This window comes from Mustela lutreola, chromosome 1 (assembly GCF_030435805.1).
Source record: "Mustela lutreola isolate mMusLut2 chromosome 1, mMusLut2.pri, whole genome shotgun sequence".
In the NCBI taxonomy this organism is placed as follows: domain Eukaryota; kingdom Metazoa; phylum Chordata; class Mammalia; order Carnivora; family Mustelidae; genus Mustela; species Mustela lutreola.
This window is the reverse complement of record NC_081290.1, coordinates 191,970,656-192,259,013: the sequence shown is the minus strand read 5'-3', so window position 1 is coordinate 192,259,013 and position 288,358 is coordinate 191,970,656. Positions and strand designations below refer to the sequence as shown.

At 42.0% G+C, this 288,358-nt stretch overlaps 2 protein-coding genes, 1 long non-coding RNA gene and 1 other non-coding gene across 15 annotated transcripts; 2 read left to right on the top strand and 2 right to left on the bottom strand.

Moving 5' to 3' along the window:
* Window positions 1-31,509: 31,509 nt before the first annotated feature.
* SC5D (sterol-C5-desaturase) lies at window positions 31,510-44,157 on the bottom strand. Of its 2 annotated transcripts, XM_059183471.1 has the most exons (6): window positions 44,034-44,135; window positions 36,707-37,123; window positions 36,398-36,615; window positions 35,506-35,638; window positions 33,826-33,926; window positions 31,510-33,080 (listed from the first exon to the last, which is right to left on the bottom strand). In XM_059183471.1, exons 3-6 carry the CDS (start codon window positions 36,605-36,607, stop codon window positions 32,625-32,627), a joined length of 900 nt encoding a protein of 299 aa, XP_059039454.1. In that variant the 5' UTR covers window positions 36,608-36,615; window positions 36,707-37,123; window positions 44,034-44,135; the 3' UTR covers window positions 31,510-32,624. The 2 variants fall into 2 exon arrangements, with proteins under 2 accessions (XP_059039454.1, XP_059039453.1); XM_059183470.1 differs by lacking the exon at window positions 36,707-37,123 and having other exon boundaries at window positions 44,034-44,157.
* A 101-nt stretch (window positions 44,158-44,258) lies between these two features.
* On the top strand, window positions 44,259-88,452 carry LOC131837479 (uncharacterized). 4 transcript variants are annotated; one of them, XR_009356094.1, is made up of 3 exons: window positions 44,259-44,350; window positions 80,477-80,554; window positions 85,010-88,452. It is a non-coding gene; the product is annotated as an uncharacterized LOC131837479 (long non-coding RNA). The 4 variants fall into 4 exon arrangements; XR_009356088.1 differs by having other exon boundaries at window positions 80,444-80,554; XR_009356100.1 differs by having other exon boundaries at window positions 44,259-44,973.
* A 41,661-nt stretch (window positions 88,453-130,113) lies between these two features.
* On the bottom strand, window positions 130,114-288,000 carry LOC131837366 (tubulin-specific chaperone cofactor E-like protein). Of its 8 annotated transcripts, XM_059183469.1 has the most exons (31): window positions 287,781-288,000; window positions 273,938-274,047; window positions 263,336-263,485; window positions 261,534-261,673; window positions 254,133-254,314; window positions 252,565-252,821; window positions 249,252-249,378; window positions 247,648-247,764; window positions 198,539-198,603; window positions 195,254-195,387; window positions 192,267-192,554; window positions 188,351-188,488; window positions 187,840-188,005; window positions 183,782-184,194; window positions 177,703-178,273; window positions 174,887-175,479; window positions 172,784-173,357; window positions 166,518-167,119; window positions 158,499-159,060; window positions 150,979-151,178; window positions 146,968-147,351; window positions 144,794-145,080; window positions 142,883-143,163; window positions 139,965-140,075; window positions 138,585-138,787; window positions 137,352-137,515; window positions 136,452-136,700; window positions 133,039-133,201; window positions 131,783-131,870; window positions 131,410-131,526; window positions 130,114-130,913 (listed from the first exon to the last, which is right to left on the bottom strand). In XM_059183469.1, the coding sequence occupies exons 3-31, from the start codon at window positions 263,466-263,468 to the stop codon at window positions 130,813-130,815; spliced, it is 7,410 nt and encodes a 2,469-aa protein (XP_059039452.1). In that variant the 5' UTR covers window positions 263,469-263,485; window positions 273,938-274,047; window positions 287,781-288,000; the 3' UTR covers window positions 130,114-130,812. The 8 variants fall into 8 exon arrangements, with proteins under 8 accessions (XP_059039452.1, XP_059039447.1, XP_059039445.1 ...); XM_059183464.1 differs by lacking the exons at window positions 130,114-130,913; window positions 131,410-131,526; window positions 131,783-131,870; ... (18 more) ...; window positions 195,254-195,387; window positions 198,539-198,603 and adding exons at window positions 213,515-217,538; window positions 271,704-271,789 and having other exon boundaries at window positions 287,781-287,988; XM_059183462.1 differs by lacking the exons at window positions 130,114-130,913; window positions 131,410-131,526; window positions 131,783-131,870; ... (18 more) ...; window positions 195,254-195,387; window positions 198,539-198,603 and adding an exon at window positions 213,515-217,538 and having other exon boundaries at window positions 287,781-287,988.
* LOC131822863 (U6 spliceosomal RNA) lies at window positions 250,151-250,257 on the top strand. Its single transcript, XR_009350348.1, has one exon. It is a non-coding gene; the product is annotated as a U6 spliceosomal RNA (small nuclear RNA).
* Window positions 288,001-288,358: the final 358 nt, after the last annotated feature.

Genomic DNA, 288,358 nt, shown 5'->3' with positions numbered 1-288,358 from the left:
AACACTGACCAGCTCCCTTGCGGGGTCAGGGAAGATGCATGAGGGTTGGGAGCTTGAGGACGGACACAGGCCTGGCTGTCACAATCAGGCCTCCCGTCAGAAACGGAGGAGATTGAAGTTCACTGGGCAACTTTACACAGCTGGCATCTTTGGCACGGAACTCCTGCCAAGGAACCCACGGCTAACTTTAATCCGGCCTGCAGGCAGGTGACCGTGCAAACCCTGTGTGTACATCTCAGAAGCACACCCGACGATGGTTCTAGAAACTTCCGCCAGCAGCGCCCCCACCTGCCCACGCAGAGTCAGCACTAAGCCAGCGGGTGCGGGTGCTTGGCAGACGCAGTTCCACATTCTGGGTATTATTTGATACTCACGGCAACTCTGTGAAGTCAATGTCATTATTTCCATTTCACAGATGAGGAAACAGAATTTGAGAGGTGAAGCAAGTTGTTGTCCCGGGTCTACCCACTAGGTGACAGGATTGGGATTCAAGCCCAGATTCTGTCCGAAGCAATTCCAAATTTTCTAGGGCAACCCAGGTAGAATCTGACCCGTGAGATGAGCGGGTCTGAGGCCAGCCCGCAAACTCAGTGTGAGCCGGGAAGTAAGGCCACTAGCAGTTTTACTAACAACCGTCCGATATACTCTGGCTTTTGATTTTTCTTCCTAATGCATGTAAGCATTTGATCAAAAGGAGTCATTAATAGCATGAGTGTGTGTGGGGGTTTTTAAAGATTGGTTGATTGATTGGTGATTGATTTTAGAGAGACAAAGTCCAGGGGAACAGAGGGCAGTAGGGAGGGGCAGAGGCAGAGGAAGCAGACTCTCTTCTGAGTACAGACCCCCAGTGGAGGTGGGGGCATGGGAGTTGGGGCTTGATCCCAGGACCCAAGAGTTGGGTCATGACCTGAGCCAAAACCAAGAGCTGGTCGATTAATCAACTGAGCTACCCAGGAGCCCTGATTGTGTGTTTTTAAGGTGTCTTTTTAAAAAATAATAATAATAAGATTTATTTATTTATTTGAGAGAGAGAGCGAGCAGAAGCAGGGAGGAGAAGCGGACTCCTGCTGAAGAGGGAGTCCAGAGTGGAGCTGATCACTGAACCCAGAGATCACGCTTTGAACCAAAGGCAGGTGCTTAACCGACTGAGCCACCCAGGCACCCCAAGACAGTGTGTCTTAAAGTATATCAATGTGTTTGATGTATCTTATCACAGAAAATTTAGAGATACAAAAAAAAAAAAAAAAGGAAGAAGAAGAAGAAATTACCAGTTGCTTATAATCCTACCCAAACTTAGCATTTTGGTCTTTTTTTCATTGTATGTGCATATAAACACATGATAAAATACAATTTAGACTTAAAAAAAATCTCGGTTTCCATTTTCCCCCTCAAATTTATATAGTAAGAATTTTCCATATAATTATTTCTTGAAAGTAATATTTCAAAAGCTTTCCACAGGTTCTGGAACATAGTGAATGGCTAACTACCATTACTTACGACATAATGATCCACTAGATGAGTGGACTGTAATTTTTTTGACTTTCTGATTTTGATGAACATTTAGGTTGCTACCTTTCCCCCACTATTATAAACAATTGTATTAGAAAGTTTTTGTATATAAAATTTTGTTTAGGGGCGCCTGGGTGGCTTCAGCGGTTGGATGTCTCTCTTGATTTCTACTCAGGTCATGATCTCAGGGTCCCCTTTTGGGCTCCACACTCAGCTTGGGATCTGCTTGAGAGTCTTTCTCCCCCACCTCTCTCCCTCTAAAATAAATAAATGTTTAAAAAATAAAGAAAATTTTAAAATTGTGTTAATCATTATGTCGTATGTGTGAAATGAATATAACTTTCCCAACTATACTCAAATAGAAATAAAAATAAAATAAAAGTGTGTTTGGGTTTCTCATCAATTTCCTAGGTTAAACCCCTGGTAAAGAATTACTGGGTCAAAGCCTAGGCACTTTTTAATTTATCTGGGACACACACTGCCAAACTGCTTTTCTAGAAGGAGCGTATCTGTTTAAATTTTTTTTTTTTTTTTTTTCCTTTAAGTAGGCTCCACGCTGGGCCCTGAGATCAAGACCTGAGCCGCCCAGGTGCCCCTACCTGTTTAAATTCTAACAGCATTGTGGGAGAGGGTCCATTTCTCCATTTCCTTTCACACGGAACTTGGGTAAGAGTGTGACTTTGGTGAGCAGGGCTGTATTTTAAAACAGCCTGCCGGGCCCCACGTGCTTCTCACCCATGGAAGGACTCAACAAACAGGTGAGTTGGTGGGCGCCTGGGTGGCTCAGGGGGTTGGCCCTCTGCCTTCAGCTTGGGCCATGATCTTGGGGTCCTGAGATAGAGCCCTGCATTGGGCTCCCTGCTCAGCGGCGAGCCTGCTGCCCCTTGCCTACTTGTGATCTCTCTCTCTCTGTCAAATACATAAATAAAATCTTTGGGGGAGGGGGGAAGGTGAGTTGGCCTTGAGACAACTCCAGTGAGATCTGGGCATTTCCCCTTCAGGTAAAGAGTTTGGGAGGCAGCGGGTTTCTGCTCTAATTAACCTGACCCTTGTGATGTGTTCTGAAAACCCCTGTGCTACTTGTTGTGGAATATTCAAAGCCCTCCCTATTCCCTTGCCTCCCCCGCCCTCGCCCCTGGGGAATTACTTGCCTATCCATCCTCCTGGCTGGACTGCAAAGTCCACAAGACCCAGTCTGTTTCAACATGCTGAGGTCCAGCATCGAGCCCGGTAGGCAGCGGTCACCCCGGGACCATTTGCAGTCAGAGAAGCCCAGCACTACAGAAATGTTCTTTGAGCTGAATCATCTTCTTGTGGCTGTGTGGGTTTAAAAATGGAAAAAGAGGGGTGCCTGGGTGGTTCAGTGGGTTAAGCCTCTGCCTTCGGCTCAGGTTATGATCTCAGGGTCCTGGGATCAAGCCCCGAATTGGGCTCTCTGCTCAGCAGGAGCTTGCTTCCCCCTCTCTCTGCCTGCCTCTCTGCCTGCTTGTGATCTCTGTCTGTCAAATGGATAAATAAAATTTTTTTAAAAACAATGGAAAAAGAGTTTCTTATATATGATCAAACAGAATAAGAAAGTGACAGAACATTCTTCAGGATCCTGGCTCTGTAAGAGAGAGGCGGTCAGAGAAAGAGGGAGGAGTGGCTGGAGAGCCGGAGACCACCGCAGATGGGGAGACCCAAGGCAAGGCCTAAACCCTGAAATATTATCAGGGGTCATCACAGGGAGGGTGATAAGGTTCCCTTTTTGGGGTATGTCTGCATTTTCCAAAGACTTTATAATGGGCGTGAGCTGGAAACGTTTTTTAATTAAAATTACTGGATCTCTAATAGTTCAAAACCTGTGTGGTATTAACGGTGATCTGGCAAACGTCACCTTACTTAGGAAGCCCCTTTCTTCAGCTGGAGCCACCTTACTGATGGGCCCGCTTTTCTTCCCAGAGCTGTGATTTTTACTTTCCCTTGAAGACCCAGGGTGGAGAGGGCACGGAAAAGCTCGCAAAGTTCCTAGCTGTCCCCACGCGAGCCAGTCTCTTCGGGAAGGCGAGGGAATGATCTTCCTGAATGGGGGGTGGGGGGGTGGGGTCTAAGGTCAGCATTAAATAGAGGTGTTGCTTTTCCCAGAGTTGCTTGCAAAGATCGAGTGGCTTCCTCTAGTGAGAATTTACAATGCGATGATTAACAGAAATTCCTCACAGCTTTCCAGGCTTCAGTTCCTGTCCCCCCAGCGTTGGCCTAATTACCATCTCTCCTCGCCAAGGAACAGACGTGGGAGAGCCCAGACCCCAGGGAGGAACGGCAGACTTGCAGCAGATTATATGGCGGGACAGGTACTAAGGGGAAGCCCAGGTGGGGCGGTGGGGGCAGGGCAGAGAGGAGGGGGCGAGAAGGGGAGAAGAGGGAGGAATGACAGCTTCTGTCTCTGATGGGCTTCTGTTCTGCCCAGCATTTCTTCTACTGCTTGAAAATTTCCCTCCTCTACATTCTGCCCCCCCCGCCGCCCCCCGCCCCCCGCCCCCCGTGATTGTAGGATCCTGTGGCGATAAATACATAGTCCCTGGAAATAGACTCCTAGCATTTTCTGACATCACACAGAAGAAAATGTGTAATTCTTTTCATCAGGCATGGTTTAGAACATGTGTTTCTCTTTCTGCCTTAATTTCGAGGCCTGTGTGCGTTAAACTCCTCAAACACCGACCACCTCAGGGCTCTGGCTAGTTAATCCTGGTGCTTCTGGTAGATAATGACGGATACACTTGGTTTCCTACTGTAATTCCCCTCACAAATGACTGTGATCCTCCTTAGATGCCCTTTGGGCTAAAACATGGTATATTTTCTTCTGTTCATTCATTTTTTTTCGACGGGTACGTAAAGGGTAGGCTGCTCTGACGAAAGCTAATATACACTGCCTGACATGAATGCCACAGGTTGGCGGGTGAGCAGGGGGCTCTGGCCCAGGAGCGCCTTTGAGAAGCCAGTTTCCCTAGGGTTGTGGACCCACCATCCAATGGGGTGACATCCCCGAGTGATCAAAAGAAGGCCAGACACTGATGTGCATTTCCGCTTGTTTGCAAAGTGAAAGAGCAAACTCCAGAGCAAACTGGTTATCTTTTTATCTTAAAAAAACAAAACAAAACAAAAAAACACTTTATTTTTTAGAGCAACTGTAAGTTCACAGCAAAACTGAGCTGAGAGTAGAGAAAGTTCCCATTTACTCCCTCCCCCGGCACATGCATAGATTTCCTGCTACCAACAGCCTGCGCCAGAGTGGGACATCTGTTACAATCCATAAGCCTGCACTGACACATCATTATTATCCCAGGTCTGTAATTTACATGGCACTTCACTCTTGCTGTTGCACATCCTATGGGTTTGGACAAATGTATAATGACGTGTATCCGCCGTGATAGTATCCTAATAGTCTCTAAACTCTAAACTCAAACTGTCGTAACAATCCTCTGTGCTCTGTCTCTTCGGCCCTCCCTCCCCTCCAATCCCGGGCAAACACTGATCTTTTTACTGTCTCCATAGTTGTGCCTTTTCCAGAATGTAATAAACTGGGAGTCCTACAGTATAAAGCCTTTTCAGACTGGCTTCTTTCACTTAGCAATATGCATTTCTGTTTTTTCTTGTCTGCAGTGATCTCCACCTTGCAGACGATAGGTCATGAGACTTCTCAGCTCTCTATAATTGTGTGAGCCAGTCCCTCATAATAAATCTCTTTATATACATATCCTATTTGCTCTCCTTCTCTGAAGAGCCTTGACTCTTACATCCCAAAATAAAAATCCTCCGTAAACTCCTAGGAATACAGTATCTCCATTTTGAGCTCCTTTTCTAGACTCTAGGTTCCTTGAGGGTGGGAATTGTTCCTTTATTTATTGCTGAATTCATTCAACTGCACATATTTTCCAAATAACATATAATTTACTAATAAGGATAGTGATAAAATGATAGTTCTCACTTAGTGTGTATGCTATGCAGCAGTAATGAGCTGTGTAATTTTTCTTATTTAATGATCATGCCACAAAAGATGAATGGATAAAGAAGACGTGGCTCATATACCATGGAATATTACTCAGCCATCAGAGAGGATGCACACCAACCATCTATGTTGATGTGGCTGGATCTGGAGGGGATAGTGCTAAGGGAAATCAGTCAATCAGAGAAAGATAATTTTACGGTTTCATTCACATGTGGAATATAAGAAATAGCACAGAGGATCATAGGTGAAGAGAGGGAAAACTGGGAAGAAATCAGAGAGGAAGACAAATTATGAGAGACTTGACTCTGGGAAACAAGCTGAGGGTTGTAGAAGGAGGGGCAGGTAAGGAAATGGGGTAACTGGGTGGTGGGCATTGAGGGCACATCATGTGATGAGCACTGGGTGTTCTACACAACTAATGAATTACTGAACATTACATCAAAAACTAATGATGTACTATATGTTGGCTAATTGAATTCAAATTAAAAAAAAAAAAAAAAGAAAAAAGAATAATTACCATACCGAACTGGTGAGAAAGGTAGCAGTATCTTCATTTTTCAGATTAGAAAAAGACAAGTTGTTTGAGTAAAGACACACAGCTAATAAGTGGTACATCTAGAATCAGAAACCAAATCTTCCTGACTCCAAGTCATACTCTTTTTCTTTTCTTTTCTTTTTTCTTTCTTTTTTTTTTTTTTTTTTTTTTTTTTGCTACTCATATCCTCAGTCTATAAAATGCAGGTTTCAAAGGTCAATTCTTAAATGAAGTGGCTTGTCTACATGATCTCAGCCAGTACATCAAGCCTTTGTTGAGTGCCTACTATAGATCCTCGATGGGCTGGGCACTGGGAACTTGAGCCTGAAAGGCATGATGTTTCCCTTAAGGGAAAGAAGCTAGTTAATAGACATTAACTGCACTAAGGTGAATGCCCTGGGAGAGACATGGGAGCACAGAAGAGGGGCCCATCCTGCCAGTTCATGAAGCCTTCTGAACAGGGTCCAATCTGGCTTGAGTCTTGGAGGAAGAGTAGAAGGTAGATGGGTGACCTATGTGGGGAGGAGACTCCAGGGAGTCCAACCAGCTTGAGAAAGGGCACACAGATATGAGGGGACATGGAGGGACATGGAGGGGACTCTCTTTCTCCTGTCTTATGGTTTAGAGCTCTCTGGAGGAAGCTCCCCCAACACTTCCTGCCCTCTCTCCCCTTTTACTAATCAGAGTGGCTTCTGATTAGTGAATTTGAGAAGAGTGATTTGAGTGGCCTGACTCAGCGGTCTTGTCTTCCTCATGGCAGGGAGCTCATGTTTGTCTCCTTCTGGGATCCACAAAGACAAAGTCCCCTCACCTGCAAATAAAAGCCACTTTCTCCTGGGTAGACTTTATCTGTGATAAAAGGGCATGTTGGTTTTTCACATGTGGTCTCTTTGTCCTCTTCCTTCGGAAAGATTCAGAACGCCAGCAGGGAAGAGAGGTGCTATGTAGTGGGCCATCTAGAACACATGGAATGGGAATGTAAGGGGTAAAGTGGGAAGGGCAGGAGAAGATAAGTTTCAACAGGTTTGGAAAAGCCGGCTTACGGACTGCCTTTGTCTTGATGGCCATGGGTGGGATCCCTTTGACTTTGGCTTTAAGGTGGGGAGTAATTCACTGAGAGCTACATTCTATAGATTTGTCTCTCAGGCCACACTGTAGAACATGGATGTTGGCGGGATGACAGAAACATAGTCAATGGTGGAGAGACCAATCTGCGAGTGACTACAGCTGTGTGTATTGGGGAAGATGAGACCTGAGCTACATCAGGGGACAAAGCATAGAGGATAATCCACTAGACAGCTGGGAGACCACATCGGTGAAATTTAATGATTGTCCACTTGTGGTGGAATGAATTACAATAGTCTGGGATGAGTGTCAGTTTTCTGACTTCAGTAATGAGGTGGATTATAATGTGGGCTTACCAAGAGAGGAAATAGGAAATCCATCTGGTTTGGGGGAAATGGAGGTAATGATGCATGTGGTTTGAGCCATGCTGATATATATGTTTGGACCTCTGGGTCAGATGTCCAGCAGCCTACAGTTGGGAAGGGATCCCAAGTCCAGTGGTGATATTTGTCAGTCTAGAAGATTTGAATTTGGAAGCATCAGCCTCCCTTCTGGGGAGAGGAGCTTTAAAGTCATGACTGTGTGGGGTAGAGTAGGAAAATAAAACAGTGGGCCAGCAGGAAATCCTTGGGGGATCACAAACATTTTAAGAAGTTGGCAGAGGAGCAAGACCTCAGGAAATAGGACAGGAAGGAATGATCAGACATGCAGGAGGAGAATTATGAAAGATGTCCACTCAGAGAATTTCAGGAAGAACTGAAGTCAAACACAGCAGAAAAGCCCAGTTAGACTAGGGGTAGCCAGTGACAATTTGGAGGTAATGTTCCTGAAAGCAGTGTGAGTTGAGTGGTACGGTCAGAAGCCAGGTGCACTGGGTGGAGAGGTAGGAAATGAAGACCCCATTTGGAGAGGCTCTTTTCAAGATGCTTGGCTGGGAAGCCAAGGGGCCATCAAAAGAGATTTTCTCCTCTAAAAGTGCAACTTGATGTAGGGCTGAGGGCAAGAAAATCAATTTATAGAAGAAGGGGGATTATGGATGGACCAAGGTCCTGAAGAGGAAAGGAGATGATGAATGAAAAGCTGACATGGCAGTTGGGAGTAGGGTGTGTGTGTGTGTGTGTGTGTGTGCGTGCGTGCACGCACATACATGCAAGTGTGCCAGAGGGGTGGTGGTTCTCTTGAACAAGAGAAGAGATGCTTTCTTTCCTAAGACCCTGAAGATGAGGGAAAGGTGTGTCCAAAGGAGGTAAGCATTGTTTGGTTGTTGAAGTACCTTTGGTGAAGGCTGGAGGACAGGATGGAAGCCAAAGCTCATGCCCAAGGTCAAGCCTCATGTTTTATTGGTGAAACAGGAGGCAAGGCTACGTACTGACATGGCGCTGGGACTCGAGAAGAGATTGGAGGTTTGTCATGAACACTAGCAGAATGGGAGAGGGGACTCTAACCAAGGAAACGTTCATCTACACTGGAGTTGGCCTGGTTGGAGAGGACAGAGGACTGGAGTTTCCTACAGACTGGGTGGAAATGGCAAGAGTGAACTCAGCAGTGTCCGAATTCCTAGCAGGGGCAAGGAGGGCATGAAAGCAGTGGAAACACAAGAGGTCATCAGCTGGTAGTGGTTTTGTTCAGTGACCCAGTTCTGTGACAATAACTAGTATTTGAACAGCTCTTGACATTTGGGGAAATGTTTTTGCAGACATATTTCATTTGGTTTTCAAAGCAGCGCTACGAGGCATATGGTATTATGCTCCTGCTCTGCAGAGACCAAGGGAGCCTCCCAGAAATAGTCACTTACTCAAAGTCAGGCAAGTAGCAAAGGTAGGACTTCAAACTAAATTTTTGGTCTCCAGGCCTCATACACAAAGAGTTTGATATTTAAAGGCATCGGTGATTCAAATCAAGAATAAAAATGTATACCATGGGTTGATTTTTCTAAGAGTAAGAATGCATCTTTTTTCTCTCCTTGTGACCCTAAGTACGGGGCAGACAAATGACTCACTGATGTGATGTTTACATCAAGGTGAGTGAGGCTTTACCTGGTTAACTGGTCCACACTCATGTTGGTCCATGCACACCCTGTGCTTGTTCACACCCGCCCGCTTCTGTACCTGATGCCTTTTTCTCCCTACAAGATTCTCTCCATAGATGTCTCCTGGACAGTTCCCACATCTTTCACAGCTCCGTCACCACCTTTCTTTCCGCAGCCCACGCCAAAGACGCCATTTTGTGCTCCTGATAGAACCCTGGGCTCTTCCCTTATTCCATCACACTGAAATTGTGGCCCATGCACCTGTCTCTCTCACTAGACTGAGAGCTCCTTGAGACCAGGAACTGCGTTCTGTGTCTCCCCATCTCCATAGGAAGTGCTTGGCCCAGTGCTTGGTGCGGATATGGGTCGTCTCTTACAAACAGGGAACTACGACCCTGTGGCATGAGTTTCCGTGGACGCCAACTAAGAACATTAACTGTTCTTTTGCTGAGAAGACAAGATGTGGCAGAAGTATTGAGGGGAAGGTCATGAGCACAGGCTGTCCTTCCTTCCCCTGGACGTGTCTTCCTTTGCCCACGTACGGTTCTAGGATTTACATCAACCCAGAACCTGACCACTTTGCCCCACTGCTACTATTGCTGCTGGTCCAAACCAACATCCCCTCTGACCTGGAGACTAGCAAGAGCCTCATCACTGGTCTCCCCATTTTACCCTTCCCAGGGGACAGCCTGTTCCCCACACAGCACCAGAGCAGTCCCCTTATGTGCAGATCAGTTGAAGTCACTCACCAGGTCAGGCGCTTCCATGGCTCGTTTTCTCATGCTGGTAAAAGCCAACATCCTTTCAAACCCCTTCTGAGCTCTAAGTGATGCGGGCCTTGCAAACCCGGGGGCCGGGCCACACCTTCTATTCAGCTGCATTGGTTCCTCGCTATTTTTAAGGCACCAGGGCCAGCCTTCCCTTGCCTGGAATTTTCCACCTCCCGATTTCATCATCACTCTCTCCTTTGCTCCCTCAGCTCTCTGGACTCGGGCATACCCTGGGCGTCACCCCTGGCCCTCCTTCAGACATGGTAACTTCTGACTCCTAACCCTTGACAGGGGCAGCCATCCCCTGCTTTATTTTTCTACTTAGCACTCAACGCTGAGTAGAATACTACACATTGTGCTTCCTTGTTTATTTTCTGCCTCCCCCAGTGGAGGCACGACTGAGAACTGACTGGGTCATTTCTATATCCCTCATGGGGAACGGTGTCTGACACGGAGTGGGGGCCCCATGAATCCTGAGTTGAATGAATGATTTCTGATTCATGTCTGACCTCTTATCTCGTGCTTAAAAATGGATGGTTCTCCAGTGGTTTCATACCCATTAACTTGGCTTGTTTAATTAGAGTACATTCTTTGTTTCTTTTAATTTATTTGACAGAGAGAGACCATGAGAGAGGGAACAAAGCAAGGGGAGTGGGAGAAGGAGAAGCAGGCTTCCCACTGAGCAGGGAGCCTGATGCGGGGCTTAATCCCAGGATTCTGGGATCATGACCTGAGGCGAAGGCAAATCCTTAATGACTGAGCCCCTAAGGCACTCCTAATTAGAGTATATTTGTCAGGAGTAGAGCTCGTTTACACTCTGTGCTTGTTGATTAACGCCAGGTGACAGCCCTCCTAGCTCCACGGCATCTGTCCCTTGTCCCATCCACTCCTATGTCTCGCTCGGCTTGTCTCTACCCACCACTGTCTCCACCTACTCTCCCTTTACCTGCCCTGTTGCCAGGAAAACCTCATCACTCCCCGAGAAATGCTGCCTTTCCACACCTACTGTTGATTTAATCTTTGCTTTTTAATCAGATAAAAGGAGGTGGGGGTGGGCGTGGAGAATGAACTCAGACCATCATACATCATTTTATGGAAGAGAAAGCCTGCCATTTTCATTGACAAATAAATCCTGGAGCTCTGGGACTGGAAGGGCCCTAAGAGGGCAGCTCATCCATCTTCACACCTGTGGGCCTTCCTGTATTGGAAAACCAGCCCCCAAATGCAACTGTCTAGCCTTTTCTCTGACTGTACTCTAGGGAAGCTACTTCCCTGACCTCCTTTGATAAGATATTTTAGTCTCTTAGTGGAAACTGTAGAATTATTATGGAAGCCCTTGCCGGGCAGCACAGGGCAGGGACTGGAGGACAAATGCTTAACCTGGAGGCCCAGGCGGCAGAGGCCCAGGCAACAGCCTGGGCTTAGAGGCCAGACCACCTTGGGTTTGAATTTTGCATTGATCCCTAATGAATGGGGTGACCTTGTGCAAGTGAATGTCCAAAAGAGATACTTACCAAGTCCTGAGGACTTTATATATTTATGTGTGTGTGTAAATGAGTGTGCAAACAGGTGTGTAAAATAATAAGTGGATCTGCTCTACAGACACGTCGTCTTCTCTTCCTTTCTTCTATTCCTCTCCCCTCTCCATCCAAATGCAATTCATGTTTAAGAAATCAGCCAGGTCTTCATTGTAGAAGTTTCGAATCCAAGAGAACCTCCCAGTTTGGTGGTCCCCCCAACATTTGCAAAGAACAATTCCTATGTCATTCCCATTTGAACACAGTCGATTTAGAGGTCAGACAATGCAGGCTCTGGAGAATGTGTTTGAATCCCAGCTTCAAAATGTATCCAGTGAAGGGGGCGCCTGGGTGGCTTAGTCGGTTAAGCGTCAGCCTTCGTCTCAGGTCAGGATCCCAGGGTCCTGGGTCTGAGCCCCAATTCGGGGGGCCAGGAGCCAGGAGCCTGCTTCTCCCTCTGCCTGTTGCTCTCCCTGCTTGTGCTCCCTTTCTCTGTCAAATAAATAAACAAAATCTTAAAAAAATGAAGATCCACGAAGAAAGGTGATTGAGTTCTTTCCCCTCAAGGGATCTATTATTTGCTACTAAGTCAGTGTGGAGGGTTGATGTTTATTCTGCTAAAGAGAAGGGGTAAAAGGGGCTCAGAGAGCTGGGGGTGGAAAGAGAAGTCTGTAGGAGGCGCTGACCCACTACTCTGGGTGTGAGAGTTGGTCCTTATTGTATAAAGGCTGGACGCTGAGGTTCATTTCTCCTGGCTGCCCTTCCCCAGGGCAGTGGTGTCCTGAGTGCGAGAAGGATGGCCAGGGGAGCCATAGAACTCTGGGGACATTGTCGCTCAGTTTCTGTGGGTGGTGACTACGCGTCTCTCCGGAGGTACAAGGGACGGGAGGGACAGGGTATGTGATTTCATTCTGCAAAAAAGCCATAGCAGGTCACCCTGACCTAACCAAATAAGAGGCTTGATTTGAGCCTAACAATGACTTGAATGGTGCTGTCAAAGTGCTCCAAAAACGTTTTCATTTAGGCAGTCTTTTATTAATTGTAAAAAAAAAAAAATTATAATGATTATTTTCAAAAACATTAAAAAAGACTGAGCAAAAGAAAATTTTGGAGACTGTGACTGTATTACAATTGGTCATGAAAGAGAAAGCCTGCCTCATATTAAAGGTGCCCATGGCTGCTGAATACCCAGATGATTCCTGACATAGAGATCTCAGGTGTAATTGTTTTCTACACTAAAAGGTGGAGATGGGCCATTTAAAAATAATAATGCAATTCCAGTTATCAGTTCAGGTGACCAAGCTTGAAATGTCCTCCATGAACTGTTATGCTCTATTGAAACTCCCAATTTGCTTTAATAACGTTTCAACTTTTAGAAGGTGAAGTATGAAGGTTAGCTGCTTTCTGAGAGCATTTCTATATGGGTTCCTGAAATACTCGGGGAGACAACAGGAGAACAGGATCATTTTTATTAGGAAGTGCCCTTCCCACTCACACCCCAAGCTCCTGACACAGCAGCCCTCTTTCTTTTGGCTCCTACAGCCACACCCAGGACTTTGGAACCTAGCCCCTCCCTCCTGCAGTTTCCTCTTTTTGCAACAGTTCCTCCCTCTTGCATTCTCCTGGTGGTTGGCTTGGTGTCCATTAAGTTCAGAGTTAAATATCATCCCTTAAGAGAGCTTTATCGTCTACACCATCTGTGACTCCAGCTTGCAGTGTGCTGGTGTTTCAGAGCACCCATCGACTTATTTCATGTTTGTTTCCCTGTGATGGGAGAGTCTACTAGGCTCTAAGATCCAGGAGGGGCAGATGGATGGGGTCCACGCCTGTCTCCATTCTCATTATGGCCTTAGCACCCAGTGCACAGGCTGTCATCTTGTGGAAACCCAGTAGATACTGGTTAAATAAGAGAAATAAAAGCTCAATGTTTCCTTTTCATTTATCACACACCTATAGAAAATACACTAGAACATGAGTCTTTTTTTAACTCTGTTCTTAGATCTACGTAGGAAATTCATGCAAACTATTTAGCTGAAGATGGTTGGCATTTGACCTTGGGTCGTTCAAGAGCCAGAATAAGATTGTCGAAATGTATTATTCAGTGACATCAGTCTTAGCAAAAAAAAAAAAAAAGAAAGAAAAAAAAAAAGTGTGTGTGTGTGTGTGTGTGTGTGTGTATAATCTCCATCCATCCTTTGGCAAGGCAACAGAAACAAAAACAAACAAGACTGCATCAAACTAAAAAGATTTTGTGCAACCAAGGAAACCATCAATAAAAACAGAAAAGCAACCTACTGAATGGGAGAAGATATTTGCAAACAATATATCCAATAAGGGGTTGATACATCCAATAAGGGGTTGATACTGAAAATATAAAGAATTTGTACAACTTAACAACCAAAACCCGAAACAACCTAGTTTAAAAAAAATGGGTACGGGATCTGAACAGATATTTTTCCAAAGATACACAGATGGCCAACCGGCACATGAAAAGATGTTCAACATCACTCATCATCAGGGAAATGCAAATCAAAACCACAACGAGATACTACCTACATCTGTCAGAATGGCTAGTATCAAAAAAGACAAGAAATAACAAGTGTTAGTGAGGGTGTGAGAAAAAGCACGGTTGGTGGGAATATAAATTGGTGCGGCCACAGTGGAAAACAGCATGAAGATCCCTCAAAAAATTAAAAGTAGAGCTATTGTACGATCCAGCAATTCCACTTCTGGGTATTTATCCAAAGAAAATCAAAACCTAATTCAAAAAGATATATGAATCCCTATGTTCATCACAGTATTATTTATAATAGCCAAGATATGGAAGCAACCTAACTGTCCATTGATAGACGAATGAGTAAAGAGAATGTGATGTACACACACACATGCTGGAATATTACTCAGCCATTCAAAAAAGAAATCTTGCCTTTTGTGACAACATGGGTAGATATGTGGGGTATATACTAACTGAAATAAATCAGACCAGAGAAAGATAAATACTGTATGATTTCACTTTATATGTGGAATCTAAAAGACAAAACAACAGAAATGCCCTCATAGATATAGAACAAATCGGTGGTTGTCATAGGGGAGTAGGAGAGGGGGATGGCTCAAATGGGTGAAGGGGATTAAGAGGTTAAAAAAAATTCCAATTATAAAATGAGTAAGTCATAGGGATGTAATGTACAGCACAAGGAATACAGTCACTAATATGTAATGACTTTGTATGGTGACAGATGGTAACTAGACCTATCATGTTGGTCATTATGTAACGTATAAACATATCAAATCAGAGTTGTACACCTGAAACTAATACAATAGTGCATGTCAATTACAGTGTAATAAAGAGGGCATTACTCAACTAAATACAGTTTGATTTAAGGCTCATCTCCATTGGAGTAGTTGAGGACAGAGCTTCCTTACTTTTAACAGAGAAATGAGGGGCGCCTGGGTGGCTCAGTTGGTTAAGCATCTGCCTTCAGCTCAGGTCATGATTCCAGGGTCCTGGGATTGAGGCCCACATCAGACTCCCACTCAGTGGGGAGTCTGCTTCTCCCTCTGCCCCTCCCTCTCCCCCCTGTTCATGCTCTTTCTCTCTCTCCTCTCTCTCAAATAAATAAGACGTTAAAAACAAAAAACAGAGAACTGAAAATGCCTTGACCTTGGGCCCTTCATATCTACAAAGCCAGTATCTTATACAGCATGGGGACAAAAAAAATAAAAAAAATCATAGTCCCTTCCTTTCCTTATAAAATTGTGAAACATAAAGATAAAATCTCAGAGTTTTAATAACATCTGGATCAAGAATCCGCTGTTTGCCAGATACAGGGCTCATACTACAGAGTCCTTGGCATAGTAATTCTCATTTTACTAATGATGAAAATGAGGCCAAACAAAAGTAAATAACTTTCCCCTGTCTCCAGACTTAGCAAGTGGCATGGGGCAAGATCCAAAGCCAGGTCTGTCCAATGCCAAAACTCATATACTTAGCCTTATACCAAGTAAACAGTCCGGCTGTGAACAGCATCATTCTGAATCTACACTACACAGAGCCAGCAATGAGCATCTGAGAGCACAAGTTAAAGAAAAAGAGCTGTTTCGGTTGGTACCTTCCTTGAAATATGTTATCACAACACGTACAAAACATCCTGAAAAGGCACCCAGCAAAGGCAAGCCTGACATTTCTGAGTAATCAAATGCAGAAGGACAAGAGAATGAAGTAACAGGAGTAGGTGGGCTGATTGCAAAGCCTTTGAAAAGGTGAATATGGTTCACTGGATTTTTTTTTCTTTTGAAGATTTTATTTATTTGACAGAGAGAAATCACAGGTAGGCAGAGAGGCAGGCAGAGAGAGAGAGGGGAGGAAGCAGGCTCCCTGTGGAGTAGAGAGCCCGATGCAGGGCTTGATCCCAGGACCCTGGGATCATGACCTGAGCTGAAGGCAGAGGCTTAACCCACTGAGCCACCCAGGTGCCCTGGTTCACTGGATTTTAATGAGAGGAGAAAGTGGAATGGACGAAAGGAGCCCAGGAGTGTGGTTTCCAGGGTTGTCCCTCCTGGCCTCTTCAGCACCATTAGCTGGATGGCTTTTGGGTTGTGGCCTGAAACAGAGCCAGGAAGGATGAGATGGATGGTCAGAATATCACATGTCCCAAGTATAGCCAACACTGGCCATGAGCTTCTTGAGGACCCAGGGCAGTGACCTTCAGGAGATGAGTAATTCTTCTTCCCTGTTTGCTGTTGTAAATAACTATCTCCACTGTGGCAAAGGGACATGGGGCTGACGTCAGTAGTTGCTGGCACTTTCGCTGGAGTAGGACCCATGTGAGTATGGCTTCTAAGACTGTGCCACGAACGTGAAGTCATTAGAGTTTATATTTAGAATGAGGTGAAGAGCTTCTGTGCCCTTGGTTAACTGTGGGCTCCAACTTAATCCTCCGAGCGTGCTATAGAGGACAATGACTATGAGGGATTTTTTGCAGAGAAGATTCCCAAAGAGCTAAGATCTGAAGGGGTATCATAACGATTACTTGGGGAATGTTCCTGTCTATGGAGCTGGAAATAGAGGAAACCGTAGACTGAGTTCTAACAGAGGGAATTTGGGTTCTGCTGAACCCAAAGTTGGTCTTTCTAGAGGACAAGCGCTTCCTCCTCTCCTTCCTCTTGCAAGTGATACCACAAAAAAAGATCTCAGCTTCAGAGAAGAGGATTAACTCTTTCTGGTTCTGAACACTGGATTCCGCCTGATGTTAAGACCAGGAAACAACACATGTGTGCTACATCTCTGTGCCCTCCTACCCTACGCCAGGGTAGGCTCTAGATGAGTAAAAGTATGATTCATTTCTTCCACTGAATTTCTTCAAACTCCATTGACTCTACTTGTGTTTATTTTTTTTTTAAGATTTTATTTATTTGTTTGATAGAGAGAGATCACAAGTAGGGACAGAGGCAGGCAGACAGAGAGGGGGAAGCAGGCTCCCCACTGAGCAGAGAGCCTGATGCGGGGCTGGATCCCAGGACCCTGAGCCCATGACCTGAGCCGAAGGCAGAGGCTTCAACCCACTGAGCCACCCAGGCACCCCTCTATGTGTGTATATTCTTATTGGCCATGCTGTGATATTTAGTATGCACTTAAGGTAGATATCAAAGAAAGCACTTGCTTATTGCCAGCATTTAATACAAGTACCTAATCATGTTCAAGTTACCTTGCTAATTATCATCCTATTCTATAAAGTTTAATAGTATTCTACTGCAATTAGTGATTATGTATTCATTCACCTGCTCAGAGGAGGGAAAAAAACATTAAATGAGGATGTGTAAGGTGAACTGATGTAGATTAGATTTGATCATAAAATGTTCGTTAGAATAAGATATACAATTTTGGATCGAACTAGCATCTTCAGTGAGACCCGCATCTACCATCAATTTTCACGAGTCTCTTACCTTCATAATCTGTCTTAACCATGAATTACATTTATCTAAATTTGTTTTAAAAAATACAACATTTTAAGAATTTTCTCTCTGCCTCAAGTTCATGAATGCTTTTTGGAAACTTTCTCTTCATAAGGGGGATGCTGAAAAATGTACCCCTTATTCCCTTTACTCCCTCACAGAGAAAATGAGAATGGCCAGACGAGAACACTCTCAGATACTTGCCACTGAACCCACAGACATCTCAGCACCCACACTTATTCTAGGCTCCTTCCTTCCTGTGTCAGCCAATGCACATTCCTCCTTCCGTCCTTGGTCCTTATGCTCTGAATCTCAGCCTCACCAGCCTCCAACGACCAACCTCCACTCAGACTTGATTCAACTTTCTCCACACAACCCGTCACTTCCTTCAGTCCTTAAATATCCTCCCAGTTTCTTGTGTGTATAAAACACCCCCTACCTTGACCCAGTGCCCAACCATCCACCCCTGGCTCCATCTTTCCCTCACAGTTGCTGGGGGACCTCTTGAAAAGCCATCTGTCTCCATGTCCTCACCAACCAGTCACTGTGGGCAGGCTCTGCTCCTTCCACCCTACTGAGTGGGCTTGTACCAAGCTTACCTGCGACCTCCCTGTGTTCCATGCACCAAAGGTGCCTTAGCCCTGAGTTTGCTCGGCTACTTGGTCACATTTGTTACCACAGAAAGTTCCATGTCGAAGCAGTCTCTTACCTTGGTTCCCACAAACCAGCCTCACAGCATGGGCTCCTTCCACGTTTCTTTGCTGTGTCCCCTTCTTCTGCTTGACTCTCCATTATTACTGAGCTTATTGTCTCTAGTTCTCTCTTCATTCAACATGTATTCCCTGAGCCACCTCTCTTGGTGCTCTTATTAACATCTGTATGCTGCTGATTTCCAAATCTATATCCCCCTCATCCATTCACACAGCAGCCAGCATATTTCTCACACACTGATCTGAATCCGTCACTCCATCCAACACACTCTTCAGTGTGTTCCCATTGCTCTTAGGATAAAACTGAACCACCTTACCTTGTACACTCGTCATCCTCTGTCTCAGAGAATTCCATATTCCCATTGTGGCTAGACCTCCTTCCTGGTCTTTGAACTTTTTTTTGGGGGGGGGGCACAGAGAAGGAGATCACAAGTAAGCAGAGGAGTCAGGCAGAGAGAGGGAGGAGCAGGCTCCCTGCTGAGCAGAGCGCCTGATGCACAGCTTGATCCCAGGACCCTGAGATCAGGAACTGAGCTGAAGGCAGAGGCTTAAGTCACTGAGCCACCCAGGCGCCCCCCTTCCTGGTCTTTAATGACCCATGCTCTTTCAGCTCTCAACTGCCTCTATCCAGTTCTTTCTATCCGGAACCTTCTTCTACTGGCTTGCCCACCTGTCACCTTCAGATCTGTGATGAATGTTGCATCCTTTTGGGGGACCTTTCCCCCCCACCATACTAATTCAGGTCCCACTGCCTTGCGACCCCATTACATTTCTGTATATTTCCTATGACAATATTTGCTATACTTTATTGATATTTCTGTTTAATTGCTCACTGCTCTATTGCACCTCCTAGACTGATGCCCAATATACACTAGAATCTCACAACTACTAGTTGAATGAACAGATTTATCTAAATGATCGTAATAACATTACGTGAACATTCATATCTGAGAATTTTCACATTCCCTCCGGAAGGCAGTCCACGTGCATTCTCCCATTTGTTAATCTACCGCTAATTTCAAAGCAGCCCATTCATCCAAAAACAACTAGGCTCCTTTATAAAAGTGTGGAGGAAAAGACTGTGACACAAAATAACAGCTGTGTTCCTCTCCTTGTTTAGAAAACTGGCGGGAGTTTAATTGAAAAGGTGTCTAACGTCTGATTTAAGTAACTCATGGCTTTTATTCCCTTTGACTTGCTGGCTAATTTGTGCATATACTCTGCAACCTGCTTTGAGTCGTATGATTAATGGCCGATCATGAAAACACTGTCCTTGAAACATTTAAAAATGACTGTACCCCTGGCTATTAACTCTTGGACCTAGGTTTTTCCAAAGGAGGGGGAAATACTGTGATTTCTAATAAAAAAGCAGACTAACTATGTAGATGCTAGAGCTTCATAGAAAACAATTCAGGAGTATACTAGTTTCATAAAATTGAAAAAGAAATCTTTTCCTATACCTCCTTCTGGGCGAGACACATGTAATTGGAGTAAGTGTCTTCCCAGGGCCAGTGGCAGATGTTCCTCTGTCTAAATCTTGCCCTACTGATTTTTGCGTCTTGCCATTTTGCAAATAGATTTGCCTGATGTTTCTCTCTCTACATCAGGACCCCAAATAGTGGGAAATAACCTAAGAGCAACACGATGCGTTGTGAGAAGCCACGGATGACAGTTTGCTAATGTGGAGAACATAGAGAATCGCGATGATACCCCGCAGCACCGAGAGCGCTCTGCTGCCCCATGGGGAAGCGATGCAGGCACATGTGGGGGCTGGGTTTTGTTCGGGGGGGATGTTGGTTTGTGTGTCTCCTTGTTGAGCCTGAAATAAATGGCCAACAATGGAACAGTGGAGGTTTAAACTCAGTCAGAAGGAACGTCGCAGGCAGGATGGGTCACCACGAGGCTGGTTGAAGGGTGAGATTTTCTAAAGACAAGGAAAGGAGCAGATGACCTTTCCAGAGCCCTCCTGTCGGCAGATTTTAGGATTCCGCGCACGTCCCCTGTCTAGACACGAAGTGTGGATGCTCTTGCTTTGGTTGCGGGAGCACGGGGAAAGCATCACCGCTCCCCCTACAGTCTGATCTGGGAAACTACTCAGCCTCAGCCAGGAAACACAACACAACAAACAAGAAACAAGAAAACCCGCTGGGGAGATTGTGGTTTCCGTCTATAATAGAGACTATTCCCTCCAAATTACATGCACTTTTACTCCAGCCTTTCAAAATGATTGTCACTTTAATACCCGGGTTTTGCACGCTTACCAGTATTCACAAGTATGTTTGGCGTCTAACGGTCTGTAGGACTGTTGGACGAAAAAGGAAGAGATGGGAAATTTGGCTTTCACTTGGACAAGGGAGGAGCCAAGACCTGGAGAGGTAAGTTAGCTGCCCCATGTCAAGACCCAAGTGTCTGACTGTCCAACAGACAGGCGTGCAGATTGTCTACACTTTGGGGACGGAGCCGACACTGCAGTACAACCCAACATTTGACCTCAAGTCCTTCCTCCTTCCACTCTGGCGCCCTGGTACTCACTCCTCCATATCCCAGGCAACCAAACGTCCATCTTGTCCCACATCTGGCCTTCTCTCCTTCCTTACCTCCGTCTGTAACTTAGAAACTTCCTTCCAGTTCTCTAGCTTTCCAGATCTTACCAGGCTCGGTCCACAGCAGCCTCCTCCTCCTTTCTCAGACACACCGCAGAGCTGCCCGGCGTGCTTCCCTCTCAGCTGCCCACACGGATGGCTCTCTCTTTCCATCCGGGTGTCTGCCTAAATGTCACCGCCTCACAGAGGGCTTTCTCAACTACCTTATCTAGAACAGCACCCCGGGAGTTCTTCATTCAAGACCGGGGGAATGTATTTTTAAACTTTTATTTATTCTGAAGGGTAAGACATCTACTGAACGTTGCATGAAGCACAAAGCCTTCCTCAGCCTGCTGGGCGCCCAGCTCTTGGGCCCGGCTGTGCCAACCCAGAATCTTCCTTGTTTGACGCCACCTAGTGGCTGCAGGTCTGAATTACAAAGGAGGAAGACAGGACGAGGAAGAGAGGAAACCCTTCCACTTTGAGTCCTCATTCTTGGTCCTAACTACGTTCTAAGATGGAGCCTCACATAAGCCTTCCTCTGTCAATAGGCACTGAATTTCTAATTACTCCTTAAGTAGCTGGAAGCGTGGCACCCCTAAGGGACTGGGAACGTCCCATGCCAGCTCTTAATCAGGAAGTCTGATAAAAAAAAAAAAAAATTCCTTAATTTCCTATAGGATGGTATAGGGAACAATAGGATTTCGCAAGCATCGCCTATAACTACCCAATAAGTAATTACACGCTCATCAAGGGACTACTTTTTCTATAACTCCAGCTCCGCCAAAAAGTTTACTTTTGGAGCTGCCCTGTGTGTTATAATTAGCATGAGAGGGAATTTGAACACCTGCTTTAGTGACGGTTTGTCTCTTTCTGAACCTTCTCACCAGAGTTACTGTGCTGCCTACAAACCCACGATGGGACACTGAATAATTCCGCTTATCTTTTGGGGGCTTTAACCTCCAGAGTGGGAGGTGAGCAGTTTTAAGAGCCTCATCACGTGAGGGAAGTAAAAGAGCAGGTAAAAGGGCTTTGGAAAGCAGATTTAGAATGAAAATAAGGACAACCTCTTACTGAGTGCCAACCAGCAGGCACTTTGATCAATGTTCTGTCAGTTCCCCTCTAGGTCACAGCAGTGTATCCTAGTGCAGAACCAAGGGCTGTGAAATTGAACAGACCTCAGTTTAAATCCCAAGTTCAAATCCTGCCTTTGCCATATGCTTGCTCCATGATTTTGCACAGATTATCTTCACCTTCCCAGTCTCACTTTTATTCATCTGTATGGTATAGAACTTGCCCCCATAGGTTTCTGGTAAAGATTAAATAAGAAAATGCATGTTAAGAGCTCTGTACAAGGTATGACACAAAATATTATTCTATAATGGTAGCTTTTTATAATACTGGAAATGTTTTAATCTCTTAATTATAGGAGAAAAAGCATAAGCTCAGAACCAGCATCTGAACCCATTTTACTTTTTTAAAAAATTTATTTATTTATTTATTTGAGAGGGGGGGAGCACAAGCAGGGGGGATGGGAGAGGGAGAAGCAGGCTTCCCGCTGAGCAGGGAGCCCAATGTGGGGCTTGATCCCAGGGTCCTTGGATCATGACCTGAGCTGAAGGCAGAAGCTTAATGAGCCACCCAGGTACCCCCCCCCCCCATTTTACTTTTATGCCATAAATCTTTCTGCTATCTAGTACTATCCCAATACTTAGCTATAAAAACACAGTTTTTACAGTTTTCTTTTCTTTTGGCAAAGGAGGCTCAGCAGAATTTATGAGCCCAAGTCCCTAGTTGCATCAAATCTGCCTATACACTGGTGGCATTGTGATTTTTAATAATACATATTTGGACTTCCTCCTGTTTCTGGTACACACAGCTCCTATAACTCTTGGAATTTCTTAAGTGAGGACGCTCAGAAACTTGTCTTTTGTTATGCTAATGAGCTCTCTTTTGGACTACACCTAAGGTTGGGGGTTGATTGCCAGGAGAACCAACCTTGTGATTAGAGGGATGAACTTTCAGTTCCCTTCCTCGATTTCCTGGGAGAAGAGAGGAGCTGGAGATTGAGTCAATCATGAATGGCCAATGACTTGATCAGTCATGCCCACGTAATGAAGCCGCCATGAATAAACAAAAGGGGAGGGTTTGAGGCACTTAGATGTTAGGGAATCAGAACCTTTCTGCATGCTACCAGGTCAAGCCCTGAACTCCATAAGGACAGAAACTTTTGTTCGGGGACACGCCCTGTTAATCTCCGTTGGCTGGTGATTGGTATCTCCAGTAATCTAATGAGTAAACAGGTTTCCTAATATCTTCCAGTTGCTCTGGGAAATTCATGAAACTTGAGGAGAAGGTTGTGACCAGCCTGATTTATAGCCTGTGGGTCAGGAGTTCAGATACCAACCCAGACTTGCAATTGGCATCTGAAGTGGAGGGCAGCGCTGGGGACTGAGCCCTTCCCCCCGGGAAACCTGATGCTGTCTCTGAGTAGATAGTGTCAGAATTGAGTTGAAATGGAGGACACCCAGCTGGGGTCAGAGAATTGCTTGGTGGTGTGAAGCCCCCTTCCCCACTCTTACACACACCTTGGAACTGGGGGGCAGAATGCTTTTAAACCCCCATCTCATTTTCAGAGTCCTACCCCTTCCCCATCCATGCTGAAACTTGAACAGACAAAACTCAGTAAGATGGGGAATTCAACTTGCTACCGGCACAATCTAACTTTGTTAGAAATCTGTCCCTATATCAGAAATCTGTCCCTATAACTACAGGAGGTAAGAGTTTATTTTAGGGCAATTGTAGAAGCATTTTGGTTCCTTAATTGGACCCTGAACTGGGAATTTAAAGTCATGATCTCAGCATCACCTTTGCCTAAGTTCCTTAGCACGCTTCAAAGCAATTAGCCAACACCTTAACCTCAGCTTCTATGGAAATGTTCTATGCCACAAATCCTCTATCCTCTAGAGCCTTGCCTTCCACAGGTGCTTGCTGACAGGTAACTACAAGTGATGGTTTAAGTAACCGTTTTGCTACTGCATATCACAGACTTCCAACATCCCCTTTTGTTTTGGAAACAGGGTCATTAATGACTTTAAAGCTAATTTTATCAGAGAAGCAATTGCTGATTAACATGGGACTAATTCAGAGAATGGATTCTTTTTTAAGGTTTTTAACTGAAATATGGTTGACACCCCCTAGTTTCAGGTATCCAACATAGCTGAGTTGAATAATCTGGAGAGATCCGATTCTTAAGATTCTGACCTCAGGAACCACTTTAGGAGCCAAATCCTTTATCAGGTTTCTGTCAAGGAAGCGAGGATTTGACCCCAGGTCACTGTGAAAGCTGGTCCCACAGTGCATATGAGGTGACGGATTCTGTGTCTGGGGCTGGGATCTGAAGTCTGTGGAGGAGGAGATTAGGAAGAAAAGATAAATGTGAGGTGGGCATGAGGGGGTGGCAAGGCCAGCCTAGAACTTGGGAGGCCATGCTGGAAATCGTGGTAGTAGACGGGCTTCTCTGTCGTCCCCTCACAGCTCTGAGATGGAGGGCGTCAGAGGCTTAACCACACATCAGGCCCAGAATGTGGAGAAGCTGAAGGGACCAGAGGGAGCTGCGGCTGCCGTGGGCCCAGATGCGGCCAGAGGCCAGCCAGGTGAGCCAACAGGTGAGTTACAACATGACTGGGCACCAGGGCTTCACAGACTGCGCCATCTTCCCAAGCACAGAGAGTAAGATGGTTGTTCTCTATTTCCACCTTCTGAACCTGCTGTCGAATGACCTGGGTAGCCAGGTTAACCTAGAACTGTGTAGAAAGTACTTCTGGTTAGCTATGCCAACCTAGAACTATGTAGGAAACCCAGTTCTGGCTCGGCTAAGCTGACATAATACAAGCCCACCGTATCACTGGTCACTGAAGAAATCTCACTGAAAATAGAAAATATTTGGAACTGAATAATAACGAAAATGCAACATATCAAAATTTGTGGCATACAATCACCCCAGGCCTTAGGGGGAATTTTGCAGTTTTAAACATTTGTATTTTTAGAGGAAAAAAATTAAATCAATGATCTGAGCTACTACCTTGAGAAGTTGGAGGAGGGGAGAGGGAGGGAGTGAAAAGGAAGAGGAAGGGGTGGGGGAGAGTAACAGAGAGATCAACTTAAACCCGAAATAAATAGAAGGAAAAGGAGGAAGACAATAAAACTGAAGACAAGCCATAGGGAAAAAATCAACAGAACCAAAGATGGTTTTTTAAAAAAAGATCAATTATATGTATATTCTCTCAGCTATGCTGAGCAAGAAAAGGAAGAAAGCAAATTATCAGTATCAGGAATTAAACAAGAAACATCATGGTAGATCCTATAAGCACTGGAAGTATAAGAGGGGAACGTTACAAACAACTTCATGGCAACACATTTGAAAACTTAAGTGAAATAAACAAATTTCTTGAAAAACAGTATATCAAAACTGACACATGGAGAAATAAAAGTAGGAAAAGCCTTATGTCTATTAAGAATTTGAATTCATTATCAAAAATCTTACTCAAAAAAGAAGTCCAGGGCGCCTGGGTGGCTCAGTGGGTTAAGCCGCTGCCTTCGGCTCAGGTCATGATCTCAGGGTCCTGGGATCGAGTCCCGCATCGGGCTCTCTGCTCAGCAGGAAGCCTGCTTCCCTCTCTCTCTCTCTGCCTGCCTCTCCATCTACTTGTGATTTCTCTCTGTCAAATAAATAAATAAAATCTTAAAAAAAAAAAAAAAAAAGAAGTCCAAGTTTGCTGTGGGAGAGGCAACGACTTCTTAGGTGGGACATAAAATGCAACGATTATGAAAGATGTAAATTGATAAGTTGGTCCTAATCAAAACTGAGTAACTTTCCTTGTTTTTGATTAAAGAACCGAAATTAAGGTGACTCCTGGGTGGCTCGGTCCATTAAGCCTCTGCCTTCAGCTCAGGTCATGATCCCAGGGTCCTGGTGTGGAGCCCTGCATCCCCAGGGAGCCTGCTTCTCCCTCTCCCTGCCACTCCCCCTGCTTGTGCTCCCTCTCTGTCAAATAAATAAATAAAATCTTTAAAAAGAAAACCACGATTAAGGACATGATTGGAATAAACACTTGTAACACATATATATGACAAAGGACTTGTGCCAATATGGAAAGAATTCTTATAAATCAAGAATAGAGAGAAAAACAACCTGATCTAAAAAGTGGCCAAACAACTGGAACAGATACTTCACAAAAGAAATGCTAAACAGCAGAAAAGCATGAGAAAAGCTGTTTAACATCATTAGTCATAGAAAATACCAATTACGCACCAGGAGAGACACTACTGCCCAGGAACATATGCTACAGAATGGCTACAAATAAAAAGACTGACGATACAGAGTGTTGTTGAAGATGTGGAGGAAAGGGAATTCTCATCATTCGTAGTGGGAATGTAAAATGGTACAACCCCTTTGGAGAAGAGTTTGATGGTTCCTTATAAAATTAAACATAGATCTCCCCTAGGACGGAGCAATTATATGGACAGATATTTGCCAGGAAGAAAGGGGAACACAGATCCACACAAGGACCTCTCTGCTTGTTTGCAGCAGCTTTATTCATAATAACCTCACCTAGGAATTACCCAAGTATCCAGCAGCAGACACGCAGATAAATGAGTCGTGATGCACCGCAGTGGAATGGCAATAAAAAGGAACAAAGTACAGACATACGCAATAGCATGATTTCAAAACATGTAAGCTAAAAAAAAAAACAAAACAACCCCCCCCAAAAAAAACCCACAAGAGTACACACTACCTGGCTCAATTTTTAAGAAATTCTAGAACAGGCAAAATTAATCTCCAGAAACAGAAAGTAGGTCAGTGGTAACCTAAGGCTGTGGAGAGATTGCAAAGGAAAATAGAACTTCTGGTGAAGAAAACGTTGTTTCTTCGCTGGGCTGGTGCTTCCGTGAGGCATGCATTTGTAGACGCTCCTTGAACCATGCAGTGAGAATGAGTACATTTTACTGTCTATAAATTATATCCCCACTAAGCAGATTAAAAGGAAAAAATCCAATGAAGGGTGGACAAAAGTCACCACAGCAATTGCTCTCAGATATTGGAATGTACACGGAGTTTCCAGGGTCCCATTTCTTTCGCTGTTGAGAGCACACGTCAGGAGGCCAAGTGTTCATCTAAGCCAATGGCTTAGTGTGGAAAATTCTAATTTTAGAATAAAGAGATCATAAAATGATATAAGAAGTGAATGAAAGTCTATAGTATAAATATTTTAAAGTTGAGTTATGAACTCTGGATATCATTGTGCTCTTTGGTGGTTAAGTCTGTTTAAGTCTATTTGAACCCTGAGTTGTCAAGGAGCTCAGAAAAATGTGCTGAGTACACAAGTGTGCCTTTTGGGAGGAGATGAATCAAATATGTTAAGTTTCTTATCAAATGCTTAAGGAAATGTGGTTAATCAAATATGTAAACAGTGTCAAGTGCTCAGGAGTATTTAATCAGTCAGACTTCTAAGTTAATGGTTGAGCAAAGAACTGAAAACATAATTTCTCTTACTTTTGTACAAATTTTACTGTACTTATATTTTAATAAGATGTTGAGCCTAGATTTAAGAAACACTAGGACTTTGATGTATTTTAATGAAGTATTTTTAAGTATTTTTCTTTCCATACCAAAACACTGCTTTGACAATGAAGCTCGACAACATAGTTCACACATGTCCTTCTTGCCTTTCCTAAGAAATTTAATTTCCAGGTAAGTTTCTTCTGCTTTACCTCAAAACCTTGTAAACCGGCCTTATGGTTTACAGCAGTGCATTTTATTTTATTTATTTTTAAAGGTTTTATTTATTTATTTGACACAGAGAGAGAGATCACAAGTAGGCAGAGAGGCAGGCAGAGAAGGAGGCGGGGGAAGCAGGCTCCCTGCTGAGCAGAGAGCGGGGCTCCATCCCAGGACCCTGAGATCATGACCTGAGCTGAAGGCAGAGGCTTTAACCCACTGAGCCACCCAGGCGCCCTACAGCAATGCATTTTAAAAATAAAATTATTTAGCAACAAATAATTTAGCTATCTCACATTTCTTATTTAAAAATTTACAGTCGGTAATGTGTCAATTTTAATTTTACTTCTGGTTTTCCTCTCTTCCCCCTATTTCTAGTTCACCCCCTGTCTTTCACCCTACAATGTTAAGGTGAAATGACCCAGGGGCTTTTTTCCTCCAGCAATTGATTTCCACTGACAGCCTATCCTAGGTGTAAGGACAATAATCATCGAACCTAGAAAGTGGAGGCACTGAGCGCAATTTACATGAATAATGGCCTCTGCTGGCATTTAATTGTTTCTAGCCTATTTAATCTTATTAGGTAGGCAGGATTTTGATCAATTTACAGATAGAGAAACCAAGGTCATGCGGTCTGCACGTGGCAGAGCCAGGACTGAAATCTGTTTAGCTCCAAAGCAATCAGTGTCTGTAATTCCTCAGAGTGAATTACACTCTGGCTGAAGCTATAGATTCTCCTCCCTGGTTTGTCATTTCTTGGTGCGCTCAACCAATAGTTTTGAAGATCTGTTCTTTTTCTTTCTGTATCCAGGGGACTGTTATGTAGTAATTGCGCAGATCCCTTGAACCCTCTGGTCAGTACTCATGCTACTGATTCCTATATGGTCAGAATCCAGGGTACTGGCAGGTTTTGTTGATTTCCAGTGGAGGCGTGACATTGGGGGAAAAAAACGACCATCCGTCCTTGGTGAGGACCCATCTGATTCCTCTCTACTTTCCCTTTGACTCCTCCCAGACACTCAGCAAATGTCAGCTAATGAGTAAGAAATTATTGGTTAAAAAGACACAGATGAAGAATCTGCAGAGGTATTTGCAGCTCCTTCTGCGCTGTGCGGCACCTCGCAGGGGTTCATTTAGTGTTTACTGTAGAGAATGACACTTCCACTAGTTCCTTCAGCAAAGCAGTTATCAAACCTCAACCAGGTCTTTTAAGGACATGCAGTTTAATTCTGTATGGATTCACACACAGCCTCTCCTTTGAGGGCATCTGGGGTCAAGTAAATCAGCGGACAGAAAGCGTTAACTGCTGATAGAAGACTGCCAGTCAAGGCTTTTGACTTTGAAGAAATTGTGAAGACCAGGGGAGAAGTCCTTTACTCTTTACACTGGCTTGTTTCTTTGGGTATCTTTTTTCATGTTCTCCTTAGCAATCTCACGGCCTCAAACTTTTCTTCTCTCTGGGTCAGTCCCAAACCTTTGTTCTGATTTGTCTCCCTACTTTCCCCCTTCCTCCCAGACACCAGCTCTATTTAAATAATCCGCCCGCATTGCAGACTCCATGCATCAAAACCTGCACTCAGAATTCTCTGCCAGGTCTGTGCCTGACTTCTTGAGGAGGGGAAGAGAAGGAAACAGGGCAATGAGAAGTAGGCAATTCATGGCATGTAGAGACAGGGAGACAAAGAAACAGCAAAGAACAGGATGGCACCCGATGAAAGTCTCTGGGTTTTTTGAAATGTGTTCTTGTACCCTCTCCCTCCATTGCCTGATTTCTATCATCAAAGTACAGAATGTAATCTAGACTTTCCCTTTCTGATCTTGAGCTATAAAAGGTTTCCAAGTCAAGGGGGAAAGCCTTTCACTTGATGATCCTGTGGGAAGGAATTTAGATCCTCACTTCCGTGAACACTGTCTGAACTCCTCTACGGGAGACTCGCACAATGCAGTAGTCATACCAGAAACATGGCAGGACGACTTAGCATAATACTGCCCAATGAGACTGGAATTTAAGAAAAAAGGAGGGAGGGCAGAGACTGATTATTACTAACATCTTTAGGAAGCTTTCCTCTCCCTATACATTACATCCTTTCTTTTCTATTAGCTACACAGTGGTAAGAAACTAGAGGAAACCAACACTCGGAGTAATGGAATTAAGGGCATCAGGACATCTATCTAGTGGGTGGGTAACTTAAAATCCTCTGGGCGCTCATTCATCTCTTCAGTACCTTTTTTGGGGCCTCCAAAAGGAGAACAAGAGATGTGAGCATGGCAAACTGGCCTGTTTTCCAGTGCGCAGCACAGAGACTGTATCCTCTCTTACTCACAAAGCCTCTGTGGGTTTATTCTGTCATTGGTTTTAACTCCTGATTATCCAATGTTTATCTCATGCTTACTGGCCCGGAGGAATCTAATCACTTTAGAACTGGGCTCAAAGTGGATATTTATGAGAAGAGTTATTTCTCAATTAATTGAGTATATATAGAGGGCCCGCTGTGTCCTCCATGCTGTGTAAGGTTCTGGAGGAGCTACTAAAGATGGATAAAACTTGGTCCTTGCCTTCTAGAAAATCACAGTGTGGATTAGCTCTTTAGGTCATTACTGCATTAAGCATTTTCCAAATTTTAGTCATTTACACGTCAATCTCAAGGTTCTCGCCATATCCCTGTGCTACCTGTGCTGTTAATTTATGTATTATTTTTCTCTAAATAAATCCACTTTATATTTTTGTGAATAAATAAAAATAAAAATGAATAAATGAATAAAATTAAAGTAAATAAAATAAATAAAATAATAAAGTGAATAAAGTTCACTTTATATTTTTCTCTACATAAATTCGCTCTAAATTAAAAAATTAAAAAATTAAAAAAAAAAAGCGGTTGCCCCATTCTTTCAGGCACAACATTTCCCAAAGATGGGTCATTCGACAAAATTTTGTCCAAAGGAACACTCGTAAGGGATATGCAGGACTTTCGGGACCTCTTTTCCTGTGGGCTCCTCCAACAAAGACTACTCTGGAAACTGGAGACAGGCAGCCCCAAGATGGAAGCCTGGGTCTCAGGATGACTGCAGTAAGCTGTCCACTGACCAGAAACATCCACACTGGGCTTTATGAGAGAGAAAGAACCTTGGGAAAGTCCTACAATTGTCTGCCAGTTTCTTCATGTCAAGGACTTGTAATGGTGCCTGACCATGACTAAAAGCTCAATAAATATTAGCTTCTTTATTCGTAACAGTCCAAACCTCAGGGAAGCAACAGAGGCAGTCCTAGGAGGGAAGTATATTGTAACACAGGCCTACCTCAAGAAGCAAGAAAATTCTCAAATAAACAACCTAAACTTACACCTGAAGCAGCAAGAAAAAGAACAACAAACAAAGCCTAAAGCAGGCAGAAGGAAGGAAATAAAGCCTAGAGCAGAATCAAATGATCTAGAAACTAAAAGAAACCATACAACTGATCAGTGAAACCTGGAGCTGGTTCTTTGAAAAAATTGATAAAATTGACAAACCTCTAGCCAGACTCCTCCAAAAGAAAAGAGAAAGGACCCAAATAAAGAAGAGCACAAATAAGAGAGGAGAAATACAACAATACTACAGAAATACAAGGAAGAGAACATTATGGGAAACACCAATAAATCAGACAACTAGGAAGAAATGGAAAACTTGAATATTAGCTGTCATTATCACAAAAACAAAGTTTACTTCTTAATTTCCTTTTTGTGGGGGGGCAAAGTGAAGCTTTGAAGGCGGGGCTGGGGGTGGGGAGTCCGTGGAAATCAGGGGCCATATCTGTCAGTTACAAAACACCACCTGGTTCTCTAGTATGTTTAAGTAGCACAACACTGTAACAGTAACTCAGAAAATAATATTTTCTTCTGGATCCCAAGCATTACATTTTAGGACTGGTCTCTTGTTAAAACAAAAAGAATGTGATATCCCCTCTTTTCTCCCCTTGACATTGAGCATTTGGGGACATTTAAAAAAGTCCTGACAATCCATATCAATTCTGTGGTTTCAAATTGACACGGAATTTGTACAAAGAATACTTTGTGCTGTTACAATATTTAACTGATACAGTTTAACAATAGTAATAATCAACTTTTATTGATTTTACATAAATAGCTTATAGAATGCCTTTCCAAACCACGTTTTCCGAATATATTTATGTTACAACTCACAACGTTTCTTTACGAAACTATTTGTTAGATCTTTTTACAGAGGAAGTGGGGAAAAAGTGAAGGGAGAAGAGGGAAAATAAGATTTCAAAACTAATCTTCAGTGATCAGCCTAAATATTTGGCAATTACTTCCTTTTATAGGAAATTACAGGATTGTAACTTTGAAACGTATCAAAAGTGCAGTGCATCCATTTAATTAAAAAAGCAGTAGTGTCAAATATATTATTTGGGCATCAAATTTCCCTTTATAAATATATTCAGGTTCACATAGTTTTTATACTTATTAAATAATGGTTTAAAATAATAACCATTAAAATCTTTAAATAATCCCAGATCTGGATTAAATCATGGTAGTAGCAGTCTTTTTTTTTAATTCTAATTTGTTTTTTCCAGCAGTAAAATGTAATATTTGACAATGTCCCCAGAGAATAAGCTTCCTACACTGGAAGATGATAATCTTACTAAACCTGCTATTAACTAGGTCATTTACGAGGCCACTAATATGTTCTATCAGACATTTTTTTCAGACTGATGTATCCACGTGAACAAAATACTACAGGTAGTCATTACTGTACCAACACTGAAGACTGAACCATTCCAGAAACAAGGAACCACGTTTATATTATTATTTCTTTGTTATGATGCTTAGTCTTGGTATTATCAAGCACAATGTATTTTTCTTAACGAATATGGGTGGATTTATTAAGGCAAAGGACATAGCCTAGTCCTCTCAATAATTTATTCTCTATCCTCATAAAAATTGTTGTTGAGGCTATACAAGTTACAGATATGCTGGCTACAGAGACACCACTTGTCCTGGAGACCAACACCTAGTATAGTAAGCATGAGGTTAAAATTTCGGTGTTCACAGCATTCCTTCTTTGATCTGCCATCACGATCATTCCTCAGCAGTACCCTCGAATACCACTGACTTGCTATGTCTCTTGGTTTTATGTATGTAGATTAATTTTCCCTATTAAAAATATTTCACAACAGTTAACAATAGGACAACAATCTACTCAGTCTTTGTAAACTCTCTACTGAATAATTTTTCATTTTTACAACCGTTTTCTGCGTGGCTGTTGCACTTTTCTTCTGTCATCTTCTTCACATAACTAAGTGGTCCCTTCCCTTCAAAGGAGGAAGGATTTTTGAAGGAGCCTCCAATTCTATCCCACAAGGTGAAATACTGTCCGTAGTTGTAGTCAAAGAACATGTGGTGGTCTGTGTGATGGGCTGAGCCATTAATAAATGGCCTTAAGATTTGGGGGACACGGAAGTCGCCATCATGAATGGATATCGTCCAGATATTCACCAAAATGTACAAACTTAAGTAAACCACCTTGTGTAACGGGAAGATAAAAGGGTATATATGATAAGGTAGACTCTGAAGGAAGCCATCCACAGGGTGAAAAGCATGGCTTGCAAATGGAGTCGGAATCTTCCAGAGATGATGAGGTTTGTGTATGCGCTACAGAAGGAAAGAACACAGTTAAGAACCACCTTTAATTTTCAACTTAGCTCTTTATGCTCATGCTGTGGAAATGACCTAACTAAAAAATTTAAAAAAACTCTTTAAATGCCCAAATCACTTTATAAAATGCACCCTTTTACCTAAACACAGTAACATTTTAACACAGCCTGTCCAGACCCATAAAGAACACATACAAAATGTACCTGGTGTCTGTCTTGACTGTGGCTACTCACGTATTCAAAAAATTAGAATTCTTAGAAATACAAAACAGAATTTGGGGCACCTGGCCGACTCAGTCAGTTAAATGTCCACCTTCAGCTCAGGTCATGATCTCGGGGCCCTGGGGCTGAGCCCCGCACTGGACTCCCTGTTCAATGGGGGAGTCTGCTTCTCCCTCTGCCCCTCCCCCTGCTTGTGCACGTACTCTCTCTCTTGCTCTTTCTCTCAAATAAAATCTTAAACTAGAAAACAGAATTTGTAACCATACACTGCTGAAATGTATATTTCTTTCTCTTCCCCTTAAAAATGACTCTACCTGGGGTGCCTGGGTGGCTCAGTGGGTTAAAGCCTCTGCCTTTGGCTCGGGTCGTGATCCCGGGGTCCTGGGATTGAGCCCCATGTCTGGCTCTCTGCTCAGCAGGGGGCCTGCTTCCCCCCTCTCTCTGCCTGCCTCTCTGTCTACTTGTGATCTCTGTCTGTCAAATAAATAAATAAAATCTTAAAAAAAAAAAAATGACTCTACCTTATACACAAGTCTATGATGAAGGCCTCTGTGAATCCAGTAGATCAGCATGTCGGTGAAGAAGAGGAAGGACAGTACGCTAACAATGAGGCGAAACCAGCCTAGAAGAGACGACAGGGTATGTCAGAATCAAGATCCAGCTTCCAGGACCAGAGTTTACTTGGTACTTGTCCATCTAAGCGCATAAAATGGGAGCCTAGACTCAAACACTATAAACTGTTTGGGCTAATGCGATACATTGTAAATTAATCTCCCTTAACTCTCTGGTATCTGCTGCTTTCCTCATTTCCCTCCCATAAAAACTTGAAGTTAAACTATGAAGGCACTTATGAGACAGACAAAGCATACACTTAAGGCATCTTTATTATTTAAATCTCCAAGCATAAGTAACACCACTTATTTTTCCTTCATATTAGTCTTTGTAAAACATCCTTACATACTATCTTCCTGCTTAGGATTTTATTTTCCACTAAGCACCTCAAGCCTAGCATTTACTCCATAACCCAACACATTCTGATCTTTCCAGCCTCCTCTGTTCCTGTACTGAGCAGGCTGGTTTACTCAGTGTCCTCCCCACATCTTGGAGGTCTTACCTCTGTACCTTGACTTGTTCTGTTTTGGGTTCCTAGAACACGATTTCTCTTTTTATTATTTTTACTCAAAATCTTATCCACTTTTCAAGGCCTAGCCAATTCATCACCCTACTATGTATTTTTGTTCCTTCCTTTAAATATCTGACCTCTACCTTGGACAGCAGGTGTGCTGGTGCCAACAAGCCTGGGTTCCAGTCCTAGATCTGCCCCTTACCTGCTGAATGACCTGGGCAAGTTACGGTACGTTAATTTACTCACCTATAAAAGGAACCTAACAAGACCCATGTCATAGAACTGATGTGGAATGGAACAGATTGATACGCGTGAAAAGCTTAGAACTGTAGCTGGTACATATTAACACTCAATAAACACTAACTACGATTCTTACTTTCTAATATTTAGATACTAGAGATGGGTCTTCATTGAATAATTTCAGAATTTCACAAAAATTTAATTTAGGCATTACAGGACTATCTATAATAGCAAAAAAAAAAAAGAGGAATAATGTAAAGATCTAAAAAAATTGGGGATCATTTAAATAAACTATGGTTATCTATAAACTGTGATACTATAACTAATATACTATATAATGTCAATATTTACTGACATGAAAATATGGGCATTTACACTACTAAGAAAAACAAAAAAAAATCAAAGTCCAAACCAGTTTGTATGGTAGGATTTCATTTTTGTGAATAATGTGTAAATAATGGAGTAGACAGGCATATATGTCAAAAGAGGTAGTTTCTAGGTAGCAAGTTAGTGGATTTTAACACTCTGACTTTTCTGATTTTTTTCTAATTATCATGTACTACTTGAGGGTTTTTTGCTTGAGTCTGAATTCAGTAAAGAGAATAGTGAATGAATGCAAAGGTCTCTCTCTGATCATACTCAGCTTCCCTGGGCACAATTCCATCTACCACCAAGACTTTAAAATTGATAGATTAGGAAATGAATGTATGTGGCAAGGCACAATACATAAAAACAGAGCATTAAAAACAACTAAACAACTTTTTTTTTTTTTTTTTCCCGAAGAAGACTGGTTCTTTAGAGAAACCACTCTCTGATGTTCATCTTATGTACTTACCACTGGGAAACTCTCCTATGTCATCATACAATTTGCTGTAACCTCTCAATTCTAGCAGGAACAGGGACACCGTGGGAATGCTAATCCATGGCAATGACTGGACAGTAAATATAATCTCTCTATAGACTTGATTCTGAAAATGAAATGGCCAGTACTTAAAAATCACAAAATCTATGTTCAACAAAAAACAGCATAATATTGTCTTGGATTGGATTTTTACAATCTCTTTTATCTGAGGAAGCTCGTTGCCAAATTGTTTCCGTGAAAATGGTAACATGTGGGAATGTATGGTAAGGAAAACATTCCTTTTGTAAAGAGCAAATGTAAGAAATACTTTAAATTCTGAAACTTTCTCTCCTTCCCACAAAATCTGGATGCTACATTTCCATTTATGGAATAATCCTTTCTTTCACAAATAACATCCATCCCAAACCATCTTGATTTTCTCTCTTTTTTTTCAGTCCTTGGAGTCATTGATAAATACAAGTAACTGGAGGCGGAAAAAATGACTGTAAACAAATCTACAGTCTCGCAGCTAGTCAAAAAAATAGATATGTAATAAAAACGTAATTCAGTTTGAGAGTCAGATATTAAAACAATTACACAAATGTGTGCATTTATTGATTCCTCCTTATTAGCAAAGAAATTCATTCCTATGTATCTAGGAAGACGCCAGCCAGGCTTATAATTAACAACAACAAAGTTGGATTCATTTATTTGTTTAAATTAAGAGGAGAGAGGGGATTAGCCCTACCAGAAATATCTAACGTATCTGAGGCTAGCTGCAAAAATTTTATTTAATGGTTATAACCCAGTTTAATCTGAAAAGCTCACAAATACCTATTATTTTTACTGTAACTGTACCTAAAAAGTAGGTAAGACAATCACTTACCTTCAAAAATTGTGGATGCTTCATTAATGCATGATCATAGACAAAATAATAGCTCAGTGTTGCAAAGAAGAAATAAAGGATATAAGCTCCAAGATTTGTTACAATCAGGAGACTAATAGTTTGTCGAAAGATGTTATCCTCAGGCCATGAGGCTGGATAGATGTATGGTGTAAAAAAATAATAATCTGCAGCATTGAGTACAAGATCCATCTTAGCCCCTAAAGGATAAACAGGTGCAACAATTATTTACCCATGCAAAAAACTTTTGGAAAAATTGTACATGAAGCTCATGCTTTAATAAGCACTTACAGTGTAAGACTGCAGCTACCAGAATCCCTGAAATGCCATCTTTAGAGCCAACAGGAACTTAAATGTCATCTCTAGCCCAATCTCTTCATATTATACATGGGGACAGCAAAGCTCAGAGAAACTGAGACCCAGAGGTTGTTTTTGTTTTTTTTTTCCTTCTAACATCTGCTGATTAGTGGCATCGGTGCAGATCTAATGCCATCTTTGTGTTCTTTTCCAACATCTCCTACGGCAACGTGGCAAGTGGTAAAGACGTGGAACGCAGGAAAGTAGGTACTCAGATGTTTCCTCCTCCGGCTACCAGTTTCAGTGATACGTCTCTTCTAAAAGGACTCCAATTTCAGAGGATTTTCCTTCAGTGCTGAGACTTAGAGACAAATTTGCTAGATGGATCTATGCTGCCACCTCAGGGACTATCTGTTCTTGTGACAGAAGGAAAGGCCACTCCCATTGACAGAACAAAAGGAGACAGATTTTCGATTAAGAACTAGAATACACTTATTCCTCCTCCCCCAATCAATACTCTAGATCGGGGGCTGGCAACTGCAAACTTGTAACTCAAAGTTTGAGAAGGAGAAGGCACAAAAGAGTTGTCTGGAAATAATTTAAAATTTCCAATTGTCTATTGTCCAGCCTGCCTGGAGCTTGAATCACCTGTATGTGTTAGTGAATTAGCCTGAAGGTTTCTGCCCAGGTATTTTGTGAGGCTCATTCAAACACAGTGGGTGTGACTATATATGGAAATATCATTTCTTTGCTATTGACTTAATGAACATCCTACAGTTTGATGATACTCTCTGCTGGTAAGAGAATATCATCAAACTGAGTATCATCAAACATCTGCCTTCAGCAGAGCAGTACTTCAGGACATATCCTAGCTTGTTTCACAATCAATGAAGCAATCGGTGGCGTTTATTTATGTTCTTGTGGTCAAATCCACTTCAAAGATGGTTAGGATGTTCATTTTCTCTCCTGGGCTGTTTTTCATTAGTTCTTACGCTTCCCCACTGGGGTAAAACTCCAGCAATCTGTTTTTCCTGTCTCTAAGTCACATGCGTCGGTAATACCCACGCTGTCCTCTTCAGTAGGAGGCCTCACAGACACTAGGTGGGAGCTCCTACAAGAATTTCATGTCTGTGTTATTCCTAATGACGGATGCTTCCATTCATTGAGTTATTCACATGGGTTATCTTTTTTTTTTTTTTTTTTTTAAGATTTTATTTATTTGGGACGCCTGGGTGGCTCAGTTGGTTAAGCAGCTGCCTTCGGCTCAGGTCATGATCCCAGCGTCCTGGGATCGAGTCCCACATCGGGCTCCTTGCTCCGCAGGGAGCCTGCTTCTCCCTCTGCCTCTGCCTTCCACTCTGTCTGCCTGTGCTCGCTCTCACTCTCTCTCTCTCTCTGACAAATAAATAAATAAAATCTTAAAAAAAAAAAAAAGATTTTATTTATTTATTTGACAGAGAAAGAGATCACAAATAGGCAGAGAGACAGACAGAGAGAGAAATGAGGAGAAGCAGGCTCCCTGCTGAGCAGAGAGCCCAATGCGGGACTCGATCCCAGGCCCCTGGGATCATGACCTGAGCCAAAGGCAGAGGCTTAACCCACTGAGCCACCCAGGCGCCCCCACATGGGTTATCTTTATTTAAAAACAATATTTCCATCTGCAATGAAACCCAAAGTAATAAAACAGTCCCAGCAAAGAGCAGAGGTAGGGGTATGTGACAGGGGCACCAACACACAGGGGGCACCTCAGTCCGCTGGAGGAAGCCTGTGCCGTCAAATGAGTTTGAGTGCCAGTCTTCAAAAAACAAAATAAAGCCATGTTTTTTCAGACCTTGAAACTGTGGCCAAGGGACTGTGGACCCATGTTCGTTTGTGTGACCTCACTGCTGTTTATTTAACCCATGTATAAGTATTTGGATAGATTCTTACCTTAAGCTATTTAAAATAACGCAACAATGATTAACCTAATATTGTGTAAACTTCTACAAGTGGAAGAGCTAAGACAGGGATGAACAGGCTTGGTAACTTTGGTAGATATGGCTAAGTTGCTCTGCACAGGAGCTGTGCCACTGTGTGAGCCCACAGCTGTGTAGGATCGTACCCGGTTCCCTACACCCTTACAGACTAAGAATATCATCAAATTGTAGGAAATTCGTTAATCTGATAGCCAAGAAATGATTATCTTGGTGTAGGTTTCTTTTTCTTATTATGAGTGAGGTTGAACAGCATTCTATATATTTAGAATAATTTATATTTTTTCTGTGCAATTCTGTTTTTATCCTTTGCCCATGTTCCCACTGGGTTTTTAGATTCTTAAAATCAAATTCTAGAAGTTCTTTACTGAGGGTGTTTATCCTTGTTTATGGTATGAGTTGCAAGCATTTTTTTTTTCTCACTTTGTCATGGAAAGTTTTCTTTTAAAATATTTTTTTAAAAAAGATTTTAGTTATTGATTTGACAGAGAGAGACATAGGGAGAGAGGGAACACAAGCAGGGAGAGCCGGAGAGGGAGAAGCAGGCTCCCAGCTGAGCAGGGAGCCTGATATGGGGCTCGATCCCAGGACTCTGGGATCATGACCTGAGCCGAAGGCAGACGCTTCATGACTGAGTCACCCAGGTACCCCTTAAAAGAGTTTTTTATTTATTCATTTGAGAGAGGGAAAGAGAGAACACAAGCAGATGGTAGGGTCAGAGGGAGAAGCAGACTCCCAGCTGAGGAGGAACTCTGACCCAGGGCTTGATCCCAAGATCCTAGGATTGTGGACTGAGCTGAAGGCAGACACTTAACTGACTGAGCCACCCAGACATCCCTGTCATGGCAAGTTTTAATTAATTAATGTTAAACACCAGATATTGACATATATCCTTCATTACACATTGTTAATTCATTCAAATAATAAGTATGAAGCACTACACTAGGTAATGAGCATACAAATATTGAAAAGATACAGTCTAAATCCATATGAAAGGTAAGGCAACTATGGAAACAAACAATTACATCAATAATAATGCTATAATAAAGCTATAGACACAAATTCTACATAATTAAAAAACACAACTACCCCAGCTTATAGTAGAAGGCTTCATAGTGACATTTTATTCAGGCTTTAAAGGACATTATCAGAAAGAAAAGATTAGGGATGGCTATTTCAAATAGAAATAACAACTTGCACGGTGCCTGGGTGGCTCAGTTAGTTCAGTGTCTAACTCTTGGTTTCGGTCCCATTCATGATCTTTTGGGTTATGGGATGGAGCCTCAAGTCAGGCTCCGTGCTCAGCAGGGAGTCCGCTGGAAGATTCTCTCCCTCCGACTGCCCCACCCCCAATAAATACATAAATAAATCTTAAAAAACAAAAAAACAACTGGCGAAGGCATAGAAAAAAGGCATGGTATATTCATGACTCACTGGGTGTCACTGATGGGTGGGAAACAGTAAGACGGGGGTGAAAGAGAGGGGGGAAACTGTTCCAGTATAAACCTGGTAAAAGGAAATTCGTGTCAGGCTGTGCAAAGTTCTGTTGCCTTGCTAGGGAATATGACTTTCCCTCATACACAATGGGGAGATACTAAAGGTTTCTGAGCAGGAAAGAGGTTCTAATCAGACCCATATTTCATAGAAACCACTCCATTAGGAATATGTGTACCGATGAGAGAGAGAGAGAGAGAGAGAGAGAGAGAGAGACAAATTTGGCTGGTCCTCTGGTAGACTAACTAGCTTAGCAGCTCTGAGAAACACACATGCACGTACACTGGAGATTTAGCAAGTAAAAAACCCACAGGGCTTGATGACCAACTGAATGCTGGAATGTGTACGAGGGAGAAATCTAGGATGACTGTGAGATTTTAGCTGGCCTGAGTGGACAGTGATGTCATCATCAAAAGAGGGAATGCTGGGAGAGCTGGCAGATTTGGTGCCACAGGGACGGGGTGCAGAAGTAATGAGGGGTTCAGTTTGGGTCTTCAATAAGCTTTAAGTCTATGCTTACTCTTAGACATAAGCAGTGGACTACTCAGAAATATGAACCTGAGGTTCAAAAGTGAGCTTGTAGTAGTTGAAATTGACGCCATTAGGGGTAGAGACAGCCAACAGCTATCACATGACAAAGAAACTACACAAAGTAATAGCAGGCAACAAACCTTTTGAAACAACCTAACAATTGGGAAAGATTTTGTGACACCACTAAAGGTTGGTTAAGAGTTTACAGACTAATCTGGATGTTACCTACAGTGTTGCTTACCCCTAAATCAGTACAGTACAGCCCAAACCAACTCAAACATTAACTAAGACGACTCTTTATTCAATATTTAATATCAGATGCAAATAATTATTTTCAAAAGGTCTCAGTCCTTTAAAAAAAACTCCTTACTTTTACTTTTATCTGAAGACCACGCTAATTGTGTTAATTTGTACATTCCCTGGTCACAATTGCTGTTACAGTAAACCAGTGCTTGGAAGGGAGGAAGAAATGTGCCTCAGTCATTCTAGAGACAGTTTAGATACTGGGAAATAAAACCAGTTTTAAGTGTTTTTAGAATTTTGGTTTCAATTAATTCTATTTGTTGAATGCAGTAATTAAATATTCATACCACTATACTTTGACATCTAACACAAAATCTTCTGAAATCAGTAACAATATGACCTCAAAATTGCAAATCACATTTGAAGTTTAGTGACCTTGTGGCGCAATGGTAGCTCGTCTGACTCCAAATTTGAAGTTTATATGCAGACCCACATCTGTAAAATGGAGATAACATATTTCCATTATAGAACTGTTTTTAAGGTTTAGAGGCTAAGGCCCTAGTCTTTTGGCACCAACTGACACAGAAATTAGTCAAATAGGAGCTATTATTACTGCTGTTAGGGAGCTGAAGCGGAATCAAAATTACTTTAACCTAAGGGAGAAAAAGGTGTCATTTGGCTTTGCCTTTAAAAATAATGGATGATATCTAATATCAATATTTACTCTACACTTGGTACCATAAATATTACCTCCTTTAACATTTTCAAGAAACCCTAAGGGTTCGGCACTAGTGTTAGAGGTACTAGTATGATGGATGAAGAAGCAGGGCACAGGAAATTCAAGTAATCTGGGGCACCTGGGTGGCTCAGCCGGTTAAGCATCTGCCTTTGGCTTAGGTCATGCATCCCACAGTCCCAGGCTTGAGACCCACGTTGGGCCCCCAGCTCAGCAGGAAGTTTGCTCTTCCCTCTGCCCATCACCCTGCTCATGCTCACGCATGCGCACTCTTTCTCTCTTTCTCAAATAAATAAAATCTTTATAAAAATTCAAGTAATCTGCTTGGGATCATCAAATAAACAAATGCTGGGGCTGGAACTCAAACACTTGCAATTGGGTTACAAAATCCCGAGTTTTTTTTTTTTTAAGATTTTATTTATTTATCAGAGAGAGAGAAGGGGAGAGAGCGAGCACAGGCAGACAGAATGGCAGGCAGAGGCAGAGGGAGAAGCAGGCTCCCCGCTGAGCAAGGAGCCCGATGTGGGACTCGATCCCAGGACGCTGGGATCATGACCTGAGCCGAAGGCAGCTGCTTAACCAACTGAGCCACCCAGGCGTCCCCCGAGTTTGTTTTTTAAGATTTTATTTATTTACTTGTTTGACAGAGAGACAGACAGACACACACACACACAGACACACACACACAGAGGCAGGGGGAGCAGCAGGCAGGGAGAAACAGACTCTCCGCTGAGCAGGGAGCCTGATGTGGGGCTTGATCCAAGCACCCTGAGATCATGACCTGAGCTGAAGGCGGATGCTTAACCAGCTGAGCCACCCAAGTGCCCCTCAAAGTCCCAAGTTCTTAAACCAAGACGTGAACCAAGTTCAAATGCCTCTTCATCACGAGCTCAACTCTTCAGCTCCTTATTTTTTTAAATTCTCAGTGACTACCAACTCACAAAATTTTGCATAGGATTTTAAGGTGTTTTTACCCCCTATGTCTGGGGGTCTACAGACCCTAAGTTAAATATCTCTGACTGAAACAGATGCTTGTATTAGTTTACATTCACAGAAACAGAGAAAACTTTTTTTTTAATAAAGTACAGTTATTAATAAAACACAATTAGGCTAGAATGACTGAGTCTACTATTACTTTGGCTTTACTTTAAAAATATACATCACAATTGTTAACATTTGTTGAGAAACAGGTATTATGTAAAAGCATTTTTTATGAATCACCTTGCTTAATTCTCACAACCCTACCAGGCAGGTACTTCCGTAACTCCTACTTTATAAAAAAGGGAAACGGAGGGCAGGAGTATTTAAGTAATTTGTCAAGTACCAAGTAACAAATGGGGGGGTATATTCCAGAGTCTGCTCTCTCAGCTTCTACATTATCTTATCTCTCAACCTGTATACAAACACATAGGGAATTCTGAGTATCTCATGCTAATTACATTACATAATAATAGGAAAAGCATTCTCTGAGTGATCAAGAATCATGTATTCATCATTTTTTAGATGCTTATCATTAGAAACCTGAACACACGCACGCACAACGACAGGTAACCTGCTGGAAGGTTTTGGTTAAAAATACCTGGCCACCACAAGCTTTCCAGACTGGAAACTTTTTTTCCTAGTGACCTTTGGAACTTCACCTATCTCTACCACTTCCAACTCCACTCTGCTCTAACACGGATGCCGGTAGACACAATGTTTTCCTTTTACGATGCTAACGTAACAGATCATTTCCCTTCCCTCTTAGTCTTGTCAAACCGTGGATTGTTGTCTCCCTCCATCCAGGAACTGGAGTTTGCTCTGTAATGGTCAGGAGGTCACAGCCTAATTTCTTTCCCCCTTTAAAAACGAAAGATCCCTCCAACCCCGAGGGATATCTGTCTCGAAGTCAAGCATTAGTGTTCGCGGCACAGACTCCCTCGGATGAGCGCTCCGCAACATCAGGCATTTCGCTTCCTGCGCGCCGATCTCTGTGCCTGTTCCTTTCACGTGCGGGCCTCCTCGGCGCCCCGGAACCTCCTCCGGCTGGACAGAGCCCCCACACCTCCGGTCTCCCGGCCAGCGGTGTCCCCTGCACCCCGCACTCGACGCATCACGGCCCGCGTCGGCTTCCGGGATGCCCGGCTGCCTGTCAGTCCCTGGTGCGGGTCACCGCGGAGAGCCTGACCCTCAGGCCGGGTCCCACCCACGCCCGCGCCTAGCGGGAAAGGAAAGGGCCGGCCGCACAGCTTCCCCACCGGGGACGCATCGCGCTGATGGCTTCCCATCCAACTTCCTCCCTCTTCCCCGTCCGTCCAGCTCCGGTGTATCTCGCCTCCTCCTCCCGCCCTCCCGTTATCCCTACCTCCAGAGAGTCCGTGGCCGGCTCGGCCTCCGCAAAGTCCTAGGCAGCCGGGACCACTGGGCTGCCGGCGGCGGTCAGCCAGCGGGTGAGGCCTGGAGGGGCGTAGCCAGCCACACGCTCCTAGCGGCAGGCGCCGCCAGCCAATCAGGAGCCGGCGGCATAAGCTGATATGACGGCAGATCGCGCGACTTGGCTGCGCGCGGCTCTCAGTGGTCACGTGGGCGCCGCGCGCTCGGCCACGCCCCCTCCGTCCTCCGGTTGGAAACGAGGGCGGGACGCTGGTTCAGGTACCCGAGCCGCGGAGAATGGAGTTTCAGGTTTTGTTTTTGTTTGCTTTTCAGCCGCCACTACGGGTGTAGTTGAGTCTTGCACGAAAAAGACTGACTGTGTTTATGCAGACATTCCTAAAACCGATGCCCTACCTGGAGGGGAAATAGGTCTTTTCCTTTGAGTTGAATGACGGAGGCATTTCCCCGCTTACCTTGAGGGAAGTTCAGTACCTGTGAGACGAGGACGAGTATTTCCCAGTCGGAGTGTGTGGTTTGGTTTGGTTTGGTTTGGTGGTGGTTTGCGGTGGTCACGCCTGTAAACCGAATTTCTGGGAGCCTCCGTGTGGGCCTTCTCAGGGGCCAGCCGGCCGTGCTGGCATCCTCGGGGACGTGCTTGGAAAGACGGGTTCTCGGGAGTCGCTCGGGCCTTCTGGATCAGAAGGTGCCGGAGGGTCCCAGAAATCCGTATCTTCCCAGACCCCAAGTGAGCCTGAGGTTTGCGCCAGTTAGAAAACCGCAGCTCTAATGAATTAGATCAGTCGGGAGAAAATGTTGTCCTTCCGTGTTGCTCCCTCGTGGGTGATCAGTAGAAGAAAATGCTGAAAAGTGATAATGCTGATAACTAAGTTTGGGAAAGACCTATTTCTGTTTCCTTACGGAAGTGTTACCAGGTAAGGGGAGAAATGAATTAGATTCCATAAAAACCTTTTATATGAATATTGTTTTAAATACCTGTGGCTTGCCTCCTATTTTCTTTTTTTTCTTCTTCTTTTTTTTTTTTTTTTAAGTGGGCCTGTAACAGTATATTAGTTTCAGGTGTACACCGTAATGACTTGATGACGTATATTCGTTTCAGGTGTACAGCCTCAAGACGATAAATTGGCTCCCGCTTTCCAAGTCACATTTCTTGTTTCCTTGTCATTCTCATTTAACCCTTTAATGTCTGAGATTAAGATTTTTATGTATTATTTCTGAGAAACATAAAAATGTTAACCTTGAAAATAAAACAGCCAGCTATTTTGCCAGCAAAAAGGGGTTTACTTGAGAATAGTAGAGCATTGCAATTTAGGGCAAGCAAGCTATGGCAAACTCACAGGCAAATCCACAGGGGGGAAAAAAGAAACTCTAGTTCATAGAGAAAAAGGGGAGGTCGGGAAGGCTGTCGTAAATAAAAGTCCATTGGAATAAACTGGGAGTTGGAAGTAGAATGGCTTTTCGTAGGCTTTGTTGTCTTTCAATGTCTTTCCATTGGCTGGGTTGTTGCTAGGACAGAGGGAAACCTTCCTCTTACTGGGATGGTAAAGTAACAGCAAAAGTATATGGATGCGCCTGGGTGGCCCAGTGGGTTAAGCCTCTGCCTTCTGCTCAGGTCATGATCTCAGGGTCCTGGGATTGAGCCCCACATCAGGCTCTCTACTCAGCAGGGAGCTTGCTTCCCCCCAACCCCTACCCCCCACCCCCCGCCTGCCTCTCTGCCTACTTGTGATCATCTCTCTCTGTCTCTGTCAAGTAAATAAATAAAATCTTAAAAAAAAAAAAAAAAAAAGTAAATGGACTTGCAAGGTTAGGCTCTTCCTTGTTGGGTCTGCAGTTGACGAGGAGTGAAAGGGTGTAAGCGCTCCCCCTGCTGGCCACTCAAGTCCCTTGTAGTGAGATTTTCTTTTATTCTCACAGATTTAAAAGGTATTTATCTAGTACAAAGGTTCCACATTTGTAGCTGCTGTGTACTTGCTTATGTGGTTTGTTTAGTCCGAAAGTATTTTTTTCCCTTGAATTAAGTAATATCGCATTTGAGAAAAATAACCTATTGTGAAAGATGGGGAAATCTGACATTGAAATTATAAGCAAACCTCCAATATAATACCTGGAATAGCTAGAATTTTATCACTGAATATGTACGGGATCCTGCACCACCACCAGATGGTGATACATGCTATGAAGAAAACAAAAGGGTGAAAGGATCAAAACTGATGATGGCTATTTTATTAGACAGCTTGGTTACAGTCCCTTTCTCCGTGTGGGGAGCATTTGACTAGAGTGGAGTAAGGGAGCCTCATTTACTTGGTAGATTCTAAACTAGAGTCTGAGTGTTTTTGATGAGCTGGTGGGGCCACAGGCTTGCAAACACCTATTTGTATGAATTTAGTTTTTAGATAGAAAAGAGTATTCAAGGAGAGCCTGGGTGGCTCAGTTGGTTAAGCGACTACCTTCAGCTCAGGTCATGAACTTGGAGTCCCGGGATCGAGTCCCACATGGGGCTCCCTGCCCCGCAGGGAGTCTGCTTCTTCCACTGACCTCTCTCCTCTCATGTTCTCTCTCATTTTCTCTCTCTCTCTCTAAAATAAATAAATAAAATCTTAAAAAAAAAAAAAAAAAAAGAAAAGAAAGAGAAAAGCGCATTCAAGAAAAGGTTCACAAGCATCCAAAAACAGATATAGGAAGAGAAGATATTCATTCCTCAATCTGGTGCCATGGATTAGGTTTTAACCTGCAGTAGCTACTTAATATTTTAGGGATCAGAGATCCCTCTGAAAATTAAATGAAATCTATGGTCTCTCTCCCCCCAGAAGTACACATTGCATACAGTAGAAGCTCTTCCCAACCAGTGTCCACTTAACTAATGTTCTCAGTAGCCTTTCTGAAATGTGCCAGCAGATCTTTGGAAAATACTAAAGACTCAAAGCTTGTAGCCTTCATTTTGGTTCACACCTGCGTATCTACTTCCACCAGTGGAGTGGGATGCTTAACAAGAGTCAGTTATGCTACGAGTCTATTGATTTCTGTTACATTCCTCATAATTATGTAATTAAATTTTACAAATTGATAAAATTTGAGTCTGCAAAGAAAAATAATTTTTTTTTAAAAGATTGATTTATTTGTGAGAGAGCGAGCAAGTGTGTGAGAGTCCAAGCACACAAGCAGGAGGGGCAGAGAGAGGGAGAATCTGAAGCAAACTCTGCTGAATGTGGAGCCCATCGTGGGACTCCATCTCATGACCCCAAGATCACTGGTCTTGGGGCTTACTCTCACCCAGGCACCCCAAGACTTGTTTCCATGAAAACCAAGAACGTTTTGGGAAGACAACATGAAGATGACTTCTAATATAAATAGCTATTGAATTGGGTATAGGCAATGTGGTTATGAGAGCCTAGAAAGACTTTTTCAAGCCCCAAATCTGGTAGGATTCTGCCTTCAATTTGATCTGCAAGAGTTAACTTGTCTCTACTGTGAACAAATTAAAGCTGAAAATCAAATGCAAAGCACTGGGCCTATAGTTTAGGCAATACCAGAGCTCCAATCAGAGGGACCGTACTCAAAAGAAAGACCTTAGGGAATGACTGGAGAATAAATATTCAGGTAAAAATAAAATTCTTAAAGCATATGTATATATAATATTGATGAGGATGTAGGTCATATGATAGACATCCAAAATAACAGAAGTTTACTCCAGAGAAAAGGTTTTCTTAACCATGAAAGTGTTAATTAACTTACTTGTCTGTGGTAACAAGCCCCTGAAGTACAATGACCCCCAACACAGTAGAAATTTATCTTTCACTCAAAAAACAGTTCAAATGGATGATCCTGGTCATTGGGTAGCCCTCCTCCAAATGGGATCCAAGTTTTTCCATCTTGTAATTCTGCCATTGTCATAACTTTCTGTGTCTTATCTAGAGGAATGGCAAAGAGGGAATGGAACGTGCATACCCACTCTTTGAAAGCCTTGGTCTGAAAATTCCATACATCCTTTCTGACATTCACATGGCTACAACTCGGTTACATGGCTCCATCTAACTATTAGGGAGGCCGAAAAACGTAGCCTTCATTCTGGTAGTCTGTCTGTTCAGCTAAAATCAGTTTCTAGGGGCGCCTGCCTTCAGCTCCGGTCACAAACGCATGGATTCTGGGATCAAGCCCTGAGTGGAACACAGACTGACTGCAGACCCGTAAGGACCAGAAAGCATGCTCTGTCGTTTTAAACAATCGAGTCTATTTTCATCAAAGAGCAAGTGTGTATTTAAAAACAAATAAAAGAGCTTATAAAGGGGAAAAAAACAAAAAAAAAAAGAGGCGTGTCCACGTCCTAATTCTGCTCTGCGCAGGTAATTATTCTTTACAATTCCAGCTGTATGCCATGTACCCATATATTCACACAAACATTAGTCATGCTTGCTGTGCCATTTAGGGATCTCTCTCTCTCTCTCTCTCTCACTTTGGAGCCTTAGAATTAGGACTCTGGGCTAGAAACAGTGCTTTTACAGAAAGCTGGCCATGTGACTCCTGTTAAAAACCGAAATTCAACTGAGTGGATCTGAAGATCTATTTGGCTTTATTCAACCACTCATGAATCGGGCAGCATCCCATCTAGCAAGTGGAGAGTAGCTCCAAGGAGGTACACAAAATGGAAGGTTTTTATAGGCAGGAGGAGGGTGAGACAAAGAAGTTGAAAGTGGATTGTTTGAGGCGGGGTCTCTTTCCCTTGGGGGGAAAGCAGGAGTTCTTCCTAAAGCAGATCACCTCACTAATGCTGGTGTGGAAATCCCAGGCTGATTGGCTTCAAATTCCACTCCTGGGAGGCTGAAATTTTAGTGTAGTCAGTCAGGAAGTCTCGGTGGGGCTTAGCAAAAGTGACTCCATTTTGGATCTGCTGGTTTTTTTTCACCTTCCCTTAGATGAGTTCCATAACAACAGCAGAGCGTAGACTCATTCACGTGCACTAATGAGGCATGCCCATAAATTTCCAGAAGTAACAAAGGGAGAGATTTTTGTCCGAGACCATGGGTGAGGGAGCAATTGATCTGTGACATTTGAACTGTTGGTGTTGATGTCATTCATAACTGTGGGCTGGTGGGTCCCGAGGCAATTGGAGTTGTAAGTAAAAAGCATGTGCTGGAACACAATAGTGTGCAGACAGAATGTTGACTTTCTCTAAGGAACTCCAAGCAGCTTCCCAGGTCAAGTAAAGACTTGAAGGAGAAATGGGAGTTCGCCGGTGTCAGGCAGTAGGTAGGACTAGAAGGGCAAGGAATTGTCTGTGCCGTGGGTGACATCAAAGAGCATAGCCTGGTACAGTAAAGCTCAAGGTGAAAATTGTCTTATAAATGAGACCATGGAGGAGACCATGGAGGATGGACTCATGAATGACTTCTATTTGTTGGAATTCTTTTGAAGCCTGGAATGAATTTCTTCATGGGAGAATTTAAATTAGCATCTGCCAGGCTTCTGGGGATTCTACTAATGGAAGGTCTCTCTAACTTAAATTTTCACTTTGAGGTCTTTAATACTACCAAGACAACAAGAATTTGGCCTCAGGCCTGGCTTTCAGCTCTAACATCTTTTTTTTTTTTTTTTTTTTTTTTTTTTAGATTTTATTTTTAAGTAATCTCTACCTCCAACATAGGGCTCAAATCTATAACCTTGGGATGGAGAGTCACATGCTCTACTGACTAAGCCAACAGGGTGGCCCTGTTTGAAATTACTTGTCAGTGATTTCCTCCCTTTGCTCAGCACTGACATTTGAAATTTTTTATTGGCTTCTGTAGTCCTCTTGAGTCAGTGGTGGAAATTTTTTAGTGAAGAAGTTTATCCAGATACCTAGGTCACCAAATAATCAGAAACAGAATGAAAACCATCTTTCTGATGAAAGAGGCTAGCATTTTATTTATCGGCATCTTACCTATTGAGAAAACTATTTCCAGATTTCTGCGCTTTATAAAATTTGAGGAAAGGAAAGAACATGCAAATGGCTAGTCCACAAAGAGCTAGACTTCCCCAAACATCTTTTATCTACTTATTGCCTTTCTTATCACCAGTGGACTTTGAATGTCAGAGCTAATTTATTCTGGTCCCAAGGTAGTGCCAAGAACAATAGTTTTGAAGACTTGGGTCCAATGCCAGCATGGTTACACTTAAAGTTTGTAACTTTGGGGATTTGTTCCTCCTCTGTAAAACACAGAACGCTAATATATACTCTACCTAGTAGTTTGCTAGGGCTTCCACAACAGAGTACCATGAACTGGGCAGCTTAAAACAACCTAAATTTATTGTCTGACAGCTCCGGAAGCTGGAAGTCCAAAATCAAGGCGCTGGCAGGGCTTCCTGAAATGTTTAGAGAAGAGAATCCTTCCTTTCCTCTTCCTAGTTTGAGGTAATGGCCTTCAGTCCTTGCTGTTCCTTGACTTGAAATTGCCTTACCTCACTCTCTGCTTTGTTCGTTACGTGGTGTTCTCCCTATGTGTATGTCCATATTTCCTTTCTTATTAAGGACATCAGTTATTGGGATTGAGGACACATACTAATTCAGTAGGACCTGATTTTCATTAACTGGTTATTTCTACAACAGCCTATTTCCAAATAAGATTACAGTGTGAAACTCTGGAAGCTAGAACTCCAACATTACTTTTTGTGGAATTCAACTCAATTCAATTCATAACTATCTTCTAGGTTATTCCCTTCTCTGTGTTCTTCAAAACACCTCGTAGGTATTATTGTATATACTTTGGTTAAAGCAATTATCATGCTTTAAAGCCTGCTAACCTTTTTATTATTATTATTATTTTTAAAGATTTTATTTATTTATTTGAGAGAGGGAGAGAGAGCGAGCATGAGAGGGGAGAGGGTCAGAGGGAGAAGCCGACTTCCGGCTGAGCAGGGAGCCAGATGCAGGACTCAATCCCGGGACTTCAGGATCAGGACCTGAGCCAAAGGCAGTTGCTTAACCAACTGAGCCACCCAGGCGCCCAAGGCTGCTAACCTTTTTATAAAAAATTCCAGTGTAATTAACATACAGTGTTTTATTAGTTTCAGGTGTACAATATAGCGATTCAGCAATTCTAAATGTTACTCAGTGCTCATCAGTGTAAGTGTACTCCAAATCCACTTCCTTTTTTCCCCCATCTTCCCACCCACCCTCCCCTCTGGTAACCATCTGTTTGTTCTCTATAGTTAAGACTCTGTTTTTTGGGTGGTTTCTCTCTCTCTCATCTAATATTTTAAGAGATTTTATTTATTTATTTGAGAGAGAAAGAGAACAGAGGGAGAGTGACAGGGAGAAGCAGGCTCCCTGCTGAGCAGAGAGCCCAATGGGGAACTTGATCTCAGGACTCTGGGATCATGACCTGAGCCAAAGGCAGAGGCTTTAACCCACTGAGCAACCCAGGTGTACTGGTTTGTCTCTTTTTTGTTTTATTTCCTAAATTTCACATATGAGTGAAATTATGTGGTATTTTTCTTTCTCTGATTTACTCCACTTAGCATTGTACCCTCTAGATCTATCCATGTTGTTGCAGATGGTAGGATTTCATTTTTTTTTTTTAATGGCTGAACAATATTCCATTGTATTATATATGTGATACCTGTTCATCTACCGTTGGACGTTTGGGCTGTTTCTATAGTTTGCCTATTGTAAATGCAATAAACATAGGGGTACCTCTATTTTTCCATTTTGGCATATTCATATCCTTTGATTAAATACCCAGTAGTGGAATACTGGATCATATAGTAACCCTATATTTCATTTTTTGTGGGAACTTCCACTGCCTTCCACAGTGGCTGGAGCATTTTGCATTCCCACTAACAGTACACAAGGGTTCCTTTTTCTCAACATCCTTGCCAACACTTGGTGTTTCTTGTGTTTTTTATTTTAGCCATTCTGACAGGTGTGAAGTGATATCTCATTGCGATTTTGATGTGCATTTCTCTGATGAGTGCTGTTGAGCATCTTTTCATGCGTCCATTGCTATCTGGATGTCTTCTTTGGAGAAATGTCTGTTCATGTCTTCTGCCCATTTTTAAACTGGATTTTTTTTTTCTCTTAGTATTGAGGTATATCAGTTCTTTATGTACTTTGAACACTAACCCTTTATTGGCTGTGTCAGTGGCAAATACCTTTTGCCATTCAGTAGGTTGTCTTTTTGCTTTATTGATTCTTTCCTTTGCTGTGTAGAAGCTTTTTATTTTGATGTAGTCCCAATAGTTTATTTTTGCTTTTATTTCCCTCACTTCAAGAGCTCTATCTAGAAAGAAGTTGCTATGACCAATGTCAGAGAAATTAATGCCTGTGCTCTCTTTTAGAAATTTTATGGTTTCAGGTCTCATGTTTAAACCTTTAATCCATTTTGAGTTTTTGTGTATGGTGTAAGAAAGTGATTTTTTAATTTCTTCTTTGATTTCTTGACTGATCCATTCATTGTTTAGTAACATGTTATTTAACCTCCATGTACTTGTGTTATTCCAGATTTTTTCTTGGGTTGATTTCTAGTTTCATAGCATTGTGGTCAGAGAAGATGTGTCGTATGATTTTTTTTTTTTTTTTAATTTGTTGAGACTTGTGATCTGTTCTGGAGAGTATTCCATGTGTGCTTGGAAAAGAGTGTGTGTTTTGCTCTTGTAGGATGGAATATTCTGAATATATCTGTTAGATCCATCTGGTCCACTATGTCACTCAAAGCCACTATTCCTTGTTGATTTTCTGCTTGGATGATCTGTCCATTGTGGTAAGTAGGCTGTTAATGTCCCCTACAATTATTGTGTTACTATCAATTACTTTATTACTTTATTTATTATTAACATCTTAATTTAATTTTATTTTTTTCATGTTCCAAGATTCATTGTTTATGCAGCATACCCAGTGCTTCATGCAATATGTGCCCTCCTTAATACCCTCCACCAGTCTCACCCATCCCCCCCACCTCCCTCACTTGGTAATTACTTCCTTTATGTTTGTTATTAGATGCCTTATATATTTGGGTGTTCCCATGTTCAATGCATAAATATTTACAATTGTTATATCTTCTTGTTTGTTCATTTTGATTATGCAGTGTCCTTCTTTGTCTCTTGTTACTGTCTTTATTTTAAAGTCTATTTTGTCTGTTATAAATATTTCTACCCCAGCCTTCTTTTCACTTCCATTTGTGTGATGAATGTTTTTTCATCCCTTCAGTTTAAATCTGCATGTGTCTTTGGGTCTGAAATGAGACCCTTTTAAGCAGCATATAGATGGATCTTACTTTTTTTAATCCACTCTCACCCTGTGTCTTTTGATTGAAACATTTGGTTCATTTACATTTAAAGTAATTATTGATAGATATGTATTTATTACCATTTTATTACTTGTTTTATGGTTGTTTTTGTGGTTCTTTATTTCTTCGCTTGCTCTTTTCTCTTATAATTAGTTTGCTTTCTTAGTGTTATACTTGGATTCCTTTCTCTTTATTTTTCTTGCATATTTATTAACATTTTTTGATATGCATTTACCATTAGGTTTATATTTAATGTTTTCTGTATATGGGTCATTTAAGTTTGAATCTACTCTGAAAGCATTAGATTTTTACTCCTTCAGTCCCCTACCCTGAAATTTGGGGTATATAGTGTCATACTTTACATTCTTTTGTGAGTCCCTTGACTGATTTGCATAGATAATTTGGCTATTGTAAATAATACTGCAGTAAACATAGGGGTGCATATATCTGTTTGAATTAGTGTTTTCATATTCTTTGGGCAAATAACCAGTAGTAGAATTACTAGATCATATGGTAATTCTATCTTCAGTTTTTTGAGGACCCTCTATACTGTTTTCCAGAGTAGCGTAAGTTTTACTTTTTCTTTACCAGTTTGGATTCTTTCTTCCCATCTATCTATCCATCCATCAATTTATTTCAGTACTGTGCTGAAAGTGGGGAGAGTAGACATCCTTTTCTTGTTCCTGACCTATCCTTTCTCTTATTGATGCAATGTATCATGTTGATTGATTTGCAAATATTGAACCATTTACGCATACTGGGAATAAATCTCACTTGATTATGGTGAGTGATTTTTTTTAACGTATCTTTGGATTTGGTTCACTAGTATTTTGTTGAAGAGTTTTGCATCTATGTCCATCAGAGATATTGATCAGTAGTTTTCTTTTTTTGTGGTGTCTTTATCTGGTTTTGGTATCAGGGTGATACTGACCTCATAGAATGAATTTGAGAAGAATAGGTATTAATTTTTCTGTAAGTATTTGGTAGAATTCACCTGTGAAGCCATTGGTCCTGGACCTTTTTTGTTTTTTTAAGATTTTATTTATTTGTCAGGGAGACAGACAGAGCAAGGACAATCGCGGGGAGCAGCAGGCAGAGGGAGAAGCAGCCTCCCTGCCGAGCAAGGAACTCAACGTGGGACTTGATCCCAGGACCCCAGGATCACAACCTGAGCGGAAGGCAGACACCTAGCCGACTGAGCCACCCAGGCGTCCCTGATCCTGGACTTTTGTTTCTTGGGAGTTTTTTGGGTTTTTTTGTTTTTGTTTTTGTTTTTTTATTGATTTACTTTCATTGTTGGTAATTAGTCTGTTCAAATTTCCTATTTCTTCTTAATTCAATTTTGGGAGGCTCTATGTTTCTAGGAATTCATTTCTTATAGATTTTCCAATTTGTTTGCATATAATTTTTCATAATATTGTCTTAAATCCTTTGTATTTCTGTGGTGTTGGTTGTTATTTCTCCTCTTTCATTTCTGATTTTGCTTGAGACCTCTCTCTCACTCTCTTTCTTGATGAGTCTGGCTAGACGTTTATCAATTTTGTTGATCTTTCCAAAGAACCTGCTCCTGGTTTCATTTATCTGTTCTATTGGTTTTTTAGTTTCTATCTTATTAATTTCTGTTTAGTCTCTATTATTTCCTTCTTTCTGCTGGTTTTGGGCTTTGTTCTTCTTTTTTCTATGTCCTTTTAGTGTAAGGTTATGTTGTTTATTTGAGATTTTTCTTGCTTCTTGATGTAGGCCTATACTGCTAAAACTTCCCTCAGAACAGTTTTTGCTGCATCCCAAAGATTTTGGACAGTTGTTTTCATTTTCATTTGTCTCCACGTATTTTTTAAATTTCCTCTTTGATTTCATGGTTGAGACATTCATTGTTTAGTAGCATGTCATTTAGCCTCCATGCATTTGTGTTACTCTACATTTTTTCTTGTGGTTGATTTCTAGTTTCATAGGATTGTGATCAGAGAAGATGCATGGTATGACTTCAGTCTTTTGAATTTGTTGAGGCTTGTTTTGTGGCCTCTTCTAGATGTTCTCTGGAGAATGTGATCTCTTTCTGGAGAATGTTCCAGAATGTACACTTGAAAAGAATGTGTATTCCAGTTTTAGGATGGAATGCTCTGAATATATCTGTTAAATCCATCTGGTCCAAAGTGTCATTCAAAGTTACTGTTTCCTTGTTGATTTTCTGTTTGGATGATCTGTCCATGGTTGTAAGTGAGGTGTTAATGTCCCCTCCTGTATTGTAGTACTATGAGTTACTTCCGCTATGTTTGTTATTAACTGCTTTAAGTATATGGGTCCTCCCATGTTGGGTGCAGATATACTTACAATTGTTATATCTTCTTGTTGAACTTTTCCATTTATTATTCTATAATGTTCTTGGTCTCTTGTTGCTGTCTTTGTTTCAAAGTCTATTTTGTCTGGTATCAGTATTTCTACCCTGTCATGCTTTTCACATCTGTTTTCATGATAAAGGCTTCTCCAACCCTTCATTTCAATCTGCCTGCATCTTTAGTCTCTTTGTATGCAGCATATAGATGGATCTTGTGTTTTTATTCACTTTCTCACCCTATGTCTTTTGATTGGAGTGTTTAGTCCGTTTACATTCGAATTAGTTATTTATAGGCATGTATTTATTGCCATGTTTACTTGTTTTATGGTTATTTTTGTAGTTCTTTCCCGATCAGTTGGCTTTTTAGTGATGTACTTGGATTCCCTTTTCCCTATCTACTACTGGTTTTTGATTTGTGCTTACCATTCAGTTTGTATATAAAAATCTTCTACATATAGCAGTCTATACTAAGTTGATAGACTAAGATGATTGCCTAAGTCTGAACCCATTTTTTACTCCTCCCCCACCAATGTTTTAGGTATATGGTGTCATACTTTTCATTCTTTCATTTTGAAACCTTGGAATTTTTACAGATATGCTCATTTTTTTTGTTGTTGTTGTTGCTTTTGTGCTTTCCTTACTCTTACTTATGGCCTTTCCTTTCCACTTCAGGAGTCTCCTTTAACATTTCTTGTAGGGCTAGTTTATTGGTCATGAATTCCTTTAACTTCCATTTGCCTGGGAAACTCTTTATCTCTACTTCTATTCTGAATGATAGCCTTGCTGGATAGAGTATTCTTGGTTGCAGATATTTTCCTTTCAGCACTTTAAATATATTATGCCAATCTCTTCTGGGCTACAAAGTTTCATTTATCTGTTCTATCTTCTGGCCTACAAAGTTTCTGCTGAACAGTCAGGTGATAACTATAAGGAGTTTCCCTTGTATGTAACTGTTTTCTAGTCCTGATTAAAAACTTTATGATTATTTTTTGCCATTTTAATTACTATATGTCTTGATGTGAACCTCCTTGGGTTGATTTTTGGGGGCACTCTGTTCCTCCTGGATCTGGATTTCCGTTTCTTTCCCAGGTTTGGGAAATTTTCAAATAAATTTTCTGCTCCCAATTTCTGTCTTCCTTCTAGTATCCCTATAATGTTAATGTTATTATGATTGAAGATGTCACTGAATTCTCTAAGGCTATTTTTGCTTTTTATAATTCTGTCTCCTCTCAAGCTGATTTCTTCCATTATTCTGTCCTCCATGTTACTCATCTGTCCTTCTGGCTCTAGGCTACTGTTTATTCTACCTCCTATATATATATATAAAGATATTATTTATTTTAGAGAGAGAGGGAAAGAGTATGTGAGTGGGGAGAGGACCAGAGGGAGGAGGACAAGCAGACTCTGTGCCGAGTGCAGAGCCCAATGTGGGGCTCAATCTCACAACCCTGAGATCATGACTTAAGCCAAAATCAAGAGTTGGACACCTAACTGACTGAGCCACTCAGGTGCCCCTCCACCTCATATATTTTTAATTGCAGTTATTGAGTTCTTCATCTCTGATTGGTTCTTTTTTTTTTTTTTTTTAAGATTTTATTTATTTATTTGACAGAGAGAAATTACAAGTACACTGAGAGGCAGGCAGAGAGAGAGAGAGAGAAGGAAGCAGGCTCCCTGCTGAGCAGAGAGCCCGACGTGGGACTCGATCCCAGGACCCTGAGATCATGACCTGAGCCGAAGGCAGCGGCTTAACCCACTGAGCCACCCAGGCGCCCCTGATTGGTTCTTTTTTATGTTTTCTGTCTTACTCTTTTCTCCTGTCCAGTGAGCATTTTCATGATCATTACTTGAAATTCTCAATCAGGCATATCATGTATCTCTATTTCACTTAGGTCTCTTGCTATGATTTTGCCCTGTTCTTTCATTTGGGACATATTCTTCTGTCTCTTCATTTTGTTTGTCTGTTTCTGTGTCACAGGAAAGTCTGCTATGTCTCCTGCTCTTGAAAGTCATGGCCTTATGAAGAAGAGGCCTTGTAGTGTCCTGTTTTACAGAGCCCCCTGTTCACCAGAACCTGGTGCTTCGGAGGTGTCTTCTTTGTGTTGCGTGCACCCTGCTCTTGTGGCTTGGCCACTTTTTCCATCAGTCTACTCATCTGTGATGGCTCTCTTCCTGTTGTGTGCATTGTTTGGTCTCTGTAGTGTTAGCGGGCCTGTCTAGGGCTGCCTTAAGCTTGAGTTGAGTCAGACCAGGCATTTGCCAGAGATGCAGCAGTACTAAAGTTCAGGGTACTTTCCCTGTATTGTCCCTTGAGAAGCCTTCATTGGTGCATGGGGCTTGCAGTCAGACTAGATATCTGCTCCCAACCCACTGCTGAGGCCAAAGTCTGACTTTTGTGTGTGGCTATCTTCCCCTATTTCCAGGGAAGGAGTCGCTTTGGAGTGGTGCCAGCCCCTATTGGGGCTGCTTGCACAACTGCCAGGCCTGTGGCATTGCCCTGGATGGGCTCCAGGCAAACAGCATTTGAAGGCTCAGATTTGCCTTGTGGACAGGGGAGCAGGTTGGCAAGTGTGGTGGTGTTAGCAAGGCTTGTGTGCTTCCTGTCCTCTGTAGGAAGGGCATTTGCAACACTGGGCCTGAGACAGGACTGGCTGGAGGGGGCAGGTCTACCAAAGTGCAGGGGCAGTACATGTGGTGTTAGTAAATTAGGCAGCGAGTATAGGCACTGCACTGGCTCCCACAGATGGCCCTGTGTTTATGCTGGGGGGTGGGAGTCTGCAGTGTTGTTTGCCAGTTCCTTTGTTCCTGCTGGCATCTCCCAGCCATTTCTGTCTCTTTGGGGACTTGCTCTGAGATTAGTAACACTTCTGTATGGCCCAGGTGTTTTTGAAACTGCTGCTTATAATCTTCATCTCCATAGGGCTGTTTGTTGTGTTGTCTCTTTAAGGATGCGGACTCCGTTTTCTGTCCATTCTCCGAATTCTCTGAGAGCCAAGCCTATGGGTTTTTAAAATTCCAGGGTTTGGGTGATGGGTATTAAGGGAAGCACTTGTTCTAATGAACAGTGGGTGGTGTCATGTAATGATGAGTCATTCAATTCTACTCCTGAAACCAGTACCATACTATATGTTAACTAGCTAGAATTTAAATAAAAATTTGGAAAGTCAGTGGCTCAGTTGGTTAAGCATCTTGTCTTTGGCTTAGGTCATGATTCAGGGTCCTGGGATCAAACCTCCTGTCAGGCTCCCTGCTCAACTGGGAGCCTGCTTCTCTCTCTGCCTGCAGCTCCCCCTGCTTATGCACTCTCTCTGACAAATAAATAAATTTAAAAATTTGGAAAGAAACAAATAAAATGAAATTCCTGGGTAAGTCCCACTGGTAAGAATTCATGAAAATTCATCCCCTGTTATTTTCAAAGCCAGATGTTATGGGAACTCATCTTCCTTGTGTGAGCTCACCTGTGTTAAGGGTCTGTTTCTCTCCTCTTTGCCTGTGGGTCCGCCCACTTCCCTGATAGACAGTCCTGTGGTGTGTTTAACTCCCCGCTGCATCTCTGCCCTTCTTCTTCTCTGTCTTTAGTTGTGAAGTTTGTTCTGCCAGTCTTTGGGTCATTTTCTGCGCTGTTATACTGATGTGAGTGTTGATCTGTTTGTATCTGTGGGAGGAGGTGAGCTTATCCTCATACTCTGTCATCTTCCCTTGAAGTCCGTTCCATAGTCTTTTAAAGAAATGTAGCTGTAAATGTATAATTCTCCCTCTAAAAAAATTAAATTTGTCTTTTTTACTTACCCACATAATTTTCTTGTGTTCATTCCTTTCTTAAGCTCTGAGCTACCATCTGGTATCATTTTCCTGTACCCTGAATTACTTTTTAGTGTTTATTGCAATGCTGCTCTTCTGGAGATGAAATCTTTCCACTTTTGTCTGTCTTGAATGTATTTTTCATTTGTTTTTGAATGATGTATTTTGCTGCATATAGAATTCTAGTTTTATTTTTTTTTTCTTCAAGCATTTAAAAGTTGTCTTTCCATTGTCTTCTGGACCACCTAGTTTCCAATGAGAAGTCAGCGGAATTCTCACTGTTGTTTCTCTGTATGTAATATTTGTAGCTGCTTCTAAATTTTATCTTGGTTTTCAACAGTTTGAGTCTGATGTGCCTGTGTGCTGGGTACTCTGTGTGTGTATGTGTGTGTGTGTTTATCTTGCTTGGAGTTTGCTAATTAACATCTTTCAACAATTTTGGAAAGCTCCCAGCCATTGTCTCTTCAACAGTTTCTTCTACCCCATTCTCTCTTTTTTTCTGGTATTTGAATTACATGTATGTGTCTCATAGATCTCAGATATTTCATTGCATTTCCTAATTTTTGTGTTTTGGTTTATATAATTTCTGCTCTTTTTCCATTATAGATCATTTTCTTCCTGTGCCCAGGCTGCTTCTGATCTTATCGAATTAATTCTTCACTTAGGGTATTATATTTTCCATTTCCAGTGCTTTCATTTGATCATTTTTATCATTTCGGTCTCTCTGCTGACATTTCCCATATGTCTGTGAATGTTGTCTAGCTTTCCTTATAGATCCTCTAACATTTTCCTGGTTATTTTAGAGTCCCTGTCTCATAATTCCAATGGCTGATCCATCTCCTGGTCTGCTTCTTTCCTCTCATGATCATGAGTTGCATTTTCTTCTTTGTATGTCTCCTACATTGTACATTGAACACCGTGTATATGAGATTAGTAGAGGTTAAAGGAAACAATATTTTCTATGGAAAATTCCTCAGCCCTTCTTCTGTCAGAATGCCTAGAATCCCTAGCCCTGTAGAGGCCCCAGGCAAGTACCAGTAACTCCTCATTAATTCCTTTGATAATTTACAGACTAGACACCCGCTTTTTGAAACATGAGAGATTTCTGTCCGCTTCACAGCCTGTTTTCTAGCATTTTGAGTCACTAGAAATTTCTATTGGCTCTGCAGTTCTGTCCTTATCTTTATATACCCAAGGAGAGCTCTCTCTGTTCTACTAGTCTGCTTTTAGTCTTTGGAATTTGCTGTTTGCACTCAGTAAAATCCCAGAGTGCCTGAGAGTGATTTCCCTCCTCTTTCTGCCTTGCTCGTACACTTCACTGAGCATCATTTTACTTGGGAGAGGTCAGAGCACCTTATATGGGATCTCTCTAAGCCCTTCTGCTCTTCTCTCAGCCTTTAGCTTATAATCCATGTGCCTTCTATGAGGGCCTATGGTAAATAGCAGGCAGGTGCACACTCTGCTTGGGGCTCCTTGGGGATCTAGTTCATCATGCTACTTCACATGCAATCATTAAAAATTCATTAAAATGTGGCTGGCTTCTCCTTATCACCTACTATGATGACTCTTTCATCTTTTAGCATTTCTACTATGATGAAAACAGCTATAGATTTCTACTTTTAAAGGAAGGACTCTTTACTTTCTAGAGCTTCATTTAGTTAGTTTTATTTTCTGTCCTCAGGTCTCTGTTGGGTGAAGAACTATGATTTTGTAGCTTATCTGGTTTTTAATGATTAGGGTAACACCAAAAATCTTTTGTGACTGAAAGTTGGAAGGCCTGAAATTTGCATTTTAATGACCTCTAATAGGAGGCAAAGTCTGGATCCAAGGAAGGGTAGGAAGTAGAATCCAAGATTCTAGTATAAGCCAGGACTCTAGAAATGGTTGATGTAGAAACTAATCACTCAAAGGGAAACTTATCTCTTTAGGCTGGTTCTAGAATGAATAGGAAAAGAAAGAAAGATCCTACTTGGGAATTTTGAACCACAAGCCCACATTCTTGCTGTTTTGGGGACAAAATTCATGCTAGCTTGTGGTCTGAATACTATCAAGCCAGATTTCATTTTAAAGTGGCCATAGGTTGGTATTGCCTCTATGCTCCTGGCCTGGCAGGAGCAAAGCAAATCTTCCCTGTGTAGTTGATGCATGGATTTCAGCTCTTTCTGTACCTGGAACAGTCATGACTCATGGTGCTGAAACATATAGCACTCCAAAGCATTAGATACTCAACATACTAACTGACGTTTTTGTCCGTTGTGCATTCACTGGCCCCTCTCATTATTTTACTAAAGAACAGATTCAAGTGTGCTCTGAGAGGAGAGAAAGTAGATCTGCAGGCCACGATTCCTTAAGCTTGACTGCAGGCTGCAAACCAACATAGGATACCCTGCCAGTTATGAATGTCTTCAACATTGACAAGAGTGGCAAGGATTTCTATGTGATCTGTGACCCAAAGGTCACCTTGCTGTTCATCATTATGCCTGAGGAGGCCAAGTATAAGTTCTGTGACATGAGAAAGATCTTTGTAGGCACCAGCCAGATTGACAATCCTCTTAGATTGATTCAGGACTTGGCCAAATCAATTGGGCATTCCATCAAGTTCTGCTAGTTATGTATGTTGACTGAATGTGCTAACGTGGGCCACTGACAGAGAAAAGGAGGGAGACAAGCTGCTCTTGATGTGGCTCATGTGAAAGATGGCAATAGCTTTGCCACCAGGCTTTCTAAAATACTCATCTTTGGAGAACACGACAAGCCATGGATCTCCCTGCCCAAAGGAAAGAGTAATTGCCCGCCTCCCTCCCATTGCTGAAGACAGAGACTATTATCCTGATTGAGCAATGGGTGCAGTGATTTCCAGATAAGAGAAATGGAGAGCTCCTGGCAGTTAATTAGGATATATAACCATGGGGGAGAAAACAAAACATTTTGAGAGACCTGCCACCTAAGGAACATGCACTCACAATTTTTTAATTACCAAAGCACATGAAGAAACAAGCCCGCCTAAATGAACATCAGCAGGAAAAACAAACAAACAAACTGGAGGGTCAGACTCCCTCGACTGATATTGGAATTATCCAACACAGTTTACATATCAACAGTGTTTAATCTGTCTAAATTTTAGTTGCATAATGAAAATGAGAATCCTAAAAATGATAGTATTGAATGAAAAAAGCAAGTCTAAAATTGGTAACACAGATAAATGAATTTTAGTCTATTCATACAGCAGCATATCCTAGAGCAGTTTGAAAAAAAAAAATGCACTGGAGCTATACATACCAACATGGGTGAATCTGAGAAATAGAATCAAAGTGAGACAAGATAAGCTACAAAACCTAGAAAAATTCAACATTATATTGTTTAGTGACATATCATATATTGTAAAGCTAATTTTTTTTAAAGTATCTGCTAATTTATAATTCAAAATATTGGCTTCATACGCATGCGAAGGAAAGGGAGAAGAGAGGGGGAGTGCAGTTAGCTTAGAAGATTTATTGGGCTGTATGTGATTTCTTAAGCTGGGGGTTTTACACACAGGTGTTTGTTTTTATTAACATTATTTAAGGATGTGAGTTTATTTCATTCATTATTTTGTATGAGTGGTTCTCTTTTTAAAACTCAAATCTTGTTTTAAGATCAGTGATCTAAATCTTTCTTAGGAAGACTTCACTGACTATAAAGCTGTTTTTTCTCTGAAGACAAAATATCAAATAGGTCCATCTAGTGGTGGATTACAGAATCTCAAACAGGGATACTCCAGCTTAAAGGAATACAAGAGGAGGTAAGGCTTTTGCTCAAAGATAGCCCCTTCAACAAATAACCCAGTTAAAAAATGGGCAGAAGACGTGAGTAGACATTTCTCTAAAGAAGACATCCCAGAGAGCCAACAGACACATGGAAGATGCTCCACATCACTCGGCATCAGGGAACCAGAAATCGAAACCACAGTGAGACACCACCTCAACCTGTCAGGATGGCTAACATCAACAACACAGGAGACAATGGGTGTTAGCGAGAATGTGGAGAAAGGGGAACCCTCCGACACTGGTGGGGGGAATGCAGGCTGGTGCAGCCAGTCTGGAAAACAACATGGAGGTTCCTCAATAAGTTAAAAATAGAGTTACCCTACGACCCAGCAATCGCACTACCAAGTATTTACCCCAAATATCCAAACAATACTAATTTGAAGGAATAATGCACCCTAATGTTTATAGCAGCGCTATCAACAATAGCTGAATTATAGAAAAAGCCTGCATTGTTTGTCAACTGATAAATGGATAAAGAAGTGGTATATATATATATATATATATATATACACACACACACACACACACATATATATATATGTGTGTGTGTGTGTGTATGTGTATACACATGGAGTGTTATGGAGTGTTACTCATCCATAAAAAAGAACAAAATCTTGCCATTTGCCATGCCGTGGATGGAGCTAGAGAGTATTACGCCAAGTGAAATAAGTCAGTGAAAGATAAATACCAGATTTCACTCATGTATAGAATTTAAGAAACAAAACAGATGAGCATGGGGCAGAGGGAGAGAGAGGCAAAAATGAGAAAACAGACTCCTTAACTACAGAGAACAAACAGGTTTACTAGAGGGGAGGTGGGCAGGGGGATGGGCGTTAAGGAGGGCGCTTGTGATGAGCACTGGGTGTTGTGTGGAAGTGAGGAGTCACTAGACTCTATATCTGAAACTAATATTACACTGTATGTTAACTACCTGGGGTTTAAATAACAACTTGAAAAAAATAGCCATGAATACAAATAGGAAAAAAAAAATCATGACTCAAGTGATGAACTCTTTGTTTTCCGAAGCGTGGTAAAACTTTCAGTTTCTAACTTCTTGAAAGATTAAAAATCAACTTTAGGCAATTTGTGGGGTTCCAACCTCCTATCTGCTTCACTTTTATCCCTCGTTGGCTGGTTTTCCCCCGTACTTCCCAGTGCTGTGGCCCTTTCCTCCAGACCTTCTGTTTTTTATTGCATCTCCCCTGCCTGAGCACTGGAGAGCTCCTTCTCACCCCATTTTTTGTCTATGTTCCAATGCTGCCCTCACCTCCACTGTAAGGTCCTGAGATATATCTCCATGTGACTGTTCAAGATTCAGGTCACTCTATCTGTGTGAATAAATTCACAAAATGCACAGAGGACAGAACTGTTTTGCAGCACATGTTCTTTTTTTTTTTTTTTTTTTTTTTAAGATTGATTGATTTGAGAGAGAGCACACAAGCGGGAGGAGGGGCAGAGGCAGAGGGAGAGGGAGAAGCAGTCTCCCTGTGTGAGGCTCAATCCCAGGACCGTGGGATCATGACCTGAGCAAAAGGCAGACACTTAACAGACTGAGTTTCCTAGGCAACTCCCCACCCCCCATTTTGTATTTTTAAAAAGGATACATATGTATTTTCATATATAGAAATTATCTGGGGTAGGATACACAAGAAACTGATAACCTAGGCCTATAGAGTAATTAATGGGGGGAGGACTCCGGGGAAATGGAGAAAGAGACTTTGTTTTTCTTTTACTGTTGATGCTGGGTTTTCTTTTTGTTTTTTTGGCAATGTGCATATATTACTTCTTCATATAAATTTTAAAGCAAGGAAATACTATGTATTCTATCCATGTAGATGCTATGACACTGAGAAACTTCGTACAGATGAAATACATTGATACTTCCTAACGGATTTCATTTAGATCTTCTGCCCTGGATATATTTGTGGAAACGTGTGTATGTTCGTGCACTGTGCCTGGAGTGTAAGACAGACTTGGGTTGCGAGGGGAAAGGTCTTGCTTGGACTGAAAGGCTCTCTCGTGTGTGTTTGGACATATTCATTGCTCTTAATGTTTAGCTGTGACTTTTAGCTTAAAGTGATTTATCTTACAGTTGACCTTTTTTTCCAACTAGGTCAAAAACAATTAGTTGACATTTTTTATTTACGTTTCAGTCTTGATATTTTATTGAAGAGATCCAGAGCTGAAAGAGTTAAATTGTGTGGAGCTTCTGCTAACTTGCTTTTCTGTAACTGCTCTGCTGCTTTGTGGGCTGAACCTTGAGAAGTAGCACCTGGATGATAAGATATGGCTAACTGAAAAATGTAAACTGTGCAGAGTACACCAGGAACTTTAACTGTGTAAAGAGGTCACTGTGATTGTGGCTTTGTGACAAGCCTTTGTCTAAAAAAAAAGTATAAAAACCATATGCTCCCCTTGATCAGGGCTCTCAGCCTCTGCCTGATCTTCGGATATGTTGCAGAGCCCCAGCATGCTGGAACAATAAAGCCCATGCTGTTGCAGAAAGAGCTGCCTTGGTGTCGTTCCTCTGCGCCTCCCTAGGTTGAGATCTTCTCGACCCTAACATTATCAACTGCGTAAATCTAACAGCAACCTCAGAATGGCACATAACTTTTGCAAAGATCTTATTTTAGACACAAACTGGAAGACGCACCGTAATTCCTTTTATCTTAGCAAACTCCAAAATGAATGTACAATCAAGGATCACCAGTGAAAATGCAAGGGTTTCTGAGCAAGTATTTTGTAGTGGATGGAGTGCTTGATGCTTCAATGTTCACTCTCCCTTCCCATTGCATGTATGGCAGCAAGAAGCTTTGAGGAAATGCCGTGAGCTCCACTGATAGGCCCTGGTTAGGAAGCCAGTGACTGTTTCAAGGACCTAGCCCTACCATTGTTTGGGGGAAACATAAATGGGCCCCCAAAGACTGAGGATAAAGACTTCCTTTTGGTGGCTTAGGGAGAGGCAGTTTCTCTCCTCTTCTGGATGTAAACAAAGGAGTAAACAGGCCTTGTTGTAACTGGCAGCTGTCCTATAGCCTGGAGGGGAAACCAGTCCTGGATTGATACAGATCCTGTGGTTATGGAGAAAAGAGAGGGAAAGAAGTAATAGTCTTGATGACACAGGTTGCTCAACCAACCAACCATGGAGTCTGCCCCATCCCTACTACGTGATTTCTGCACCTGCACCCCAACCACCCTTCCTCCTGCCATCAGGGTCGGCTCTGTTCTTGCCCATTGTTTACTTCTAGGAATAATGAGCACATCAGGCAGCTGCTGGGGACTGAAGCTAGAAGAATGTGAGACCAGCTTAGAGGGCATTTGTAATAATCCCGAGAGCACTGCTAACTGGGGGTGACAGAACTAGACCACACATCTCCCGTGCCAGAAAGACTCGGTGGGTTCAAGTAGGGCAGAAGAAAACCAAACTACCAAGTAAAGGGAAATGGTCAACCACACTAAATTCTGCAAACAGTGCCCACACCTATAAAATCATACTCATTACATAGTCTAGTCCCTTCGCAATCTTGTCACTTCTCCGGGCTTATGTCTTAACTCCAGCTAGGTTAGATAGCTCGTGTGTCTGTAAGCACACCGTGCTGGTTAACACGTTATTGTTTCTCAGCGCCAGATTCACCCTTCGCCTGAATTGATAAGACCCTGCACAGTCCTCTCCCTAGAAGGCATCTTCGCTTGCCTAGCTTATTCCTTTGCGTCTTCCAAGACTTGGTTCAAGCGAAACTTCCTCTAAAAAGCTTTCCATGATCTCTGTTACATGGAATCCGCCTGAGCACAACTCCGTGGAGCCCCTCTTGGCTGTAAAAGGCTTTATATCAGGAGAAGCTCATTTGAATAATGATCAGATGTGAAATAAGCAGAAAACAGAAGAGAGGATTAAGTAGCAGCTGTTAGAAGGACTGACTCAGGAATGAACGGAATACCAGCCCCTAAAAGTGCTTCCTCAAGAGAGGGAGGCGGACACATGAGTTATGATGTGCACACATCCTTATGTCACCGCCTGAGTTAAAGCAGATATATAGCCCGTATCGACATATGTCTTGTGTGTATGTATATATGAAGTACTAATTATTATACTTCACTATGTATGTATATATAATCGAAAGCCCGAAATGGACAGATTTTTTTTTTTTAATCCATTTGTAACTGGGGCAAAACTGATCTGGCTCTAAATTAATGAGAATGACACACTATAATAGCAATTTGTGTTACAAACTGTTCTTGAGGCAACCATCTGTACTACACAAATAAATTTCGCTCTGAAACTGCAAGGCAACACTTTCCCAGAGTCCTACAGAGAATCCAGATGCAAATTTGCCTGGCTCGCTGCCTTTGCTATATCTCTTTGGCTCACCAGTTTGTGAGCAAATTTATATAGAAAATTTTAAAAGCTGGCTCAGGACTCTAGTGTGAGGCTGAAACATAATAACAGCAGTTTGTATTTATGTAAGTAGAATATTGGTCCTAAGTGATCAGATCATTTCAAAATAGGCTCTCATTCATTTACACCACATTATCAAAAGTGGAGAAGGTTTATATAAATATTTTAAAGTGATTTGAAGTAAGGAGTCTTTTCAACAGTCTACATTAGTTTGAACCAGATATGGGTGTTGTAATTTGTATGTTCCTTAGGGAATGTTCCAATGGAATCATTCTTTCAATCCAGAAATTTTCTCACCAACCGATGGTTTGAAGTCCCTTAAGGTTTTTTTTCCTTCATCTGTCATGCCTATGATCTGTCAAACACTGAGCTCAGAACTAGAAAAAAACGAAATCGTAAGACCCAAACTTTGGAACACATAAAACTTACAGCTTAATTATTCTTTCCTTCCCCCAGCTTTATTGAGATATAATTACATAGAACATACAATTGTGGTGGTTTGAGACCTAGATCTATCGTGAAATGTTTACCACGGAAAGGTTGGTGAACACATTTTTTACCTCACATAATTACCATTATTGTCCTTAACCTAAGAACATTCCAAGTCTACTCTTAAAACAACTTCCCGTATACAGTATGGTAGCGTTGACCACGGTCACCATGCTGTGTGTTAGATTCCTGGAACGTACTCCTTGTATAACTTGGAAGTTTGCACTCTTTGACCAATATCTCCACGATTCCCCACCTCCAGTCCCTGGCAACCAAGGTTCTACTCTTTGCTTCTGTGAGTTCACCTTTTGAAAAGTCTACATTGAAGAGGGGATCATATGGTATTTGTCTTTCTCTTTCAGTCTGACTGAATTCATTTAGCATAATGCCCTTAAGGTCCATCTTTGCTGTTATAGGGGAAGGATTTCCTTCTTTTGAAAGGCTGATTAAACATTCTTGCGTGTGTGTGTGTAGTTATATATATGGGTGTATATACATAGTATATATATAATTTATTAATATAATTTATTAATCTGTTGATAGACACTTTGGTTGTTTTCATGTGCTAGCTATTGTGAATGCTGCTGTAGTGAACACCAGAGTGCAGATACCTCTTCAAGACAGTAATTTCATTTCCTTCGACTATATAGCCAGAAGTGAAATTGTTGGATATGATAGTTACATTTTTACATTTTTTCCCATTTTTGATTTTTTTTTAAGTAATCTCCACACTTTTCCACAGTGGTTGGCACCAAGTTACACTTTCATCAACAATACACAAGTGTTCCCTTTTCTTCACATTCTTGCCAGCACTTGTTATCTCTTGTCTTATTAGTGCTAGCCATCCTAATAGGCGTGAAGTGGTGTCTCATTGTGGTTTTGATTTGAATTTCCCTCATGGTTGGTGAGACTGAGCACCTTTTCATGTACCTGCTGGCCATTTGTATGTCTTGTGTGTAAAAATGTCTATTCAGGTCCTTTGCCCATTTTTTTGATTGTGTCTCTCTTTTTTTTTTTTTTTTTTTTTTGCTGCTGTTGAGTTGTATTATCTCCTTTCATATTTTAGATACTAACTCCTTGTTAGGTGGTTTGCAGATATTTTCTCCCATTCCATAGGTTGCCTGTTCTTTTTGTTCCTTGTTTCTTTTGCTGTGCAGAGCTTTTTATTTTATTTTATTTTAGATTTTATTTATTTGACAGGCAGAGATCACAAGTAGGCAGAGCAGCAAACAAAGAGAGAGAGAAAGCAGGCTCCCCACCGAGCAGAGAGCCCGAAGCGGGGCTCGATCCCAGGTCCCTGAGACCATGACCCAAGCTGAAGGCAGAGGTCTAACCCACTGAGCCACCCAAGCACCCCATTTTTATTTATCATTATATCATAAGTGTACTCTTCAGTCTCCATCCTCCCCACTCACCTCACCTCTGGTAGCTGTCAGTTTGTTCTCTGTAGTTAAGAGTCCGTTTCTCGGTTTGTGTCTGCTCTTCTTCTTTGTTCATTTGTTTTGTTTCTTAAACTGCACACATGAGTGAAATCATATGGTATTTGTCTTTCTCTGCTGACTTATTTCACTTAGGGTGATACTGTGTGGCTCCATCCATGTTGTTGCAAATGGCAAGCTCTTATTCTTTTTTATGGCTGAGTAATATTCTATGGTGTGTGTGTGTGTGTGTGTGTGTGTGACATCTTTATCCATTCATTTATTGAAGGACAATTGGGCTGCTTCCATATCTTTGTTATTGTAAATGCTATAATCAACGGGTGCATGTATCTTTTCAATTTAGTGTTTCCATTTTCTGTGGGTAATACCCAGTAGTGTGATTACTGGGTTGTAGGATTGTTCTATTATTTATTTATTTGACAGAGATCACAAGTAGGCAGAGAGGTAGGCAGAGAGAGAGGAAGGGAAGCAGGCTCCCCACTGAGCAGAGAGCCTGATGCGGGGCTTGATCCCAGGACTCCATTCATGACCTGAGCCCAAGGCAGAGAGAGACTTAACCCACTGAGCCACCCAGGTGCCCCAGGATAGTTCTATTTTTAACTTTTTGGGAACCCCTGTACTTTTTCCAGAGTGGCTGCATTCCAGTTGCATTCCCACCAACAGTGCACAAGGGTTCCTTTTTCCTCCACATCTTCAACACTTGTTTCTTGTGTGGTTGACAGGTGTGAGGTGATATCTTATTGTACTTTTGATTTGCATTTCCCTGATGATAAGTGATATTGAGCATCTTTTCATGGATCTGTTGGCCATCTGGATGTCTTCTTGGAAAATGTCTGTTCCTGTCTTCTGCCCATCTTTTAATTTCATTATTTATTTTGGGGATATTGAATTGTATCAGCTGTTTATATATCTTGGATACTAACCCCTTATTGGATATGTCATTTACAAATATCTTCTCCCATTCAGTAAGTTGCTTTCATGCAGAACTTTATAGTTTGATGTAGTACCACTTATTTTTATTTCTGTCACTTGTATTTTTGATGTCATATTGCAAAAGGCTTGTCAAGACCAGTATCAACATTTTTGTCTATTTTTCTCTTCTAGGATTTTTATAGTTTCAGGATTACATTTAAGTCCTTAATTTATTTCATGATAATTTCATGAGTATAGGTGAGGGGTCCTATTTTATTCTTTTGCATATGATTATCCAGTTTTCCTGGCATTTATTGAAAAGACTGTCCTTTCTCCATTGGATCCCTTGTCAAATATTAGTTGACTATATATTTGGGTTTATTTCTAGGTGCTCCGTTTTGTTCTGTTGGTCTGTGTATCTGTTTTTCTTCCAGTACCTTACTTGTTTTGATTCTTATCACTTTGAAATAATAGTTCGAAATCAGGAAGGATAATAATTCCTGCTTTATTATTCTTTCTCAAGACTTCTTTGGCCATTTGGGGTCTTTTGTGTTTCCATTCCAATTTTACGGTTGTTTTCTATTTCTGTAAAAAATGCCGTTGGAATTTTGGTGGTGTTTGCTTTGGAGATTATGAACACTTTAACAATACCAATGTTTCCGGGCACCTGGGTGGCTCAGTTGGTTAAGCAGCTGCCTTCAGCTCAGGTCATGATCCTGGAGTCCCCGGATTGAGTTCCACATCAGGCTCCCAGCCTCACAGGGAGTCTGCTTCTCCCTCTGACCTTCTCTCCTCTCATGCTCCCACTGTCTCTCTCTCTCAAATAAATAAATAAAATCTTAAAAAAAAAAAATACCAACACTTCCAATCCATGGCTTGGAGTATCTTTTCATTTATTTGTGTCTTCTTCAGTTTCTGTGATCAGTGTCTTAGTGGTTTTCACTTCCTTGGTTAAATTTATTCCTGAGTATTTCATTCTTTTTGATGCTATTATAAATGGGATTGTTTTCTTAGTTTTTCAGATAGTTTATTATTTCAGTACAGAAATGCATTTGACTTTTGTATATTGTTATTATCTCCTGCAACTTTACTGAACTAATTTATTAGTTCCAATAGTATTTTTGGCGAAATTATTAGGATTTTCTATATACAAGATCATGTCATCAGCAAATAGAGACAATTTTACTTTGTCCTTTGTAGTTTGGATGCCTTTTATTTGTTTTCCTTGCCTAGCTGCTCTGCTAGGACTTCCAGTACTATGTTAAATAAGAGTGGTAAGAGTAGGCACCCTGGTCTTGATCCTTAGAGGGAAAGCTTTCAGCCTTCCACTCTTGAGTATGTTAGCTGTGGGCTTGCCATCTATGGCCTTTATTATGTTGAGCTGCATTCCTTTTGTACTCATTTTATTGAGAATTTTTATCAGGAATGAATGTTGAATTTTTGTAAAATGTGTTTTTTGCAGATGATCTGCATCATCACATCATTTCTAAAATTATCATGTGATTTTTATGTTATTCTATTAATGTGGTCTATCATCTTTATTGGTCTACATATGGTAAACCATCCTTGCATCCCAGGGATAAATCCCACTTAACATGATGTACAAGCCTCTTGATGTACTGTTGAATTCAGTTTGCTAGTATTTTGTTGTGAATTTTTACATCTATATTCATTTGAGATTTTGGCCTATAGCTCTCTTGTAGTGTCCTTGTCTGGTCTTGGTATCAAGGTAATGCCAGCCTTGTAAAATGAATGTAGAAGTGTCCCCACTTCTTCAGTTTCTTTGATGAGTTTGTTAGGGATTGATATTAATTCTTTAAATGTTTGATAGAATTCATCCATGAAGCCATCTGATCATGGGCATTTCTGTGTGAGGTTTTTTTTCGTTGGTTTGTTTGTTTGTTTTCTTTAAAGTACCAACACAGGGCTTGAACCCACGACCCTGAGATCAAGACCTGAGCTGAAATCAAGAGTCACATACTTATCCAACTGTACACCCAGGTGTCCCTGTTGGAAGGTTTTTGATTATTGGTTCAATAGTAGTGGTATGTTCAAATTTTTGATTTCTTCCTGATTCAGTCTTGGTAGGTTGTATGTTTCTAGGAATTTACTTATTTCTTGTAGGTGGTCCAGTTTTGTTGGCATAATTGTTCATAAATGCCTTTTATGATTCTTTGTGGTTTTTGTGTATCCATTATAATGTCACATCTTTCATTTATAGTATTATTTGAGTCCTCCTTTTTTCTTGGTAAGTCTAGCCAAAGGTTTGTCAGTTTTACCACTTCATAACACCAGTTCCCAATTTTGTTGATCTTATCTATTTTTCTGCCCTTTATTTCTGCTCTGATCTTTGTATTTCCTTCTTTCTGTTAACTTTTGGACTCTGGGCTTAGTGTGTTCTTTTTCTGGTTCCTTGATGTGTAAAGTTAGGTTTTTTATTTGAGATCTTTCTTTTTCTTAATTTGGACGTTTATCACTATAAACTTTCCTCTTAGGACTGTTTTTGCTACATCTCAAGTTTCGTTTCATTGTTTCCTTTTTTGTTTGGAGGTATATTTTTTTACTTCCCTTTTGATTTCTTCTTTACTAGCTGTTCAGAAGTGTGTTTTTTAACTTTCACATGTTTGTGAATTTCCTAGGCTTTCTTTTCTTTGTTGTTGTTGATTTTTAGTTCCATACCATTGTGCTTAGAAAAGTTACTTGGTATGATTTCAGTATTTTTTAATTGCTAAGACTTGTTTTATGGTCTAGCATACAATGTATCCTGGAGAATGTTCCATGTGAGTTTGAAGAATATGTATTCTGCTGCTGTTGGATGGGATGTTTTGTCTATTTCTGTTAGATCCATTTGGTCTAAAATATAGTTGAAGTCTAGTGTGTCCTTATTAATTTTCTGTCTGGATGCTCTTTCCATTGTTAAAAATGGGGTGTTAAAGTTCTCTATCATATTGTTGTCTGTTTCTCCCTTTATATTTATTGGCATATATTTACATTTATATATAAGTTTATGTCTATTAAGTTTATAAGTTTACTATGTTCCTTTAGTGGCGGTATGTTTCCCTGATTCTTCACCACCCCTCTAGCCTTGTACAGATGTCTGCACATTTGAAGACACAGTCATCTCTTCCAGACTTTATGGACTGATTTTGATTAGGAAAGACCTTTACCCCTTGGGTGGGGACACACCAGAACATGTTGGAACCCTGGAACCACATGTGGGGGCTTGTGATGGTTCAGCTCAGGCTTCTGGGGTCCAAGACATCAACAGCTACATGGTTCTAGACAAGGACTGCAGAGAGATTGCAGTGACTACAAGGCCTGTTGGGAGTCCTCAACGGTGCCTCCAGGTCCAGTGGCCAGCGACCAAGGTGAACAGAACTGGTGATGTACAGATACTCGGTTGTGGGGACCACCCATGCCTTGCAGTGGCAGGGGTTGGATTAGGTACAGAGGTGGTAGCCAGGGCCAGCAGCATGGCACCACAGCTAACTGTAAGCACACTGGCAGCTGTCGCTGCAGACTCACCCTACAGGTACAGCAGAGCAGGACCAGCCAGTGTTGGGAATCTGCCTGGGGGCATGCGCATGTATAGTGGGAGGGGCTAGCTGCAGGTGAGCACCGCTGGTGCAGGCCAGCCCCAGGAGACAGGGCCAGGACCACAGGCAACTGTAAGGGCTCTGGATTTGGTGTTCACTGTTAAGGCTGTGGGATCTCTCCACTGGTGTGCATGTGCTGGTCAAGGTTGGCAATGGAAATCAGGCCAGGGGCATGTGGGTACACAGCCGGAGGGGCTAGTTAGCCCCAGATGTGTCTGCCGTGGTGGGGTGTCGGCCACCAGCATCTCGGCTGGCATCTGTACTCACAGCCACAGAAGCCAGGGCTGGCTGCCCACATAGATTCTAGTTCTGAGAGGGGGGGGTCCAGAGTGAGACGGGCGTCAGGTAGCTGTCAGCTGTGATGGGGAAAACCTTTGAGGGGAACCCTCAGTGGTGAAATCTGTAGGGGTCCATGCTGCTGTGTTGGTCATTGGTTTCTTCAGTGCAAAAGCTACTGCTGTCCTCCGCAGAACAGTTCACTGGGAACCACGGTCACTCCTGCTGGTGGCTTCTGCTGGTAGCCCTACTCTTCTTCCGGGCCCCTACTACCTCTGTATGTTACAGCATTTTCCACCTCTGGGTGGGATGAGACCAAAGTGGGTCCCTTGTCCAGTGCCCCCAAAGGCTCGGGGACCTGGGGGATGGGATGGTGCTGGGAAAGCAATCCTGTTTCTCCTTCCTCTTTTGTGTGGTGGTTCTCAGGTTTCATTGTTCCATTGTGTTGCTTGCTGAAGTGGAAGAGGACCTTGAACGCTATTTTTCTGTTTGTGGAGAGCTGTCTTGTTGTTGATGTTTATGGGTGGATGGAAGGTGGGTCTCCTACCCTGCCACAGTGGTGATGGCACTCAGCTTCATTATTCTTAGCAGTAACTTGACACCTCTTCTAAACGTAGGAAGTTCGCTTTCTAGCATGCTTTTTAAAGTATTATAGATTTAATACAGGCTTATTTTAAAAATTGGAAAATATAAAAAAGCAAAAGGAAGAATGTTGAAGCCATCTGCAATCTTAACATTTAGGAATAGTTATTTAGGAATAGCTATTTGGTAATTTTGGTGCCCGGGTGGCTTAGTCAGTTGAGCGTCCCACTCTTAATTTTGGCTCCGGTTATGATCTCCGGATCCTGGGATCCAGTCCCATGTTGGGCTTCCTGCTCAGAGGGGAATCTGCTTGTCTCCCTCTTCCTCTGCCCCTCCCCTGCTCCCCACGCTCTCTCTTTCTAAAATACATGGATAAATCTTTACTTTTATTTATTTTGAAAGACTTTATTTATTTGAAAGAGAGTGAGAGAGACAGTACAGCGGGGAGAGGGGCAGTGGGAGAGGGAGAAGCTGACTCCCCGGTGAGCAGGGAGCCTGATGGGGGCTCCATCCCAGGACCCTGAGATCATGAGCCGAGCTGAAGGCAGGTGCCGTGGTAAGTCTGGTTTTTTTTTTTTTTTTTTTTTTTTTTACAAATTGGTACATTTTGTAAGTCTTTTTAAAGTGCTCATGTTAAAATATAAATTTTATGTAGTTTACACAGATCTTGTTTTCCAAATGAAACATAATGTGAATTTCCAAAAGTGGCAAAATATCCTTCACAAACTTTATTTTAATGACTGCATGGTTATTTACACAACCATTAAATATTTTTTATATATCCTTTTATGTCAGTTCGTCATTGCTTGCAGGTTTAAGTATAAACTTGGCAGTGCCTCCAAGACTATTATTAAACTTTGCCTTGCCTCATCTCCTGCTTTCCTCCTTCACATTCTAGACCAGCTGTGCTCAGTTCCCATGTATCATATTCTGTCTCATCTCCTGGACTCTACCTATGTGTGTCATTCTAAGACATTTTTATTCTGTTTCTGCCTCATTCCCTCTCTCTACTTCTCCCACTCCTTTTTTTTCCTAGTTAACACCTACCAATCTTTGATGGAGGGTGAGTGTGTGGATAGAAAAATAGAGGGAGGCCTAGGACTAAGGCCTTGATACCTCATTTATAAAAGCAGAAAACCAGAAGAAGGATGTGGAAAAAAGATGAGGAAAAGCAGGAGAATACAGTATCACAGAAAGTAAGCAAGGAAAAGAAATGTCAAAATTTGTAGACCAACAGAACAGAATAGAGTCCATCAGTAGACCCATGCATATGCTGTCGATTGATTTTGACAAAAGACATAAGGTAGTCTTTTTAACAGAGGGGGCTGGAACAATCAGATATCCATATGGAAAGGGAGAACGTTAAGCTTTACCTCACACCATATACAAAATTAACTCAAAATAAATCATGTACCAAAATGTAAGGATTAAACTACACCATTTCTAGATGAAAACATAAAATATAATCTTTGAGATTTGGGGGGAGGCAAATGTCATTAAGAAGACTTTCACTGAAGGGGAGTGAAGACCAAAACCTGATTGAAGTGGGTTTCTTTTGTTTAATATTATTTTTTAATTTCCTTATAGTTCACATAAGTACAGTGTTGTATTAGTTTCAGGTGTACAAGTCATTGACTTCTGTACATTTGTCAGTACTGTTCAATTATGTTATTTAATCCCATCACCTGTATCCCTGCCCTCTAACCATCTGTTTGTTCTCTCTTAAGAGTCTGTTTCTTGGTTTCTCTTTTTTCTCCCTTTGCTTATTTGTTTTGTTTCTTAAATTCCAAATATCCGTGAAATCATATGGTATTTATCTTTCCTGACTTATTTCACTTAGCATTATTTGCTCTCATTTCATCTATCTTGTTTCAAATGGCAAGTAATCTTTCTTTCTTTCATGGCTGAATATTTCATTGTGTGTGTACATTGTTAAAAGGTTTTCCTTATAAGGCCTTAATTCGGACCTACTTTTTTGAGGGATTTTATCATAAATGTATGTTTTGTCAAATGCCTTTTCTGCATCTCCTGCAAGGATCAGATATTAATTGACTTGCAAATATTGAACCATTCTTGCAGGCCAGGAATCCCTCTTGATTATGCTGAGTGGTTTTTTTTAGTGTATTGTTGGATTCGATTTGCTAGTATTTTGTTGAGGATTTTTGTGTCTATGTTCATCAGAGATATTGGCCTATAGTTCTTTTTCTGTGGTGCCTTTATCTGATTTTGGTATCAGAGTGTTACTGTACTCAATTAATATGGAAGTGTTCCTGCCTCTTCTATTTTTTGGAATAGTTTGAGATGAATAGGTATTAATTCATTTTTAAATGTTTGGTAGAATTCACTGGTGAAGCCACCTGGTCCTAGACTTTTGTTTTTAGGGAGTTTTTGGTTATGGATTCGATTTCATTGCTAGTTATCAGTCTGCTCAAATTTTTTATGTCTTCCTGTTTCAGTAGGTTGTCTCTGGGAATTTATCCATTGCTTCTAGGTTGTGCAATTTGTTGGCGTATAGTTTTTCATGATCTCCTCTTACAGTCCTTTGTATTTCCGTGGTGTGTGTTATTTCTTCTCTCTTGTTTGTGATTTTATTTGGATCTTTTTTTCTTTTGATGAGTCTGGCTAAAGGTTTAATTTTATTGATCTTTTCAAAGAAAAAGTTCCTGGTTTAATTAATCCATTCTATCTTTTTTTTTTTTTTTAAGTTTCTAAATCATTTATTTCTGTTCTAATCTTTATTATTTCCTTCCTTCTGTTTTGGGGCTTCATTTGTTCTTTTTCTATCTCTCTTACTTGTAAGATTAGGTTGTTTGAGATTTTTCTTCTTGAGGTAGGCCTGTATTACTATAAAATTCCTCTTAGAACAGATTGTGTTGCATTCCAAAGATTTTGGATCATTGTATTTTTTTTTTTAAATTTTTATTTATTTAATTGACAGACGTGGTGGGAGCAGGAGAAGCAGGCTTCCCATTGAGCGGGGAGCTTGAAGCAGGGCTCGATTCCAAGATCCTGGGATCATGACCTGGGCTGAAGGCAGACACAACAACTGAGCCACCCAGGTGCCCTGGACCATTGTATTTTTGTCCTTTTTTTTTTAATTCCTCTTTGATTTTTTGGTTGACCCATTCATTTTTAGTAGCATGTTATTTAACATTCTTGTATTTATGCTCTTTCCAGATTTTTCTTATGTTGGTTTCCAGTTTTATACCATTATGATCAGAAAAGATGCATGGTAGGATTTCAGCCTTTAAATTTGTTGAGACTTATTTTGTGCTCTAACCTGTGATCTCTTCTGGAGAGTATCTTATGTGCACTTGAAAAGAATGTGTGTTCTGCTGTTTTTGGATGGAATGTTCTGAATATATCTGTGAGATCCATCTGGTCCAATGTGTCATTCAAAGTCATTGTTTCCTTGTTGATTTTATTTGGAAGATTAACCCAGTGATATATGTGGGGTGTTACAGGCCCCTGCTTTGCTCTATCACTATCAATTACCTTGGTATTAACTGCTTAATGGATTTGGGTGCTCCCACGTTGTGTATGTAAATATTTACAATTGATATATCTTCTGGTTCTATCACTCCCTTTGATTATAGCAAGAGATAAAGGAGACTGCATAGTCTTTTTTTTTCCCTCTTTAATTTTGTCTGATCTATATCTATGCTGGCTTTCTTCTCACTCCCATTTGCATAATAAATGCTTTTCCATCCTTTTACTTTTAATCTGCATGTGTCTTTCGGTCTGAAATTATAGACGGGTCTTGCTTTTTCACCCATTCCATCATCTTACGTCTTTTGATTGGAGTGTTTAGTCTATTTACAGGAAAAATGGGCATTTTAAATAACATAGCCATTCTGGAAAGCAGAGTCTCCTCATTCTTGGAGTTTGTTGTTGCTATACATCTAGGGTTTTCCTGTATTATATAGTCTTTGTGTGGCTGAATTCTCTGATTAGCTTAATGGTGAGCCAATAATTGGACACAGATTTTCTTAGATGCCTAGAACCACCGTCTTCCAGTCTTTGCAGAAGGACTCTATGTGCGTATTGGGGCAGGTCTTTAACCTTCAACCAAGCTGTTTCCAACTGTTTTAGCCTTTACTTTCTGCTTGAGTGGAGCCTCAAGGTTACCCCGAGTGAGCTCCTCAGACCTTCTCAGCTCTTTCCTGAGCATGTGCATGGCGCTGGCCTTCCATACCACTTTATGCATCTGTATTGTCCTGTAGAGTCCTGGGAATAGGCCACAGCATTTCAGAACATTTTTATGTCTCATTAAGACTTTCAGTGGGGTGAAGACTGAAACCTGATTGAAAAGAAACTTTTTCTTTTATCCCCCAGATTTTTGGTTATCCTATTGTGTTTTAAACAAACAGCTCTTTTTTTCATTTTTTTTGCTGTCTCTGGTAGTTGCCAGGCTGCTGGTCTTAGCTGTGATTGTGGGCTACTGCTTTTCATGGTCACCAAAGAGTTGGAGGAGAGGGTAGTGGGGACTTAAAATGCCACAAGGCTTATTGTTCATACCAAGATGTGGCTATTTTTTCTTGAACATGTTTCCCAATTGCTTAAGTCTTTGATTAGTTTATAAAGGTTATTGACATTCTTTTCCAGTGTTCTCATTGCTTTTGGAGAAAATTTTTAGAGGTCCTTACTCTGTTGTTTTTATTAATATTACCCGTATCTTAAGCTTAATTTTTTTTAAACTGAAAATACATTGTCAAATATGTTTTGAATACTAAAAGGTCTATTTATGCTGTAAAGAACAGTCAGGTAGGTCTTGTAGTAGTCAAATGTATTGTGGAAAGAGATGTTGGAAAAAAGGGAATGGTGAATTTTACATCCTAATTCTGTAAGTGCTCTATCTGGTTAGGAGGTACATGTAAATAACAGCTTGGAGGGAGGGTTATGTATTAAATAAAGTAGAAATAGCCGTTTTCCTCAAGATACATTAATAAAAAGTCAGGAATGTTATTAAGAATTAAGGTGGTCTCTGGCTATGTTAAACATGGAGGAATATTTTACTCTGGAAAATTCAACCTCCTTAAACACTTGAAAAAATAGAGGGGCTTCCTTTTTTCCAACAAATCACAGGTTAGATCAAAATCTCTCATACAGTGTCTCTTTAAGACTCTAAGCTTTAAGGCACTGAATCTTAAAAAGGTGTGCTGGGTCACACCATCCTCAGGCTGGTAGACAAAAGGAGACGGAAACGCAATGCTTACCCTCTTAAGCAGCAGTGAGTTCTGAGCCTCTAGCTGCCAGGACGTGCTTGATAAAGGATTCTCTTATGTGGGAAACACTCTCAAGGGCACATTCATATTTTGACAAATATCTCCCAAATTTGGAAGTCATGCACCGTGGTGCTGTGTAATCATCAGAAGAGTTAACTGCCCATCTGTAGTGGTAGCTCTTCGTGATCTAGTGCAGAGATGAACTTGGGCTCTAGGGCAGGACAATTCTTATCATTCTGTCCATGATGCCTTTCTCTTGTGTCCCAGAATTCATAGATATGTATATATTTATAATTTCAGGACTTTGGAGCCCAAAGACTTCGAGAAGAAGACACCTATTCACCACACTCTTGCCTAGAAGACAACCAGAAATATTTGGTAGGTTTTAGATTCTTTTGAAATATGAAAGTTAACCACAAGCAGATATAATCATGTCGTTGAGTCTAAAACTCAGTTCTTTTTGTATTTAATATTGAAGAACTAAGACAAGTGTCTGGTGAAGCATGACCCTTTGTATAAGCAGATGTGGAAAGGGGAATTCTTGTTTTTCATGCTTGAGCAGCAAGAACAGTAATCGAAGTTCCTGTAAATGGTTTTCATTTCTGTCCCTTTTGAAGTGTAATTAGAATGACTGGTCTATCATGTAGGTTACAATATTTGCTGGTAAACAGCTTATTCATATGTTTCTTCTGAAATAAGAGTGATTAAAATGCATGAGACTGTTTTCTGGAACGAATCATTCAAGCATTATTTCTGATGGTGGGAACTGAATTAGAAAAGTGAGATATTTAAGTATCCTCATATGGTATTTTTCCATGTAAGAGGATATTTTTCCCCACCTCAAACATTTGCTAACACCAATAATTTAAGTTGTTTTATGTAACATCCATTGAAGAATGAGCTATTGAAAAATACAAGCCATTTCCTGACCAGTGCCTCTTGGCTCTTGGTGTATCATTGGCTTTCTCTTACCTTTTCTTAATTTTTAATTTAGATGGAAAAAAGAATGGAGGGTGAGGAATTGGGGAACTGTGGAGAAGGGAATTATAAAAGCTCCTGGGACTGAGAATGTATACTATAGAATTTTGCTCAGATTCCATGAAAAATAATGATTCCTTTTCTACTTGGTAATGCAAATAGCCTAGCTGACCTCCAAGTACCTACCGTGCAACATCTGTTCTGAGGAGGGAAAGCATTTTTACACAGTAAAGATGGAAGATATATAGTCTAATCATTCTGTGGTATAGATCAATATTTTTAATACCAAGGGCTCATAATATGAAAAGCTCTTACCCCTCTCAGCAATAATTTTCAAGGGGAATGTACGTGACATCCTTTGCAAATTTCCACCAGTCAAGATGTCAATCTTTTGTATAGTCTATATTACTAAAGAAAGATAAAATTATACACTTGGAAAACAAAAGCCATCTTAAATGTGCTTTTATTCTATAAACTTGCCCCTTCCCCCAAATGACAAAATGCATGGCGGGGGCGGGGGGGTTGATGTCTTATCCATGGATGATAATTATTGCTACACGAGTGGTCCCCAAATTCATTGGGGGGGTAGGCAGAACCTATTAAACTTGTACTAATATTTTTAGCTAACAAGGGAAACAAATTAGAGTTTCCTAATAATGAACGTTAATGCTGATACTAATCAAATGAGAGTAAGTGCATACTTACCTGTGACATACCGGACCTGAGTATTCTGAGGAAAGAAAGGGAATTTGAGTGTAGAAGTTTTAACAGTGGTACTTTCCTTCACTCACTACTTTATCACATTGTGACTTAGGCAATTTACACTAAGTAGAATTTATAAGCCTAAGCACAACACAGTAATTAGATTAAAATTAAGCATCTTTAATGTGAAAATACCTATACCATTGTGTTTTAGAGACACAGGGTATTAAATGTTACAGCACAAATTAAATGAGTAATGAAAAAAATTTAGGATCAAGCTAAAGCCATTCTTAAAAACTTATGTTAAAAAAATTATGTAAAAAAAATTATGTAAAATTAGCTAAGCCTACACTTTGAGGAGTTAGGAAAAATAACAGGAATGTAGTAAGAATGAGCCAAAGCTAATAAAATAGAACACAAATACAGTTAGAAAAGATTTACGAAATGAAAGGGTTTTTGAAACATTGACAAAACTGCCAAGATGGATTTAAAAAAAATAGTCTAATAAACTTCAGGAATGAGTAAACTGTAGACATTTCAAAAGAGATAAATAATCAACTTAATGCAAAAACATATTTACTTATTTGAGAGAGATAGCACAAGAAGGGGGGAGTGGCAGGGATAGGGAGAAGCAGACTACTCTCAAATAAGGGACCCTGATGTGTTGATCCCAGGACCCTGGGATCATGACCTGAGCTGAAGGCAGATGTTTAACCAATTGAGCCACCCAGGTGCTCCTAATGTGAATATTTAAAATTTAAATATGATGTATTAAAAGTAAAAATAGATTATCAAGACAGTAAAAATTATTAGAGGAATGAAAACAATAGTTAAATTCTTCCACAAAGAAAACTCTGGGGCTGTAGGGTCTATAAAACATCAAAGGAGAACTTCTAATCTTCTAAAAAAAAAAATAATTGCAGAGAATTTTTGAAAAGAAATATTCTGGAACTCAGGAAGAGAGCATAATTTTGGTATACAATTCCAGTGAGGACAGTAAGGAAGAAAAAGTATAGGCCGTTACAAACTCAGCAATACAACAGTTTTCAAAAAAGTTAGTATTTCATAAGCAAGTTTTATGTATCCAAGGAATGCAAAATTGGCATACTAGAAAATTCACAATGAAAGGAGAAAAGCCATATAGAATTCTATAGATGGGAAAGCATTTGAGAAAATTCAGCATCCAGAGTATAAGCAAATTTCATACTTAATGAAGACAAGACTGAGTTTTCATTTGTATCAGAAACAAGACAAAAGCACCTGCCATCACTCCTATTGAAGAGTGTCCTTGATATCCTACCCAACACAGTAAGACAAGGAGAAGGAAAAAAGGATTGGAATGAAAAAAATTATTTTAATATACAAAAGGCAATCATTTCAACATAGTAGCCCCAATTAGAAGATGTATTTAGAAACAAATACTACTTACATTAACAAAAAATTACTTACAGGTTTTTTTTTTTTTTTTTTTTTTTTGAGGTATGAAACCTCCAGAGGGGAGCAAAAACGGTATTATTTGGAAAGACTAAAAACCTAAATAGAACATACTATGTTCATGGGTAGGAAATCTCAACGATAACAGATTTCAAATGGATCTTTGGATTCAGTGCACCTCCAATTGAAACCCCAGTAGAAATTTCCCAAAACAACACAACAAACCCAAGTTTTACTTCTATGAATGCATATGGAAGAGCAAATTGTATCTGCCACAACTGATATGGAACAGCAAATGCCAAAGAATCACCAAGATCCCCTTGATAGAAACCGTCAGGAAACAAGTCCTATCCCCTTCAAGGTCCGAGGTGGACTAAGAATCAAAATTGACATGGGACAGATTAACAGAAAATAAAATTTAATGGTATACATATGGGGAACCTACTCAGGCTTGCAAAGTTCAGAGACAGGCAAAATGAGGTGACTAGGTCATTCTGAACTAAGGAGAAAAGGGTAGAGGGTCTGGGATTTTAGAGGAAAGGACTGTACTTCACAGGGTGATGAGAGAAACTGTTTGGTAATTACATGTTTACAATTTTTTTTCTAAATTTTACCTATTTATTTGACAGACCGAGATCACAAGTAGGCAGAGAGGCAGACAGAGAAAGAGGATAATTAGATGTTTACCTGCCATACAGATGGCTCACCTAGATAAAATTTATTTTTGCTAATAACAGCTCATTCTAGGGAGGACTACCAATTTAGACTCTTAGATGCAGTGAAGGGAGGAACAAAAATTTCTCTTGAGCCCATAGGGTCTTGACTGCCTTTAAGAATAACTTTATACCAGGACGCCCGGGTTGCTCAGTGGGTTAAAGCCTCTGCCTTCGGCTCCGGTCATGGTTCCAGGGTTCTGGGATCGAGCCCCATATCGGGCTCTCTGTTCGGCGGGGAGCCTGCTTCCTCCTCTCTCTCTGCCTGCCTCTCTGCCTACTTGTGATCTCTGTCAAATAAATAAATATTTTTTTTAAAAAAAAGGAATAACTTTATACCTTCGGAGTAACCTTTATGCTGAAGTAGTTTGTTTTAGGGCAGCCTGCCCTGGGCTGCTACAGCTACTTCCTTTGAAACTTCCATGAATTTTCACGCATAAAAGTTGAGCTAACAGCAGATATGCCAAGGGTAACAATCCTGTCAGTGTAACTCAGAAAAATCATAGAGGCCACATTGAAAATGGGTAGGAAGGGTGGAGATGTGTTCAGGAACCAACCAGTCTGCAAGGCCAACCACCAATGGAAGGGACACCAGAAGCAGAGAGGAGCAGACCCTACAACCAGGCAGCCCAGATAAAGAAGTACCTAAACTGGGAAGACAAGTCCTTATTTGGTTTTTAAAAACCGGAGGGGCTTAACTTTGTGGGTGTTTCATAAGTGGGGCTTAACATCAGGATCCTTGAAAATCAGTGGGCTCAACTCAGAGCTGGAGAGCAATAGGAAGTGGAGTCCCCACCCTTAAAGAGAACAGCACAACAAACAACCCCGTCCAGATACAGCACAGAAACAGCAGTTTGAAAAGAGCCTAGGGCCTGTGGGGAAGGAGTTGTATTCACTAATCTCAGAACTGGTGGGGAGTGGGGGGTGGGGTGCAGGGAGGGATCTATAGGAGACTTCTCAAGAACAAAAGAGCTAATGGTGTCTCTTCTCTCCCCTGCTCCCCCAGCCCAGGTACACAGACACCTGCGGAAACCAGTACAGAACCCTCACCACTTAGCTTTTGCTAACAGCATGCCTTGCCACTGAGTTTTCCTGAAGACTGTCCCATTCAACCTGCCTCACTCCATAGGCCTCCCTCCAGAGTGATTCCTCATTGTGCCTCAACGGGGGTCAGCACCACTCCAGAGGTACTCTTGCCCTGGGGAGAGCAGAAGATAACCGCACACACAGCAGTTCAATGGCAGCCCCGACTGCCTGCCCCACCCACCAACAGAAACCCTCCGGGGGTGGGGGGGGCGGGGGTCAGCACAAAGAGAACCCAGTCATTCAGGGTCACTGCAACCACCACAGAAGACTGGGGACAGACATCTTCTCTTACTCCTGACCTTGCCCACCAATGAAAGCCCCTTGGGGACAACAGAGGGAGAGAACTCTATAGTTTGGTGCAACCATGGTTCCAGCAAGTGGGCTGAAGGCAAATATTGGGTCTGACCTAATTCAAGCCCAGAGTGGCCCCAGACTGGCACCTTAACAGCACAGGGACCAAACCCTGATGACAACAGGCAAAGAGGGCCAGGGAAGCCAACTAGACTAAAGGCAAATGTGGCTCAACGACAGTAGTAGGGTACATGCAACACACACAGGAGATCCCCCTGAAGCACCAGGGTCTCCGGAGGAGGAACACTGCCCTATAGGGCATTTCAGGATCACTTCATAAGGCCTCTCATTTCAAGATCAGGAGACCTAGCTGATTTGAATACACAGAAGCAGAATTAGGAATTATGCCCCAAATGAAACAACAGGACCAAGAAGAGAATGTAATTGTCATAAAGATACTCACTAGACTTAAGATTGAAAGATCCCCACGTGGCCTTCAGCAAAGAAAGAAAATATAAAAAAGAACCAATTAGAGATGAAGAGTTCTGAAATTAAAAATATGCTCAAGTCAATAAATAGTAGGCCAGAGGAAGCAGTAAAACAGATAGGAAGCTAGATGATGGTAATAGAGCAACCAAGCTGGACGGGACCAAAAAAAATGGTAAGAGAACTCAGCAACACCATTAGGTGTAATAGCAGTCACATTCTAGGGATCCCAGAAGGAGAAGAGAGACAAAAAGCAGAAATTCTGATTAAGTATCTGAAAACTTTCCTACTCTGGGGAAGGAAACAAATCTAGGTCCAGAAGGCACAGAGAGCCACCCAAAAAAAAAAAAAAAAAAAAAAAAATCAACCTAAGGAAGTCCACACCAAGACACAAAAAATGGCAAAAAGTAGTGAGAATTTTTAAAGCAGCCAGAGGAAAAAACAATTATATACGTACAAGGGAAACTCCATAAAGCTGTCAGCAGATTTTTCAGCAGAAACTTTGCAGGCCAGTGGCGAGGGGGTTGATATGTTCAAAGTGCTAAAGAAAAAAACCCTGCAGTTAGGAATACTTTATCCAGCACGACTGTCATTCAGAATACAAGGAGAGAGAAAGTTTTTCAGACAAAAGCAAAAGGAATGCGTGACCACTAAACCAGGCCAACAAGAAATACTAGGGGGAATTCTTTGAGTGGAAAAGAAAAGGCCATGATCAGGTATAAGAAAATTAGAGAAGAAAAAAATGTAAATATAACATGTTTACATGCTCAGGCACCTGTAAACATAAAGTAGATTAACCAGTACAGGGATTAAAGCACAAAGCAGTAAGATCAGTTAGATCTAGAAAAAGATCAGTAAAGGGATTCACAAAAGAATATATGGTATGATGTCATATACATAAATGTGTGGGGGTGGGAAGAGTAAAAGTTATATTGTCCATGCTACGCATAGCAATCTACAGATATAATGCAATCCCTAGCAAAATACCAACAGTATTTATCACAGAACTAGAACAAACAATCCTAAAATTTTAGGGACCACAGAAGACCCTGAATTGCCAAATCAATCTTGAAAAACAAAACTGAAGCTATCCCAAGTCCAGATTTTAAGATAGACTATAAAACTGTAGTAATCAAAATAGTATGGTACTAACACAAAAATAGACCTATAAATAACAGAAAAGAGAGCCCAGAAAGAAACCTACAATTACATGGTCAATTAATCTACAACAAAGGAGGTAAGAATATACCAGGGGAAAAAGCCTCTTAAACAAATGGTCCTGGGAAATCTGGACAGCTACATGCAAAGGAATGAAACTGGATCATTTTCTTATACCACACACACACACATCTCAAAAGGGACTGAGGACCTCAATGTGAGATCTGAAACTATACAACAAAGGAAGCCAGAGTATGCAGTGCGACAGTTCTCTTCAAAAAATGTTGGGAAAACTGGAAAACTAGACCACTTTCTTCCACCATACACAAAAACTCAAAATGGATTAGGGTTCTAAACGTGAGACCTAAAACATAAAAATCCTGGGAGAGTGCACAGGCAGTAGTTTCTCTGCCATCACCCATAATATTTTTCTAGGTATCTCCTGAGGCAAGGGAAACAAAAGCAAAAATAATCTATTAGAACTACATCTAAATAAAAAGCTTTGGTGCAGTGAAGGAAATAAACAAAACTAAAAGGCAACCTGCTGAACGGGAGGGGAGATTTGCAAATGACATATCCAACATATAAAGAGTTGATGCAACTCAACACCCAAACAATAATTAATTAAAACCAATTAAAAAAGTGGTCAGACATGAACAGATATTTCTCCACAAGGCATACAGGTGGCCCAAAGACCTGAAAAGATCAACATTACTCATCAGTGAAATGCAATTAGAGGTACAATAAACTGTCACTTCCCACCTGCCAGAATGGCTAAAGTCAACACCACAAGAAACAACAAGTATTGGCAAGGATGTAGAGAAAAAGGAACCCTCGTGCACTGTTGGTGGGAATGCAAGCTGGCGCAGCCACTCTGGAACACAGTATGGGGGTGCCTCAAAAAGTTAAAAATAGAGTACCCTAAGATCCAGTAATCACACTGCTGGGTATTTACCCACATAAACTGAAACAGTAAATCAAGAAGATGCAAGCATCCCTAGGTTTATTGCAGCATTATTTACGTTAGCCAAGATACAGAGCCAGTCCATGTATCTTTCCATAGATGATAAATACATGGTATAAATACGGAAGGGAGTATTACTCTGCCATAAAAAAGAAAATTTGTCATTTGCAACATAGAATTCTATCTTCTAAATCCATCTGAGTGAAATAAGTCAAAGACCTATCATAGGATTTCATTCATATATGGAATTTCAGAAATGAGAAACCAAAAAACATACTCTTAACTATAGAGAACTGATGGTTATCACAGGGGAGGTGGTTCGGGGTACAGGTGAAACAGGTGATGGGGATGAAGAATACACTTAGCACTGAGTAATGTATAGAATTTTTGAATCATTATATTGTACCCTTGGAATCTGTTACATTTGGATTAAATATGAATTAAAGATAATTTTTTTTAATTGAGCTGGTAGTTTCATTGAAATAGTCTCTTGGTCATCCTTATAATAGTTGAGCTCATTTTAGGAGGCAGTAAGTCAGGTATATTTTGGTTCAAGTAATCAGGTATTAAATAGGAGGCATTTTTATTGTCTATACATAAGCTGCTGTTGTGATTTCTCTCAAGTTTACATCAAGTCATTTATACTTACAGGGCTTCAGGAAAGAGGGAAGTTTTAATTCTCAAATGATTCCAAGTCAGCAGGGTGGGGGACAAATCAAAATGTTAGTTTGGAAAATCATAGCCAGACATTGGAAGATACTAGGAGAAATCAGGATCTAGTCCAGTTTATAATGCATAGCATTAACATCTAATATCTACAAAGATGTTGCATTTTTTTAAATGAAAGAGCCAAATTAGCAGTGGTTTGTTTGTAAAATTAGTTTAAAAACAAACTTGGCCTGAATATCTAAGTGCAGCAGGAATACTGGTTGACCATACAGAGTTTTAAAAACCCTGCTTTTGGGGCACCTGGGTGGCTCAGTGGGTTAAAGCCTCTGCCTTTGGCTCAGAGGGTCCTGGGATCGAGCCCCACGTTGGGCTCTCTGCTCAGCGGGGACCCTGCTTCCTCCTCTCTCTCTGCCTGCTTCCCTGCCTACTTGTGATCCTTGTCTATCAAATAAATAAATAAAATCTTTAAGAAAACAACCCTGCTTTTCTGGAACTTTTCATAAGTCATCTCTAGATTGAACTTTTGACAGCATCTCATGGCCTGAAACCACGCTAAAGACTTGATGTCAGACTTTGCCTACAATACCTAATGGATGTGAGTGAATTCATCTCTTTGGGGTTTCTGCACCTGCCAGGAAGGAACCTTCTTTATTCTCTTGGTAAGGTTGCTGGGAACTCTAAGGAAAGGTACCAGGCTGAGATTTCTAAGGGGCCTCACTGGCTCCATAAAGTCAATCTTAATTCTTTTTTAAAGCTGTCTGGTCATATCTGAATATATGTAGATCTCTCAAAAATATTAAATTCTAGTCAAAGCCCTATTTCCAATTGTGTCCTGTTGTAAGGAGAACATACTCTCATTGAAAATATGCAAATAAATATATTGCCATAAAAAAATCTAAACACTTACCTGAGAGTCTGAATTCTCAAGGGGTCAGGTAGGGAGAAAAGATCAATGTTCCAATTTGTTCAAGGGCATAGTTTATCAAATTACTGTAAGTTAGTTTAAGAGAAAAAGTTCACTTAAATCTGGAGACAAAGACTGCTAGGAAAATGGCAGAGTAGGGGGGTCCTAAGCTCGTCTTGTTCCCTGGATACGACTATGTAACACTACATTAGTGTAAATAACACAGAAAATGACCTGAAAACTAGGAGAACGGACTCCACAACTAAATGCAGAGAAGCCACATTAAATAAGGTATGAAGGGTGGAGTCATGGTGGGTTGCTAAAGGGACCATGGGCCATCTGCGGGAGGGACGGACCCGTAGGCATAGACAAGGCAGAGAAACAGACTAGGACACTGCGGGGAACCCACATGGTAGGGAAAAAAAATTCACTATAACATTTGGCTTTGAAAACCAGAGGAATTGAATTCTTTGAGCTCTTACAACCAGCATGACTGAAGACCTGGAATTTTAAAAATGAGCAGGCTCAATTCTGGGAGAGTCTAGAGGGTGATAGGAAGCGGAGTTCCCACCCTTAAAGAGATAATAAAACAAACAGCCCTGGGAGATACAGCGTGGAAGCAGCAGTTTTGAAAATGCCTGGGACATTCGGGAGGGAGGGTATTCATTTTGGAACAGATCCCAGAGGAGCAGGGAAGGCTAAGGGAATTCTCCAGGAACGAAGCTGCTGGCAGGTGCCATCTACCTTCTACACGCTGCACCCATCATAAACATGCTGCTGCCTGCGGAAACCAGAGCAGTGTCAGTATTTACTACCTAACTTGCTTACACCAAGTCCTGGCCCCCTTTGCACTTTGGCAGATCTTCCCTTTCCAGTCACACTTGCCTCAGTCCCAGTACTGTGAACCCCCTCCCCCAGGACACTGACTCAGTCCGTGCCAAGGTACCATGCATTTTGTGGGGCCTCGGTCCTGACAGCGGGCCCTGCAGAAACTGGAAGTACACCCTGTTAGAACTGCACACCACACCCCCCACACTTCCAGACCTGCCCAGGCTGGTCCTCGCTCCAGCTGTGGCAGGTCTCATTTTGCAAGCAGGACCAGCACATCTCACCTCAGCTGGAGACCAAACGTAGCCCACAACAGTCAAAGAGCACTTATGCAGGTGAGGGGACTGAAGGGGGAAAAAAAGGCCAGACACAAGAGCAGGGCACAAATAACACAAATAGCAGCTAACCCCCAAAGTGCCATATTCCGAGGAACAGGGAACATTGTCCTGCAGGGCAATATGGGACCTCTTCTTCTTAAGGCCATTACTTTCAAGAACAGGAAAGGTAGCTGAGTTTCCTAGCACACAGAGCATTAGATAAGAGGGGACAGAGGAATAGGTCCTAAATGAAAGAACAAGATAAAGTCACAGCAAGAGACCTAAGTGAAATGGGTACCATATGCCTGATAGAGAATTCAAAGCAGTGATTATCCAGATATGTGCTAGACCTGAGAAGAGAGTACAGGATATCAGTGAGACCCTTAAAAGAGATAACCAATCAGAGGTGAACACAATAAATGAAATTAAAAACACACACTAGATGGAAGGGTGCCTGGGTGGCTCAGTTGGTTAAATGCCCAACTCCATCTTAGCTCAGGTCTTAATCTTGGGTTGGGAGTTCAAGCCCTATGTTGAGCTCCATGCTGGGCATGGAGCCTACTTAAACAAAACAAAACAAAATAAAACAACAACAACAACAAACTCTCCCCACTAGAAGGAATAAGTAGCAGGCTAGAAGAAGCAGAGGAACCAGTTAGTGCTGGAAAGTAATAAAACTGAGATGAGGGGAAAAAAAAATGAAAATGAGAACAGCTTTAGGGAACTCAGCAACTCCATCAAGCATTATAACACTTGCATTATAGGGATCCCAGAAGGAGAAGAAAGCAAAGAGGGGAAGGAGTAGAAAATTTGAAGTAATAGCTGAAAAATTCCTTAATCTGGGGAATAAAACAAATATCCAGATCCAGGAGGCACAGAGGCTGCCCAAAAAGTCAATCCAGGGAGGTCTACACCAAGACACGTAACTAAAATGGCAAAGAGTAGTGATAAAGAGAATTTTAAAAGCAGCAAGAGAAAAAATGACCCTTACCTTCAAGGGGAACTCCATCCCCCTCCAACCTGCCCAAGACTGAGATTTTTCAGCAGAAATTTTGCAGGCCAGAAGGGAATGGGATGACCTATTCGAATTGTTGAAAGGAAAAAACAAAACCAAAACCTGCAGTCAAGAATACTCTATCTGTCAATACTGTCATTCAGAATGGAAAGAGAGTCACTTAGACAAACAAAAGGCACAGGAGTTCATGACCACTAACCCAGCCCTACAAGAAATATTAAAAGGGACCCTTAGAGTGGAAAGGAAAGAGCACAAGTAAGAACAAGAAAAGTTAGAAACATAAAGGCAGTAAAAGTAAGTATATCTGTACAAGTCAGTCAAGGGACTCACAGAATAAAAGTAAGTACAGTATAGACCCTCATACCTAAAATGTGGGGTTTGGAGGTGGGGAGTAAAGAATGGGTTCAAACTTTAGCAATCATCAACTTAATACAGAGTGCCATATGCAGGAGATGTTATATATAAATCTAATGGTAACCACAAATCAAAAGCCAGTAATAGAGGTGCCAAGGATAAAGAAAAAGGATTCTAAGTATATCACTAAGGACAGTCAGCAAATCATGAAAGACAAGAGCAAGAAAAAGGGGTCGGAGAAAAACTATAAAACCCACCACAAAACAAAGTGCTAATACATGTATATAAGTAATTACCTTGAAGGTAAATGGACTAAATACTTCCATCAAAAGACATCCAGTGATGGAATGGATTAAGAAACAAGTCCCATTTATATTCTGCCTCCAAGAGACTCATTTCAGACCCAAGACAGCTGCAGATTGAAAGTGAAGAGATAGAGAGACATTTATCATACAAATGGATGTCAAGAGAAAGCTGGGGTAGCAATATTTATTGAACAAAATACACTTTAAAACAAAGACTAATGAGACAAAGGACACTTTAATAATAAAAGGGGACAGTCCAACAAGAAGATATAACAATTACAAATATTTATGCACTCAAACCTGGGAGCACCCAAATACACAGAACCATTAATGACAGAAAGGGACTAATCAGTCATACTGCAATAATAGTAGGGAACTTGAACACCTCATGTACATCAGTGGACAGGGCATCCAAACATAAAATCAATAAGGAAACAGTGGCTTTCGATGACACCTATGTATTCAGAATATTCCACCCTAAAACAGTAGAAGACACATTCTCCACAAGCACACATGGATAAGACAGAGGGAGGGAAAAATGAAACAAGATGAAACCAGGGAGGGAGACAAACCATAAGAGACTCTTAATCTTAGGAAACAAACTGAGGGTTGCTGAAGTAGTGGTGGGTGGAAGGGATGGGGTGGCTCGGTGATGGACATCGGGGGGGGGGGCATGGGCATGGTGAGTGCTGTGAATTGTATAAGACTGATGAATCACAGGCCTGTATCCCTGAAACAAATAATACAATATATGTTAATAAGAGAATGCTTTGGGTGTTCTGGAACAGAGAGAGAGAGGGTGAGAACACATGGAAAACTCCCCAGAAGAGTCACATATTAGGCTACAAAATAAGTCTCAAGAAATTAAAAAAGACTGAAGTCATACCATGCATTTTCTTGGACTACAATGCTATGAAACTAGAAATCAACCACAACAAAAAAATCTGAAATAACACAATACATGGAGGTTAAATAACACATTAACTAAACAATGAATGGGTCAACCAAGAAATCAAAGACATAAAAAGTTACATGGAGAGAAATGAAATGAAAACAGTCTAAGATCTTTGGAATGCAGCAAAAGCAATTCTAAGAAGGACACTTATAGCAATAGAGGCCTACACAGGAAGAAAGAAAAAAAAAATCTCAAACAACCTAACCTTACATCTAAAGGAGTTAGAAAAAGAAAAAGAAAAAAAAAAACAACCCAAGATCAGCAGAAGGAAGTTAAGATTAGAGCAGAAATGAATGATACAGTAACTAAAAACTATAACAACAACAAACCAAATCAATGAAACCAGGACTAACACCACAGAAATACAAATAATTATCAGAATATTATAAAAAGCTACATGCCAACAAATTGGACAACTGAGAGAAAAAATGGATAAAATCCTAGACACATATAAACTGTCAAAACAGAATCAGTAAGAAATAGTAAATTTGAACAGACTGATTACTAGCAATGAAATGGAATCAGTAACCAAAAAACTCCCAACAAACAAAAGTCCAGGACCAGATGGCTTCACGGGTTAATCCCACCAAATATTTAAGAGTTACTATCTATTCTTTTCAAATGATAACCCCCCCCCCACACACACACACAAAATGGAAGAGGAAGGAATACTTCCAAATTCATTCTATGAGGTCAGTAACACCCTGATACCAAACCAGAAAAAGACAACATGAAAGAAGAACTATAGGCCAATATCTCTGAGGAATATAGATGCAAAAATCCTTAACCAAATACTAGCAAACCAAATCCACATTTAAAATAAAATAAATAAAATCACTCACCACAATCAAGTTGGATTTATTCCCAGAGTGCAAGTGTGGTTCATTATTTTCAAGTCAATCAGCATCCTACATCACATTAATAAGAGAAAGGATAAAAACCATATGATCCTTTCAGTAGATGTAGAAGCATTTGACAAAATACAACATCCATTCATGATATAAACCCTCAACAACATAGGTCTAAAGGGAACATACCTCAATATAATAAGGCCTTATATGAAAAACCCACAGTGAACATCATACTCGATCAGTTAAAATAGAGCTTTTCACCTAAAGCCTAGAACAAGACAGGTATGTCCACTTCTCACTTCTAGTCAACATAGTACTGGAAGTCCAAGCCACAGCAATCAGACAACAAAAAGAAATAAAAGGCATCCAAACTGGTAAGGAAGGGGTAAAACTTACAATTATTTGCAGATGACATCATACTATATATATAGAAAACCCAAAAGAATATATCAATAAGTTGCTAGAACTGACAAATTCAGTAAAAGTTGCCAGATAGAAAAACCAATGTACAGAAATATGTTGCATTCCTATACACTATTAATAAAGCAGAAGAGAAATTAACCCCATTTATAATTGCAAAAAAAAAAAAAGCATAAAATACCTAGGAATAGACTTAACCAAAAAGGTGAAAGACCTGTACTCTGAAATCTATAAAACAATGATGAAAGAAATTGAAGTTGATACTAATGGAAGGATATATTCCATGCTCATGGATTGGAAGAATATTTTTAAGAGGTCTTTAATACTCAAAGCAACCTACAGACTTAATGCAATTCCTATCAAAATACCAACAGTATTTTTTCCACAGAATTGGAATAATCCGAAAATCTGAATGGAACCACAAAAGACCATGAATAGTCAAAGCAGTCTTGAAAAAGAAAAAAAAACTGGAGGGATCACAATTCCAGACTTCAAGTTACATTACAAAGCTACAGTCATCAAGACCATATGGTACTGGCACAAAAATAGATACATAGAGCAATGGAACAGAAAACCCAGAAATAAACCTATGATTTTATGGTCAATTAGTCTTCAACCAAGGAGGCAAGAAAATGCAGTGGGAGAATTTCTTCAGCGAATGGTGTTGGGGAAACTGGACAGAACATACAAAAGAATGAAACTAGATCACTTTCTTATAGCAGACACAAAAATAAAACAGATTAGGAACCTCAGTAGGAGACCTGAAATCAGGAAAATCCTTGGAGAATATAGGCAGTAATTTCTGACACTGGTTGTAGCAACATTTTTCTAGATAGGTCTTCATAGGCAAGGGAAACAAAAGCAGAAATAAATCAACTATTGGGCCTATATCAAAGTAAAAAGCCTCTGCACAGCAAAGGAAATAGAACTGAAAAGAAATCTACTGAATAGGAGAAGATATTTGCAAAAGATACATTTCATGAAGCATTAGTATCTGAAATATGTGGGGAGTTTATATAGCCCCCCAAAATAATTAATCCAATTAAAAATGGTCAGAGAACATGAACAGACATTTCTCTAAAGAAGACATCCAGATAGACACACACAAGGAGGGGCAAGATGGCAGAAGTAGGAGACCCTGTTTCAAACAGTCCCCTAAAGTGAGCTAAATATCTACCAGAACACTCTGAATACCCATGAAATCAGCCTGAGATGTAAGATTATACACTTCTGGATCTCTACGGGGCCAGAAGACCTCAGTGGGGAGGTAAAGCACAGTGGGAACACTTGGAGTGATATTGGAGGATAAACCAAAGGGGGAGGGAGCCATCAGAAGCCACCCATTGGAAAGTAATACCCCAATATGAAAGTGCCCTGTGATTGGGGAACAGCATTAACTTGGAGTCTAGTTAAAAGTACTCAAAAAGAACAAAAGACCTTAAGGGGCAACTGATGGAGTCAGGTGGTCACAGACACAGGCCTAAGCCCACAGTCCCAGGACTATCACCTCTGGTGGCCACCCATGCCAGGAAGAGGCCAGAGGGGTCCCTGAGCTTACAGCTTTGTGCTGCTTGCACCACCACTTGGCTGGGTACACTCCCGCCCCTGCCTGAGTGAGCCTAACATGGGTGCCAGCCGGTGGTCCCTGGCCCACAGCCTTCTGGGACTATGGGGTTTGAGGACTCCCAGCCAACACCTGAGAGAACCCAGTGCAGACTCCTGTTGGGGTCCCTTGGCCTGCAGCCTTCATGACCTGTGCCTCTGCTGGGTGTGAGCACACTTGGCGTGGGTGTGGACCCCGAACAGCAGTTCCGGCAATGGCAGCCACTGGAATAGGGCTCTCCAGACCAATATCACTCATGGTTTTAGTAGCACAGGGGTGCAGAGACAAGTGCGGGCCTCAGGTGACCACTGGGACCGTGGCTGGGGGTGCACATCACCTGTGGGAGGTTGCACTGTTCAGCAGAGTTTGCAGAGTGGGAGTCTGTGTGCTCTGGAGCATCCAGAGGGGAACAGTCTGAGGCTTCTCTCTGAGGCGGAGGTCTGTGTGCAGTTTACTTTCCACCAAGCCTCCAAAAAGCCACAACAAGCCATCAAAGAACAAAACCTGCAGAGAACAGAAGCCTGAAAAGCCGGTTTCCACAGAGCCAAGCCCTTTGATGGGGGCAGGGCTACTCAGCCCAAGCAAGACTGATGGGAGAACAACGCAGCAGGCCCCTCCCCCAAGAAGACAAGCCAAAAGAACAAGAGAGCAACCACCACGGGGTCCCCATAAAACTGTACAACCCAAACATCAGGGGAAAACAATATATTAAGCTCCCAGTATTGCCCCCAAAACCTGTATATTTCATAGATACAACTTTTTAATTCTCACGATTCTTGTTCTTTTAAATTTTTTAAATCTACTTACCATTACAACTAGAAGTTTAAACAACATATTCCTTAATAACTTTTTAACTTGAACTTTTTTCATACATATACCTGTTTTTCTTTTTTAAAAAAATATACATATAGATATAAGCTTCAAGGTAATCCTTTTTCCCTATTCAGTAGTACTATCCCAATATGTAAGCCGTTTTATTTTCCCTCTATCTCTGAAAAGTTGAGTCCTTTAACAAAGATAACAAGATATAGCCAGGAAGAATGAAATAACCTTCTTTGCCCACATTGAGGGTTTATAACCACCTTCCCATCTTATTCTTCTGTCAATGTTTCTGTGTATTTGTTTTTGTACTATATCTTATTCTTGGAGTTCATTTTGGTGGGTTTTTTATCCCTTGTCTTTTACTTTTGTCAGTCTTTTTGTTCATTTTTGTTTATGTACCTAATAAATCTTACTTTTGGGGCTCATTTTGGCTGGGCTTTCTCTTCCCCCCTTTTTTCTTTTATTTTGGTGGTGACTTCCGATTGCTCCAAAACTTTCCAGGGTGCATTTTGCCTGGATCGTGGTTGATTTATTCAGCTATACATCCCCTCAACCACCTTTCACCAAAATGAATAGAAGGAGGAAAACCCATCAGAGGAAAAACTGAGACTGTGCCCTCTGCCACAGAACTATTGGATGTGGACATAAACACTATGTCAGAAAGGGAATTCAGGGTAACAATTATCCAGGCAATGGCTAGGTTGGAGAAGACCATTAGTAGCAACATAGAATCTCTAAGGGCAGAAGTGAGGGCTGATCTGGCAGTATTAAAAAATGCTATCAATGAGAACCAATCTAATCTAAATATTCTAACAGCTAGGGTAATGGAGGCAGAAGATCTAATTAGTGATCTAGAAGACAAACTGATAGAAAAGAAAAATCAGAAGCCATGAAAACAGAATTAAGGAAATAAATGACACCGTGATATGTTCCATGAGAATTATTGATATCCCTGAGGGGGTAAGGGAAGAGAGAAGACTAGAAGATATAGGTGAACAAATTCTGGATGGAAATTTCCCTAATCTGGGGAATCGAACAAGTGTTCATATCTTAGAGGCAGAAAGGATACCCCTCCCCAAGATCAATGAGTCTGGAAAGACTTCCAGACACTTAATTGTAAAATTCACAAACCATAATTTCAGACAGGAGGTCTTAAGGGCAGCTAGGGGGAAGAGATTCCTTATGTACAGAGGAAGGACCATCAGAATAATGTCAAACCTCTCCAAAGAAACCTCCAAGAAGCCAGAAAGGGCTAGCAAGACATATTCAGGGCACTAAATGAGAAGAACATGCTGCCAAGAATAATTTACCTAGCAGGGCTGACATTCAGAATGAATGGAGAGAGAAAGAGCTTCCAAGACTGGCAAGGTTTAAAAGAGTATGTGACCATCAAGCCGGCACTACAAGAAATATTAAGGCGGGGGGGGGGGGTGTCTAGAAAAGAAGAAAGAACCCAAGAGTGACATAGAACAGAAATTTACAGAGATAATCTATAGAAACAAGGACTTCACAGGCAACATGATGTCAATAAAAATTTATCTTTCAATAATCACTCTCAATATGAAAGACCTAAATGCTCCCATAAAATGACACAGGATTGTAGACTGGATAAAATGACAGGACCCATCCATATGCTGTCTACAAGAGACACATTTGGAACCTAAAGATACATCCAGACTGAAAGTGAAGGGATGGAAAACCATCTTTCATGCCAATGGGCCTCAAAAGAAAGCTGGGGTAGTGATTATCATGTCAGGTAAATTAGATTTTAAGCTAAAGACTGTAGTCAGAGATACAGAAGGAAACTACATCATTCTTATGGGTCTATCCACCAAGAAGATCTGACAATTATAAATATTTATGCCCCCAATATGGGAGCAGCCAACTACATAAGCCAATTGTTAATCAAAATAAAGAGTCATATTGATATGAATACATTAATTGTAGGAGATCTTAACACGCCACTCTCAGTAATAGATCAGCTAAGCAGAAAAATCAATAAAGAAACAAGAGCTTTGAATAACACACTAGACCAGATGGACCTCATATAGAACATTCTACCCTAAAACAGAATACTTATTCTTCGAGTGCACATGGAACTTCTTCCAGAATAGACTACATACTGGGTCACAAATCAGGGCTCCACTGATATGAAGACTGAGATTATTCCCTGCATATTCTCAGGCCACAATGCTTTGAAACTGGAATTCAACCACAAGAAAAAGGTTAGAAGGAATACAAACACTTGGAAGCTAAAGATCATCCTGCTCAAGAATGTTTAGATCAATCAGGAAACCAAAAGAACTTAAACAATTCATGGAAACCAATGAGAATGAAGACACATCAGTCCAAAACCTATGGGGTATAGCAAAGGCAGTCCTTAGTGGGAAATATATAGCCATCCAAGCTTCACTCAAAAAAAAAAAAATTGAAAAATCCTGAACACACCAACTCTCTTTATACCTTAAAGAACTGGAAAATCAATAACAAATTAAGCCAACCCCATACTCAAAAAGAGAAACAATTAAGATTAGAGCAGAGATCAATGAGTTAGAAACTAGAGACACAGTAGAACACATCAACAAAACTAGAAGCTGGTTCTTTGAAAGAATTAATAAGATTGATAAACCACTGGCCAAACTAATACACAAGAACAGAGAGATGACCCAAATTAGTAAAATTATGAATGCAAGGGGACAGATCACAACTAACACCAAGGAAATAGAAACAATCATCAGAAATTATTATCAGTAGTTATATGCCAATAAGTTAAGCAACCTAGAAGAAATGGATGCATTCCTGGAAACCTATAAACTTCTAAGACTGAAACAGGAAGAAATTGACAACCTGAATAGACCAATAACTAGTAGCGAGATTGAAGCAGTGATCAAAAACCTCCCAAAAAACAAGAGCCCAGGACCTGACAGATTCCTTGGGGAATTCTACCAAACATTCAAAGAAGAAATAATATCTAATCTTCTGAAGCTGTTCAAAAAAAAGAAAGAAAGAAAGAAAGAAAAAGAAACAGAAGGAAAACTTCTAGACTCTTTCTATGAAGCCAGCATTACCCTGATCACCAAACCAGGCAAAGACACCATCAAAAAGGAGAATTTCAGACCAATATCCCTGATGAATATGGATGTCAAGATTCTCAACAAGATCCTAGCTAACAGGATCCAACAGTACATTAAAAAGATTATCCACCATAATGAGGTGGGATTTATCCCTGGAATGCAAGGGAGGTTCAACATTTGCAAATCAATCAATGTAATAGAACAAATCAATAAGAGAAAAGAACCACATGGTCCTCTCAGTTCATGCAGAAAAAGCATTGGACAAAAATACAGCATCCGTTCCTGATTAAAACACTTCAAAGTACAGAGATAGAGGGAACATTCCTCAACTTCATAAAATCAATCTATGAAAAACCCACAGTGAATATCATTCTTAATGGGGGAAAGCTGACAGCCTTCCCTTTGAGATCAGGAACACGACAAGGATGCCCAGTCTCGCCACTGTTATTCAACATAGTGCTAGACGTCCTAGCAACAGGAAACAGACAACAAAAAGAAATAAAAGTTATTCAAATGGGCAAAGAAGTCAAACTCTCTTCACAGATGACAAGATACTTTATATGGAAAATCCAAAAGACTCTACCCCCAACCAACTAGAACTCATATAGCAGTTCAGTAATGTGGCAGGATACAAAGTCAATGCACAGAAATCAGTTGTATCTTATACACTAACAATGAAAATATAGAAACAGAAATGAGAGAATCAATTCCATTTACTATAGCACCAAGAACTGTAAGATACCTGGGAATAAACCTAACCTAAACCTAGATGTGTTCTACTGTGTCTACAGAACACTCATGAAAGAAATTGAAGAAGATACAAAAAGATGGAAAAGCATTCCATGCCCATGGATCAGAAGAATAAACATTGTTAAAATGTCTCTACTGCCCAGAGCAATCTATACTTTCAGTGCCATCCTGATCAAAAGTCCACCAGCAGTTTTCAAAGTGCTGGGAAAAAACAACCCTAAAATTTGTATGGAACCAGAAAAGACCCTGAATTACTAAGGAAATGTTGAAAAAGAAAAAGAAAGCTGGGAGCATCACATTGCCTGATTTCAAGCTTTACTACAAAGCTATGATCGCCAAGACAGTATGCTACTGGCACAAAAACAGACACATAGACCAGTGGAACAGAGTAGAGAGCCCAGATATGGACCCGCAACTCTATGGTCAAAAAATCTTCGACAAAGCAGGAAAAAATATCCAATGGAGAAAAGACAGTCTCTTCAATAAATGGTGCTGGGAAATTTGGACATGTATAGAAGAATGAAACTCGACCATTCTCTTACACCATACACAAAGATAAACTTGAAATGGATAAAAGACCTCAATGTGAGGCAGGAATCTATCGAAATCCTAGAGAATGTAGGCAGTAACGTCTTCAACAACGGCCGCAGCAATTTCTTTCAAGATATGTCTCCAAAGGCAAAGGAAATAAAAGCAAAAATGAACTTTTGGGACTTCATCAAAATCAAAAGCTTCTGCACAGCAAAGGAAACCGTCAACAAAACAATTCCCACGGAATGGGAGAAGATATTTGCAAATGACACTACAAAGGGCTGATATCCAAGATCTATAAAGAACTCCCAAACTCAATACCCCAAAAACAGATAATCATGTCAAAAAATGGGCAGAAGATATGAACAGACACTTCTCCAAAGACAACATACAAATGGCTAATAGACACATGAAAAAATGTTCATCATTATTAGCCATCAGGGAAATTCAAAACAAAACCACATTGAGATACCACCTTACACCAGTTAGAATGGCTAAAGTTAACAAGACAAGAAACAACAAGTGTTTTGTAAAACAGTGTGGAGATTCCTTAAGAAATTAAAAATAGAGCTACCCTATGACCCAGCAACTGCACCACTGGGTATTTACCCCAAAGATACAGATGTAGTGAAGAGAAGGGCCATCTGTACCCCAGTGTTTATAGCAGCAATGGCCACAATCACCAAACTGTGGAAAGAGCCAAGATGCCCTTCAACAGGCGAATGGATAAAGAAGATATGCTCCATATATACAATGGAATATTTTGTCTCCATCAGAAAGGATGAATACCCAACTTTTCTATCAACATGGACAGGACTGGAGGAGATTATGCTGACTGAAAGGTCAAGCAGAGAGAGTCAGTTATCATATTGTTTCACTTACTTGTGGAGCATAAGGAATAACATGGAAGACATTAGGGGAAGGAAAGGAAAGTGAATTGGAGGGGAAAATGAACCATGAGAGACTGTGGACTCTGAGAAACAAGCTGAGGGTTTTGGAGGGGAGGGAGTGAGGGGGCTGGGTGAGCCTGGTGGTGGGTATTAAGGAGGGCACGAATTGCATGGAGCACTGGGTGTGCTGCATAAAGAATGAATCTTGGAACACTGAAAAAACAATTCAAAAAAAAAGACATCCTGATGGTCAGTCAACAGACACATGAAGCGATGCTTATCATCATCATCACTCATCATCAGGGAAATACAAATTAAAAATACAATGAGCTATCACGTCCCACCTGTCAGAATGGCAAAATAAATACAAGAAACAATAGGCGTTGGTAAGGATATGGAGAAAAAGGCACCTTCTTGCACTGCTGGTGGGAATTACAACTGGTGCAGCCACGCTGAAAAACAGTACAGGGGTTCCTCAAAAAAGTTAAAAATAGAGCACCTCTATGATCTAATTATCACACTATGGGGTATTTACCTAAAGAATACAAAAACACTCATTCCAAGGGATACATGCACCCTGATGCTTATTTCAACTTCACAATAGCCACAGGTCCTAGTGTCCATTGATAGATAATGGATAGAGAAGATGTAGTGTATATACACACAACAGATTATTATTCATCCATAAGAATGAAATACTGCCACTTACAACAACATGGGTGGATCTAGAGACATAATGATACAGGAAATAAGTCAGAGAAAAAGAAACACCATATGATTTCATTCCTATGTGAAATTTAAGAAGCAAATGAACAAATTAAGAAGACAAATCAAAAAGCAGTCTCTTAACTATAGAGAATCAGCTGAGGGTCACCAGAGGGGAGGTAAGTGGCAGGGGGATGGGTGAACCAGGAGAAGGGGATTAAGAGTACACGTGATGAGCACTCGGGAATGCACGGAACTGAAATTAATGCCCCTGAAATTAATATAACACTAAGTTAACTGTATCAGAATTAAAATATAAATATCTAGAGAGAAAAACATTTTAAGGAGTGTTTCAAACAAACAAAAAAAAAATCTTAAGAAGTATAATCATCTTTCCTTATTCAGGCATATTATTCCTTCTTGTTCTGCCTAAATCTGGTTTCTCTACTTGTTCTGGAAATTTTTACCTAAGTTCAGTTTTATGATTTTGGGGTTATCAGAAACCTGTATGCTGCCCCCCTACACACAACTTCCATGAGTCCCACTGAAGATGAAGCACATTTGTAAGCATACTTTTATTCCTTTATAAAAGTTAACAGTCTGTAAATAATAAGACAAAATGGCTATGGCTAAAGATCTGATTAGAATTGATTACAAGGTAATGGACAAGGAAATCTGGTAATTTTTGTTACGTACAACATTCAAGATAATATACCAAGACATCAGATTTCTAGGCATTTCACACAAGTTAGAACACAACTTCATATCTATATAAATATCATCTAAGAGGGTTTAGTATCATTTCACAATGCTTCACATGTAATTTAACACCAGATAAACCTAATTAGCTTAATTTCTCACATTTTTTTTTTTCCTGAAGTGTTCCAGGGGCCCGCTGGAAAATTTCAGTTAGATTCGTCAAAAGACTTTATAGAATTTGATTTGATAAATTACTTAGACACACGCAGATACATAGACACACACACAGACACCAGGCCTTTCCCCAGAAATGGTTTGATGAACTAGGATCATGAATCATTATGAAGCAGTAAGTCTACATTGAAAGCTTTTGGTTTCACTTTGGTTAAAAGGCAAATACAGAAAGTTAGATATCTGTGAGCAAAATTTAGTTATTTTACTCTAAGACTCCATGTTTTTCAGTAATCAAAGATCAGACAAATATAGCAAATTATTATGGGAAACAATCTTTTTTTTTTTTTTTTTTGGTAGATAACTTAAAAAGGTAAGGAAAATTTTGCTTACAATTTCTTATGAATTTCTTATGAATAGGAAACCATTAGTTCAAGAAAACGATTTAAAGATTTGAAAGTGTGTGTATGCACACAAGAGAGCAAGGGAAAAGGCAGAGGGAGAGGAGAATCCCCAAGTAGACTCCCCATAGAGCCCTGAGTCCAACACAGGGCTCGATCTCATGACCCTGAGATCATGAGCTGGGCCAAAATCAAGAGTTAGATACTTAACTGACTGAGCCATTCAGGTGCCCCAAGAAAACTTTAAGAAGGAGAAAACAAAAACTTTGCATCAGTATACTTTTGAAATCAAAACTCATTTGCTTAAATTTATCCTAATCTTAGCCAGTACTGACCACACACAAAATTTCCTTCCGAAGAGTCTTTCTACAGGAACATCTTTGCAACTTTCTTACAAACTTTATCCTAGATTTTTCTTTCAAAATTGGGGCAAAATTTCCTTTTTCCAACAAATACATATTTTTATTCCTCAGACTTTCTCTAAAAACAAAAACCACGGGAAAAAAAAAAACAAAACACTTCTTACTTTCCAGAGTTGTTTTCCTTATTATTTCCGGTAGTCTTAATTACATTTATTAGAATTCTTAATGCTTCAAAGCCTCAATTTCCAGTGAAAACTAAGCAGTAAGTAATTGTGACTATTACACCAGACCTCCTTACATGGGCAAGTTTATGAATATATTTCACAGTTTTTAGAAACATTTTTTCATTGTATAATCTTGATGTGGGAAGCAAAGGCAAAAATAACTGAATTTCCTTAGTGCCTATAGCCCACTGGCAAGTCCTTGAACCAGGCAGAGTGACATTCCTCTAGGAACTCAGCTGCCTCAATGTTCATACTTTGCTAAGGGCAAAAGGCTATCTTAGCCTGACCCCCAGGATCCTGTGAGTCTACTGGAACACATAAAAGTTCCTTTGGAAACTTCCTTTATCTCTATATCCACCAAGATACATGTTGGCAATCATCTCCCAAGCATATGGCCCATCGATACACATCTGAAGGGTCTCATGACCAGGGTTTTATTAGCCAGTAATAAATGACCTTTTCCTAACAATAGCTAGCCCCCTCAAGGTCCTGGAAACCTTGCTTCCAAAATTCCTTAGAGACTTCCACTATCCCTTCCCAACTTGAAAGTACATAAGAGGTCACTCCTCATGAACCTAGTGCAGCTCTTTTTGCCCACGGTCTTGTCCTTGTGCCTTAATAAAATCATCCTTTTGCACCAAAGACGTCTCAAGAATTCTTTCTTGGCTATTGGCTCTGAACCCTAACTGTTTTCCTACATTAGTCGTTCAGTAAAGCATAGCCTTAGTAACAAAGCCAAATTTATCTTTAGATTCTCTATAATAAGACAAAAGTAGGCAAAATAATGCAACATTAAGTACTGACCATGGTTTATCTTATTTGGAAAAGATCTAGATGATCAATGAAATTAACTTATGTAACTTAGCAAAACTTAAAAATCTTAGGTTACCCAAGGCAATTTAAAAGATTATACAAAGTTTTATTTACATCTAATTCACTGGTTCTTAACAATTATGCTTAGACTACCCACAAAACTACATGAGGCAGAGGCATTAGATTGTCAGGCATTATTTTAACATTTTCTGACAAATTTTGCAAGAGATACCATGAATTTTGACTTTTAGTAAACACAAGCAGAATATAAGTTTTATATTTAATGCTACCGCCCAAATACATGTCTAATTAAACCAACAACCTTAAGTTAGCTTTAATACCAAATATTTTCTCAAATCACATGAAACTGAGAAACATTTAGGTTAGTTTCTATCCTGAGTTATAAGAGGCACAATCCTTGTAAGTGCTTGCTTTCAAATCAACTAAATAAAGCTCTCTTATGAATTTTAGCATTACTGTCTGGAGGTAGAGAAAATCTCCTATTTACAACATACATGGACATACTAAAAAAAAACAGACAAGATATGAACAAAATCTTAGTTTTGTTCTAACATTTATGGAGAGGCCATTACAGGTGCAATTTTCAAATACTTCCTTCTTTTTCTTCAGTCTTAGGAGACTGTGGGTTGTGTTTACATTGCACAGACATGAAATTTATCATTTTGATGGACAAAGAATGTTAAAAAAAAAAAAAAGGAATTTTTAGGGTTTCAGAGTAATTGTGATTGAAAACTTACTTTTAAGTTCAGAACAATTTCATTCCAGTATCCTGATCTTTTATAACATTTACCAGCATTTTGAGAGGTTGGCAGAGATAGGTGGGCTTTAACTTGTTTCCAGCATTTTAGTTCTGGTTTTGTCAAGATTCATAAAATAAAGACAGCTGTTCCTAATTCTCCAATGACCTGGACTGCAGCCTGAATATCAAAGGATTGGCTCATCTTTTTAGCTAAATTTGACCATTTATATCAGGAAGAATGTTAACCAAAATGGGAACAAGATTTAGGGCTCTATGAAGTCTATATAAAGCATTTTAACAAAAGCCTTCTTTCCGGGCGCATAACTTAATTTTGGCCTCTATTAGCCCCTGAGTATCAGCCTTTGCACACTTATAGGGAGGGTTTAGGAGGAATTTAGGTCATTTCTTTGCAAAGGGAAGGTTGTAAATACAGTCAGACAGTTTTCTAGTTACTCTCTAAATTTGGTAGAATCTTTTCAAAGTAGAGGTAAAAGGCTTTATAATTTAAAAGCTCTGCCACTGTCTAGGGATGCCAGTTCTTTTGCAGTGAGGAGGTGGGGGTGGGGAGGCTAGGATACATCTGCCAGGGATGTCATGTAAGAATGCCTGAGGCTTGACAAAGCCTGATCACAGAGCCCTGGAAGGTAGGAGCAAACCAAGACTTACTGTCAGTCTTGGGCACTTTTGCTAAATTCTTTTTCTGGCTTCTAGCATTTACATGTGCAACCTGTATCACCTCAACCCTAGAGATTTAGGCCAGAATGATCTGTCAATCTTGTAGGGAAAGGGAAGTTAAAACAGGCAGAGAAGATGGCAGATTTTAAGAGGGGGACTTTCACCTTGGATGGGAACATTCCTTTCTGTCTTGGGTCTAATTTGTTCTTTGACCAAGGGAGTCCCTAAGACTAGCTGTTACACTAATAAGACAATGGAGAACTTTTTATTTTAAATATAGTCAATTTAAAGGATTCATCATCTGGCCATTGAGGAGTAGTATCTATGAATAGCAGCTTATGGTTAAGTCATTAAAAAAGGCTTATTGGCAAAGACTCAGAGGCATCCAGAGAGGAAACAGAGGATCTAGACCCATGATCCACAAGTTCACTCTTGAAATTAGCTTAAGAAGGCAGAGACATTTGTTGCACAGGCTGTAAGGACAATGTAGTGAAAATGGGGTCTCTGCCCGTGAAAACATGAGATACCCCCCGCCCCGAATCACAGATCTGCTAATCTGTGACACAACATGGGCAGATGCTCCTGGAATGGAACTTTCCTTGCACTAATGAGCAATGAAGGCCCAGATGACAAAGGCTGCTCTGGGCTCAAACCTCTCACAATTAACACCCCTAAGAACCAGCACAACCAGACAGAGACACACTGAGGTCCCCGGTCTATTCAACTGGCCACCAAGGTACAACCCAGTTAGCACACCCTCCAGATGGTGGAAACCAAAAAGGATATTCTCCGTGGTCAAAAAGCTAAGCTCTTAGGACATAGAAGACTGAAGAAAAGAGATAAATATGCTTTCCCTAAGCTTTGGTACTCTTAGGAACCATGCAAGTCACTGGGAGGGCTTGGTGGCAGGGCTAGGGACTGCATGTGTTCTACAGTGGACCCCACTGGACACATGTTTGCTTGATGTTGGTGGGGGACCTAGAGGCCATCGAACCCCATCCAGCGACCAATGTACCTGGTCACTGGGGAATTCTTGGGGTGGTGAGCACCCTTACAGCTTTGAAGCACTCAACCGGTGCCTACCAGTTTTGCAACTGTGGCTTGTCAAGATGTCCCCTAAGCAAGAGGACCGACAACCTGCACCATGGACAAAGGAAAACCAAGACCATCCATCTCCAGGAGGAAATGGATCAGTAACCAAAGAGCATGCCACCCAGTTTAATCAAAGAGACACTGAGCCCGAGGGGCTAGTTCCAGTTATGTTCTCCTGCTATGGAAGTTCAGAAGGAGAAAAGGGATTCTCACCCCTCTCATTCCATTGGGTTCTGCAGACAGATATTCTGGGAGGCTAACATTCCGGGAAGCTTGCCTTCTGCTGGCCATAGGTCAGATTTCCCAAGGACCTCTCGCTGCAGCAGTGTTGGGGGCGGGTGGTGAGCAGGGAGTCAAAGTGTTTAGACGAGGCCACTTGTCAGAAAGCAAGGATTCCTGTGGTCTCACAGGTCCTTTTAGCTGGACTAGGAAAAGACAGGGACAGATTAATGGGGAAATCAAATTTAAAAGTGTACATATGGGGAATCCGCACAGACATGAAGATTCCAAAGACAGTCCAGCAAAATGAAGTATATAAGTCATCCTGAACTAAGGAGAAAAGAGGAGGAGTCTAGGACCCCAGAGGAAAGGAATCCAATTCATGGGTTGTTAAGAAAAGCCATTGCCTTGGTCTACAGATGGGTCACTCAGACGAAACTTATTTCCACTAATAATGCTTACTTAGGGGAAATCCACCAGTTTAGATTTTTCTATGAATGTCAGGGCGAAAGTTTCTCTTGAGACTATAAGGTCTTTTTTTTTTTTTTTAAGATTTTATTTATTTATTTGACAGACAGAGATTACAAGTAGACAGAGAGGCAGGCAGAGAGAGGAAGGGAAGCAGGCTCCCCGCTGAGCAGAGAGCCCGATGTGGGGCTCAATCCCAGGACGCTGGGATCATGACCTGAGCTGAAGGCAGAGGCTTTAACCCACTGAGCCACCCAGGTGCCCCGAGCCTATAAGGTCTTGATTGCCTTCAGCACAGAATAACCTTCATTCAAGTGGTTCATCTTGGGACAGCCTGCCTTGGGACAGTAGAATGGGATGTCCTTCTAGGTATCGAGGCAATAAAGCCATAGTAATTAAGACAGTGGGGTCTTTGGGGCAGGGATAAAGAAAGAGGCCAATGGGTAGAATAGAGTTCAGAAGGAACCCATGCATACAAAGCAGGCATTGCCAAACAATGGTTTTAGAAGCTGGACATAGGTCAGTGAGATATTCTCCAACTTGAGAGGTCACCTTAAGACCAAAAAACAATCTATTCCATACCATTTAGAGTTTTATTCGGTGTAACTTACTGATAGGGCTTCGGGCAGGTGGAAAATCCAGGTGGTAACCAGCAATCCTCTGCCCAGTCCAGAACTCCGTCCCCAGCTCTTATGGAGGGGAGAGTACAGTGGTCTGTGCACCAGTCAGCTCTACCAGTGACCCAAAGTGACACCTTCTGTGGGCCGTTTTAGGGAACATCAGATCAATCCTTCCCTCATTCTGATCAATGCCTACATTAACTTCCACAGGGCTAGGAACACGCATGCCCAAGGGAAGTCAACTCATGGGCATGAACAAGATGGAGGGCCAAAGATGGAATCCGTGTTGTCAGCCACCCTACCCTCCACCACTGAACGCTTTATGGCCTGTATCATCCTTTACATACCTTTTCCGCGATGACCCTAGAGCCAGAGAGGGGGAGGGCACTTGCATCCCTACGCCACAGCAGCAAGAGAACAGGAGACCAACCAGTACGAGCTTTTTACCGTTCCTCATTCTCGAGAGAGAGGGAGGGAGGGCAATGATCACTCTAGCTCCTTCCTGCTGAAAAGGGGCTTAGACGGGTATTCAAGGAATGAAACTGCTTTGCATCCCACTGCAGATGTTCCCCAGTACCAGGCTGAGAGCTCCCATCCTTCGTGGAGCCATTTTGTGTGTGTGTGTGTGTGTGTGTGTTTTCTCATGAATGGTCCTAGCATCTTATTCCACATTTCATAACAAGGTGATGATTGTGAGATCATGACGTCTGTTCATTACCCAACCACCTCATTTCAGGAGGTGGTCCAGCCCATGGCCTTTCAAAGTCAGACCTGTTGTGTGCAAGAAATCAGGTCAAAAATTAGCCAGATATGCAAGGAAACCAGAAGAATGCAGGATCCAGCCTAGTTTTATAGGTAAACAGTTATACGAGGATAATTAATCAGAACTAGAATCTAACAACTATGGAGGTGTGTTACCGAAATAACTTTTTCCCCACCCTAAAATCATCCTGATTTGTCATTGTTTATAAAACAAGTCCGGTTTTAACAAACTTGACCTATTTACCCAAATTCAGCAAGAACAGCACCTGGCCATTTAGGTTCTTTGAAATCTCATAAGGAATTGGAGATCGAGCCCTAACAGCCTTTCAAGGCCAAGAGCCAAGCCAAACACATGCCATCAGACTTGCTTTCAGTATCTATAGATTTGAGTTACTTCCTCTCTGCTCAGAGTCCCTAAAATATCCTGAGGTTCCTGAGGTTGCTAGGACACATGACCTTCCTTACTCACCTGATAATGCCCCTGGGAACTCTGTAAATAAGGTACCAGGGTGAGACTTTTCCCAAGGGGCTTCACTGCCTCCATTAAAAAAAAAAAAAAAAAAATTAAAACCATTTGGTCATCTGAGCCTATCCGTGTCTCTCTCAAATAGGACATTCCAGTCAAAGCCTGGGTAATATAACCAGTGTTTTGTTTCCAGTGCTGTCCTGTTTTAAGAATACATTCTTGGGGGGCGCCTGGGGGGCTCAGTTGGTTAAGCGACTGCCTTCGGCTCAGGCCATGATCCTGGAGTCTCAGGATCGAGTCCCGCATCAGGCTCCCTGCTCAGCAGGGAGTCTGCGTCTCCCTCTGACCCTCCCCCTTCTCATAGTCACTCTCTCTCATTCTCTCTTTCTCAATAAATAAAATCTTTTATAAAAAAAAAAAAAAAAAAGAATACATTCCTACTGAACTTACACAAATAACCAGAATTTATTTCCCATTTAGCCATTATCACAAGCTCTAGCCAAACCCTCCTGGATATGAACTTTCATCCAATTCACAACTCACATCTGGCATTGACACCCCCAGGGACTACATGTGGTTTACTACTTTCTACCTTTAAGAGTGTGTCTTGTTGGTTAGCACGCCAATCCCATTGGCTTCCTCCATTTTTTTTTTTTTTTTAAGATTTTATTTGAGAGAGAGAGAGAGCATGAGAGAACATGAGAAGGTGAGGGACAGAGAGAGGAGAATTCCCACTGAGCGGGAGCCTGACGTGGGGCTCGATCCCAGCACTCTGGGATCCTGACCTGAACTGAAGGCAGAGGCTTAACTGACGGAGCCACCCAGGCACCCCGCCCCTCTCCACTGGCTTCTTTTCTCAACTGAGGTTGATAAAGGTCTTGCTGTCTGGGCTAGATTGTGAATAAAAGGTCTCCAGTAACCCAGTACCCCAACCAGAGCCTGTAATTCCTTCACCATGTTAGGGACTGGGGAAGGCTTATATTTTCTCAGCGACCATCCCCAGCATCACTTCGTCCTCCCTGCCCAGATGAACACGCAGGGTCTTTACCAACGGACGTGGGCCTTGGACCTCGTCGGTATTTACCTCCCTCCCTCGTGACTCAGTACCCGTGTAACGGTAAAGCTGCCTAAGATGGGGAGGATAACTCACAAGTTAACATGACCTCATCCACAGAAGAATGATTCACCATCTCCACGGTCGACTTTTCCAAATCTCTGGCTACCATCCTGTGACAAACCTGTGATAGAACTATGGAGACACCGTAGGGAGGTGGCTGGAAGGTCCATGGTCTCCCACTCCACAGAAAGGTGAATTGGTCTTGGGATTCATGTCCTAATGTAATGCTGAAAAAGGCAGTCACAGGCCCAGTACGAAACGACGGGTCTTAATGGCTGCCCTAACAATAGCCGCCCCCTAACAATAAGGCTACATTAAGTGGAACAGGCATTTGGGGTAAATTTGTGGGGTTTCTTATAATCTGTTGTCCTTCACCAGGCCCCAGTAGATTTCTTTATAAGCCAAACTAGACTGCTGAATGGGCTTTGAGCAGGTCTGATTCCCCCCACCCTTGGTAAATCTCTCATGGCCGCGATCTCATGCATGCCAATCTGCAGGTAGAGACTAGGCAGTCTGACCTAGATAGTTTGTCCCCCATAACCATAAGTAGCCTTTATTTCTCCCTCAAATTTTGAGGGGTCTCCATAGATGTGTACATTCATCTCCGGTGTCTCTTAGAGCCAGTACAGTCTGTTAGCATGAGGTCAGTAAATGGTTACTTCCCCATGGGGCCCCCTGGTGGGCCCCTACCGCGTGCACTAGAGGCCAAGTTGGCCAAACTCCTAGCCTGTAGGGGTTGGGGGATCCAGACCTGAAATGGCTCTGTGAGTGGAGGGCCACTCAGTGACACACCCAGCTTGTTCGAGCCTTCGAGGGAATAAACTGCTTTCCTTTAGGCAAAGCTTTTTCACTGTCTTAGCAAGATTGAATTGGGTTGTTTATCTGGATTTCCTCTCGGTGTCCCAGATGGTATTAGATCTTGCCACAATTGCTTCAAAGACACCTCAATGGGCCCCGTTTCTGCCATTTTATTCTGCCAAGGATCCTTTGTTTTTCTGCTTTTTCAACCCTTCTCTTTCTCTTATTCTGGATTCCTTCAGTTCCAATGAAGTCGGCCACCATAGCAGCCACTGTTGACAAAGGGCCTGTTGGCCATGGGGGAAAAGACAGATAATAAAGTCTGGAACCATGCCCCAGGGCTGGCTCTGAGATTCGGGCTTTCCCACCAGAGGAAAACAATTCTCTGTCTGGGCTTCTAAAATGCTGGGCATACATGGCGTGTTTCATCCCCGGTTCACACACGATGTCGTGCAGTTCTTTCACAGGAGTCCAGCGTAACAACGAAGTGGAGGGCACACCCCCTTCTTCCCACCAAGTTTTCACACTAGCCCTGATCTAACTGATCCAATTAGCTAAGCGCTCGCGATTCTTGCCCAGGCCGGCGGCGCACCGTCTCCACCACAAGGCAGATAGAACTGCGACCAAGGCCATCCCCGACATCCCAAACCCACCCAGCACAACCCCATCTCCCCCGAAACCCCCAAGTCTCAACAACCAAGCTGCCGCTCCTCGTGGGCCCCAACCCCGCTTAAGCAGCTGACTCGCCCCACCAACTCTGCGGCAGAACTTTCTGCGTCTAAAGCCAACACTTCGCTCACCTGTCCGAGCGCTCCCTTCACACACAATTCTCCCTCCGCGGGGACTCACAACGCACACAGCCATGGCCAGGCTACACCTGCAAGAGTTTGCTCACTTCACTTCTCAAACTCCTTCTCCCCAAAGCTTAGGATAAAGCAAGGATCCCTTGGGTATTCTCCGTGCGTCCTCTACTCACACGCCGGTCCCAAATGCTCCAGAGACCTGGCCGTCTTCCCATGGGGTGGTGGCTGGCCAGCATGGGACTCCCTCCGGACAGTGACATCTCCCCCAGGGACCTCTCTACCCACGCTTGTTCCCTTTAGCTCTCCCTGCCTGGCCTGCCATGGTTAGAAAGTGGAGAAAAGCCAGTGAAGTTTCCTCTAGCCTAAGAAGTCACTTTGAAACTGAAAAAGGAAACCAGCCACTACTCCGTACCACTCCCACGGTGTCATGCAGGGTAACTTTCAGACCAGGACGCAGGAGGGCGAGGACCCAGTCTGTAGACCACCATTCTCTGCAACGCTTTGGCCTCTGTGGCCCTCCATCCCCCGCTTTATGGAGCAGGGGCGTGGTGGTGAGGTCACGGGGTACTTATTCAAATGGACACCATCTGTGGGCCAGAGGGTCTAGACTCATTGCCTAAAGTGGGGCCTTCTGTGTGCCACTTTAGGGCCGATCAGAACAAGCCTTCCCTCTACTCCAGCCAAGGCAGACATTAACCTCCCTAGGGCCTGGAACGTGTAGTTCCAACAGCGGTTGTCTGAGGGGCATGAACAACACGAAGGGCGAAAGACGGAGTTGGTGTTGTCAGCACTCCTACAGGCCGAGGAAGGACAGTTCTATAAATGGTGCTTGGGCTGTGTGTTACCAACTGGAAACAAGCTCACACACATGTAAAACCTAGTAGATTAAAGACTTAAATAGATAATTTGAAATTTCAAAACATTTAAAAGAGCTTTATGAACTTAAAGGATTTCTTAAAATATATACTGATGCAACTAATATAAATCGATGATAGATCAATTATATTAAAATTAAGACTGTAGGGCGCCTGGGTGGTTCAGTCAGTTAAGCGTCTGTCTTAGGCTTAGGTCATGATCCTGGGGGTCCTGGGATCGAGCCCCGCATCGGGCTCCCTGCTCAGCGGGGAGCCTGCTTTCCCCTCTCCCTCTGCTGTTCCCCCTGCTTGTGCTGTCTGTTTCTGTGACAAATAAAAAAATAAAATCTTCAAAAAAAATTAAGAATGTATATTGCAAAAAAACAGAGGGAGGGTAAAAACAGTTCACAAATTGGGAGAAGATTTTTTTTTTTAAGTAGCTACTATGCATAGTGTGGAGCCCAACACAGGTCTTGAACACACAACCCTGAGATCAAGACCTGGGCTGAGATCAAGAGTCGGGACGCTTAACAGACGGAGCCACGCATGTGCCCCAGAAGATATTTTCAACACATGTAGTCATAAAGATTATGGCCCAGAATATAAAAGAATTCTATGAATCCATAAAATGACAATTTATTAGAAAAATGAGCAAAAGACATCAACAGATGGCACAGAAGAAGAAACAAAACTGAGTCACAAATTTATGTAAAGATACTTAACCTTAATAGTAATCAAGAATATTTAAATTAGAGACACAATATACTCTTTCCCACTCAACAGATTGGCAAAAATAAAAAAGCTTTCCAAAACCAGGTGTGGGCAAGGAGTCCCAGTCCATGGTTTCTCTCATGCATTGCCCTTAAGGGAACAGTTGGATACAATCACTTTGGAAAACCATTGGCAACACGTTATAAAGTTCACCATCCACTATGAGCCAACACATCCAGGCTGAATATATACCTGGAGAAACAAAAATGTGTGTGGTAGCACAATTTATGATAACAATAATAGAGATCTGGATACAACGAAAATGTCCTTTTACAACAGAATGGTATATGGGTTGTGGGTTATTCTTGTAATAAAGTTCTACACAGAAGTAAGAATAATTAACTAGAGCTACACACATCAGCACGGATTCTTCTCAAAATGATGGTGCTGGGGGCACCTGGGTGTCTCCTGCCATCGGCTCAGGTCATGATCTCAGGGTCCCGGAATCGAGCCCCGCATTGGGCTCCCTGCTCAGCGGGAAGCCTGCTTCTCCCTCTCCTGTTCCCCCTGATTATGTTCCCTCTCCGTGTTTCTCTCTGTCCAATAAGTAAATAAAATCTTTAAAAAAAGATGGTGTTGAGTGAAAAAAGCAAGTCAGAAAATGCGTCAGTGTGAGCTGTCTTATATGTAGTCTGAACGCAGGAAAAAGGAAGTGTTGCATTGTTTGGGGTTACATATGTCGTGGTAAAAATATAAGGAAAAAAGAATAATTAAAAAGATAATGGGTATTTGAGGAGGAGGAGGAGGGTTGCGCGCATAGGTTTGACTGGGGGGAGCCGCGCAAAGAGGTTTCAAGACACTAGTAATATTCTATTTTGTGACCTGCATGGTTGGTACATGAGCCTTCGGTTTATTATAATTATTTATCGTTATTCACTCTTGTATATAGATGACACATTTCACAACGAAAACTTTAATTAAGCGTTTGCAATTCTGCAAAGTGTATTTGGACACTTCCTCTGATTATTTACCAACATGCATCTCAAAGCTTTTTAATAAATTAGAAGTCACATTCATAAGCAAAAATAATGTTAACACTAGCAAATCCTATTAATTTGCTGGTATTTGCCTGATGCTTACAGAATTCCTAGATAAGTATCTAAAATTTTCAAAAAAAAAAAAAAAAAGGAAGCCTATTCTATCACTTTGTTTCTACTCAGGTACGACTACATAACAATCATTTAAAACTCCATCCTTTAAAAATTTATGTATGTTTTATAATATACATAAGAGTAAACTAGTATTGGGATCTAATTTGTTCACAAAACCACAAATTACTGAATGGAGGCCCGCCCAAAAAGTGTATTACTGCATAGACAATCAAAACATTTGGAGGTCACTACTCAAGAAACAGGCAGTGTGGGGCGCCTGGGTGGCTCAGTGGGGTAAGCAGCCTCTGCCTTCAATTCAGGTCATGACCCCAGGGTCCTGGGATAGAGCCACGAAGCAGGATCCCAGCTTGTAGGGAGCTGGGAGACTATTTCTCCCTCTCCTGCTCCCCCTACTTGTGCTTACTTGCTCGCTCTTTCTGCCAAATAAATAAATAAAATCTTAAAAAATATATATACAGGCAGTGTTTCTCACTGAGGGTGCCCACGAGTCTTCTGAGCACCTGTTTATTCATTTATTTTTAAAAAAGATTTTTATTTGAGAGAGAGCATGAGGGGGGAAGGGCAGAGGGCGAGGGAGAAGCAGACTCCCCACAGAGCACGGAACCCAACGCGGGGCTCCATCCCAGGACCTGGAGATCATGACCTGAGTCAAAAGCAGGCACTCACCTGACTGAACCACTCAGGTCCCTCTCCTGAGCACCATTTACAATGCTGTGTCCTGGACATAACCTCCAGGAATCTGATTAAGTCAGTATGGAGAGAGACCCTGATCGTGTATTTTTCATGCACACTCCGGGCTATTGTGATGCTAGGGGCTCACTGGCCCCAATTTTGCTGTAAGTTTAGACAACAGTAAGCCACATCTTTATAGAGCTATGTCTCCAGACTGTGCAGAATTGCTTTTCCTGAATGGAACTTTGGCATGATGCCATTGACTTGCACTGAAGGGCTCTGTAAGAACGGAATGGTCCTTTTAAATTCATGCCGGCACCTAGAATGAAGATGTAATTGATATGATATATGTAGAGGGCAGACCACGGAGCCTAGCACAGAGTGCATTTTCAATAACTGGTGGCTTCTTATTGTTATAATTCTGTTTTATGTATTAATTCTTCTTATGAGAGCACTTAAGAGCAAGTTCTCTCTCTTAGTATAGGGAAGAATTATGCTGTTCTTTATAACACAGCAATTTGACAGTCTGGTTCTTAGTTCAATTTATTTTGATACCTGGTTTAAACGGCTGTCATAGCTGACAAAATGTACCTCCCACGGATACTTAGATCTCAACAGAAGAAGTGACTCATTCGTTGGACTTACTAAATGATTATGCCTATTTTTTCCACCTCATTAGTTATTCTAAGCAATATGTGCATGCATGCGTGTGTGTGCGCGCGCGTGTGTGTGTGTTTACAACAGACACTCAACTGAGTGACGTTTGCATTGTTTTCTAGGGAGTTCGCAACCAAATCAGGGGCTCTTAGCACCTAGGTAGAATTTTATGACATGCAAAAAAGCATCTAATTTTTCATACTGTTTTATAGTCTTACCCTTCTCAGCTACTTCTAAATAATGCTATTTTTTTGGTTATTTCTGCATTCCTTTTATTGCTTGAGAGAGTCCTTGGAAGGCAGTGAGAGGAAGGAAGGGAGGAGAACGTGGCGAGGAGGAACATGGCAGAGCCTGGCTGAGAGCGGTCAAGGGGAGGCAGGAGGGACCTCCGCTTCCCACGGCGTCCTGGTGCCTTCATCAGAAGTCGGGGTCAGCTATCACACCCATATCACGGTCTTTCGCGGCTATTTTGCTTCCTCTCTCATGGATATTTATCCACTAATTCTATATTCATTATGTAAATACTACTAAATTAAGAAGCTCTTTTGTGGAGAATTATCGGTGGTTTTTGCTTATAAAGTAGTCTCCATTGTATCCTGAAAGGTTTGAGATGCGTGTCTTTAATTGCTTGGGGAAATTTCCAAGTGTTCAATTTAGACAATGACAGAAGATCAGACCTTCGCCCATTTTTCTTGATTCTTTCGTGAACCTAGAAAATTAATTTTAATTAGTCTTGAAGTTTTCATTGGCTGAATTTTCGTAGGCTAAACTAATTGTTACCATTCCAACTAGTGCAAATAGAATTTGGTGAGGACGGACAGTTTTGGTTTTTGAAAAGAAGTTTCTATTTTTAAATAGAAACAAATAGCAGCTTTTCATCTTACATGTCTACCTGCTGGTAACATTTAGCAAAAAAAAAAAAAAAAAAAAAAGGTCTGAAATGAGTGTTTACATAATTTTTTAATAAATGAAAGCTACTCATTTTCTTTTCATCAATGCTTCACTGTTTTTAATGGCTTTTAATTTCTCATGCCTTTTTAGAAAGGCTGACTGCTTGATAATTTTCCTTTTTAAGTAGTACTTCAGCATTCAGAAATACCAGCCGGCTTTAGAGAGAGTATTCCCATAAGAGATATCCGTACGAACGCTTTTACAGTCAGTGGGCAAGTATTTTTAAGATGTTAATAACTTTGCTGATTTGGTCCCTCCTCAGGTTGCAGTTAAAGTTAATGGGGGGGAAACCCCCAAACACTCATACACTTTACATGACAACCAAATAGTATGAAGGCACGGTGGATGGGTGAAACGGGTTTAACAATGGTCCGCTCTCTCGCGGACGATGAAAAGTGAAGTTTCATGAGAAATGTATTCTTGGACTCTTTTAATAATTGATAATGTCAGTAAGGAAAAATGACTTGTACAATGCCGGTTTTATTGGCATTCTTCTAAACACAATTCTCTACCTGCTTCTCTGGGCACGTCTACCATACAAGGATAATTGATGACATTGAGGTAATAATAAAGATTGGGAAAAAACCCTACTATCTACTTATTACAGACAAAGCCCCATGTTATGTGATTTAGATTTGTCATCTCACTAAACACTCTGACCAACCACCGGGAACAATGGTGTTATCCCTAGTTTATAGAATTTATGGGTTCTCAGAAAGATTTTTAAAAATGCCCAAGATCTTCTTGCACTCAACATAGTTGGTGTCTCTGTTCTGCTTGAAAAACCCTCTTTCTTGGGTCCAATCATGCTTCCTCTTGGGCTCTCAGTTTCCCTTCGGTCATTTCTCCTTCTCCTCCTAACCTCTCAATGTTGGTCCCGTAGATTCTCAGGGCCCTTGAGTTTGAAGCTTGATCTGTTCTCTCTCTTTCAACTCAGTCTTCAGCATAAAATGTTATCTAGATGTATATGATTCCTCTCTATGGTTTATCACCATCCCAGACTAGTCTGACGAGTTCCTGTCCTATCTCTTACTGCCTACTTGACACCTCCACTTGGCTCTCTTACAGACAACTAACGCTCAACATGTACAAATCTGAACACTTGATTTCTCCCTGAAACTATTTCTCTCTAAGTTTCTCCATCTCGATAAATGACATCACCATCCATCCAGAGGGACCACTCAGAAGCATTTCTGATTTCTTTCTCCTGCCTTCAAATCCAATACATGACCTGGTCCCATAACTTGTTCCTCCAGGATAAAGCTCAAAGCCAGCCCTTTCTTTTCATATCCTTGGTCCCTGGGCGTTTGCCAACACGCCAGCCCTGCACTAACACAGTAGTCTGTACTTCCTGCTTCCTCCTCTCTCCAAATCTATTCCCCATATAGTATTTTAAGTTGTTTTTAAAATGTAAATGGGGGGAGCACAGAGGATTTTAGGATTAGAGGATTTTGTATACGATCCTCTAGTGCTGGGTTCATGTCATTCTATGCGCTTCAGATCTGTACCTTGTCAAAACCCATCAGATCTACAACCCCAAGAGTGAACTCTAATGTAAACTGTGAACTCGGGGTGGTGATGTGTCACTACGGTCATTGCTTGTAACAAATGAGCTGCTCTGGTGGAGGCTATCGATGGGCCAGGGGTATTTAGGAAAACTATCTTCTGCTCAGTTTTGCTGTGAACCTAAAACTAATCTAAAAAAATTTTTTTTTAAAAAGATTTATTCATTTATTTTAGAGAGAGAAAGCATGTGCAAACAGGGGGAGAGGCAGAGGAAGAGGGAGAGACAGAATCTCAAGCACATTCCCTGCTGAGCGCAGAGCCTGATGCAGGGTTTGCTCTCACAACGCTAAGACCATGACCTGAGCTGAAATCAACAACCAGAGGCTCAACTGACTGAGCCACACAGGCGCCCCCAAATTAAAGTATCTTTTAAAAAAGTAAACTGGATGATACCACTTTCAATCTTCTAGTGGCTTACAATTTGTTTTTATAAAATAAAATCAAGGTGACTTTTCATGGCGGACAAAACCCCATCTCTCTCAGCCCCAGCTACGCCAGTCTAGAACTTTCCACCCATGCGAACTCCTTCTCCTCTCTGTGAACATGCCACTCAAGCCTCCCGGCCTCGCCTTTGCTCCAGCCTCTGTCTGGATGTCCTCTCCCTGTTTCCTTCTTTTTTTCTCAAATCTCAGCTGAAGCGAGGCCATCTCAGAGGGCCTGCCTGAAGTCTGTATCTAAATGAGAGCTCCACCTCCATTTCTTCTCAAAATGTCCTCTTTTATTTTCTTCCCAGGACTTTTCTCCATGGGAAATGACATCTTTACTAGTTTACCTGTTTATTATCGCTCCATCCCACAAAGCTCTAAATTCTACTGAAGGCAAGGGCGATGTCTGTTCTCATTTAGCCACTGTAGACCTGACGTCTGGTACAAAGTAGGCAATCAGTAAATATTTGGTGAATGAGTGAATGAAGTGCATCTGGCTAGCCAGCGGTAAACGTAGGATTCAAACCCAGAACTGTGTGCTTTGGAACTGTGTTCTCTACCATTACGTTGTGAAAAAAACTAATTCATCTTTGGTGGCATTGTAGTGTGAAAGGAATTTTACTATAAAAATCTAAAATTCTTCTGACATGGGATAATCCATATGATGACCCTTCTGTGACAACAGAGGGCTCGGTTGGCCTTTATCCTCTGAATGAACAGTGCTGCCGGATAACATGAAACACGCGATATTTGGCATTTTGTTTACTAAGATGCCCAGGGTCCCCTACTATGGTTCTTTCAACTTGATCAAATATTCTGTGAAATCTGATAAAAATGACTTTGGGAAAGTTACTTAACCTCTTCCGACCGCTGGTTCTTCATCTATAAAATAATGGAACAGCGACTTCATGGGATTGCTCAGGAGGACTAAAGGAAATCATAGATGAAACGTCCTCACCATGGGGTCAGTCTAAGGTGAACAAAAACATCTGTGGTTCTTTCTTCCTTTTTTTTTTTTTTTTTTTTAAGACTTAATTCTTCACTTGACTGAAAAACTCTGATAATCCTACTTTAAGGGTAACTAACCAGGGTTCCTTTTTTAAGCGATTTCTAAGCTCTGGCACGGTTCAGATGCACTGGATTGATACGCCAAGTCATCAAAGACTAATGATACAGGGAGAAGACAGGCAGGAGGGCTGTCCCTGCAGGGGACCTTGGAAATCCGCAGGCAGCCTCTAAATCCGGACCAACCAGATTCTCCATCTCCCCTGAGTTCACATTTATCCCACAGGCAGCAACTGCCCGGGGTTTGAAGTTCGTACTGTTCCTACAATTTGTGTTTGGCTCCGAAGTTTACATTCTCCACCAAGGCACAGCTTTGTGTGAAAAATAAGAAGAAAATTTTCTTTGACAAGAAAAACAGGGCAACATACGTGCTCTTTGCTAAGTTACTTTTCAAGAGAAGTTTGGTTCTGGTCATTGATTCTGCCCGGAAGAACAATAATAACAAAATAAAGCACAGACTGATATTTAGGGATGGGAAATTGTCTTTTTTTTTTTTTCTTTTGCCTTAGAGGACATTGCTGTCCAGGATTTGACAAGTGTCCTACTTCATGTACTTAATGGAAGTCGTAGGTCCCATTTTTCTTGAGATCAGTTGGAAATGGATCCTATTTCTTTCTTAGGAAAAAAATATCGGAATTTCTTTTCTAGCTCTCAGGTTTGGGATGTTACCGTGACAAAACCAGACAAGCTGGCAGAAGAAGCCACAGAGTTTTTAGAGAATGTGGAAATGTAAAAAAATGGAATTGCACGGATTTAAAAATTTTACATTTGTAATTGAACTATAGCTGACATGTAAAATCAGGTCCGTTTCCATGTACAACATGGGTGACCGACAATTCACCACCCTTAGTGTGTTACAATGTCATTGACTACACTCCCCATGCTGTACTTTCCACCCGCATGACTTAATGATTTTATAATTGGAAGTTTCTACCTTTTAACCCCCCTTCCCCCTCTTGGTCAATCCCCCCACACTCTCCCCTTCAGCTTCCACCAATTTGTTCTCTGAATTTATGGGTCTTTTTCTCTCTTTGTTGTCATTGTTGGTGTTTGTCCTTTGGTTTTGTTTTTTTGGATTTCACAGGGAAGGGGAATCATATGCTATCTGTCTTTTTCTGGCTTATTTCATTTAGCATAACACCCTCTAGGTCCACCCATGTCATTGCAAATGGCAAGATCTCATTCCTTCTTATGGCTGAGTAATATTCCTACTGTACATATACTGTGTTTCCTATATCCAGTTATCTGTGGATGGACACTCGAGCCGCTTCCGTATTTTGGCCATTGTAAATTATGATGTAGTAAGCATCAGGGTGCCAACTATCTTTCCAAATTGGTGTTTAAATTTTCTTCAGATCAATATCTAGAAGAGGAATTACTGGATTGTATGGTACTTCTATTTATATTTTTTGAGGAAACTTTATACTGCTTTCCTGTGGCTGGATAGATTCCTTGTGCCTTTTAATGCCAGAAAAATTAAACAGACATTTTGCTGAGTATTTATTTGTTTTGGAGAAGAAAAACTTAGACCTAAGTACTACAAATCTGAAGATTTATCATAATTATATTATTTCTTGCAACTCACTCTGAGGCCTTATATTGCTGGAGACACACACACACACACACACACACACACACACACACAAAGAAAATTGTAGAATTAATGGAACCTTACCTGCCCTTGATGACTGGACCTTGGGCAAAAGGGAATGGCCAAGGAAATAGTCTGACAACATCCTAGGGGGAAATTATGGTGCTTCTGATGTCTCTTAGGAATTGGCTTTAATATTTATTTACTTACTGTTCAAGGTAATCGGTTTAATTTTTTTCATTTATAATTTCAGTGAAGTTTATTCCAAAGAAAATTGTATCAAGACACTTTGTTCTTTCCTTCACATGAGTTTAGTGTCTACAAGGAATATTTTATTAAATTCAAACTTTCTTCCTCAGGGTAACCCTGTCTTTACATTTCATTTCTCGGTTCTGGGCTCCATTCGATTTTTACTCACAGAATTAAATCTGAGGGAGTCATTGTTCAGCTTCGTACAGTATTTCCAAATATCTCAGAAAGACAATTAAGATCATTTTCTCCTACTTTTTAACAAAGTGTGCTTAGGGGTTTTGCAGTAAAAGTGAGCTTTCCTTTTTCAACATTTTTGGAATAGGAAGACACGGGGGATGCCATCTGCTCCGTCTAGCTCCCTCCCATGGGGGTCAGAACCAATCCTGCCCCCACCACGTGTACTCTACCATCCCCAGCCGCACTGTGTTACACACTGGAATAAACTGTTTCTTGGCCTTGTTACGCACCGGAATGAAATGTTTCTTGGCCTGCCTTCACAAAACTGAAAGGTTATGCCAGTCTCATTTTTCCAGCCCATGTACATTTACACCCTTCTGGTGACAGGGAAAACCCCACAATGGGACTGGAATACGTAACGTGGGAATTGGTGAAAATGCTTACCTTTACAATTATTTACACCAATAAAATAGCCCTCGGAAGACTTTGCCAGTGATCAATGACAAGTTCATGTTTTGGGGTGGCATTTCAAGAACCCACTTCTAGGAGTAGACTCAAAGAGAAGGCATTTTGTTGTTTTGGGTGTCGTTTCCATAACAGAGCACTTCAGAATGATGCTTTTTGGTAGAAGACTTGGAAATACACCCCCACAACTTAGGATATTTTATTATGAAATTTTAAAAGCCACCATCTAGTTTTAAGTTGTCTAGTTTCATCCTCCCATCAAAGTATAGGAAACTGTAAAGCAGAGGAAGTAGAAAGAGCTCACACTGATGTCACTGCGGCGTCCTTTGGTTTCTTTGAGTCACGGGGGCCAGGAAAACTGATTTGTGATGAATTTGTGTTTCTAGAGGATAATGCCTAGAAATACCACGAGGTCCTCATGTGTTGTGACTGTTGGAAACTGCCTTTCCTAAAATAAGAAATATTTAGACTCATATGATGATGTGTTTCCCAATGATTTAGGCAGCCTGGGCTTTTCAGGGGGATTTGCCTAAATAGCATGCATTTAAACTGATTGCAGTCATTGGGTAAATTATTCACTGTGGTCCGGGGCTAAGATTTCTCTCCCTCCATTGACTCAGTTCTTGGATTCCACGTAAAGTTACTTAGTGAAAGTCATTGTTTATAAAAAGGATGAGGCTGAAAGTATGATTCAAAAATGCTAACACGTAGGAGTTGGGAGTAAAGTCTACAGTGGCCGGGCATCTCTAGGCTCCACTGATTTTGAATTAATATTCAGAATACTCTCACAGTTCTCCTTCACTTCATTTTATGCCTTGAATATTCCCATATGACACCTAGACATTTTCACATTATGTGTTCAATCATGTTCCCCTTGTCGAATTAGTTTGCCAAATTGCTTTCTGATCAGGATTCTTCAGGAGAGCAGGCTTTCTCCCTTGCGTGGCCAGAGCTATTCCTTATAGCATTTTGCAGTCATGAACACAGAGACCCATAGATGGCGTGATTGAATACATACTTGTAACTCTTTGAGTTCAATGGTCTGTGTAGATATGTATAATACATTTAAGGACCAGGACAGGTGGTTGCATTAAGAATGTTTATGGCAGGGACGCCTGGGTGGCTCAGTTGGTTAAGCAGCTGCCTTCGGCTCAGGTCATGATCCCAGCGTCCTGGGATCGAGTCCCACATCGGGCTCCTTGCTCCGCAGGGAGCCTGCTTCTCCCTCTGACTCTGCCTTCCACTCTGTCTGCCTGTGCTCGCTCTCACTCTCTCTCTCTCTGACAAATAAATAAATAAAATCTTTAAAAAAAAAAAAAAAAAAAGAATGTTTATGGCAGGTCAGAGGAAAATACTGGGAACCATGCATTTTCTGCCTTTGCTTAATATATTAATTAATAGTATATTTCTTTATGAATATAGTCTTTAAATCAAAGACTTCTATGAGTTCTGGATAGATCCAATGCAAAGATTTTCAAGACCTAAAGTAATGAAATATACTTTCCCTTTTGATAGATTTCTGCCTAATCAGAATAGGGTCATATCTGTGTATTTTTGTACATTATACTATCCCAGGAAGAAATTCAAGAGTAAGGGGGAAAATTTCAAGGCTTCTTTGTCTAGGTTCTTTGTTCCTAAAAGGCTTAAAAGACTTGAAAGGCTACTATCATCCTAACTGTCTCATTACCAGTTGGAAATTATGAGATAAACCTACAGGCATGAGCTCACATATACGGATGGGTGGGGCTTTTTCTTGAGTTAGTACTTTATGCTGGTGTATGTGCAATTCAACTTCAATTTAACACCCTTCCTCTAATTTCCCTGTCAAAATGCAGCACGATTTAGAATTGAAAAATATTAAATATAGGTAGGAAAGCACTAGAAGTTATGAAAGATGCTACAGGACCATAAGGTACTGTGATTTCATCTAATGAGAGAACATCTTAGTTTCAAAACTATTTCGCAATCAATGTTCTACACTAACAGATAAAACAGTGGTTGACCCAGAGGCTACATGCAAACAGAAATAACAAAACGTACAGTGAACGCTCTCCCTTCATTTGTTTCCTTAGCAAATAGAATTTGATTGCCGAGTTCTTCACGGAACGATGAGTCTTTTTGTGTTTTATGTCTATCTATAGACACAGAGATCTGTCCCTCTGCCATGGAGATGTTGTCTTATATGAGAATCGTATTTCAGCAAACATAATTAAACCATCACAAACACAGTCTTCCATTAGTCGGATGCATGTGAAAGTATTTCACATTCTGCTGGGGGAAAAGACCACTAAATAATTCATGGGCGTCTCTTGATCACATTGTTTATTTCTCAACATTTTAAAGAGATAGTTAATTTTCCCCGACAGCTATTTTTGTCAACGTGTTAGAGTAATAGATATTAAGGGCAAAATTTGCATGGGATGCCAAAAGCTGGTATTTTCCTGGAATGATGCGTACTGTGTGCATTAAAATAAATCTCACACGGTTTCCCAGAAAATGTCCTTGGCATTTAGTGTGTTCTTTAAAGCTATATTCTGGTAACGTTCTGCATCTGAGGTTTCGAGGAGGGGGAGAAATCATATTTTGATTGGTGTGGTTCAATAGACATTTGGGTTTCATGCAAAAAAATTAAAAGGGGACACTAGAGGGCGCTGTTTGATCTTCTTTTTTTCCCCTCTGTTGTGTCGCAGATACCAGTGCATGGGGCACTGAAAAATGCCATCGTGTTCTCCAAACCAGGGCCAAATTACAATGAAATACGGGGTACAGAAATCCCCTGAGTTCCAGGAGAGAGGCTGGAAGCTTCAGCATCGGGTAGATGCTAAATTAATTCAGAAATAGTAAACAAGTAATTCTTTATTACCCTAAACCTGCATGAGTATCATCTTTGGATAATTACTAAATTCCTTTGGTTGAAAGAAAGATTTCAAGCTCCCACTAAATGTCAAATGGTACTAAAAATAGCTAGAATATTAGACAATGTAAAACAATTAATGCTCTCAAGTTTTGCCATCAGGACTTTGAGTAGCGCACATACCTACCACTGGTTAAGAAACTAATTATAGAATTCCCAATTGTCAGAAATGCCAGACCCCAAGATGTTGTTTCTTTTGATAGCAGACAAATACCAAGCTAATAAGATTCCCAATTAACTTCCTTTTAACCTTTGCTAAGCAAGTGACTTTTCTTTTCCCCCCACTTCCTTGAGGCAAATCTTTCTGAGTGACAGGAAAAGGCAATGTTCAGGAGTGAATCTAAATATATACTGTCGTATGATTTACAATTGTATAGTCTCACTTTCTAACATAACAATATTGAAAAGAAGCTTCATATTCTCCCATTACAGAAGGAAAGTTAAGGCATCACGCTGTGGAGGAATTTGTTTCAAGTGCAGAATTGGTGGAAGGGTCAAGATCATCTTCCGATTCTGCCTTCCAGATAGTCAGATGAAGGGTCTGTTTGGTTTTAGTTCTGTAAAAATATTTCCCTTGAATACATATAGGAGTGACTGCCTCAAAGATCACGTGACAGCTATCCCTGTGATTTCTAGTTCTTCTGTCCTCTGGCTCACCAGAAGCTCGTTCTTCGCTGCTCTCAGTTAGTTACAGCCACAAAACTGCTACGGACAAGGAAATGGGAACAGAAGTGACATGGTATCCCTTCCAGGATGTGAGTCTCCGCCTTTTCTCCCCCTGCCTAGGTAAGCCCTAAAGCCTGGTGTTGACCTGGCAGCATCAGGAGACAACGAAGTCTCAAGAGATAACAAGTGTTGGCGAGGATCTGGAGAAAAGGGAACAGGGCTGGGGGGAATGTAACTTGGGGCCGCCGCCATGGAAAACAGTACAGAGGTTCCTCAAAAAACTAAAGGTAGGACTAGCGTACAATCCAGCAATTCCACTTCTGGGTAATCATGCAAAAGAGACAAACCACTAACTTGGAAAGTTAACTGAGAGCCCAGGTTCGCTGCAGTGTTACTTACAATAGCCAACCTACAGAAACAACCTGAGTCCCTCGATGGACAAACGGATCAAGAACTGCTGATACACATATACACATGAGCGCGCGCACACACACACACACACACACACACACACACACACTCCCTCTCTCTCTTATTCAGCCACAGAATAAAGAAGGAAATCTTGCCATTTGCTACATCATGGATGGACCTGGAGGGCGTTAAGCTAAGTGAAATAAGTCAAAGGAAGAAAATTCCTGCATAATCTCACTTAGACATAGATTCTTAAGAAAAAGTGAAAAGAAAGAGAGTTCACAGATATGGAGACTTGCCAGAAGTGGGCGGGGGGCAGTGGACAACATGACTGATGGAGTCAAAGTGTACAAGTTTCCAGTTAGCGAATAAGCAAGTCTTGAGGATGTGATGGAGAGCACGGCCACTATAGTTAATAATACTGTGTTGCATATTTGAAAGTCAGTAAAGAGAGATCTTGAAAATTTCTTATCACAAGAAAAAATATTTGTAACTATGCAAGGTAACAGATGTTAACTAGACTTATTGTGGTGATCATTTCATAGGACCAAAGCCCACTGGCATAGGCAAGAAAGAATCCTTAGTGGGTTTTTAAAAAAGATTTTATTTATCCATTTGAGAGAGAGAGCGAGAGAGAGAGAGAGTGCACAAGTTGGGGAGAGGCAGAGGGAAAGGGATAAGCAGACTCCCCACTGAGCAAGGAGCCCGATGTGGGACTCGATCCCAGGGCCCTGGGATGACGACCTGCGTCGAAGGCAGACGCTTAACCATCTGAGTCAGCCAGGTACCCCGAAATCTTAGTGTTTAAGCCACTGAGATTCTGAGGTGTTCTGTTACAGCACCACAACCCAGCTTCTCCTAATGATAGACGTGCCTGGATGTCAACCAAATGACAAACCAAAGGCCAAGAAAAAAATTGTGGCAGGAACAGTTTTAATTAGAAGAGTTAAAAAAAAAAAAAAAAAAAGCTAAAGCCCAACAAATTATAGTCTTTCATTCAGAACTTTCTAATGACTTTGATAAGAAAATCAATAAAAGCAAGTTATTAAATATGAAAACACTTCCTCCTTATGTGTTTTTAGCTGAGACCCATCTCAGGGAATCAAATAAAAGAATCAATGAGACATTCTTGTGTTCAATTCAGAATCTGATTGTGAACACCTGAACCATCAACTGCATCAACAAGACAGTTTTTCATGTGAAAATAGGACATGCAGGGAACATCGATTTCTCTCTTGGTGAGGAAGCCACGTTGTGTCTCACTTGCAAGAGACATTTGAGTTCCCTCCCAATGCTCAGCATTTCTCCACATCTCAAAATGTCCAAGCTAACGTAGACACATCTTTTTCTCCAACACCAGCTGCTCTCTAAGCCACCACATGTAACCGGCAAGACAAGCTAGAACTTGTTAATCCTCCCAGAAGATGGGAGGTCAAAGCATCCTGGCACAGACTCCATCTACACTCCAACTTCTTCAGCCCAGCTCCAGTGTGATGTGGTACCCGTTACACACAAGACAACACCAATCATATCCACACCCACAGGCAAGGACATGAGGATTTATGCTCAGCTTTTCACAGAGTTCCCAGAAAAATGCAAAAATACCATCTGCTTAAATCCAAACATCTTCAAAATAAACTCCAAGTGGGTTTTTGTTTTGAACCTGAAAAAGAGAGGCAGTCCACGGACTGTGTTCAGCAGGGCCCTGGTTTGTACTATGTACAAAAGACAACGCTCCCTGATTCTCTGCCACCCTACATGTTCATGTCCTAATGCTCTGTAAGGACACATGAGAAAACACATTCAAGCTCTGGGCAGTGGGGGTCTACGTGGCCCAACAGCTGCTGCTTTTATGAAATCAGACCACGCAATGTAATATGCAAAGCTTAACATCATAAGAATGATATGGGCGCCTGGGTGGCTCAGTGGGTTAAGCCGCTGCCTTCGGCTCAGGTCATGATCTCAGGGTCCTGGGATCTAGTCCCGCATCGGGCTCTCTGCTCAGCAGGGAGCTTGCTTCCTCCTCTCTCTGCCTGCCTCTCTGCCTACTTGTGATCTCTCTCTGTCAAATAAATAAATAAAATCTTTAAAAAAAAAAAAAAAAAAAAAAGAATGATACCAGTCACCAAGTACTGAGAGTACTTGAACATGAAGTTTATTTAAGCATAAAACACATTAAAAATTATTTGGTTGATTTGTCAGAGAGAAGGGTCTGGGTGTGGGATGGGAGGTGGGGTTCCCCAGGTCTGCAAACAGTATCCCGAGTGGCCAAGCTGCCGTGGCAAGGTGGAGGGACACAAGGGTAGTGAAGGAGCTCATCAGAAACAGGAGTGAGCAGCACATGCGTATCATAGATCAGACACTTCCAAACATCAGAAAGATTCCTTAGAGAGAGTCAGACCTTCCAGTAAATGCTTCTTGAGATTGCTCTGATAGGCCCTTCCTCGATAAAAAACTGTGATCCAGAAATAGCACCGGCTTGAGAGATTTTTCTGATTAGACTTCTGGTCAGACTTCCCTAACCAGAGGTGTTTGTTTGTTTTTTCTTTATTGGTTTTTCATGGGAACCAAAGTTTCCAGTGACAACAGTTTGGACATTTTGGGCAAGATACCTGCTTTCCGCAACTGACTTTTGGAAGCCCCATTGCGTACTCTGAAAGAGGAGGTGGGCATTTCACACATTTCTGGGACTCTGACTGTTGGAGGCAGGTGGTATCGCTTTGAGATGCTGGACACTTTCAATCAGGCTTTGACTTAAGGGCACACACATTTTATCCTACAGGGGGTTGAAGTAAGTAAATTACAGTACTTTATATAGCAACCTTGAGTTAATTATGAGGTCGTGCCTGATTTATAGACAAAATGCCATAGTGAAATCTGGGTCATGATGAGAAGCAGCGTCCAAACTTGAAGTTCAATAGAAGAATTAGAGGCTGTGAACAGAGAGGAACATAGTAAGTCCTATGAAGAGAGATAGTTCTTTGATAGGAATCAGAAATCTGTGGTGCTCAGCTAAATGAATGAACCCACTCTCTTCATTGCCAAGAACTCACTTTCTCCAAATGGTGCTGACCAAGGCAGGAAAGAAGCAGAATTAACTCGACCTTTAGCAAAGTCCTGCTAACCTCAGGGAAACCCATGTGCTAAGGCAACTGCAAGAAATCTTGGTTTGTTGGATCAACCATCCCAGTCCCAGTCCCAGCCCAGGTAGACTTGGTGACCAGATTTAAGGCCAATATTTGGTCCTGAAATAGAGCTCACCAAGATGGTGCTAGAATTCATTGGCATTCCCCTCATGTCTCCATCTTGATTTCTGGAATTTTCATAAGCCAGTTGCTGACTGAGTGGGCTTCCCGTGTGAGCATCCCCTCCTCAGGGGAAAGGGCTCCCCATGCCCAGCCGCCTGCCCAGGACAGGGCATGCATCTACCTCTACAGCTCTTGCCGTCCTCCTGCAGGGTCCCCGTCACACAGCTGCACAGAGGCCCGTCGACTCGGCTTGTGCAAATCTGTTCACACCCTCCGTTGTCCTCACACCAGTCCAGCCCTAAAAAAGAGCAGCTGGTCAGGTCAAATCTTGGACGTGGATTTTGGGGCAAAGCTTTAAACAGAGGACAGCAAGAAGAAAATCACAGTGCCACTGTGGCACTTTCGGAGCCAATGAAAAGGTTTCACTGTGGGGTCCTCCACTTTTGGTCGGTCACCAGCTTCACGTTGTAGTGGAACCGCACCCAAGAGTTAGTCCGAGCCTTTAAATCCCATTGTTTTAATAATTTATCATGTGTTTTGAGGGACATACATACTTTTTCTCCTAATAGGTCCCACTGAAATGATCTGTTCTTTAGGTTCTTTGGTATAATCCGTGGCAATCCTGGAATTTTGTGGGCAAGTCTGAAAGACAGAACACCGGAGGGAAAATTTCAGACAATTAAGCCGATAACTTATTCTTCACCACATCTCCAGCCTCCAAAAGAGGCAGCGGTTCCAGCCTCGAGCGCTATTGCTGCTCCGATTAATTAGAACCAATGCATTCTTGATCCTGAAGCCCACTGGGACTCAGGGCTTTATGTTGAACAGAATTAAATATATTCTCCACATAAGACTTCGATTCAAAGAGGCTCCCTTCCCAGGGATGAGGATTGTTGGATTGCATCTGGCAACAGGGTAGGCAGCTGCATGTCTAAGTGGCTTGGCCACGATTCACAGCTTGATTCTGCAAAGGCTGGGGATGCACAGGGCTGGAGTGTTAAAGATTAGGGAGCACATCCCAGGGCAGTGAAGTCTTAGGGACGCCGGTGTCTGTGGTGGGGATGTAAGCCTGGCATGGAAGGGGGAATTGGCTTGCCACCTCATTCCAGCAGCCCCTCCAGGAGCCCCTACGGAGCCTCAGGCCCTGGCGTGGGTCTGGATGAGCTGCAGGAGAGTCACGGTCTAAAGAATGCCTAGATAAAGTACCCTGAACCCTGGAGTTTGTTTCGATCATGTGCTGGAGCTTGGCCCCCACGGTTCCCTTCAGATCCAGGTGGCTTGGCTCCTTGAGACTCTGGTGTGGGTGCAAAGGTCCTCAAACGGGGCCAGTTTTGCCCCTTCCCCCTGCCAGATACCCTGGAGGGGTATTTGGCAATTCTGGGAGGAATTCTGGAGTGTGGCAACTGGGGAGAAGGGGCTTTTGCTTCTAGTGGGTAGAGGCCAACGTTGCTGCTAAACATCTTACAACACACAGAACAGTCCCTACAACCAAGAATAATTTGGTCCAAAAGGTCAGTAGTGCTGAGAAACCCTGGTCTAGTGCTATGCCCACGACAGACGGACAGTTCAGAGACAGACAAGAGGAGTAAATGGACATTATTCTATCACATTCTCTCTCTCCCTATCTCAGCAAAGAGGACTGCTGCTCCTAGGCATCTGGGGAGGATTTCAACTTAGCCACTTTGAGGAGCCGTGAGCACCACAGAACCCTCGGGAGCCAGCCAGAGCCTGGCGATCATGATCCCCGTTTTGGGCAAAGTGGGGCAGTAAGAAATAAAGCGAGGCATTTCATTTTCATGCCCTCACTTACTATTTTACAGGAGTACTTTTCGGAATCGCACAGTGACACTGCACAGTGAAGATGAACTTCGTCGTAATCCCCAATGAACTTGAAGACAGTGACATGAAAGCGACAGGTTAGGGAGACGCCATTCTCCTCGATGCCTATGGTGTTATCTTTAATGTTCTGACACCTATTCAGGAGAAAATGGAATCTTTGCTTCACACATTGGATTCTATTTCATATAAAACCGTCATGATAGGTAAGAATGTCTTTGCATTTGAGAGTGACCTCTGGACCGTGTGGGTTTCTTATTTACTATCATTCCCATCTATTTTCATAGTTTGTTTTAAAAGCATCAAATAATACCTCAAATTAGTATCCTAACTACAACTAAAAGCGGGGTGACTGTAGGGACTATCCCCAGTCTCCCCATGGCTTCAGTTTCTCATTCTGCCTCTCACGGTGCCCTGCTTTACTGACACCAGCTCTGCAACCACGCCATCAGTCCTCACCTTGGCTGTACTTTCTCTGGGTAATTATCACATGGGGGAGGGTCCCCTGATTAAAACCCTACTGGGCCGTAACCACACATGTTAAAACAGGTGGGAGCTGGAGGAGAAGTCAGAGCAGTCCCAGATGAGTGACAGGTGGCCGCTTCTTTTCTCCCCCTGGCCACTACCCTTCATGGTATTGGGCCAGTGAGCAGTGACAGCCACTGGCCTCCCTCAGGCACACATGGGGTTCCTCAAATGTATCACAGCCACTTCTATCCCCTTCTCTTTCCACGTGCAGTTTCCCCGTCTGGAAGTCTTCCCATGCATGCACACCCCTGTTCTTTCCCCAACACCAGTCTGTGGCTCCCCCTTCTCTACGGATACCCGCTATCACTGCCCTGACCACGTGGGAAAGGTGGCTTTTCCTGGATTCCTGGAGCACAAGAACCCGGATGCCGTCCTCACTGGGTCTCGAAACACCCTGCAGGGCACCCAGGATGGATCTAAACATCTTTGCGGATGAATGCATGAGTGAACGCATGACTTGTGCGAAGGCTGGCCAAGAAGTTGTCTAAAAATGATGAAGATAAAGAGAGTGGCTTTTTTTTTTTTTTTTTAAATCTTTCCTTCCCCAAGCCCATAGGATTAAATAGCTTAGTGATAAGGAAAATTAAAAACCGGAGTTATCCTCCAGCATCCCCACACCTATTAGGTTTTGTAATTAGTCTTCAAGGCAATAGTTTCTTAAGTGTTTTGAAATTAAAACTTACTTGCCACACTTTTCCTTGTCACTGTTATTCATTTGAATAATCTTAATTGGTCCAAAGTTTCTAAAATGCTCACAGCCCTGCGATCTTCACACAGGCCTTCCCTCTTAACCAGACCACCCCCTCCCAGACAGATGACTTGTTACTCAGGTACCAGAAATGCACGGAGCAGAAGGAAGGCCTCGGGAAGCAGGGACAGGCTCTGTGGACAGGCTCTGCCTTGGTGCGCACACACAGGCCAAGCCCTAGAACCCTTTGTCCACCATCAGAGAAACAACCATCCTTTCAGATGTATTAAGATGCATTAAGAGGAGAGAGCAGCAATGGGCATGGGGGGACTTCTGAGTCCCTGGAAGATCCATCGTTGCCTTCCACTGAGCTGCAGAAGAACAGCTAACCCCCCACAACTCTGAAGTGAACCCATTTTGCTGCTCACATGTTTGTCACTGTACATCGGTTTTCCCATGGGACAAGTTCACTGGGAACACAATAACTAAATCCCTCCAAGAAAGGTCAGAAAGACTCATGAATTACAATTCCCTCCTATGACAAAAGCAAAAACAGTTTCATCTGAAGGCCTTTGTTCAGACCCTGGGGGAGGCTGAGATGTATGAACACGTTCACTCACTCACTCTTCTCTCTGAATGCCACTGCATCCTCCAAAGGAGACACAGGCCCTCCAACAGGGCTGGCATCGGCACAGGTGCTCAGATCTGAGCTCTTGCCCTTTGGGAAAGGACTTCGATGGGAAGGAGAGGCGTCCAGCCTGTAAGCCGCCGAGGAGTCATCACGCCCTTCCCTTCACCTCTGAAAAGCCCAAGAATCAGCTCAGAAAGTCGAAAGCCTCTGCACCCCAACCTACAAGTCCCAGCCAGCCAGTGAGGGAGGCCATGTATCTTAATGCTTGGAAGGATCCCTTTCTGACCCTGACTTGTTGAGTTGCCCTGGGTGTACCTAACTTCTCTGCAAAGTAGTAGATATTCACTGTTTGCCCAGAACCATGCCTTCTTTTGAGAAACTATTCCTTTTCAACCTCAAAGCTGATTATAGTAGCCACAGCACTCCCTGACCACCTCAGGGTCGGTGCTGACCCAGGCTAGTCATGGTGGGTCAGGACAAGCTACCCCCCAAAATACTGAGTATTTTAAGGTGAAGGAGTTTGAGAAAATGGCAGAAGCAGAAAGGTCATGGTGACCTTCACCTGACTCTACTCCCCTGAAACAGGTCACAAAGCCCTCAGGTGACAGGAGCCCTCCCTCCTGCAGGAAAGGAGCACCCTTACCTCCAAAGACAGACGGACATCAAGAAGAATCCTCACTAAGAGGCTCTGCTAAGCTTCCCCCTGTTTACTACACTTACCACATATCCTTTGGCCTCTCCTACTTCTCTGTGGCTATCCCTGCTTCATCTAACCTAGCAGAAAATACTCAGGTTCGACCACTTGTTTATGTCCTGATTTCCTTACGGAAGCTTCTGTGTCACCTAAAACCTATATTAAATAAATGCTGTTCTTGTTTAATTCTCATAGCCAGCTAGAACTACTGTTACTTGGCATAACTAGTTTTTAAAAAATTAAAATAATTATTGTGATTTGGTCTATAGTCTTTTCTTCTGATTCATTTCTTCCATAAATTCTGTTACATAACCACTGTGTTTCAGGAAACACAGTAGGTGCCAGGCACTTAGTGGTGAATAAGAAATTCCTTGGTTTTATAGGCTATTGCAGTTTCTTCTACTATTCTCTTCTTATACTCCATTATTCTAGTTCTTCTCAAATTTTGACAGGTGTCCTGTTCACCAACCATCAGTTCTTCTCATGACATGCTTTTGTGTAGGTGATCTACATTTTTCTTAAGCTGAAATCTGAAGTAGGCAGGACACAATCCCCTCCCGGATCGCATTGCAAATAAAGCATTTTGTAGTTAATGCCACAAGGACTCCGGAATCTGCTACCAAGTTGCTGTGTGACTTTAAGCAAGTTGCTTGGTCTCCCTGAGCCTCAGCCTGTTCATCTACAAAGGAAGGTTTACAATGTCCACCTCACAGGCTGTTAAGAGAATTCTAGTTCATGGATGCGATACACAAACATTAGCTCCCATTCTCTTCTCTAAAAACGGATGTTGATCGATATTTATGCAAAGGGCTCTTGAGGCCTGTCCTCTGATAAGAGGCCACTCACCCTCCTTCAATGATGAAGTATCGGAGTTTGTCATTGCTGTCACGGGAAGGGGTGGCATAGCATTTGTTCAGGGTCAGGATCAAGTGTGTGGAGTCAGCCCCCACCACGAAGACCCCTACATACAGCACATCTCGAGTTGTCAGCACCACTTCGCCCTGGCGGTAAGGGTGTTTGTAGGAGGCATTTTTGTAGAGGGCCATCTTGGTGGTGAAGCTGCCTTCTTGGGTTGGAACTGTAAGGTTAATGACACTGAAAGGGAAATGATCATGAGTCCAGGGACCCCCAACAATTACATTTTTTCAATTACCACCATTTTCAAGCTGAAAATGCAGAGGGAAGGCAAAGCAGATGATAGTAAAGTCTAAGTCCAAAATGGTACCCCAAATGGCAAGCTACATGTGGCCATTAAAATTAAAATGAAATAAAATTTGAAAAGTAAATTCCTCAGCACCCCTAACCACAATTTCCACATATATCTACTGTATTAGATAGTAACACAGCATATTTCCATCATTGTAGAAATTTCTTTTTTTTTTTTAAAGATTTTATTTATTTATTTGACAGAGAGATCACAAGTAGGCAGAGAGGCAGACAGAGAGAGAGAGAGAGGAGGAAGCAGGCTTCCCGCTGAGCAGAGAGCCCGACGTGGGACTAGATCCCAGGACCCCGAGATCATGACCTGAGCCGAAGGCAGTGGCTTAACCCACTGAGCCACCCAGGCGCCCCCATTGTAGAAATTTCTAATCCATAGTGCTGGTCCAAGGAATTTAGGTACAGAAAATATGAACTATTTCTTCCCTAGTGTTTCAAAGACAAATGCTAGCAAGCAATTTTGATTACGCTAACCTTGACTGTCAAGGAAAAGACAAAGCAATGCGTATGGCCCATGAGATTCTTTACCTCAGCATAGGCTTCACAACAGAATCTAAGGAGATCTTGATATCCAGCTCATAAGCACATGAAAATTCCACATTGATCGTCCGGTCCCTAGTGATGATGTTGCCAGTGTTGTTGGCACTTTCGATCCAGATTGTGTTTTTATACATGATATGAGTGCCATTGGACTGCCGAGCAAAGGAAGGTCAGAAATCATTAAATGTGCGAGTGAGTATGTGGCTTGCATTTCAAACCCAACCCACAGCCCTGAAAGTGGAGAAGTGGCTTCGTTCCATACATAACCGAGAGACTGGTACAAGTCAGGACGGAGCTAGCTTCAGCATTTACTAACAGTAATGACGAAAGTATTGCAATGGATGTCGACAGCACCCTTCAGTCTGATAACCTTGAGTGTCCACAGAGGCTGAATACACGTACCCTGAATTCTAACTACCACCAGCCCCAGTTATCTGTGGGAAGCCAAGATGGGGACAGCATGAAGTATTGTCATCCCAGGGTAATATAAATCTTCTTTTTCAAGTCCTAATCCAAAATCTCTCCTTCACCAAATCTTCTATCAGATCTTCCCACAAGGACCACAATGAATAAAGGCACATTGCCCCTGATTGTTCCTTTCACTCCCTGATAAAGTGTTAATGATCCCAGTTATATATATATATATATATATATATATATATATATACACACACACACACACACCACACACACACACATACCTGTTCCTTCCTGGTGTCATATATATATTTATCTTCCTTCCATATGTATATATATATATGTATATGACACTAGGAAGGAACAGGATGATAAGAAGTGAGATGCTTTGCCAACCTATACATTAGATAATCTGACATGAAAGGACGGGGTCTTGATGTATTTCTGTAGCCAAGTCTTATATGGTGTCTGACACCCTTACCCCCCAAAACTCTTCCTTTACCTGGAAGAAAAGAGAAGCACAAGGAAGGTAACAAAAATGTGTCAACGTGCAGGATAGAGGATGACAGCAGACAGCGCAAACAGAGGACGGGAGCCTGTCACTTATCAAGACCTCTCAGTTCAATTAACCACTCAACACCAGATGATTCTCCTTGATGTCTTTCATATCAGCTTTGTGCTGTTTTCCATGGAGGATATTTCTAAGGAGACGCCCCTGAAGTTGGCTTTAAAGACACCCAATGTGCAAACACCAGGGGCTGTCACTACCTCGGCCAGATGTCCTTTCCAGCCTGATGTTCTTACCTGCACAATGTTGCCGCAGTTCCCTTTGGTGTTGTTGATCTGAAAGGAGATGAAATCTTCACCCTCGATGTGAGAACACTGTCTATCATTGATCCTTACGCCCTCCCTCTCAAAGCCGAGCTGGAAGAGTTTGCACTTAGATATGGATACTTCCATTTGGGACGCCTTGCAGGTCACCTCTGCATCAATGATGTCATGGGAGTCTGCGGGGAAGGGTTATGATGAAAGGCAAGTCAGGGGGAGTTGGTGGTGCTGCGGGGTGGGGTGGGGTGGGGTGGTGAGGCATCCCATGACCGTTTCCTAGAGAAGAGGCTAATGATCTTCTCACAAAGGCTGGGCATTTCTAATGAAGCTTTGATCCAACCATATGAGTATATGAAATCATTCAAAGCAATAACTGGGATGTTGTTAAGCTTTTTTAAAAAAAAAGATGGACCTAATAAAGTGTGTATTGTCTTTTCTTCCCAAACCCAGGACCTTGCCCTACTTTGGTGGGAGCTACTTTCCCGTGAGTTGTGCATCACATCTGGCTTATCCTAGAGGGGCTAAAGGATGTGCCCCCAGTGAGAGCAGCCGCAGGCAGGCCGCTCCTGGAGCCCCCATGGATTCCCAGGCACCTGCTAGAAGACTTTTGACATGATTAGGCCAACTGACATTTTCTAGGAGTACATAAACACAAGCTGAGGAGCACTATAGAGACAGAGAGAAGCATTTTAGCTTCTCAGGTAAAGCTCTTGAAGAGCACCCCTCTGAGAGAGACTTTCAGTCAAGTAGGATGCTGTAATTCAGCACATGCCTTCTCAGTGATCTGGTTCCAGCCAAGGGCACGAGGTTGGGGGTGTAAAGTAGCACCTCCTTCAGGCCAGCATCATGGGTGTGCCTGGCGGGGACAAAGCCCTTCCTACCTTATGGATGCTGCCGTTGGGAACGGGTGTTCATTATTTGCTTCAAACCCTGCAGTTGCTTCTTCAGGACCCATTAATCTGGCTTTCAACAAGTCTTAGAGCACCTGGCACTCTTGCTCTGAGGGTTTCGTATTTGCGTCAAACTGCCTGACTTCCCCGTGAGACTACAAGATCGATTTGGATCTCTGATGTTGAAGAGGGCTTCTGCTGAAACTGGCTGACTTGATTCATGTACACATTTAGGTGTTATCACTTATTGAAGAAGAGGCTGAGGCTATGAGGAAATTAACATTAACCTACTTTTGAAGACATCACATTGCTTCCTCGTTCTGCCTCAATGCCCATGAAAGCTTCTCGAGGTGGGTCTCTAACTAGGGCGGCTGCGTGGGCCGCACCCCTGGAGCCCTTCTGCGCAGCCGCCGGGCCTCCCTCAGGGGCCCCAGGTCCAGGTGGGGAGGCAGCAGGCGTCACTCACTATTGCCGTAGGGGGGCGGCTCCGCGCAGCCGCACAGCTCTCCTCCGTTTTCCAGCTCACAGGTCCGGTTGGGACAGTCCGCCCCCACACAGGGATCTTCAACCACTCCTGCTAAAAAGGAAAACACACAGAAGCGCGCACGACTTGATTTTCACACCCATGCTCAGCAGCAGGTGGCTGCACTCTGGACTTGCCGCTTTCACGGAGCTGGCGGTCGTCAGATGGCAGCTGCGAATGAGCAGACGGGGCAACTTTCCAGAAAGTGATGACAACACGAGTGATCGGGCCCGGCTCCGGGGCCGACACTGGGCTTCACCCTTCCGCTGCAGTATCTCCTCCAACCCTCGTGACCGCTCTGCAAATTACGTACTATTTCACAGCGGCAATGAGCCCAAAGTCCACACAGTGGAAGCTGAGTGGTGAGGCTGGAATGCAAAGACGCCGTGAACTGCCAAGATCTACCCCTATCCTGTTCTTACCACATTGGTCGACCATTACGGGCATTGGTATCTTTGCCCTCAGACCGAGTAGGGTCCAACCATCTATCTCCATACTCCCTTTCACCCAGCCTCCCCAAAGTTGCTGCTCTATAAGTATTTGTTAAGAATGTAAATTTTAGGACCAGTAAAGTCCCAGAGAGGTCCTTCGGATAGGACTTCCTAGTCTGTTTTGATTCATGGTCTATTTTTCTCATAAACGTCTATGTACTTAATTTTACAAAAATAGACAAACCAAAACCTACACACAACTCGCCAGCACTGACTTAGATTAATTGTACTGTTTTGCCAACAAGGGTAAAACTGTAAGTAAAAAACAAATGTATGTGGAGTGCCATCATCATCGCATCATAAACAATTATTTCTGTAGCAGATGAGTCCGCAGACCACCTGCAAGATTGTCAGCTCCCCAGTTTAAGAAACGCTAATTGAGAGCATTTTCTTTTAGACACTCATTTCTTTATTTAAAGAACCTCTCTCCCTATCAGATGTAATAATCCTCCTATTCATCATGGCATGGGATGGTGAGTGCTAAAGAAACAACAACTGTTCAATCCCAGCATGAGCCAAGTTAGCTTCAAGAATTTAAAAACAAAGCAAAACCCCGTGCTGTCTCAGAGGCTTCTCCTGACTCAGCTGCCACGCCCCTCTGCTAAGTAACTCACTGTAAATAGGTGGGAGTTTGGGGATGGCTTGGCATCACCCTGTCTTAATTCCCAGAAAGACAGCTAATGGAGAGCCACCAGCATGACCTAAATATGTTTATTTTTAAAGGCTTCCTTTTTGTAAGATCCCTTCACTTGACCAGTGTCTCCAGTAGCTACATAGTGCTAAGCACATAGCAGCCACTCAATGAATGTTATGGTTGATTCACATCACATGAAAACAACCCAAGAGAACTATAAAGTGAGACCAAAGCCCAGAGAGGAGAAAAAGCTCCTCCCTTGCAAATATGGTGGTCCATACACCAACTGCCAAATAAGACATGCCCTTACACAGAGGGAAGTTTTTAAAGTTTCAAAACTGTTTATTTTAAACTGGTTGAAAGTATTACTGATTAGCACAACAGGGTAAAAGATTAAAGTTATCCAAAAAATTATGTTGATTTTCAACTGAGACTAGTAATTTGTCAAGAGTTTCCAAAATCATTGGATACATATTCTAATCAGCTATTTTGGTTTTAGGATCTGAATTGAGTGCATCCCTATTCTTGGTCAGGTGTAGTCTGCAGATTTACTGAAATGCATGCAGTCTTGCGATGTGCCAGCTTTCCTGGTGGGACCAGGAGGCAAACCAGGTTAGTACATTCTGTTGGCCACAGTATCATACTGCATTCATAAGACAGGTGACTATTTTTGCATATGGGCACATATGTATATGACACATTTATATACACATGTGTACATTATATGTGTTCCTACACATATTTGCTCCATCTATCTGATTCACTTAGTAAGAAAATGAGCAAATAGTATAATGGATATACACATCAAAATGATTTTTTTTTCTTTTTTTAAAAAAAGATTGTATTTATTTGACACAGAGAGAGAGATTGTGAGAGAGAACACAAGCTGAGGGGAGAGGGAAAGGGAGAAGCAGGCTTCCTGCCAAGCAGGAAGCCTGATGCAGGGCAGAAGTCTGACACAGGGCACGATCCCAGGACCCTGGGATCATGACCTGAACCAAAGGTATCTGCTTAATGACTGAGCCACCCAGGCGCCCCCCAAAATGATTTTCTTACTACAGAAAAAATATAAGAATTTATAGATCTACTGGGTGACAGGCATTAAGGAGGGCACGTGATGTGATGAGCACTGGGTATTATAAGCAGTGGATGATACTGAACTCTATATCTGAAACTAATGATGTACTCTACATTGGCTAATTGAATTTAAAAAAGGAATCTATAGATGACTGGCTTCTCAGTTAATTTAATATATGTACAATCCCTTTAGAAATCAAACCACAGCTTCCTTTCAAGGCAGGCAGATAGAGTCACCTCAATTCCAACTCAACTTGTCGCTTGCCACATGCCTTCCCTTTCTGGGCTGGGCTCTGACCCATGTTCAAGGAGGTGAGGAAGAGCTAGATTTGGGATCTGAAAGCAATCAGAAAGCCATCCTCTGTCCCTCTACCTCATCAGTCACTGAATGGGTGCTCCTCCAACCCAAAGAACCTCATCTGCCCAAGCTGGTTTCCCAAATTCCATAGCTGGAGAGGAACGCCAGGTGAGTAAGGCTCCCCTGAAATGCTCTTCCCTCCCCCACAAATCTCCGCTATAGCTCTTAATTCTTCAAGCCTGGGCGCAGACCTATGGCTAAAGGAGGAGGCCAGCCAGGCAGGCCTAGCCCCAGCAGTTTTACCAGCAGAACTGTTCTTTTCATTTAGAAAAGAACCAGAGAAATAAAACAATTCTCTTACAGCAATTCTCCTTCTCAATCCACTCGGTGCTGAGGATCCCGAAGGAGCGACAGGACTCCCCGTAGGCGGCCAGGGAGCCACAGAGCTGGTACTTGTGGTGGTTGTAGCAGCCATCCAGGTAGCAGGACTCGTAGAAGGGGAGAGGGTCGAGAAGCCCGTAGCAGGGCTGGAAGAAGCCCTTCATGTCCGTGAGCTTCAGGCAGTAGCCATCACCCTGCATCTTCTGGATGTGCACATTATCACACATGGCCGCGTACTGTGAGAACTGCAGCTCGTTGCAGCTGGGGGCGAGAAGTCTGATCAGACAAAGCGAGGCCAAAACAGCCACCCAAGATACCCGCTGGGAGGGAAGACCCCGCCTATTACCTCGTCTGCTAACCCGGAAGTCAGCGAAGTATGCGGATTCCAACGCTAATTGGCTATGTGATCTTGGGTAAATCAGGTGCTACTGGTCTCAATCTATCCATCTAAGAAAGCAACATGTAATTCCTATTGTTGCTATCACCGGGAGAAGGGAGGGTAAACGAAAATATTGGGTTGGTGGCCAACGTGTCAGATGAAAGGCAGATATTGATATGAAAACCGTTCACCTTTGATAGGATTGATATAACCATGAACAGGTATTGATATAATAACCAATAACAACCATAATGAGTTACTATTATTAATCAATAATAGTAATACTGATAGTTGGTAGAATAGTTGTCTAGAACCCTTCTAAAGTACTTCCCACACAGCTATCAGAGACCAACAGCAAAACCATCACAAGAAAATTGGTATCTAGCTGGAATAGTTTATAAAGGAAGGAAAGGGAAGGAGGGAAGAAGAAAGGGAGGAAGGGAGAAGCTCAAAGAGTCGTAATGCCTCAGGAGAAGATTCTGGACTTGGCCACTTCCAGGGCCCCTCATGTAACTCATTCTGCTCTAGCTTCCATTTCACCTAGAAAAGGAAGAGACTGGGCTAGATATTGCCTGAGGTTTGTTTGTTTGTTTTAAGATTTTATTTATTTATTTGACAGACAGAGATCACAAGTAGGCAGAGAGGCAGGCAGAGAGAGAGGAAGGGAAGCAGGCTCCCTGCCCAGCAGAGAGCCCGATGCGGGGCTCGATCCCAGGACCCTGGGACCATGATCAGAGCCAAAGGCAGAGGCTCTAACTCACTCAGCCACCCAGGCACCCCTGCCTGAGGTTTCTTCCCAGCTCTGGGTCCTGTAATTCAGGATTATCTTATTTATGATAAAGTACTCCTCTTATAACTGCATCATTTCCCCACCTGGGAATTTAGCTGATGCTAAAGTACAAGGGGTGGAGCCATTACACAAGCAAAGAAACACCATGAAAAAGCAGCATATCTACAGATCCAGAAATAGAGTAACAAAATTCAGCAGCTCTGAGGTAATCTGAATTAAGCACCTTTGGAATAACTTGTTTAATTTACTCTATTTCAGCTGGCAAGAGGTGGGGGTCTCATAATAACTTCAGTGACTTCCGTTTTTTTGAGAAGACTTTCCTGATCTCCACCAACCTCTACCTGCACAACCTCAACCACGCCTTCTGGAGAAAGTCATGGGAACACAATTAGACCCAGCCCTGGGGAGCAAGGGATAGCTCTTCCTCTCCCAGGGGACAGCTGGCCAAGACCTCAGTGTTTAATCCTGGGCATCCTCTTCTGTTTGGCCAAGGATGCAAAGACTCGGAAACATATCACTGAAGCCCAATTCCTTCCTCTGCTGTTCAAGAAATTACTGAGGCCTCTGACATGTCTATTTGTCTCATGAAAACTCCAAAGACCTGGGGCTCAACTCTTTGCAGAAGAGGAGCCGTGATGCTATGAGAGCACATTCCTCAATAACACCTGTCATGGACAAAGGGAGGATGTGGGGACACAGAGTCTAGCTGCTAGAACTCTCACCTCTTCTGCATGCCATTGGTTTTCCAGCTCTGGGCCAGCACCACGCTGCTCACCACTGGCTTCCCCCGCAAGGTCACATAGTCATCGGTTAAGTCCCCATTGAAGTTGCCACAGAGGCCACACACTTTGTTCTGCAGCCTCTCGCTGATGCTGATTTTTATGACATTGAAACCATTGTAGTAGATCTGGATGTCGGGGCTGGTGTCTATCACCAGGAACCCCTCACTGCTGTAGATTTTGGTTGCCAGCCCAGTTATAAATGGAACATTCACTTGTGTGCCATTCACCTATGGGGGTGGGGGGGGGGAGAAAGTAAATTATAGTAGGGGTTGGCAGCTGTTACTATAAAGGGCCACTATAGATGTGTTAGGCTTTGTGGGCTATACGATCTCTACTGCTACTCAACTCTGACCTCAGGGCATAAAAACAGCCATGGACAATATATAATTAAATTACTGAGGCTGCATTCCAATAACACTTTATTTTTAAAAAAATGGAAGCAAGTGGATTTGGTCAAATTCTGTAGCTCGCTGAACCCTGCCCTAGAATTTAGGGGCATTTACTCATGATACTATCCACAGTTCTCAAAACATGGAGGCAGAAAGATAAGAAAAAATTACAAAAGTAAAATCCACACAAATGGCTGGGATTTTGTATAAAACCTTCCCCAGCATAAACCAATTACTGAAATGAAATCCCCATCCTGTGCTAAGGAATGTCTAACACAGTTAAAATGAATCTGGGGATCACTGCCATGTTTACTGTTTTCTTGTGTATAATGTCCAAACTAGAGGTCCTCCCCACAGCAAAGGTCCTATAGGCACAGTATTTTCTGCATTCATCATTCTCCTATTTTCTGACAGTTTCTTTTCTTAGCCCTTAGGATAGAACATAATGTGCTTTTCCTGTCCTTACCAAATAAATTGATTTTTTTCCCTCCTGGTTATTAGTAACTTTTCATTCTTAAAAAAAAAAAAAAAAGCAGAAGCCTTTTAGAAAATATAATTCTTTACCATTTTGGCCACCTTGGAGTATTTTATTCAGCAATAATGTCAGTTTTGGTCTCTCGGGTGGTCATTTTGACTTTCTAGCTCCCGTATTTGGGAGCAACGCAGTTGTGTCTATGTGGGCCAATTTATAAGAAGAATTGGAGTGTCAAAAACAGTAGCAGCTTTCATTGAAGTTAAAAACCAGTACGAAAATCCAGACTCTTCCTTTGAAGCCTGCAAAATACAGCCAGTTCTTTTGCCTAATGGTGGACACTGAGCTATCTGACGATTTTTCAAACAGAGATACATTCCATGCGTGATTATCTGAGCCAGTGGCAGAAAGCAGAATACACACAATAATGCTTTTTCTGGAAAACATTAATGTGTGTGTCCTTGCTCTCTACCTGCCCCTCCCCAGCTGAGATCCTAGCACGGGGGACTGACTCCAGCTTCCAGGTCTGCTGGCTTGTGAGCAGCCTGGTTTAGCTGAGAGGCTGAGGTGGCTTTCAGTAGTTTATCAGAGCAGATTATACTTTACCTGGAAGGGGTGGGAGGAATCCAAGCTGGGGACCCATATGGGTTGGAGATTCACATTTATTTAATCTGCCAGTCTAAGATTCACCTGAGCCAGCCAGCCAGGCTAAGGAAGGGCCAACCTAAGAGAAATCCCAGTTTTCAGCCTCCCATTTTCTTTCATTTGCTATGTCATCATGGAGCCCTCTGATAGTGGGGGATGCTCCATAAGGCTTTTAGCGAGGTCATTATTTTTATAGGCAAATGCTTGCCTTCACCTGGCTTTTAGAAAGGAGAGCAGAAATGAAAGAGCTTGTCTTGGTACAGCTGAACAGAGCCAAGAGTACTTTTAAAGGCTCTTAAAAACAAGATGCTTTTTGGAAATTAATGCAGAGTCAAAGCTGACTTATCTACCATTTTATCACCTGAGACTCTTTAGCACCCACATGGTCATTACTGGCCCCAGAATGGTCAGCAAAGGACAGAAGAGGGCCCGTTCTCACACCTGTGGAATGTTTAGACTTTCATTCCTGAAAATCTGGTCATCTGTGGAGGGCATATGCAGAGGAACAATCTATTATCCTCACACTGGATTGTCTGGGAAAACCCCAACGCCCCCTAGCCAAGGCCTCCTTCCGGGTATGTCTTAAGAATCAATGACAGGCCCGTCACCTTGACAGTGTTCCGGTCGCTGATGAGAATCTGTTCTTCATTAATGTAGAAATAGACGGGCGAGATGATGGTGAGGTTGGGTGCCGACCACTTGTCGAAGTTGATAATGAGTTGGAAGGAGATGTCCGGCAGCTTCTGGCAGATGGTGGACAGCACGAATGCGCAGTTGGCGGGGAAGCGGAGGAAGGCGCCATCGAAGGTGCGGAAGACACCACCGCCGGCAGCCAGGCAGTAGGAGGTCTTGGTGCTGAAGCAGCCACGCACCCCGTTGCGCAGCGCGCACTCCTCGTCTGACTTGCACTGGCGCGGGTCGCACTGGATGAGGTTGCGACGGAAGCAGCGGCAGCGCCGCGTGCAGTCGCTGTTCCAGAACAGCTGCTTGGGCTGCAAGAGAAACTGCAGGCGTTAAATTGGGGCTGTGCGCAGGGCGAGGACCCCGTCCCTCCCGGGGGCGCCCCTGCATCCGGACCCTGTTCCGGGCTGGGCTAGTCTCCCTCCAAGGGGTCTGGCATTTGCAACAGGGAGCAGGAGGGGGGCTGCTTCCATGCAAACGTGACATTAGTTCCATGCCACTCAGATGCCAGACAACATACAAGTTAGTCTTTATTGGTTTTAGTCAAGAACCCGGGACTCTTATATAGCTGGATTGTAGAACTAAGCACAAGCAACCTGTGAATGTCTAGCTCTTAGTCGAAGTAAGTGAAAAGGAAAAATATTTGGTGGGAAATTAGTCCCACCAAGAACCGGCTCCACTTCGAGGATGAAATTTCAGTTCGCTCAAGAATGATAAAACTGCCCTTTCATCTCTTAAATAGGTTAAAAGAAAGTTATAACCAATTCCTATAATGAGTCATTTCAACATTTGCTGAGTACGGCCATTCCAAACTTTGTCTTTATACCTATCTACTTGGAATTTACTGCAGTGGCAAGGACCTCCATTCCTTCGTGTTCTGAAGGGAGAAATCTAGAGAACAGGGAGATTCTGGGTTTCAGTCCCAGCCCTGGACCCTCCGTGTCCACTCTGAGGAGCACTACCAGCCTTCCAGAACCTTCCTTGGCTCAGCTCTCAATTGAAGGTAATAATACAGTCTTACAGGGCAGCTGTGAAGATTAAATTATAAGGCATGTTTCCAGGCATAGCGTAGGCACTCAATAAATTGTAGCTACTGTTCTTACTGGAGAAGAGCCAATCATCCTCCTTGAGAAGGTGAGAAATTATATAGTTACATAAAATACCTGTAGCAAAGCCTATCCCCCATGGTGGCAGCCTGTAATTTCCTATTCTTCCCCAAACAAGCAATCGTCTGTAGACCCAGTTGTATTTGGTGGAATTTGTGCTCTTGAACTTGCCCTTGTTCTAGATTGAGAACTCCAGGGAACTGTTGGAAATTGTTCATGATTGTCCCGGTGGGGTGTGGTCTCAACAAGTAGACCTGGTCCTAAGACCACGGTCTAGGCACTAATTCAATTGACCAGCACAGCACTCTCCAGAGAAGATGTTTGAACTAGGCACAAGAAGGCTTCTGCTGTCTGCTGTTTCCAGCTTCAAGGATAGACTTATCAAAATTCCAACTATGACAAACAGATATGACTCGGATTTGAAGGTAAATAGAGAACGAGATCTCCAGGACAAGTTTCCCCAGTGCAGTGCATGTCAAGATGCCACTATTTCTTTCATCCTCAAAGTAAACTCATTCCTGGAACCAAGTCTTCTCTCCTTCCAGACCTGAAAAATATTTCGGGTGCCAGCCGCCTTGCAAATTGACTTCATTTCTCTTATCAGATTTGCAAAATAATTGAGTGGATGGTCTGGCCTCTCTCTGATAAGAAGTCAGACATTACATGGGCAGAAAGAGAAAAATAACCTGGCATATGTGGATATGATAAAGGGTAAATAACTCATCCCACAGGAGAACTTGATCATGAAGCTAGCTTCACAGAGGAGTCACTGGGCCCAGTGCGGCTTCCTTTACCTTAATTAGACCTGGCAATGACAACTGGGTGATTACCTTACATGCTAATGGCTAGATGTGTTCTCCCTTTATTTCCAAAGAAATGTGTTGTATAAACAGGCCCCCAAGCTTGTTTGAATGGTGGCAAGGAGATGTGGATTATTTGTTCTGTGAGTTTGCTACTTACCAGATAGAAACCGTTGTCAAATCCCACTGACTGATGAAAATCGGATAATCATGTTTATAGTGCTAATAGCCTCGGAGAGCTGTACCTGCGTTTCCTGAGTGTTCCAAGGGCTTTTATATGCATCATTTCATTAACATGCCTGGATTTTTTTTTTTTTTTGACAAAATGTTACTCAAGGGAATAAAAACAACGAACACAATAGGATCTCCCGATTATTGGGCTGCTCAGTGCCAGGCACAAGGTGAGGCACCTGACGGACATTATTTGTACAACAACCGTACAGAGCTGGTATTAGTAGCTACATTTCATGGATGGGGCACCCAAAGTTCAGGGCAATGACACAGTTTGCTCAGTGCCCCACCACCAGCGGTGTGCTTCAGTGACGCTCATACCCGGCTCCATTCCATGATGCCACAGACACCCAACATCCCTGCTGAGGGGGGCAAGGCACCCCTAATGGATGCAGACATGCCAGTAAAGTCTCCGGACCAGGGAGCAGAGATTGCAAGAGGGCTTTTTCAGCTTTGAGTCTGGTTATTTCTCCTCTGAGACCATGAGAAAAGGAACACCTTATTTTTTTCTCACGTGTTCTGCCTTTGCCTTTCAAAGAGGCAGTATTTGTAAGAGCTAAACTCACCTCTCTCCGGAAGTCTTCCTTGATTGTTTTCTAATCTTCTGCATTGTCTTTGGACACTGAAGCCGATTTCCCACTGACCGTGAACCTAAAGCAACCTTCACATTCCCTCTCTTTTATTTACTCTCAGAATAAATTCAACCTGGTGGTTCTTGAACGAGGTGATACATTTTTACAAAAAGGAGACATTCTTTATTTTTTGCCTAATTTATTTCCAATCCAGACGTTTCAATTAGATTTTTTTAAAAGTGCTGCAATTCTTTTTCATTTAAAATTGATGAGTTCTGTAGGGTGTGATTTTTCACTCGTTGATGTGTTATTTTGTCATCGTTCTCTTGTTCTTTAAAGTGCCTGTTTCTCCTGAACAGACGTTCAAGTTCCTCAAGGCGGGGGACATGCTTTGTCGTCCCCGGCAGCACCTCCAACGCCGAGATCTGCAGGAGCAGATACTCCGTACTTGCAGTTGTTACCGGTCTCCTCGCCAGCAGAAGACGGGCACGTCACCGAAGCAGAGACCCGGCTTGAGGCAGGACCACAGACAAAGCACTTTCTCCAGGGCAGGCCTTTTCTAGCTTGGTATAGGGCACATAAAGAAAGGTTTTAAAGCACAGAACGTGCATGATTCAGGGAGCTGTCGCGGAAGGTCTTAAGGAGTGATGTCTGCGAAGGGCGACTTCTTCGGCTCTCCGCTGAAGTCCCCCCAGAGAGGGAAGCGGAGGGCAGAAGGGGGGGGAGGGGACAACAGCACTGAACAGTCCAGACAGAACTCTCTGGGGACGGTCCCGGAGTGACAAACGGCCACGAGGAGATGGCGGCCTTCACACGCTTTCGCGGCACTTCAGTAGCCCGAAGAACGAAGGCCATTCCTCTTGGCCTCGAGCGCCGTATTTTCCGGTTAAAAATGTCCTCATCTGAGACAGCTACAATGTCGGATGCCAGCCGCCGTATTTCCCCACTACCGCCGCCTCGGAAGCGCTCACCGAGATTCACGGGTCAGGGAAGGAAGGGCCTGGAGAAGGCACCGCGGGGGCAGAGACCCAAATGCCCGCGGAGAGCGTGGGCCAGCGCGGGAGGCTCGCCGGTGCCGGGGCCAGGCGGGCAGGGAAGCCCCAGCGCCTTGCCCCGTCGGCGGCTCCGCGAGCCGGGGCCTCACCCGACCTGCCCTCGTGGTCCCACAGAGAGGCACCATCTCTCGCGAACCGGGGGAGCTGGCGGGCGGACGCGGCGGGCGGGCCTACCTCGTAGTACTTGCCGTCGGCGTAGCAGCCGCAGCTGTGCGGCGGGATGCAGCTCCGGCCGTCGAGCACGTAGCCCGCGTCGCACTGGCAGCCCTCCACGCAGTAGTGGTTGCAGTCGCTCTTGAGGCGGATGGCGGCGCAGCGCGGCTGGCACACGCTCACGCAGCTCTCGTAGTGGCTGTTGGGCGGGCAGGTGACGGCTGCAATACAAGCCGCACACACCCGTCAGGCCTCGCGCCTGCGGCCGCGGCTTCCCGCGCTGGGGGAGGCGGAGCCCGGCGGGGAGTGCGCGCGCAGCCTCTCCCGCAGCCCCTCTGCTTCCGGGAAGCCTCCCTCCGCCTCCCTCCCGATTAAATGCTGGGCTGCAAACGGATGCGGTTCCTGGGGTTCCCTCCCGTACTCTTTGTGTTCTACTCAGCCCTGTTTTGGGGGCTCACTCTGACCTGTGGCCTCCACGCCCCATCCCCCTCCTCACGTGCGTCTGGGCTTCAGTCGGGCGCCCCCATGCTTTCCGGGGCGCTCCATGCTCGCATTGTCCCTTATGCGTGCCCTCCTCGTGCCCTCTGTGGGGGAGCCCCCTCTCGCGGGCGGAGCGCCCCCGACCCTTACACCAATGGCAACTGGCCTTCACCCCAGAACTAACGCAGAATCTTTTCGAAGCCAGGAATACATATACTGTCCGTAACGGGGTGCCCGACCCCTGGATTTCTGAGGAGGCAAGTGTGCGGCGCGTGTGGGTGTGAACTACGCTCTACCATTTTCAGATGCGTGTGGACGCTCCTGGGGAAGGCAGTGAGGGTCCTGGAGAAGAGCGGGCGTCTGGGGCCAGCTGCAGGACACTGAAGCCAGTTACCCAGCCTCTCTGGGCCCAGCTGCTTCCCTGTGAAATGCACACACTTCTGGCACCGACTTCACGGCCTGGGGGGTCAGGAATTCTGTGAGTCTGCGTGCCTGGACAGTGCTTAGCACGTAAACGCTCAGTGTTAGCCAATCTTTAAAGACAGGTTTGCTGGAAAGTTCTATAGAAGCTATTATTTTAATCAACGTATATGAAAAGCACAAGTACTATCATGTGGGAACTTCTCTATACCACATACAGTATACATTTGGGGCACATTTTATTTTTTATATTACCTAATGGTAAAATTGGACTTTTTTGCATGCATTTTACGTGTATAGATTCATGTAACCAATACCATGATCTAGATTTTTTTTAAACATTTAATGTAGAAGGTACTACCTGCCTGTGGTAGACAATGGAAGCCATACAAGTAAAAGTGCAACAGAAAAGCAACCTCTGGTAACAAATTAGAGTAGAATCTTCTAGAAATCTTCTATGCATATAGAAGTACCCAGGTGTGTGTGTGTGTGCACACATGCATGCATGTGTGTATTCCATTCCCATTTTTTCACATGAATGGGAGCATAATATACATATTTTCCCGCTCATTGCTTTTTCATGACAGTATTCCTTCCATTACCCTTGAATTACTGTTTTTGCACTGTTACCTGGTATGTGTATTGTCTGTTTATGATGATGCTGCGGTGAACATCCATAGACATATATCTTTGACCTCATGAGTAAATGACTCTGTATAATAAAACCCTGGAAGTGGAATTACTGGGTCAAAGGGTTCCTATGTTTAAATTTTTGATAGATGCAACCCAATTGCCCTCTAAAGAGGCTACGTGAATTCATCCTCCTACCAGCACTACATGAAGAGGTTTATTTTCACACATCCTTGCTGAGTGTGTAGCACCAAACCTCTGATCCTTAGAAATGCATAAGGTTAAATGTCATACATAAATATAATATATACATATCTCAATCTCATATATATAGGATTACTACCCTGAATATATAGAGAACTCATAAAACTCAACTCAACCACAACAACAAAAAGTCAATTCAAAAATGGACAAAGGACTTCAATAGACATTTCTCCAAAGAGGATGATACGCGAATGGCCATTAAGCACATGGAAATATGCTCGATATCACTAATCATCAGGGAAATAAATATCAAAACTACCATGAGAAACCACCTCACACTCAGTAGGATGGCTACTATTTAAAAAATCTCAGAAAACCCAGTGTTGGCAAAGGTGCAGAGAAATTGGAACCCTTGGCCAGTTTGGTAGGAATGGAAAATAGTGCAGTCGCTGTGGGAAGCAATATAGCAGCTCCTCAAAAAATTAAAAATAGAATTATCATGTGATCCAGCAATTCCACTTCTAGATATATGCTCAAAAAATTTGAAAAAAAGTTTCTCAGAGAGACCTTTATACGCCTATGTTCATAGCCACCTTTTTCACAATGGCTAAAATATGAAAGCCATCCAAGCATCACTGGATGGATGAATAGAAAAGCCAATGTGGTATATCCACACAATGAAATATTAGTCAGCCTTAAAAAGGAAGGGCATTCTGCAATATACCACAGCATAAATGAACCTTGAGGACATTATGCTACGTGAAATAAGCTACTCAAACAGACAGATGCTGTGTGATTCCACTTAGAGAAGGTATCCAAAGTCTTCAAGTTCATAGCCATAGGAAACAGAACAGTAGGCTGCCAGGTGCTTGGATGGGTGGGGCACGAGGAGTTAGTGTTTCATGGGCATAAAGCTTCAGTTTTGCAAGATAAAAATGGTTCTGGAGAGGGGTGGTGGTGGAGGTTGCACAGCAATGTGAATACATAATGTGAGTATTTAATGTCACTGAACTTAAAAATGAGTTTAAAAAAAGTTAAGAATGTAAATGTTATGTTCTGTATATTTTACCGCAATAAAAAATTTGAAAAAAATTACTATATCCTTACTTAGTTTGCATTCTTTGATCAGCTTTTCACTTGTTTATAATCCATTTGTATGTATGTTTCCCTCTGTGAATTTCTTTTCCATGTCCTCTGTGCATTTTATGGTGTTGAATTTTTGTATTACATTGTAAAAGCTTTTTAAAAATTAAAAATAGACTTTTGTCTGTCTTGTGTTACAAAGTATTTACTGTTGGCTTTTAAATTGCTTCTTTTTTGGCAGGTTGGAGGGGAACCTGTATTTGATTATGTTTTTGTCATATAGAAATTTAAATTTTAAAAGGTATCAAATTTATCAGGCTTTTCTTCTCGCTTTGGGCATTTTGCTTAGAAAGGCCCTCTCTGTTGCAAGATTACCAAACATGAGAACAAAAATGCCTTTGTCTTCTCCTAGTACTGTTATAACTGACATTTTTATGTTTGATCTTGATTCTGTTTGGATTTTATTTTGGGGTGAGAAGTAAAGCGGGGATTTAGCTATTTCCCCCTTCTACTTGTCCTTTGTCCCTTGCCTATTTATTAAAGAATACATTTTTCCCCAGTAATTTGAAATGCCTGCATTATGGAATACTAATTTCTCTTTTAATGTTTGGGCCTATTTCTGGATTTTTCTCATCTTCCCACTGGTTGATCTTTCTATTCATGTCCCAGCATTAATTCGGTTTTGTTGCTGAAGCTCTACAATACATTTTACTATCTGAGAAGACACACCAGCTATTTCGAAATGCTCATTGTCCCAAGTATGCTGGCCCCATTTCCCCAACTAGACTCTAACCTATTTTGTACTTTGGGTTCTTCTGTGACACCCAAAACAGTCCCAAGAACAGGGGAGGTAGGATTAATAAACATTAGATTCTTGAGTACAAACTTTAAAATTCTTAATATTGATTTTTGCCACCCCAATGAAGTATGAGAGCTGTGGGGGATGATGGCTCTACCCTTGGATTTCCACTGTGGTCACAAATGTGGCTCTTGTCGTGGCCAGTACACTGATGGATTTAGCCTTTGTGCTTTGGGGGCAGGGGGAAAGGAGGCATGGATTGCCCCGAAAAGTGATGAAATACAATGCAGTGGACAAGGGCTGTGGAATTGAGCTGACTGGTTTGAGCCCTAGATCTGGCGCTAATTAGCACTATCACCTGGATAGGTACCTACTTTTTCGAAGCCCGTTTCCTCCTCTGTCAAGGGCAGCTCATATCTCCCTCACCAAGTAGTTGTTAAGAGAAAATGAGGTGTATTTTGCAAAGCTCCTAGTCCACTGCCTGGTACTTCAAGGACAGCTTCTGCTATTATGGTGGGAACAGTTGTATTAGGAGAAGAATTTAATGGATCTGCAGAGAAATCTGTGAGAGAACCCCTAATTACCAGACTTGGGATCCAGGACTCTGAATAAGAAAGGGAAAATGAAAATGACACTCAGCTCTGTCTGAGCACTCGCCAGGTGTCACGCACAGCGTGGCATGAATGATGAGACATCAGCCCACTTAATTCTCACAGCGGCCCACGCAAGTTGGAAGACAGCCTCCACAGACCTGATCCTGTGCAGAGGTCCTGTAAGACCCTGCAGTGTCGGGCGGAGGGTCTCCAGTCCCCCGGGTCCCTGGTCCTCCCAGGGTCAGAGAGGCAGCAGTGCCCAGTGGAAGGAGCACTGGCTGTAGCCACTTTCCTTGGGAAAGTTCCAGCATTTCTCAGAGCTTCACTTTCCTCCTCTAGAAAATGGGACTATTAATAGCGCCTGCTTTACGGGGTGGCTGGGTGGAGAACATGAGCGAGGACTCATATCGCATGTAGAATAGTGTCGGGCACATAGAGCCAAGTCACTGCTAGGCGTTTACGGTCTTCCTCGCCTATGGCTTACTGTATGCTCACTCACCATCTACAATGCTAATTTAAGTCCCCCATGAAGGGGCTGAAGAAAGGACAGACTCAGCTGAATGAATTTTAAGGAGGGCTTAGTAATTAAGACAACAGACCTCCCTCTCCCCGTCTAAACCTATTTGTTCAACTTGGGTGGAGAAGCTTTCCAAAGCATTTACAAATACGGTAATTGGGTAATAAATTATCCCATTGATAGGAATAGCCAATATCGTTGAAAAACAACAGCATTCTGTCTTGTCACCAATAAGGGGTAAGTTTAAAAGACCATTCTGTATTACCCCATTTCTTCCTAAAAACACCATTTCTCGTATTTTGACATGTGAGTGTTGAATTGGATTAATTCTGGGGGGCCGGGGGCCGAGAACCCCGCCCTCGCTTCTCAGACATTCCACCACGTTCCATACGGTTACAAACCACCCTGTTGAAGACAGGCTTTCTGTGTTCACCAGTCTCTCAGATGGAATGCCTGAGTTAGGACTCAGTCTCCTGCAGTTTTTCTCTGCTTCTGAAATTCAAAATGGAAAACTCAGCTGCCTCCAACTGCACCCGCCCCCCATCCCCACCCACATACCTTCTTTAAAGTATAATTTTTTCTCTTATTTTAGCATTTCTTTTTTTTCCCCCAGCCACTATCAGCATCTATCTCCCCAGGAGCTCTCTTTTGGATCTTTGCCCCCATCCTGAAATGCCAAGGTCAGGGGAGGTTTAACTGATCTTGGCAGGCAGCTGGTCTAGGCAGGGATGTGGCCCAAGGCCAAGGGTGAAGCAGGACAGACTCTGCTCTGAGTGCCTTGGATAGAGCTCCCCATTGCTATATATAAAGGAGGCAACCCATGTCTGTGCAGAACGTTGAGGAGGCAGAAGAACAAGAAAAAATGGTCTTCGTATCCTGAAGAGTCTGCCTTTTCAAAACTGTTTCCCCAGAAAAAATGCATTGTTTTTAGTTCTACAGGTCCAAGCTTGATAGAGGCAGGGGCACTGTCTTCCTCTCGGGTAAGAAAGGGGCTTCCCCACACAATTTCTTTTCCTTACCATGAGTGACAAAAATTGAGACCTGGCATTTAACGTGAGTGTTAATGACATTACCCCCCTCTAAAAACAGTTCTTGTCTATGATTTCCCTGTGCATAGCAGCTAGGAGCATGGTTCTAGCACCCACTATGCCCTGACCCCCATCCCAGCTGCCCAGGGAGCAGTTCAGCCACCACGACCTGGCTACAGGAAAAGAGAGGCCTCCTTACTGTAAGTCTCAAGAGGAAGCAGGCAGTCTCTTGGTCTCTTTCCCAGCAGAGTTCCCCATCCCGCACCACATCTAGCTCCCTAGGTCCAAAGCCTGGTTTTCTGATTTAGGTGAAGGCAAGCTCTCTGGCTCCATGGTGCTGACCCCAATGAATCCAGAGTAGCTCTGGGGACTTATCCAGATCCTGACTTTTTTATAAGCATATTTATTTCATTGAAGTCACCAGAGGCCAATTAGTTTGGTGACTCCCGCTGGCCTCCTCAGGGACCAAGCCTGGCTGAAATGGTATCGGCACCTCTCCCTCCCTCTCCCTACTTCCTCCTGCCCTTCCCCCACTAGCTACATGAATCCAGTTGTGTGGAATGCAAACCAGCCGTGGGAGCCTTAAACTACAACCCTGTTTCTGGGTTTTCGTCGACATTCCCCCCTTTTCCAGTGTGGAAAGGGAGTTTATTTTCTGAGACCCCCACTGAGTCACTCATACAGAGTTCTGTGCATTCAGCATCCATTGATAAGCTTTTCATACAGCGAGGCCTAGAAGAGATTTGCTGTCGTTAATGAGATGGAGATGGGAAAATGGACCGAGGCAGCCTGGCCAAAGACCGCTAGTGGTTTCTCCGCCCCATCTTTTCCTTTTATGATGTGCTCAATGCAGGCGAATTACTCCAGTTCATAACACACCAGTACAATGTATACAAGTTGACAGCGTGAGCTTTGGGGTGAGAAGGTCGAATCCTGAGTTTGCCACTGAGATTGTATGACCTTAGGCAAGTTATTTAACTCCTCTCAGTCTCTGTTTCTCCCTGACTAATTGGGTTATTGAGGAGAATAAACGAGATAATGTTGATAAAGTGTTTAGCACTGGGCTTGGCTCAGAACAAGCCATTAATATAACAACAACAGCACTTGGCATGCATACAATGTGGTATGCTTTCAATTACCTAATTTGATCCTCTGGATGTTTCTGTAGCATAAAGGGTATAGGCAGCGACATTATCAAAGCATCATCAGGGGGAAACTAAGAACCAGGGTGGAAAAGCAAATTGCTCCAAGGTCACACCAGCGTTTAAGGACAGAGCAAGGCTTGAATCCAGGGGTTCTAATTCTTTTTTCTCATGCTTTTAACATCCTGCTATGTTTCATAAACACAAAGACTGATACATGACATATATGAATCCAACACTACAGCATGCTTAGAGAAAACACATAAATTACCAGCACCATGATGCACCCATGAGGTTCTAGAACAAAGTAACTATCTGACTAACTCACTCTTCCCCCATTAGTCCTTTCTTAAAAGTGTATTGTGCCCTTGCTGAGTCCAAATGCCATCGGTGGTGCTCTGTGCTCTATGTACGTGATCTTATTTAATCTCTAGAGCAACACATGAAATAAAGGGTATTATTCCCATTTTATGGATAGGGAAATGGAGGCTCTGGGAGGTTGTGTATCTTGTTTCAGAGATCAAACTCAATTCCAAATGCATATGTATCCTGAGAGGGCTCTGCTCCATGAACATCTACGGAGTTGGACTCCTGGGCCACCCGCAGAAACCAGGTACCGGGAGAGAGGGACAGGGGAGGACTCACAGCAGGATGTGTAATTCCTCCAGCCGGTCACGGCGATCCCCTGAGTCTGGCAGGTGCTGGCATAGTTCTGCAGCCAGCTGCAGGCGGTCTGCACGGCACCCCCATCGATGCAGGAGTCAAACAGGCAGTTCTTATAGAAGAAGGTAGGGTTCACTTTGCTGTGACACTTGGCGAAGCCGGCGTTCTGGTTGGGGATCAGGCTGCACAGCTGTTGCACCTTGGAGAACCCTTCCACTTTGGCGCAGGAAGGGCAGCGGTCCCCGCAGCCAACCTGGCAGAAGGTGTCTCTCTGCACCCAGCTCTGCCCAAACTCGTTGACGCTGGAAGCAAGCAGACCCATGGGCATCTCCAGATCATCTTCGGGGTCGCTGTTATAGCGGCCACACAGGCCCACTGTGCTGTTCTGCATGCTCCTGGGGACCGTGACCGACAGGAAGCTCTTCCAGTCATACACGACCTTGAGGCCGAACTCTGTCTCCACCACCACGTGGAAGCCAAAGGAAAAGATATTTATTTTCCCATGTCCCAGCTTCAGGGGCAGATATAAGCGTTCATTGTTGACCTACAGGAGAGAGAGGGTTGCAGTAGAGAAATGAGGTGTGCCCAGAGAACACCCACCTCTCCGAACGATCCGGCTCGAGAGCCGCAGCCCCAAAGGGGGGTTGGAATAGGTTGAACGTAATCTTGGCAAGTAGTGTCATTTATGTCAGTCAACTATTATTATTAGGATCTGAGCAGACTTAAATGACTATCCTTTGTGCACTAATACACCTATTTATTTCGATGCCTTCTGTTTACATAGCATTATTTCCCCCAGGAGTTCAAACTGTTTTCTCCAAAGTAATGAGAGGGGAATAAGAATTCAATTAAAGTTTAGACTAAAATACCAAACTGTAGAACTCCAGTGCTCCTATTTCCAGCTGTATGGTGGATCGGTTTTAGGTAAACCCCAATTTATTCATTCCTTTGGGATTTTTTTCCCCCGGAGGAATGATTTGACTTTGCTGTCCCTCCTACCTGGAACACCACTCTTCACCCATCAACCACCCTCCTGCCCCCAGACCCTGCTCAGATGTCGCCTTTTTCTATAAAGCAAGACTGTTCGAGCCTGTGGTGAGAATTAATCACTCCCTCATCCGGGCAACCAGAATGTTATTTATATTTGTGCTCTTGTTCACCTTTGGCCAAGTTCAAGCCTGTGTGGCCCCACCGTTGAAGCAACATCACAATCAGCCTTACATCATGGTCAGTTGTCTACATTTCTGTCTTGCCTACAAGATCATGAGGGCAGGAACCACACTTTATTGATCTTTATATCCATCTTCCCCCTCGCTCCCCACCGGATGCCCAGCGCAATGCCCCACACTGAAAGGGCCCTTGACACTGAAAGGGCCCTCTCATATATTTTTTATTTGTAAAACAAGGAAATCCCTTAACATACAACCCCAGAACTGCATTGCCCTTGCACTGCCCTATTTTGATTCAGATGAGCCAAATCCTATAGCCCTTGGCTGTGTGGGTATGAGACAGAAAATAAGACTACTGTGAGGTCCAGGAGGGCAGGTTGTCTTCTCCAGAGAGGCAGGTGGGTGCTCTTCTGGGGGTGTTCTAACACTGTTCCCTGACCAGAAACGCCTTCCCTTCTGACCTTAATCTCCACCCCCCTTATCCGACACCCCCCAACCACACTGCTACTGCTGTGGTTCTGGCCCTCACCACCTTGACCCTGACTACTGAGTATTCTCCCACCTGGTCTACCTGCTCTGATGTTGCCCTTCTCCTCCCTTCACTCACTGCTGCTACTCCAGCATCTTTTAATGCAATTAAAAGCCATCAATCCAATTCTTCAAACCCTCTCTATAGCTTGAATCAAATGTCTCATACACTCAGCAGATCCCAAAGAGGGTTCTCCAGGGCCTGCCCCCATATCTCTCGGACCCAACTCACTTACTTCCCCTAGTCCAGCAATACCCAACACTTTGCCTTTCCCCAGATGGACCAAGTTGTGCTGGTCTTTTGCTGCATGCCATTTCCTTTGCTGAAAGTGTGATGGTTCTTTCTGGATCCTATCCGGAGACCTCATCCTCCATCATCGTTGACTGTGGGCAGTGGTCTTGGCCTATTGGAAGCCCGGAAGGTTATGATTCTACTCCATTGCCCCCTTCCACCCCAAGGGTAGCCCTTGGCCAATGACAGACCCATACAGGGAACCAGGGGATCAACTCTGTGTGAAGGTCATGTGCCAGAGCTCCTGGTGGCCCAGGCTGAAGCTGGTCTCCAGCTCAGACAACATCCTTGCTGAACTATCTTCCTCTGGGGCTTCTCTCACTTTCCCAGGAATCCCCAAGTCAGATTCTGCCTCTAGGGAGTCCGACCTAACCCAGCAATGATGCCCCTCCCCTTGTCCTCCCTCTCTATGGGGCAATGTTTACCCTTCACATTGCAAGTCGACTATCTCCTCTTCTATGAATATTTGTCTAGGAAGGATTTATTTATTCATTTGGCACCACTGTGTGCCAGGCACTGTGTTAAATGCTGGAATAAAGCACAGGGCTCATGGCAGAGTGAAGTCCATAAATCAATACTAATAACATCACCTGATAAAAACAATGATAAAGATAAACAGATGCACAGGCACCAGATTCAGCCTGGGGACAGCACAAGGCATGCCTGCAAGAGATGATACACACACACCTGGTCCTAAAGGATGAGTAGTGTTGGCCAGTCAAGGAGGAATGAGATGAAGAACAAGGAATCCCGAGAAAAGGGCACAGCCCAAGTACAGGTCAACTAGAGAGATAAGCAGGATGAGCCGCAGCAAGTTAGTGCTGTTAGAGCATAAAAATGTGGCCTTGGGAGTAGTGAAGATGGGGAGGTAGGAGGACCTGGATCATGGAAGGCCTTGCATGCAATGTCATACATGACAGAGGCCATGAGATGACATTTGACAAAGACCCGCTCATTTTGCAAAAAGAAGTCACTGGTGACCTTCATGAGAAAACTTGAGTAGAGTGAGGAGAGCAGTAGTCAGATGGCACAGTTCAACAAATTGGAGATATGGAAGCAGATCTTCCAGGAAGATCCATCTCCCCAGGAACCTGGAAAGGAAGGGGAGGAGAGGGACTGAGTTGAAGCTGGCGGTGAATGCGCATCATGGTTTGCTTTAGAATGAACATGTTTATGGGTTGAAGAGAAGGACCTAACACAGGAGGGAGAGAAGAGGGCAGACAGGCAAGATCTCCCAGAAGGCCAAAGAGAGAGGGACTGGTGGTGAATGGCCACGGAGGGGAGGGATGTCTCATTCTGTGCACCCAGAAGGGAGGAGGTGAAGACGATGGCAGACAGGTCATTTCAGGAGTGCGGGGGGAGGGGGGGCGCAGAGCAGGAGAGAGACTGTGCCTGGGGAGCACAGATTTCTCAGCCAGGAGCCCTGGAGGTGGCGATGTGGGTCCTGTGCAGACACAGGGGATATGGATGTCAAGGTCACGGAGGGAAGTGGAGGCTGAGGGGACTCCCGCCTGCCTGGAAGACCCACACCAGTAAACTAAAAGCTGTATATCCAAATGCTTCTGTGTACCAGCCTGCTTTTCCTCTTGAGTTTCTTTGCATTCTGTATCCTTGGTTATAGGGTGTCAAGAGGAGGCCACACCTTGCAGGGAGGCAATAGGACCAGATTCAAACCAAAGAGCTTACAGATTCTGTCGTGCCCAGGAGTGTCCTGAGAAAGGAACCCCCTCTAACTCAGAAGGGCAGGCTCGGCTTCTCTCTGCCTTTGAAGCCCATGTATGCGGCCTCTATCTCCGCTCCACTGTTTTGTCGCTGTGAGGGGCAAACGGAGAGAATGAGGAAGCAGAGGGAGAGGAAGCAGAGGATCCCTATGACCAAAAGGGAGAGGCTGGTATGGAGGCAGAGCCTGATGGAGGGACCAGGAAGGTATGGAGAGAAAGAGAACAGGGCGTGCGGATGAGTGTCAGAACATGTGTTTCAAATACCTAAGTGTTAGGAATAAGACCACATACCAGATTTTTAGCAGAGAACTTTCCTTTATGTAGCTGGCCCTGATGCTTGTGTATAGCTTCTCCAGCTGTCCTGAGGTCCCCTCACCCCACAAAGAAAACACTTTGTTTTCTTTTCCTAGAATGCTTTTTATCTCATTCTCGGCCTGGTTGACATAATCTTTTAAGGCTCAGCTCTGGGTTACCTCTTCCAGAAAGCCTTCTCTGAGGCCTCCGAGGCTGGAGGAGGCAACCTGTGTGCTCATGACCCTCCACATGGCACATTTTTGGAGCATTTTCCATGACATCCCCATAACCTGCTAACACGTCTATCTCCGCCACAAGACTCTGAGTTCTCTTGGGACAGAGGTCACTTCTGATTCATTCTTCTTGCCCCAGAGCTTGGCACAGAACGAGCCTCAATATAAGCCCATCAAACTAACCTGAGCTGGGGTGCTGTGCAAACCTTCACTCTTCTCTCGTGGCCACAGGATGGCCGTAAGTGACTAAAGACACTGGCTGTGAGGATTCTGACAGCCTTCCCCTTGTCCTAGACCATGAAGCACCTGGTTGTGCTGAAGCCCAGAGGCCACGGCAGGGGAGACCAAATGTCTGCGGAGCTCTGGCTGTGGCTGGCTGAGACGTGGGCTGCTGCAGTGCCCTTAGGAGGACTCGCCTTCCACTGCTCACCCTTGTAAACCTCACTGGGATAGCATGTTTATTTCTAGCGTCCCTTGTCTTCGTGGTTTCCCTACATCCTTCAGTACTTCTTAGTGCAAGGCAAGGTCAGAGGCATAAAGGGACCCTGCAGCCTAAGGAAGCACTTCCACGGTCCCTCCACTTCTGGGAGCGCCAGCTGTGATCTGGGGGGTCCTGCTGTGTTTCCCCCAACACTTCATTGCACGCTGTCATTGTGATGGTCATTATTCTTGTCTCAGGGAGAAAGGGTGACTAATAATAACATCACAGGAAAAACAAATGCAAATCATTGAACAAGCAGATCCTGTAATGCATATTAATAATTCAAAGTAAATGCTAAATCTATCCCTCAGGCCCCCAAAGAAAAGAACCTTCAAGCATCCTGAACTCTAGTTGCATGTCAGAGATTTGCAAGCCATACATGGTTTGCAGCTTGAGCACTTAGGACTTCTGGGTGACTTAGAAAGACAGACTCTGGGAGTGCCTGGGTGGCTGAGTAGGCTAAATGCCTGACTTCAGCTCAGGTCATGATCCACGGGCCCTGAGATCAAGCTTTGGGTTGGGCTCCCTGCTGAGCCTGGAGTCTGCTTCTCCTCCTTATGCCCATCCCCCCTGCTCGTGCTCTCATGCTCTCTCTCTTTCCCTTTGTCTCTAAGACTGATGATTCACAGACCTGTCCCTGAAGCAAATGATACCTTATATTTAATTTAAAAAAAAAATAAAATCTAGAAAGAAAGAAAAAAAGAAGGAAGGAAGACAGACAGACAGACATACCCTGGTTAGCATTCTCCACTCCACGCCTTTAATCAATTCCTCCTCAGTGCCCATTACGCACTCCCTCTTGTGGGTTGAACTGTGTCACTCCCACAAAAGACAGGCTGAAGTCTTAAGCCCCCCCACCACCCTGATACCTGTAAAGGTGACCTAATTTGAAAATAGGGTCTTTGCAGGTGCATCACATCAAGATGAGGTCATACCGGATGGGGGCGGGTGCATATCCAAAGACTGGTGTCCTTAAAGGGGGAGCACGACTTGGCCCAGGAAACAGAAGGCGCAGAGGGAAGAAGGCCACGTGAAGACGAGGCAGGGACTGCAGTGATGCTGTCACAGGCCAACGATCGCCTACAACCGCCAGAAGCTAGGAGCTGATTTTGGATTCTTAGCCTCCAGAACTGAGAGAGAATAACGTTCTGTTGCTTGAAACCACCTAGTCTGTGATGTGTTGTGATGGCAGCCCCAGGAAATGAATACTGCCTTCCCTCTCCGTCACTTTACAGGGGAAGAAGCAAGCAGTGTGGTGTCTGTGGCTCATGTCTTTAGCCATGAACACATCCCATGAGACCAGGGCGGGACACGTGCCGGGAAGGTGAGCTGACTCATCAGGGCCTTGGCCCAACAGCAGGAAGCGAGGGAGACACACAGGGAGAGCAGGGAATCGGCCACCACGGGAGAGAGCAGGGACTGCACAAAGGAGAGGAAGGGTCGGTTCACAAGGCCCCAGTTGTCTCCCTTTGAAAATAACTGGGTCAGAAAACAGCATATGAGTCTCAGAGGTCCATACACCTAAATGCCCAAGAGTGTGTAACACAAGGCAGAAAATGCAGTCTCCTCATACACTCCATGAGACAGGACCTATGAGCAAATGTTACTTTTAAAAGAAAAAAAAAAAAAAAAACTGAAAGGTAGAATGGTGGATGTTGAATGTCAAGGAGATACGGAACTGCATGAAAATGCATAAACCTAAGGATAGAAATGGATCAGATGAGGAGCAAAGACTCACAAGACGCAAGCCACATGGACAAGATGGCCCGCGTGTTTGTTTTCATGTGTATGGGAGAATGGAGTCGAGCACTGTTCCTGCAACAGGCAGCCTCGACTGTCGGGACATATGGGGAGCCTTATGTGGCTCCAGGCCAGGCTTCTGATGTCTTCCTATCTTGCCTCCGCAGCAGCTTCATCCCACAGGTTGATGAGGACGTGGCCAGCAGCAAAATGAAGGTCCTGGGGACCGTAAGAGAGAGGGCTGCTCTGTCGTCTCATTCATCCACTTGACAAATGTGTTGAGTGTCCTGACAACAGAGCTCTGGATAGTCATTTCACATACAGAAGAATGAGGCAGAGGTCCTGCCTTCAAGAAGCCCAGGACAAGTACCGAGCGAGTCAGACACGAGCACCTCCCACCCCGGAATGGAAATACGATTCACGCGGCCATGGCTACACGGGCCAACGGTTCTGGGAAGCGCTGAGGGAAGCAGTCAGGCTTTGCATATCATATCCAAGGAAGGGAAGAGGAATAGGCCTGGTGAGTCCCTGCCTTAGATGCCAAGAAGGCACATTTTTGGATAAACGTGAAAGGGCAAGCAGTTAGGAAGCTTCTCTCTGTCAGAGAAGGCGGGTGAGGAGATTCTAAGGAAGGAAAGAGATCTGGAGAGCTGCTCAGGGAACTCCCGAGTAAGAGCTCAGTATTTTTCAGAGAATGTATACAAGGTGAAACAGGAGACCCCCTTAGAGATAAATTACGCCACAGATCAGTGAGGATTATGCTAAGAGGCTCACGCCCCATATCGGCTCCTCCAAAATGCCGGAGCAGGGCTGCTGGCTGGTTCATCAGCCCTCCTGAGGGGTTCTGCTCAGAACAAGACCAGGGAGAAGGAGGGGTTGGGTCTGTTGCAGGAGCTGATGTCCTCAGACTGGAGCACACCCAGCTCCTCCAGCCCTATCTGCTCCTATCTTCATCAAGGGAGTGGAGGGTAGAAAGAGGGCACCGAGGTGCAAGTAGAAAGATTGTAGGAGGCCGCTGAAGGCTCCAGATGTGTACAAGACTCCTAAACTCCTGGATCTTGTGGGGTCCAACGGGGAGACAGGAGGAGGTGGGAAGGAGGCCAGAGCAGAGGACTCTCATCCTGGGCTCCATAAAGGGGAGGAGATAGATGGGGTAGCAGTACCACTGACAGACGTCTAAGCCCTGCTAGGCATGTGTTCTCTTTTACAGATGGAGTGACTGCCTGAGGACACACAGCAGTAGCCCAGCTGGGATTTGAAGCTAGGTCTATGCTCTCTCCAACATGCTCTGCTACATTGGGAGGGATACAATTTCTGTTCCTAACTCGGTGCTTTGAGCAGAATATTTTTCTCTCTGAGGCTCAGTGTCCTTATGTATAAGATAAAGCAATAGAAAATCTCCAGGACCCCTCTCTGCTCTAATAGCCTGTGTTTTTCCATGGATTCTAGGCTAGCCCGATTCAGCTGGAGCCTGGCCCGCTGACCCCGAACCCCCACACTCACATCCCAGCTCCTTTCCTGCTCTCTGGCCTTGACTACTCACCAGCACTGTGTGCTTGTAGGCCCTGTGAATCACAATGCTGTAGCCAAACACAGTCACGTCCACCTGTTTGACCCACAAGGCCAGGGATGGGTCCCGGTCCTCATTCTTGGCTGTGACGACAAACTTGGGGAAAGTGTCTGAGCTTGGCCTGCTTCCTGTGGTGCAGAGGATAAGGGGGCAGCTGGTCTGGAAGTCAAAGGAGTAGCCATCAAAGGTCAGGTAGTGGCCGTAGCCCGAGACGATGCAGGAGGCGTCAGTGCGAGGCTGGCAGTAGTAGAGGCCTCCCTCCTCCATGCAGTACTCGTCCCCCTTGCACGGGATGCTCTCACAGTGGACGCTGTTGTCTGTGCCGTTGCAATAGCAGAAGATCTGGCAGTCCACATCCACCCAGAAGGTCTCATTGGTGGCAAGCTGGTGGCCCTCAAAGTTGCAGCCGCACTCGCTGCGGGTGACACACTGGCTGCCTTGCAGGGCGTAGCCCTCGTCACACTGGCAGCCCTCAGAGCAGCTGTCCACACAGATGGGGCCCAGGGCCAGCGTCTCACAGGTCTCCATGCACGTCATACACTCCTCGAAATGGCTGTTCTCCGGGCATTCCAGAGCTGAGGGTGGCCAAGGAGAAGACAGGCTTGAGCAAGGGACAGGGGTGAAGAGAGAGTGTGTATGCACTCACTAGCTGCTTGTGGTGTGTATGTGTGGTGTGTATGTGTTCCTGCTGCATGGGAATGCGGTGTGCTTAGCACTACTGTCATCCTCATTTGGGGAGCGCAGAGGCTCAGTGAACCCCTCATGTGCTCATGTGTTCCTGGGGCACTTAGCTCTCTGTGGAGAAGAGTCCAAGACTATGAGCCTTAGTGAGCACCTACTACATCCCAGGCGTCATTGAAGCTAGTTTGGTGTAACTTTACTCAACAGCCTGGGAGGTAAGCAAAGTCTGCTCTCTGTCTTACAGATGAGAAACTCAAGTCCAGTGACTTAATCCAGCCTGTAAGTACCAGAGAGATTCGAATCTGGATCTCCCAATGCTAAGTCCCCTGACTCGAGGACTTGGGAGGGAGAATGTCTTGGAAAGAACCAGTGCTTTGGGTCCAGAGAGATGGATATCGTCTCTGAGTTCGGTTTCTTCTTTTATTAAATAAAGATGATAATTATCTAGCACAGTCATTCTGGGGATTAATGACCTAATATATGAGGTCCATAGTAGAAGCTCAATAAACAGAAAACCTTTCCCTATTCACACTTCCTTCTATTAGGATATACTTTATGAAGGCATTTTTACTCTACAAATTGGCTTTCTCTTTGTCTTTCCTGTCTCCACTCCTGGTGCCTTTTCTACCTCCTCCCACCTTCTCTGCTCACATTCTTTCCCCAGTCTGGACGGACCTCACAAAGCCAAATCCTACACATCTGTCAAGGTTCATTTCATATTGCACTTTGGCCCGGAAGCCTTCCTTGAGAGGCCAAGTCTTTGGGTTACAAAGGACAGCATATATTATGCTAACAGCACACGCTGCTCACCATGGATTTCAGGGTCATCTTCCCATTTCTTTTTAGGATTTCAGCCTGCCAAAATTTGCCCTGGGCAGGGTATGGATGAATCCAGGAGCCAGAAAGAAATCTACCTAGAAGTCTGCTTAGTCCAAAGATCTGCGAAGGTCCCCACCATCCCCTGGGACAATAGGTACCAATTCTTTAGAACTTTCTTTAGCTTTTATGCATAGTCTCACTCCTTAATAATGCTTTACAATCCAAGGACAGAGAGGACACTACAGAGAAATAAATTGCATAGCAGTAACAGCTCTGCCCACAAGTACCAACTCAACAGAACCTAGTTCTGCACTAGATGCTGAGAGCCAATCTTTCTTCCTCTGGGCTAAAGGACTATCTCTACTCCCGTTGACTACAATACCATACGGCTTTGGAGTTGAAGGCTAGTTCAGCACTGATTAAATATGTCCGTATAGAGGGATTTTCACATTTGTCTCTAAATTATGAATGCTATAACATTGACTGCAGGTTTATGGTGATAGCAAATAACATGACTTATTTAAATGGCTCTCACTTGATGACTTATTGTGTTGTCTGAATTTGTCTGAAAGTCTGGAACATACAGACGTGAAGTAATAAAACTTCCTCTGGCCTCTGAAATGCCTCTGTGAAATTATTTAATTGGGCAGCCTGGCTCTGCCAACAGGAGGGCTGGTTCAAAATCTCGGAACACAGAAGTGGTGGTTGTCCCTAGCTGGGCCCAGAGAAGATTGTGTTCCTGATATGCAGCTGTTACTCAGCCCAATCCCCAACCTGGAAGACCCTGACCAGATTAACCCCTTAGGACCCAAGTCTTCCTTAATCAAACATGCACACTCTGGTCCTGTGAGACCCTTGGCTGCTTTTGTCCCCATGTCTCTCTCTCTAAAAAAGGCACCAAAAAGAACTTCCTCCAGCTCTGCAGAGGAGGGGTGGTAAGAAGCTATTCTGGGCAGCCATCACACCCAGGAAAAGAGGGAGTCATCCCCATTCCATCACACTTCACACTGACTATGGCACCAAAGTGTGCTCTGTGCACGACAAGAGCAATCAGAAACATGGTCTACAGGGCGGAGTTCATAGTCTGAAAGGGCAGTGGACCTGACAGGGCAACAAAATGGATTTGGTAGGGGGCAGGCTCAGTAACCCTGTACCACGAATGAACTGCAACCAAAAAGCAGAGACCAGGAGAGGGACAGAGATCATAGTAGATAAGCTGCCCAGAAGACCAGAGAGGATGTGCAGGTAGAGTAAAAAAGAAGGTTTTGGGAACATATTACAAGGTCCTAAGAGATGTGGTGGTCAGGAAAGACCTTGGAGTGTCTCTTCCTGTAGGTGACATATGAATGCTCCCAGAACTCCAGCTTTAGGATTCACAGTGTCTGCTAGTCATCCCTCCCTACTGTGGTTAAGGGTCACCAGGAATGTTATCACCTTCTCTGAGATGACGACCACCAAACCATTCACATGCTTCTTGGGCTCCAAAAGCTCAGAACCCAGAGATGTAAACAGACAAGCCTATGTGTATGTATGTATGTATGTAGTGTGTGTGTGTGTGTGTGTGTGTGTGTGTGTGTGTGCGTGTTCTTAGCTCTAAGATGTTTCTGTTGAAAGGGTTTAGTGGCAAAGCAAGAATACCCCTGTAGCAATAGATAAGTCTCACTCAGATCTTGGTTTCTAAGAACAGTCCCCACCTGGGGAAATTAGGGCTTCTTGGAGTAATGGCTGATTCTAGTCTGTGACAGGGGAGGTTACAGGACAAATGTGGAGCATCTTGTAGTACCAGAAAGTGAGAAAGTGACCAAGGCATGCCCAAAAGACAAAGGCATCTTGAAGGGCTCCCACAGGCCAAATCTGGAATAATTTTAACACCAAAGTAATGAATAAATGTAAATTGAAATATAAATAATTGAAAAAATGGGAATATGTGTGTCCAAATTGATAAGATAGATGATTGACACTTAGGTTGCTATGTGTTCATCCATAGCCAAGTGGATAAAGAAGTTGTGATACATATACCTACAATAGAACATTACTCAACCATCAAGAGAGAATGAAATCTTGCCATTTACAATGATGGAGATGGAGCTAGAGTGTATTATGCTAAGAGAAATAAGTCAGTCAGAGAAATACAAATACCATATAATTTCATTCCCAAAATTTAAGAAACAAAACATATGAATAAACAAAAGAAAAAAGAAACAAACAGAAAAAAAACGGACTCCAGAATACAGAGAACAAATAGGTGGTTGCCAGAGGAGGATGAGAGGAGGGATGAAATAGATAAAGGGGATTAGAAGTATACTTATAGTGATGAGACCTGAGAAATATATAGAATTGTTGAATCATATTGTACACCTGAAACTCCTATAACACCATATGTTAATTATACTTCAATGAAAAGATGATTGAGAGAAGATGGGTAGATGGATGGATGGATGGATAGATAAATGAATGGATGGATGGATGGATGGATGGATAGATGGATGGATGGATGGATGGATGGATGGATGGATGAATGGATTAATGGATGGATGGATAGATGTATGGATAAATGGATTAATGGATGGATAGATGGATGGATGGATAGATGGATGGATGGATGGATGGATGGATGGATGGATGGATGAATGGATTAATGGATGGATGGATAGATGGATGGATAAATGGATTAATGGATGGATGGATGGATAGATGGATGGATGGATGGATAGATGGATGGATGGATGGATGGATGGATGAATAAGAGATGGATGACAGGCAGACACATGGAAGAAAAGGGAAGCCTCTTACTTATAGTACAATGACATCTACACTTCAGTAAATAAGTGAACAGAGTGCTGGATCTAGAAGCCATCAGCTTGTAATCATCATGCTAAAAAGACTGAAACAAGCAAATATTATCAATGGGCACTAAATAGAGGTGGGGGATTTTGATATCAGCCTACAATTAGCATTTTGCCCCATTTGCTTTATCATCTCCTCTCACACTCTCTCTGCAGGATACTTACATGGTCTTAAAGTGTCTCCCCACTGGTAGCTGATTTGTGGTAAGAGAACAAAGACAATGTGACCACGGACTGGAGACATTGGATAACACCTGACCAGGGGACCAGCGTGCCCATCTCCACTGAGAGGCTGGACAGAGGGCATGTGCTGCACGTGACGTGATACCGTGAGGAAAGCAGACATCGCCTGTTCAGGAGTCTGAGAGGGGAGGCGCAGCAGAACCTAATCACAAGGAAACATCAGGCCCAAATGGAGGGCCATTCTGTTTTAGAAGGTGGGAGGCTATCTCTTTAAAAATGATGATAAGTAGAAAGAAAGCTAAGGAATTATTCCAGACTAAAGGATACTAAAGAGCCTTGATAGATCTAAAGATAACACATGGTCTTAGACTAGATCTGTATTGAAGGGGGAATGCCATAAAGGACTTCATGAGTTAATTGGCAAAATTGAAATATGGATAGTAAATGATTCTATCAGTGTTAAATTTCCTAAGGTCAGTAAATATACTCTAGTTCTGTAAATGAGTGTCATTGTTTTCAGGAAATACACACTGAAATATTTAGGGGCAAAGGGGTGTGATGTATGTAACTAACTTTCAAACAGAGAGAGCTCAAGAGAAATGGTAAAGCAGGGTGCCTGGGTGGCTCAGTGGGTTAAGCCGCTGCCTTCGGCTCAGGTTATGATCTCAGGGTCCTGGGATCGAGTCCCGCATAGGGCTCTCTGCTCAGCAGGGAGCCTGCTTCCCTCTCTCTCTCTCTCTCTGCCTGCCTCTCCATCTACTTGTGATTTCTCTCTGTCAAATAAATAAACAAAATCTTAAAAAAAAAAAAAGAGTCTTTAAAAAAAATTAAAAAAAAAAAAGAAATGGTAAAGCAAATGGGACAAAATGCTAACTGTGGGTTAATTTGGGTAATGGGTATACAGATATATACAACGTTTCTATAACTTTGCAATTATTTCAAAATAAAGAATTTTGAGAAATAAACAAACATAGAAGGAGATTATAGTAGAAGAGAGATGAACAGATGTAGAGGATGGAATCCTAATGGTGGCCTTGGTTTGGGTTTGGGGCTATTGGTGGGAAAGGGATGGGTGCTGAAGCCCAGGTGGGGCGGTCCTCACTCCGGGCATGGGTTCTGCCCTCTCTGCCACTCCTCCTGCCCTTCTACCTCCCTCCTCCCCCTGTACTTCCCCATCGCCACGAGTGTTCTATGTCAGGGCTTCTCAGCAATTATTCTAATTACTACTAGCACTGCCATGGGCCTGCTGAGAGGGGTCAGATCCTCCAGGGACAAAATGAAAAAACAGCAACGTGGGACTCTCTTCATAGCCATTGTCAGGCTTGCCCTAGGGAGCAGCCTTAATCTCTACTCCGTGAAAGGCACTCTGACTGATCACCTTCTGTTGAAAGAATGGAGCCGTTCTTTGCCAAGAACGGAGGCACCGATGGAGCCATCACAAAGGCTTCTAGTCTTTGATATGACGTGTATCCCGGTTAGCTAAAACCCAGAGTCAATAGGATGGCTAATCCTTCCACAATGAAGAGACACCATGTAATCAGAAACAGAAATAAAGGTGAGAAACAGTCTGGTTTGGGGTGAGGAGCCTTCCAAAGGACACGCCAGATGAGGAAGGGACACCCAAGCCTCCAACTGTCCTTGAGCTCAACTCCCTCCCCTCCCAGGTGGCCTCCCGCACCACCACATCACAGAGCCCCGACTTAGACTTACGGCAGAAGTCATAGGTCCGCCAGGGGCCCACCTCCACGTCGGCGTTCTTGCAAGCACTTGCGTACCGCGCCACAGAGTCACAGAGTTCAGACTCGTTGCCCCCGCTCTGGCACAGGCGGAAGAGGCAGGTGCGGTAGTAGGCGGTGACATTGACCACCCCGTGGCACTCGAGGAAGGAGCTGTTGGAGGGGTCATTGATGATGCCACACCTGGAGCGGCTCCGATAAAATTTGAGCAGCTCCGAGTCATTGTTGCAAGCCTTCAGCAGGTCCCCACACTCCCCGTTGCAGATCTCCTCAAAGGTTGTCCAGCTTTCCAGGAACACTGCCAGGTTGTCTGTGCACTTGCCATTGGGGAGACAGAACTCATCGCTGGCATTTGCGTTAAAGAAGCCACACAGCCCGCCGGTGCAATTGAAGTAGATGGTGGAGAGCCGGATGTACAGCAGACCGACGTCTGAGTACTGGACGGTCACAATACCCTTGGACTCTACCGTCGTGCTGTTTTTGTTTCGATAGATTTCCAGCCTCCCCGAAGGATGGAAAAAGGGTAATTCTACCTCCTGACCGTTCAGCTGAAAAACCAGATCACTATCATCAATTCTGGATGCACACAGAGTACCCACAATTTCCTAGGCTATGAAATCAAGACATGGTTCTGCCCCGGGACTCGCCCTTTGAGAAATGTCAAGAAGTTGGCAGGCTATGGAAACCAGGCAGACATACACTAACTGTTTCTTCATGGGCAACTCTGTTTCTTTCTTTTTTGACGCCTCTGATTCAACACACTTGCTGTTTATTTGCATGTACAGAAGACCATACGGTAGCCCAAAACAAAAGTGAGATGTGAGCAAAAGTCGTCTTGTCATATAAGTGGCTTCTTCCTTCTGCCTAACAGCTCCTTTTCACTGAGGGCACCCTTCCTTCCCCAACTTTCGGGCTCCTTCCTTCTCTTCCAATTTGACTGTCCCTGTGTCCCAGCCCCTTGGGGACATGTGGTTTCTTTCTTTTTTTTTTTTAAGATTTTTATTTATTTATTGGACAGAGAGATCACAAGTAGGCAGAGAGAAAGGAAGAAGCAGGCTCCCCACTGAGCAGAGAGCCTGACGCGGGGCTTGATCTCAGCACCCTGGGATCATGACCTGAGCCGAAGGCAGAGGTTTAACCCACTGAGCCACCCAGGTGCCCCAGGGGGCATGTGGTTTCTATCTAACTGTCTAGTTGTCCATCCATCTATCTACCGTTTACTATTCTTCCAATAAATTAATCTCTGTGTGTCGATGGGAATGAAAACAGCCTCTTCATTCTGTGGATGTGTGCTTTCTGATCTCCTGGCACAGGACTGCGTTGACTTCTATTTTCTAAATTAGACTTCCTATGATAGTATGAAGTACATGGAGGACTGGGGCAGAGAGACCCACCCTCCCATCGTGCTGGCTCTGCCACCACTTAGCTGTAAGGTCCCCATCCCCCACTTAGCCCTTTGGGAGCTTCATGTGTAAACGAATAGTGGCACGAGATGATTCCTAATGATCTGGATGCCTAATGGTGAATATTTTAGACCAGGTCAGAGGGGCAGGAGGTGTCCCTGTGCGTACCATCTGCATTACCCCACAGGGGTTCCCATCTACATGTAGGCGAGTGAGTATAGGACAGGGTAAAGAGCACAGACTATGAAGCCAGGCTGCCTGGGCTCAACTGTCGCTTTACGGCTGTGTGTCCCCGAGGAAGTTACTTAGCCTCTCTGTGCCTCAGTTGTCTTACAGGTAAAATGTAAATGAGGATGAAAACGTATCCCTCATGAGACTAGGTGTGATACTACTTAGAATAGTGCTTGGCACATAGTAAGCATCTGGCCAGCATCGGCTTTTACAGAGAAAGCGAGTCCTGCTACAACTATCCCTAATCTGCCAGATTCCAGCCTCACTCAGTTCCACCCTCTGAGACACTGATTTGGTGCTGAACATTAGGAAATAGCCCCTTCGGAGTCAGTGCCTTCCCGAAATCCAATCGTGGTCAGAGGCAGAAAGGCACGCCAGAAGACTGTGGCTCCTTCACTTGGTGAGACTCAGCACAAAAGCCACTAGGGCACTGGGACTCTTACCTTGACTTCCGAAGCCCCGACTCCTCCTATCTTGACCTCCTGGTCGGCCACCAGGATACGAAGTCCTCGCAGCCAAGCAGGCCCTGCGTCGGGCTTCTTCTTGTTGATGTCTATTTCTAGATACTCGGGCCTCTCAGGGCAGGTCTTGAGGAGGGTGTAGGAGAACTCGGCGGGGAAGGCATAGGCGGCGCCATCGAAGGTGTGCAGCACCTGGTTCTGGCTGAGTAGGCACACGGTCTCACGCTTGGGGAAGCAGCCCTGGTAGCCGTCCTCCACGGCACACACCTCCCCACCCCGGCAGGTCTTGTTGAAGCAGTAGACGTCCCCGCCCTCCTCGCACAGGCACTGCACTGTGCAGTTGGCCGTGGCCCAGAAGAACTCCCCCAAGGTGTAGTAGTGTCCATCAAAGTCACAGCCGCACTTGTGCAGGGGGACGCACTGGCTGGTGCTGAGTACAAAGCCCTCGTTGCACTCGCAGCCCTCTGTGCACGGCGTGGCGCAGTTCTGGGAGGCTGTCAGGTCCGCGCAGGTGTCCGGGCAGCTGCTGGTGCACACGGAGTAGTGGCTGAAGCTCGGGCACTGCACCGTGGACACTGACGTGGGGGAGAGGAGAGAGCGCGACAACAGGTGAGTGCCCAGGAGGCTGACCACAGGGCTCCAGCACCCACAGGGGCCTGCAGGAAGGGTGCGCCTTCTGGACCATTTAGCTCCTAGAATGAGGGCCCAGCGGCCACTTGTCAGGGAAGAGACTTGAGGTGGTATCTGTAGAAACACGCTCCACTGCTTTGTGATAACCCCTGGGAAACGTGATTGAACTGTGAACTTGACTCTTATTTGATCATCTTGGCTGAAGTAAACTTCAAGTTGCTATCCTAACTAGACTAGATGCATTGTTCAACACTGATTTACTATTAGATGATCTACAACCATCAAGATGTTTTAAGATCTTCAACGGATGGGCATGTAAGTTGATCTGATCTTATACAGCACGGTGCGTTGTTAGGAGGAAATAAATCTAACTTGAAGGACAAATAAAGCATGTAACCATGGAAGGAGGCACTAGAAAAACGTGAAATTTCTAACAGGGAGCCGCTCAAAATACCTAAGTGACCAAAGAATACTGTGGGACCTTCAAAATAAGACAGAACCTTGGTTATCTGAAAAGAATGTGTGTGCCTGTGCCTCCAAGAGACTGGGTTGGAACTACGTGCCTCCTCAAGGCCCTTCTTGCCTCGGAAGCCTCTGGTTCTTATTTTAAGAACATGTGAGTCTACACAAAATGTTTGAGTCTGGTTGAATCCAAGAGTCAGGGGCTCAGGGGACTGGAACGCTAGTCATCTGAATCAACTAGCGTTCATCCCACTAATGTCGGGGAGGGATGGGGAATGTAGAAGATAGGAAAATAGTACCACCAGGTGAAGAAAATAGCTATTACAGGTGATTTAGTTAGGCAATGCGGATGCCCATAGATTATACAAGGGTCTTATATTAGATCAAAAAAGCCTTCTTTAATCTCAATTCAAGTCAGGATTTGGGTGTTCCAGGCATCACACAACTGAGCAACAAGAAAACAGTCTCATCCTGGTTTGATCAGTTCTCTAAGGACTGAATCTGATACATGACGATTTTATGAATCCAACCGACACTGATAGGAAAAAATTTTCCTTTAGCCTTGAAACTGAAAGAAACTTTGAAACCTTCTCACCTGCATGGGAATTTAAAATGCATAGATATAATGTTCTGGGTAATCCTATGGAGAAAACCAAGGGCCAGGAAGACAAAACAAAACAAAACAAACCCCCAAAAATACAAAAACAGAATTCCAAGAAACTGTTACTTTGTTTAGTTTAAAAATTTATAAGACCGGGCACCTGGGTGGCTCAGTGGGTTAAGCCGCTGCCTTCGGCTCAGGTCATGATCTCAGGGTCCTGGGATTGAGTCCCGCATCAGGCTCTCTGCTCAGCGGGGAGCCTGCTTTCTCCTATCTCTCTCTCTGCCTGCCTCTCTGCCTACTTGTGATCTCTGTCTGTCAAATAAATAAATAAAATACTTTTAAAAAATTAAAAAAAATAAAAATTTATACGACCAGGACAAGAGAGTTTAAGGGGATAGAAGGAGAAAACAAGACAACTAAATGGTACAAAATGCTTAATGTGAAAGGGAATTCACATTCAGACCCTGAATTTCCCCATACTGTTGGGGCTTTTCCTAGCCACTTAGCATTTCAGATAAAGGGCTTTCTTTCCTGACGATCTGTGCTCTCCGGCCACAGCGCTTTCCCCACCAGCACCAGGGGGTTGGAGGAAAGCTACAGAGCCAGAGACACAGAACCTAGAGGGATGGACGGTAGAGAATAAAGAGCCACAGGACAAGTGCTGTTGGTTCCATTCGGGAGGTGAGTTGTTTCCCCCAAGGCTGGTTTGGATTACTCAGAGCAGGATCTGTGTTTCCTCAATGGCCACAAAGATCGTGGCCTCCACCTCAGAAAACCCTACCATCTTGCCTAACTCTGGGATAGCCATCCCCAGGACAGGGCCTTCCTGTGCCCACGCATTTCCTGCCACGTGATCCGTGTTCCCAGACCATGAGGCTCATCATTGTCTTCTCGTTTCCTGGCTATGGTATTGGGTGGGTGCGTGGGCGGGGAAAGTAAAGACCCTTCCACTGTTCATTCTTCCTAATGTCTGGTTATTTTCACCTCCCCCTCACTCCTGGGCTGTTGGTCTTAACGAGGAAATTTTTGATGGAGCCCAGAAACCCTCTCCCTGGCCCCCTACACCATCATGGCCTTCCTTTTGGTCAGGACACCAGCTTACCACACCCCATCTGTACTCGCCAGTCTCCGATCGGAATGCCAAGGGCTTGGCACACGAGCGCGTAGGCTTGGATGGCCTGACAGAGGAGTGTCCCGTTGTCCCTCACGCTGCACAGGTCATACACGCAGCTGTGCACAAAGGCCGTGGGGTCCACGACGGTGCCACACTCCCACAGGGGGCCGTCTGTCTTGTTGAGGAAGCCACAGTAGTCAGGGCCAAAGAAGAGTGCTTCGGTGACAGCATCACACACGGTGCAGTTGTCCACACAGCCTGAGTCACACTTCCAGTCGGCGTGGTAGACCCGCCAGCTCTCTCCGAGATCCAGGACGGACATGGCCGGCCTGCCGTCGGGGCGGAGGAAGTCGTCTAGCGGGTTTTTATTGTAGTTCCCACAGAGCCCGCAGGTGGAGTTTATATAGGAGCCTGGGATGGAAATGGAGGCGTAGTGCTGGCCGTCAAAGGTCACTAAGAGCCCAAAATCCGTTTCCACGGCAGTAGACATGCCGCTCTGGTAGACTTTCACCGCCCCCAAGTCTAAGGTGACCGGCAAGGAAGTCACTAGGTCATTAACCTGCCAACAACAGTAATAGTAAAAGGCAGGTGAGCAGGTGCCAGGGCAAGGGGTCCAGCTGATGTTGGGAAAGGGAGGCAAAGCAACTTCGTGCTCCAGAGACAGCGCCGCCCCCCCCCGCCCCCGCCAGACTGCCTGGGGTTCCCGTAAGCTTGCCTTCCATGAAGGCCGAGGCCTGGGGGAGCCCTCAAAGGCCGGGTGGCATGGGCCACGGAGCACAGTCCCCTGGAGCCGTGATAGACATGCGTGGCCATCACCACTCGAGACGCTTCTGGGGACCAGGTGGCTGTGAACCCTTCCTGGCTGGCTCTAGGGCTAGCCTCCAAACTTTCCATGAAAGACTACTCAGCTTGTCTTTCCTGTCCTCTAAATTCATTCCTTGAAGTCTCAGCTGAAGTTCCATATTTCCCATGACCGTGTCACTGCCCACAGCACTGCCTGACCCCTCCTCCCTGCTGAAGTGTGGACCATAAACCAGTCCCCACACTTTAGCTTGGAAGCTGCCCTGGTGTTATTCTCTGAATGTTTCACTCTGTTACCTCCTGATGCCAGCGCTATATCATGTAATCGTTCAGCAACAACCAACAAATTTAAACGCCTGCTGGGTACCAAGCACTATGCGGGGCACTGGGAAATAAAGAACAAAGAAAATAATTGTCTCTGCCCCTCGCGGAGGTCTCAGTCTACTGCGGAAGAGAGATACAAATGGATATTTATAATATCCTATTTTAAATATGCAGTCAGGGATCATGCAAAGGGAGAACAGTAAATGAGTCCTATTTTCAGCCTCCGGGGATCACACGAGACTTTCTGAAGGCAGTTCAGCCTGCCCTGGGTCTTTAAAGATGAGCAGAAGTAGCTGAAGGCAGGGGGAGGCAGCGAATCCCAGGACAAGAGCCTACAGGCAGAGGGTTAGAAACAGCTGTGTGAATGAGGGGGCATTCATGAGGGTGTTACTGGACTGCAGGGGGGAAGGGGTGGCCAGGGATGAGCCTGGACACACGGGCAATGTCCCTGGTCCCTTCATTCCACAGATGGCCATTCAGGCCTTTCTGCCTGTCGAGCTCCGTTCTAAGAGTAGGGGATTAGCAAGGAGTGAAATGGACACAAATCTCTGCCCCACGGAACTTCTATTTTAGTTGAGGGGCCCAATAACAAACAAAATAAATAAATAAAACGAATGCTAGGGAAGTGCTAGGAAAGTGGTTTTCGACTTGAAATAGGACGGCCAGAGGAGATATTTGGGATGAGGAAGCAAGCCGCACTGTTTTCTGGCGTGAAGGTGGGTCCCACAGAGGTGACAGCCAAGCCCTAAGGTGGCGTGTGTCCGGGTGCTCTCGGGACCTCACGGGGCTGGCATGGCTGGGGCAGGGACAGCAAGGAGAGGGCGGTGGTGGATGATACCAGAGAGATAAGAGCAGCCAGAACAGGGAGACCTTTGTCGGCCATTGTAGAGACTTTGGCCTTGACGCTGGGCAAGATGGGGAGCCAAGAGGCTGTCCAGAGCAAAAGAATGACATGATCTGACTTCCGTTTTAGAAGAATTCCTCTGGCCTCCGCACTGGGAATAGACCTTACAGGGCCCTTCAAGCCATGTTTTAAAACAAAACAAACTCCACAAAATAAAAAATAAATAAATCAAACAACTTGGATTTCTATTCTGCGGGGAAGGCCCCAAAATGTTTTAAGTAAGGGAATGGCACAGTCAGATTTGCACGTCAGAAAGCCTGAGGGCCTGACCTCTGTGCAGACATGCGAGGGTGGGAGGAGCCCACGGACAGCCCACTCTGCAGGACCTGGTGGTTTTTGTAGCAGGGAGCGAGAAGTGGGGGAAGAGTGGAGAGTGTGTCCCACATGTGTGGCTCACATGGGTTGGTGGCTTGAGAAGCCTCCAACAGAGAGAACTCACTTTCTGCTTTTTTTACATGTACCAGGCCTAGCACTGGTAGACATCACATCTGTGTCCGGGATGGAACGGTTAGCCTAGCCCAGTCCTCGGCGGGACAGCCTATAAGTACATAGTCAATGCACCGGACCCATACTGATTTCAGGCACCCAGAAAGGACAAGGGTCTTCACAGCCACCATTGTGCTACTTCCTGAGTTTTCTAGGAAGCTAAGCAGTAGCCTATTCAAGCATCACTCCTAAATTGACCATGGTGGGTGCCGTGTGCAATTGCCTGTCTCTAGAGATGAGTAGGACTAAATGGGGGAGGGGACAAAAAAGCAGGCTTGAGAAATAAGCCACCCTACAGAGAGCAGCAAGTGGAAAGAAAGACGTAGAAATTGACTGATCCATCTTTATCTCCCAGGCAGCAGGTCAGCCAACATGCGCGATTAAAGCCAAACTCTAAGGAAGGTCCTCTTGCAAGAGCACTGGGTGACTTTTATGCACTGTCCATGCTGAGATGGAAATGAAATCTTCCCTAAGGCCGATATAATTGTAAACCCCAAATGTGCCCGTTGCCGAGTACTCTCCTCCCTCTCCCTCCAGCTCCTGCTCACCAAGGCAGTCTTCTCTATCTTGAAGCAGGAGCCATGGGGTGGGCCATCTCTGGATATTGCAATAGTCCCCCCTCCCCCTGGTTTCTCTGCATCAGACCTTGTCCCTCCTAGATTGGTTTAAGCCCTAGGCTGACCACAGTTCATACCTTCCTTCCTGGCATAAGCGTTCAGTGCGCTCCCAATTCACTCATACGTGAAACACAGATTAGAGAGTCACTGTTTGTCCCCCACAGTGCTGAGAGGAGCAGCTCCTGGGTGATTTCCTCCTTCACTCCTCCAGTCCCAGCTCTCAACTCTTGACTAGCCTGCAGGAGATGAACCTCACCTCTCAGCCTCCCTTCTTCTCCCAGTATTCAGGTCATTTCCTCTTTGAGAGGATGTTGGTGGGGAAAGAGAAGTAGAGTTGTAGAAGCGTACGGTCTGAGAACTAAAAAGGGATTTTGGTGGCAATGGTAGTGTGGCAACCTCCATGCATAATGTGCCTACTGCTTGCCAGGCTTTGTACTAACTAGATCTTCCACATGCGGCTGTTCCTTTGCATCCTCATGACAAGCTTAGAAGGATTTTAGCTTCTTCCCCTTTTGCAGAAGTGGAAATTGAGGTTCAGGGCTTGAAGACTGGTATGTGACAGGGCCAGACTCTCACCAGCTGGGCTCTAAAGTGACTGCTCTCTGCTGGCTCAGTCCCAGGGCTGGGTAGAGGTAACTAAGTCCAAAGACAGCTCTTGATCCGGCCTCCTAGACACTATTACCCTGTTGCACAGATGGAGAAAGTGACACTCAAAGCACACTCAGCTGGCAGTATCGGCACAGGGACTGAGCAGATCTGACTCTAGGGTCTGCCTGCTATCTAGCCTTGATGGTCTTTTCATTACAGCATCCTAAACTACTTGGGCTTTTGTGGGGGAGAAATAGGAAAACTGAGAAACGTTAGCTAGAAGGAGACATTTATTATATATGGATTTTAGCTGGCTGTCTTTAGCCCCCACTAGCATATAGAATCCTAAATTGCCTATTTTGTTATTTGAGACCAAGCCAAAGAGGGGAAATTCATATACAGAAACCAGTCCCCAGCATAAGGAGAAAGGTGCTCTGTACTTTGTAAGAATGGATCTTGCTGGCTATTCCCAGCCTGGTGTGTCTGGGGAAGTGTGTCTAGGGACGCCAGCTGCCTCACAGATGTTTCCTTCTTGCTTCCCATCCCTCTCCATGCCTGTCCCTACTTCACCCGCGGTGGGGGCTCCGCCGGCCACGGAGCTGCCCTCCCAGCAGAGCAAGTGCGTCCAGAGAAACTTGGAAGCCATTCGGCAAAAGGAAAAGGAAGACATTGTTAGCTCGCAGTTGGAGTCGCATAACCTTTTCGTTCTGAAACATTTACATTCATATCCTCATCTCCCTGTCGCTACAGAAAATTGAGGAATCCATGCCCTACGCTTGGACGATGGAAAAGAGCCCCACAAAATTAGCAGAGCTGCTGAGCCTGAAAGAGAAGGCAGTGCCCCTTTCCTTCTGAAAAAGAGTCTGACTGTGAGTGAAAAAGAATTTTAATCAAAATGGAAAATAGAAATAAAGCATAAAGCTTTCTTCCTCACCTACAGATACCGTACACATCATCCCCAGAATTCAGGCAAGCAGGGGAACGCTGGAGAACATTTTTCTAGCTTGAAATAGTAGCATCTGCCTACAAGGATAAGTATCAAGCTCAACAGCATGATAGAAATTTAAAAGGGAGAAACTCCAAACTTCTGTACCCAAACTCATACCTTGATTTGATATGCAGAGCTGCCCCTAGAGCGACTAACCAAAGAACAAGCAAATTGGCATTGCAGCCACAGTAAAAGCTCCCTTTTCTAATTATGCCCATGATAAGCGGTGCAGATCTACAACGGGCAGAGCCGGGAAAAGTGGAATTAGGTCCTTGGTCCTGCCTTTTGTTGGGCATGCTGTGTCAATTAAAACTGTAACACAGATTTTAAAAAAGAAACAAATCCCTGCATTGGCTCCAGTTCCGGTTTGTAATCTCTGTAATGACCTCCATGTCTGGGGATTAAGGACTGCACGGGGGTGAAGCCATCAACCCCTTGTGGTCTTGGCTATAATTGCTGGAATAAATACATGGTTGCAACAAGGTTGGCATGAACATTATGAAAATTGGGGCCTCCACAAATTGAGTAATTGCTAGTGGCTTTTTACTTTCCCTCCTTTATGGATGTCCCTGCTTGAAATCCAGGTGGACAGGGACAGGAATCATTTGCATCTGCTAAACAGACAGCAGAGACCCACTTTCTTCGCTCTTATTCCAGGCAGGAGTGGGGATCCTGCGAGAGGGTGTTTGGACAAAGCTTTCCCTGATCCCCTGTCTCTGCCTCACTCAAGAGCTCACCAAGCCCACTCCTGGTGCCTGCACATGCCTCTAGAAACACCAATCGATTTGGAGATTTCTCTAACAAGGAAGCAGCAGCTCTTAGGCAAACAGGATGGGGGATGGGTGAGGATGTACTGAGTTACGAGGGTGTACTCCATTTTTGTACCATCTCCTAGGCATGACCCTCTGGCCACCACTATTGCAAGTCAGGTCCACGAGAAATGAGCTTACCTCTCTTCCCTGTTACTTCTGAGCTCGGACATATGTGCATTTGTGTGTGTGTGTGTGTGTGTGTGTGTGTGTGAGAGAGAGAGAGAGAGAGAGAGAGAGAGAGAGACAGAGAAAGTGTGTGTGAGCGTGTGTGTCTGTGTACACCTATGTTTCCTATGTTTACCAGGTAACTAGGAATACGAATGTCTTTAAGTTATAGAGCAGACAGGCATATCAAGGAGACAGCTTGTGTTGGCTCTTGTACAAATAAAATTCAGCCTCGTAAAAAAGTTTTACCAGGTATTTGCAAGGAAAGAAGAGCCAAGCATCTCTTTGGAACAAACAGAACCAGCAGATCTGAGAAAGTCTTCCCCAGGCTGAAGAATCTCCAGCTTCTTCAACTTCCCAGGAAGGAGGGAGAGGGTCTCACCTTGACTTTTCCATAGCTTCCTTTGGGGATGAGAATCTTGTAGCCGTTGACCTCCACAGAGAGCTCCTTCACCCAGGAGACAGCAGAGCCCCCGCGGTGTTCATTCTTGGCCTCCACACTGAAGAAGGGGAGGTTGGAAGTCTGCAAACACTGTCGGGCCAACAGGTAGGCACAGGAGCCTTGGAAGTGGAAGAGGAAGCCATCGAAAGTGTGGTAGTGTGGCTCGCCGAACACCACACACGTGCTGGTCTCCACAGGGCTGCAATAGAAGAATTTGCCTTTGGGCTCACACACTTCATAGGGGCTGCAGGAAGCCTCCTGGCAGTAGATCTCGTTGTTGAAATCCAGGCAGCGGCACTTGATGGTACAGTTCAGGTCATCCCAAAACACCTCCCCTCGCCGAAGGAACTGTCCTGGGGAAGAATGACATTAGAACCAACATTTATGGAACACTTACCCTCCGCGCCAGGCATGGGGCTGATGCCTTCCCTGCACTCTACCACATAACCCACATGAGAACCCTATTTGGCAGGTGTTATCCACCGTGCTTGACTGAGGTTCAGGGCGCTCAGGCGCTCAGGGGAGAAGCCACATTCCAGGCCAAGGCTGTGGGCATCCAGTCTACCTTGTGGCACCATCGTCTCCATGGTTGGTAAGCATATGCTCACTCAAGGAAGGGTACGTTGCCTTAATCCATGGCAAAGGCTATGACCCACAGAGGTCATATCCTTCCCTCCAGGAATGCGAGGAAGGCTATCCCAGAAACAGACCCAGCGTACCCTGGTAACTTAGCAACACCGTTGCTTCATGTGCTAATTTGTTGACTCGTTCACTCACCCATTCGCTCAGCAAACATTTGTTGGGGGCCCTGTGTGTACCAGAAGAGATCAATAAGCATGAATCAGGAGTCAGACACGCAAGTTTAAATCCCAGGCTCCTTGGGAGGATTCTGGAAAGGGCTGCACTCTGACTTCAAGGGCTCGTAAATCCTTCAGACGCTGCTTATACAGCTGTACAGTTGTCTTCTCTCTCCCCCCAGGCCCTGTCCAAATTTAGTGCTTCTCTGTCTTTATCCACAGGGTAGAACTTCTGGACAGAATCTAGGTCAGAAGGAGAATGGAGTCGGGGCCGAGGGGTGTGCTGATTTAAAATTATTTACTACTATTTATTTGATAGACAATCCATCTTTAAGACCTTTTCTCTAAATAAATGATCTTCCCCCACTGAAAACGTCAAACTTTGCCTGTTGTTAGTATCAACCCTCAATGGAAATAGAAGTGTCTCTGGGCCGGGGTCTGTGATCTTGTCCTTGGTTTGATGTCAGAGCCAAGAGACCTGGAAAGTGGTCATAACTCTGCCATCAGCTTCCAAGACTCCTGGCTTGCTTCCATCTGCCTCAGGTTTCTAACCTGTAGAACATGGGCAGTGTTACTTTCTCGTCCCTGTCCCACGGGGAGCAGCGAGGCTCTCTTAAGTCTGCACATGTTGAGAGAGGGAGAAGCATTGGTAAATTGAGGATGCCGGGAAAGGGACGTATCGAAGGCACAGCATTGAGAAACGTAAATAATATTATATGTCAGGAGTTCACCATAGCTCGAAACTGCGGCTTGGGAAGACGTCTCACGTTCTTTTATAAAACTGAAAATGTAGTGAAAAGCATGGCCTGCAAGATTAAGCCAAGCAGAAGGCATTGGCCGCCTCGAAACAGGCTGTTCTGTGTCTGTGCAGCAGCAACAGTGATGTCTCCACAGGCAATTATGTTTCGTACCTGTTGAGAATAGAGCCCAAATATGGGATAATAGATCTTTCCACATTCCCAGGAGGCCATATGCATCAGCCCTGAAGACAGGCCCCGAACCTCAGTGCTCTTTGGCACGGGTCCAGGCTGCAGACATTTGAACAACCTCCACTAAGTATAATTTCCAGTCTCTGCTTTTGCAGGCTTCCAATAAATGAGAGGAAAATGCCTTTGAATAGAGGAGGTTCGGACCAAAAGGTAGACGCTCTGAGATCATTTTGTTTACAAAATGATGATACAATAAAGCAGCTCGATGCAAATTTTCCCCAGCTATCGCCCAGGCCAAACCCAACCCTCATCAGATTGATATATGTCTGGTGGTGCATGAGAACGCACGGCAGTCTGCAGAAGGATATTGAATTTGTCCTGTATGTGAAACCCAAACCCATAACTCAGTGGGGGAAAGAATGAAGTCAAAATGGAGACTCTATACACTGCTGGAGTCTGGCCAGCTCTCCTAGCACTCCAGGTCCACAAGCCAATGTTTTCCACGATCCCAGCATTTCATTCCCAGGACTCAGGCAAGAGGCTGTCACTGGGTGCTTAGGCTGCATGGCCATGGTCAGTCAGCTCTGTGATGCTTGGACCCAGGGGCCAAAGCACTGGGTAGGTCCCTAGCCCAGGCCATAAAGGGGAGATAGATAATGTGGTCATTGGTTTGGTATCTCTTGCAGACCTTAGGGAAGCTGTCTTTACCTTTTGTAAGGGAGGAGGGCACCATCTCTGAAAGACGGGTAAGTTTTAGAGCTAAGATCTTTCCCATCCAGCTTTATAATGGCTTGGGTTCAAAACATTTATTTATTCTTCAGAACTTGGAGGACTTGGACGGAGTCCACAGAGACAAGGATGCCCAGGCAGGGCCATCTGTACAGATGACCTTTCATTAGAGCAGAAATCCAGAGGTTTGATATGTCTGACCGCAATGCAGGGAATGGGGCCGAGGGTGTGGGCATTTCAGGCCCGGGGAATGTGGTTTCCTGTGTATTATACTGACTGAAGCTGAGTCAAAAGAGAAAACCGAGGCTTCCCAGAGCTGCTGAGACATGCGGGTCCCCAGACCATGCTTCCTATTGGATGGGACAGGAGATAAGCTAAGATCTGCATCTCCCAACCCACAACTTTCTTAAACATCTACAGACATTGTCTCCAGGGTCTTCCTCCGTGCTTCCGCAGCCCCCTCCCCTCGCACCCACCCCAATATGTCCTATATTGTGTCATCGTTGTTCCCGTGGCTGTCTTGTCCACCACAGCCATGCCATGGGAGCCAGAGCTCCTTCATTTCCAGCACCTAGAGGAGTGGCCAGCGCCTTGTTGGGGCTTTCAAATGTCCTTTGGGAAGAAGCAGTGGCTGGCTGGCTCAAGGGACAGATGAGTAGACGGTGAGGTGGATGGATGGACAGCTAGATGGAGGATGTCCTAGTTCTAGGTGCCATAGCCTCCACTCCGGGACCAGAAATACCCACAGAAACACGGTTTCCTAAACACTTTCTTGACATGTAAGCAGCAGGAATCTATAAGCCAGAACGTTCTTGGGAGAGTCATGGGCTGTTTTGCACACGCAAAGAGGCTTTGTTAGTTCAGAGAAGGCCCCCAACTTTGGGTGTTAATGTAAAGAAAACTTAGGAAGGCTCTACTACTGCTTGCTCACAGAAACCCAACACCAGCTTTGATTGTCCCCAAATTCCTGCATGTTTTGCTGCTGCAGAGAGAGTTTAGGAGAAGCCGCCCTAGAGAGGACGGCACTCTCTCCCCTTGCTTTCTAATCATACTAGGAAGTGCTGATTTGCTCTCGTGGAGCCTTGGCAGCATTCCGAGTTCGCCCACTCCCGCGGATCTACAAAGTGCAGATGGCAGAACAGGAGTAAAGAGGGGAAGAAAAATGGGCAGGGGCGGGGGGGGGGGGAATGACGGCAGCAACAACAACAACAACAAAAATAATGTTAAACAGGAGGGCTCCCTTCTGTCCCTCTGGCTGAGCAATCACTCAAGAGCCATGTCCACGTTGGAGTTGTTTAGAAGAAGCAGCTCTGTTCGCACCCCAGGCAAGGACTGCAGAAAACGCCATGGAGCAAATGCCGGGTTTCAGCTCCTGGTGTGATGAATGTGCGTGCTAAAATTACCTTGATCTCCATTACCCAGCTGAGAGATGTCAAAAGAGGAAGGCATCGGCAATGAGCCCGCCCCCGTGGCTTAAAAGGCTGCCTGTCAATCTCTACTAAGCAAACCCTACTCTTGCATGGAGAAGAGGAAAAGCCTTTACCTCTGGAGGTGCAGCCATTGGCTGGGTCAATTTCCTTCCCATCTACTTTAAATGCCCAGCGGCCTGGAACGTTGACGTTCGTGGTCTCTTGGATATTCACAATATCAGGAGTTCTTGACCCCGGGAGGCTGAAGAAATTGGTGAGGTTTCCACCATTAAATCCTGCCTAGAGCACAAAAGGAAGACGAGACTTGAACACAAACAGCACTGTTGTTGGTTAAGTGGCCTCAGCGCTTGCAGCATCCGGCACCCTGAAATTAGGAGACCCCTTCTCCTGGAGTCCCTGGAGCCACCATTCCAGGTGAGAAAGGCTTGCCTTCATTCATGCCATATCCCTATGAAGATATCAAAGGTGGGCAAGATTAGCTTCACCCTCCACTTGTAAAACCAGACATACTTCTCTAGCTCAAAGCTAGAGGAGTTTGGCCGGATTGCCTCGAGGAGGCTGAGCAGCATAAGCAGAGAGCAGAGCTTTGGAAACAAGATGGAGATGAAATGGAGAGCCACCAACCTGTGCCATCACACCCCCAAGGCCAGTCAGGGGGTCACCGCCGCTCGCCGTCCCAGTGGTCCAGTTGATTTCATAGTAATTGAAGAGTGTGAATGTATAAGATCCATCAGACACTAGGACAGCCTGGAAGGTGTTCACCTACGGGATGGATGGGAATGGATGGTCTCATGACTTCTCTCCCTAGGAGCTCCTCTCCCCAGCCCCCTTTCCCCTGCACCCTCCCCACCCCCAAGCAGCTCGTTGCTGCTCAAATGTTAGTCCTCAGGCCCTGCCTCTCCTCTGAATTTGTTCTCACCCCCACTGGGGGAAGCAAGGCGTGTGGGAGCAAGCACCTGAAAGAGAAATTGCCTGAGAAGAACCCAAAGGCTGACTCAGCGCCCCTCTTAACAGCTCTGATTCAAACCCGACAGCAAAGTCAGAGGCCCGCCTCAGCTTGTGATAATGCGTGAGCACCTATAGATGGCAGCATGAGAATAAACTATAGGAGGTGGTCCAGGCAGGGGAAGGGCTGAGCAGACACCTGTTCCTAGAGCAGGGGGCGTGGGGCATGGGGCCTGGGGATATAGGGGAGGAGAGCCACCAAATGCTTGGCCCCGTGACTAAGGCCAAGGTCTGCACTGTGTTCCCTCACTTACTAGAAGACACCACAAATCCTGGAGCGATGTCTCCCGTTTTTAAAATGAAACTTGGAAAATGATTTTTTAAAAAGCACTACCTGGTGGAGGAACCGTTCTTCTCATTGAGTACTTCTGCATCCCTCTGTGTCTGAAAAATTCTCAGCACCCATCTGCACCTCAGCCCAAGGCTAAGGCGGGCAATTTTGTGGCCCTTTTCCATCTGAGAGCTTAGAAACAAAGAGCTAAGGGAAATGAATTGCTGGGAATTTCACAAGGACCTGGCAGCAGAAAATGCGATTCGAGCCGGAGCCCCCAGTCTCTCCCTCCATGCGCTGTCATTATGGGCTGTCTTCATTCTAACCTTCTTAGGATAGAGACGTTATATGACTCCAAAAAACCTTTGCACATGGTGTTCAGAAACAAGCTGTAGCAAACTCTGTCCTTTACTATTTCCCTTTGTTAATCCGTACCCCTTGACACTGGTTTTCGGGCAGTGTAAATAAAAGCAGAGTTAAAGGAGAGGCTGCTTTGACCTTTTCCACTGAAGCCTTGCACTTTTCCCAGCTGCCTAATGCCATCCTGGTTAATATCCCATCAGACACAGAGGGAGACCCAAATCCTTATCCTGTGTAATCAGACTGGGGTAGAGGATCTTGGAAGCCCCAGATCTCCCATCCTAGACGGTCCCGGGGAGGGAGACGAGGATCAAGGAAAGAAAAGCCCTTTTTATAAATGAGAACTCTCTCCTCAGGCTCTGTGCTAGCCATGGCCGATGGTGTTTATGATAGAGCCCTGCAGGGAAAGGCCTCCATTCTTTGGCCCAGCTCAACAAAAGAGTTAAGTGGGGCGCAGAGATGTGTGAGCAGTGAGTTCAAGATGGCTCCAAGATCCCCGCAGGGTCAGGTTCTGGAATCAGGCATCAAGTCAAGGTCATACAAGGTTAAAGGGCAACCCTGCTCCAGACCAGGATTTTTCCCTCAGGAAGTAAATCCCTTCTCCTAAAATAAAGTTGGAAAGATCTCTGGCCCAAGTGGCTCTTGGGAACAACCTGGAAGTTACCTCAAAAACCAAACAACTACCCTAAGAATACTACAAGGGCTGGCTCACCGAACGCTCTCACACACCCTACACATACATATCTCTTCAACATTCGCTCTAAGACCCCTCTGGATCCATTTTTGGACAGAAGGGAGAGGTAGGGGGATGGGTGTTAAGGAGGGCGGGTGTGGTGATGAGCGCTGGGTATTATGTGCGACTAGTGAATCGTTGAACACTCCATCAGAAACTAGTGACGTACTATATGCTGGTTCACTGGACATAGCAAAAAGTTAATTAATAAATTTTTAAAAAAGAAACTGCATTTTCAATTCTTGAAAAGCCCCTTTGTACTTTGAAGGACTTACGTTGATGCCTGGAGGAGCCACGTCAGGAACTGGGAGTTAGAGGACATTAGTTTGAACCTCAATTGGCCTCCTGTGAAGTTCAGATCTCTTTGTTTGCCCCTTGGGTGAGTCACTTAACTTCTTGGGGCTATACCCTGACCTTGCAGGCAGAAAGAGTTCTATTTACTACACAACAACCTTGTGGGATGGTACACACAATGGCTTATCACCACACTGGGTTCCCAGTAAGCCCTCAATAAATACTAGCTTTCCTTCCCTAAAGTAAACATGTCCCCATCCCTCTGCCTTGTTCTTGGTCTTCCATGACACCCACCACCTCTAAGAGACTTATGCCAAGTGCTTAGTTGGCCCGATGATGTGTTCCTACAGAGGAGGGGAGTCCTGGGGTGATGGGAGGTGGGAGAGGAGTCCATTTCAAAGATGGGGATGGATGGACATGAACTGTCTTTTCTCCAAGGAACCCAAAGCACTTAGATGCTCCCTCATTCATCCTCATTGAAAGAGTTCTTACCTAGCCCAGAAACCTACTCCAAAGTACAAAGCAGAAGGTATCTAAATTATCTTGCCATTTTTATGGCCAATGGAAGTTCTTTTTTTGAAAAAAAATGGTGGTCAGCATTTGATGGGCATTTGTTCTCCTTCTTTTTTCCCCCACTGACACTAAAATTTATCGATCGCTGGCATCCTGCATTTTAACGCTGTAAGGTATGAGGTTTAAAGGACATAAAACATCACCCCAGGAGTCGTTAGCAATCCATAACGTGAGAGAGGGAAATGTATGCTTCTTGAGAGGTTATTTCTAGCCAACGCATCCACTGGTTAAACGTGTGTCTTTCTGTTCTCCAGAACCATTTAGTGGTAAAGTGCACCTTCATGGTCGGGTCAGAAGTTGATAACACACAACGTACTCACCAAGGGGCAGCCAGGGATGGCCAGCCCCACGCTTGTCCCCCTCTGTCTCTAGCTCGGTAGTTTCTATTCCATCCCTAAACAACTGACTCTTTGCCAAAGAAATTGGAAAACAGATGGGATTGGGAATCATGCTAAGAAAGCAGAGGGCAGATTTTTTTAGTGCCTTTGCTTACTGGAAATTATACAGTTGGAGACGAGTCTGCGACTTCAGAAGTCTCCGCTGCCAAAGTCACCCAAACAAGCTGCAGGCTTTCGTGAAAAACTGTGTTCTGCCCCTTTATGTAGAAAGTTGATTATCTCTGCGATAATGCCAGTGATAATCTTTCTTATTTGACTTTTATTTGACTGTTCATTTGGGATTTCAGAGCAGATGTTGAAACTTTATTCATGAAACGCTTCAACTGCCCACTTCAATTAGCATCAAATATGAATAATTCCAGACCTGGTCACAATTTTTTTAAAAAAGGTCATAACGTAATAAAACGAGCCAGGTCATTTATATCCAAAGCCAGTCCCTTATTTTTCTTTTCCTACAAGGTTTTGTGAAAAAGGGGGGGGGGAGCAGGGGAGGGGGAAGGAAATCAGCTGATAGAGAGAAGCATTTGTGTCTCTGGCAAGAAAAAAGGATCTTTGGGTTCCTGATGGGTCCCTGATCATGTGGCCTGGCTGAGGTCACAGGGCCTCAATCAATTTTCTGCAAAATCGGAATACTACCTCCTGCAAGGAAATTGTGGAGGGGCTCTTTGTAGACATTTCGTAATGATTAGTGATGGGGATGACATGTCGGAGATATCACTGCTGACTGGCCTGGATGGGTATGATGTCTCCCTCTGTTTCCTGGAAAGTGGGTGGCAAGACTCATTAGTTTAACTCAAGAAACTGACATTCCTCAGCTCTAACAATTAGACCCCGTCACAGTGGTGAAGAGGGACAAGAATGAGATGTCAGGATATGAAGCGGAAAACAGAAAATGTGAATTATTACAGGTGTGGTGCTGCTCCCTCCATAAAATGTGACTTCCTCCCACGTCACGATGAAAACCCAAGTGGCAGAGAAGGTGGCCATGTCTTTGAAGTACTTCCTGATGTCCTTGGTGGCTCTTTTCAAGATGACAGGGTCCATGGTCTCTCTGTAATAGATCTCGCCTCGAATTCCATTGTGAACGTCGGCCCAAAAGGGAGCAATGAAGGCCCTCCCATCCGTCAGGGGGAAGGATTCTGGCGTGAACTGACTCACTAACACATTGAAGGAAACTACTCCGTTGTTATTCACCTGCGAAAATAAGACAGGGTCGGCACAGTGCCTCCGAAAGTGTGACAACTTCAGAGTCGCAGACCAAGACAGACATTCGCCTAATCACATGAATGAAAACAACTTTTAAAATTACTGAATCAGAACCCCCAAACACCAGCTTCTGCCACGCCACGAGGAGGTTCGTTTACTTCCAGAGAGACTCATTGGTTTTCTTTCACTTTCAATTTGTGGTCAGGCTTCATTTCTTATTAATAATCAGGCTCATTTTCATGTTCTTTATGCTATCTCTATTTACACGTACCAAATGCATGTGTGTGTGTGTGTGTGTGTGTGTGTGTGTGTGTGTGTGTGTTTGCGCACACATGCGCACATGTGTACGGGTGTGTTGGGCCAGGCAGGAGGTAATGTGGTCCATAAAAACGATCCAGCATCACAGATGCAAAATAGACAGAAAAACAGAAAAAAAAAAAAACAAAAACCTCATGGAAGCAAAAAGTTAAATTAAAATATTATTGAGCTGTATATTAGACCTTGACAAAAGCAGAGCACAACACTCTGTTATTGAACGCAGACCTCAGGACTAACCATATCCCACTCTGAGGGAGGCAGTTAAAAGACTTCTATTGATTTGATTGACTTCACAACCACCCTCTACCCAGAACAAGGACAAGGTTACAACCTACAGATCCCCAGTTCCATGAAAGTTCCTGCAGTGTGATGCCTTCTTCGTATAATCTCTCCATAAAAATGGAGACATGAAATCTTTACATTGTATGTATAAATGACTATGCTATGGTGACTTCTTCATGATTTGCAAAAGACTTAGTAGGCTTATTAAATGACTAAACCTACTGCAAATCACAGTCAATAAGTACACTCCACGGATGCAGGACCTGTACACAGTTCAGCCTCTGCCTGTGTCTGCAGCCCCATGAGATTGATTTCACCTAGTGGTTTATATGGCTTCAACAGCAGAAATGTCTGGGATGGGGATTCTTGCAATTCCTGGATACAGAAAACCTAGAGATCACTTTCTTGTACATTTCAATTGCTTGGTATGTTCCTATTAATCAGTAATATAATGGACATTGACAGTGCCCCGGATCCCAGAGGGAAGTTATCAGCACCTGGGCCAAAGGTCCATCAGCCTGTTTTGGAAGCAAGTGTGGGGTTTGGAAAGGAAGCTGGAGACCCAGCTACAAGGACTTTAAGAATCTACTGTCTACGAGAGATAGTGAACAACCCAGAGGCTTGAAAGAGATTGCACTACTCAAAGAACTGGAAACCCAGGGAAAAACTTGCCCTTAAATAAGTCTGCTCCAAATTAAGGACCCTCCTTTTGCAAGGGCAAGAATTGTTCAGACTCCATGGTACAATAGAGGAGGAAGAGGAGCTCAATGAACTGCAAATCTTTTAGGGGTCTGGGAGACTAAGGCTTCCAGAATGGAGGTCCTGTGCACCTCCCTCATCCCCAAAATCAGCTCAACACAATCAGCTGTTAGAGACTACAGAGGCTCTGCTGTAAGTGGAACCCAAAAGGCATTCCAGGATGCCAGAGCAATGTGTTTGCTAGGGAGTTAACAGCTGTCCCTAAAACACACAGACTAGTACAGTGAATTGGTATTGACTCCGATGTATTTTGATTATATTCTGTCGTTAAGATCAGGGGTTCTCAAACTTTCGTGTTCATCAGAGTCACCTGGAGGGCTCATGAAAACCCAGATGACTGGGCTCCCTTCCCAGTTTCTTTGATTCAGCTGGTTGTGGGCAGGCTCCAAGAAGCCACATTTCTAACAGGCGCCGAGGTGGTGTGGCTCAAGGGCCACCGGTTGGGTCACGGACGAGGGAATGACATATGGATGGGGGTCCACCCCAAGTTCTACCTCCAAGTCTGGGGACCATGGAGGTCCCAGATGCAGCTATGGCTGGAGACAGCTGTGTGGGGGTTTCAACTCTTCCTCCGAGGCAAGACGCAGAATAAAACAGGATGTGATAGAACCGACGTGGGCCTCACCCCAGGCTTTAAGGCCCAAGATAAAGACAGGTTCAGTCGCTCTGAACCTTCTCAGTGTGCAATAGTCTCAACAGCGACAAACTCAAAGAGCCAAAAAAAAGCAAGCAAGCAAGAAAGAAAAAGCCTGAGGACACAGGTGCCCAGGAGGGCTCTGACAGCAAATGGCACCATTTTTTCATACAGGTTTGACGATGGGACCCCATGGCATATCTCAGACCCAACAAGGATGGCCCTCTCTGCAAACAACTTAGATAGAACAGTTGATTACCCTCTACTGTGCTCTGGCTCTGTTCCAAATTGGTAGGAAGCCGAAGAACAGCAGACGACTAAACTTTTCACACCCCCAGAAGGGAAAGAAAAATGATATGGCTCCTATTGTGGTTCAGTGTATCTTTTTATCTTGTCGAGTAGCAGAAATAATGTTCGTGGCATTGGGGCCTCTGCTTCACTTCTGTGTTTAATCACCCACAAAAGCAATTTATTGCCCTGTATACTCCTCTACTATGAACATTAGCCATTAAATATACCTTTGACTTTCTTAATCATAAAACCTATCAGCTCATGAAATCTCAGAACTTGTCGTTCTGGCTGCCAATAAATCTTCCATTCCCAGAGCCCTGGGTGAAGGTATTTAAAATGTTTTCCTTAATGACAAACAAAGGGGAGAGCCACGGAGCAACAGCTGGGCTCCTCTTCCACTTACGTAGACAGTGCGGTAAGGAACGCCGAAGAAGAAAATAGGGGTGGCCAACTTAATCTCAGATGAGCTTCCATCGTCCACTTTAGGGGTTTTCGTGTCATTCTGCCAGAATGGATACATGAGCTCCCTGGGCTGAGCTGTTGAGAGAGACGGGGGTTAGATAGATGGCAGAGCCGTCTTCTGCTTGGCAAGCTCCTTCCCTCCCACCCACTAAAGCCAGCGTCTTTCAGTAAGTCTTACAGACGAAATGCAATTCAGACTGCCTTTTCATTTATCCTAAACCTAAGCCGTACACAATGCATCATCTTCTGTCTCTGGAAAGGGGAGAATGGGAGCGATGCCATTTCTCCTTAGGAGAAATCACTTCATGCTTCATTGCTACACTTCCATACATTCTGAAGAAAGCAATGGTTAAAAGGGGCTGGAAGGTGGTGAAATCACCCCAGCCTGGAGCTCTCAGAGCCCTGAGAGAGGGGCCTCTCTGTCTGGCATGGCGTAGGACAGCTTTATCCCTGATCACAAGGCGGGTTGGGAGAAGGTGGCCCTGTGCCTATGAACCTCCCTTCTGGCTCCAGATTTCTACTATCATGTCTTTTCCTGAAAGGAGCCCCCTCCCTCCTGCCGCACAGTAGGGGAAGATACCAGATCCCAGAAGGAAATAAACAACAGTTGGAACCAGGACAGAAGTGGGAGGAGAGGGTTTGTAGTAACTGGCCCGTGAATGACCTCCATTGAGCCTGGCCCTGTGAGAGGGCTCTCTGCCCAGCTCCTGTTTACAAAAGACAGACATGGGAGCCTCTGGGACGAGGGAGCCTGGGCCCCGAGAACCCTTTGGAGAGGCTGCATGGGGCTCTTACTCAACACCCTGGTCAAAGGTGAGAGTCTTTGCACAGACACACACAGCTCCCCTCCAGTAAACCACACCATCACCCTTCCTGGCAACGTGGCTTCTTCCTCAGAAGTTTCTCGTCTCAAGCCTTGCAAAGGTGACCCATTTTCAGTGAGAGAAATTCAACGGTTTTCCCAGGGTCTACGTTACTCATGATCAGGTCCAGTGGCATCTAGGAAATAATCTACATTTGAGGTGTATCTTTTCTCTGCTGCCGTCCTTTCTTCTCTTGAATGAAAAAAGAACAGTAGGACATCATCTTGTCTTCCTTTTTAAAAAATATTGTTGGTTTTCAGGGACAGCCCTATTTTCTGGCCCTATTTTTTGAGGTACCTGCTTACTGTAATCCAGAAGTTAATACCCCCTTCTCAGGTCAGTGCCTCTCCATGGGAAAGTCCCCGCTTGGTCCTGATAGAGCTAAGAGGCTGGCAAGCATGTGGCCCGAGGACCATCCAACTCCTTCAGGAGTTTTTAGCGAGGATACAACAGCTCATGGAAGGGAGAATACGGAGTGGCCAGAAAGCAGGACAGCAGTGCCTGGTCAAGGGCCAGTGTCTCTCCTTCTAGAGCAGGGAATCAGAGAGATCTGTCTGGTCAGAGAGCTAATCTGTTTCCAATGGCTACCATCAGAGGAAAGCAGGGAAACTAGCCCAGGCATTCGTGCGTAAGCATTGTTCCCCAAGCCCTGGAAGTCTCCGGGAAACCAACCAAACTTGAACCCTAAGGGGTGCTGTAGCTACTGCAATCAGACGAGCCCTCTGCCGAAGTTTATTTAACACCACAATCAGTAGGCCAAAAGGGCTCTTTAAAATTCATATTTACACAGAAGTAACAAATTCCAAATTCCTAGAAAGTAGGGGTTTTTTTTAATCTCTTTATAATCCCTATCATAGTATTACACCTAGGCACTTAATAAATGTGAAGGGTGATGTACTTTCTCAAATTAATAATAACAAATCAAATCATGTCATGGATTTATCCTTCATGGGGAACATTTCAGGAGCCATGCCCAAACATGAATAAGAGCTAGAATTCACACTGAATTGTAATCGTTTTAATGACAAGATTAATTCATGTTTGGGAAAGCACTGGCCAATTTGCCTAGGAGGGGGAAAATCCATACTTTTCATGGAGGAGACAAGAAAGTCTGGTTGATGGAGGTTATCCCTAACTTCTTTCTCTGCTCTGAAGGTAAGGCAAATATGCAAGATTCTTCTCTCCATGAGTAATCCTAACTAGCTCGTGATTTTAAACAGGAATGAATGGACCACTCGAATTTTTCCCATTTTAAGAAGAACACAAATACTGTATTTATTGAATAAGTAAGGTGCTTTAGTTAGAGAGGAGGTGGAAACTACAGTAGTTTTCACCTTCAAAGCCACTACTCTTATAAAAAGAGAACTTGTAAACAGCATGGCCTATCATTAGCATCAGAGTTAATAAAAGAAAGACTGTCCCTACCCACACGGGCTTCAGGCTGAGAATTTCACAATAAACATTAACTATGTTCCCAGAACTTTTTTTTCCCCACCATATAAAACACAGTATTTTTAGAGCGGGAGCAGGAAGCTAGGGTCTGTGGGTCTCTCCTTACCGTGGGGTTTCATGTTGCTGTTTATGTGCTATCACTGTTTAAGCTTATCCAACTCTAGAAAAATGTTAGGGCCACGCATGTCTTACAGATCTGTTTGCTCAGACTTGGAATCATGTGGCAACTGAATTCAACAAACCAAGCAAAGGTGGCTTGGAGTGTTAGTCATAAAAGTTTCAAATCTATACAGACCTTCCAATCTTTCTTGTCTAAAATACAAAAACAGTAGAAAGAAATGTTTGCGACTTCTCATTACCCCTGGGGGGTAATGCCACACAGAAAAGGAATCACGGGGAGGGAAAGAAGTTTCTTATTTCACGTCTCAAAAGTTTTAGATTTATGCCATTGTAGAAGGCCAGAGATTCACAACTTAAAGACATGAATGCCATTGGGACTTCCTGATTTGAGCTAAAACAAGTGTATTTTTAAAATTTGGTTTAAAACTTGTGCCATAGTTAAATGCCCTAATTGTAATCAACGATCAGGCATGGGGTACACACATTACCTCCACCATATACTTTTAACGAAAACTATTTGCACGACTTTTAAAGACCTCTTCCATTAATATGGGGGCAACCTCACATACATAAATTGCGTTTGAAGTTAAATAAGAAAAAATAAGAATGTAATTGAACATCACTCAAAGTTAATATATTTTGCCCCGACAACAGAATTTGATTTACTTTTTCTTGTTGTATCTGCAGACACATGTATACCTGCCCTGACGATCACAGTACCAACAAAAGTATCTCTTTATAAATTCAAGAGCATGCTAATCAAGAGATTTATGGAATTCTGTAGTACTCACCTTGGTGCCGTACGAGTGCGAAGATGAAAGAGACCCAAATTCTAAGTAATGATGAATAATTCATCCTGAAATTTTAAAAAGAAAAAGGAAAAAAAAATCCCCAGCTTGCCAGAGTAAATAGAACACCAGGTGTGTCTGGTAGCAAATCCCAAGACACATCACAACCATCATAGAATAAATTCACATGACAACATCAACAGTTCTGCGTCAGGTCGAAATTCCCCAAATGCTGGCAGATCCTCCCAAGTTCAATGCTTCATGAACAAATTAAACTCCCTCCCTCCTCCCCCACCCCAGGAGAAGCCAGTTTGGAAGTATAACAAGACAATCCAAATTGTCAGGAAATTATATGGAATCGATGAGGGTGGCCAAGAGTAAAGGAGACCGATCTATCCTGTGGCTATCAAGCAGGAGAAATAGGACCGGAGTCTAAAGATGCAGGTCCTGTGTTGTGTCTCTAGAATAAACATGCATCCTCTCTAAGACCTGGCTCTCCTGATGTTTAAAACAGTTTTCAATCAGGATCAAATGAAAGTCGATTACAGCACAAAGTGTTTCTGTAGTTACGAGGATTTAGAGTTTTGCCATCGCCTTCTCTACAGGATGGAGCCAATCCATTATTTTGGAGGACTGACCAGATTCACAGGTAATGTAAGACTGTCCACCGACTTTCCATAGTGAAACGAAGGACAGCCACATTGGTCATAAAAAGGAACCACGCTGGGGATTGATCCTTGGAATTACAATAAAAATAGAAGCCAGGACGCAGGGAGTAATTAGTACCGGCAAATTAATTAAAGAAGGAACATCACAAAAGTGAATTCGTCTCATCTTAGTTACGATCAGTTGAACTGGCAGCTTTACCCTCTGTCAGAAGCATGGATGGTCCTGGGCTGCTCCGTATATGTTTGAGATGCAAACATACACACAGGCTCCAAGTTCTGCCTACATCTGTGGGAGAACCAAGTACGGGGTGACAGGGGCGGGTGGGCAGGGAGACCGGGCAGTTTGCTCACAACAGAATCTCAAAAATAAAAACCCTCCTTGTATTATTGGAAGCTATTGCAATTCAGCCAAATTTTCTTGGAAAATCAGTGGATTTACCCTGGGAGAGTTTTATTGCAAATCTTCACTATCTGGCAGACCCATTGAGATCTCAAGCACATAATAAATATTAGTCCATTTGCTGAAAATGGTAGTAAGCCTAGCAGAGATCACCCATAGCTGTAGCACAGGGAGATGCCGTGCAAGGTGAAAACTTGAGCCCTTAGGGAGACGGTTCAGAGAGCAGTAAGGAGGATGCATTTAAGTATTTGTATTTATGAAAAAATGTCACTAACCTGTTCTGCAGAGACTGGAGGAACTGTCAGAAATATTAAGCCAACTCTTGGTAAACCAGGCAAAAATTAGGTAAAACAAGAATTCATGTCAGTTCTCCCCTACTTGCTGCCAATAATTTCTGATTCCTGAAATGATGTCTGAATGCCCTCCTCGTAAAACCAAAAATTCAGTTAGTCCTGTGCTAGAGTCAGATAAGTGTTGGGTTGCAATCAAGTTTTTTTCTATTGATTAAGGAAAAGAAAATCTAAAGATCAGTTTCAGGATTGCGTAGAGAGGTTCTTTTCCTGAAAAACTAGACCTTTCTTTCCCCCTCTTAAAAAAAAAAGAAAAAACAAGTAGATTCAGATGGAAATGTCAGGTACTTGGAGCTGAAACCTTGGTCCTTTCTGATCAGAATCACTTTGCACTGAAAAACACAAAAAGAACCCACCCCCCTTCTACCTTTGTACCAAAAAAAAAAAAAAAAAAAAAGACAACTGTATAATGTTACAGAATTAGCATCCACCAGCATGGGATTAGAACTGCAAACAAAGCTGCTGCTTCTAACATTTAAATGAAGTTGGTTGTCTACTAACGTCTTTTTTTGTGTCTCTGATTTTGAACAGTTGCCACAGATAGGCTCTACTCTGGTTTTTTCACAGGTATGCATCAAGTATTTAAAGGCGCTTTCTCAAACTTTTCTAGGTTTTATGCCTTCCCTTTTCTCTCTGACATGCCAGTGTGTAGCCTGATAGGGCCAGGGTATGTTCCTGTAAACCCCAAGGAGGTAACCAGTGCAAGCTATGCTCTTTCACCAGGAAAAAAACAAACCGTTTCCTGAAAACCTCCAATGATGCCCCGGGAGGGTCCTCGGAGGGAGAAGGGGGTGGCAGGCGTCTCCTGACGAAAACTTGCGGTAAGTGAATAATTTAAGAGGCATTGTGAGCCAGGTAAAGACATGTTACATTTGATGCAGATTGAGGAAGTCTGCCTAAAGGCATAAAGTAAGTCAAAATGTTCAAAAACTCCTCCAGATTTTTCTCTGACCAGACATTTAAATGCCCATTGTATGAAAAATTGTGATTTCAGTTTTGAGCAAGTTGTTCTAAAATGATTGAGAGTGCTTGGGGAACTAATTTTTTAGTCTGCCTTATTCAGTATTTTCCCCCAAACACATGATAATTTAGTAGGTCGTGCACATTAAACCTACTCTATCTCTACTATTATGAATTTTCCAGGTAGATTTACTTACAGATGTCAAAGGACTATTTACTTCCAAAAGGCACATGTCTACATAACAGAAAATCTAACTTTTGGGGTGCTGATTTAAAATAAAATTAAATGCAAATCCAAGACCTCCTAGAAAAGCATTCTCCTTGCCTAGTCTGTACTAAGGCTTTACTCATGTAGTCAACCTAAATGTCTTAAAGCAAAACACTTGGCTGTATTTGAAAAACTACTCATGGCATTATAATTGCTTTGGTTTTCTTTCTTCATGCACTCAAGGATATTTATATCTTGGTCCTTTTGACCCCTATTAAATGCATCCTTAAGGCAGGACTGGGAGAAATGCCATCTGGGCATAACCAAATATATGAGACGGTAGTGTATATTCACAGGTAATGTAAGAGTGACTTTGAGAATCTGGGTGCAGGCTGGTGCCGGCTGCTTGAGGAGAGACTGGCCTGGCTTATCACTGGTTGGTCTGGGAAGCTGGTCAGTGTGTGTGTGTTCTGGGTGTCCGCTCAACAGTCACAGACAGGAGAATGACAAAAGCCTCCTTTTCTGCCATGTCACATCAGCAGAAGGGCTGGTTTTGTTGAAGATGAGAAGTGAGCGAAGATTTTTAACAAGATGTAGACCTAAGGTGGCGGTGGAGAGGGGTGGCTCAGAGCTAGTAACCCAAGGTGTGGGTGCTTTGCAAAGGCGGCAAAAGACCGATGCTGCTTTTCAGGTAAGAGGAAAGATGCCTCCAACAAAACCAAAAAATGTAACTCCCTGAAAACAAGTGGAAGGGAACTTACGTGCTGACTGTTTTGTTTTGTCTTGTATTTCCTAGGTTTCCTGTGCCTCTTCCGTGAAAGAGTTCATCAGCTTTGAGCCAGTGGGAATGGATGGAGTGAGAAGTGTGGTTGGCCATCAGTGGCCAACTGTTAGCTCCTTCAGACTCAGCCTCAGTGGAGGAGCCAAGGGCACACTCTTCCTGGGGCAGCCCCCCAGTCAGTGACTGGGGCAGTGGTGGAACAATAGTCTAGAACATTCCATCCAAGGCAAGCCTTCTCTAATGGGCAGTTTTGCTCTGGAGAGCCTAGTGGAGCTGACGAAGACTACATGCTAAAATTAGTATGCCAAAATTAGGACCTAACTGGAAAAAGCTTATATATGTATATTTAATATATTCTATATATAATTGCATATATAGAATTGACTATATGTATGTACTACATATATGTACTACATGTACATACATATATGTGTGTGCATGTGAGTGCATGTGTGATGGCATTATCTGGGTAAATACCCCCAAAGATTTTGACTCTCCAGGTTTCTCAAGACAGACATGTCCCACTCTACCTCATTAAGAGCTAACATTTCTCCCAGCACTGGGAGACAACAGAGAGGTTTCACTCTCCCCAGAAGCTGTTCCCATCTCCTCTTCTGACTGCCATGCCTATAATCAAGGTCCAGTGGCAGCATAATCCGGCCAGGGAGATGCTGGGCCTGAGGGAGGAGAGGGACCACACCCCGAAGGAGCTGTGGGACCCACCAGCACATCCTCGCACGGGATGGGGAAGGGGAATATCTATGGGACTGGATTGTGAGGGTGCTCAATGGAGGAGTCTGGGCCATAACAGAAGAAAGGAAAGTTTTTGGACTTTTGGAGGCACTTTCTAGGGATACAGACCTTAACATTCGAGAAGCCCAGGGGGTAGAGCAAACTCAGTTCTAGGCCAGCTCCTGGAAGCCTGGAAACAAAGTGATGGCCCACACTGAGTGATGCTGAAATGTCTGAATTACTGTGGCAGACGGTAGAAGGGATGAAATGCTCAGAGAAGTGAACATGCTGGGTCAGATACATTACGTGAGTCTGGGAGACCCACCAAATGATCATGTCCCAAGGGAAGGCCCAGAGGACAGAGACATCCTCCACCAAAGCTGGCAGTAATACGCTGGTGAGAGAAGCACCAGCATCACTAAGAAAATCAGTGGTGGCTCCCTTCTGCAGTCCTGGGTTGACGGCAGGAGAGTGATCATAAAACTTGGCTACCTGATAGCAGTGGAGAAGATGGGCCCCTGAAATCATGGAGACCAGGGGGCAGCACTCTACTGCCTGAAGCAAAGGGGGTCATAATTTTCAAAGTGACCAAGAAGATCACAGTGGCAGCCAAGAGGGCCTGATCCATAGAGAGCTAAGAAGATGATTAATGGAGCATGGCATTCCAGAGCAAAGTATGAGCAGCTGACAAGGGGATTGCTTACTATATATAATCCAAAAAGTGCAGAAATTGTTGATCAAGAGACCGAAGGCAATTATCTCCCCACCCCTAAAATGTTTGATCCCTTGCTCAGTTGGTAGATCTGAGTCAGTGTTCAAATCTGAATCCCGTACACTAAAAAGGTAACCAGGTTCCCAAAGAGAAGGACCCTTCAACACCATGACAAGTATGTGTGGTAATGATTCTCCCACTCCTTCCCCCAAAGACCTCTGACCATTTACTCTAGGGACTGAAGAAAGATGTAAGGAGAATGCCTACATAACTGGAGGACTGCAGGACAGGGGGTTTGAGTTAATATTAAAACCCAAAGACCCTGGTAGAGTGGGAACACCTAGGGCCCAGAAAAAAAAAAAAAAAAAAGTGGTTCTGGCCAAGTCCAGCTTATCATGAGTCCACAGGGGCTACAGACCACCTGGATGTCACTTTCCAAGTCCCAATATGGAATTGGGATTGATGTACTTTGCCCATTGGGCCCTTTGTCGTTAGTGTAAAAGCCATCATAGCAAGGAAGGAAATGGATCTCCCCACTCCAGCTAAGGTAGCAAATACAAGAGCACTGCATTGGGGGTTGGAGGAGGATAGTAAAGATCAGCTCACTCTTACAGAGCAAGGGTGGTGACTCAATCATATTCCATTTAGCTGGTCAGGATGGATCCTGAAGAATGACTCTTGACTTCTGCAAGTTCGACCAAGCAGTAGTGCTAACTTACAGCTGCTGTGCTAACATAGTGTCTTTGCTACAGCTGATTAATGTCAATTCAGGTACACGGTATGTGGCCATTCATTTGGCAAATACATTTGTTTTTCCTGTTTGAATCAGAAACGAGAATCAGAAGTAGTTCACATCCAAATGGGCCAGATAGCAATATACATGTATAGTTTTGCCCTGGGGCTGAGATATGGACTATTTGGATCTTATAGAACATCGCCTTGAGTCATTACTCGGTACCATCAAGCTGACTGGGCAAAATGAGCAAAAGAAGGCTATAGCCAAGAGGCCTTGGGAAGACACATGTGCTCCAAAAGATGGGAGATAAATCCTTCAAAGATTCAGGGCTAGTCCCTCAGTAAAATTTTTAGGAATCCAGTAGTCAGGGACATGCTGGGGCCTCTCCAAAGTAAAAGACAAATTACTGTATCTTGCAACCTCCTTACAAAGAAATTCTTCCTTTTTTTCTTGGTTTCCTTGGGTTCTGGAGGCCACACATTCCACAACTAGGAAAACTGCTCCAGCCCCCCATTCCGGTGATATGGAATTCTGTCAACTTTGACTTAGGCTGAGAGCAGAACGAGCTTTCTGCTGTAGCTCTAGGCTTAAATTCAAGTGACCTTGACACTCGGGTCATATGTTTGGTAGACCCTTTGTTGGAGAGGTCAGTGGTGGACAAAAAGACAAAATGGGGAGTCTCTTGCAAACCCTAGTGGGAGAACCAGAGCACAGTCACCCAGAGTTTTAGAGTAAGGTCATGCTATCTGTAGCAAAGAATAACCACATTTCCTGCAAACCCACTCCTGGCATGTAACTGGGCCCGTGATGGAACATTTGACCAAGATATGTGACCAGGTGTCCAGAACTTTCCATCATGACCTGGGTCCTATTGGACCCACCGAGTCATAAAGTCAGGGGGATCCAACAGCAGTCTATCATAAGACGGAAATGGTAAATCTGGGACTGGCAATGGCGAGTTGCCTGACTACGCAGCACAGACTCCACACCACCTGCCATGGCTGCACCACACGCCCCAAACCCAAATGACACATATGAATATATGTGGGGTGGGGGGTGCACACGATGAGCTGAAAGAGGAGGGAAGATCCTAAACTTGGTGTATAGATGACTCAGCTTGGGGAGCGTATGCAAGCCTAAAGCAGATGGTGGCTGTTACAGCCTCACTCAGGGGTAGCTTTGAAACAATGGTAAGGGGACATCTTCCTAATGTGTGGAACTTGTGGTAATATATCTTGTTGCATACTTTGTGTCAAAGGGGAAGTGTTCTGAGGTTAGACCATGCACAACCTTGCAGGCAGTGGTGAATCAAATAGCTAGTTAGACAATGATCTGGAAGAAAAATGCTTGGAAAATGAGTGATGAGGAGGTCTGGAGTAAACATGTGGATAGACAGATGGGAATGGACACGAAGTGGGAAGATCTTTGCATGATATGGCGACACCTGCAAAAAAAACCCAGCATCCACTACTGAAGAGGGACTCAACAACCAAGAAGACAAAATGACTATACCAGGGGTGCCTGGGTGGCTCAGTTGTTGGGTGTCTGCCTTCAGCTCAGGTCATGATCCTGGGGTCCTGGGATCGAGCCCCACATCGGGCTCCCTGCTCGACGAAGCCTGCTTCTCTCTCTCCCACTCCCCCTGTTTGTGTTCCCTCTCTCGCTGTGTCTCTCTCTGTCAAATAAATAAATAAAATATATTTTTAAATGACTATACCAATTGCTGTGAGGCAGCCTCTATCAGTGCTGGTAAGATGGAGACACGCCAGAAGTAGCCACACAACAGGGACAGAGGTTAGGAATAGGTCCAGTGGCATGAACTCCCATTCAGCAAGGCTGGCCTAGCTTCTGTTGCCTCTGAGCATACAACCTGCCAATCACAGAGATGAAAGCTAAGCCCGCCATGTGTCTCTGTTCCTTGGGGAGACCAGCTGGCCCCGTGGAGGCAAAATGACTGCATTGGAGGGGCCAGTAGTTCCTTCCCCCAGGAATGGACCTACTCCATGTTATGGGTCGGCTTTCCTGCCCACAGGCCCTCAGCCATTACCATTAGTAAGAGGTCTGTAGAATGCCTGATCATTAGGCACAGAACTGCATGCAAAATAACATCGGACTAGGGAGCCCACTTTATAGAAAGGGGATGCGAGTGTGGCTCATGACTATAGGATCCACTGGCGGAGCACAAATGCCATGACACAGAAGATGCCACCGGCTCCAGCACTGAGAGGAAAGGTCGAAGGAGCAGGGGAGCCACTGGCTTGGAGAGGATACTGAGAGGATGGCATACCACCCTCTAGTGTACTGCCCATGTGTTGAGTCAGAGTCATATGATGCAGCACCCCCTGGAGGAAGAAGAATACATGGGTCAGGAACCAACATGTGGAAGCCGGGGTGGTCCTGCTTCCCACTAGTCCCAATGATTACTAAGGGACTTTGTGCTGGCCATCCTCATCTCTGGGTTGTGCAGACTAACATCCTGGTCCCCAGGAGGGCACACTTTTACTGGGGGACACAGCGAGAGTCCCAAGGAGCTCTAAGCTATGGCTGCGCTGCTGCTTGGGCACTTGGGCTCTTTGTTCAGAGATTGGCAGGAATGAAGATGGGCTACCATCCTGTTAGGGGTCATTGCCCCGAGGAGCAGGAGGAGATGGGGCTGCTATGACATGATGGATTTAAGGGATAATGTGTATGGAGCTCAGGTGACCCATTTTGGTGGCTCTTCGTACTCCCCTGCCTAAGTCTGAGCAGCACATGTTTCCTAGGGCCTCAGACTGCTTAGGAATTAGGGCTTTGGAGATACCACTAGGTAAACACTGAGAGCAGCAGAGGTGACGGCTCAGGTGATAAGATGACAGCGGAAGCAGGAGACAATGGTTACCAGTTGTGAACCTGAAATCAATTGCAGTGACAGGCGCTATAGTCCATTCCCCTAACCGCTCTCTTCTAAGGTTCCACACAGGAAAAGAGAGCCACCAGAGAGTGAGAGGAGGTGGCCTTCATCATGTAGAGTGGGATCTACACATTGCATGGAGTAGTCTATGGTAGATAAAAAAGTGCACTGCTCAGATCCGCCTTCGAGAAAGGAATGCTTTCCTGCCACAAGGATATGGTACGCTGACAGCTTCCGGCCTTTGGCTCCTTCAGTATTTACATCAGTTTCAAGCTGAAGTTATGTTCTTGTTGTGTTTCCCCAAGTGATGACTGAGAAAAGTGTTGGTCAAGGGCCCCAGGCAGGACTCCTCTTTGCCCCAGAGCACCATATTGAGTTGGCAGACTGTCAGGTCTACAGCATGGTCTGTGGCCCTCCTGTCCAATCCTCCTGCCCCTTCACTTTCACACAGGTTCCTCCCCAATAAGCCTTCTGCGCTCCTAACTCTACTCTGGCATCTGCTTCCCAGAGAACTGAATCTCGGATGCTGGTGCTTTGAATAAATTTACAAGCCCTCTGCAACAGAACATTTTGCTCTGTTGTATAATCTGCCACGGAGGTTCCAGATATTTCTGGAGTGTAGTTGTTTCTACCCCTTAACCAATGATTCAATGACGTTCGACTTCCTAGATCTAGTTCAATAAGGTGGTTACGTCTAAGGCTATACTTACATTCTCCCTGAAAAATGATAGTTATCCATAGCAGGATCCTTGAGATGGAAGAGTTGATGCGGAAGCAGTTATGCTCCTGAAGACTTCTCCTAAACAGTAAAGACATTCAGAATGAAACGATTCTGAAGGGCATCACGTCTGGATGTTTGCTTCTCTTACTGCCTTGGAATCCTCCCTCTTAGATAACTAGATTAACTTTCATAAACTGGGATGCTCGTGTACTCTTTTGGGTTTTCATCTTTTCTGAATTAAAAACATTTTAAATTTAATGGAAGTATAGTTAACATATATTAAGTTAGGTTCTGGTATGCAACATTGTGATTCAACTGTTAAACACATTATAAAATGCGCAGCATGATAATAAGAGTGTTACAATATTCTTGACTGTATTCTTGTGCTGTACTTTCAATCTCTGTGACTTATTTATTTTATGAATGTGTGTACTTCCTAATCACCTTCACCCATTTCATCCTCCCCCTCTCCTTTGGCAACCACCAGTTTGTTCTCTGTATTTATTTATTTGATTTTAAAGATGCAATTTATTTATTTGAGACAGAGAGAGAGAGAACATGAGCAGGGGAAGAGACAGAGGGAGAAGGACAAGCAGATGCCCCACTGAGCAGGGATCCTGATGCGGGACTCGAACCTAGGACCCCAGGATCACGACCTGAGTGGAAGGCAGATGCTTAACTGACTGGGCCACCTGGGCATCCCTGTTGTCTGTATTTATGAGTCTGTTTCTGTCTCTCTGTTGTTGTTGCTAGTTTTTTTTTTTTTTTAAGATTTCACCTGTAAGTGAAATCATATGGTATTTGTCTTTCTCTGTCTTATTTCACTTAGTATAACATCCTCTAAGTCTATTCATGCTGTCATGAATGGCAAACTTTCCTTTTTATGGTTTAGTAATATTCCACTGTGTATAGACACCACCTCTTCTCTGTTCATTCATCTATCAATGGGCACTGGAGTTGCTTTCTTATCTTGGCTATTGTGACTAATGCCGTAATAAACATATGTCTTTTTTAATTAGTGTTTTTGTTTTGTTTGGGTAAACACTCAGAAGTGGAATTACTGAATCATATGGTAGCACTATTTTTAGTTTTCTGAGGAAGCCCCATACTGCTTTCCAGAGTGGCTGCACCAGTTTGTATTCCCAGGGGGTATAGCTCAGGGGTAGAGCATTTGACTGCAGTTTGCATTCCCACCAACAGTGCATTTTTTCCACATTCTCACCAACCTTTGTTATTTCTTGTCTTTTGGATATAAGCCATTCAGTTTTGTTTCTTATAAGCAAAGTAAACAAAGCCAAAACAAAACCTGATGTAAAAATTATTTCTAAATTTTTTCATATACATTAGTATCATGGTGATAATCACTTAACTGCAAGCTGGAAATATCGGGAGTCCAAATTGTACACAAATGACCTGGAACCTGCTTTTTAAAGAATTAATGTTATTTGCCTTTAAGTAATATTTCTTTTTGGGCTGATCTTATTCATTCTAAATACTGAGCTTGGACTAAGCTAAAAAAAAAAATATGGCTTAATTTTAAGAAAAATGGCATTGGCTCTTTGAAAACCACATTGAATGACACTCACTAATGTTTATTAACTAATCGGCAAGGTTCTCTAGATATAAGATCTAATAAAAGATGGTCATCTCTGAAATCTGAACAAGCACTCCAAGATATTTTCTGAAAGCGACTTTAGTATCTGTATCTAGCCAAGGAGTTTGGAATAGTTAATTCTACAGAGACCCATATAACCAAAAAAGCTCACAATGGGCATTATTCTAACATCCTTGCCGGCACATTAGCGACAGAGCTGGATGGGGGGCGGGCAGACACACTATATTCCCCATTCACAACGTAGTACCGAATCGTTCCTCTGAAAGAATTGCACTGATCTGTGAGAAGCAGCTCTGATCAAAGCTTCCTGTAGACAATAAGCAGAGGGTATCAGGGCTATTAATCCATCACTTTTCAAGAGCACTCAGCTGAAACAAATGCTCATACATTGTTAAGGATAAATAATACATATACCTTCTCCTGCACAGGTGAAATCTCACCAATGATGAAAAAATTAGACTCCAGAGGAAAGATGGCTCATAGGACAGACGATGTGCAGGGCTCATACAAATTTGCTCATGCAAATTTGTAATGCATTGAATTCTGGTGCCTAGCTTTGCATGCCTAATTGGGGAGGACCCTAGCTTGCTTGCACAAACCAGGAATCATATATCAAGAACAAGATCAGTAAAGTCTTTGTGCAGGGATGGGACATATAATAAAGCCGGGGGAAAAAAAGTTCTTTTTAGGTATGACTAACAGAGAATAATTTGGCAACATCTACCAAAATTACAAACACTTTGGCCTTTTCATCCAGCAATCCCACTTCTAAAAATGTATTCTATAGATTCATTTCAAGTATGTAAGAGAACATATGCTGTTTACTGCAGCAAACTGAACATAGTAAATAAAAGAGAGGGCGAGTTGGAGGGAGGGAAAGAGAAAGGAAGAGGAAAAACTCAAATGTCTATCAATGAGGGTTGAGCCAAACAAATTATAAATTATGTCTATAAATGGAATATTATATATTATACTGCAAACAAAGGACAGTGTGATTCCCAATGTACTGCTACAGAGATCTCCAAGATATGTTTCAAGTGAAAAAAAAGGTGCGTATAATATATGTAAAAAGGTGCATATACTATGCTAACTTCGCTGTATAAAAGGGGAACAAGTTATATTATTTGCTATTATTTGTGTAAACTCTGGAAAGACACATAAGGAACTAATAAAAGTGAAGGACAGGGAGTTAGAGTGGGATTTTCTAATGTATGACATCTTTTTGTCTGGTTTTTGAACTATGTGAGTATTTTCTATTTAGAAAATAGATTCAGATGGTTTTTGAAGAGACTTTTTTTTGTAAACAAATTGAAAAATCAAACCAAACCAAATTTTAACACAGCCAAAGCAATTCATAATGGCCTGTTTCTACTCCTCGATAGTGGAGTAGAGCTTACATCTGCCCTCCAATGTATCAGATATTTCAGAAAACATTTTTTCTCTTCTCTCTGTATTTCTTTTTGTCTGCCCTCCTCTCACTCTCATTTACTTAACACCTCAATTATATTACATACAGTGATGACAAAGCATCCAAGGATGAAGTCTCTGTAAGAACTGACAAACTGAAATCGCATTGTAATTTTTGGCAGATCTAGATCTTGCAGAACACAACAGATAGCCTGTCCCCTCTATTTTGTAAGCAATATTTACATTCTTCACAAGGTGCTTCCTTACATTCTAAGGAGAAACAACAGCAGTGACAGCCTCATCCTTTCCTGGAACAAAACCTTTGCAACAGGTTGCATTCACTTATAATCATTTTTTTTTCTTCCTTGATAACACCCGTTTTCAGTCCACTTAAACACTGTTGCCTCTTTGATCGAAGCTGGAGTTCAAAATGAGTGACCTCTCGTACCTTTGACTGTTTACTGCAATGAAGTTTTAAGGTTCTAGAATGTCCTCAGGTTAAAAACCAAATTCTTACTTTCCTTGCCTCATATTACTTACTGTTTAACTTATTCTTGTCAATGGCGCCCATCACAAATGTCCAAATGACCTGTCAGAGGAACAGGGAGGACAATAGGGCATACACCAACTGTCATCTCCCAATTCTTGACAGAGCATGGGGACAAATTCCAGTTGGGATTCAGAGCCAGCGGCCACATCAGTGCTGTTGTTACAGAGCAAATCAACTTAGCAGATGGGTATTGTGAAACATCTCTTCTTAATGAAATGTAAAGACTGACAATAAAGGTGTGTGTGCGCGCGCGCGTGTGTGTGCATGAGTGTGGAGGGTAATGGAGAACTTTAGCAGCAAGTATTACATCGCATCTGTTAAATGCATGGATCCCACAGCCAGATTCCTTGGGTTTGGATCCTGACTCTGTTAACCAACTGGGTGACTTTTGGCCAGTTACTTAACCTATCTGTGTGCCACTCCCTTCACGAGTAAGAACATGGGAATAACAACAGTGCTAACCTCATAGGGATGTCATGAAGATCAAATATAGGTGAAGCATCTAGTATGGGTCCTGGGTGTAATAAATGTTCATTATTCGAGTTTAGAAGAAACGTGAGAAAGAAGCGTGGTAAGCTCGGACATGGATTGGCAAGGATTCATACAACAGCAACTCTGTCCACTAGGGCTCTCCTTCCTCCTGGGTTTTGGGTTTGTTAGTCCCCTCTTAATAGCTGTGCCTTCAAATGGAGTGCAAGCAAATTATTCAGGTGCCTAAGCCACATCAGAGAAAAGCCCAAGACAAAACATTGAACAGTTAGTAGTATTCTTATTTTAAGAACTGATTTCCTTTTGTTAGTTTGCGCTGTTGGGATCAATTATTATTTAGGCCACTGCTTCAGTATTTTGAAATATGGTTGTAAAAATGCCACTGACTCAGCAGAATAGTGCTAAACTGTAAAAAACCCCAGTTGCGTTGCTCTCTTTAGTTCAGAGTAAGTTGGGAGGCTAGCATGAGAACCTCTCCTTATTATATTCATATATATGACAAATATATATATTTGAACATTTTAATAAATGTTTGTTAAACAAAAAAAGCTAAAGATTTCCAGTGTTAGTCTCACTCACCATATTTTAAGGAGTTACAGTATGGTATGTTATTCCTTTCAGGGATTAACTCAGATCCTAAATTCTGGTGACATTAAAAAGTTAAAAGTAGATGGGGGTGCCCGGGTATCAGTCGGTTAAGTGTCTGCCTTCAGCTCAGGTAGTGATCCTAGGGTCCCGGGATGGAGCCTCGAGTCCTGTCTCCCTGCTCGATGAGGACCCTGCTTCTCCCTCTGCAACCACCTCTCTCTGAGGAATAAATAAAATCTTTAAAAAGAGCTAAAAGAATAAGAAATGACCTATATGGGTTTTAAAAGTTAACTGGCTGAATTTGAGCTCTGAAATTCTAAGTTGGAGACCACAGATAACTAACTTCCTTTCCAGAGGAGAGTTGTAAAGAGAAAGTGACTTCATTTCTCAAAGGTTAACTTTCTTGACTTACATGCATCCTAGTAACTAGTGGGAGTCCCAGAATCTTTCGGTACTGGATGTCTTGACATATGTCTACCTTGCAAGTATACTTGGAGAAGCTCACAATACATATTAACTAAATAGCATTCAGTATAGAAGTTGAAAGTATATTCTTTGAAATTTAAGTAAGAGGCAGAAATATTTAAATTTAAACAGATCGTGATACTCACACCCTTCTGGAACACAGAGAGAGAAGTTAATGGACTCTTCTATATACAGAAATAAAGTACAGTTGTTGGACCATCATTCTTGATATAAGGTTAACTCATTATAGCTTACCAAGAAATTATCAATGTGGGTAGAGTTCAAGTGTCCAAAACTCGAATTCTCACAGAAAATTATTTTCTGAAGACAAAAAAGTGTCACTTGGAAGAAATTTAAGTGCATCCAACTGAGGTTTTCATCCTTATTCAAAAAAGAGGATGCCAGTTATCTTAAAGGGAGGACTTTATCCTTAAAAGGACATTAAGGGAATATCAAGTACATGTTAGAAGTATAAGAATTTGCTAACACAAAAGCAATGATAGGCTTCCTACAATCTTTGTTTTACAGCTTTCATTTCTAAATGGCAAAATTCCAAAGAAATTTCTCAAAATGGTCCAATTCTTCCCCGCTTTGGCCAGTTCCCCACAGCACTCAACCACAGCAGTGATGTCGACCTTTGAATATATAAAAATAAGCATGTATCTTGGCCCCAGAACTCCAGAAAAAAACCAGAACACAAAGAGAAATTGGACTTGGATTTTTAATTTTTTTAAAGATTATCTATATATATATATGTATTAATAAAAAGTGCAAAGAATAGACCTTCATGTTTAAATTATATTCTAAAATAAAATATATATTTCCATTAGCTGCAGGAGACAACTGGCAAGTAAAGAGCCTGAGAGAGCCCAGTCCCTCTCCATCACTACAATGGACATATTATATAGTAAGGAAGCACCTATGAAAAATAGAGTGTTCACAACACATCTGGTAACACAGATAGCTTCTGGATGTACTGGAAAGCAGTTTGTTTGCATTTTCAATCTAACATGAAATGAAGGGAAAAATCAAATTCATAAACAGAAATGACATCGCTTAGAACGATCTATTATTTTGTATTCCTGTTTTATATGCCCTAGGGCCTAGCACTTGCCACAGAGCAAGTCGCATTCACACGTGCACTGGGAAGAGCCATCGGCAGTGTGCCTCAAATGGGGGTCAGTTCCTTGTGCACCCAGTGTTCTTTGCTTGGGACACCGCTGACTTAGCAACGCAGCCGAAACACCTGTTGAGGACTGAACTTGCATTTCTTTAAGTGAACAAAATCTTAGCACAAAGCATCATAACATGTGGCTCTGTTACACATAGCTCATGTTTTGGGCTTCTTTTCACCCACGGGTCTTAAAAGAAACAAGGTGTTGGGGGATAGCCACTGCTTTCTTATGTGTTTATGGACATGGTGGCGATAGGTTGCAGAAACAAAAGAAACTTTTAATAATAATAATTTAAAAAAAAAGACACAGGACTCAACTTTTTTTCCCCCTCCTTTAAAGCAATCTGAGCTATTTCAACAATTCCATTTTGAAAGCCCATTTCTATTGTGGCTTCAGCAGCTACATGTGGGCACATAGGATCCCTTGGTTTTGATCTGGCTTTCTTCTATGACTCCTTTCCTTTTTCTCCACTGAAAAGAATTTCTATTTTTAAAAAGATATGTTCTATACACTGTGCCTGCAGAGACCTATCTGTAATACTGGCTCGGACAGCATCTTGCCTTATAAATGCCAACAACAGGCTCTTGCTGCATGTGGAGGAAGTCAATATTAAAATACAGAGAAGCTGCTGCCATCGATGATGCATAACTTTGAGACTCAAATGCCCACGGTCTCTTGTCTCCTCTTTTTTGGCCTGTTACAAAAATAATTTGGGTTACAAGGTGTCTACGCAGCACCGATTTTATTTCAAAAGCAGCATCTTTACTCAGCTGCCGAAATAAGTCTACAAGTACACATGCTCAAATAGCTTTTCTCTTTTACTTCTCTTCTGCAGCTCTGAAAGACCGGTCATTGCATTAGACTTTGTCTCAATCAAAAATTGTTCAGCAATTATTAAAACCATCAATTACAATGCCCTAAAAATACCCACACCCACTGAATTAGATGAGAAGTTCCCCTGACATGCAACTGTATAATAGAGGAATTAGGCCTGCAGTTGATGGACACTGTGTTCTGTCATAACAGAAGGAACAGGTCTCTAATAGTAAAAAAGCATTTCATAAAACTTTTGTCATATATAAAATATCTTATTAATTGTGACCATTCCACTTATGATTAGAGCACAACCCAAGTGTTTGCTCTGCCTTCTGCTGTGGGACAGTCAGGGGTCATACAACCTCAAAAAAATAAAAGAGTGCATCTGTTTCCAAGGCTGACAAAAGTGATGGGCTCAGTTACACTGTCTCTCTCTCTCAAACTTGCCTGAACTCATGCGCACTTACACAAAGCACCCACAGTTTTTATCTTCATGACACTGTTGCCACACTTTTTTCCCACTTCCAAAAATCTGTCAGGAAAATGTGATTGCAAAATAATTAATTCTTGTCTCTACCCAGCCTGGATCTCCATCGCTCATTCTTGCTGATTTTGAAAGATCAATTCTGCAGCAGAAGGAGAATAGGCTTCATTCATCTTTCTCAAACCCTTTGGTTTCCACCTTTAATGTTACAGTGGATGTAGACTTGACTCAGTAGGACTGGGTCAAAGGCTTTATAGATACTGAACCTGAAGTGCATTAAGAGAATAAATAGGAAAAATTTAAAAAGTAGCAATAATAATCACAACTCTGCATATGTGAAGAATTTACAAGAATTATCTAAAAATTTCGTAAGAAATTAAAGGATTTTGTAGCAGTGGTGGAATCCTATAACAAAGGTCAAAAGGTCAAATGCAATCAGATAATGATTACATTCTTGGAAAAATACTTCATGCGCACATCACCTGCCCTTAGTGATGCCAAGCCTTCCCCAAGCCTCCCATCTGTAAATATGGTAGACCAAGAAAAACATCTATCACAGAAAGGGGTTACCCTGTTTAATGAAGGACTACAAGAACAAATGCAAAGATTTCAGGGCAGGTGAGGAACTAGCTTTTAAAGAAAAGTGCTTTAAATATGCTTCTGCGAAAAATAGGACTTGTAGGCAATTCTGAAGTTTTGACACTTAGACTTTACTCATAGATTAGGCAGAGTTGTTCTTTGGGAGGGGCAACTAAGTTGAAATGCAAAACAAAAAGAAGGCTCCAATTATGACATCACAGCATCCCAGGGAAGAACTGGGAATCAGAACTCCCTTTGATTAAGATTTCCCACTTTTAATGCAAAGTGTAAGAGCCAGGGCTTCAAATGACGACACGGGCAGGGAAGTCATAACACTCTTCCTCCTGGATGGCTTGACTTTTCTCCCACTCTACTCCCTCACACATGCCACGGACAGTCAGCTAGCTAAGTCCCAGCTCTCCCGGCATGTATATCCATTATTCTGCTGGGCTCTTCAGAAAGTCAGGCCTCTATTCCCAACGGTTTAAAGTAATGAGAAAGATAGCTAGAGATGAGGAAGTACATTTGACAAGCAAAAATAAAAGGACTGTGGTACGTGACACACTTTGTGTTATGGAAGTGAGGGTGGACGTCTTCTGTGCGGGACACTGAAATGGACGTGGTTACACACAAAGGGCCCAGGCTGCTCTGCCCACGCCGCCAGGACAGCAGCGAGTCTTCCTGGAGTTTTAACTCTCTGTCTTCAAGATCCTAACAGAGTTACAGGTTCTCACGGAATACCTGAGTTCAGAATCAGGTTGAAAAATGCCTAAAACACTATAATTATTTCAAAAGGGAGAAATGAAAAAAATTGTCCACACTGAGAAATGAGAAGTTACTTATGGACAGGATTAGAACTATTAGGTGAACACGTGCTGACACAAGTCCAAATGAAAATCTGAACCACAACAGGAAAGGAGGGAGAGAGGGAAGGACAACGGAAGAACTGGGGGAGAGAAGTGCTGGCCCTTCCTGTCAAGCTCCCTGCTCCTGATTTCAATCCACAAGTTCCCCTTCAGCGGGGAGGACACACGGCTCATGCTATCTTCACAAATATACCTAAATGGTCATTTAGTGAACACAGTAAGAAGTCGGCGATTTCTTGGTCATCTTTCACGAGGGAGGGCACAGGGACTGGAGATGTGGCCAATTCTGCTGGCTGAGTTAAAGAAATCTGTGGTAGAAAATACCAAAAACAGCCCCCTCCCCATCCTAGGGGGAAAAAAAATATACAAAACCCCCCAAAACCCAAACAAAACGAAACAAAACAACCTTCTCCCTCCTAAAGAAAACCACATTGGAAACAAATGCCCTGCAAGAAGTCCTTATGTATGTGTTTTTTACAAGGCTGGTCGAGGTTATTTTGTTTTGGATTCCACATAAATTTTATCTCCATCCCTAATGCCAAAAGAATGCAGTGCCCGAGAGCTGTACTTCATTTCCTCTGGGCCAAAGGGTGCTTCATGATCAAAATAGTAGAGAAGCATGTTGCTTGTGGGTAACTGCACTAGAGTTTTTAATTGTTTCTTTAGTTCTGCAACTGTTTGGTCCAGACGAATGCTCATTTCTTCCACCTGATCGTTAAAGTGGACTTCTACTTTCGCACTGCTCTGTGGTCTTAGGTCCACTTCTGCCAAAGGCTCCAACTTCCCATATTTTGTAATCAGTTCATGATACCTAGAAGGATAACAAAAACAAAAAACAAAAAAACAGTGTCAGGTTAAGCCACTGGCACACGAACTATGAACTTCTTCAGAACTCCAGTGAGCGACACTGCTACAATCCTATTCTAATATCATCTCCATCCACCTATCTGCCTGACGAACTATTTGTGTAGCTGTGATGGGATACGATTGCCCTTTTGCGGCCACAATAAAACCACATCCTTGTGGATAGGAGAGGAATCTGTCCTAAAGATGGTCACCATGCCTGCTGTTTATTGTTACCGAAGAATAGATTTAGGCAGGAAAGGAAAACTTAGAAAAGCAGACAAAAGGATTACAGAGAGAAGTCTAATCACTCTGTAGAACTTGCTTTCTTGGGTGTCATCATCAAGGGCGTATATCTAAGCACACGTTCTTGGTGACAGATGGGAAGACGGAACGAGGCCAGTTTCTGACCACCAGAGAAGATAATTTACAAACCATAACAAAAAAATCCAGTTGTATGTGAGCTGTTAATCCAGGTTTTTCAGTGATTTTTGTTTGAGTGTTCAGTGTAGTCTCACTGGCTATAAAGAAGGTCTTTGCGGAAGAGTCAAGAATACATTCCTGAGGGGTGCCTTGGTGTCTCAGTCGGTTGAGTGTCTGACTCTTGATTTCTGTTCAGGTCATGATCTCATCAGGATCATGATCTCAGGGCCATCAGACAGTTCCCTCTTGGGCTCCATGCTGGGTGGTGAAGGCTGCTTGAGATTCCTACTCCCCTTCTCCCTCTGCCTGCTCCCCCACCACCCTCTCCCTCTCTCTCAAATAAATAAATAAACCTTAAAAAAAAAAAAAAAAGGAGTAAGTTCTTGTGAAAAACTTGTAAATGGCAAATACCAGGAATACAAGTTCCTTGACTGAGGCAGTAATAAAGAGCAGAAGCTACCAAGAGGAAAATGAGTTATAGAGGTGAAACTTGGGCCCATAAGGTCAAGTTTCCCATGTGGAAAATCCTGTCTCCACTGCCAGCCTTTTTACTAAAGTCTGGTTTTACTGAGGAAGTTGAGCAATTTTCTACAAACCAGAGAAGGAAAAAATGATCAAAAGACCCAATAACAGCTTTATTATAACCAAGAAATCCTGAGGTTAATTCAAGATCAGAATACAGTGGTCATGTAAGATTATTCCCCCACCCTACTTTTGGCTTTAATTCAGTTAAGTCAGTGTTAAAAGGTTGGTAGGAATATTAAAGACAGAGTAGGAGATGTGTGGGTAAGCACGGAGGTAACCATTTTCATTAAAGGGAGTAACAGTATATGGTAAAATAGTACTGGCTTTGGAGTCAGAAGATCTGACTTCAGAGTCTTGACTCCATCTTATAATTAGCTGTGTGACTCACCAAATCAATCTCTTTGTATCTCAGTTTTCTCATTAGTTAAACTGGGATTAAAAAGTCTGCCCTCCCTACCTTATAAAACAGTCAAGAGAATTATATTACATAATAGATGAACATGTAATCTGTAAATAAAAAATAAACACTACATTCCTATTCTGGAATTTACATTATTAAAATACACATACCCCTTTAGAAAACAAATGATTGAAATCTATTTAGAACTTCTCGGAAATGATGATGCTATGACGAAAGAGATTACAGAATCTTCTCTCGAAACTTATGTCAAAAACAGTATTTTTTAAAAGGATAAAAATATCACAACCAACAACTAACAAAGAAAGAGAGGGAATAAGCTTATCGTAATAGACTTTATTTAAAAGGAACCAATGGCAGTGTACTAGGTTGTTCTGTTAAGCAAAGATCCTAATTCAATACCCAGAATTCATTATGGAGGAAGAAGATAAAGAGCTAAGTGTGCTAACACTTCCCAATTTAGAGAAAATTGGGCTGAAGTGTTAAGGAGTGAGCCCCAGGAAGTCTGAGGAAATACTGTGGGGACTAGAAACCTCTATGTCCCACTCCCAGGATGTCAGGATCTTAGCAAAGGCAAACAAAACAAAACAAGGCCAAAAACAAAAAGCAAAACTACCAAGACCTGAAATTTTCCAAGGCTCCAAACTGAAAAAGTAAAATGATTCCAACTCTAAGGGTATCTTTCCCTACCCACATCTCCTACTATATGCCCTCAAACAAGTGAAACTAGGCTCTGATAATTTCACAAAATCTTAGAAAAGACAGCGGAACCCAAGGGGTCAAATAAAAGCTGAACCCAACTCCAGAGATATTTTCCCCTCAGACTACAGAAAAGTCCAATTGTAATACCACAGCTCTCAAACTCTGCCTCAGAGGAACAAAAGAAACAATGGTGAAGGGGTCAAGGAGAGTTTACTTATACTATGTTTCAGTAAAGAGATGGTCTGGAGAGAGGTGCCCACTTTTAAGCATAAGCAAAGAGATACAAAATGGCAACTAAGCACATAACACAGCAAAAGGAATAAAAGAAAGAAACACACAGTGAGTAAAATGCAGAGGCAGAACACAATCTGAAAGAAAAAATAACTGAAGACAAGGGGTCTAGAACTTATTAAGTATGACTATTATAAAACAAGAGCTCAAAGAGAAATGACCAACAGACGGAGATGAAAAGAAAGACTGCAGAGCCAGTGAAACAAATTGAGAAGCAAAACAATGCCACTGCTGACCAAATAAATAAATTAGGAAGCATGACCCAGGAATATTATACCTCGCCAAGTTTTCTTTAGAAAGAAATTTAAAAGGCAGCGATTCTGAAACAAGAACAACTTAGGAAATAAGGCAGCCATGTGTCCTTCTGAAAAAGATAAACACTGCTCAACAATGAGTTTAAGAACCAGTGCTAAGCCTTAAATCAATTTAAATATAAAACTAAAACTTACAATAATAATTATATAATTATAGACTTATTTATATTTGGCACTATGGTAAACTGAATTAATCTCAACCATAAACATATTTGTACACAAAATTATGACCCACAGGCAGAAACTGGCCTATTTGATACAACTGGCCTAGTCCATCTACAAATTAAATTACCTATAAATTAGGAAACTAAGGTCCCATAGTTTTCTCAAAATCAACACATCCAGAAATAATTTGTTGTTACTCCTCATCTTTTCTGGTCTTTTTATGTCAGTAAATGGCATGAAGAATGATCTCCTCATCCTAGCCAGTAGCTGGACAGTCATCCTGATTCCTTGCTAGCCTTCTTTCCCACCACTCTAATTCAATAACCTGGAATGCTAGAACATTCTGTGGATGAGCTTCCCCAGGATCCGTTCCAGCCTCCTCTGGAATGCCTCCCTCCTGTACTGCCAAGACTGGGAAGATAAAAATGGCATTTTGCGCACTCATTTGCAGGTGAGATTTGGCTTCTCTCACTTTCATTCAGTAGCCCTGGGGATAAATATAATGGATCTAGCAGATGGTGAGGGCACATTTTGGGTATAGGCTCCCTAATTATCCAACTGCAGTTCAAACACTGTTCCTGGAGTTAACACCCTTGGCAGCAGTTTGCTGAACCCCCAGATGACAGTAAAGCTGGTGTGATTCAGCACCAGGGACAGCAGCTTCAGGAGTACCATAGGCAGCAGTGCCATTGGTGGGTCAGTTCTGCAGTATCATTTTAAGGCAATCCTAGAGACAAAGCCCTTCCAAAAATTTTTGTTCAACACCCATTCCCTGTATTAAACCCCTTTCTTCTTCTTCTTCTTTTTTTTTTTAAGATTTTATTTATTTGATAGAGATCACAAGCAGGCAGAGAGGCAGGTGGTGGTGGGGGGAAGCAGGCTCCGGACTGAGCAGAGAGCCCGATGTGGGGCTCGATCCCAGGACCCTGGGATCATGACCAGAGCTGAAGGCAGAGGCTTTAACCCACTGAGCCACTCAGGCACTCCAAACCCCTTTCTTCTTAACATAGCTAGCATAACTTCTATTATCTATAGCATAACTTCTATTATCTATAACCAAATCCCAAATGATACTCCTTCAAAAGATTTCCCATAACTTCAGGGTGGCCCCAAACTGACTCTTGTCTATATTACAGCCAGTGACTGTTATAAAACACCAATATGACCTATCGCCCCTCTACTGAAAACCATACAAAGCCCATCAGAATAAAGCCTGAACTCTGTGGAAGGCAGAATTTTGGCCCCCACAATCTTCATCCCTTGGTGCTCTTCTCAAGATTATATAATATTATACTGCATTATTGACCTTAAGATAGGGAGAGTCACTAAATGTGACTAATCGAATCATATAAACTGTTAAAAGCAGTGAAGCTTCCCAGGCAGCAGCAGAAGAGGAAGTCAGAGAGCTTCTAAGCATGAGAGAACTTGTTATATCATTGCTGGCTTGAAGACAAAAGTGGCCACATGTAAAGCAGGAGAAAGTACAGAATTCTGCCACCATCCTGAATGAGACTACAAGGTGATTCTTCGCCAGAGCCTTCAATAATGAACACAGCCCTGCTAACCCCTTGATTTTGGCCCTGTGGGACCCTAAGCAGAGAACCCAGTTAAGCCACATTGTACCCACACTTCTGACCCACAGAAACTATGACATAATAAGCAGGTATTGTTTTAAACCACTACATTTAGGGTAATTTGTTATAGTAGCAATAGAAAACAAAGTGACTGTAAAAGGCCCTTCATTATTTGGTTCCTTCATAACTTTGCATCCCTATTTTGTACCATAAACATGACCACTTCTGCACCTGCCTTTCCACTCATTTAAACCTTAAAAATCAATGTTTATTTATTAATTTTCAGATAAAGACAATAGACTTTTATATATGGATAAAAGTTTTGATATGGGCTATAATAAATACTCATTTTTATTCTATAAAAATTCTTTATTCTATAAAAATGAAGGAAAATAACCTCATTGTGTATCACTACACACATTAAATATGCTCCCTTAAAAGTTAAATAAGTAAAAAGTATGACTTTTTTTTTAGAGGGTGGGAGGGGCAGAGGGACAGGGAGAGAGAGAATCTTAAGCAGACCTGACAGGGAACTTGATCTCACACCCCAAGATCATGACCTGAGCCAAAACTAAGAGTTGGACATTTAACCAACTGAGTCATCCAAGAGCCCCTAAAAAGTATGAAAGTATGATTTTAATCTCCATTGAAAGATTTTATTATTTTTGTATTATCTTTTGTATTATCGTTAAGCAGGGCAAATCAGTAAATCAGGTATTTTATTCATTATTCAACAGTCCATCCAAACTGAACTATAGCTGCAAACTTGGTATTATCTGAGCTTTTATCATCAGTCCCAAAGCTATAGTCTTGAGAGGTAAATGGCTTCTGATGACTAAGTATTCTTTAAAATGAATAATCTTGATTTATATTAATATTCTCAGTCAGTACTTCTACCTGAGAACAGAAGTACTGACTGAGAATATTAAACACCATCCCACTATGACCTTCTAATAGAAAATGACCAATCACAAGAGAAATAAAATTTACTACACACAGCATAAAGACCAACATGACCACATGAGCAACTGAGAATGATAAATGGAAACCAAACCCTAGGTACAACCTTGGGAAGACACGACCACAGGCAAACTGGCATTGTGCTTTTTTCTTTCTTCCTATTAGAGAAAAACACCCACTGAGAGAACAGCTTCTTCCAATTTCAAGAGTCTCTGAATCACGAGCAGTTAGAAAATAGCCTCCTGGTAAAGTGCGGTTGAAGGTGGCCCTGATCGAGGGGGGAATGGGGAATGGAGCCAACCTCAGTGGAGTGAAAGCAGCTCCACCTCCAGGGCCCATAGGCACGCCTTCACACGTGAGAGGCTCTGGGGCCATGGCACACCTGCCTAATGTGATACGCACATGAGCAGATTCCAGTAGCACAACAGTCAGGCTGGGAAACGTGCACCCCTTCCTCCTTTAGCCCATTGTCATTCTTGATTCCCAAGATACCTGAGAGCATTTCTTCAATCACAATTCAGTCACAGGTCTACGACTCCAGAATAAATGAATACTTGACACACTACTTAGACTGCAGTTTCCTATCATAAATCTTACTCCGAGGGCGAACTCAGAATAAAACCTAAAACTCAAAGATGGATGGAGACAAAAGATAATTCATTCTCAGCTCTGATTAGCCTTATAAACTAAGTCATACAAACAGGAAATATTTTACATAATATTTAGGAAACTGGAAAACTAAAGTAAGCTTAGACAGGGGGCTTTAGGCAGCACAAAGATTTTATATTTGGATTTCATACCATTTCCATAAAAGGTATAGCTATAATCTCAAGGAACATCCTAGAGAAAAGTAATGGGATTTACATTTTATGCATGTGCTTATACCACAATGGGATTAGTATGTAGCCCTTACAAATGCCTAGAGGTATACTCAAACATGGCTTCTGTAGTAGCTAACAATTCTATTAATCCATTGTTCCTCAAATGCAGACCCATATTGAACCAACCAGAGTCTTTATTTTGAATAAGACTATCTAATTCCAAAATAAATCCCTAATACGTACATCTCTCTCTTTAAGGAATATGACAATGAAACATGAGAAATCTCTGATAGTTCATTTGTTTTGGCTAAACAAAATCACTTAAGTATAACTAGAAGAAAAACATTCATTTAGTTTACTTTGTTTCCCAAGGCATTATGAAGGATTCAAATGTCCACAATAGCCAAACTACAGAAAAAGCCTAGATGTCCACCAACAGACAAATAGATAAAGAAGATGTGGTGTACACACACACATACGAATACTATGCAGCCATCAAAAACCAAAATCTTACCATTTGCAATGACGGGGATGGAAACAGAAGGTAATTATGCTAAGCAAAATAAGTCAATTAGAGAAAGACAATTATCATATGATCTCTCTGATATGAGGAATTTGAGGCAGGGCACAGGATTGTGGGGGGAAGGGAGGGAAAAACGAAACAAGATAGGACTGGGGAGGAAGACAAACGATAAGAGACTCTTAATCTCAGGAAACAAACTGAGCGTTGTTGGGGAGTTACAGGAGAGGGATAGGGTGGCTGGGTTATGGACACTGGGGAAGGTATGTGCTATGGTAGGTGTTGTGAATTATGTAAGACTAATGATTCACAGACATGTACCCCTGAAATAAATAATACATTATATGTTACTAAAAAAAAAAAAATATTTTCCAAACATCTGATTGCTATTGTTTAATCTCTCTTGCTATGTTATGCTTCTGCTCATGTTGATACGGTGTCATATCATGGCACATCAAAGAAATCTCCTTAACATTCTACAACTGGGCCTTCATACACCACTGAAACAGTTTTCTCAAGGTCACCAATATATTACTATTTAAAACACATAAACCTCATAACATAGGCACAGAAAGGACTTTATAGATCAACTATTACATATTTTACAGATATAGTAACTGGAGCTAGTTTGTTAATCCAAAGTCTAAAAGCTGGTGAGTGAGAGGGTGGAAGGTAGAACTCGGGTCTTGCTCTCAGATCATCGTTCTTAGTTCTCATCACTTCATTGGTTTGCTAGAGTAATAAGTACCATTCTAGAAACTCTCTTCTTCTTGGCATTTTAAATGCCCTTTTTAATCTCTCTTTAGGGATTCTCATTTCTCTTCTGACCCTCTACACTTGCGTAGTTCTCAAGATTCTTTCCTGTATTTTCCTCCCTTTTCTCTGTATGATCTTCTATCATAGATCTCATTCTCTTACTTAGCTCAAGCCATTGATGTTTTCCCACTTGTCTTCTTCAAGCTTCTATATTTCATCTACCTCCAGGAATATTAATTCTCACGTTTCATACACAGCAAAGATTCTTGAACTGAAGTTAGTCCTTTTCATAGAGTATTTCATCAAGGCTTAAGTCACAGAACTTGTTTCAACTCACTATTTTTTAAACTCAAGTACTGTCAAAAACTATCTAGTGAATAGATAAACAGAATGTGGCTTATTCATATAATAGCATATTACAGAGCAGTTAAAAGAACTATTTTGATCTATATTTATCAGTATGATTAGGCCTTTGATCAAACTGACTCCATAAACTCAGATGTTAATATACTTCTGCTCCAAACATAGAGTAAAATGGATAAAATATGAAAGGTTGAATCCCAAGAAGACATAGCATGGGCTCAAAAATAACAGACATTGCCACAACCCGGACACAGAAAAGAAATGCAAAGCATACAACTAACCACAGAACCACTGGACTCTATATCCAAAGTAGGCAGTGGCAGCCAGGAGCTAAAGTCCTGTTAGGCAAAGGAGATTAAAAGTACTCCATGGGAGAGTCCGTTTCACTGCAGGAAGCAGGGGTAGGGCTGGAGGGAGGTGAGGCTGGACATAAAATAAGAATGCAAAAAACTGCTGCAGATCCACTGCCTAGGGCTACCTCTTTAGAGCAAATAATCTAGATAAAAGAAGAAAAAAGATAGCTCTACCACCAGGAATTGCATTAAATCACCTGGTGCCTAGGTAGGTAGATATGTATCAAATGCAATTACTGTGGGCCAGAAGTCTGGGGAGCGGGTTAGAGACAATTGCAAAGCCATTAGATAGAGAGTGGTAAATCTGAACAGGAAGTATGTATGTACGGAACAACACAGCTTTAAGATAATGAAGCAAAACTGATAGAGTTGAAAGTAAAAATAAACAAACCCATAACTACAGCTGGAGACTACAACACTCCTTTCTCAATAACTGATACAACAAGTAGACAGAATACTATTAACAATAAAAAAGACCTGAATACTACTAAAAACTTGACCTGACATTTAAAAAACACACTTCTCAACAACATTAGAACACACATTTTTTTCTATTATGTACGGAGTATTGACCAAAACAGACCATATTCTAGGCCAAAAACATACCTCAATAGGTTTAAAAGAATTGAAATAAGGGGCACCTGGGGCTCTGCCTTCGGCTCAGGTCACGATCCCAGATTCCTGAGATCAAGCCCCACATCGGGCTCTCTGCTCAGCAGGGAGCCCGCTTCTTCCTCTCTCTCTGTCTGACTCTCTGCCTGTGATCTCTGTCTGTCAAATAAATAAAATCTTAAAAAAAAATTGAAATAGTACAAAAAATGTTATCTTACTAGGGTGAAATTAAACTAGATATCATTAACAGAAAAATAGCTGGAAAATCCCCAAGTATTTGGAAAACACACCACACACTTTAAATAAACTATAAAATGTCAAAGAGAAAGTCACAAGGGAAATTCGAAAGTAATTCTGAATTCAATGAAAATGAAAATACAATATATAAAAAAGTATAGAATGTAACTAATGTGGTGCTCAGAAGGAAATTTATATAATTAAATGTTTATAAGAGAATGAAGAAAGGTCTCAAATCAATGATCTAAGCTTCTATCTTAAGAAGCCAGAAAAAGATGATCAAATTTAACCCAAAGCAAGAAGACAAGAACTAGTAAAGACATGAGCAAAAATCAGTGAAATAGAATGCAGAAAAAAAGAAAGGAAAAGAAAAGAAAACCAGTGAAACCCAAATCTGGATTTTTAAAGTAAGATTTTATGTATTTATTTAGAGAAAAAAAGAGTGCATACAAGCAGAGGGGAGAAGGAGAGAGAATCCTCAACAGACTCCACATGGAACCAGATGGAGGCTCGATCTCATGACCCTGAGACCATTTCCTGAGCTGAAATCAAGAGCTGGATGCTTAAGTGACTGAGCCACCTAGGTGCCCTGCAATATGGATCTTAAGGTGAGCAAATTTGACAAATCCCTAGTCAAACTGATCAAGAAGATACCAACATCAGAACTGAACAAAGGAACACAACTACAGACCTTATAGACATTAAAGGTTTATAATAAATGAATATTATGAACAACTTTATGCCTATGAATTCAATATCTAAGATGAAATGGATGAATTCCTGCAAAGACACAAACTACTAAAGCTCATTCAAAAGAAAGAGATAACTTGAATAACTATATCTAGTAAATAAATTTAATCATAGTTAAAGCTCCCAGCAAAGAAAACACCAGGTACAGATGGCTTCACTGAAAAAATTCTACAAAATATTTAAGAATATTAACACTACATAAAATATTTAGAAAAGAGGTGCAAAAATTCATGAACTCATTTTATGAGGCCAGTGCTATCCCAAATTTGAAATGAGAAAGACATTATAGGAAAAGAAAATTAAAAATCAATATCCCTATGAACAGATGCAAAAATCATCAACAAAATATTAGCAAATGAAATCTACCAGTATAAAGGAGATAATACATTGTAACCAAATGAGTTTATCCTGGAAATTTAATGTTGGTTAAACATTAAAAAAAAGTCAGCCAATATAATTCACTATATTGACACACTAAATGAGAAAAACTGTATAAATTTTCAATAGATGCTAAAAAAGAATAAGAAAGGAAAAAAAAATTTAAGGGGCGCCTGGGTGGCTCAGTGGGTTAAAGCCTCTGCCTTCTGCTCAGGTCATGATCCCAAGGTCCTGGGATCAAGCCCCGTGTTGGGCTCTCTGCTCAGTGGGGAGCCTGCTTCTTCCTCTCTCTCTCTCTCTCTCTCTCATTCTGCCTGACTCTCCATCTACTTGAGATCTTTGTCTGTCAAATAAATAAAATCTTTTTAAAAAATAAATAAAATAAAAATAAATAAAAATTTAAAAAGTCAAATGGATTGGAAAAGAAAACACATCATGCCTTACAACCAACAAGACTGTCTTCAATAAATTTATAAAAGAACCAGTTGAACTCATAAGTTTATTAGAAAGGTTGCAGAATACAAGATCAATATATAAAAATTCTATGTATTTCTATATCTAGCAATGAATAATTAAAAATTGAAATTTAAAGAAAGTACTGTTTATAACAGGACTAAGATACATGAAATCCTTAAGTATAAATGTAATAAAATATGAGCATGATCTTTATGTGGAAAAATACAAAACACCAATTTCTGAAAGAAATCAAATAAGAAATAAATGGAGAGATATACTGGTTCATGAGCAGGAAGACTCAATATTATTAAGATGTCAGTCCTACTCAAACTGTCCTGCAGATTCCACAAAACAACAATCAAAATCCCAGTAGAATTTTTTTCTTATAATTCAACAAGCTTATCCAAATATTTATATTAAAAGGCAAAGGAACTAAAATAGCCAAAATAACTTTGAAAAGAAGATCAAAGTTGGAGAACCTACACGTTCTGAATTTCAAGACTTACTATAAAGCCACAGGAATCAAGACAATGTGATACTGGCAAAGAGGACAGACTCATAGATCAATGGAAAAGAGCATAGAATCTGATTTTCAACAAAGCAGATTTTCAACAAAAGTGTAAAATCAATTCAAGAAAGGATAGTCTTATCAATAAATACTGCTAGAACTGACACTCATATGCCAAAATTAAAACAAAAGACACAAACTCATATACTACACTATATATATAAATTAACTCAAATGAAACAAAAGCTTAAAGAGGAAAACTTAGAAAACATACATGAAAATCTCTGTGACTTGGGTTAGTCAAAAATTTCCTAGATATCACACCAAAAACATGATCTATAAAGGAAAAAAAAAAATCAGTAAGTTCAACATCATCAAAATTTAAGACTTTTGCTTTTGAAAGAAATTGTTGAGAGAATGAAAATGACAAGCCGGACTGAGAGAAAAAATTTACAAAAACACATACCTGGTAAGGAATATATATTGAGTATATAAAGAACTCTCAAAAGCCAATAACTAAAAGAAAAAAACCTACTAGAAAAATGGGCAAAAGATTTTAACAAACATTTCACCAAAGGAATTTGGATGGCAAAAAAAAGCTCATAAGAGTATGTTCAACATTATTAGTCATTAGGGAAACGCAAATGAAAACCACACTGAGATACCACTACACATTTATTAGCATGGCTAAAATTAAAGAAATGAAACAAAACAAACAAAAAGCAGAACAAAAACAGAACAGAAACAATAGAACTGAAAATACCAAGTAGTGATGGGATATGGAGCAACAGGCACTTTCACATATTGCTGGGGGGAAAGCAAAATGGTGTACACTTTGGAAAGGAGCTTAGCAAGTTAAACATACTCTTTCCGTGTGACTCAGCAACTCTGTTTCTTGATATTTACCCCAGAGAAATAAGAACTAATATTCACACAGAAACCTGTGACTGTTTATCAAAGCTTCCTTAATAAATTAAAAAAAGAAAGAAAGAAAAAAGATAAAAAGAAGAAACACTTCAAATGTATTTCAGCTGGTGAATGGCTAAACTGTGTTACTTCTGTATAAAAGCACACTACTGGGTTGCCTGGCTGGCTCAGTCAGTAGGGCACGTGGCTCTTAATCACAGGGTCATGAGTTCAAGCCCTTACTTTGGGCTTGGAGCTTACATGAAAGAAAAGGAAGGAAGGAAGGTGGAAGACTCAAATGAAATAAAATTTGTTAAGAACAAAGAACTGAATGAAAATTAAAATATCTCAAACGGTGGGACGCCAATAGTGTTACGAGTGGAATTTAGAGCATTACATGTTTATTAGAAAAGATTTCATATCAGTTATTAACATTCCTACCTCAAAAACCAGAAAAAGAAGAGCAAATGAAGCAAAATGAAGGAAATAATAAAGATAGTGGAAATACTGGAAGAGATTATGCTGAGTGAAATAAGTCAAGCAGAGAGAGTCAATTATCATATGGTTTCACTTTTTTGTGGAGCATAACAAATAGCATGGAGGACAAGGGAGATGGAGAGGAGAAGGGAGTTGCGGGAAATTGGAAGGGGAGGTGAACCATGAGAGACTATGCACTCTGAAAAACAATCTGAGGGTTTTGAAGGGCGAGGGGAGGGGGGTTGGAGGAACCAGGTGGTGGGTATTAGAGAGGGCACAGATTATATGGAGCACTGGGTCTGGTGCAAAAACAATGAATACTGTTACGCTGAAAAGAAAAAAAAAGAGTGGAAATAAAAATGACTTTTTTTTTTTTTAAAGGAAAACACCACTGAAAACTACAAAACATTGCTGGAAGAAATTAAAAACAAATAAATGAAAAAACATTCCATGTTCATGGATTAAAATATTTAATATTATTAAGAAGTTACACTACTCAAAGTAATATACAGATTCAATGCAATCCCTGTCAAATTTCAACAGCACTTTTTTAAAGAAGATATCTATCTATCTATCTATCTATCAGAGAGAGAGACAGGGTACACAAGCAGGCAGAGTGGCAGGCAGAGGCGGAGCGAGAAGCAGGCTCCCTGGCAAGCAAGGAACCGGATGCAGAACTCAATCCCAGAACCCTGGGATCACGACCTGAGCTGAAGGCAGCAGCTTAACCGACTGAGACACCCAGGGGTCTCTCAACAACACGTTTTTTGCAGAAAAAGAAAAAAATCATCCTCAAATTCATATGGAATATCAAAGGACCCTGAATATCCAAAGTAATTTCAAAAAGGAAGAATAAAATTGGAGGAACTCACATTCCCTTACTTCAAAACATATTACAAATCTGTAGTAATCAAAACAGTTTGGTACAGGCATTAGGACAGACATATAGACCAGTGCAACAGAATAAACAGTCAGAAATAAAACCACATGTACATGGTCAAATGATCTTCAATAAAGGTGCCATGACCACTCAGTAGAGAAAGGACAGTTTCTTTCACAAACAGTGCTGGGAAAATTGAGTATCTGCATGCAAAAAAGTGAAAGTGGACCCTTATTTTAACCCTATACAAAAAGTAAGTCAAAATGCATTAAAGACCTAAATGTACAACCCAAACTATAAAACCGCTAGAAGAAAACACAGGAGAAAAATTTCATTGACATTGGAATTGGCAATCATTTCATGGATATTACATCAAAGCACAGGCAAAAAAACCCAAAAATAGACAAATGGGACAACATCAAACTTAAAAATTTGTGTACATCAAATGATGAGCAGAGCAAAAGCCAACCTACATAATATTGGGAGAAAATATCTGCAAATCATATATCTGATAAGAGGTTAATATGCAAAATATATAAAGAATCCTTTGGGCTCTAAAACAAAAAGTTTAAGAAACTGATTTAAAAATAATGAAGGACTTGGATAAACATTTTTCCAAAGATGGCACACTAATGGCCAAAGGAAATATGAGAAGATATTCATCATTGTTAGTAATCAAAGAAATACAAATAAAAACAACAATGAAATACCACCTCACACCCATTAGGAAGATTACATTAAATAAAAACCTCCCACCCACATACGCAAAGTAACAAGTTTTGATTGGTGGAGAAGTTAAAACTATTGTGCACTGTTGGTGTGACTGTAAAATGATACAACCACTATGGACATAAATACTAAGGTGGTTCTTCAAAAATTAATAAGAGAATTACCATAGGACCCGGCAATCCTATTTCTGGGATCCAAAGAATTGAAAAGCTGGGTCTTGAAGAGATACCTGCACACCCATCTTCATAGCTGAATTATGCATAATAGCCATGAAGTGGAAGCAACCCAAATGTCTACTGATGAATGAATGGTTAAACAAAATGTGGTCTATACATACAATAAAATATTCAACCTTTTAAGAAAAGGTAATTCTGGCACATGCTACAACATGGGTGGCCCTTGAGGACATTATGCTAAGCGAAATTAAGTGAGTCACAAAAAACAAATATGTATGATTTCATTTACATAAGATCTCTAGAGTATTCAAATTCATAGAGACAGAAAGTAGAATAACAATTGCCTGATAGTGACTGCAAGGGGTAGGAGGGAGTGGAAAATGGGGAGGTAATGTTTAAGGAGTATGGAGTTTCAGTTTTACAAATTGAAAAATGTTCTGGAAAATGTTGCTATACAACAATATAAATGTATTTAACACTACCAAACTATACACTTTAAAATCGTTAATATAGTAAATTTTATATTATGTACATTTTACCACAATTTTAAAAAATGGTGAAGATGGTAAATTTTGTTACATGTATTTTAGTACAATGAAAATTTGAAAGGATTTTTAAATGACCCTTCATCCGAATTAACACCAATTGTACACAATCTTTTCCAGAAAACAAAAGAGGAGGGAACACTTAACAACTCACTTTAGGCAGCCAGTGCTACCCTGATAATAAAAGCACATAAAATACAGGTGTTTTGTTTTTTTTTCCAAAAGAAAAGAATACGACACACTAATAGCTCTCATGACCTTATTCACAAAAATCGTCAACAAAATATTAGCAAGCCAAACCCAACAATTTATAAAAAGGAACATACACTACGATAAAGAGGAATTTATGCTACATATGTAATGCCAGTCCAACATTTGAAAATCAATCAATATACCTCCTATATCAATAAGCTAACAAAGAGAAATCATATTAATTGACAAAGAAAAAGCATTTGAAAAAATATGATATTGATTTATGATAAAAACTCTCAGCATTTTAGAAATAGAGGGTAGCTACTTCAACTGCATAAAGAGCAACTAGAAAAATCCACAGCTAACATTATACTTAGTGGTAAAAGGCTGAATGCTTTTCCCTAAGATTGGGAGGAAAGCAAGGATGTCCACTCTTACCACTCGTATGCAACACAGTACTGGAAGTTCTAGCCACTGCAATAAGGCAAGAAAAAGAAAAAGGTCATACAGATTGGAAAGGCATAAATAAAATTTTTGAATTTGCAAATGACATGAAATACTCAGGTGTAAATCTAATGAAAGATTTATAAGACTTGTATGTTGAAAATTACCAAATGCCGATGGAAGAAAATAAAAAGGCCTAAATAAATGAAGAGACATACTGTGTTCATGCATTGGAAGATCCAATATAGTAAATATGTCAACCTTCCCCAAACTGATCTATAAGTTTAAAAAAATTCCTCTCAAAATCTCAGCAAGATTTTTTGTAAACGGAGACAAACTTAGTCTAAAATTTGCATAGAAAGGCAAAAGTCCTAGAATAACTAAAATATTCTTGAAGAATAAAGAAGAATCATTCTATAGGATTTGAAAGATTGTTATATAGTTACAAGACAGTGTGGTACTTGTGGAATAACAGACACATAAATCAGTGGAACAGAATTAAAACTCCCAGATATATATGTATACCCACGCAAATATACTCTACCAACTTCTGTTAAAAGTTGCAAAGCACTGCAATGGGGCAATACTGGCTTTACAATGAACAATGCTGGAAAACTAGACAAAGGTCAAAAAAATGAACTTCAGCTTCAACTTTTTATTTTGCACAGAAATTAACTCTAAATGGATTATAGATTTAAATGTACAATGTAAAACTATAAAACTTTTACAGAAAAAAAAAGAAACAAGAAAATCTTGAGTAACTATGCCTAGGCAAAAGTCCTTGACACTAAAAGCACAATTCATTAAAGGAAAAATAGGTAAACTTATCAAAATTAAAAATTTTTGTGCTATAAAAGATCATGTGAAAAGACCAAAGAGACAAGCTACATACTAACAGAAAATATTTGCAAACCACATATTCAACAAAGAAATAGTATCTAGAATATATAAAGAATTCTCAAACTAAACAGTAAGGAAATAATTCAATCCAAAAAATGGGCAAAAACCATACAGAGGTTTTACAGATACAAATACGGATACAAATAAGCACATGAAAAGATATTCAGATCTTTAACTATCAGGGAAATGAAAATTAAAATCATGAGATATTATAAACCGATGAGAATGGCTAAATTTAAAAATACACCAAATGCCAGCGAGAGAATGCTGCAGAGAAACTTGATCACCCATTTATTACATGAAATGTAAAATGGTACAGCCATTTTAGAAAACAGTAGTTTCTTATAAAACTTAGTATGCAATTACTACACTGCTCAGCAATTATACTCCTGGGCATTTGTCCTAGAGGAATGAAAGCTTATGTTCACAAAAAAACCTATACAAGAATATTCATATATTATGTCCTTTGTAATAACTCCAACCAGAATCAATTCAGACGTTCTTCAGCAAGCAAATGGTTAAATAAACTGTGGTATGTACATAACACAGGATACTAATGAGCAGTGTTGACAAAAGAACATTTATTTTACAACCAAGTTGAATATTCCAGGAATGCAAAGATGGTTCACTATCTGAAAAGTGTATCCCTCAAATTCAGATTCACCTATTAAAACATGTCCATCTCAATACAAAAAGAACATTCTGTAAGAAATCAATATTCATTCATGTTAAAAGAAACTCTTAGAAAAGCAGGGATAGTAAATACCTTAACCTGATATAAAAGACAACTATGAAAAAAAAACAGCAAAAGTCACATTTCATATCGAAATACTGCAACCTGAAGCTTTGGAAGTAGTCCCTTTAAAGTGAGAAACAAGATAAAGATGACCTCTTTTACTGTTCATTTGTAATATTATACTGGAGGACTGTCTACATAGAAACACAAAAGAAAATAGAAATTAACTACTTTTTACACAGGCGAGACTGATGGATACGTGATCAACATGCAAAAATACATAGCACTCTTACACACCAACAAGAAGCAATTAGAAAGCAGTGACAGAAAAAAAAATGATTTCATTTAAAATAGCAACAAAATGCATAAGATGCCTAGAAACAAAATTTAACAAATATGTGCAAGGCCTTTGAGAGACAATTAGAAACACTGCTGTAGGACATAAAAGATGCTTTGAATTAAATGGGAAGATATCCTATGTTCACAGATAAGAAGTCAAAATAGCATCAAGCTGTTAATTCTCCCAAATTAGCCAGTGAATTCAATGCAATCAGAATCCAAATTACAGCAGGATTTTTGTGGTTTTTGATAAGTCAATCCTAAATGTCATAGGGAAGAGGGGCTATAATCTTTAAGGTAACCTGAAAAACAATTAGGTGTGGAAACTTACCCTAACTGGGGGTTCAGAGTCACTATAATCTAGCAATGTGATTTTGCAATTTTGTAATGGTGTAGGAATGGACATATAATGGAATGGAACAGGATAGAGCCAGAACCACACATGCACATAAAAAACAAGACGTATGACAGAGGTGGTATTAAAGATCAGTGGTGAATATTAATTATCCATATCAGGGGGGGAAGCCATCTGGGGGGAAACATCCTTACCATAAACAAAGATAGATTCCAGGCAGAACAGAGACACAAATGCGAAGACACATTTAGAAAAAAATCCAGGAGATTATCTTAAATGATTTTTGGAAAAGATTTTGTTAAATAAGATGGAATAAGAATAAACCATAAAGGATTGATACATTTAATGTTAATATTTTGAAACTTCTTTCCAACAAAAGACAAAGTGAAAAATCAGACTGAGAATCAGCTACAGACTGAGAGAAGAAACTGCAATGCATATTGACAAAGAACTATAAAATCCCACTTCCTAATTTAATGGATATATAAAATACAGTAAGTAGACACCAAGGATCCACATCAAATTCTTGCCAGGGTTCCTAATTGGCATAAATAGGACTGAGAACGGGGCAAAAAAATGACTCTAATTTTATCTGTAATACTATTTCCTTTAATAAAAAAATAAACTTGAAGTAGTAAAATATTAGTAATCACCAGTTCTGAATAATGTGAACACGAGCATTTACTTTTATTATTCTCAGCATTTTTTTAATCCTAAAAAGCAAACGAAAACAAAAAAGATAAAACTGGCCCCCACTGGGGCCAAAACCAAAGTAGAGACATCAAAGACAATCCCCCAAGACCATGAAGTGGGAGGGATGGTTCTTATTCTTTCTTTCCTTTGCAGGTATATGCAAATTCTCATATATAACTCCAATCAAGATTAGGAAGGTAGCCTATCTTCTGCTGGGCTGGGAAAGTGGCAAGAAGTCAAAATAAAGTCCAAGGTAATTGGAATGACAAAGGTTGTAAGCGAAAGGGAAAGCTAACATTTCAGGGGCTCTTCACGGTGCGCCACGGAGAAAGCCCCTTTTGTTTCTCAGGAGCCTGGAAGCCGAATGTGAGGAGTGCTGTGTCATGGCCCTTGTCAGAGGATGATGGAGCCTGGCAGTATGGAGAACCCCAGGAGACTCATGTCCAATGCAGGAATGTTCCTTCACAACAGCAGGTCCTCTGTCTGGAAGGAATATGAAGTAACAGACACAGTACACTAGGATTTCTCCAGCATCCAAGACAAAGTAAGCCTTCATTGAGGTGGTGTCCGAATACAAGCCCTGCTCTCACAATAATGTGAAGATGCAGTCAGTGGTATTTAGAAACGCCATTCGTCTTACAGAGGAAAAACATATTCTCCATGTTTTAAAAAGCCTACCGCTAATGACAGTCCAAGAAACTTTTGAGGAACGTCTAATGCAATCCTTGATGCCATAAATAAGGATTTCCCAGGGCATGGTTTAGGGACTCCTTGGGGCAAACAGAAAGTGAGGTACCAGGGGAGAGTAAAAGTAAAGCAAAGCCTTTTAAGAAAACCTATTTCAGGCTTTGCCACTTCGTCTCTGACAACTGTGTTTCCTCCCAGCAAATAATTGTTCACTAGAGCTATACCTCTTCTAAGTCTTTATGAAAACAAAATTGTAAAGTCTGAAAAAAAGAGTGACACCCCAAATCAGTGAATTTACTTTCTCCCCACTACCATCAAGAGCAAGGGCCATCAGAAACAAGGGCGCCTGGGTAGCTCAGTTGGTGAAGCGTCTGTCTTCAGTTCTGGTCATGATCCCAGGTCCTGGGATCGAGCTCCAAGCTGAGAGCCTGCTTCTCCCTCTCCCTCTGCCTGTTGCTCCCCCTATTTGTGCTTTCTCTCTCTCAAATAAATAAGATCTTTAAAACAAAACAAAAAACCAAAAAGAAACATCTTCCACAAATGGTTCTGGGAAAACTGGACTGCTACATGCAAAAAAATGAAACTGGATCACTTTCTTGTACTGCACACAAAAATAAATTCAAAACAGATTAAAGATGTAAATGTGAGATATGTAACCATAAAACTCCTAGAAACCCCTGAGGCAAGGGAAACAAAAACTAAAATAAACTATTGGAACTATATCAAAATAAAAAAGTTCTGCACTTAGTACCCAAAATACATAAAGAACTTAGAAAATGCAACACCGAAAAAGCAAATAATCCCATTAAAAATGGGCAGAAGACATGAACAGACATTTCTCCGAAGAAGACATCCAGATGGCCAATAGGTACATGAAATGATGCTCATCATCACTCATCATCAAGGAAATGCAAATCAAAACTACCAGGAGATATCACCTCACACCTGTCAGAAAGGCTAAAATCAAAAACACAAGAAACAACAGGGGGTGGTGAGGATGTGGAGAAGGAACACTCATGCACAGCGCTGGTGGGAAAGCAAACTGGTGCAGGTACTCCAGAAAACGTATGGACGTTCCTCAAAAAATTAAAAACAGAACTACCTATGATCCAGCAAACCTAACTACTATACTAGGTCCTTACCCAAAGAAAACAAAAATACTAACTCAAAGAGATACATGCAGCCCTATGCTGATAGCAGCATTATTTACAATAGTCAGAATATGGAAGCAGCCCCAGTGTCCATCGACAAATGAATGGAAAAACAATATGTGAGATATTTATATATATCAGAATATTACTCAGCTGTAAAAAAAAGGATTGAAATCTTGCCATTTGCAACAAGGTGGATGGAGCTAGAGAGTATAATGCTAAGTGAAATAAGTCAGAGAAAGACAAATATATGATTTAACTCATATATGGAAATTAAGGAACAAAACAAAGGAGCAAAGGGGAAGAGAGACAAACCAAGAAACAGACTCTCTCTCTTTTTATTTATTTATTTTTAAAGATTTTATTTATTTTCTTGAGAGAGAGAGCTCAAGCATGAGCAGAGGGAGGGGAAAAAGCAAACTTCCCACTGAGCAGGGAGCCAGACACAGGGCTTGATCCCAGGACCCTGGGATCATGACCTGAGCCAAAGAGAGATGCATAACTGACTGAGCCATCCAGGCGCCCCCCTCTGATGGTTACCAGAGGGGAGGTGGGTGGCGGGATGGATGAAATAGGTGATGCGGATTAAGGAGCATATGCCTAATGATGAGCACCAGGTGATTAAAGTAAAAACTAAAAGCAAAACAAAAACACTCAGAAAAGAAAACAAAACAGAACAAAAAACCGAAAACAAACCACTAAGAAAAACCCACAAAAACACAAAAATCAAAAACAAAGAAACACTTCAATCGAAAAGATACATGATGTGTTGATTTCTAAGAGAAATGTTACATGGTTTTCCTTTTTGTCTCTCTTTAAAACTTAACAGAAGAAGACTGGTATTAGTTCAGTACTAAATAAGCAATTTAAATTCACTCTCTCAGAGGAATTAAGAGATAAAGCAAACACAACATAAAGAAAACTGATAAACACAGGCAATGTGGACAGACACTTGATAAATGGCAAGGTGCAAACGACAGATTCGGACAGATTCATAAGCACGGAGGTTTCTTTCTAAAGAAGATACTCTTCCACCCCTAGAGAAATCAGGGCCATAAATACCAGAAAAAAGGTAGAACATCACAGCATGTTTTTAAAGGACGATTTCAAATTCTAGAGCGAAATTCAGTCCTAACACGTGTACCTTTGTCGAGGGACATAGCAGCCTCCAATGCACACTTCCTTTACCAAAGTAACAGCTATTAAAAAAGGGGTTCTCGCAGCTTCTCCCTCTAAATATAAACCGAAATCTGCCCCCAGGAAATCTCCCCGCCTGAAACCTTTCAGTGATTTCCCACTGCATTCGAGAAAAAGCCCTCATCTACTGGTAGGGCATACCAAAGTCTCTAAGGGCTTGCCCGGGTTCCCACCTTCCTACCCAGCACTGTCTGCCACTACTTCCTCCCTGCTTTTCACCGAGCCCTAACAAACAGCTGCTCTTCACTACACATAAGGACTTGAATTCCTTTCTGCCTGGAATATTCTCCCCTCACTTCACCAGGGTGACTCAATTGTTTCTTGGAAGTACCACCTCTTGCAGGAGAGCTAAGTAACCCTGCTTTGTGCTCCCTGAGCATAATGTGAAGATTCGGGCATTTGACTCAACAGTTGCTATTTTGTTAGGTTGCTATTTTGTTAGCCTCTAGGTGCTGAGGGTATAAGCAAGTCCCTGCTCTTGCAGAGCTCACAGTAAGGCATGGGAAGGGCAGGAGTACAGAAGAAATGCCAGTTAGGTATTGCTCGGTAAGAAAAGTACGAGCCAGTTAAGAGAATCGTAGGGGACAGAGCTGTGCTATTTGAGATAGGCCGATCAGGGAGGCATCCCCAAGGGAGAGAGCCACAAAGCTAATGGGGTACATTCCAAAGAGAGACGACAGTGCAGAGGCTTGAGGTGGGAGCATGCCTGGTGTGTTTCGGAAACAGCATGGAAGTTTTTGTTTTGTTTTGTTTTTCAAATAAACTTGAATTCTTATAAACCAGCTTCTATGTGGAGGATAAACTATAGGAGCAAGGGTAAATTCGGGGAGACCATACAGGAGGGAGACAGGAAGGCTTGAACTAAAGCGAATGGTATAAAGAAACAGATTCTCTCTGTGTTTTTGCAAGTACTAGTGAAAGAAAAAAAAAAAAAAACCACCAATGGACTTGATGTGGGATATGGAAGAAAGAAATCAGGGATGACTCTGAGGTTTTTGTCCTGAGCAGCTGGAAAAACGGAGTGATGGAAAGCTTGCAGAGAGAGGAGCAGATGTGGCAGTGGAGGAGGGGCCGGGAAAGGTAAGGGAGGCGATGGGAAGTTCGGTTTGGAACACATCAGGTTTCCACATCCAGGTGGAGACGTGAAGCAGCACGTCTAGGAATACTAGGCTGGAATTCAAGGGCCGATCAGGGCTGGAGGGTAAGTCTGGCAGTTCTGTCATACAGAAGACGTGAGAGCCACAGCACTGGATAAAAGTAACTAAGGGACGAGGAGAGAAGAGAAGCGATCCCAGGACCAAATCCTGCAGTAACTTTATTTTGAAAGGTTGGGAACATGAAGAGGATCCAGCAAAGGAAATAATGTCTCAAGTGCAGCCCAGATGATGAGGTTCTCGAGAGTAGACACTACTTTTTCGTCTTTTTGTCTCCAAGCTTCTGGCCCAGGCCTCTTGGTTCATAGTAAGTATTCAGTAAATAAATTAAACTGTCCTTTGAAACCCAGCTAGAATCCAGAGTGATTTCCTAGAAATTCCTCTGGTAAAATATAAGGGCCCAATAATTGAAATATGACTGGCCCAGTGAGGACATCTTTCCAAACCCCTGCAGCACACATTGAACTTATTTTGAAAAAGCACACCACTCCTACACAAGCCATGAAAAGACAAGGCACAGATGAAGCTTTAAAAGAAAGAGTCCATTGACTGGAAAAGCAAACACTATGATGTTTAAAGGCCAAGAATCGAGAACAGAGATTTTTCACCTTATGTTATTTCCCAAGGTAAATAAAAATAAAACATATGAGCGATTGCTCAGTTTTTCATGTTAGTCTATTATTACCATAAACATCTACAGTAGAGATGCTAGGACTTTCAGCTCCACCCACCAGTAGAAAACAGTAAGGATAACTGAGTACCTAAAGGAAATTATAAAACTCTTAATTAAGGACATCTCCCTTTTGCCTTCTAAACATTTTACTCTGTCCATCATAAAAGATGGAAATGATTCAGGTAACTGGAGCCTATATTTTATTCTGAGGTAGAAAAAGAGAATATGTAAATTTCTAGATCATCTTCAAAGTCTTCTGTTGCTAAAACGACTAATCACATGGAAACAGATGTGTGTGAGTAATCCAACTGACTCACAAAATAACTTTGCTACCATAAAGGACATTCAACTGATGATAATGGCTTTTTATTCATGCCCTCAAAAGACATATTGGTTAACTTTTCTTATGTCTAAGTTGAGAAAAGGTATGACATATTTAATGACACAAGACAGGAACATGGAAGAAGGAAAAGCTCAGGGAGCCTAACAACAGGAAATGGATGTTGCAGAAGTTGGATTTTATAGGAAAATCAAGTTAAGTACTGATTTTAAAAAGTCCATGGTCAAACGAAAAGGAATGCTTCCTCCAAAACAGGTGGATACCTGCACCCTGCCAGGAAACTAAAGCTCAAACGTGGTTCTGTATGAAACACCGAATTATCCAGAGTCAAGTTCTCACCTTTTACTAACTACGCACTGGGCTAGTCACTGTTCACTGGTATTTTAGGGAGAAATTATGCATATAATTTGGAAGACAATTAAAAAGATAATAGGAATAGTAAATACCCTGTTTACATATCAGTATTAATTCATAATAAATGCATTTTAATATAAATTCCTCTATGTTTATTCACCATTCTATCTTGATATCAGCATGAATGCTATCATAATTTTTTTTTAAAAGATTTTTATTTATTTATTCGACAGACGGAGACCACAAGCAGGCAGAGAAGCAAGGCAGAGAGGGAGGAGCAAGCAAGCTCCCTGCTGAGCAGAGAGTCCCATGCAAGGGGACTTGATCCCAGGACCCTGGGATCATGACCTAAGCTGAAGGCAGAGGCCGCAGCCCACTGAGCCACCCAGGTGCCCCTATAATTCTTTATTAACACAGTTCTTGGAAAATCACACTGGCTCAAAAAATATTTGCTGAGTACACTGATCATTCTATTGGAGAACTTACTAGGAAAAAAAAGGCAGGGGTGCCTTGGTGACTCAGCTGGTTAAACGTCCAAGTCTTGATTGTGTCTCAGGTCAAGATCTCAGGGTTGAGAGACTGAGCTCCCCATCCCTTTCAACAGGCTCTGTACTCAGGGCTTAGTTGGAGGCGGGGGCGGGGGGGTTTCTGCTTGAGATTCTCTCTCTACCTAGTCCTCTGTCCCCTCCTCATTTGCATATGTGCTTGCTCTCTCTCTCTTTCTCTCTCAATAAATAAATAAAACCTTAAAAATAAATTTAAAACAAAAACCCAGACAAAAAACTACCAGGTAACAGGTATTACAGTGGCTATATGTCAATTTCGGCTGCCCAGCATCTGAATGCCCTTCTGAATTGAGAGAAACCCAAGGTGGACAAGAAGTAGGAACTACTTTCCACTAGAGAAGCTATAGAGAAGTAAACATTATTCTTTCCCTGAAAGCCAGAACACAGAAAGGTAACAAACGCACCTAACCATAACTGGAAATACAAAGACATGAGCTGTAACAGAGCTTATGCAGAGCAGATACAGAAGAATCAAGAATTCGAAGGCATGGCTGTAAATGGCGGGGATTGGCGGGGATTGGCGGGGGGCACCGAAGTCTAGCAGCGTGAGATGACTGGCTGGTCAGCAGTTCAGAAGCATCCTGTATAGAGTAAGATACAGAAATCTTGGCTGTGCCTAGCTTTCCATCAGTCCCGCCCTAACCTAATTCTCTAATCTTCTTGTCAATTCTGTGAGCCACACAGTATTCATTATTACTCACTTTTCATTTTACTCACTCATATTACTCAATTCATTTCACTTACTTTCTACCTTACTTAAGTTGGCCAGAGTTGGTTTTCGTTGTGTACACTAAGAAATCAGCAGCAGGGAGATCACCAGCAAGAGCCCCTCAGGTAATTACAGGCAATCTGAAATTGGTTTCTGGCCCAGTAGGGCCTAGTGAGTGTCATATTAGTGTTCCTGGAAGGGATTCTGCAAAGGCCTTGACATGGAGCAGTGAAATAACTAATGCCCACCTGGGGTCTCATGGAAAGCTCAGGGTGATTGAGAGAGTGCTGCATGAGGGGAAGGAAGAAGGCAAGACTGTGAGGTAGAGTATCCGCTACTCTCAAGGAGCAAGCTAGCCTACAATAAGAGAATATTAAGGTTGAATACCAAGGAATTAAGCTCAAAGCACAGACTGAAACCCAGGTACCTTAAAGAAAAGGCTCTTTTCTGGGGCGCCTGGGTGGCTCAGCGGTTTAAGCCTCTTTCTTTGGCTTGGGTCATGATCTCAGATTTCTGGGATGAGCCCTGCATCAGGCTGTCTGCTCAGTGGGGAGCCTGCTTCCCCTGCACCCCCGCCCCTGCCAGGGCCTGCCACTCTGCCTACTTGTGATCTCTGTCAAATAAATAAATAAAATCTTTTTTAAAAAAAGAAAGAAAAGAAAAGGCTCTTTTCTTTCTTACAAAGTCAAGGTAGCTATAAAAACAATGCACAGTTTGATGCTCCAAATTGGTGAATTACAGGTCAGTTAAATTTGTATCCATATTGGGACTATTATATGAAAGTTCAAGCACTGGCTGGAGAGAGAGTGGAGTGGGGAAAGAATGAATTGGAGTGGAGGTTTATACACAGGAAGATGCTGAAGGATGGGAACATCCTGAATCCCCATTCCTCAGGTAGGCCCCCTTGCGAGCAGTTTGAATGAGACTGTTCCTCTCCCGCTTGAGAAGGCAGTAAAATCCGCCTCCTAAAGGAATTACCTTGCATGGGTAAATGAATTCCCACCTGCCTCATCCTTTCACATACACACTCTGCTCTCCTGCCATCAGATCACAGCAGGCTCTGTGGGGCTGACTACAAATGTATCAAAAGAATTACAATAATTTGGTTATATGGACAAAAATACAGGAAATTAGTAGAGGAATAGATTCTGAGCAGGCTGACTGAGGAAGAAGCAATTTCAGATCTCGCTGAGGTTGTTAACACAGTTACCTTACCAGAGATTCTGAGTTCAAAATGCTAGCTTCAGTGCCTGAGTGTGGTTCTACATTTTCGTATAGTTGGGAGGATTAGAAATTGGATTCATGGTGGTCTATGCTAAGGGAAGCTGAGATGCCAGGAATTTGGGGGATGATGTTGAAGGAGGAAATAAAACACTTCAGGACACATGAATCATGGAACCTATTGTCACCCATGACCTTTCACCCATTCTCCATCCACGAACCCTAAAAGGACCCAGAAGACACTTCCTTTTCCAAGGTCTTGACGTCTTTGGAAAATATTTTATAGGCCAGGAAGGTACTGAAATCAGTTTGCTCACTTCAATTTCAGGAAGACTGGAAGAGACTAAGCAGTGACATTCAACCACTAGTGAGTGGTCAAGTAGGCATAATTACATAAGCAGGCAGCAAGGCTAGAGTAGCAATTGAAATAGCTTGAATCTTTTACAGTAGCTAATTGGTCAGAGTCCTTAGGATCAGAATAAATAGGTTATCTCATTTCATGGAGAAAGAAGTGTGTTTTCATTTGTAAAAGGACTACATTAGGACAGGTGAGAATAATTGTTTTATATATGCAACTATGGGGAAAAAGTATATGCATAGATGCTGGATAGTCAAAATGGCAGACTACAAGAGATGTTTTCTTGATGAATTGTTCCTATTTGGGAAAATGTCCCAAGATCAGGGGAAGATTCTACCTCTCACTGCAGAAGCCAAAGTGACAGATAATCCCTCTCCCTATCTCTCTGAAGACAAATGTGAGCACATACCCTAAACACAGCTAATCAATTGGTTAGACACAGATTTCTGATCCTTGGGTAATGAGGCAAAGGTCAGGGAGAGATTATTTTCAGCACAGCCTGTGGCACAGCCGCAAGGGTCCACTGGTGAAGGTCTGGCATTGTGATGTCTAGGGAGGACAGTGCCAGCAGAGACACACTACAAGGTGAAAACTTGGCTATCTTTGCTGCCACCAGTTCCTGTCTACATCTGGTTCCAGCTTGCCTAACAGTTCTTGCAGTTTCTCAGTATTCACCTAATACATTCCTCCTGTGCTTGAAGATGATTTCTGTGCATTTAAGAATACTAATGCAAAGGCCTATATGCATTTTAGGATAATTATGCCATCAGGACAAAAAACAACATACTCTCTATATATATACATGTATATGTGTGTATGCACACATATACACATATACATATACACATATACATACACACCTATATATACACACATAGACACAGAAGATATTATACTAAGTGAGATATATAAATTTTATATATATATATATATAAGTTTTATATATATATATATATATATATATGACTCCCTGTAGCAGATGAAATCAAATAAACTATAATGATGGACTTATGCTCAAAGCCCAGATAGTTACTTCTCCCACTAATAGGCTAGATGAAATCAAATGAAACTATAGATATTAGACTATTTTTTTTACCAAAATAAAACAAAACACTTATGGTTTGTCTCCCTCCCAATCGCCTCTTGTGAAAAATTTAAAAACAAAACGGACAAAATTCATGCTGCTTAACCTAATATTTCTAGGTTGTATTAAAAGGCACAGTAGTATTTATTTCTCTCTACTTCGTTGTTCTTAGCTACCTTTAAAGAGCAATCTTTAAAATTCTTAATTTGTCTAATTTTTTTAAATGTTTGGGCTTTAAAATACTATTAACAAAACCACAAAATCTTTTTATATAGTACTGGTTCAACCTTACAGAGAGTTAACCCCCTCAAAGCCGATAAATAATGGAAAAGTCTGGGGGAATATTAGATATATTTAGTAAGAATGAATTAGAATTGGAGAAATTTGTAACCAGAAGGACGAACTGCTTTGATTCACATACCCTCCTAATTTGCATCCTATTTGTCTAATGCGATTTCATACTATTTGTTAAAGTTCTTAAGGAAAACATACAACATTTTTGGTAAGTGGTTCTAGTTACTAAAACCTAGAAACCAGTCTTTGGGGGTATCTTATTTTTTGTGTATTTACCTATACCATACCAGCTACCTTTCCTTTCAGATTTCTGGAGTATTAAATGTAGCTCCTTCCCAACCATCACACACTGTTTGTGGGAATGCAAATTGGTGCAGTCACTGTGGAAAATAGTGTGGAGATTCCTCAGAAAATGAAGAACAGGGAGGCCTGGGTGGCTCAGTGGGTTAAGCAACTGCTTCGGCTCAGGGCATGATCCCAGGGTCCTGGGATCGAGTCCCGCATCTGGCTCCCCGCTCAGCAGGGAGCCTGCTTCTCCCTCTGCCTGCCGCTCTGCCTGCTTGTGTGCTCTCTCCCTTAACAAATAAGAAAATGAAGAACAGAACTACCATATAATCCAGCTATTCCACTTTTGGGTATTTACCCAAAGAATACACAAACATTCATTTGAAAAAATATATGTGCCCCTATGTTTACTGCAGCATTATTTACAACAGACAAGATATGGAAGCAACTCAAGTGTCCACCAATAGATGAATGGATAGAGAAGATGTGGCACACACAGACACACACACACACATGTACACACAATGGAATATTACTCAGCCATGAAAAAGGATGAGACCTTGCCATTTGCGCCAACATGGATAGACCCAGAGGATATTATACTAAGTGAGATAAATAAGACAGAGAAAGACAAATGCCATACAATTTCACATCTACATGGAATTTAAAAACCAAAACAAACAAGTAAAAAGCAGAATCAGACCTACCAATACGAGACCCGGCAGCTGCCAGGGAGAAGGGGGCTTGAGTGGGAGACACAGGCTTCCAGTGATAGCATGAATTAAAGGTACAGCACAGGGAACATAATGAATGGTACTCTATTAGTGTTGTGTGGTGACAGACGGTAACTATACTTGTGGTGAACACAGCACAACATAGTAACTTGTTGAATCACTATGTTGTAACATGAAACTAACGTGACATTGTGTGCCAGCTATACTCAAATAAAAAAATAAATGACTATTAAAAAAAGGCAGTTCCTCCTCAAACCACATATATTAACTCTTCATATACTTAAAGGTAATTACAAATTGAGCCTTCAGCATTTCTCTTCATACTCGACCATCCTAATTCCTTTAGTATTTCCTCAAGAGTCTATTTTCTAGTCCTTTCCTCATATTCTCTAAACCTAATGCCTATTTGCCAAATCTTCCAAACTGCAGAACTTAGTATATCCTAAAAGCAGATCAATGTGAAGGAAGAGACCAGCTTTGGGGTAGGTAAAGATGTGTCCCTGGAGAAAAGGGTCAAACAGGAATCAATGATATGGAGTATGAATGGAAGTAGTCAAATACTTACCCAACCATTCTTAATACAAGTGCAAGGCTAGAAGAAATACACTGTGGAAAATGAGACAAAATGGGTTTGCTTTGTGTTTTTTCCTTTTTTTTTTTTAAACCTATCACCAAAGTCCTCTAACAGATTATTAGATTTGCTCTAAAACAAGAGTTCTTAAATCGCCTCAATACTTGCTCAAATGTTGTTAAACTGATGAGGGGTTTTTACCTGAATGGCACTTCTTCCTCTGGGACATCCACATAGTAACGGATAAAAAATCTCTCAGAATCTTCTCGCTCACCCTCGGTAACAACACTGCCATTAAGTTTGGAAACTGATGGCAATCTGTAAGTAAAATCAAAATAAAGGCATTTTAAGACAGCGAGAATATTTAGCTTTAGAAGTAAAATCATTGGTTTGAGGCCCCCATCTTACTTTCTTGAGAGGACACATTTGATATAACTACTTACATGAACTAAAGTGGTATAGAATAAAAGGACCAAAAATATCCAAAGTTTCATTTTTAGATGGGACACTGGCCGTTTATAATTATACCTTGCCTTTCAAAATGAGATTCTAGCCAGCACTGTCCAACTTAAATATAATGCAAGCCACAGATATAATTTTAAGTTCCTTAATAGCCATATTTTAAAAAATAAAAATAAAACAGGTGAAATTCATTTTACTAATATATTTTATTTAATATAATAGATTGAGGACTTAATCATTTCAGCATCTAATCAATACTAAAAAATAACTAATAGGATACTTTACATTCTTTTTTCATATAAAGTATTCAAAGTTCTGTGTATATTTTATACTTAAAGCAGCCTTCAGTTCAGACTAACCATAATTCAAGTGCTCAGAAGTCACACAGGGCTACTGGCACCATAGTGGACAGCACAAGTCTACAAGTGGAGGTCAGGACAAATGGGCTCTATTGTTTAGGAATTAATTTATTACCTTTACAAAAGAATTATGTAAAGGAAATAAAGCATAAGGTCTACTACAAGCCTTATTCTTTTTAGAAGAAAAGTATGCCTAAATGTATTTCTTCAGTGTGACATTACTGTGTATATCCACAACTGGAAAGCAGTATGGATCTGCTAGGTGTTAGCTGGGCAGGAAGATCAACAACCTGTTTGAAGACCCACTCTTCCTTAGGGAACCGTAAAGCCCCTTTCAAAACTACTACACAGAGTACACAAAGAAAACAAATGAAAGTTTGTTTTTCTTTACATCTCAGCCAGAATCTTATTGTTGCTAAAGGCTCATACAGAAATCAAAACTCATTTCAGTGGTCTTGGGGAGACAGAGTTAGAGACACGAAAGGCAGGGGAGTCAAAGGAAGAACATAACAGTGTGGTAGTCATGTTTGAGCCCATCTATAGTCAAGAAGAAAACACAGATGCTGCTCTCTTAAGTTTCATATTAATAAAACAGCCAAATTTTTAGGTATTTACACTTTAAATGACCACTAAGTGAATAGAGAAAGTAAAGACAACTGAAACAGAACTCTTTCCCTATTATACCTAATTTTTCTTCATGATCGAAAAGCAGGACTTCGAATATTATAAGTATTAAAAGGTAGAAAAGCAGAATAGATCTGTGAGGGAATGTTTCAGTGGCCTTGGCAGGCCAATTACCTTTCACATCTTTCTCACCATATTGTGTTCCTTTTCTTCTGGACTTCAAGCTACAGAAGCAGCTCCTTCGAGCACTGTCTGTTCAAGAGACAGATAAACTTACAGCGCACTCCCTTCCATTAGTGCATTATCCCTCTAATGAAATAAGGCCCGAGAGAAGAAAGGAGAGTAATCAGGACAACAGACCTGGCTATTACCAATTTCCTCCGCTCCTCGGTGGTATATGGCTGCAGAAGAGGAATTCCTAACAATCTCACTTCTTCAAGTTTGGGGAATGAATTTAGTTTGTCAATGTCTTCCCAGGATTGCAAACCTAATTTGAGAAATATATTACTTAAGTAAATCCAGAAAAGCACACAAATAAGAAGATTAACATAGAAAAAAATTACTTCAATTGATTTCCGAAATGTTAAAGTCCTTCTAAACGTTGTAGTTGGACATCCTGAAAATTTTCTTCATCCAAGGAAAGAACAAAACACAATTAAATACCACAAAAACTTCCCTATAGCCTCTCCTCTCCCTGTGAAGCCAGTGGTCAAGGAGGGAACATTATTCTCCAACACCTCAACACCCCACTAATCTACTGATTCTCCACCCAAATGACTTGTAAAAAGGGTCTCTGGTGGTTTCAGTGGGTAAGATGTATACTGGGCTTATATAAAAAAGCTGATGTGGTCAACTCTGTCGTCAAACATAGACTCACAGAACAGAACTACTGATCCGAGTTGATACTGTCAGACTCAAATCTTTACCTAACAAATTCTCAAATGGGGCAAGGTAAGTAGAATAGAAAACTAACTATTATCTTTCCTACATACTGTCCTCATTTTGGGGAAAGGGAAAACAGATTTTAAAAATAAAACAAACAGGGCACCTGGGTGGTTCAGTTGGTTAAGCAACTGCCTTCGGCTCAGGTCATGATCCCAGAGTCCTGGAATCGAGTCCCACATTGGGCTCCCAGATCCATGGGGAACCTTGCTTCTCCCTCTATCCTTCTCCTCTCTCATTCTCTCTCTCTCAAAAGAATAAATAAAATCTTAAAAAAAAAAAAAAAAAAGTAAAACAAACAAAAAACAGAGAACCTGGTGCTTGCTTCGGCAGCACATATACCAAAATTGGAATGATACAGAAAAGATGAGCACAGCCCCTGCGCAAGGATGACACGCAAATTCGTGAAGCTTCCATATTTTTTATAATATTCCATGCCATTATGCACCTTTCTTTATTGTATCATTCTTCTATTGTGGGGCACTTGATGTGCTTCAAAAGCTTTAGCTTTACTGAAAAAATTAAAAAAAAAAAACACAAAGAACAGTAAAAAAACAAAAACAAAAACAAAAACAAAAAAACAGAGAACCTGAACCACTGGGCAAGAAGAACATGCAACAAATTAAAACTGTTTCATGCAAAAAAAAAAAAAAAAAAATTTTTTTTTCCCTATGGCTGTGAGCAAATATATGATCCAAGTCGATACTTGGCACTGCTAGGAAAAATACGCCCATCATAATGAAGTTGGTTGATTTTTATAACATGTTAAATCTATTTCAGAAAATGCAGTCTCTTCCTATTTCTAGCCACCTGCAGCAAGGGCAAAAGCAGAGGAGCAATACACTAGGGCTCCGGTGCATAACTATCCCCAGCCACCACCGCTCTCTTCCCTTCAGAACCATATTTCCATCTAGGAGGAAGGACAGAGTTAACGTAATGGGTGTCAAGTTGCACAGTCAGCAGCTTCTTTATCCAAAATGCTAGTTTTTAAAACTTAATTCCTAACCTTATGACTTCTATGGCAAATTAAACTGTATATGTTTTTTTCAACTGTAGATTAGAGTTATTTTTAGTTATGAAGTTATTTTAAGAAATGGGCTGAAAGGTAATGTCAAGAGAATGAGAAGAAAAGCCATAGATTGGGAGAATATATTTGCTAAAGACATACCTGATAAAGGATCATTATCCAAAATATGCAAAGAATTCTTAAACTCAACAATAAGAAATGAACAACCCAAATTTAAAAAAAAAAAAAAAAAATGAGCAAAAGACCTGAACCGACACCTCACCAAAGAAGACATACAGATGGGAAGTAAGCAGGTGGAAAGACACTCAATGTCATACGTCATTAGAGAACTGCAAATTAAAACAAGGTTCCACTACACACCTATCAGAATGGCCCAAATCCATAACACTCATAGCACCACATGCCACTGAAGGCGTGAAACAACAGAAACTCTCATTCATTGCTGGTGGGAATGCAAAACGGTACAGCCACTTTGGAAGACAGTTGGCAGTATCTTGTAAAACTAAACATATTCTTACCATATGATCTAGCAATTGCACTCCTTGGCATTTACCCAAGTGAACTGAAAACTTATGTCCACACGAAACCCTGCACACTGAGGTTTACAGCAGCTTCATTAATAAATGCCAAAACTCTGAAGCAACCAAGATGTCCTTCAGTTTGTGAGCAGATAAATAAACTGGGGTGCATCCAGACAATGGGACATCACTCAGTCCTAAAGAAATGAGCTATCAAGCCAGGAAAAGACACGGAGGAAATTTACATGCATATTCTTAAGGGAAAGAAGCTAGTCTGAAAAGGCTATATGCTGTATGATTCCAGCTATATGACATTTTGGAAAAGGCAAAACTATGGAGCCAGGAGAAAAATCACTGGTTGCCAGGGATTGCGGGGTACAGGGAGACGAACAGGCAGAACACAGAAGGTTGTTAGGGCAGTGAAACTAATATAAATGATACTAGAAAGGGGAGACATTGTCATTAAACGTTTGTGCAAACCCACAGAATGGACCACACCAGGAGTGAACCCCCATGTAAACCGTGGACTTTGGGTGATGGGACAATGTAGGCTCAATTTTAAGAGATGTATCACTTTGGTGCTGGCACTCTGACCGTGAGACGGCTGTGCGTGAGAGCAGGGAGGATGTGGGAACGCTGTACTTCCTGATCAGTTCTGCTGTGAATTTAAAACTTCTCAAAAAATGAAGTTTATTAACTAAAAAAAAAAATAGGCTAAAAATGTGCATTCCTGGGAGACACAGAATTGGATGGCAGCAACCTGGCAATCGATCATATATAAATACCAGAAAAGAAAGGTGAGTGTTTACAAGTTGAAATTCCTAAGTAGACAAAATAGTCTAGTTTGTAATTCTTCATACTCCTTTTACTCTGCCTTTTACTGTCCAATTCATCAATTTCATCTCACTCTTTTCACAGTAGGACCTCTTTAATAGAGAAACTACATATATATAAATATAAATATATAAACTATCTTTAATAGGAGGCTCGGCCACTTGATATGTATCAAAGCATTTATGAAAACGAATGCCTTGAATTTAGCGAATCAATAGGCATCCGCACGCCACTCTTGGAAATGTATCCTATGAGAAGGCAGAACCACGACTGAAAGAAATGGGCTTTGATTTACATCATGCATAAGCTCAGATCGATTTGCATGTGGAACAAGAACAAGCCTATACCTCACCTGACTTGTGGAGGCTGATGGACCGCAGATTAGGGAACAACCTGGCCAGTGAATCATCAGGCTCCTCAATAGCATTCAAATGATTGTTAGCCAGGACGAGAGTATCCAGTGAAGGAAACATAACTCCTAGCTTTCGAATTTCAGTCCAGTCTTGGAGGTTATTGTCTGTTATATGTAGTAGCTTAAGAGAATGACAGCGAATAGAAGGACAAGACACTGTTTCATAGTCATTAAGGCACAGGAAAAGCTCCTCCAAACTGCAGAGAAAAAAAGGAAATATTTCATTGTTTAAAGCAGTTAAGTTTCTACTTTGCAGCTATTTTCATTCGTTCGGTAAGTAAGTGCCTACAGTATGGGGGACTCCGGTAGGGATTATGGAGAAAATATAAAGATGTCTTCCTAAAGCTTAAATATAGCTGGGAAGACAAAACCCAAAACACATAAAACAGCAGAGAATGATATAACCCAGGACTAAATTAATTTTGTGCTTAAATAACTAAGTGCTGAATAAAGCAGTACTAACTTCAAGTACAATAGCAGTTCCTATAGGAGTGGAACTGAAATTGCAGTTAGAATAATCAGGAAAGAATGCGTGGCCTGGACGGAAAGGTAGACTTGCGTAAGTTGCAAGGACATAGAGGTAAATCCCACAAACAGCATGAACAGAATGTTTAGAAATAAAATAAAAACTATCATTTACTGAATTCCTGAGGCAGGCCTTGCTCCGAGTGCTTCCTAGACTATACTGCTATTTCTGCAAGTTAGATACAATTACGTCCATTTTAAAGACAAGGAAAACAGAGCTTAGTGAGGTTAATGACCTTATCGAAGGTCATATGGTCAGTAAGTAGAACTGGGATTTAAAAACTCACTCTAAGCCATGCTAGATGCTGCATGTGGTGAGGAAACCAATCTTACTAGAGGGATAGTGAGAAACTTGGATGGAACAAATGGGGAGAGATGAGGTTCAAAAGGCCTTGATCATTTCCATAGTTAGACAAATAAACTATGGTTTCATATGCTTCTTTAAACTACTTTCTTTGAACACTTACGTGCATACTGAAAGCTAGATTCAAACAAATCTAAGAGTATTTCTAAACCGACAAATAAAAACATATTTCTTGTTTAAATTACTGAAAAGAGTTCCGTTTTCCCATCAGGCCAGCGAGACACTTAATCATCTGAGTGTTAATATATTTTATAGATACTATGATTTTTTTCCCTCCCTAAGAAAAGCGCTGAGGCAAAATTCTGAAATCAGGTAATCAGAAGATTTAAATTGGAGAAAGGGTGGGTTGATGTAGAAATGATAAGTGCTTCTCAGGGATATCTTCTAGCCAAAGGATGACAGATCCTATGTCTTGCTGCTACTCAACACTGAACAAGTATTGCAATGAAAATGCTACTAAATGACCCTCACACCCTCGTTCTAATTACTTCATTCTTCTGACCTCATTCTCCAACCACCATGCTGTTCTAGTGTTTCTGAGACAGGAGATCTGCAGTAATTCTATGTACTAACAAAGATGGCGACATTGCCCCCTCTCCATCATGCCCTCCGGGCTTACTCTGGTAACTCCTGCAGTATCGTGTGGACTGTTTCCCAAGAAGCTTTGCTGTTGTTGAGGACAAGTTTGCGAACCCCAGAGAAGGACCCAGCACATGTTCTTTCTAAAACCGACAAATTCAGAGGGTTGGAACTCAGGTTTAGAAACTCCAACTGGGGAACATTTGACACAATTTTACTGACCTAGAGAGAAAAAAAGAAATGCATATCAGGCAGTAATCAGAGTTTTTAAATAGCAATCGCGCTCACAAAGCTTAAGTGAGTGGGTGTCCGGGAAAGGGGCCCTTCATATCAGGGAGTCCTGTGTTATAGTGATGGTACCTACAGAGGGGCAAAAGTAATTTCAACAAATCTCAGCAAATAATTTAATCTTCCCATGAAATAGTGACATAATTGAAAATTAATGGTACAAAAGAGAGCCCTTCCATGTTGCCTTGGGCAAAGTTTTTGGTTCTGTTCTATATGACATTCTCTTTGATAAGTGGAGAAAAGACAGTTTAGAGGACATTTTAGGCTGCAAATTTCTAAAGAGCTGAGACTGGGTCATGTAATTCTCTCTGAATTTCTCCTCCCTTTTGTCCTCAGTATGTTAAGCCTAATATAAGGTTTATTGAAGAACACACAGTAACAGCTCAAGTGTTCAAAATTGACTACATAGTTATAATCACTTGGGAACAGTTTCAACTTGGTTTAAAGATGACCAAAGTCCAAAATATATATAGTCAAAAACCAAAAAGTGTCCACGACTACATAAGAAAAGAGAAAACATGATAATCAATTTAACAATTTACCTAGTAACTTGGTAGGCAAGAAGATTTTTTTTCTAAAAAATGAAATTAGCGTTACTGACCTATTTGCTCAGCATAGTACCAGTCTCTTTGATATAGCTTATTTCATTTAATTCTCAAAGCAACTTGCAAGGTAACTATTTTCCCATTAAAAAATGAAGAAACTCAGGCTTGGAAATGTTAAATAATTTGACTAAGGCCTCAGCGTCACAAAAGCCAAATCTGGGATTTAAAAACCTGAGCCATTATTCTTCCAGCATACACTACCACTAGTAAATTATAAATATACTCCGGAAAAAAAAAAATTAAGAACTAACTTAAACAAGTATGAAGTGAATATGAGAAGCCCAGTAAATGGGTAAAGCATCAATGTGGTAACTCAACTTTATGAGAAAAGAAGTACAACAGAATAGTTAGGATTTGTTTCACAGTCAAAAACCTAGGTTCAAACCAGGTTCCAACACTTCCCAGCTGTGTGGTCTGATGGGTTATTTCACCTTCCCAGGTCTCAGTGTCCTCATCTGTAACACAGAGAAAACAGGATCCACCTGTTTCTCAGGACTATGGATCAGATTAAATGAGATACATGTGTAAAGCACTTAACATGATGATTGGCATATGTTCTAGAGACTTACTTTCTTACCTATTCCCCCACAGGATGTAAACTCCATGAAAGCAGGGAGAGTACTTACCTAGTTCACTACAGCATAGGGGTGCTTAATGTTTGCTGAGTAAATTAATGGCACAAAATCATTCAGTAAATGTAATTATTACTGACATAACTATTGTATGAACCAACATGTCAACCCCGGCTATATGTTATATTGTATTTACTTTTATTTAAATATGTCCTATTTAAAATCATTGGTATGGGACGCCTGGGTGGCTCAGCAGGCTGAGTGGCTGCCTTCGTCTCAGGTCAGGATCTTGGGGATCTGGGATCAAGCCCTGCATCCGGCTCCCTGATCGGCAGAGAGCCCGCTTCTCCCTCTGCCTCTCCTCCCACGCCCACTTGTGCTCTCTCTCTCTCACGTAAATATAATCTGTAAAAAAAATCAAGTCAAACCAAATCACTGGTACAATGTGAAAAATGCACAAATTCCCAGGCTCTACCATAAACTACTAAATCAGGAGTTTCAAAGGTGAGCTAAGCTTCCTGGTTGGGACCTAGACCGTTTCTTGTCCGAGCTCCATAGGTTATGCCTATGCCCAAAAGGCAGCCAGCATTGAAAACTACAGGTAGAATGAAAAAGTGATGTGCACTTCACCTCAGCTCTGTGTCAGCTACTCAGGCCAGGAGCTCTACCATCATTGCAAAGTGGACTAATTCCAAGAAGATTCAGAGAAGTCGGTCAGAGGGCATGGTCCTCACACTCGGTCAGCAATGCCACACGCTAGCCTTGTGAAATGGGACCATTTTTATCTTCATTTTGCAAATGAAGAAATGAGCTATTTTTTACAGAAAAACACAGTAGGCTTCAGTTTTAATGTAAGTAATTTATGCCAGTCTGTGCACGTTCTCTTGCCTGATCCCTTCTGTGATCAAATGGTGCTAAGCATTTGTGTGATGTACGGCCAGTGTTTGGAATTTAGTCTGTGGCTACGACACAGTGAAACAGTCCACACATGGGATGGGTCCTGCACTCTATCGCCTGAACATGCTTGAAAGGGGTCCTATATAGGGGATGATGGCCCGCCTGGCTTCAAGGGCAAAAGAAGATGAAGAGGAATTTCACTCTAAGTATACAAGAATAACAATTATCGGGGCACCTGGGTGGCACAGTGGGTTAAAGCCTCTGCCTTTAGCTCGGGCCATGATCCCAGGGTCCTGGGATCGAGCCCCACATCGGGCTCTCTGCTCAGCAGGGAGCCTGCTTCCCCCTCTCTCTCTGCCTGCCTCTCTGCCTCCTTGTGATCTCTGTCTGTCAAATAAATAAATAAAATCTTTAAAAAAAAGAAGAATAACAATTATCATATAACCCCCATTAAATAAAAATAAAACATAAACCTCTTACTAACCATCATTCCTCATATTTTATTTTTATAATGAAAAGAAAAAATACCTCCAAATGGATAATTTAAAGGTTTTTGAAGGAATTCTGCCAGAAATTATGAGATATAATCTTCTTCATATTCTGCATCTACACTGCTGTCCCATGATAATAAAGATTTAGAATAATGACTCATTAGCTTTGGAATATTCTAAAAAATTATAACTGGACTATAGTCTAATAATTCAAACAGGAAAAAATAATGTATGTTAGAAATTCATAAATACATTATTTAAAAGGCTAAAGTTAAAAAGGATTTGGGAGTAACCTTACATTAATGATAAGATTTTAGAAAGTATATTAATTTCACAGGTAAATTTACTTAAAAAATGTCCTAACAGCAAAGACTGGCAAACATTCAATAAGTTTCTAGGGCAGTACACCAACTTACCTTTTTTAAATTCTAAAAATCAAAAAGAAAAGACTTTAAGTTACAGTGATACAGTTGACCCTTGAACAATGCAGAGGTTAGGAGGGCACCAACATTCCACAAAGTTGAAAATCTTCATGTAAATTTTGACTCCTCCAAAACTTAACTACTAACAGCCTACTGTGGATAGGAAGCCTTACAGAAAATGTAAACAGTTGATAAACATATTTTGTATGTTGGATGTTATAGACTGTATTCTTACAATAAAGTGAGAGCTACAGAAAAAAAAAATTTTTTTTGTTTTAGTAACGTGTTTTATTTTGTTTTCATATAGAGAAATATAAAGAAAATGAAAAAACACCCTAAATTCAACAGCCCACTATCCTCACTGACGTCAAAACAATAACAAAATGTTCACAGTTTTAAAATTCGAACAGAATTGAAATTTTTCTTGTGATTCGTCCCAGAAAAAAAAAAAATGTATGCATATTCCCACCATATACACTTACATCTCTAGATTTTTTAGAATTTTACATAAAAGAGACTCTTTTGGGGCACCTGGGTGGCTGAGTCAATTAAGCGTCTGACCCTTGATGTTGGCTCAAGTCATGATCTCAGGATCACGGGACTGAGCTCTGTGTTGGGCTCTGTGCTGGGTCTAGAGCCTGCTTGGGATTCTCTGTCTCTCCCTCTGTCCCTCCCCACCCTCTTTCTCTTTCTCCATCTTAAAAAAAAAAAAAAAAAAAAAAAAAATCCTCTGTTTTACTTAACCTTTTTCCTTTTTTTTATGTTTCAAGTTTTAATTTAAATTCTAGTTTGCTAATATATAGTGTAATATTGGTTTCAGGAGTAGAATCCAGTGATTCATCACTTACATACAATGCCCAATGCTCATCGCAAGTGCCCTCCTAAATTCCCACACCCATTTAGCCTATCCTCACCCACCCAGAGAAAATACTATTAAGAACACCATAAGGAAGAAGAATTTTATTTATAGCACTGTCCTGTGAGAAGTCTGCATGCAAACAAACCTGTGCAGTTCAAACCTGTGATGTTTGTGTGCAGAAACACAGATGTGAACTTACATGACCTTCTAGGTCTCTACAATTCTCTAAAATTATCTCAACCACTTCTGTTCTTCAAATTCAGAGTAGAGGACCCTCTACTCTGGCTTCCAAAAATGAAGAAACTAAAGTTTTAAGAAAAATGGGGAAAGGATTGGAAGATAACAATCTGTAACTTATACCCAAGCTATTCTCTGCCTCACCTGAGGGGCTGATTCCTCCCTGCTCTCAACTACTTGGTTTAATTTCTTTTATAAAATGGTTTCGATAAGGAAGGGAGGAAAAAGGAGATGCCTTGGGAAAGGTGAGACGAAAATGTACTTAGCTAAACTTCAAGTCAAAAGCTAAAAATGCATCTGTTTTCACACGTGGATGCCCAATTTTAGAAGGATGGAGACAAAGCTTCGCCTTCCCCTACAGTATTACAGCTCTCATACGTATTTATCTTTATCTCTAGACATCCAGCAGTGAGTAGTTTAAACCACAAAAGAAGTACTTATAACATTAGTGACCATTCAAAACACTAAAAGAACAAACTATGTTATTTTGTCCCATATTACTATCTCAAATATAGGCAAACTAAACTTACTTAATGGCCAGGGACCAATTATCTTTTTGGTATACGGATTGCAATGGTGCCGAAATGTAATGTCTTATAATTGTGACCGATGAGGCATTGGTAGCCTGGCAAAGAGTTTCATCAATCCTAAAAATCAATATGCTCCTGCTGTCAGCACTTCTCCCACCTCTCTGTGCTCTGATAGATATTCTAGAAGATTGGGATCAACTACAGTTAAAGCAAAGGACAAAAAATAAAGGAATGATGAAAACAAAAATAAATTGGAAGACGGAAGCCTGAAGGGTAGCGGCAGTGAAGACTTATTTGAAAACTGCCTGGAAATAGACTAAGAGCACTTATAAGAAGATACAAACTGATCTCAACGGAACATAGGACCCTCTGTCCATTAATGTCCATGTGGCCTGGAAAATACGTAGTGTAACCTTAGTCTACACCAAGCAGAGAAAAGGCTGAAATCCCTCATGTGAACTTTGTGTTCTGCCCACACTGACAGAGCTTGGCTCTTCTGAGGCCACAGCTGTATTGCTATCAAACTGTGGGCAGTGGGCAAACGCCTACCTTATGCTCGTGGTCAGAGTGCAAAGCACAAAGCCTCTCTGAAATCTGACATGCCCAAAGAAGCACGTTTAAGGGAATTGGCCTGCAAACACCGGAGGTGAAAAGATTCAGAGGAAAATGTGGTCTGACTTGTCACTTGTGCAGGTTAAAAACCCTCACCAGATGTTCAGCAGCAGGCTATGGGGGGAATCAGGGAGGAGGAGGATGAACAAGGCAGTTCATGGGGCGTCCGTGCAGTGTGGACAGAGCACACATGTCACTTAAGCATCTCAAAGGAACAAGAAGGCACAGAATGTAATTTGTGGAACACTAAATTATACTAGTTGTTCAGATAAATGAATTAATAAACATATGTACAAACAGAGATTATTTCTTGGAACAGCCCAGTAAATCTGCATATATTAACAAGTCCTTTAACAATCAAACAACACGCATCTCAAAGGATTTGGTAAAGAGCTCAATAAAAATAGGACATATAACCAGAAGCACAATTATCAGATTAAACTAGACTATGAAAGAGATAAATGTAAGAAAAGCTGAAGAAAACTGGGTTACACACAGATTTTTCTCAAAAAAGCTGTCTTAGAATTTGTATAGCATTTAATACCTACAAAGCACCTCAGTGATTAATTTTATCTGCAGCCCTGTCTTAGGGATGAGCACTTAAGCACTAAAGGATTAAGTGAGTTTCTTAAGATCATAGGAAAAGTTGGAGCAAGTGGTCTTGATCAATCCCTAAAATACAGTAATTTATTCACTAATGCAATCAACAAACATTTGAGTACCTAGTATGACACTCTGGGTGCTGATGGTAATAAAGACAAAAATCTCTACTTTGAATAAGCTCACAGTCTAGTAGGAAAACTGTCAAGCAAGCAAGAGATTGGACTACATTGTGATAAGTGATTGCATTTATCAAAGCATTGTGATATAGGTACTGGGATAGTTTGTCTCGGCCTGAGCAAGAGCCAGGGAACACTTAGTAAAGGAATAGTGACTTGGGCCAAGTCTTGAAAGATACAGAGGAAGAGGTCGGGTAGACAAGAAAAAAAGAGCAGTAGATTCAGAATGAATAAAAGCAAGGAAGCTTTTCATGTCAAGAGTTTATCATGAGGTGCAGGAAAAAGCATATGGCTAGCGATGAAGATAAACTCTGAAAGTAGCCAAGGGCCATATGGTGGAAGGCTACATTTAGAGAGTTCAGGCCTTAGTTTCCAGGCAATGAAAAGCAACTACAGGACTTTAAGTAAGAGTGTAATAATCTTATTTCATTGATTAAAAGGAATCTGGTCACACTATAGAAGCTTATGGGAAGCAGAATAAAACCAGAGGTAGGAAAATCTACTAGGAAGCTTTCTCAAGAGAGAAGATCCTAAATTAAGGCAGGAGAATGAATCAAGGAGAAAGAACTATTTTCCCTGATTCTTGAGCATAGTTTCCACAAGGTAATGTCATCATCAGGTAGGCAATATTATATATAATAAGAAAGAAAGTTGTAATGCTTTTATTTGTGTACTTGGTGTGACTTACTCTGAGGGCAAAAGACATCAGTTATTTCAAAACACCTAAGAGACTTAATAAAATAAGGAAAAGTTCTAAGATATTTGGAGTTAATTTCAGTACCAAAAACAAATATTTTTGTAATCTGAGTTTCAAGCTCAAGTAATTTTTGTGGCAATTTAGAGCACTAAATATTGATGTAGTGGTACAGAATGAACACAGGATGTATAAACTAGTGAAACAGTAAAAAACCCAATGCATTGTTAGCAGTCTAAACCACTGTGGTCTTATTAACCTCTTGATGCCCAGAAGAAAGCTCCCCAGTGCTTTTCATATTAATGAAAAACAAATTAGCAGTAACAACCTTCACTGAAAAATCACCATAGAACAGCTGAAGCAGTCAGTTATTTATCTTCAGACACAGACAAGAATCTCAAGTGAGAACCAAAATTCAGCAGAAGTACCAAAATGCAGCAATATAAAAACTTTACCTCATGCCAGTCTTCGAGTTTGTTGTCAGAAAGATCTAGTTCTGACACATGAGCACAGAAGGCAGCAATTTCTTTTTCGTCTCCTGCACATGTTATTCCACAGCTGTTCAACACCAGCACACTTGGGAGGTTGAGGCGATCTGAATAACACAACACTTTTTAAATCAGTCTAATTCTTGTCTGCATACATTCAGCCCCCAGGAATCAAAATCAAATAGTGTGAAATGACATGAGGACCTGGAAAAAAACCCAGAATGTGATGGGGTCCAAGGGTATTGAATTCCAAATATGGCCCAGGAGGAGATTAAAAGTACTGGACCAGTACCACCAAAAACATCTTGTAGGCTTTACCCCTGGCAGGATGGTTGATCTCAACTACCAACAGTACAGCTACCATCCTTCCTGTCATCTCATCATCTGAACCCGAGAACATGTGATTTATCTGGACTCCCACTGTCTTCTAATTGGCCTCAATTCTTTCCTTTTTAAAATTTAGTTCAAAAGTATCATTTTGGATAACTTTTTTTTTTTTTGGTCTGATATGTATTTCTGCCTACTGCTGCCCTTGAAAATTATCTCAAACCATTAGATGGTCCACTATGAAACCACTTCTGTTCTTCAAATTGGTATCATTAAAGAAATCTTCCTTGCTTAAGTGGATCCATTTAAAAATCTGTGTTCTCTTTCTTGTCCATCAATCATTTCCATTTCACATCCACAAAGAATGTGTCCCTTATGAAAATCAGACTTTTAAAAATACATAATTACAGTGAGAGAAACTGTTGCAGAATCTTAAACTATTTAATGAATTTGGTGAAACTGGGGTAGTCAAACTACTTCCTGGTTCAAAAATACATGAGTCAATAAAACCACACTTGTCCTTGTAAAAAGGACAGACATGAGAATTCAACCACTTTTTCCCTATACGGTATTTAAAACAAGGGCTCACAAAAGGAGTATTTTATTCACGGAGGCCTCAAATTATGTAATTTTTTTAACTCAGTACTTTTCAGTATCAAATTTCTCAGAATGGGAATGGATCCTGAAAAAAAATGACCAAGTAAGAAATCTACCTCTTACTGCCACTCCAGTTCATATGGAGTGATAAGACCAGTTGAATTATGTTCCTCAGAACATAAGAACGAAAACACTGTTTCATCCTGATCTCCCACACTCACAAAGAACTACTTCCAGAAACTACGAAATACAAATGAGGTTAAGATGTGAGTGACAGACACACCTTACATATTTCTCAATGTTGTAGATTCTCTCACAACATAGCCCTTCTCCTAGAATGTTTTGATCTCCCCTTTAACCAAGTTCTATATTAGGGTTAGTTCAAGTCTCATAGTGTTGAATCTTTTCTTGATCATACTAATTAACTCTACCCTAAATTTTTTCCCCAGTCACTGTGCCAATTATTTGGGTCAACATAAACTGCCTTATATGTTTGTAAATGTGAATATCTTGTAATCCAGCTAGGCTTTAAGGTCACTGAGGACACAGGCCAGTCTTGTACTGTTTTGTATCCTCCAAGTTCCTTGACAGAACACCTGTTTGAAACATTACCATTCAATATTGTTCATGCCATAAAAGTGCAACTAAGATGCCTTATGGCCAATCAGGAGGAAAAGAAATCGCTTTGAGTTTTTTAAAAAACTGAAGTCATATCAAGGGAGAAAGGCTATGCAATTCTAACTCCGAAATAAAGAAAATCATCTGGAAACAAGACAATATTCTGGTTTGAAGTCCTAAGTACTAAGCTCCCAGTACATAAATGTTTGAGGTCACGTCTTTCTTACCTTTCATAGGAGAGCCCTGAGGTGTGGCTGGGACATGGACTCCCATACCAGGACCACGACGGTAAGGGAAATTTTCAGGACTATATTTTTCACATAATACTTGCATAAAACTCCTTCCACTAGGTTGATCCATCTTCCTTTCCTAAAATTCTACAAGAAACCAAGAGATTGTCAAAGTTATTTATTTGCCATATATGAAATTTTTAGTGCAAACCAATTATTTATAAGGCACTAGCCCAGGCACTGCAGGCATATGAGACATGGTCACTGTCCTCAGGAATTTACACTGTGCTAAGACCTTACAATTTAGGGGAGCTATATATGCAGACAAATGACAGCAATGCAGTCTAGCATATGATAACTGCAGTACAGATTAACAGTGCCACAAGATGTAGATGAGGAGAAAATCATTTCCAGTCAAGGGTAACAGGAAGACTTTTCACTGGTACCTAGGGTTTATGTGTTAAGAGGAAAAAGAAAGGTAGAGACTCAACATCAGACTAAAGAATCTGTATGAATCCTTTGATATTTATTCCTCAAAATCTATTCTCCCCTTCTTCCGTAGTAAAAGAATTTGTTTTTCAAGTAGGCGCCGCACCCAGCATAGAGCCCATTGCAGGGCTTGAACTCACAACCCTGAGATCAAGAGTCAGACACATAATCGACTGAGCCACCCAGGCACCTTAGTGAAAGAATTTTTCACTGTGCACATAGTACTTAGGGATGAGTATATGACTAAGTTCTAGTTGATGAGATAGAAACAGTCTATGGCAGCTTCTGGGAATCCTCCTTAAAAGATAGCCAGAATGCACCCTTTGCCTCCTTCTTTGTCTCTAGGTCAATTCTGTTGTCTAGGAAACAAATACCACTTTGCACTATGGGCCCACGGAACATACCCCAAGAATGGTGGAACAAAGAGCTGACAGGAACTTAAGTCCTAAGGACTTCATGGAACTGAGCTGCCATAGTGGTTGTGTATCTCTGGAAATTTAGTGGAAGATATATAGCCCTCTGTTTTATTTACACCGCTGTTCCATTTTTCAGTTACTTATGAATGGACCCAATCCTGACTAATACAGAATGTCCTTTCTTTTGGTTTTGAGTTTGGGTAGACTCTTCACCATCTAACTACAGGTCCAAGCATACAGTAACTCCAGCATCCTCTCAGTATGCACACATAGGTTAAAGCAGGTAATTAAAACATGCTAATTTCTGACAGTCTGCTAACCCCTTTTCTTGAGGGGCTGGCCTATGATCTATATTAAGTATGAATCGAAATATAGGCAATTGACTACTATAGTTCCAACTATCAAATGACAAGCTTTTTACTAAAACAATCAGAAAAACCAGGAGAATAAAGAGTACTCTAAGAAAGGATATCATGAAAAAAGGTGTTTAACAATGTGAATGTACATGGTCTAACAGAAAACAGCATCAGGAGTAACTAAACAGGAACCTCACAGCAGGTCATGTGTGCTATATTAAGAAGCTGAACTTTCGTGCTATTCCTTATGTTCCACAAATAAGTGAAACCAAATGATAACTGACTTTCTCTGCTTGACTTATTTCATGGAGCATAACCTCCTCCAGTCCCATCCATAGGCAAACAATGAATCATGGAACACTCCATCAAAAACTAATGATGTACAGTATGGTGACTAACATAACACAATAAAAAAATTTTTTTTAAAAGAAGCTGAACTTTATTCTGTAGAAAACAAGAAGAAATTAACAGGTATTAAGGAAGGGAATATAACCACCAAAGTTTTTGGAAAACCCATTCTGACAATCAAATGGCTGATGAATATGAAGGAATACAGATTGAAGGTAGCGCGAAGAGCTAGAAGGACACTACAGAAACATAGGAGACCTCAGGCAAGGAAAATAAAGCAAAAATAAACTATTGGGACTCCATCAAAATAAAAAGCTTTTGCACAGCAAAGGAAACCATCAAGAAAACAAAAACTAGATGGGAAAAGACATTTGCAAGTAATATATCCAATAAGGGGGCGCCTGGGTGGCTCAGTGGGTTGGGCCTCTGCCTTCGGCTCAGGTCATGATCTCAGGGTCCTGGGATCGAGTCCCGCATCGGGCTCTCTGCTCAGCAGGAAGCCTGCTTCCCTCTCTCTCTCTCTCTGCCTGCCTCTCCATCTACTTGTGATTTCTCTCTGTCAAATAAATAAATAAAATCTTTAAAAAAAAAAAAAAAATATATATCCAATAAGGGGTTAGTGTCCGGAATATGTAAAGAATTTATACAACTCAACACTAAAAACAAACAAACAAATGATCTGATTTAAAAATAGGCAGAGGAGCCTGCCTCTCTGCCTACTTGTGATCTCTCTCTGTCAAATAAATAAATAAAATCTTAAAAAAAAAAAAAAATAGGCAGAGGATCTGAAGACTCTTTTCCAAAGAAGACTACAGGTGGCTAGCAGGCCCATGAAAAGATGTTCAATATCACTAATCATCAGGGAAATGCAAATCAAAACCACAATAAGACACCACCTTACATCAGTCAAATTGGCTAGTATCAAAAAGACAAGAAATAAGTGCTGGGAGGGGATGTGGAGTAATTGGATCCCTCATGCACTGCTGGTGGGGATGTAAACTGGTACAGCCACTGTAGAAAACTACATTGAGGTTCCTCCAAAAATTAAAAATAGAGAAACCATATAATCCAGTATTTTCTCCAGTGAACAATCACCCAAAGAAAATAATTTGAAAAGGTATATACACCCCTATGTTTAATGCAGCAATATTTACTACAGTCAAGGTAAGGAAGCAACCCAAGCTTCATTCAACAGATGAATGGATACAGAAGATGTGGTGTACACACACACACACACACACACACACACACACAGGAATATTACTCAGCCATAAAAAAAAAAAAGAATGAGATCTTGCTATTTGGGACAAAACGGATGGACCTAGAGGGCATTATGCTGAATGAAATAAGAGAAAAACAAATACCATGGGATTTCACTTCTTTACGGAATTTAAAAAACAAAACCGAAACAAAATCTTCTTTTTTTTCTGAGACTTTATTTATGTATTTGAGAGGGGGAGAAGGGGTAGGAGAAGGAGAGAATCTCAAGCAGGCTCCCCACTGAGCATGGAGCTCAGTGTGGGGCTTGATCTCATGACCTGAGTAGAAATCAAGAGTTGGATGCCTGATAGACTGAGCCACCCAGGTACCCCAAAACCAAACTTTTATCTTTTTTTTAAGATTTTATTTATTTATTTTACAGAAAGAGAGAGTACAAGGAGGGGTAGGGAGAGGGAGAAGCAGGCTCCCACTGAGCAGAGAGCCCGACGTGAGATTCAGTATCAGGACCCTGGGATCACGACATGAGCCGATGGCAGATGCTTAACCGACTGAGCCATGCAGCCATGCAAACCAGACTTTTAAATACAAAGAAAAACATGGTTGACAGACGGGAGACAAGTGGGGAGATGGGCGAAATATATAAAAAGGATTAAGAGATACAGACTTCCAGTTATAAAAGAGTCATGGAGATAAATAAAAAGTACAGCACAGGGAATACAGTAATATGGTAATAATGTTGTATGTTGTATGTATGTAATAATATGGCAATAACATATGTATGTTGTATGTATGTAATAATATGGTAATAATGTTGTATGTATGTAATAATATGGTAATAACATTGTATGTGTGCAATACTGCATGCTGACCACACTTAACCATGGTGAGTATTGAGTGATATACAGGATTGTTATATATCTGAAACTAACATAACATTGTATGTTAGTTATACTTTAATAAAAAATAAAGTGCAATGCTATAAAACGTTTAAAAAAAAGAACACCCAAAACAAAACAGGAGAGAGATGATGAGGGCCTGAGGTGATACAGTGGTAGTACAAAGAGAAAGCAGTGGCAGATTCAAGGTCAATTTAGAAAGCAAGCTTTTTGGGAATTATGGGGGCTGAGGAGAAGGAAAAGACTGACCCTCAGATTTCTAGTACAGGTGGCTAGGTGACTGATGATACCATTAAGTAAAAAGAAAATATGAAGAGACTGAGTTGTACAGAAGAAAATGATGAATCCCACTGTATACAACACATTCAGCCCAAGGCGTTTGTGGACTATCCAAGGGAACAGTCTGCAGTAGGGTGAGAAACGTGAGCTGGAGGGGAAGATTTAGACATCAGCAGGATATAGGAAATATTACCAGTAAGAATGGCAGGACAACAGAACTCTCTGGGACACTGATGTTTAAGGAACAGGCAGAGGAAGCAGAGTCATGAAAGAAAACAAAAGGAATAACCAGAGGAGAGTATACAGTCAATACGTTGAGAAGTTTTTATTAGAAGGGCAGCAGACAAGCAGGGGAGGATGAAATGGGCTGATAAATAAGGCAGAAACAGGAAGGAGTAGGGAATTGGGGGCAACTGTCCAGATTTTCCCTCTTAAAACAGAAGAGGGCTGAACACAGCTAAAAGAGAAACAGCAAGTGGAACTGAAAAGGCTGAAAATGACTACTGGTATATGGTCCTGGAAGCAACCCATGGGTATGAGCATTAAAAACTTCTCAGAAGGCTGTTAGATATAAGCCAGACCATGCTGCGTACTGTTTACCCATGGAAGTGACACATTTACTTCACTGTGTCACACTGGTTTACTTTGGCTTATACAGTTTAATGATACTGAGCATCAGGCATTTTTCTCATGGGACTGTCCTAGCTCCATGACCACATTACAAAGGGGAGTGGACATGGGTAGTTTAATTTCCCCAGTAGGGGCTCACAGCATCTGGCACAGTGCATGGCACAGAACTCAACAAACGTCTGCTGACAAGTGACACTAGCCCCCACGTGCTGAGTAGAAAGAGCAGAGAATTCGCCACTCAGCTCTACAGTGTAGTGTCACTGGGCAAGACACTATTTCTCTAGGACTCCCATGTCTTCATCTGTAAAGTAAGATATAAATATCTCTACTACTTGGATTTCAGGGTTGCCATAAAGCCTTAAAATATCCAAATGCAGTTTGGGATTCCAGGGCTGTTGCAAAACTCTAAAACATACAGATGTTACTAACTATATATTACAGGAGGTTGTAGCATGGTAGAAAGCACACGAACGTAGGAGACTCAGGCTCTGTTATCTACTAGCTGGGTAGAATATAAGCTAGTTATGTAACCTCTCTACTTTAATTTTCATACCTATGGATGGGCTAAAATTTTTCTCTTGGATTTGTAATAAGAATTTGAGGGGGAAAAAAAACAACTCATGAATACAGAAGTGGTTTTAGGGTTGCCTGAACGTCAGACTCTTGGCTTCGGTTCAGGTCATGATCTCAGGGTCGTGAGATGGAGCCCCACGTAGGGCTCCACACTGGGTGTGGAGTCTGCTTGGGATTCTCTCTCTTCCTCTCCTTCTGCCCCTCCTCTCCCTCCCTCTCCCTCATAAATAAATAAACCGTTAAAAAAGAAAAAGTGGTCTCTAAACTTGCTTCATTCCCTGGATTACCACCAGGCCCATGTCCACTGTCCTCTGTGAAACCAATTCACAAATGCCTAGAACACACAGTAGATACAACTAAGCACATGTCCACCTACTGAACGAAAGTTTCATTTACCAAGGTTTAGACCATCAAGTGCATTTCATAATAATGATATCACAGGTTATCTTGAAAATTCGTGGCTGCCTTCAGTCAGTCTCCTCATTTGTAAGCTTAAAGATAGAACCTGTGTTCTTTCTGTCAACACAGAGTGATAAATGTCTGCTGCTGTCTTCTATGCAAACACTGATTGTGTCAGAACTGAACGGTGTGTTCATCGAAGGCTCTGGGAGCCTTCAGGTGGACGGTTCTTTTATGACGTAAACTTACCACCAAGAGCAGACAACACAGAGCAGGACCAAGGCCACTAGTGACAGACAGCACAGTACCCATCAAGGACCTGTCTCAAGCAGAATGCCAACAGAATTTGTAGATACGTTCAACAAATGTCAAAAAAGTTACACTGCCACCTTCTATACAATTAGCAGTTCAAAAGAATAAAAAGTGAGTGGGAAGGGTGCTGAACTGTCACTGTCAGAATAATACTCCCCCAGTTTAAACAGCATCTTTAAACGGAGGCTTTAGAACCACTGCAACCAATACAAGGGCATAAATCTTATACACACCTTAAATATACGCAAACCAAAAAATGGCAACATCAGAGACACACTCAAATTAAAATAAATGCCAGTAAGCCAGCAATCATGGGAACTTAAGAAGTTGTTCCTCGTGGCCTCATGCTTTTAACAATTCTTCCAAATAGTCTAGGTTTTGTTTTGTTTGTTTGTTTGTTTGTTTTATATCTTCCTTTTTTCCTAAAGACTTAAAAGAAATGCCAGGCGCCTTCCCTGGTCATTTTCCAGGATAGTTCACTGGACTAGCTTTCCAGGAATGCAGATAGTGTACACATTAATACATGAGTTTTGAATTAGGACATTAAGACTGCAAGATGGATCAGTAACATAAATCTATGTAAAAATCTGTTGGGGCAGTTTTGGGAGGAACAGTAGGTGGGAAAGGAAAACTGAAAACCAAACAGACCGAATAATGAGGAAATACAGGATGGAAAAAGATCTTTAACTGGAGCCTTTTAAAAGTTTTTTGGAGGGGATGGGGGGTAATCTATGACTTTCTGGAAAGAACAGGTGTCGCATTACATCTGACTACCTCTACAGTTGGCAGAGTTTTAATGCATTTCTAAAAGTATTCTGAATTGGTTCTGAAAACCAAGAGCCAGGAATCTTGGGTGATGTTGCTTGGTTCCATTACCAAGTCCTGGTGTGTGCCTGTGAAAATCTCAATTGCTTTGTGCCTCAAATCCTAACTATAAAAGTGCTTGGAGAAAGTGCCTGGAGAAAGTCAGGATGAAGTGCAAATTGGCAGATAAGCTGCTCAGTACGTTTTCGCCAAGTAGATTAGTATCAGAACAGAATATCCAGTCACCTGAAACTCCATTTGTACTTTATGTTCTCAATCAAAGGGTCAAGGTCAAAATCAGTATGAAACTGAACACAACTGAAAACAGTATTTCTGATCACTAACACTGGAAGGTATACAAGATAGATCTTTATGCTGGTATGCAAGATCATTATTACTTCATCAAAAAACTTTATGGTAGAGTACCATAAAGTGTGAAGACTACTGGTCTCACTCACAACTTAAAAAAAAAAAAAATGCCAACCTATAGACTCCTAACTACACCTATTAAAGCTTACAAAAAATAGATTGATCTGCTTATAAATGGATAGGATAAAATAGAAATTAGTAAAATTAGTACCTATGGTTGACACCAGAGAGAGGAAAGGAAGACTAAGGGTGGGAAGGAAATTTGCTTTAAGGATTAAGTTCACCCATTTGAACCACTGAACCCACTGCAAACACACACATTCTTCTGCTTTCATATATTATCTCTCTGAAATAGAAACATTTTAAGTGCTATATCTGGAAATGACCTAATAATTTGCCACATGACTTTTTACTTCTCATTATTATCAACTGTCTGTGAAAAAAATTCCAAATTGGACCATGTGAAATTTAGAATATTAATTTAAAAAAAGGAGTTAGGGAGTGAGGAAGCAAAGAGAAATAAAAGGGTGGCCGAAAGGAAATAAATAGTTTTCTCTACTATCTCTTTTTTCACACTTTATCAAGTGGTTCCCATTAAGCCTATCTGCCCATTCATTTATTCATAAAATGTGTGCCCTCACAATCATCTCATTTAGTGTCATTCTGGGGAGGGTATGTGATTTGGTGAGTGCTGTGAAGTGTGTAAACCTGGTGATTCACAGACCTGGGGATAAAAATATATGTATATAAAAAATATATGTTTATAAAAAATAAAAAAAAAAAAAAAAAAAAAAATAAAAGTTTATTTAATGAAAAAAAAAAAAAAAAAAAAAAAAAGATGAACCTAAAACAACCAAAAACAAAGACGAACCAGACACTGACTCTGTGCCAAGCACTGCGCTACACACGAAAGAAAGTGAGAATGAATACAATCCATACTCTGCCCTCAGGGCATCCACAGTCTAGAAGGAAATACATGGGGATAACACAATACCTGAAATAAGGCACACAGAAATAGTGAATTCAAACAGAAGAAGTGATTCGCTTTTGGAAGTACGATCGAGGAGGCTGAAGGTAAAACCAGATCCATTTTGAAAGACGATGAAGAATGGGTGGACACGGTGGAGGAGAGCACTGCAGGCACAGGACATACTAGAATGTGAACAGGCACAAGAGACAGGAGACAAGGTACGATGCAGTTCGCTAAAATATGAAATACACATCGGGAGAGCAGGTGAGACAGGAGGCGGACGATGGTCGGCTCACGACTGACCTTGCTCAGGTTCCACTTCCTCTTAGAGAAAACTTTTGCTAGATCTCTGAGAATACGGTACGAGGATGGAGGTCACTGATCTTTACCTAGAATATCAAGAGGTCAAAAATGATGAGAACTTTTTAAATCCCTAAAAGCCTGGGCAGGTAGGAGTTTGTTCCTCTTAAGGGAAGCGCTTTCAGTGCAGACGGCGGGTAGAAACCGCAGCATAAGGAATTCAGGATGTAAGTGAGGACTGAGTATGGACCAGCCTTTAAGAAGCTCAGATGAAAAAGGGAAGACCGATGAAGAAACACCCAGTGCTCAGAAAGAGAGTTTTCTATCAGGACAAAAGAGAAATTTATAGGCTGAATCTGGGGGGGGGGGGGGGCGGGGGGGAGGTTGACAAAAAAAGTCTGAAGAGGAAAATACGAATAGTTTCAAAAAGTCTCTTAGATCAGTGGATTTCCCAATTTTTGCAAGTTTGTTTGTTTTTTAAAGCCCTTTTTTTGCTTTGTGGACTCCTAATATCACCAACAGAGAGCTTCCTTTTTAGAGAAATGCCCACTATACCCAAACCCTGCCAGATTCTTAGACATTTGAGGTAGCTGGGACTCTAGTCTGTTTCATTTTCTAAATCTTTTGGATCTTCAACATAAGTGCACCCCAGTAAAACATAATTACTCTGGGAAGGTACACAGGTGTGTTACATATTTTTCCCTTCAGGAAAGGTTAAGTAAATGAATAAATAAAGGTCTATTAATAAGCTTCTTTCTAAATAATTGTTCTTTAAAAATGCAAGTGATAGACATTCTGAATTTTTAAAAAATGTCCAGTTGAAAATTAGCACAAAACCTGTAACCCCATATACTTTTCATGTAGGTGTAGTTTCCTTTTTATGAAAGCATATAAATAAGTGTTACCAAAAGCTTTTCATATCAGAAACATATCATACCATAAGCCTCAGCCAGGAAGCTTTGGTCAACAGATTTAGCAAGTAGGTTAAGCTTGAGGATGCACCTAATGGTGTGTATTTTTTCTGGGCCATTTTCCCATGCTATGTAGATACATATTTTTTTAAACAAAACTGAATTACTTTTAGGTTGTTGTGTAACCTGCCTTTTTGCTAAATGGCTCATGAAAAACTTTCTGTATCAGTAAATATATATCTACATAATAATCGTTTTTAAGGTTTATAATGTATTCCATTAATAAGCTTCTGCAGCTAAAGTCATAAATGGCAGCTATCTCACCCATAAAAACACTTCAGGGACATCGTCCAAGGCAATATAATTAAGCTAGACAGTGCCATCCTGTATGACTTCTAATTTCATTTATCATACAGTACGTATACCTGCAATTTCACTGCACTTAACCTCTCCTGACCACTATATAATATACCTAAATGGATGCCTTCTTAGGATGAAAAATAAGGAAAATAAATTATAAAGCTTCCGAATTAGTCAGCAGAATTACAGTTCAGCAATTCATAAATTTACTCTGGGTATTCCAAGTGCCCGACTTGACTACGGCTGATAAATCCATTATCAGAACACACCATGCTGCCACGATTTCACACCCTACTCGGAACCACCCTACTTCTCAGTCTCAGCTGTACACTAAACTACATTCAAGTGTAAATGCGGCACATCAACTCTTCTTGGTAGAAGATTACAAAAAAAAAAAAAAAAAAAAAAACACAACACCCAACCAGCAATAAAGCCCGAGACACACTCAACACTGCCAAATGAAATGTGAATTCTGACTCCTAATCAGTCCTTGGGATTTTACTTTTTTAGTATGGCACTGCTACTCTCTTCACTTAGCACAGCACTGGGCTTCACCTTAAAAGCAGGACAGACATTAAAATACCTAACCCAAATTCTTTACTTCGTTATATCAGTGGCACCAAAGATATGCGTAAAACTGTGACTCTGTTATCAGCAAGTAGGAATTCAGAGCTGCCCATATCGTCTACAAAAGACCTATACTGCACATACGGCACGTCTGATGTTGGGCAAAGAGTCCATTTCCTCATCTACAACAGCAGGCTAGCAAACATGACTTCCTGTCATGCCCAGGGTCTACTAGATGTAAACAGGGCACTTGAAATTTCTGATCTAAACATGTTAGCCCAAGAATTTTATGATTTTGATGAAAAAGTATCTGAGAAGAAAAAACTTAAGAAAATACTTTAAAATATAAAAATACATACACACATAAAAAAGAAAATACTGCTATTTAGACCAAAGTACCTCTTTATGTGAAAATATTTCTAAGCACTTCTTTCTTGATTTGCACAACTTCTTACTGTCCAGAAACGTTGGCTTAAGCGAGTTGTCTATATCTTATGATATCAGGCATTCTGAAATAAAAATTTAAGAAAGCACTTTCTATACACTTTCAGCAATCACAACAACAATGAAAAAAGTTTAACATTCATTATATCCTTTACTTCAATGGCTTCCAAGGAGAATTCCACTCTTATTCCCCCTCTTGACTCCTTCATCAACAAATATGCATCCAGCCCTACCTTTCTATGTGGCCAGATTCCACTTGGGAAAATCTCAAGTCTTTAATGTTGCACTCACTCAAAATTCAGGAGGTAGATACATTAATTCTTGGTTTGAAGTTCCCCAAAAGCCAAGTGTCCCCACACCGAGATTCACAATCTTTTAAAGCCTAGTAATTTCCATAACCACCTTCTGAAATAGACAAACTAACACTTATCTCTGTTTACAGGAGAGTAAACCGAGGTGACTTGCTTGGGTTTCTGTGGCCCAACCAGCATGCTAAGTCATACATTTTGCATCCTTAGTCTGTTGAGTCATGTATGCTATCTTTACTAAACACAAGAATATTTCACGTCAACAGTATATGGCATCATGCACAAATCACAGAAATAGCAACTTATTAAAATAACTGAAAACTATTACAGTCAAAATACCTCTTAAAACTGTATCAGTGTTCCCAAACCACAGAACTAAAGCAGTGGGACTGACTGGTCAAGTTACCAAAGGTACAAAAATTATCAATTTCCTATTTTCTCCAAAAAGTAATGGATATTAGTCTCTTGAACAGAGTAGTTTTCTTTAGAAGAAAATCAAAGATGCATGCCATCTTTCAGCTGTGAATACACAAGTTTAAGGTCATTACTCAGCTGTTTACAGGACAGATTACCCCCCATTATCTCTCCTCCTGAACACCTACAGAAGCTATCAAGTTGAAACAAGCCTTCACCAGGAACAAACTACTAGTTCATCCCTCTGCATGCAACCCTGTAGAGTTGTTTACAAACCATTCTGGCTCATAACCAGGGATTACCAAAATGTTAAACATCAGCCATATGGAGAAGTTGCAGTTTACAGGTAATAAAAAAAAAAATTTTCACTAGATCCTTCTACATTTAGTGTTATGGAGGTACTGTCCAGGGTAACACCTGCTATTCTAAAACCATTGCCTGGATGTAAGTCAGGACTGACTCCACTACTCTGTAGGGTGGTGGGCAAATTATTTGGGCTGAGTCTCATCCATAAAAAGGCATAAGAGATAGCCCCTAGCTCTAGCTTATAGGGTTGCTAAAGAATGAATGGAGATAAAATGGGTAAAAATGTGTAGCACAGTGCCTGGCACCTAGAATGCACTTAATAAATATCCAATGGTTATTGCTTCTACTGCTACCCCTATCACTACTACCATCACTACCCAGGGAACATGGTAGCATTAATATACACCTGGGGGACTGACTTATAATTTTTGTTAAATAGATTTGATCTAATTTTTTTGGGGTCCCAGGACTATGCCAATTAGTGCCAATTAATGATTCAGGCACTAAAAATGTCTGACCCTAATAATTTTATTCCTCCTTAACTGGAAGGTCTTTCCCTCTCTTCTCCACCTGCCTAAATGTTATGTATTTTTCCTTGGCGCGAAATAAAGTTTTGTTTGACCTTCAAAAAAAAAAAAAAAGTCCAATCAGGACTAAAAATGTCTGACCCTAATAATTTTATTCCTCCTTAACTGGAAGGTCTTTCCCTCTCTTCTCCACCTGCCTAAATGTTATGTATTTTTCAACACCTTGCTCAGAATCTACTTCACAGATGAAGCCTTTCCAGATACCTCCTGCCATAATGATCCATTTCCTTTGAGCTGAGCTCATGGAATCTATTGCCTAAAATAGTCAGTGGGTGATTCATCAATCACGTGTTGGCATGGCATCATTTTTGTCCCATATGCCATTATAATTTAAATTGTGTACAGTGATGTGACTTTTCACGTGTTTATGTCTCATGGCATTAGACTGTATAGCTCTAGAGGGTAATGTCCATATCCCATAATGCTTCTCTTTATCAATCAAGGGCTGGAATTTTGCATATAATTAGCACTCTGTAAGTGTGCTAATCAATGAGTTTTCTAATCATTTTTGAGTGTTTATCAAATGTACTTTACAAAATAAAAAAAAGCAAGTTTATTAATAAGCTGAGATCTGAGTACTTGAGAAAAAAATGCTTCATAGCTACCATTGAAATGCATAATTATGTGTACCTCTCCATGGAGATTCCAAAAATAAGAGATGAAATGATAAAACAATGAATCAGGAGCAGTCAGAAATATTTGCTACCTAGCACAAGTTAAATTATTCTGCAAAAACTACAGCCACAACAAATTTAATACTGATTACTTTAGTATCCACACACTTCACATTTCATACGCAAAAGTCAATGATTTATGCCATACTTCAGAAAAACAGGCACTGTTCAGTAACTAAAGATGAATATATGTGCCTTGCTGGCGAGAATGTAAAATGGCATAGCTACTGTGGAAAACAGTATGGCAGTTCCTCAAAAAATTAAACCTGTAATTACCATATGATCCAGCAATCCTACTTGTGAATATATAAAAAAAGAACTGAAAGCTTGGCCTTGGGAAGATTTGTACACCAATGTTCCTAGCAGCATTATGCACAACAGCCAAAAGATGGAAATGACCTTGCTATCCATAGATGGATGATCGAATAAGGAAAATGTGGTCTATCCACACGATGGAATATTAGTCAGCTTTGAAAAGGAAGGAAATTGTGACACATGAATGAACTTTGAAGACAATGTTAACTGAAAGAAACCGGACAGAAAAGGACAAATACCATATGGTTAAAGCTTATAGGAGTTATCTGTGGAGTAGCCAAATTCATAGAGGCAAAAAGTAGAATGATGGTTGCCAGGGGCCGAGGAAGGGGATGGGGAACGAGGAGTTGCTGATTCATGGGGACAGATTCATGGGGACAGTCTGGGAACATGAAAAAGTTCTGGAGATTGATGGCGCCATGAATGTGCTTCATGCCATCAAACTATATACAGTTAAAAATGGTTAAAACAGTACATTTTATGTTATATTTTACATATATATGAAATATATATTCATATGTTCATTTCATTTCATTCATTTCATATCTAATATTTAAATACTAATATTTATTAATATTAATATATTAAATATATAAATATTTCATATATGATATTGCATATATATGAAATAATAAAACATTTCAAAAAAATAAGAAATAAAATATATGCTGTGTATATAAAAAAAGATGAACAGCCAAAGTTTCTGGATATTATTCTCTTGGCACACTTATCAAATTAACACCAACAATGCACTTAAGAATCTTAAATGGTGAGTAAAGAATAAACTAGCCAAGTCTCAATAAATGCATTTTGTGAGAGGTTTGATTTATAAAGTATACAATCTTCATTTATCTTTCTTGGGCTCCTTTACTGATGTTCACATGGAGAAATATCACCAACGGATGAGGATTTAATAGAGTTGACATTTTAAAAACCTCTAAAGGGCACTTGCCTTTAAAAAACTTATGCCTTAAGTTACTAAGAGTGCCTATGAGAAAATATGATCCTCACACAAAAGTCACAGTAATAAGGGTTTAATAATTTACATTTGTTTTCAGTATTTTAAGGGTTGCAATTCTTTCCTAAAATTCATTTACCTGTGAACTAAATAACAATACTGAGATTATAAATAAAAACATTCTCTAGCAAGAAGTGTTTTTTTATTGAGATAATGGCATTTGGCGATCAGAACTTTGTATCTGAGAGATCCATTGCATTAAAGTTATTCTCTTAAAATAAAATGTTATAAAACATGTGTAAGCATGAGAGGAAAAAAGGTGCTAAAGGTAATGGTCTCCTGAAAGACTGCTTCTAACAAGATTTCATAGTTTAGTCAAGCATCATTATTAAAGCATTGTTTGCAAATTCGCCCACTCCATAAAATTCGTTTGTAACCCCCAAATCAGTATTTGCAGCATGTTCCCAGTCATTTGTAGATACTAATCTGAGGTGCACGATTCCTGCTGAGATATAACAGGCCAGCACTCTGCATCCTGCATCAGCTCTTGCATTGCAAACAAATTGTAAACTTTCATTGTAAACTCACATTGTAAACTTTCTGTGATTTAGTGCCATGGTTTTCACATCTTTGTGTGATTTTGGTTGGTGATTTCACTATTGAAAATGGCTCCAAAGTGAACTGTGGAAGTGCTGCCTAGTCTTACACACAAGAAGCTGTGGTATGCCTTATGTTAGATAAGATTTACTGTGGCATGAATTATCAGTGCCATCCACTCTGAATTCAAAGTTATTAACTCAACCATATATACTGAATAACGTGTCTTTAAAGAGACACACACAAAACAAGGTTATGTAGTGATCAGTTGACAAAAATGTTATGACCACAAGCTGGCAGGAACCAATCCCCGTATCTCCCATAGGAGCAACGGGTCCATATTCACTCATTCAGTTTTCACAGCAACTTTGCATGACTACCATAAATAACAAGAACCAAGAACCGACAGAACTGACTGTATTTTGTTAAACAATGGGGTGGGGGATATCAATGGAATAGAAAAGACAGCACACAAATAGGCCCATGTGAATATGGCAGGAAATGGCAAAGACATCAGTAGGTCAAAGTTAAACTTCAGTAACTGGTCTTGGGACAAGTGATTATCAATGTGGGAAAAGGAAAATGAATCCTTACCTCAAAACACAGAAAAAGACACAACTGCCGATAAAAATGCCAAAGTCAAACTTGACTTTGAGAAGAGAAGTTATTTTTTTCTAACAGGAGAAGAGCTTTAAGATTTTGATTTAGTCCTAGGAACAACGCAAAAGGCAAGGGAAGCAAGGGAAAAAATGAACTACTGGGATTTCATCAAGATCAAAAGCTTTTGCACAGCAAAGGAAACAGTTAACAAAATCAAAAGACAACTGACAGAATGGGAGAAGATATTTGCAAACGACATATCAGATAAAGGACTAGTGTCCAGAATCTATAAAGAACTTAGCAAACTCAACACCCAAAGAACAAATAATCCAATCAAGAAATGGGCAGAGGACATGAACAGACATTTCTGCAAAGAAGACATCCAGATGGCGAACAGACACATGAAAAAGTGCTCCATATCACTCGGCATCAGGGAAATACAAATCAAAACCACAATGCGATATCACCTCACACCAGTCAGAATGGCTAAAATCAACAAGTCAGGAAATGACAGATGCTGGCGAGGATGCGGAGAAAGGGGAACCCTCCTACACTGTTGGTGGGAATGCAAGCTGGTGCAGCCACTCTGGAAAACAGCATGGAGGTTCCTCAAAATGTTGAAAATAGAACTGCCCTATGACCCAGCAATTGCACTATTGGGTATTTACCCTAAAGATACAAATGTAGTGATCCAAAGGGGCACATGCACCCGAATGTTTATAGCAGCAATGTCCACAATAGCCAAACTATGGAAAGAACCTAGATGTCCATCAACAGATGAATGGATCAAGAAGATGTGGTATATATACACAATGGAATACTATGCAGCCATCAAAAGAAATGAAATCTTGCCATTTGCAACAACATGGATGGAACTAGAGCGTATCATGCTTAGCGAAATAAGTCAAGCAGAGAAAGACAACTATTATATGATCTCCCTGATATGAGGAAGTGGTGATACAACATGGAGGCTTAAGTGGGTAGAAGAAGAATAAATGAAACAAGATGGGATTGGGAGGGAGACAAACCATAAGTGACTCTTAATCTCACAAAACAAACTGAGGGTTGCCGGGGGGAGGGGGTTTGGGAGAAGGGGGTGGGATTATGGACATTGGAGAGGGTATGTGATTTGGTGAGTGCTGTGAAGTGTGTAAACCTGGTGATTCACAGACCTGTACCCCTGGGGATAAAAATATATGTTTATAAAAAATAAAAAATTAAAGTCTAAAAAAAAAAAAAAAAGATTTTGATTTAGGGAAATACTTCATAAACAAAACAAAAAGAATCCATTAAGGAAAAATCAACCAGAAAAATAAACTTTTGATCATCAAAAGACATTAAACATAAAACACTAAAACTCAGAAATGGGGAAAAGATGCTCCCAACACATGTAACTAATATGGAGAACTCCTAAAAATAATAAGAAATAGGCAAACAATCCAACAGAAAAATGATAAGACATGAACAGTATTTAACAGAAGATAAAATTCAAATGACTAATATATGTAAAAGATGTTCAAGTTTAATAATATTCAGAAATGAAGATGAAAATCTTAGTAAAATACTATTTTATATAAATCAGCAAGACTTAAAAACTCTGATGATACCAAAGTGTCTGAGAGGTTGTAGAGCAGAAACTCACTGGTAGTGGGAGTAAAAATAACTTGATAAAAACTGGTATGAACACCTTGGAAAACATTTTATCACTGTCTACTGAAGCTGAAGATGCATATACCCTGTAATATAGCAATTCTACTTCTCACTGTAAAATCTATAAGAACTCGTGACCAGGAAACAAACACAAGAATGCCCACAACAAAAATACTGTGTGAATTTTTGAAAAATCCTGGCCCAAAAAAGGCCCTTATATCCAAGAACAGGTAATGGGATAAATTACATTATATTCATAAACAAAATGTTACACAGCAATGGAAATTAACAACTGATAGTTCTCAATGGCTTTCTCATCAAAATGAATGACTTTTAAAATCAAGAAATTGAAGACACAAATACATGGAAACCTATTCCATGCTCATGGATTGGAAGAATTCATATTGTTAAAATGTCCACATCACTCAAAGTAATACAGATTCAATGCAATACTTATCAAAATTCCAATGGCATACTTCACAGAACTAGAACAAGCCATTCTAAAATTTATATAGAACTATAAAAAACCTGGAACAGCCAAAGCAATCTTGAGGAAAGAAGAAAGCTGGAAGCATCAAGCTACCTGATTTCAAACTAGACTACAAAGCTACAACAATCAAAACAGTATGGTAGAGATAAAGGGGATTAATAGTACTTATGTTGATGAGCACCAAGAAATGTACAGAATTATAAAATCACCATACTGTACGTTTGAAACTATTATAACACTGTACATTAATTATACTTTATTTTTTTTTTAAGTGTGGTATTGGTACAAAAACAGACACACAGATCAATGGGACGGAACTGAGAGTGAAGAAATAAATCCACACATAATTAATCTACAACAAAGGAGTGTACAATAGAAGACAGTCTTCAACAAATGATGTTGGGAAAACTGAACAGCCACATGCAAAAGAATTAAACTATATCACTATCTCACACCATACACAAAATTAACTCAAAATGAATTAAAGCCTTGAATGTGAGATCTGAAACCATAAAATTCCTAGATGAAAGCACAGGTGGTAAGCTCCTTGACATCAGTCTTAGCAATGTCTTTGTGGGTCTGACTCCAAAGACAAGGGAAACAAAACAAAAATAAACAAATGGGACTATGTCAAACTAATGTGCTTATGCACAGTGAAGGAAACCATCATCAAAATAAAGAGGCAATCTACTGAGTGGGAAAAGATATTTGCAAGCCACATATCTGATAAGGGGTTAATACCCAAAATATACAAAGAACTCATACAACTTAACAACAACAACAAAAATCCAAACAACCCGATTAAAAAATGGGCAGCGGATCAAAATAAATATTTCTCCGAAAAAGACATACATATGACCAATACGCACATGAATGCTTACAATCACTATTAGGGAAATGCAAATCAAAACCCACAATGAGATATCATTTAACACCTGTTAAAATGGCTATTATCAATAAGAAAAGAAAAAAGTGTTGGCTAGGATGTGGAGAAAAGGGAACACTTGTATACTGGTGGGATTGTAAACTGGCACAGCCACTGTGGAAAACAGTGTGGAGATTCTGAACAATATTAAGAATAGAACCATCATTTGACCCAGCATCTCACTTTTGGGTATTTATTCCAAGAATACAAAAACACTATTTCAAAAAGATGTATGTACCCTTATGTTCGCTACAGCGTTATTTACAACAGCCAAAATAAGGAAACCTAAGTGTCCATCGATAGATAAATGCATAAAGATGATGAGGTATACTTATACAATGGAATAGTACTTAGCATAAAAATGAATGGCATCTTGCCATCTGCAACAACATGGATAGACCTTAAGGGTATTACACTAAGTGAAATAAGTCAGACAAGTGGAATCTAAAAAACAAAACAAATCAACAACAAACAAAATACAACAAAAATAAACTCATAGATACAGAGGACAGAATGATGGTTATTGGAGGGGAAGGGTAGGGAATGAAAAAAGTGAAGGAGGTCAACTGATTGGTGATGGATGGCTGCTAGACTTCCAGTCGTGACCACTCTGTCGTGTATGCAGATGTGAATCATAAGGCTATATACCTGAAACTTCCTTTAAAAACAAACAAACAGGGCGCCTGGGTGGCTCAGTGGGTTAAGCCGCTGCCTTCGGCTCAGGTCATGATCTCAGGGTCCTGGGATCAAGTCCCATATCGGGCTCTCTGCTCAGCAGGGAGCCTGCTTCCCTCTCTCTCTCTGCCTGCCTCCTTGGAGGGTGAGCATGTATTATCGGGGATTGGCACACAGAGGGCAGAAACAGAACTCTCAATCCCCTCTTCCAACCTGCTCTTCCTCCACCAGTTCCCACCTTTGGAGCTATATTTGATCTCTCTCTTCCTCTCACACCCCCATGTAATTCATCAGCGAGGTTTGTCAACAGTACCTCCCAAACACCCCAATTCTGCCCAATTCTTTTTGTCTCCATTACTTTACTTTACTCTGGTAAAGTACTTTACTCTGGTACTCTGCATCAACCGCTCACTGGGACTGCTGCAATAGCTCCCTTCCCTGTCTCTCACGACTACACCACCATTCTCCACAACGAAGCCAAGTGATCTTTAAGTCAAATCACATCCTCTAAGTTCTCCAAAGGCCTCCCTTCACACTTAGAATGAAACCTAATCTCTATCCTGGTCTTCAGGCCTCCCTCCAATCTGTTCTCTGCTCACCTCTCTGCCCTTCCCTCCTCCCACCCACTAGGTTTCAGCCAGCATGGCTTTCTACTTCTCAAAACTGCCAAGCTGATTTCCTCATAAGGCATTCGCACAGGACTGCCTTTTACCTGGCTCTTGGTTTTGCTGTCTTCATCTCAGCATCCAAGCCTCAAATTTAAACACAAATGTTACCTTGTCAATGAGGCTGCCTTTAACCAAGCCATCAAAGCTAGCTTCACTGCTACCATCAATCACTTACTACTCCAGCCTCTCTCACTCTTTATAGCACTTCCCACTGTACATTAATTGAGAGCTTCGGTCCCCTTCCACCAGAACCTTAAGTCACACAAGGGTAGAGATCTGTCAGTCCAGCTCTGTGTTACATGCAGGACTATCTGGCACAGGACAACAAATATTCACTGAATGAAGGGTGAATTTTACTTTGATGTCGTATGTTCTGGCAGTGAAAGAAAAATCAAGTATACTGGTGATAAGTATGACAGAATTGAAAGAGAAATTTTGAAAATCACTGGAAAAGCATTAATCGCAGAAGAACTTAAAAGTATCCTTTTCTTAACAGAGCTAGTAATAGATCACATTCCTAAGAGCCGTTAATGAATTATTAGTAAAAGTTTCACACAGTCATAGTCTGGAATTTTGGAAGTGTGTCATCTTGCTCAAATCTGTTTTTAGAAGAGCATGGTGCTTCAGTTCAGCCTAAGTTCAGATCTGCACTGGAATTTGAACAAGTTACTTACCTCTTCATGCTGTTTTCTCATTTGTAAAATAAAACTATTAATAGCTACTCTGTAGTCATTAGAGTCACTGTGAAGATGAAATGATGTGTTTAAAGAATCTAGTTGTATCCGGCATGAAGTAGTCAACAAATTGTCATTAAGATTATTATGAGTGCTGAGAATAGGGAAGTCCTGATGAATGGAACAGCTCAAAAACTGTGTACCCACTGTAATGTAAAGCATCATGCTAGGTAAGTAATTCTCAAATTTTACTGTAGAAGACCTCCACCTAAGCAAATCCCAAGATTCTGATTTAGTAAGTCGAGGGTGGCATTTTCAGAGAACTGCAATTTTCACCAAAATTCCATCAATTCTGATGCACTTGGTCCATGAACTCCGATAAATCCTGTGCTAGGTGTCCTAAAGATTAGCGGTTCTTTGAGCTTCCTGTCCTCTATGAATTTACAATCTAAAAGAGGTAAAAACAACATATATAAATAACACAAAGCAATGTAGGAAAAGTAGTGTAGACAGGACTGGAAAGAAAGACTTCAAAGAAGGGTCATCAGTAATAAAATGATGAGTAGGAATTCATGATGAACACATTTCCCAGAATTTCAGGAATAATGTTACAAAAGAAAGTACACTGAGCAGACAGCTTGGCAGGAACAGAGGATCTGATCTTAGGATGGAAAGACAATGTCAGGGAAAAAAAACAAAACAGAGGCTCTAGAATACCATCAATGTCAACCTCAATAGTATGGGCTTTATTCTGTGCTGGCACTAGGAAGTTAGTGGTTTTTGAGTAGAGAAATGATAAATTAGGGTACTGTTCTTTGGAAAAGTACTCTTGATGAAGCTATGCAAGATCAAGTAGAATGAGAGTAACAGACAATGGCAGTAGTGAGGCTGTCAGCACTCTAATCTCAAAGAAATGAGAGTCAGGAGAAGGTAATAAAAAAGATTAAAAAGGAAGGAACGGTAACTCTTAATGACTCACTGCATGTAGGGCAAAGGCAACAATCACAGCTAGCTGACTGCTTCACTCCTCAAGTCCAAACTGTAGCACTGTCAGTTTCTTGTTACTTTCTAGAACTTTTTCTTATATAGCTAATTAGCCTAAGTATATAAAGAGTTCACTTGCTTAAAACAGAGCCCACAATTAAGAGGTCAGTAAATAGGCCTCTGACTAGCCAAAATACATGTCACATAGTTCACACACTAAAAGTACTTGTGTATATATAATAAACATAAATACATATACAATAGAATATTAGAGCTGCACAATCGTATTTTACACAAAGTTCTAACAAATGTAAGCAACTAACTTCCAAACCCACAGCAGTTTGGAAGCAAAAATTAGAGGAAAAGAACCTTTTTTAGGACATACCTAAGAGTCTGAGGTTCAAGAAAAAAAAAATGAAAACTATAAAAAAGCACACACAATCACTCAGGTTAAGTTCTCCACAACTGTTTATTGACAGGTACACATGATTCCCAGAAAAACGAAATTAATGAGATTCTTCCTTCATGTTCTAAGCAACTACCACAAAAAGAACGCTTTTAAACATTCTTTAAAACTAAAAATTTCAAAACAAATATTCACCTGATAAAAAGATAATTTTTAAAGGATGGCTGATACATGCCAACCCAGACCCTCTCACCAGTACCCAAGATACAGTCAATAAGTAAATAATTTACAACACACAGAGTTTGAAGATGATTAAAAATGCTTTTGTAAGGCATCTCATCAAGAATATGGCCCCCAAAATGAAGTTTAATTGGGCAATTCTTTCCTGATGGCTATGACCTGGAATTCCATGTCCCAAATAATATGAAGGCATCATCAACAAGAATTAACACCAATAAACTGGTCTTAAACACATACCCTGTAAATGTACCTACTGAACTCAGGCAACATTACTTGACACAACATCATGTAATAATAAGCTCAATGACGACCTTTAAAAAAACTTTTAACCATAGCAACTCATGAAGGTCTCCCACTTCGTTCACCAATACTTGTTAATGTTTATAATATGGTTCATATAAAGACCTCATCTATTTTACAAACAGATGAAAACATCATGGCAGGGGGAATTAGATGTTGACTGACTCAAAGTTACACTTAGGTTTATGATTATGTTTCAAGTATATACTAAAGCCATAAATCTGTATCTTTAATTAAGTAGAATTATTAAACCATGTATTACTGGAGTTAGAAGGATTTAGGTTTCAGCTTGAGAGTTTTTAAATAGGAGAAAAGCAAATCAGTGTATATTTACAATACTGTAACATTAAAATTACCTTAAGTAGATTGTGGGATAAATCAACTAAACTGAATTAGGCTTCTCATTTTCTTTCACATGGCAAAGGACAGAGAAAATTAAAGCATACACTTCAAAAATGTCATAAAATGATCAGGCCACATTAAGATATCAAAGATTAAGATTATGCTCCAAAACACCAAATCTGCTATGTTATAAATATATGTAAACAAATGAAGCAGTCAATTGCTCCCCCACCCAAACCCATCTCCTAATCATCCTGGCTCCCTAGAATCATAACATGAGGACACTAACTGAAGCCAAAGAAATGTGCCTAGGAAACGGTGTCTTTCAAAGTGCAACCTGTGACCCACAAATCAATTCAGTGGATTTCAGTCAGCATTTTTAATGGAAGAGAATGGAACGTAATAGAAATTACCAGAATGCATCACATGTAATAAGGGTAAACAGTGCTGTGTGAAACTTTTCATTCATATAAAGGTATGTACTAGACCATAATGTAAAAAGTACCTCTTAATATGGGGCATGATTTTAAAAAAAAAAAGTTTGAAAGCTCTTACCCTAGAGATCTAGTTCTAATGTCTGAGGACCCAAAGGCTGTTTTCATTAGTCCAACACCTGCATGTAATATCTTTGCTCAAGATGGCCTCTTGGAAACCAATTTAAGACCTCCAGGGCAGCGTAAAAAGAAAGGGGTCAGCCCCAGCTAAGCCTGTGTCCGGACCTAAAAGGGTTGCTAACTTCCTGGCAAACAACAGCCCTAGGCGGTGCCTACAAGCTCTGAGTAACTTAGCAACCTTCAGACTAGAGCTCCTCCTTTCTCCACTGGCTGTCAACAGTTCAATTCTTCCAACCAACTTTTCCTAACTACAACTTCTAAAATCACTGTGTCAAGAGAAGACAGTATGAAATTTCTTCTCGCTTCATCAATTCCCAGAATGTCTCCCTAGGAGAGGATCTAGAACTCTGTACTCCCCACTCTCAACAAAGAATGAAGCTCCACACAGACCCCTACACTAACCCCCTTCCCAAACCCCAGGACAGGGTTCTCTCCTCCTAGGCCCCACCTTACTCCAATCCCCTCACTCTCAGCATCTCCCAACTCGAGGGCCAAACGATTCTCCCGAAAGCCCGTCTTAAACTACCGCACCCTCTCATCAGCCCCTAGAAGGAGCAGGCCTAGTGTCCCAGGAGCCTGGAAATGCCCACCAGCTCCATTCCCCACCAAACCTCCCTGGGGACATGGCCTCTGCTTCCCCTCCCCCACTCTGGATACAGTAGTTCAGAAACAAAGTTTTCTATTTCCCCAGCGGCCCCAGACTCCTGTCCACCTCCTACCACCCAGGGAAATCTTTCCATCCCCCACGCCCCGGGGCTTGGTGAGAAGCCAGGATTCTCCCAGGGACTCAGGCTCCCGCCTCACCCCGCCCCCGCCCGGCCCTCCGCCTGCTCCCAACCCAGGGCCCTCCCTGCGCCTCCCCAGCCAGGCCAGGCCCCATCCTCCCTCCCGCCGCGGGCAGGTGGCCCCTTCCTCCCCTCCTCCCAGGCAGGCCTCGTCCCGCTCCGAGTGTTTCCCCGCGCTTCCCCACACTGCGCCCCAGCAGGAACGGCCCTCCGCGCCTCGGCTCCGGAGGGGAGCGCCTGGGGCCTCGAGAAGCCGACGGAGCCGGCGGGCCCGGGCTCCACTCACCCCTCAGCCCGGGAGGCGGGGGAGCTGCTGCGGCGGCTCCTCGGGCTGCGCCTCTCCTCCCCCCTCCCGGCCACCGCCGTTGCCGCCGCTCAGCCTCCGGCCTGGTCCCGGCCGGCCCCGGCCCGGCTCGGCTTCACCTGGTCCCCCACTCTGGCCGCCGGAGCCCAGTGTCCTGCATTGACCCGGAAGCAGCTTTCACGGCCCAACAACAACACGTGACCCTGCCGCACGTGTCACGTCCGCTGCGTGGATGGGAGGGGGCGCCGGGGGAGCGGTCCTCCCCCACCAAGCTCGGGTTGCCATAGCAACGGGGAGGCCTCGGTGGGCCTGGTGGTCGCCGCGAACGCGCTGCATCAGCTCTTCCTCTTGGCCGTACTGAGGGGGACACCCTAGGTGCCAAGGAGGAATAAATTGTCTCATCAGAGTGAGGTAGGGACGGGTCAGAGCAGAGCCTGGGCGGCCGAGAGGCTGCGGCTTTACAGAAGGGAGCACTGGGCTGAACCTTTCCAGACTTCCCTGGAATCGTGTCTTGGCTCTGTCACTAATTTTCTGTATGACCCTGATTAACGCATTGCCTG

What these genes read in the sequence shown, in the direction of transcription:
- SC5D (XM_059183470.1), bottom strand. Translation starts at nt 36,607, where the DNA reads ATGGATCTTGTACTCAATGCTGCAGATTATTATTTTTTTACACCATAC. An exon ending in AGCATCCACAATTTTTGAAG is followed by an intron (nt 35,639 to 36,397) that starts GTAAGTGATTGT and finishes TTTCATTTTCAG; the next exon opens with AATCAAGTCTATAGAGAGAT. An exon ending in CATAGGAGAGTTTCCCAGTG is followed by an intron (nt 33,927 to 35,505) that starts GTAAGTACATAA and finishes CGTCTCTTCTAG; the next exon opens with GCTGGTTTCGCCTCATTGTT.
- LOC131837366 (XM_059183469.1), bottom strand. Translation starts at nt 263,468, where the DNA reads ATGGATCAACCTAGTGGAAGGAGTTTTATGCAAGTATTATGTGAAAAA. An exon ending in GAGGGAGCAGCACCACACCT is followed by an intron (nt 188,489 to 192,266) that starts GTAATAATTCAC and finishes TCCATCCCGTAG; the next exon opens with GTGAACACCTTCCAGGCTGT. An exon ending in ACTGCGGCAACATTGTGCAG is followed by an intron (nt 137,516 to 138,584) that starts GTAAGAACATCA and finishes TTTGCTCGGCAG; the next exon opens with TCCAATGGCACTCATATCAT.